The 288,358-nt window shown below is 37.5% G+C and overlaps 3 protein-coding genes and 1 non-coding gene across 9 annotated transcripts; 2 read left to right on the forward strand and 2 right to left on the reverse strand.

Moving 5' to 3' along the window:
• Window positions 1-5,885: 5,885 nt before the first annotated feature.
• On the reverse strand, window positions 5,886-20,501 carry KCNG3 (potassium voltage-gated channel modifier subfamily G member 3). Of its 2 annotated transcripts, none has more exons than XM_018085240.2 (2): window positions 19,879-20,501; window positions 5,886-11,253 (listed from the first exon to the last, which is right to left on the reverse strand). In XM_018085240.2, exons 1-2 carry the CDS (start codon window positions 20,499-20,501, stop codon window positions 10,608-10,610), a joined length of 1,269 nt encoding a protein of 422 aa, XP_017940729.1. In that variant the 3' UTR covers window positions 5,886-10,607. The 2 variants fall into 2 exon arrangements, with proteins under 2 accessions (XP_017940729.1, XP_017940728.1); XM_018085239.2 differs by having other exon boundaries at window positions 19,846-20,501.
• Window positions 20,502-39,755: 19,254 nt separating this feature from the next.
• On the forward strand, window positions 39,756-168,264 carry MTA3 (metastasis associated 1 family member 3). Of its 5 annotated transcripts, XM_029965072.1 has the most exons (20): window positions 40,354-40,415; window positions 42,455-42,522; window positions 44,351-44,444; window positions 62,895-63,021; window positions 76,291-76,354; window positions 77,356-77,473; window positions 92,087-92,189; window positions 101,110-101,209; window positions 104,935-105,123; window positions 111,630-111,704; window positions 116,585-116,643; window positions 119,239-119,363; window positions 120,417-120,568; window positions 121,063-121,285; window positions 129,652-129,738; window positions 134,960-135,106; window positions 145,319-145,350; window positions 150,885-151,039; window positions 155,659-155,686; window positions 168,238-168,264. In XM_029965072.1, exons 1-20 carry the CDS (start codon window positions 40,400-40,402, stop codon window positions 168,247-168,249), a joined length of 1,974 nt encoding a protein of 657 aa, XP_029820932.1. In that variant the 5' UTR covers window positions 40,354-40,399; the 3' UTR covers window positions 168,250-168,264. The 5 variants fall into 5 exon arrangements, with proteins under 5 accessions (XP_029820933.1, XP_029820932.1, XP_029820931.1 ...); XM_029965073.1 differs by lacking the exons at window positions 40,354-40,415; window positions 168,238-168,264 and adding an exon at window positions 39,756-39,839 and having other exon boundaries at window positions 155,517-155,679; XM_029965071.1 differs by lacking the exon at window positions 168,238-168,264 and having other exon boundaries at window positions 155,659-155,726.
• A 64,641-nt stretch (window positions 168,265-232,905) lies between these two features.
• HAAO (3-hydroxyanthranilate 3,4-dioxygenase) lies at window positions 232,906-265,571 on the reverse strand. The gene is made up of 10 exons (XM_008932911.3): window positions 265,351-265,571; window positions 262,369-262,447; window positions 253,272-253,355; window positions 251,567-251,673; window positions 249,001-249,090; window positions 248,248-248,291; window positions 236,912-237,057; window positions 235,726-235,794; window positions 234,510-234,592; window positions 232,906-233,173 (listed from the first exon to the last, which is right to left on the reverse strand). The coding sequence occupies exons 1-10, from the start codon at window positions 265,428-265,430 to the stop codon at window positions 233,095-233,097; spliced, it is 861 nt and encodes a 286-aa protein (XP_008931159.1). The 5' UTR covers window positions 265,431-265,571; the 3' UTR covers window positions 232,906-233,094.
• Window positions 265,572-270,775: 5,204 nt separating this feature from the next.
• Window positions 270,776-270,869, forward strand: TRNAI-UAU. Its single transcript has 2 exons — window positions 270,776-270,813; window positions 270,834-270,869. It is a non-coding gene; the product is annotated as a tRNA-Ile (tRNA).
• The last annotated feature ends 17,489 nt before the right edge of the window (window positions 270,870-288,358 follow it).

Consider the following 288,358-nt stretch of genomic DNA (forward strand, 5'->3'; position numbering starts at 1 on the left):
TGCCTTTAAACCCTTCTTTCAAGTACTTCCGTGGGATAAAGCCATTCAGAGGTGGCTAAACTATCACTATACTTGGATGGAAGGTCCATCTTGGCTCAGGCTATTTGTCAGCAGGCTGTATTCTAAGGGGTTTCTATTTGACTATTAACAAAAAAAAACCCAAAAAACCCAAGCCATATTTAAGTTCAGTTATATTCATGTCAGTTAACTGGTTACTTGAGAAATCTTTCTTATAGAAAACATTCTTGTTTTATGATTCATTTACCACATCAGAGGTAACATAAAAATATATTTCTGCCATGAGATCAGCGTCTCCTGCATTGAAAATAATGCACAGTTTTGACTACATTTATTTTTGAGAATTGTATTCTGCCAGGAACCAGCAGCAGGAACCATTACTCTGTGATACCTTTCAACTGACAGTCTCCTAATTATCTTTCCTGCAGCATTGTAGGGTCTCACTGATATTCTGTAAGCTTGTTACTTTTATGGTTTAGTCTCTTCAGATGGCTGTGTAACTTGGGTCTGTTTCAGGAAGTCGTGAAGGTTTTTTGATGTGTTTCCCCTTTGCCTTGCCACATTATCAATGATGTGTTTTTCTTTTTAAATGATCTCTTTGCTGTTGTATACCTGTCTGTTCTTTATACTGCCATCAGAACAGGGATACTGTAAAACTGAGAGTACAAGCAGATGAAAGAACTATCTACTACTTATCACAGCATTTCCCTGCATAGGAGAAAGAAGTTCAGAAGATTAGGTAACAGTGTGGGAGAACACTGATAAAGTCCCTAGTGAAGGGAAGAGGGAAGCTCAGTAGCAGCTCTGCTGGGAAGAGGAGTGAAGTGTGCTGGAGTGAGTAGAGTAACAGCAGGGAAAGCTGAAAGGAACTGTTCCCGAGCCAAGTCCTTGCACACTTTAAAGGGTTGGATAGTTGCAGAAATAGGGAGCCCTCCAAGTAAATGCTGCCTGCAACATCTGCCTCTGCATTGTGCAAGAACTTTGGTAAATCACACACAGTTTTACAGAGCCTATAGTTAGATTGGGGTTCTTCATACTGTGCTTTGCATCTCTATTTATAGTTTCCTTCCAAGGAAGAGACAACCTGTGTGAGTGCAGGTCTCTGTTTGTGGATGAAGCAGTTGCTGACCACACAGTCTGAGTAAAATTTTGTTGAAAATGTGTCTTTTGACAACATCCTCCCTCCAAAAGGTTTTTCACAGTAAATTTTGCTGAACCATATCTGGCTCCCTTGTCTTGCGTAGGTTCTGTGATGGCAATTGCTAACACAGAGTTTCATTTGGCTCAATATCTGGAAGCTAAGCTTTTTAAAAGAGAAAATCTGAGTTCTGCTTTCACAGGGAGTATTAGAGCTTGCAGTACCATTGGTGGGGCAGGCATGTTCATTTAAGAGTGATGTATCTTATTCTGCAGCCTGAAGGAAATGAAAAGGAGTGGTGAGGAGGTGCCAAATTCCTCAGAAACAGAAATCTGGCACCATGATTTTACTTGCTTTTTACTTTACATACTCTTGATTGTTTCCCCTCCCTGATGTAATTCTTTTTCTAGATTTTGCAGTGTGGATCTGACGTGATCGTGGTTTCCTGAAGGATTCCCCATCTCCTTTAGGCTACAGTGTTTGTTGTTCACTGTTCAAAGACAGAATGGAAACACTTCTATGCATCCCCAGAATTGCTGGATTTGACTCCATTAAATTGCTTGTCCCAGATCTAGTCGCCACCGAACAGTGTCAGATTATTATAATTTGAAACTACAAACTCAAGCTTCTTAACACTCACTTAACACTTGCCTTGTACCGTAGAGATTACACTGACATAACAGGAACCCAATTACTACAAGTTCTTCCTTTTCTTTAAAAACCTTTCTTAAAGCTGGTTAAAAAAAAAGAAACCATAAAATATGATTTGCACAAAAGACCTAGTGGAGAGTTTATGGATTATTGATGACTACTGGTAAAAAACTGCAGTTCTACAATGAACATAACCAGTTTTCCCACTGAACTGTAACATTCAAGCTGAATACCTTTTGATTCAGGAGATCTGTATCTATTATTGGAGGGGTGAAAACACCTAATCAAGTGCTGTAGTGCTTATCTTCTTGCTCCAGTCTCCAGCAGGATGGGATGGCAGACAGTGATTTTAGAAATACTTGGTCCCAGTGCAGAAGCCTGCTGGTGTGGCTAGCAGAAGAAAGAAAATGGAGCAGCTAGGAAAAGGGTAAAAACCAAAGGGGAAAGAAGTTGGATAGAAAGTCTGGCAAAGGAAGAAAGCAGAGATGCATTTTCAAGGATAGTATGGCAGAACAGCAGCAGTGATGGTGAAGAGGGCTGAAAAGCGTAGCAAAGTCCTCTTGAGTGTAGTGTCTGAGAGTTTTCTCTCTTTTTTTCTATCTGCATTGCATGTTCTTAGTTTTTGGTGAGTGACTTAGAAAGGACTTCATTACACAGAACCTTTTGTATTGTTTGGTTTAGTATTTTTAACCTCTCTATATCTCTCTATCTCATTTCCTTTTTTCACTAATTAATCTTCCATGTGCTCTCTGCAATGTTCCTTTAGTTCACATGACACTCCTGAACTCTAAGTAGGAATAAATTCCCAAATCAGAGAATATAAATGTAGTAATTTCTCTTACAGACCTTAAACTGGTTTTTTTAACACAAAGGTGAAATCCTACCAGTTTCCAAGATGGGTAGTTGATTCTAGCATGACTCTACTACATGCTGGTGGAAGTGGACAGGCCAGTGGAAGTGTACTGTCCAAGCCTGGCTAATTTGTTTTACAGCTTTTTGGTAGAAACAGAAGTTAAGAGTAATCAACCAAAAAGTAAAAATCTGTAATTCTGACATCCCATGGGCAATTCAGCTGTCAGGTTCACACCTGTTGGCAGAAGCAGATGGCCAAAGGCAGATAGGTGATCTTTACTGCAGAGTTGTGAATGGATTTGAATGGCCTGTGGGATGTGAAGCACCAGGATAAGACTGTAGATCAAGGATGAGATGTGTATGATTTAGGCTATTTTGTATTGCTTTGTAAAAGCTTTGCTTTGCATGACTGTTTCTTCCCATTATATATGACATTTATTGTGGGGGAGGAGAGAGCTTCGTATCCTACACTGACACAGAGAAATGTATGGATATTTATTCTAAGCTATCTAATCTGAACTGCATTTCAAATGTGAATGGGACAGTCTATATGAAGAGAAGGCAAAGGTAGCAGCAGCTTCAGTTCATGGATGTTAATGTTTAACCTTAATTCTTCTTGAGTGAGGATCAGGTGAAAGGAGAAAGCTCTAAGAGAACAAGATAGAGATGCTGAAGATGGAGTGTGCCATAAAGAGGGAAGCAGATAAGTTTCATGGTCCCTGGTCTTGCAATGAGGGCAACCTGGCACTTATATTCAGGAATTTGTCTTCCATAACCCAGATGAAAAATAGTTTTCTAAAACAACAACAAAAAAAATCTTAAAGATTATATTCATTGCTGGTTGCCTGGCTCCCTTGAAGATTTTTCTTTTCCAATGTATCTGGTTTTTAGGCCTCTTGAGTCAATGGAGACCAAAAAGCTGCTGTGACCTGTAGGCTGAGTTTGTATCAGAGAACCCAACAGGTAGAGCCTAAAGATACTGACCTAAAGGCAGAGATACTCAAGGAATCCGTGTAAATTTGAGGCCTGTAAGCAAGAATCTCTGGTAGGAATCCACACTTTTAGATTTGTATTTAATTTTTTTTTTTATTGAAGTAATTTTGTTAGTGATGCTTTTCTTTTCAGTGGTCCTCTGCATGACTTTACTTAGTGAATACATTGTTGGAATTGTTTTTCCCTTTTAGTCTTTAATGTAATCTAGATAATAGCATCAAGATTATTCAAGATGCCATTCTAATAAACAGCCCCAGTTTTACTCATTCACAGCATCCCATCAAATGACATCAAGTTCAAATATTAAACCTAATGACAAAAGTCATGGTTAGACGCTGTGCTGTCTTGGCACAGCCAGTGCAGCTGATAAGGCCTTTAGCATTGTAGAAAAAACTGTCTTCTAAGTGCTGCATTCTCTGGGAGGATCTCTAAATTGAGGAGAAAAAAATGTTGTATTTGAGCACTTAGTACTTAACAGTATATCAGATTCAATAGATAAGCTACACTCCTGCTACAGAGAAGTGCCATGTTGCTTGCTTGCACTGTTGTCTGCATCCTGCTTTTGATTTGTGTTTCAGTCTTGGATCATACTGTTTTTGGGAGCAGTATTGTAATTTTGATCTATGGCTGTAGAGTCCTTAGAACAATGGAAACCTGGTCCTCACTGTGGCTCCAAGTTGCTACTTCAATATTGGTAAATGAGCAGTGCAAAGAAGTATAAAAATGGACTTGGAGGATTTCTGGAGTACGTGGGAAAGAATTCCAATACTGAGCTTCTAGATTTCCTAGATTTTAGTGAACCCCTTCACTGTTTTCTTTTCTTAAATTCTTATGGCAAACAAATGTATAAAATGTTCCCCAAGGCAGCAAGAATCAATCTTGTTTTTGGGAGTCCTATGTATTTACAGTTACATCTCAGATTGATGGGAGGTGCAAGTGCTGAGCATATTTGTAAAATAGTAACTGTGTTAAAACATTAAAAAAACCCTACTGCTTCCAAATATTTTAGCAGTTCTTTTAGGAAAAATGCTTCTAAAACATACTTCCCTGACTATGTGGACATCTGCTTCATTTCTTTTCTGACTGATTTTATGTAAAACCTTTAAAACTAATAAATAACATATGAGAAGTAAAAATGCTCATGATTTCTAAATGAAAAGTCTGTTCATTTTCATAATAATGCAGCAGGCTGGTGCCAGTATAGTTCATAATTCAGTGATCTCTTAAAATATTCAAACTTTTTTTACAAGAACATTAATTGTGATTATTTTTGGAAGTATTTTGAAATGACTGCATTTAAAGAATCAAGGCAGTATCTCAGATCCATTCGCAATGATGTAAGGATTGCATTGCTGAAATTTCTGGTTGTGTTGACATTCCGGAATGAATATTATGTTGATATTTGTGGGTTTTTTTGTTTGGTTCCTTTTTTATTCTGGGTTTGTTTTTTTTTTTTTTTAATATAAGTAAGTTTCAGTGAACTTGAAGACAAATTCCATCCATTTTTCTAGACTTGTTTTTATAAATAATCCCTCAGGAATAATATATGTGTTATATGGCTGCTTTTTCATTTTGTTTTGACAGTTCTGCAGTCTACAATTATGACAGATATTCAGTTGCTGAAGAATAGCCCTATGTAGGTTTAATTTTATTTTTTGCCTCAGACTAATTTCTGGATCAAATATTCAAATTTTATATTGATTATAACTCCTAGGTTCTAAATGGCAAACTTCTCAGTAGTAAACAATTGTTAAAGGAAAGAGTTCTTTCTGAGATACAGTACCAATACAAATAGCCACGGAATTCACTTGTTGAAAAGAACACATTTTATAAACATTTGTGTTTTGACCACTAGTCCGTGAAATACAGGAACAAGGCCAGCAAATTTTATTATGTGATTTTATCTATGTAATTCTGTATTCACATAAAACCCCCCACATTTATTCCCTCTTAAAATTACAGCATATATTTTTCTTTACAGATAAGCAAACAATATATAAAATTAATGTTCTACAAAAGTATAGACATTTGCGTTTGTAAAGAATAAAGGACTCTAAAATGTGTAGTTGCAAGCATTCATATTTTATTGACCATAATTCATATTGACCAAACATTTATATTCTTCTTCTTCTGTGGCTCTTGAAATTTGTTATCAATCAGATTGTCAGTCTTGATTGCTCACTGTGGAGCCTTCTTGATGCTTAACCTATCCTGTCATCTGCAAAAGATTTGTGTTGAACTTCACAGGCCATAAATCATATTAGTTTTTTACCATGAAAACAGTGTTTTGTTGTTTCTTCCATGAGTGCTGGGGCAACTCTTCAGCTACTATAAACTGTTACAGCTCTAGCAAAGCTGGAAGATCTTTCTTACTAAGTCTCCATATTTTAAACAGGGATCTGTTTTACGTAGCAAGTTTAACTAGCATCACATATCCTGACCTGGATGTTTGCTTTTACAAATAAGTAACAGAAAATGAGAGCCAGCTTCCTTTTTTAAAACCATAGTAATTTTTTTTAATAAAATGGTATCTGTTTTGCTATGCACAGCTTATTTAATTTTCCAGCAAATTTTTCCTTAGAAGCTCATTTGAAATGATAATTAAAAAAAAATTAAGGTACTTCAAATGATCCAGCTTTAATCATCAGTGTAATCCCGAACCTCTTAGGTGAGATAAAATTCAGAGCACAGCAGACCTTGCTCGTTATGCTAGTTCCCAGGAAACTGGCTGGTTTGACTGCTGAATTTAGCTGGCTGGTGTGTGCATATGACCACTTCTTGGCATACATTCAGATCTGGTAGAATTTTTGTAGTTGTTACCCAAAGGGGAATAAACAAGTGTTTTAAACCCACAAGGACTTTAGTTTTATTTTGGAATCAGAATAACAATTCCTTTATGGGCAGAAATTACATACATGATATGAAAACTGGGTGCCTTTTTCTTTAAATACATGGGCATCAAGACACAAAACTTACATTAACAGGATTTTTATCTTTCTCAAACTTTCTGCTATGCACAGCAATATAAGCCATTGTACAGTAAGAATGAATATCACATTTTTAAATGGCTGATCCTTATGTTGATAAGACTATTTCAAATCATCAGTCAACCAAACTAATTTTTTTTGTGGTACTCATCAAGACAATACAGTTTCCAAGTCTTACATCAAGGGAAATTATAATCGTCCATTCTTTGTGATATCTGGCATGATGTTTCATGTAGAACTATAGAAGGAAAATATCCTAGACAGCTTTCTATTCCAGTGATATCATTAATGATCAAATGCTTTTAAGTGACATGCAGTACCTTGAATGATTACAGCCAATATACAGTTCCAAATAAATCAGTCCTAAGGTTTGAACATATAACATATAACATATGATTAACCTTTACTGTCATCAAGCCATACAATGGCAGTTCAAAACTCACTGATATTGGTTTTCATTTTAGATAAACCAAAATGCTAGATCACAATTGTATAAGCTGTCTTTGTTTATCCCCAGTTTTATACTATTTGTATTTCCTCTAATTTGTTCCAACTGGGAATGTTTCTGATAAAGAGAGGTACTGCCCATGAAGTCTTTTATTGTATAGGTCAAACTGGCAATGATTAAAGATGAACCAGCTTGTCTTCCCTTGGCTTTCAAATTACAGACTTCAAAACAGTGCTGCACCCCATGTCTGTGTAAAATACAGTCTCAAGTAAAATTTTAGTAAAACAGTTTCAGCTGTTTACGCTTATTTTTGACTACACATATAATTAATTTTTTGTAAAGTTTCACTAAAAAACCTGGTTCATTGAAAATAAGACAACATATTACTAGAGGTCAGGAACTTTATTTAGCCTACAATTCTGTTTTAAGGCTACCATTGAGATTACTTTATTTCAACTTGCTTTGTAAGGAAACTAAAGTCTGATAACCTGATAAGTCATTGATAACCACACAACAATAAAAGCAGAGAGGAAAAAAAAGAACCCAACGAAAAGCTCCACCCCCATATCTCTCCCTAGTGGGCTTATATAGAGAAGTTTCAAAATATTTTATTATAACTCAAATTAAAAAATACATTAGGTCATTCTGTTCACATTTTACCATATAAAAATTGAACATAAACTGTTAAAAAAACCCAGTATGACTTAAGATAATCTCCACAGACCTGTTCCTTTACACAACTATTTTCACTGGATTACCTTTTTACACTGGGAAAGGATTCTTTAGCTGAAAGCACTTTATAAAGGATTGAACATTTTGTTTGTATACTGTGTATAGTCCAGATAATTGAAAACTTCCTGTCCGTAGTAGCTTATACAAAATGATTCACGGTGCAAATTGGTATTCACAAATTATTATGTGCATTGATTTATATATTTTTCCTTTGTACAAGCATCTAAAGATTAGATTTATAGGTAGTGCTGAAATGCATTTTTTTTGGCTTGAAGTCAAGATTGCAATATACTTCATTTCACATTCTGTATGGATTTCAAACTATTGCCATCATGATGATGGTTTGGGCGTTTTGTGGAGGAGGGTTTTTTGAGCGACCTTAAAACACTCATTTCACGACAGAGTATTGGTTTGGCTAAGTACAATACATGGACAGAAGACAAAGCAGGTTTTAAGGAGTTTTATGAAAAACAGTATTTTTCCCAAGCATTAAAAACAGCATATGAAAATCTGTAGGGCTAAGTTCTTACATGGGATTTTTAACCTATTTTAATGGAAAAAAATTGGAGCAGAATAGAAAAAAAATTAGCAATTTTCTCCTTGAAAATGGTTTTGATACTGTCAAAATAACTTTTCATTAGAAGATGAAAATGTCATTTTCTTCAACAGCTGTGTTTGGATTAAAGTCTGAAATTTCAATTTTGTCAAGGAGGAAATTTTTTCGAGCAGAAAAAAAAAATTTCAACTGACTGTAATATATAATATATGCAGGATATATATAGGTACACATGCAGGAATACAGAGCCAGCATCTCTGCTGGTGTAGAACATCTAAGTGTCTCTGAAGTCACAACTTGCCTAACTAACATCAGCTGTGAATCTCACCTAAGAAAGAAATTTTTGCTGATCTCATATTCACCTCTCTGTGGAATGCTGTTTTCTGAGCAACATGATTCTGCCATAAAAGGCATAAATAGAGTAGTATAGGGAACTACAGAGCTAATCTTCTGAACACCAGAACACACGAGTGTCAAGGAACAGAAGTATGGTTGTAATGGTTCTTAATAATGCAGTGTTGAAGGGAGAGTCAAACTTGTCTGTAGGAAGGCTACTGAAGTTCTCTTCAGGTCTTCAGAAAAATTGTGTTTGCAATGTAATTCTTTAAGACTACTTAAGACTAAGACCACTTAAAATGATAATGAATTTTTCAGGTCTCAGGGTAGAGCCTGCATTGTACTGGTTATTGACCAATGTGGCAGGTCTGTTTGCATGAGCAATTACAGAGATGTGTTTTCTAGGTGGTACTCATTTTACTTCTAAAGCTTCTAACAATTACATATATAAAAGATGCCTCTACAGCACATAACGGTAAATGCGGTATTTTCAGGCAAGCGCACTGAATTCACCTATGCTGATGACTCTGAACTTCCATGTTAGTATGAAAGCTCCCTGTTGATGTTTATTGGTACCCAAATTTGTAAAGCTGTACCTTAATGTGTGTTAGTATCTAACTGCACATTTCTACGTAGTAGCCTTTCAGAATTATACTGAATGATGCTATTAAGCAGTACTACATGAGAAATGTAGTAAATAATATGTTAGAACCGTACTTGATTCATTTTCATTTTCTAGTTACGTTGGAGAATACACCATTTTGCCAAATGCAACTCACATGTCTGTATTTTACTTTCTTTGGTACGCTCTGGGCTTTTTACAGTTGTTTTTAAAACTTCCATTGACATGTATCCTTCAGTAAGGATTACAGAATTTAAAGATGATGAGTGTCATCTGACAGGGAGCAGCTACTCTTGTTTTCCAGTGCTTGCTCAAGTGGTGGAATCTTATCATTTGTCTTGGGGAACTCTCATTATGATATCTGTGTTTAATTAAATGGGGTGAGGGGAAAGGGGAGGAAAATCTATGCTTATGAGTATGTAATTTCATGTGGATGGAGTTGAACTCAATGCATGTAAAATTTGGAGAGCTCCCCCACTAAGCTACCAGCAAATATATGTATCAATCCCTGATTTCTTATGCTGATCTTTGTAAAGTACAGCACTTGCTTCTACTTACAATTTGGTTCCAGAGAAGAAATTAATTGTGACTAAGGAAGTCCTTACTACAACATTTGGAGGTGCATTTCTTGCATTTCTTTGTGAATTATCAAATTCAGAGCAATGGGTTTACAGAAGATTTGTGTGCTTCATCAAAGATCAGAATCAGGCCTTGAGGTTTTTCATCCTACAGACCTATATTCATCATCTTTCCTGAGTTACAGAACCAGCTCTACTTTGTTGCAAAGCTCAAAAGTAGCAGTGATTCTCCAATATATAGTTTGGTTATCTGAGTAAAAGTGGAGATGCTTCAGGCAAGAAGTTATCAATGCCTCTATGGAGGCATTTCAATATTTAAATATTGAATTCCTTGAAAAACTTCTGCTACACATCACTTAGAATTGTTTAGGATATAATTACAGGAATGACAGATCTCAGCGTTAAGCCCATTTTTTGTTCTGCTTTTGTGTGGGAAGGCAAACTGGTCTGGTTGAGGACTTCTGAATCCTCTTTGTTAATTTTGTTCTCTCAAATTTGAAACATCACTCCCTCTCCTTGCAAGGTGCCCAAGGCAAATGGCCATCCTTCCTGTCTGAATGGTGACGGGCTTTCTCCAGGCTGGCGAGAATGTTGTTCCACAGGACCATCCAGTCAAGGAGGACACGCGAAGGGACCTTCCACCATTCTCTTCTAAGACAAAGCTTAGCAAGTAACTACAACAGAATGCAAGTTTGGTCAATTTAAGAATTCAGCAGAGAGGCTTCTACTGTACCTAGCGGATCGGAACTTGAGCTCATGGTAACACTGCACAAAGCTGTGATAAATGAAAGTGATTGGCAAGGCTAATAAAACGATGCCACTAACCACACAAATCCCTCCAAGTATTCTTCCTGGCACAGTGATGGGACACATGTCACCATAACCAACTGTGGTCATTGAGATGATCACCCACCAACAAGCAGCAGGAATGCTGGCATAATCCTTATTCTTTGTTCCCAAGTCCAGCCCATTTTCAAGAAGCTGGGAAAGTGCACTGAAAATTGCCATAGCAACACAGATAAAGACAAGTAGCATCACCATCTCTCTGTAACAACGCTTCAGAGTCAGACCAAGTGTTTGAAGGCCAATGAAATGACGGGCCAGTTTAATCACCCAAAAAATCCTCATCATTCTTAAGACCCTCAGAGTGACTCCAGCCCTCTGAAGCTGTGAATTTTCCCCTGTGAAAACTGTCATTAGAACAGAGATGTAGTAAGGAGTAATTGCCAGCAAATCAATGATGTTGAGAGGTCTTCTGACAAACTCACACTTGTTTTTGGAGACGATGAACCTCACAATGCATTCTGCAGTGAACCAGCCTATGCAGATAGCTTCAATTATCCTGTCAAAAGAAACAAAGTACAATATTTATGCTCTGTGCAAAAGCTTCAGTGGATGTTTGGTTTGTTCACGGATATTACCAAATTGACACTTAGACTTTCACGGACAACAAACAGAAAGCCACACTATTCTTATCCTGCGCATGTGGCACTGGTCTTCATCAATTAACCTGAGGATCTAGTGAGAGTTTAAACTGATAATTGCTGAGAACTCACTCACTGTTTGTTTTCTTTGAATTACAGACTGCTACTAGTCACAGTACATGGCATACATGCCAGAAACTAGAACCCTACAGGAAATGGTAGGCCACCAGTGCCAATGTGTAACAATATCTAAAACATCTGCGGTTTGGGTTTCTTTTGTTCATTGAGTTTTGGGGGATTTTGTTCATTTTTGTTCGTTTGTTTAAATCTGTGAGGTCTGATCCATGTGGGAATGCCAAGGGCTGTAGGTCAGTGAACTGACAGGTTATTAACAGGTTATAGAACCAGACTGCTAAACTAAAATGGAAGTGCAACTGGAGTAGGCAGAAATCAGTTTTTGCATTGGATAATTCATGCAAATTAGTTCTTCAGGAATCAACCTAAACCAGTCTATCTGATCTGCATCCCAAATGGGCCGTATAGAATTATATTCAGAACTTTATAGGTATTGCCACTAAATATAGATGGTATTTCATTTTTCATCATTGGGTACACAAAGTACTAAGCTTGTGACCTCCCATTTACCACAATGCTCTGCATTATTGATCTCTTTTCTTTTGCTTTAAATGTAACTCCACCTAAACTACATTGCAAAAAAAAATCAAGGTAACCAAACATTAAGGTAATAGGCAAGATCATCATCTTGCCAAATACAGAAGAAACCCTGGAAGGGGATTTCAGTATGTTCTTAAATATTTTAAGTCCCAGTGCATTGAATGAGACTTGAGAATATCTCAACTTGAAACCAGTGTAAGGTAGAAACAGAAGATAAAAATGTTGCTCAAAGATTATTTAGTAAGTGTTGTGCATGTAGTTGCAGATCTTAAGATTTCAGACTGTGCTCACTTTTTTACTACATGAGGGAATGGAAGCTAGTATTTCCCTAATTCCTCTGTTTATCTTTTTCATCAACACTTTAAGCAAAGAAAAAGCCCATCACTGATGTCTTCTCATACCAACAGGTCTGAAACCAAACTGGTGTGAGATTGGAGATTTGAAAATACCACTAGAAAATACAGTTGGGCCTTTTTTGCTACTGCAAGGACCCTAACAAGGTAGTGTCTGTTGAAACGGAATGATTTCCAAGTGATGCTGTCATTTCAAAGCTAAACTTTTGCTTCCCTAATACATCTGCATATTTTTTATCGGTTCTGAAATCTATTGTTATTATTAAGAGAATGGCCTGTTAGAAAGGCAATATTCTCTCCTAACTGATATAATTATAGACTCTATAAGCTTTTTCATGAAAGTTTCGTACAGTAATTTTTTATTAATTTAATTTTGTCCATTCATTCTCCTTAGTTTTAAGCTAAAATTGGAAGAAACAGTAACAGTCATGCAAAATGTAACCTTGATGCAAAATCATAAGGTAAACTGTAATTCTAGCTGCAACAAATTTAAATGGATATAAATTAATTACTTATAGAAATATTTATTCACATAAATTCAGATCTTTTTTTTATTTTTTCATGAATAACAAAGTTCTGTAAGCAAGTGGTCATTCTTCATAAAGAGCTTATAAAACATTAGTTCATGTTAGCACCTTTTGCTGGAAAGATCTCTCAATTTCAAAACCAGTTTGCTCTCAAGAATTAGGTGTTCTCTTAAAAATTAAGCTTTTGAAAGCTTCCTTTATGTTGAAAACAAATAAAGGAAAAAAGGTTAATGGGTAAGTTCACTTAAATCCTTTTTACATATGATAAGGAAATATGTAAGACTTTCCCCAGTAAAATCAAACAGCGAGATCATGGTAATGGACACAGTGATGAAGTCTGAATGTACTTATATGTTGGCTGGTTGAGATCTCGTGTAATGATTAAAAGAAAATTGTATCTTGATAGAAAGTTGCAGCCAGGAATATTCAACAATTCCAACAGACTATTTCATTACATTTTATGAGATTTCTCTGGTAGTGCTGCCTGTATCCTATGACATGAAGCATTTAAATGAAAAAGAAATTTGTAATTACACAATTTAAAGCTTTTTCACTTGGTATTTCCTATGATGCCTTGGTATTTCCTACTGATTTCCTACTGATGCCCTGATAATGTTGGAAGTGTGACTCCTCCATTTTTGTCACATGTTAGACACATCTCTGGGTTGAGCTTTAATGAAGTTAGGTTCTGATTGTTGTGATACAATAGAAATTGTCTTTATAAATCGGCCTTGATTCAGTGGTTCAATGTAACTTTGGGGAATAGTTGTACAAGTAAATATCCATTAAATATTATCAATCCACTGTTTTACTCTGGCAGTTCCTAGCACAAGAAATACTGTAAATCAATAATACTTCCATAGGAAGGACTGAAGAAGCATTTATTGTAGAACAGATTTGAAGAGAGGTAAGGAATGCCATTGATGCAAAAATGACAAAGAAAGATCAAGACAGTGGGAGATACGTTAATGCCACTGTTACAGCTTGCACTGCCATTTCTGCATTTTGCATCCATCCTTCCTTCTCCAGGCTAGGAAGAAGATAATGAAGAAGAGTGTCCCTTTTTTTTTTTTTCCTTCCTCTAGTTACTTTTTAGCCATCAGTGAAACAGTTTTCACTTTTGTCACTCCTTTTTGGCTGTGTAGATGGATTTTGGTAGTACTGGTGAATCACATAAAAGTGTATGCTTTGGTGAGAAAAACTAGAAACCTCTAGCATGTTGAGAAATCTGGATGCTACATACTATGTTTCCACTTTTAGAACAAGTCCCCCTCTCATTGCAGTGACTTTTATAGCTAACCTTATTAGTGGGTAAATAACATCTAATAAGGAAAGCAAATTTAACAGTTACCCCTCAAGAGAACTTAACTGAGTGTAAAGTTAAAGCCAAAAAACAGGCATGTACTCAGAAAACTAAAGCACCTGTATTCTTTGTAATCAATCTTAAAATATTTTCTGCATATTCACAGGGCAGACTGCTTTTATTGCCTATGCTTAGAATAATGCTGTATTAAAATCTATAACTATTTAATTAAATAGTGGCTTTATTTTGTAAAATGTAGTACCTATAAACTTCCATCACAGTTTTTGGTTGTTTTTTTTTCCCCATCAGTTCAGTTTTAATATAGCTGGTATTCAAAATGGAGAGGGGGAATTAAAAACAAACTCATTAAGTGTTTCCTTGAAGATCTCCCCCCCAGAAATTTATAAGTAATCAGAGAAAATACAAAGACATAGTTTTTATTCAGTTACAGGCTATTTCTGCTCAAACTTACTGTTCACTGTTCAAGACCTAAGCACATCAAAGAAGGTATTTCTCCTGAAATTTTAAGCCACTTGGTACCTAATAGTCTTTCAAGATTACTCTGTTGCATATAACTTTCTCTCAGAATAAGCTATTTTATGTACAGAGAGTTAAGCCACTTCAGAAATAATTTTTTTCAATCACTAACAAGACTAGTTTGCTAGTAGTAAAAAAAAAATCATATTGTGACTATCTTAGAATGTTTTGACTTAGCAATATTCTTTGCCCAAGCATGCCAATTTGTGTACTTTGAATATCCCCTGGTGAGTTGGTTGAAATAGAGCCAAAATACTCCTTAGTGGCACTATTATCTATTAAGCTTGTAAATAAACATACACACCAACAGGACACATGAGGAAAACAGATGATACGATTAAAGACAGTATATGACAGGATTAAAGATTAAAGTCTGTCAGCACTGATTTTTTAAATTGTTGCTGAAGCCTATTTCCATGTAGAGCACATTAAACCTGAAAAACATCCAAGCAGTAGCCAGAATGATCAAATTCCTGCTCAGGAAGACTCCTAGGTAATTTCAGCAAATGTTTGGGGTTTTTTAATCGTTTTAAAGTCAACAGGGTTTCCTTCTCACTAGAAGCTATGGAGTAGAGGCCACAGAACAGCAGTTTCCCTGCATTAAAAACCTTGCCGGGTTTTTTCCATTCTGTCTCTGCTTTGGTAGCAATAATATGTCTTGATGCATTAAACTCTGCTACCTTATGTGGGAGGCTGTAATGACCCAGCACTCCCCAGGGAAGGGGCAAATGCTTTTCACAGCTCAAAGGGGATACCGGGATACGAAGATCTCAAGCCCTGGGATCCTCAGCATCTTTTCCATATATGTTGAACATAACTGACACCTAGACCTGGTGAGTTTAAGATTCTCCTATTGCCAGACAGCGATATACATCTGTTCATTGTGTTAACTCTTTTTGAAAAAGCTAGTAAATTCAATAGAAGAATCCATGTCTGTGTTTTTAACTTAGGTTTGTAGTTCCATTCTTTATCTTCAGCCCACTGTTTTAACTTAGCAAAAATGTGGTGTTTGAGTTAGATCTTACACAGGAAAGGAGATCTTACTGTGTTTTTGAAGAGACATTGAACATGAACATTTAGGTGTTCTGAAGTTCCACCACCGTAAAGGAATAATGATTTTTGTGTGTCTAAAATTCAAATGTAACTCTTTAGGTGGATATTTTGCAGAGATGAAAAAAAGTCCACTGACACCTGATGAGAGACACTGTTTGGGGAAGTTACGGTGTTTATCTGCTTTTGCTTAAGAACACAGCAATCATATGGGCTTGGTGGCTCAGTGATTATTTCAGTACAAACTTAATCATGATTATTAAGTGGAAAGGGGGCTAACAAGCTACTCATAGTTAGAAAAAATAGTTTTAAGGCAAGTAGATAGAACTGTGCTGGCAGTAAGTCAAGCAGCTTCAAATGATTTTCTATTACAGGCTTGAAAAGCTCTTCCTAAAAGACTACACTCACAATCAGTGTGTGGACGGGTCCCTGAGCAGAGACTCACAGTATGCATCTGTTGGCACAGTTCAGAGGAGAGCAAAGATGACTTGAAATTGCCAGAAGCAACAGAAGGGGAGACAGGCATTCCTGCTGTCTGCTCCGAAACTCTACAAATCTTATGCAAATCTTTAGCTCTGACAAGTAAAACTTGCCATGGCAGGGAAGGGAGCAAAAATCTCAAAATTAAATAAATTTAATAACTCAGATTGCATCCTGAGAACAGGCCTGGGGAAGGCAATTCCTCTGCAATCAGGGAATTATATTGTCACTGTCTGTAATATCTGTGAAATTCCAAGGTCAGATTCCCCATTCCTCTCTCCTTAAAGCTTACTCATGGAGTTCTCTGTTGCCCTCTAAAGGGTGTTACTCTGAAGGAAGAGAAATAGCCATAGTTTACCCTTTGAGAGCATGGTAACCATGAAAAGGCATAACAACATAATGGTTTCTGAGAAAAGTTTGGTGGACTCAATTCCTCTTCTGCTGGAGAGGTGTTCATACAAGAAAAACAAACACAGCTGGTCTAGCTGGCAGCCACAGTAGCCCTTGCTGCAAACCTCATTAAAGAGGCTGATTTTGTAAATGACAGAGTTAGTGACCCTCTCATTTGTGGAGATGATGTCCAGGTAAGCTGGAGACACATCGCTAGTCAGGTGCTTTCACTACAGCTGCCCAAAGCTTTTCTGGGAATGGTTACCACAGGAATCAGCCACAGAAATTATCCACGTGGCACTTTTCTGAAGTGTAACATATTGAGGAAAGGACAGGGGGTTTATGTGAGAATGTGAGAGACTAAAACTATGAGAGTTGCTGAATTTCGTGAGGTGGTTCTCACCTCACCTCAGTAGCTTATGCTGAGTTGAATAATTGATTACATCCAAATCTACAGCCTAAGGATTTCTAGATTAGCCTGCTCAATTTTCACTCCTCAAACTTTTCAAAATATGTTTTTTGAATAATGTAAGGTCTTCATACTAGTAATTACAGTGCCATGCAAGTCAAAGCTCACTTGAGTACAGCACTAATGTCACAATTTCTCTGGGGAAAAAAAACGTAAGTTATTGTATTACTATGTTAGATAAAATTCCTTTATTTTGATGAGGAACATTGGTTAATAAACAAAGGACAGAATTTGGTGTCAAACTTTTAAATGTAGCAGAAACTAGTGGACAGTTTTTTAAAAGCCTTCACACCTAAGATGGACAATATTGCCAATGTATGTGATCCCAGACACTCCTACGTGATTTCTGTGGTCAGGCTTTCAAATAAGCCACTTAGTAACTTACTTAGGAAACTTAACTAATTTTAAATGAAATAACTACAAACAAAAGAAAATATAAAAAAAAAATGGGAAATAAAGATGACAACTGGGCATGCTAGGTCCAATCCTATGGCGTGTGTAAGTAGTTGTAACTAAAATGGATCACTCACTTAAAAGCAACTGTAGCTAACACACCTCTTTTTCCAGCTATAACAGGCTTTTTAGTCATGGTGCAGCATATGTAATAAAGAGAGGAGTACTTCCACCTTGGTGGCCAGCTGTGGACAGAGAGGCACACACTTGTGTCTGTTTTCCATATGTTCCCCATGTGATCAGTTCCTGTGCAGTGAGAGCACATCGGTTAAGCCACTTGTGAAATGAAACAGTTTGTATCAGTGTTTATACATGACAGGCTTTTGCAAGAAGATGGTTAGAAACTGTTCAGCTACAACTTTTACAGTTATCTCTATTTTTTTCCTGCAAATCATGGAATATTACAGTTAGTACTGAAGAAACTCACCCCACCATTGATAGTGGTCCTTCTGGTTTTAATAGCAAATTTCACTGCCCTGGGAAGTGCTTAGCTATACTGAACCTTTCAAATACTTAAGACTTTATCCTTCTAACACTTGGTATACAATATGCAATTTTTCAGAAGAGTAATACACATGTTCTTGAAAGGCACCATGAAAGAAAAACAACACATCCTATGCCATGTCCTTCTGCAAGCTGAACTCTTTCAGTAAGAGAAAAAATCTTGTCAATTCCCACACCATGAAGATGTTAACAAAGACAAGACAGATGTGGTTAACGCTATGCTAATGCTGCATCTATTTTCACATGTCTGTTGGGAGCATCTTGGCAATTTGCTGCTGCACAAAAAGATCACCAGGAGCATCCACTCTTTGAAATAACCTTGCAAAGCTTAAGTAATGCTTTTTAACTGGAAGAAACTATAAGAGCAACTTTTTACGTATCTGAATCTAAGCAGGCATCAAAGGCTTCTCAATCTGCATCTGCTTGCTTTTTGTTCATACAATTAATTCTTTGGCTCAACTACAATAAGAAATACAGGTGCAGTTTTCCATTAAGCTAATGGAAACTATGAAAATACTTTCCAAGGAATTAATCTGGCTACTAAGATATAATATATCACATTCCAATTAAGTCTATGGTAAAAGATGATGATTTCATAATGACAAGGCTGCAATTTCACTGTAGGGCCCTTTTAGCAGACCAGAAGCTGAAAACTTTTTGTTGAGTATCCTGTCTGTTTTAAAAGGGAGAAGCTAGCAAATACCAGAAATGTTTACTTCTTTCTTTATATGTCACTCTTCTTTATGAGAGAAATTCTACCAGAAATGGTCTCAATTTTGCTCTCTAGGGAACAGGAGAGAGGGAAAGAGAGGGAGCGGGAGAGGGAGAGCGAGTGCAACAATACTTAAGTCAGCAGAGTTGCATCAATGTAACCCTAATCTGAGGTCACAAGAAGATGAAAAAGGTTTGTTATTACTAGTAAGGCTCGGGATAGAGCCTTATACCCCATGGCCTGGTTTCTGCATCTGTTTTGCAATGTTTAGTGTGCTTACATACGTCTTATCTAAAGGAAATGTAAACACTGTTACATTCATACACTGGGGTGCTTATATGATGCATTTGCAAGAGCTCAGTGTGTAGTTTGATCATCTCCTGTGTTCCCCACATATAGAATCCGAGATGGAAAGGCGGGGGGGTAAGGCTGTTCCCCCACACATGATTTTACCAGAGCAGAATCGTAACAAGCACCGGATCTGCTCCATCAGAAGGACCTGTACGAATACGTTCAGAGTACTTACAGGATTGTGCTTTTCCCAGAGGAAAAGACAAGGGAATTGCATTCTTTTCGAGTTTTAGTCCCCCCCTTTTTTTTTTCTCCCCCCCCAGTCGTAAGGCCTAAGATGATTTTCCGAGTGTCTGAAGTTCTCTGTGTGGGTAAAGAGTCCCGTGGCCTCTTAAAACCCGAAGATCCTGCACGAAGGGAGGCACCCTTACTGAGAATAGGAGCCGTATCCCGATGGCCCCGCTCCGCTGCCAGCCCTGGCCCGCCTGTAGTGCGGCCGCTCCGGGCTCCCCCCTGCCTGTGCCCTGCGCTCGGGGCCACCGGAGCCCGGCGGAGCCCGGCGGGAGCAGGAGCTGCGGAGCAGCACCGCTCCGCCGACACCCCCACATCCCCCCCAGCAGCTTCCGAGCTCAGGGTCGGGGTTTTTAGGCGCGCAGACGATCTGCGCCGGCGGCAACTACAGCCACGGACGATCAAGACGAAGGGCAGAACACACTGGACGGGACACACGGGGACCGGACAGCGGGAAAATAAAGGATCCTCCTACCCTGAGGGCTCCCTCACTGACTCTGCTGTGTACCTGCTCTGCTCCTCCATGCTGCGATTCCCCGGCGCCCGCCACTCGGGCAGGGTGCTGGCGCACAGCACCACCATGGACACGATTACGAAGAGGATGGAGACGGTGGCCAGGACCTGGGCGGCCACGGAGGACGTGGGCTCCTCGAAAGTCCTCCTCATCCTCTCCAGCCACTTCCCGCCCTCGGTTCCCGGCGGCCGCCTCCCCTTGCCCTCGGGGCCGCCACCCGACTCCCCTGGCGGCTCCTCTGCCGCGTAGTAGGTGTACGTCTCGGACATGCGGTCGTCGAGGCGGCGCTGGCAGCAGTAGTCGAGGTGGGAGCCTTCCAGCCCCCAGTAGATCATCTCGTTGTAGAAGGAGAGCTCGCACATGTGCGGCACGAAGCGCAGGTGGCCGTGCCGCACGTACAGCATGATGAAGCCGAAAGCCTCCGAGTGCCGGTCGAAGAAGTACTCGTTCCGCTCCCGGTCGTAGTCGTCGCACACCTCCAGCACGTCCTTCTCCGAGAGGCAGCCGTGCAGGCGGCTCACCCGGCGCAGCGGAAAATCCTTTAACACCTCCCGGGAGAAGGAGTACCGGGTGCCCCCGACGTTCAACACCACCGGGGGGCCACGGCCAAAGTTCATGGCTTGGGCGGGACGGAAGGAGGGGAAGCGCGGGCAAGGGCAGGGCCAGGGCGGCGAGGAGGGGGCAGCGCGGGAGGCGGCGGCTTGCCCCGGCTTCCGGCTCTGCGCGTACCGCTGGCCGGCTCCCGCCGGCGGACGGGGCGGGCGACGGCGGGGACGGAGGGAGGAGAGAAGGGAGGAACGGCGGGAGAAGGCGCCCCCAGCGGCCGCGCAGGAGCGGGCGCGGGGACGCGGCGGAACGCGCGTCCCCCCGGTGATCCTCGGCGATGCTCTTCGCGAGGTGCGGTGCGGGCTCAGCGCCGGGGCTGGCGGGCGGCTCCGCGGGGCCGCCGGGGCGGGAGCGCGGCCGCGGCATGGCGGGGACCGGGGAGCCGTGCCCGGCGCCGCTGCGCTCCACTACCGCTCCGCGGCGGTGCGGTGCCGGCTTGGCAGGCGAAGCGGGAGGCGGTGCGGCGGGATGGGGACACGCCTTCCTCCCCCGCCCCGCGCACATGGCGGAGCGGGGCGGGGGCTTGTCCGGGGCTTTTCCCACCGCCCGCCCGGCCGCGGACCCTTCCCAGCAGAGGGTTTCGGGGCCCCGTCCCCGCCGCCCCGCTGCCCGCTCCGCCAAGCGGCACTTGGCCGAAGTTGTCCGCTAAACGCAAGTAACGCTTTGTGGACTTTTTTTCCCCCCATCTAAAAAGGCTCGAAGTGAAGCGTTTGAGTACGACTCAGCTCGCTCCTTGTTCGCGGCAGCCGACGGCCAGCCCCTGTCGCTCCCGTCTCGTTTGTTTTGCCTGCGGGGTGGCGAGCGGTCCCGGCTCCCGGTCCCCGGCACGGCAGGGCGGTGCTGCAGCGCCCGGGTTGCCCTGCAACACGCGGGTTTCCTGTTACAGCCCGTCCGCCCCGGCCCTCCGCCGTGCACATCTGGATAGGGGGACTCTTCTCTTTTTACTCCTCCGATACTGTATGGACAACAGAAGAGTCTTCTTCCCTGCTTCTGCCCACCTCGGTCTCAGGTCTCTGCTCCTGCAGCTTCCTGAGGTCTTGTGTCCTACACCTGTCCACAACATTAAAACAACTATTAGCTGCCACGACCCTATCTGCACTCTAAAGCTGTAATTTCATTTGGTTGCGTTAAGTACAGGGAGTTAATTTCTGCTACTAATTTTTTTTAATTCATTTTTTTTACCCGAACATGACAATTCTCTAGGCTTGAGATATTTTCTAGGCTTATTAACGCCTGGAGCATCATGGGGTAAAATCAGACAAGACGCAGTTCTCCCTTTCAATGAGGTGCTTCCAGTTGTCATGAGAAAGGGCAGGTGAGTATATCTTTTCCAAAGTAATGCCGAAGATTTGTCACTCACTGTGTCTTTAAAAAGACATCCACATTAAACCGGAGTTTTACCATCCCCATTGTTTTTCGCTCTAGATGCACTCCGTGGGTTGGGTTTGATGATTTTTGTTATCCTTGCTGTCCTGTTACTTTATCAGGTGAGATTTTTTAGGGACGTTTAGAAGTATCAAAATAAATGAATAGCCGTCTAATTGTGTAGTAAAAATTGGGGGTTTCTTTTAAAGGAGAATGCGATTAAGCGCTACTATTTTTAAGCCTATTTGTCATCTTCTAAAAAATACTTCTGGAGAGAGTCGAATAAATGTCCCCGTTACCACGAAGAGAATCCTAAGAGCTCTTGTTGTTATAAAGTGTGGCCACTAGAGGGCGCGGTTAGTCATTCTTCTCTGTTTGTTTCCCGGTTTTCACCAGAAACCCACCCAAACTCCAGTTGCAAAACGTAGTCAAGTACACATGCCGGCGTGTTGTTGCACAGTAAGGTCACTTTTTATCTCTGTTTAGTCATGCTGATGTCTGTTTTCACATTGCCTGAAAGGTTTTTCCTTCCAGTGGCTGCATTCATACAACCATAGAATTGTCTCTATTTAGGATCATCGAGTCCAGCTGTTAACCCAGCACTGCAGGGTCCACCACTAAACCGTGTCCTTAAACACTACAATTGCACATCTTTTAAATACCTCCGGGGATGGTGACTCAACCACTGCCCTGGTTCAGCTAATGTATCTTGGCTGCTTGTGAATTTTATAAGCAACGAACACTATTTTAAACCTCTTCACCCTCCTTTGATGTGTATGGTTCTGAATTTCATTCTTTCAGGAACGGTCACTAGAAAATCTGTTAGAAAATTAAATAGCAAAACCTGACTGGAACTCTGACAGTGCTAATGAATTATCCAGATGCTCTTGGCTTAGCAATTTGTCAGGCTTCCTGCTCCATATGTTCTAACGCCCTCCATCCCTCATAGGGAGCTTGCAGAGAAAGAGGACAGAGTACAGGTAACATGGCCTGAAGACCCACATTTACTAACTGTATAGAAACATGGGTTGGAGTGTATGTTCTAGAAAGTATTTCAAGATGAACAAAGCTCTGTTGGCTGTGTTTAGAAGCTGTATGGGAGAACAGGTGAAATGCTGGCCTGACAAGGCTTTATCTTTAAAATACATTGCTTGATGGTTTGATTTGAAGGGGGTGGTTGTGGTTTGATTTGAAGCCTATGCCTACTTCTGGTTTTCAGTTTCTTTTAAATACAGAATAAAATTACTTCCTCCTTCAGAATAACTTTGTCAGACATTCAATATAAGCAAAGCTAACCTGGCAACTGGGATGTTTTCTTTTCCTCTGTAGTTTGGCATGTTCAAATTTAGTCATTTTAGTTATAATTATGACTTCCAATTGAGAAGATTCATTCTAGTGTAAAGAATGAATATCTTCTCTGTAAAGAATATCTTCTCGCACCAGGAGCAGCAATTTACCACGACCAAAACTTCAGATTTTAGACAGAATTTACAGTCATTCAATTTTGAGATTGGTTACCCCACTGGAGTTGTGGAATAGCAGGTTTGTAGTAAATTTGTAGTAATTCACATTGTTTCATAGGAATTACTCAGAATTTACAAGTGTCAGTTCAGTAGTTGTAATATATCTGTCTTATTATTTTTGTTTGTTTTGTTTTTGTTGGTGTTTAATTTAGTGACTGAATGTCTTAAGAAATTGGAAAAAATAACAGAGAGAGCCTGAAAGAGATAAAACACTGAAGACTTTGTGTGACCATATGCAAAACACTTAGTAATATATTAAGAAAAAATCTTCTTAAAGATTATTGTGTAAAGAAAAACCAAAAATGTGTCTGAAAGTTCCATCTGTATTGATCTGAATGATGCTACCTAATTAGTAAAAAACCAGGTGAGCCAATAAATCCATGTAAGTCAACATAGAAATTAGTAAAGATTATTCAACCTATATGTTAAATGGTAAAGTATGAAGTGTAAAGGGAGTCTTTAGAAGGACTGAATGCGCTAGTAATCCAAAATATTAGAAAGACCTCTTTCAAGTAGTTGAGTTCAGGTGGTTAAGGTGTTGGTTTGTTCTTGGTTGGGTTTCAGTTCTTAGGATCTGGATATACACGCTAGGATGTTGAATCAAAGCAATTAACACGTTTCCTGGTGTTATAGTTGTTATCATTTGCTGCCCAGGAGGAACTTTACAATTGATAGTAATTATGTAAAACTAGCTTTCTTTGTGTCAACATTGATTTTCAGGGCTTGCACTGTGCTATTGCATCCTAGGGGTATTTAATGAACTTGAAATATTTTCTACAGCTTCCAAATCTTTCTGGCCCTGTGCTGAGACCATTGCTCTGTGTTCTGTGCAGCTCTATGGTTGCTTTTAGAAAAGAGTCTTTACTTACATTTTGTATGTGAGCCTACTGGTATATTTTAATGGCAGAATTTTTCATAACTCGGGTGAGATTCTGTTCCTACTGAGGTAGCTACTGAGTGCTGTTGACTTCAATACAAGCAAAATTGGCTTTTAGTGGGTTGTCTTCTATCAGGAATCTCAGTTATTGTTATGACCACAACATGTAGGAACTTAAGCTGAGGAGCAGGTTGCCATGATAGACCTGTAAACACAGAACAAAAACGTCTTCCCAGCTAGGGAGTATATAGTGTATAACATGCAAAATTGTGGGGTGAAAACCCCAATGCTTTTTGGTATCAAACATACTGCCATATTTGGCCATCTCTATCTTAATTACTTGAAAAAGCAATACATAAAGAACAGAACAAATGCTTCAAAAGTTCTGCATGCACAGATGGACTATGATTTGCATTTATCTTTTGTTTAGGTCTTGGGCAAAATTGGTTTCAAATAGATGTTTTTTCTAAATCTAACTTCTCCTCACCAAAGCCCCTCTACTTCAGTTTGATTTGTGGGCTACATAGAAAACCTTTCAGGAGATGATCCCATTGCCACATATAATTACCAAACAAACAGTCTAATGACAGATGCAGTTTGGATTGTCAGTGGCACCTGACATAAGAGTACAAGTTCCCTTGTCACTGAGGCACTTGTAAAAATCTGAATAATTTTGAATATAAATGTTTCTAAAAGTGGATGAATGACATTTAGTAGGGAGCTGGGTATTCACATATATATACATGTGCACAGAATACAATCTGCAGTTGACATTTATAATGAGACTACTTCGTGAAACGTGCTAACAGTTTGGGAAATTTGGCTGTGAACAACTAAGATTTGATACTGGATAATCAATGTATTTGTAGGTCAAACTGTGAGCTTTTTATAATGTGAGAGACAACTGCCTTCTCTGTTGTCCTTCATCTCCATATTGAGAAAATCCCAGCAAAACTTCTTGTCCCTGATGCTGGGCTAATTACTGAAGGCTGTTAAAGTTTTCAGTGATCGCTGAATCAAGTGAAGCCCTCTTGGACAGAGATGATTACTAGCTGGGGGGTAATCCAGTCTGTTGCATCTGAACTCCAGGCAGGCAGATACAAAGCACAGAGAGAAGGACATTGCTCACCTGAGGAAGGTGATTAGAAGGAGTCTTGCTAATGGAGAATTCAAAGACATGAACGTATTCTCACAGGAGAATACAACACGGGAATGTGTTTTCACACAAGTGAGAGTCTGTTCTAAATGACTACCAAGGGGAAGGGAAACAACCTGCAGAGAAGATGGAGAGAAATATTGGGATTTGGAGAAGCCATGTGTGTGGGAGAATCCAAAGTATGTTCTCAGAAGAGGAAGAAAACTACTCCAGATAAATGCATATAAACATTATTTTCTTACAATCTTACCTTTTTGTTTTGTTTTGTTTGTTTTTGTTTTTGTTTTGGTGTTTTGTTTGTTTGTTTGTTTGCTTTTGCACTAGCTAACATAAAGAGTTACTGTTGTGCTTTTCTTGTGGTTTGGGGTGGTTTTTTCCCCTTGCACCCTCAGCAAAGGCCATAAGCTCAGTTCTGTTACCTAAACATACACAAGTTAATGTCACTTGGGATGCTCTCCATTTTCTCCCCAGTAACAAGCTATAGGGCAAGAGAAGATGGCCCCAAGTTGTGCCAGGGAAGGTTTAGACTGGATATTAGGATAAATTGATTCACCAAAAGGGATATTAAGTGCTGGAACAGACTGCCCAGGGTTGTGGTTGAGTCACCATCCCTGGAGGTATTTAAAAGACAGACGTGTAGGTGTGGCACGTGGGACATGGCTTAGTAGTGGACTTGGCAGTGCTGGGTTAATGGTTGGACTCGATGATCTGAGAGGCATCAAGATTCCAACCTAAATGATTCCATGATTCTGTGATTTCCCCTTTTCTCCATCTGCTGCTCCAGTAGCACATGAGCCTTTTTTGTCCTGTCCAACAGCCCCTGCGGATGTCCAGCATGCTGTACAGAGGACACTTCATGCCTGAGTTTAGGTAAATTAATTGAGCCCTAGGCATCTGTTATGCCTCTTTGAAGGACAGAACAAGGAACTTGAAATTGTGTTGATTGGGACTCAGGTCAGATGCCCTGGTGAGTCAACCATGGCCTTTGGAAAGGGAATTCAAACAGCTGGAACTCTGAAATCCCATTGCTGGAGACTTCTGCAGAGCCATTGAAAACACCACACAGCTCTGACTGCTTATGTAAAGGAGGTGATAAGCTTGGAGGTCTAATTAGGTGGGATGTAATCACAGTGAGTTAGTGTCTCGCAAGCAGGATTTTACTGGATCTGTGGAAAAAATACTCTAAAGCGAAGTTTCTGGATATGCTGGTTAATTTCTTTTATTCCTTAGTGAGAAATGCTGTACTTTTTCATTTTGGGTATCTAAACTCCTGGGGGAAGGAGAAGAGGGTTAGAAACTGTGTCTTGCTGTTATACTGTCCTAAGTGTCACACTTCAGAGGAAATAAAGTCAAATAAGGCATTTTTAAAAACTTTTTCACTTGTTTCCTGATGAGTCGGGAAAATATTCCCTCCTTCTGCTCTTCACAAATGCAGTGTTGTTAACTGCTAACCACTCAGTTGTACCAAACTACAATAAATGATGTAGAATTAGGTCTTACATAACATTTGAGTGTACAAAATTCAGTCACTTTTACCCCCTACATGCAGATTTTTATTTCTAATAGGAATTATTCAGCCTTTTAGGCTTATCATGCGTGTTCTTCCAGAGGCCCCAGAAATTCTACCTGTTTACCATACTAGTTTATGAAAATGATCAAGCTTGCTAACTTAGATAAATATTTGCATGACTATTTAGAACTTAAAGATGATGATCAGGTTCTTAAAATACTAAATCTGAAGTCAAATACTCATCCAATTAAAATTAATAAACCACTAGAGTAAATCCTTTGATTCTTGGTGAAAATGACATCAGACCTCTTTGTAAAAATCCTTTTTTCCTGAGCCTTTCGGGGCACTGGAGAGTGCAGGGTGCTCATATCCTTCTTTAGGACACAGGAAGACCTGGTTCTGTGGTGAAACGAGGTGTTAAAACCTTTGCATTATCGGAGGCTCAGGAACAACTGGAGCATAGCTCCATTACAGTTACAGGGAAGCCAATAAAGCCACTGTCCTGAGTTCACAGCATAGGATGCTAAATGGCAGCATACCTTTGGTGGCTGTGCAGGAATAAGCTCACTACTTTCTGTAACTTATCTGCAATATATTGGAGAGGGCTCTGGCTTCCAGCAAACGGGATATATTAAACTGGGTTGCATATAGGTGATTGTATGCAGGTCTCCCCAGGTGCCTACATAATCACTGTCAACATCTAAACAAATTACATAGATGTTCCCGGCTGCACCACTGGTGCAAGCTGGTATCTGCTTTCAGGAGCAGTAACTTCTCACCCTTTACATCAAATGACTCCTTCCTAAATGACACAAGAGACTGGATTATGTCCCAGAGTTGGAAGTTAAAGTGATCACACCATTATGTCCATTACACAGCTAGAAATGTCTCATAGCCAGAATGATTCTGTCTTTCTTTACCTTCATTTTATGAAGGTATAATATTCCTCATAAGGGTATTTTTCAACTATGACTTCAAGATGCAACCACTGGTGGTCTGGGTCAGGTACCAATCCTTGCGACAGAATCCACCAGGTTGATCTGATAGATTGATCACCTTTTAGACAGAAGACATAGTGAAATATCAGAGAATCTGGTTCTTGAGGTGAAAACAACTGCATGAGAACATATTTTTTTTGTGTTTCACACTGTGAAAATGTTCATTTGTGTACAGTATTTATGCTGTGCTGTTCTCTGGTAAAAGTTACTGCAGTTTGATTTTGTGCAAGTACTGATTTCATGTTTTATTTTTTTTAACACATATTTTTGCCTGTTTCAACATACTTTTGTTTCTATGCTGGCAACTGTGGGTCCTACTTGCAGACCTGCCTCCACATTTTAAATCGTGTGACTAACATCACAATTCTTGATTTGCTTTGTGGAAAACTGCAATATGCTCGCTAATTGTTCTTTTCCTGCTAATTATAGGAGGGAAAGGTAAACTCCACACCCTCCCCTTGGGGAGGGAGGAGTGGGATTTGGAGAAGGAGCAGTTTGCCAGTGGTATCCCTCTATAAGGTGTGCCAAATTTATAATGAAATTGAAGTTGAAAAAGATGCATTCTTTTGCCATCAAGGGGTGTGTTGGAAAGTGCTGCTGGTGGACTCTGCAGTGCTCAAAAATAGTTGTGTCATGCTGAAATCAAACTGCAAATGGGCCACCTGCATTGCTGTAATGGCCACTACCTCTGACTCAGCTACTGATGTACCTGCAGAATGTAAAGCTAATCAACTGACATTAGCAATTTAGTCATCCCCTAATTTCCCTGCTTCCCATGGAGATAAACTGTGAAACCCAGCTGCTGAAGCTGGACTGACTTTGGCACAACTTTGCCATCGAGTTAGAACTGACTCTAGCCTGGAGATAGCAAAAGAACTAAATATCACAACATCGATGAAAAACGAGATCTTTTCTGGCAATGATAGCTAAGGAACAAATAGGTAATGTTGTCTGCAGAGCCATGAAAACTTATCCTCATACAGATCCTTGGTAAATTTCCAGTACAACTGGGTTTTTGCACGTTAGGCTGCCCAGGCAGGTTTATAGATGTGCCTTTCAATTGCAAGAGCCAGAATAAAATAGATTGCTTATTGCAGATTCTAAATAATTTTTTCCTTTGATCCATGGAGGTTTGTCTTGTGGTTTTTGGGGGTTTTTTTGTTTTTGTTTTTTTTTTTAAACTGCTGCACAAACAAGGCAGGAGACATCAGTAATCTTGAAATCATAGGAAGGAAAAATTTGTATGTGTCTCTTTAGAAAAGCTTAACATGATTTAATAAGATGCACTGCCTTGCATTTCAATGAATATTATATTGGCCTGGCTCTCAAAAGTTGGAAATTATAGTAAATATCACAGAAGCTTATTTCAGAAGACTCCAACCCCTTAGCAGTGTCTGCCTGTAGACTGCAGCATTCAGCTGGAGGAACTCCTTTCTGTTTGGAAGTTTGGACTTTTTTTTTTTTTTTAATTTATTTATTTTATTTTGTGTTGTGGTATGCAGAAGACTGCAAAACATGCCCTTAGGATCATTTTGCTTCCTAAATTTTCTGAAAACTATTGTTATCAGATCGTTAACACAATTTTGCCTCAGCAGGTTTAAATGTGACTCTCTCTTCTCTCTTTTTTAGAAATTTCATCTGTTTAAACATTTGTGCTGCAAACAGACTTCAAACTGGGAACCGACATCTCATGTTTGCAGTGCCTTATTTGTTTTCTTTCCTCCTATAGTTAAATCTTTAATTCAGAGATCTGTCTTTAATTCACCGATTCATATCACTGGTTTTCTGTGTCTTCTTCCCAACTTGCTTTGTAATTCATATATTAAAATTGCATTTTTCCTCAGAAGAGAAGAAGAATAGGGAAAATGAGTTTTTTTTAAAAAAAAACCACAAAATAAAAGTAAAAAGTGAACAAAATAAAACCTCCAAATGCTGATAATGATAATAAAGCATTGTATTGAAATCTCATGCTTCTGTTTTCCAGGAGCTGTACTAGGAGCTTTTGAGTGTTCTTCTCAATAAGTCACACGTTCGTCCTCTCTCCTTCACTGTTCTTAGCCCCAGGCGTCTTATCCTCTGTTCTAAAAAGAGGATGGTGAGGAGTTCCCCACTCAGCCTAGGCTGTGGTCAACCATTCTAAGATTTGTGCAGTTGCCATGGCCTGGATACCATCAGAAATTAAGGATGTACAAGAGCCTGGTACTCTCTCTTATTATTTGGAGAGATTATTTGGAAAATATTCCTTATGACCTCCTCATCTCTCAAGTTCAGCATTTCAGTGACTTCATAGAATGTGAAAAATACTCAGCCACTGCCAAGTATGTAGTTGGATTATCTACTCATACAGCTTATTTTTGCAGTCTCTTACACTTTTGTTATTCCCTGAGGAACAGTCCTTAGAAGCCAGGAGGAAGACAAGCTTGTGCAGCTGTGATTTCTAACCCTGCACTTCTTGGGAGCTTTGTGGGAGTGAGCCTGTTGAGGTGTACCAGTATTCCTCCTCCCAGCACACCACCGGTCTGGCAGACCAGTTCCCAATCTGAAGCACGCAGTTTCCCATCCCATCCTGAGAGCAGAACAGAGATGCACAATCTTCCTGTCTTCCTTTCATAGGGTTGGGTCTTAAAGAGTCAACTGAATTTTGTAATCATGTAGCCAAGTTCTCTTGCCTTCCCCAAGACTGGGATTACTGTGGATTAATTCAGTGGTACCAATAGAGTTTTTCTCAATTTACAGAGGTGTGACAGAGTTAACTATGGCTTAGTATTCCTGAGTCTCTGTTGACAAATAAAATAATACTTTTGTATTGATAATAATGATGATCTGTCTAATATTCCAGTATTTTCTTTGTTTAAGGAATTTTAGATAATGAATTGCATTGAAGGGAATATGTGCTGCAGAAATTGTGACAATTTAGATCAACTGGCTCAAGAGACAGATGTTCTCAGTAACAGAACAATTATTTCTTATGGACAAGTTGCTTGGTACAACTGCAGGCATTAGGTTCTTTGCCTGTTTTGTTGATGGAAAAGCAATCCTCTGTGTCTCCTACAACAAAGTAATTCCATAGTAAAAAAGAAAAGAGCTCTTGGGTTCCTTAACCTCACAGGGCAAATCTCAATCTAGTAAGAACTTTTACTGCCAAGTTATAGACCTTGGAACAGGGGCTGATAATGGAAGTAGTGATGGAGAAAATTTTAGAGTTATGAATGGTGGCATGATGGATTCTCTGTGCCTTGAAGTTTTGCACTTGGAGGGGATTGCAAGACCGGTGTATCTGATAAAGCAGCATTACATTTTGCTCTTCAGAAGGAATAGCAAACAGACTCCAACAGAAAGTGAATACAAAGTACCAGAAGGATCATGAAGAACTGTAGTTACTTTTGTCCTCTTTGGTGGGGAAATAATTTTGATGAATAAGACAGGTGAATAAGGTGTAGATGAATAAGAAAGATACTCTGAATGAGAATTTGTCCCGTAAAAAAGAAAAAAAAGAGAGGCTTAAACTACAACGTAATACTCTCATTTTTACATTTCAATGTATGAGGAAAAGTGTAAAAGGCCTTTCCAAATGATGGGTCCTTTAAGTCATGATTACTATTAAGCAGTGTACCTCTTCAAATTTTAAAGGTAGAACTAACAAAACATATTCAATGTTTTATAGATTGCATCAAGCTTACTAAAGAGCAAGATAAGAGCTAAGAAGAGCTAAGGTAAAATGTCAGATTAAGTAGTGTAAAGTCCATGGAGTCCCTCCTACACAAGGCAACGCTATGCCCTTGCCCAGGCACCTTCTCCTCCAGCTTTGGGATAACAGATCACTCTGCTATATTCAGTCATTTGTTATTTTCTTTTCTAAACAGGAAAGAGTGATAGCAAAGCACACAGTAACTCATGTTCAGAAGAAAATATTCATCAAACAATCATAAATAACCTTCTTCATCCCAAAATGTTGGATAACTACCCAAGAGGACCCAATCAAAACATGAAATCTTAAAATATTCATTAAAAATGTTATATACTGAAAGGCTTGACAGCCACTATGGCTAGGATATTTTTATTGCAATTTTCCCCTACCTGTCAGTGTGTACTATTTTCAACTGGTTTAATGGAGAAGTCCCTAGGGAACTGATGTTATGAATAATTATTATGAGAACTTACGCAGTAGTCTCCAGCACGGAAAAGTTGGAGGGCGTTCTACCTGTACTCTGTGTTATGTATCATCTGGTTGATGTCCATGAAAGCAGATGGCATTCAGTATTTGTTAGAACTGAGCCCTACAGTCATGGCTTGGATGTTGACCACTACTTATTTATGGACCCAGACAGTCCTCAAAGGGATATGAGTCTTCATTTGGGAAGAAATCCAGAACTTTTGGAATCAGATCTGAGAAGCATGCATGAGCAGGCTTCTTCTGTCTCAGAGTATATGTGAATTAGTGGTATGATCTGTGTTTATTTTCTCTGTGATGTCTTCTGGGCATAGCACATACACAAATGTTTGTACTTTGATTTGGCTGCTGGTGGTTATTCCGGTGAAGTTCAGGAACTGGCTTCAGTGAAAACAGTCCTGGATTTCTTACTGACTAATTATGGTTGGACTTTTTTGATTGTGGTCTGTTTGGATGGGATTTTTATGGTTTGGTGTGGTTTGGGTTTCTTGGGGGGTTGTTTTTCTTTGTTCGTTTTGTTGTTTTGTTTTGTTTTGGTGTTTTGTGGTTTTTTGTTTGTTTGGGCATTTTGTTTGGGTTTTTTTGTATTTTTTTTTTTTGTTGTTTTTTGTTGTTGTTGTTGTTGGAGGGGGTTGTTATGTGATTTTTTTTCTGTGGGTATGCATTAGTTTAAAAACTTTTACAGATCCCTAAAGAGGAAGTAGCTGTAACAGTATTAAAGGGGGTTATTCCAGTATTAATTATTCTTGTGTTTAGAAGAAAAGGAAAATAAGCACACTGTGTGCATGTGAGCCCATGATTCCTTCTTGCTTTCTATCACATGCCTCTTTTTAGGAATTTTTAAATTCTGTCCCAAAGCAGAACTTGCAGGATGGACCCTGAAGTATTTTCAGAGTTGTATGGCAGAACCATTGGATCGAGGAATCTAGGATTTTTCAAAGAGCATACTATAAAAGATGCTTCTTTGGTCATATTCTTCCTGAAGAGCAAGAACTGGCCTTTTACCCTAGCAGTTCTCCCCATTGCTGATTCCCTATATCAGAGTAGTTGGTTGGATAGCTTTGAGGAAGATGGGGAAATGAAAACATACAGTTTTGATTCTGGGTGTTTGTTAGTCTCAGCTAAGTGTTGTACTCTTGCCTCCCATAGGAACTTCATAAGGAGAAGAGGGCTGATGCACCCTGGTTTTTTTGTTTATATTGAAATATAAATGATAAGAACAACTTGCTTGTAAGGGTTTAAAATATTCTTTTGTATTCTAGATGATATTGTAGAATATTAAAACTCAGATACTTTCAGACTCTTGATCTTGGGTATCCAGATTCTATGAGTTTTCATCCCTAGCTGTAACACAAACTCTAAAAGGGTTTAGTTGCAGAGGTTAAAGAATAGTGAAAGGCTCATCTGATAAATGGATGTGAGGACTGTAGTCAAAAATCTTCAGTCTGTCAGAGGGAAAGTAAAACTTGTCAGACTGCGTGTGGACATGACACATTTATCAGATGGCAAAACTGGCATCTGCCTTTTGTACGAAGAAGAGACTTAATTGCAATAGTGGGGAGATTTTTACTGGATGTGGATTTTTCAGAAGCAGGTAATCTGTTCAGAGTTTTGGTTTGGTTTTTTTTTTTTTGTTTGTGCCTGTTTGGTACAAACAGCCAAATTTGACACAAATTTGCCTATTGTTTTGTCTATTTTAGCACACACAGCCATTATTAAAGAACTTGCAGGACCTATTCAGTTAGGTTCCTTGCTGTAGAAAATATGTAAAATCTACAATTCCCTTGCTATATGGGGGGAATACTCATGGTATTCTGAGTGCACAAGTGTTCTCCATCAGTCCATTGTGTGCTAAGTGGAAGGGGATTTTCAAGCTGTTTATTTCTTCTTGCCAAGCATAACACATAGCTGATTTAAAACAAACAAATCCCAAACAACAACAAAAAACATGCCAGCTTGGCAACCAAGGAGACTCTAGTTCTTGCAATATTTCTTGTGTTACTACCTATTGCTTTGTGTAGTAACTCTGCCTGCAGTAATCTGGCTACCTAGAAGTACATCACTTGTTCTTTCCATTCATTCCAAGAAAATGCTTCATGAACTTCACTGGCTTCAGAAAGGGATTTGATTGCCTCTAGGTAAAAGACTTGCTTAAAAGCAACTGCCAATACTTTCCAAAATAACAGCACTACTGCCATTGTGCTGTTGCTCTTCATTGCTGTTACCCAGATTGATTTTTGGAAGTAAGTCATCTAGTCAGAAGCCATCTAATCAGGCAGGCAAACTGGCCTCCTTTGTCATACCACCTGTTGTTAGAAAGAAAGGTCACTTGAACACAAAGTTAAACTCTCTGTGTATAAGCAGGCATGATGTCCTTGATTTAGAAGGAAGGTGTGTGCATTACAGCACTGATAAATATGTCCCTGAAATGCATCCAACCTGAATTCAGAAGTGAAGTTCCTCTTACCAACAGAACAATGAATGATTGTCTTCTTGCTGCACTGACCTGGAGACTTGCTACCTGCATAAAGAAATTGTTCTGATTTTTCAAAACTAGAGGTACAACCTTTAGTACCTGAGAATTTCAGGTCAAAAGTGTCTGTAATGGAAACACCAGGCAGTATTTAGAGACATGGTAAGGCACTAAGCATACATATGTTCAGTAAGTTGTGCTTTGGGGTTGCTTGCCTGAGATCATTCAAGCCCCAGAAAATCTGAACTGAACAGATGCTGAGCCCTTGACTTAAATTAATTCTGCTCAGATGAATGTACTGTACTCTACTTAAATAGGTGTCATTAAGCACCTTTCACAGCTCTTTAGCAGGTGTTAAGCACAAAAAATAGATCAGTTGAGAGAAAGGGAGAGATAAAGAGTAAATTCAGTGCAGGGTGTTTAATATCTATCTAGTATTGTGTTGAAGCCCCAAATGGCTTCATTTTGGAGTGCTGCAGATGTATCCAACACTCCATTGTGCTTCTAACTGCTCTGATTCACAGTCTTGTCTACGACAAAGATAACAAAGGTGTATAAAGGTCTTGCTTTAGCCTCACTGGAGTCAACCACAAAATTCACATTGACTTTAACAGAAACTAGACATGAACCTAAGTCTTCTCTAAAACTGGCAAACAGAATGGTGCACAAAACTGAATCCTAGAGCTGCAGGCTTTTTCCCCATTAGGATGTGAGCTGCAAAGTAAATTGGTAGGTATAGCAAAAGCTCTAGATTGGTAAATTTATTTATTTTTTTTTTTAACTCTGAGTAGAAAAATAAGATTTTTACTCTCTTACTGAGAAGACTGTTATCAAAAACAGAATTATGCCTCTGGAGTGGAAGAAACGCATTTCTTGCCTATCTAGCCTTTAGTAGAAGAATAATAATAAACCCTATTTCACCATCCCTTCCTCCCTCTCTCCATCAAACCTATAGTACTATTCCCATTGCAATGGAGTGGTTTTCATTAAAGCAAATTCAGTCATAACAAGAAGACCAGTACCTATAGGTCCAGATCTGACTTATTTTGCACAAAAAAAAAAAAAAAAAGACCTTGATTCAATTGTATGATTAATGGGAAATGAAATTATGTATGGTGTCAAAGCAGTGCCGTATGCTAGGCTATAGCACCAATCTATATAGCAGTATGATAGTTATTGAAAAAACCATTACCCAATATCTGTTTTTAACTCCCCTGTCAATTAATAACTTGTTGCCAACCATAAGCACCATTTTTGTCTGCACGTTGATTTAGTGGTATTCCTATGACTTTAAGATTTGGATTGAACATCTAAATCTGCAGACTACTAATAATTCGGCAATTAGCTTTAAGCTATTGTTTAAATCATATTTAATGAAAATAGCGATATATTTAGCTAAGAGTCTCTTGAGAAATCTGACTCATAGAGTCAATAAAAAAGCCAACGTTATTTCTGATGCCAAGAGAAGATGATTTCCTTTAGTGAGAGAGTTGGGATTTTTTTTCTGATTTATAAAGAAGTTGATGGAAGCATCTATTAGAGATTGCACCTAATTTCTGCTTTGTAGAGGCAGCTAAAAGTTTTTATTGCTTATGATAATAAACACTGATTTTTGTATTCCTGTAAATTAAAAAAAAACCACTTTATATAATGTTTGTTGCAAAATGGAAGTTATCCAAGTTTTTTAATAAATGTCATCATGAGTATTGACATGGAAAATAATTTTCTTCTGTGATTAATTAAGTGACACCAGTATGAATTTTGTTTCTGCTACAAATTCATTAATGAAGTTTTGCAAGCTATGGTGTGTCTTTGCATTGGTAAAAAAGAAGTGCATGTACTTTTAGCTGCCTCTAAGCGAGTCTGATCGATGTGCAACTGTATTGGCTGTCATGTTTGTTCACACGAGATGAAAGTGACTTTCTATAGACTACATATTTTTTTTTGAGCTGAGACAAGTCCGTAAATTACCCAAGTCCACTGTGATGGTGATTTACTCTCAATGTAGCAGTTTAGGCTGACAAGAAAGATCATTTGTGAACTCCTTTGTATTTTTTTTTTTTTTACTCTTTGCATGGATTATGTGCATGCAGATGGTTTATTTGCTGTAGGAAAGTTTTACTAGCAAGGGAGTCACATTCTCTGGCATGAACTCATAAACTTGAACTGCCAAATGTTTTCTGTGCTTCCAAATTACCTGTGCCAAAAACACCCCTAAACACTCTAAGCTCAGCCACTCTCAGTTAGGCAGGTTCCATAGGTGTGACCCAAGGATGGGAAAGGCCTTTTCCTTTCTGTTGCATTAGCATGAGGGTGAGTCTCTATGAAAGCTCCACAGGAAGATAAACATCTTTTATTAAGGTTCAAGCAACTCTCTTCTTCAATGTTTTTGTTGATTTCAGTAAGATGTTTCTACCTGTATGATCCTGAAGTATTTTGATCTGGAACACACCTCTATCAATATATTTTACTTTAGTCCTCTAGACTATCAGTATAATCATTTAGCAAGTAACTTTTTAAGATTTGTCTTCAGTAGTGGTAAATTTTATGAATAATCTTATAGGTTGGATTTTTTTTGGTGATGGAGTATTTGGTGTTGGTTGTATTCAGGCTTTTTGAAATTAAGGAACTCTTGAAATTGGGAACTGATAAAATTAAGTTCTCTGGATACAAAACAGGATGCTGTACAACAGCTGCAAGGGAAAGTCTCTTTTTCTGCCACTTTATGTAGTGATAAAGTTGTCAGAGCTTTCTGAAAGCTTCATTTTGGCTCTGCAATAGTGGGAAAAGCGCATCAGTGGTGAGGAACTTTTATTTGATGCAGGAATTTTTGAGGATTTATCCTAACCTCTAAACTACTGTGAACAGCCAGAGTTCTGCTATTGACTGAATGCAACTCATGGTGTCTGAAAAGCAACAGAGAATCAAAAATGAAAATTCAGGACTAAATTATCTGATAGCAGACTCCCTTTGTCCAACTAATTCCACATATAAGAAAGAAATCTTAAATTGCCTTTGAAGAAAAAGTGAAGCTTTTTGTATTATCTCTACTAAAAAAAATATTTCATCATTACATTTTTTAAAAATAAGTTACGAAAATTGCATAGCTCCAGTCAGCTTAATGGGTGTTTAATAGATATGATTTAGATGCATCTGGTGATGCTAAAGTGAAAAAGCCAATAAAGAGTATGCAGCCTGGATAAGTCAATAGACACTGTGTTCAGAATGCCATGAAAGGTTTTCAGGCATCTCTGCTCTCAGTGCTTCATCTCCATCTCCTTCAGGATTGCTGATCTAGCTTACCATGGAGGCAGTTGGTCGCCCTGGACCTCAGAATTGGTCTGTGTTTTAAAACGATCCTTTTTACACTCCATTCTTTTCTTCTTGGCTATTCTTTGAAGGATTATGAGGAGGAATGATGGGCTGCTCAGGATGGTCCAACAAAGTTGTGGAATGAAGTTCTCAGGTAACTTGCATCTCTAACAGAAATAATCTATTTTGCAGCTTTAATTAAGTTGCTACAGAAATGTGGTTTCTTTCGAACAACACGAGTAATCTTAGTCTATAGCTAAATACAGTTCATTTACCACGTTAAGACAAAGCTGTTACCTGAATCTTTTGTTCTGAACAGTCCTGTGGTTGAAACAAGAGTTTTCCATTGTATTTAATCTAGAAAAATGAAGATGTTTACATAACTTTAATTTTTCCCATTCTGTACACGAGGGAGCTCTGAAAATAAACTGTATCCAGCCTTTTGTATTTGTTACACCAAAGTAAAATGTACTGCCAGTCCTGTTACTCTGTATCCACTAGCCAGCTGTGCCCACTACCAAAGCAGTGACTTTGAACTATGGAAATACAGCAGGACATCAGGTTGTGCTATTGGTGACTATACAACCCGTGTCACTGTGAACAAGAAGTGATTCAGTACTAAGGCATATAAACACCATTCTTTATTTAGCTGTGATGCATGCTTTAGTCAGGCAACTGTAAATAAAGGTGGTTTTCATGCTATTTTCTTACTGTTTGTCTTACTATTATTAGGCTGTCCACCTGAAAGGGCAGGATGGGAACATCAGCTTTCCTAGGCTGCTCTCCCATGTTCTGTCTTTTCAGGAGCTGCCTTCCTTTTCCATAGGCCATGCCCTCAGCTGGTGGAAGCAACAGTCTATCTAAATCCCCTCCTTACTGGATGAGGATACATTGTAAACTTCAAAGTGTGGGAATTTCCCTAATGTCGAAGTGCAGACTTAAAATGAGGAAAAAGAGCTTGGAGGCATTTTGTTTAATTGATAATGACTGTGACAAACGTACTATTTAATTTAACTGTTCTCTTGCCTTGAAAATTTAACCAGTTTCATTTACCCAAGCAGTAAACTAGAAGAGTTAAATAACATCCCAGGTCTTTGCGAAGGTCGTGTTGTACCTCTGGAAATAACCAGCCGAACAGAGTTGGTACTTCCCAAGGAGTTTTTGTGGACTTTATTTTCAGCTCAGATGTTGTCATCAGGAGACAAAACAGAGGAATATTCCCCTTTTCTCCTTTCAATGCTTGAATGTGTTGCCGTTTATTAAAGAAGACTAAATCACTGTATCACATGCCTGCTTTATGTGTTTCAGGAATTTGGTACTCAGTTGCCTCTTTGACATAAAGTAGTCACTTGGGAAATTAAAACTGTCCTAAAAGACGAAATCTTAACTTGATAGTCCCAGATTTGCTTAAAGGGTGAAGGAAAGAAAGGATATGATCATTTGAAACACCAGGGAAGATCATCCTTCTTCCAATCAATGTGTTTCCTTGCAGCTCAGGATGAAGTGAAATGTTAACTTGCTAATGCTCAAGCTACACACATAAATATCCAGGACATGAAACAAAATAAATCATCCCCTTCCTTGCAGGAAGATGATAACAAGCGTTTCTCTCCCAAGGAAGCATTCCACAGCAGGATCAATTTGTTTGTAAAGTGCATGGATTGTTTGTGATGGTGTGAACTTTGTATAAACGCAGGGAAATGGCTCCGTGTTACATCAATATTGATGTTTTTGAAGTATCCCTCTCATCGGATGATTTGTAAGCATCTCCTTCAACGCCTCCTGACTCCGAGGAGAGCTGCTAGATTTATCTTTATTCTGTCGTAAAGGCTTTCTGCTGCCTGTTGCGAGCAAGCTGCCTTCTCCGACCGGCGGAGAGCTCAGAGAGGGCTGGGGCCGCCAGAGCCGCCCGCGGGACCCGCTCCGGGGGCGAACAAAGAGGCCGCCAAACGCATCACCAACAGGTGCTGCGCAAGAAACAAACTTTCTTCGGGATATTACCGAGAGTTGCCTGTGGATAAAGGTCCCTCGGCGGCTCCGGGGGAGAGGCAACCACCACCAAACTCCCCCCGCCCCCCCGAAAAACAACTCAGAGAGGAGAGGGACAAAGCGGCGGGAGCCGGTGGGACGTGGCGGGCTTTGGGCACCGGCGGGCAGCCCGGGGCTCGGCGGGGAGCGGGGCAGGGGGCCGCGCACCCGCACCTCCCCCGGCGCCGCCCGGCCCGCCCGGCCCGGCCCCACCCCACCTGCGGCCCGGCCCTGCCCGGGACCCGCCCCGGGGCCGGTGCGCGGGGGGCGGCGGGGGCGGCCGTTTAACCCCTTCCCCGCCGGCGGCTCCAGAAGTGGCGGCCGCGGCCCCGTGGGGCGCTGTTGTCCTTGCGCCGGCGCGGAAGGGTGGCGGCGCAGGGAGGGGGCGAGCGCGGCGCGGGGGGCGGCGGCGAGCCGCTCCCTCTTGCCCAGCCCGGCCCGGCAGAGGCGGCGGGAAGGAGGAGGGGGCGGCGCAGAGCGCAGACATGGCGGCCACATGTACCGAGTGGGAGGTATGTGGGGACACGGCGGCGCCGGCCCGAGCCCCCCGCGCCCGCTGCCGGCGCAGAGCGGCGGCCCCCCCCCTCGGGTGCCGCGCCCCCAGCGCGGACGGCCGGGCCCGGCTTAGGGCGGGCGGGAGGCGGCAGCCGGTCCCGGCAAAGGGGCCGCCGGGCCCTCCGCGGGGCGGGGGGAGGACGCAGGTTCTCCCCCGCCGGCCCGTGGCCGGGTGGGAGCCCGGCCCCGCGCCGAAGAGAAGGGCAGCGCCGCCCTCCGCGGGATGGGGAGCGGCGCCTCCGGCTCACAGCCCCCGCACCGCGGGCCGGGCACGGCCGCCTTCGCGCTCGCCTCCTTCCCCGGCGGGCAGCGGAGGGCCGCCCGTCGGGCCGGAGCGAAGGGGCCGCCCGCCGGGGCCGTGTGTCCCCGGCCCTGTCCCGGCGCGGCCTGCGGGCCCGGGCGGTGCGGGACTGCGGGCGGCGCCCACGCGGGGGGACGCTTCCCTCCGCGGCGCTCCCCGGCCCCCGCGCCCTCCCTCCGGCCGCAGAGTTTCTCCGCGCCTTCCTTGGTGTGCCGGGGATAAATAATTAATCCGGCTGTGTAGCCGGGAGATTTCTGTCAGCTTCCCTGCCCGCCAACGTGACCCCTGAGAAGTGCGCTGATACGTGACTGCTTGGCACAGGGCGAAGGCCGGGGGGGTTGGGGGTGGGCATTTAGGCGGTGAACAACAGGGCGAACATTTGTCTCCCCACCCCCAGCCTATCGAAATTGACACGGATAAGTTTCCAACGTGGCAATGTGCCGAGCGCTGTGGCTCAGGTGCACCGCTCAAGTTAGGTGTGCAATGTTGGGTACCCAGAAATGGCTTTATCTTCTTGGTCTCTCGACAGCCAGAACTGAGGCTGAAGATGCGTGGAAATGAGGGGTGATAGTAGTTTAAATCTCTTTCTGCTGATGTTTTGAGATGTGCTGATATGTCCATAAATCTTCCATCTGCCTACTCCCTCATTAGGGCATTTAGATTGTAGTCTCATCAGCCTTTACTCATGAAAGTAATCTTTCTCTGAGCAGGTAACAGAATTTGCCTCTAAGGTCATCAATTCTCATTTTTTTCGTTGTAATCTTAATAAGTAATTGTGAACAACATCCAGAGATCATATTCTTTCATTAGAGGTACAGGAGCTACCTGAAGCTCTGTTGCATTGTAATGCAGTGTTGAAGCATTGCAGAAGAGTTTTTTACATTGTTATAGTTCCTCCTCTAATTTTTAAAAGTAAAGTCTGCGAGGTGCATGGTGCACGAAGTCCAATATCAAATTTAAAGTGTGGTTGGCATTTGATGGATACTTTTTCAATTGAGAAAAACAAGTTTTCAGAAAATTTTCAGAGGAAATGTGCTGCATGTTAATTCTTTGCATGTTACATGGGAACCGCTTTCAGGATACGAGTAGACTTCCATACGCTCTATGCAAATATTTTTGTATGAATGATGCTGGAAGAGATTTTGTCCTGGAAGATCCTTACTAATCTCCTGGTTATTGCTGCTTAATATAGTTTGCGTCTTACTTACAGATATGACAACAAAAGCAACGGTCGTAAAACGTACATTACTCATTTGGACAACTGTACTGCCAGAGCATCTGATAATAAATGTGAGGTGGCAATTGTACAGAAATATCTATCTCAGTAATGTAGAAACTCACTAAAGCGCTCAATTCTTAAATCTTCCCTAATTGATTACGAAAAACTGCCGCTTCTGTGTCAAGATTTATGAAGTGTGTGGATTACTGAATTACAATGTAAGCTTCAACACTAGGCGTTTAACTTTTTTCCCAGCATGATTGTTAAAGCCTGTGTAGTGCAGTTATAACCAGAATTTAGGAACAAATTATGTTAAATCTCAGCATAGAAATACTTCACTTTCTTAACATTCTTGAAGACATCTCAGCCCTTTGAGGGCTTCTAGATTTAGAATAAAAGTTTTGCACTAATAATGATATACTTTTGCATATTGTTTTTTGGTATTTCAGCAACTTTGACTTTTTTTTTTATTGCAGATTATGTTTATTTTGAAAATTCTTCCAGCAATCCATATCTCATTAGAAGAATTGAAGAACTTAACAAGGTACACAAATATCTAAAATTCTTTCTTAAGCTTTGACAACAATCAGTGCACTTGTCAAAAACTGAAAATTATTTCCATCCCATAAGATTTTTATTGTAGGATTTTCTGGTTTGTTTGTGTGTTTTGTTTGTTTGTGTTGTTGGTGTTTGTTTTTTTTTCTTCTTTGAGATTTGCTATGTGTGTTGTGTATGTTTCAGCTACTGAAATCTTGCTGTGTGATATCCTTTCATGCTGCCCTGTTATCTAAGGAAACACCCAGCTGATCCTTCCTGGTGAACAGGATTACTCTGCTATAAAAATTTTTAAACGAATTCTCTGGATGATGATGACACTGTGAATCCATCTGGAATGACAGTGATCATGTCATATGTCTGCTTTTAGATATACGTGTAAAAGAGCTGGAAGGTATCAGTGAGACTTTGCAGTGATCAAATAACAGAATATGTGACTTCTGTGGCTGTTTATTGCTCTGTGCATTGGCAGCTGTGAATGAAGGATGGGCTTTTGAATAGAGATATAGACTGTATTCTTTGTCTTCATCCTGGGTGTATTTTCCTGAAAAATGGAGGCTTTCTACACTGTCATCCTGGGGGAAAGCATGATTATTTTTCTTCTCTGTTATACTACTAAGAACAGTGTGGGATTTTTATTTTATTTTTTTTTGTTAGCATGGCATATTTTTACTGTTCCCTCCAAACTTACTGATGCATTACATCAAAAGTTACTAATCAAAATGCCCTTCCTGATGTAAATAATGATAACTATATCCTTTTTTTCTCCTGGTGGTTAGAAAGTAAATTAAAAAAATTGGTGATCTGCAAATGGTTTTCTTATTATTAATGGAACATAAAACTATTCCATAGCAGACATCAACCACATTACCTGTTAGTGCTGTCCAACACGACATCCACTGAACTTGTGCATGGCAAATCACTCTGGATTTTTATTGGAGAAGAATATTTTTTTATTTACAGTAATTGAAGTGATCCCAATCATGTTCTGAATGTAATGTTTATTATCCTTAAACTGCACATAATTTAATCTTGCTCGTGCAGGGTAGAGCAGAGTCATGTATTGATTTCCCCCCCCAACCCCAAGACAGTTTGGTGGATGTAGTCCAGCTGTCTTAAATGTGAATGTTTTGCTTTCATGTGTTAAAGGTATTGAGCAAACATGATATTATGCAAATATATAATTAAATGGTTTGGTTACTGTTCTACCAGGGATAAGAGGCTTGGGGGTTTTTTTGTTTGGCTGGTTTTTTTGTAAGAAACTCAATTAAAACATTATACTTTTCAGTTTTAAATAAATAACTGAAGGTAATAAACTAATTTTATGCTTTTCATAATGAGAAAGAGGGTACAGTTCTTCAAATATTAGTAAATTCTTTACATTATCAGGGTAAAGGGCTGTAGTGACTTTTTCAAATAAACCATGTTATATTCAATATGACTTTGAAAAAGAATGCCAGAGTACTTTGAAATTTACATTTCTGTCTAAAGCTGTCTTGCAAAGAACTGTTCACAAGCTTCTAATATTTCTTAAGGATTCTTATGTTAGCATGATACTGGCATTACACCTCTGAACAGCTGAATAATATATAAATTCTGAGGACTAAATAATTATAGTTAATCCTGTAGTCTGATCTGAAAGTGGTACTGGCTTCTGTCAGGAAGTTTTTAGTTATTGGCGTAATTCTGTTGATTTCAGCCTGACTAATCATATGAGAACTACTGATATGAGGGAAAATCCCAAGCAGAGAGCATTTAATTTGTATTACTCAGCTGAGGAGGGGTACATTCTGACTTGATTTATCTTTCTTTTGTAGACTGCCAATGGAAATGTGGAAGCAAAAGTGGTGTGCTTTTACAGGCGAAGAGATATTTCTAACAGCCTTATAATGCTTGCAGATAAGCATGCTAGTAAGTAGATTGTGTAGGGCAATTTTTCTTTCTGTCACAGCCTGTTTGATTTCTACAGCTACTTAAAAGTGCATTTCTTTGGCATGTGAAATATATATTTATATTAGGCATTAATTAATATCCAGTTAGGTGCTTAACATTATCTGATACTGACCCTGCTCCTAGCAATTGCTTCTGGGAATTAAGTTAAGCTGTATTAGTGTGACTGAAACTGTTCATTTGAGGAAAAAAAAAAGAATATATAAAAAGAATATATTTTTTCAGCTGGAAGATACAACTGTATTTCTTTTTTTTCATGTCAAAAGTAGTGCTTGGTTGTAAGTCAGTTTAAGCTTAAGAGCATTTGTGAGGATTTGATTTGGCTTTTTTGAGTTAGACATAAACAGGTATTGCATAATGCAAAGAATAAAATATATCACTGAAGATTGTAAAATAGCTATTATGTGCTTTTGTGCTAAATGTATATATTATTCAGAAAAGTAGTATTAAGCGTCATATAATTGGGTTGTTTTTTTTCAGGAAAGCAAGTGCTAATAGGTGAAGAAAGCCCCATTTTTGTCATGAACCTAACTTTTTTTAGTAGCTGCCATTTGGTTTACAAGTGAAATACAATATTGTTCTATAATTTTATAGTGAAAATGTAATTCTGAAGACAAAAGCAGAACATAAAATCTGAGATGTTTGAGAAAAGTTTTGTGGAATTTATTTGTAAAATACTGCAACCATTTTTGTAAGTAACTGAAGTGTGAAGTATGTCAACATCCAGAAGATTTCTTCCCATATACTGTTAAATAACATTTTGCTTATAAATGATACTTGAGTTTTCAAAATTAATCGGTGAATAAGTTACGTAGGGATTATAAATCTCTAATTCTCTTGAAAGACGTTACCTAATGCCAACTTCTATGTGCAGATATATGATGGAGTAATTAGGCACTTTAAACAAATTGTGAGGTATTTTTTAATGTCAGCTTCTGATAATCTTGCTCATACAGGCACGGTTAGTAAAGAGAAATAGTCAACTTTTGGCTTTTGTTTTATTCTTTCATTGATCCTAGAGAAGTGGAGGTGATTTGAGTATGTAGTACTAGCTTGGGTTTTAAAGAAAGAAAATACATCTTACTTATGTTCTAATGGAATGATTTAATGTTTTTCTAATACAGCTGGCCACACTTTATAGTTGTTGGTGACCTATTTTATGGTCATCACCTCCTGCGGTCATTACAGTCTTTTGAGTTTTTCCATCTGAATTGTATAGAAATACAGAACTTTTGGTGAGCTTCAGTAAACTTTCCAGCTCATTTTTTTGTTTTTCTTTTCTAATGAAGAGGGCAAGAAAGGATTAAAAAGATAACAATTTTACAGGAAATGCACTTTTTTTTTTTTAGTTTAATTTTTAAAACATGAATCTTGTACATTTCTTTTTCTTTTGTCAGCTTATTGTTTAGAAAAGGGTGTGTTAGTCCTGTGGGCATCATTCGATCTGGAAAAGTGAATAAGATTTTTCTATTTCCTTTGTGAGTTTGCCATTTTGTCAGCAATTTGATATAAAGGGCTTGTTGACGGTCTGTTGCTCTTCTACTATGGCATACTAGGGGTTTGTTGGTGTCACTAGAAGTACCATGGAATCTTCTATCGTGTGTTCTCTGTTGAGATTCTCTTGCTGTTTTCTAGCAAGAAAATAGAAACGTAGTTTCCAGCTGGTTCAACAAGTATCCTTAGAATGCCTCTGTCTCACAGGCTATAAGTCATCTAACCCGATGTTCTTATGAATTAAGTTTCTCTGTGGATGTTTTCTCTGGACACAATGTTTTTTTTCCTGACCAATCTATGGAATCTGTTCTGCTAAGTAATCTTCCCAGATACTTGTTACAATTACAGGGGCAGCACATAGTTTATATCTTTGTACAGCTCATACAGCAGATGTAGTTAAATGTCATATCAATTTAAATGCTTTGATTCTGGAATACCACAGTGTTCTGTTTAAAAATATGATGTATGTAAACAAAATATTTGTATATTTATGAATTGAATGTTTTGGAAATGTTCTGTGTAGCTAAACATGTTGATGCTACAACACTTCTACCTGGTTTGGTATAAAATAAATGCTAAAAGATACGAGTTTCTTAAGGAATGGAAATGCTAGTTCAGTCACTGATTTCTCCTGTGTAGCTGTCTAGAGAAGTCTTTTAAGTATAAGATCTGCTTGATCTTTTCTAATGATATTTTATATTGTTAGCAATTCTTTTTTTTCTTTATGATCGAGAAAACTGTCCTGAGTTACTCACTTCTCAAGACTTTGTCAGGTGGGGATTGAGGTTTTTTTGTCCCATTTAATGAAAGACAAGAATAGCTTTGTAAGAAAATATTTTGAATTTTAAGAAGAAATTTTCAATAACTTGAAAAAGCTTCAAAGCTATTTGAAAGAATGTTTGGGAAAAATGGAATGAAGTTCATCTCTGACTCTATCACTGGTAGAGTCAGTATACTCTTTCTGTGGTTTAGAGGGGGGGAAATTGAGTTTTCCTTGGGCCATCCTAAGATACTCAGGTACCAGAGGAGTTTCTTTGATTTTTTTAAAGAATGTCACTAATCTGTGAGAAAACTGTATTGCTTTCCTTTTTTCTCCGGTGTTTCTGGTGGAACTTAATTAAGGAAATTTTTATTTGTCTACTGGCATCATCTATGACATCAGTCTAGATCTAGGAATAGTTCTAGAAGCTGACTGTAGCCACTGAAGTCCAGGGGTTTGGAATGTTTAAGGGTCACTTGAGGACTTTATATTTTCCCCCCTTTGATTTCTGTTACTATAAAATAAAATTTATGTTAAGACCAACTTGAAAGACAAACCAAAATACTCAGCTTCTTGATCCTGTGCAGCCTCCTGAACTGAGGAGATTTCTCTTGCAGTGTTAACACTCTCCAGCTCTTAGGTTGTAGTTATGACCATAGGGTCACTGTGGGGGAGCTGTTCCTTTCTTTGAATGAAAGAATTGACCAGAAGAGTAAGGCTTACTTCATAGGGAAAAGAAGGATGAGAGAAGAACAGAAGATGGCAGACAGAGCTATTGCAACAGATACTGAAGTACATGAGTGAATGAACTTGGAGAGGTGGGACAGAAACACTCAGCTCATTAAAATGGATGAAGCAAACATAAAGGGGTGGCATAGACATGTTTCCTAACCAAATGGTGTGATTGAGAAATTGCCAACTGTAGCTGAATCTATAAAATGCAGATGTTTCTTTAGATAAAGTGGAATTAATGTAGGTATTTTAGGGCAAGGTTTTAATAACTGTGGAGGGGAGACTGTATTAGCTGTGTACCAGCACTGGTTTTGGGTTACAGTGAAGGGCTTAAGTTCTGTATTTCCTTCTTTTATAATAGATTTATCATAGATTGTAGAATATCCTAAGTTGGATGGGACACACAAGGTAATCGAGTCCAACTCCTGGCCCTGCACAGGACCACCCCAAGAATCACACCATATGTGAGGTTTATGCACTATTACTTTCTTGAAACTGAGTATGAATGACCCAAGTGCATGATACCGTTTTTTACAGTTTTTTTACATTGTAAGTTCTTTATCTGGCTGTGTACTATCGTGTAGTACTATGTTTGAAGTCATTGTCTTGTTGCAGCTCCTCAGCCAGTTTTTGCCTAGTCAACCACCTGGTGAGGGTATAAAAAAATTACTGGTTTTGGAGACCTTTGTCTCTTCATTTATTAAGAGTTTGCTTTGACTTAGGTGTGCTGAGCTGCTGACCAAATGCCAAGAATATTTTTGGGCCTGTGATAAAGCCTATGCAGAATGTATTTTTTTCTCATTAACAAAGTTGATGTTCTTTATGAATGACATAGGACACAGTTAAAAAAGAAAATCTGAGACTTGCTGGTTCCAGTGACTGAAAGATCAAAGGTAAAATGAGATTTTTCTAGATTACAGAAGCTGAAGAAAAAAATCTTCTTTCTTCAATCTCAGTTACTCTTTGTAGAGGTCACTTATTGGCTTTACTTCTTGTAGTTACACTTTTTTAGGGCTTCTCTTATTCTTTTACTCTTGATCAATCATGTTTCATGTCATACTGCTTTGCAAAATGGTGTTTCTGCTACAGAATTTTTGTACCCAGTAGATATCCAAGAGGAAAGGAAAAATTATGCTAGTGATTCCTGGTTATAGAATCATTAGGGTTGGAAAAGACCTCCAAGATCATCAAGTCCAGCCTCTGACTAAACACTACCAAACCCTCTAAACCATATTGTGAAGTATTGAACAGTTGGAGTCTGTACTCAGTTCTGACCTTGGTATGACATTAACATGTTGTGAGCAGACACAAATCAAGTATTCACTTTGTACTTTAGTTTACTGATCTGTAAAGTAATGCTCTTATTATAATTTCTTACTAAAGTTGGTGGAAAATATTTAATATACCAATATATTTTTATAGCTCCTGTTAAAAGATCTCAAAATGCCTTACAAATACTGGGAGTTGATTTTTCTATATAATATCAAGAATATTCCAGCATTCCTGAAAATGGCTTGATTTTGCAGAGCAGTTTAGCTGCTGTTGAGCTCTGCATTGTCATGTAAAGATGCTCTGTATTTGAGGGGAGGAATATTTTGCATATTGTCTGTTACTTGCCAACACTCCAGATACATCCAAGAGAATGAAGCTGTTAATTTTCCATCTGATTTTTGAGAAGCATTTTATTTCAGTAGAGCAACAGACTAGCAGGTAGCATAGAGGATAGCAAGAAAATAGCTTAACTTGAGCAGTAGGGTTTAGCAGGTTACTCACTAATGTTCCCAAAGATACACAAAACTGAAATGTAAATTCCTTTCGTGTGTCATCAGGGTTTTTAATAATATATGGTTGCTGTTGCATGGTGGTATTCTTAATGCTCAATTCCAAAAAAAAAGATGAGTTTTTCTTACCCTCTTCACCAATCAAAGAAATAAAACTTAGAAAGTTGTATGAAAAAAAATATGTGTGTGGAGATCTTGGGGTTCAGTAAAGAACTCCGGAATAATATGTTTAAAGCACTTTGTGTTGTTTGGTATTCTGTTTTTTTGTCACATATTTGAGTCAGTGTAATTCAAAACATTTATAAACTAATATTACTGGACTATTTTCATCCAGTCAGATTGTAACACAACCAGAAACTTCGTGGATATTTTTTATTTGATCATGATTCTTTTTTGTCATAGTTGTTCTTGTACATCAAACTAAACAGTTATTTAGAAAGGATATAATGTTTCTTTAATCACAATAACTTTTCTGAAAAATCACTTTAAGATGACTTTTCCTTTCACTTAGCTCAAGTCATATAATGTCTTGGCATAAAAAGTAAGTTTTGACTGGAGATTTTGTTTAAAACTTTAAATTGTCCTTTTTTAAGGACATTAGTTCCCTTGGTACCTGTTGTCTCCGCAGCCCATGTTCAGTTAGAAGCACCTTTAGTGAAATTAGTGTGAGAGACGAATGTTAACTCTTCCACTGCATATGTAAGATCTTCATAATTTCAAATGTTGAAATAATTCATAGTTTCTCTCAAAAAGAACAGCCACCCAACAAAAAGCAACCTCATAGTGAATGCTTGTACTGTTCAATCCTATGTACCACTTCCACAGAATGAATTAAGATACTTCAGCTTGCTTTGCTGGTGGTGCTTGTAGAGATTGACATCCATCCTACAGAAAAGGATGCTCTAAGGCATAGAGAGTTCTTAGTTACCGTTTCAAGGGAGTTGAAGTTTAAAGAGCTGCCTGCTGAGCAGGTGGTCCTTTGAATGAAAAGATGATAATTGTATTGCACTGGTCTTGATACAAATAAGACAGAAACAAAACTTTTTGGGTCTTGCTTATGGTCATGTGGGTGCCAAAAAAAAAAAAAGTTGTCTTTAGAGCTCAAGAGTTCAATTGATTTGTCTCTTACAGTAGTGTGTAAGTGACTCTTCCATGGAATTTACTGGCTTTTGGAAGGTTTTCTGTTGGTTACAATTTTTTTCACTGCGCTTGGTGAGGCAGCCTCTCTTGGTTGCTGTTAAGAAAAGAGATATGTTGATATTACCCTGTGATGAAGGATACTATTTTTCTGAATGTTAGGGAGGAAAGGGAGTTAAGGAATGGAAAGACAGAGTTGGGAATCAAATACAGGAGAATCTCTTGAAGTGTACTGAAGGCAGAAGGCTTGGCTGCTAGATATGCCTGAGGAGTAGGTGAGCAGACTTGTGTAACTGGTTCAGTGAGATACTACCTTATTAATCTCAACACTTCTGTAAATATAAACTAGTGTTTTGTTTGCAGCTCAGTGTTTCTGGCTCTATCATTTCTGTCCACACACACCCACCCCTTCCCTGTGAGTCCCCAAGAATTTGGAGAAAATTAGTGTTGACCTATTGTAGTGGTGGACCTTTAGATACTTAGTCCCTTTTCTTTGAGGAAAAGAGGTCTTTCAAAAGTCTATACCTGAGCAAGCCATTAGAAGACTTGGGTTTGTTTTGAAGATGGGGTGATAAACAAAGACAGACCCAAATATAGTAAGGGAAGGAAGTCAGGAAAGTTTACTAATATGAGTTCCAATTGCACTTTTGCTGTTAAATGTTAATGAGTCAACTAATAGAGACATGTAAACTAAGCTTTAGCAAATTCAGATGTGTTATGTTGATTCTGGCAATCCTGAAGTCTGTGATGTGGGAGAGACACACCCTAAGAGGACTGTTTAAGGATGATACAGATAACAAATTCTTTAATCAGTGACAGAGTAACTTTTATGCTAAGGCATAAATATATTAGTGTAACTATCACTTTGACTAGAAATGAGCTTGAGGAGTAGGCTATTTTTTTTTTTTTTTTGGTAAGGAAGACATCATGACCTCTTTGGTCTCCTGAGACAGTGGAACATGAAGTTTTTCTTCGTTTACCCAAGAGAATGCCATCATTTGTAATTTGTTTGGAGAGGGGGAGAAAATTCAGAACTTACTGAAATACAGCAAGCCTTGTACAAAACTACTTTCTTGTCACCAAGGAGAAACTTGTCTCAAGGCTCCCTATTATCCTTTTCAAGGGTGCTTTGGGTAGTCTCATAAATTATGGTTTGGTCATTTGATTTTTGTGCGAGAACTGTATACTTGTGAATGTTTTTTTTTTTTTCCCCCTCAACAATGAAAGCAATAAAGAAGCAGTAATGAGGACCTTTTTGCTTCTGACAATATCTGAGTCTTCTTTTTGTGACTGACATTTTAGAATTAGGAGTTATATTGTCTCATTAAGAAGTTTACTGTCAGCTCCAAGTATCTTGTGGAATTATTAACTACTGTGGCCCTTCAGACTCTTCCTTTTGTGCAGAATGTCTTGTTAGGGTGTGAATTTTAATGATCTTCTCTTAATGAAGTGAATGGATTTCCAACGAAGTTCATAATTTTAGGAGTTTTTAGCTCTTATGGAATTGCATCTGAATTTTTGCATGAGCTAGCTAGGGAGTAACTGCTAGCTTCATCTTTTCACCTCTTAAGAATAAACATATAGTTTGGGGCAGCCATATGTAGATGAATTTTTTTACAACTCAAAAATCTTATTTTCTGAACAGATAACTTAAAAGGCTTGAATACATTGCTGCCAATTTTTCTGCCTGTAAAAACAAACTAGACCCAAAATCTGGATTAATTCTGTGAATTTGCTGTGAAGAGTGGAAAGCTGCAAAATATCAGTTCATGTTTATGCTTAAAACTGTTTAATAAGTATCTGAAATAGAGCTTTTATTTTATTACTTAAATACTGAAATCGTTCTTTTAATATGTTCCCTTGGTGTGGAGGAACTCAGTGGGGTACAAAAGGTGGCATTTTTTTGAGTTCTCCTACCAAAATAAATTCTTCACATTTGAGTTTTTAGAAGGAGACAGCATTCACAGGAAAATACTAAAACATCTTGCATTATCCTGTTTCCCTGTGTTCCTTAGGATTAATTTCCTTATGGTCAAGTTTAAATACACGTCTTGGTATTACTGTACTTGTTTGGGGTTTCTTTTGATTTTTGGAAAACATTTAACTGCTATGTCTCAGCTGCTAACTGTCTTGCCTCTTCTGTTTGTTAATTATGCAGGACACTGATTCTACACTGTTTTCTCAGTACCTCCAAAATACTTGTAACATTTAAATTGACATTATTGATCATAATTTTTTGTTTCATAAATAGGATGTTTCACACCTTCTAGATTTCCATAATCTCACATGGTTTTGCTTTTTTTTTTTTCTGACTTATCGCACTTTCTCCCCAGTGCACCCACACTGTACCAAATCACCTGAGGCATAAATTTTAGACTACAAAAACATTGCTAGGTTATCTCTATCTGTAAAGCTCCAATTAGAGATGCATTTTACATCTTCAAAGAGTTCTCTGATAGTCTAATTGAATCAGTAGTTTATATAATTTATAAATCTGAACGATGTAAACTCACTATTAATATAGAAAGACTTTTCTTTCCCATCATGCAGTGGCAATTAAATGTATAAATCAGGAACCAGGTCAGATTTAAAGACTTAGCAGCACTAATTCTTGAATGTCTGTATCATGCAGTGGAGTGAAGTCTGCAGTAGTTGCCCTTGGTGATGCTGACACACACATGTAACTGCACACATGATCGTAGAGGTGGAGCTTTTTAGCTTGGGCAAGGCACTGTGTGAGAATGAGTGTAGCGCGTCCTATCTGAGCTGATTCATGCGGTGCTGAGTGTACATATATGTATGGCATGAGCTATTATGAACTAGGTAGAAGTGGCAGATTAGATTAATATGTAAAGTACTAGTGTGGTTTGTCTGTAACCTCTGCTAAAGGTAGCTTGCATAAGTAACAGGACTCAAAGTTACCATGTATGTTGAGTTTGACGTGCCTTGAACCGCATGGAATGGGTGGCTGGAATGGCTATGCTATTTGGCAGTGTGATTTGTCTGTTTGATCAATACTTTGTTTTTCACCTCAGCTACTGTTTGTAACCCTCTGATCAAGTGAAGATTTGTAGTGTGAGCCTGCTTTGATTATGATTTTGATATGCTACACAAATGATTCTGATCTTTGCAGAGGGCTTGTTTTGTATAATGTGGAATTCATCACTCCCATGAGCAAAACAAGTTTGAGTGGTAAAAGGCACAGTTTTTTTCTCAGTAAAAACCTGTTCTACATTTACAAAATTCCTAAAAGACTTTGAGGAGCTAAGTAGTTCATTTTGACTGTCTGAATCCAAAACCTGTTTGAAAATTTATTACAGTACATAGGATGAGTTCTCTGTGCAGGTTGCATAGTTGCTGACCTATGCATAGAGCACTATGTATGCATACATCCAAGGGTTATGTAAGTACATGTGCCTTTTCTACTTGTACAACACATTAAGCATCTATCAAAAACCAACACAACTAAATTAGCTAGCTTCCCTTTTTTTGTATGTTGAATGATAGACTTAAATTTTCATTTGTGAGGGATTGTGACAGTGACACACAACACTGAAGGGAGTCATGTTTCAGTTTCCTCTATTAAAAGTACAGCCTTGTTTTGACTTAAACCAGTGTAGCAATCGTTAGTGTTGGCAGAGTCAGTGACCTGTAACCTAGTCCTACAGGGTACTGTGGCCCTTTGCTGTGTGACAGTTCCTTTAGGCCATATCCTTTGAGTGATGCTGCTGTCAGGAGCGAAATCCTGATGCTGTTATTCTCAGTAGGCCCTCGAGAGGCCAAGGGATCAGTTGCTAGGTATCATACAAGAAAAATGGTTTTGATATATGGAAAGCTTTTATATTTGTATTTGCCTTCAAAGGAGAACTAGCTTCATATACTTTCATAATGCTCTCCCCTTCCTTTTCTGTTTTTAATTTTTCTTCTTAATAGAAGGGGGAAAATCCGGAATCAGAATACTGGACATTTACCACGTATGAGGTGAATAAGTGATGATTTTTGATATTTGACTTGATGCAAAAAAACATGGTATTTCACCGTGTTGTCTACAAAGAAAAGTACTGAGCATAGAAGAAAAAGTTCATTGGTTTACTTGACCTTTATTTCCATTTATTTTAAAAAATATGAGAATGGCACATATATTAAAATTTGACTACTTAATACAATGTGATGTTTATTCCTATGCTGCTTTGTTTGCTTATTTTTCCCCTGGCATAGGAATTAATAAATTAAAAAGTTTTAATAATTTAAAATAATACATATATTCATACCTCTTTACACTTTTCTCCGTTCATACGTATAGTTTCTGTAAATTATAATCTCAGTATATCTGTACTTGATATACTGTACAGGCATCAAGGAAATAATGTATGCTGGAAGGTAAATCTCTAACATAGTTGAAGATGGAAAAAAGTTATCTTTCAAGTCTTACACAGGCCATTAGAGTGAATGAACTCCTCTTCCTGCTCATCTTGTCAGGTCTATAGACAGAAAAGCTTTCTTATCGTGTTGTCATTGAGCAGGCATTATCTTGTATGATATTCTTCTCATTTCCAAATCCTGTACATAGAGCTTTAATGTGTCGATTAAGTTTACTCAAGAACAGGATATACAAATCCTTTTTTCTCTTTTCTTTTCTTTCTCTTTATTTTCTCCCTAATTCTTTTCTTTCTGCAAAAAATCAAACACGATTCAGCCCTTCTGTAAGGAGATACTGTAGAAGATAAATAATTTATGTTTTATAAGCAGAATCATATGCCATTCTGAGTAGGGGTAGGAAAGTGCTTGTACAATCTGTGCCTTTTCATCTCTGCCAACAAATTTTGAAAAGTTGTTTACTGGCTTTTGAGGATGTGAATTGAATTTTAGAAAAGCAGTTTAGATCTCTGAAATGGTGGTTATTGTCACACTGAAAGAAAATGTCACTGTCGATCTTAAATCTGAACTTCAGGTTCTTACAGAAAACATAAGAGATTTTTTGTGTGCTTAGCTGTCTACATGATACATTTATTAATTTTTAAATATTTACACTGCATTTTCTTAAGGAGGGGCAACTATGGAACTTGTTAACCAACTAGACCAAACAGACCTGTTGCCTATGCTGAAGGAAAGACAATCTTGTTTTAACAAGATATGAGCATGAGTTTCACATGGAAATGGTGAAATTTTCAGTGATGGGAAAAGTTGTTAATAGCATCTGTCTCGTGAAAATGGAAGATACATATTTCCCTTTTCTTAAAATCAGGTGTGATTGTTATTCATGCAGGTTACGTGGCATTGTTACACATAGCCTTTGTATTTCATGAGCCAGGTGATGGATTTAAAAATTATTTCTTGGGCAGTGCCAGATTTGCCATGTGCGCTTTTGTTCATGAGTGGTTTGCCAGCCTGGATTTGAGGGTAGAACTAAAATTTTCTGCTTTCTTTCCTGCATAGCTCTAAACATATGTACACCTTGGAAAAACTAATTGACTTCTGATTCAGCTGATGAGCTGGGTACCAGTTATTGGACATGGAAAACATTCATCATATTGCAAATAGCAGTGTCTGTTGCTTGCTGCCACGAATGAACTGCTTAAAGAAACATGGCACAGGACTGTTGCTTCCCACATTCTGCAGCAGCTTGGTGCAGTTCATACAGGTATACACATGACCAAACACATCTTGGGCCCTGTAACAGGATATTTTCGTATTTGGAAGAATTTGCATTTGAATAGGTCATACAGAAACCAGGTAAAAAGGAAAAATCTAGTTTAGGTTTATGATACAGAATTGCCTGTTTTTTCACCATTGCTTGCATGTCATTGTTTTTGTGCTTCTATGGGACCCTTCTGTTCTGTAGTATTGTCATAAACTAGTTTGCAGTGCTGAATTAATAGGGTTAAAAAACAATTGTGCTTGCTCTTGCATTCATTCGTTTTGCATTTACTTTATTAGGGTCTATTTATTAATGTAGCGCATCATGATTCATACTACTTATGAAGGTAATCCTTCCCTGCTTTCCACCCACAAGCTTCTTGCTCTGAAAAATCTCCAAAACCAGTTATCCAAAAAACTCACCCATCAAGTTTTGGAAGGTGGAGTTTTATGGTAATGAACGCTGTGATAGTTTTCATTAAATAATTTTGCTACAGGCCTGTGATAAACTTGAGATGATTGCTCACTGCTGTCCTGGGAATTGTTATTGTAACATGCTACTTGGGAGTACCCAAAAAAATATTTTGTGTGATTTTAGTAATAATTTATTTATTGGAGAGTGTGGCATGTTAGTTCTTAAGGGTTGTGCAGTAGTTATTTCTTTGATTTGTGACGTCCTTTAGAAAAATAATGATGAGGTAGTGTAGGAGGATCACTTGGATTTGTGTAAGAAAACTGGATAACCCCTTAGAGGCCACCTGTATATCTGTGCTATCCAGTGGGAATGAAAAGTAGACCTGTTTCCTGTGCATGAGTGATCAGTCTTTTTTTTTTTTTCTGCCTGTAGAATTGCTCAGATCCATCCTTTAGATAGTAACATGCTATCTAAATTGCTTGTAATCCATGCAAACAGTGCTTTGGATTCCTTATCCTATCTGAAAGAAACAGGAAATATCAAACTGATGTTATATATTCAAACAGCCATCTGAACATTGTACTGAGAGATGTAATGTAAGTAAAGCTGATTCATTCGGCTTTGGGAAGTGGTTCCTCAGTCAAATTGATAGTGTAACCATGCATAGTCTAGCTCACAAAGTTGATTAAATGTCTTCACTGGAGCACTAGGGGGTTAACTCTCACAACTAAGTTAGAACAATGAAATGTAGCAAGAAGCCTGACGCAGATGAGCAAATTGGCAAACTGCTCACCTAAGAGAGCTCTTCATTCACAGTCTGAATAGAATTGTTCAGATGGTTAGACTTAATGTTTATATGTTGTACTCAATTTGGCAGTAAATAGATTTACTCCTCTCCCCCAAAATCTATTTTTATAATTCGTACTGCTGCAGCATCTAACTACCAAATGCGCACTTGATGTTTTTGCACAACCAACTAAGCTTAAAAGAGTCTAAAACAGCCACCTTTCCTTTGATGTGTGGTAAACTTGCTGCTCTTCAGCATTCTCAGCTTTTTATCTGTAGGTTTAAAAATATGTTGTTGATACCTATGATGTGTGTAGTTTTTGGGCTGAGTGTAAAAGAAAAAGGTATACAGGAAAGGAAAAAAAATTAGAATATTTTCTGAAAGTGAGGCTTAGTGGCATTTTTTGAACTTGAAATTCTGATCTAATACATTCTAATAAAATACCTTGTTAAAGGTATTTTAACAAACCTGGTGAAACTGCTGTAAACTCTACAGATGGGGTGTTGATTTAAATCTCTCCATCTAAGCTTGTATAAGCTGGATGCATCTAAGCTGAAGTATGGTTTCAGCATTGGAAGCAATTAAGTTTAAGACACAGAAAGTTAATGCACCATAGGTTTGCGTATTCTGCCATTTTAATTCAGTGTAAGTCCGTGCTGCTGTTGAAAGGAGTGGTTTTGGTTTTTTTGCATTACATCTTCCCAGATTGTCTCCTGTTCCTGCTTTTTTGTTTTGTGCCAGCACTAGCATTCTTGGTAGGCCTACCAAGCCAAGCAATTGGAATTGGTCTGGATTAAGGGAAAACCAGGTGAATAAAAAACTAATCGCGTGGCCTGAGTCAGAGGGTGGTAGTTAATGGTCCACACTGTGAGGAGTCCTGTGGGGATCTATATGAGAACCTGTCTTTATCAGTGACTGGAGCAGGCAGTGTGGTGCACTCTCATCATGTTTGCGGGCAGCACAACATGGGGAGGGGGGATGACCAGGTGATAGGCTACCTCAAGGGAATGGCTGGTATTCAGGGATTCCTAAAAGGCAGGAGGAGTGGTCCATCAAGAACATGAAGATATTCAGCAGGGACAAATGCCAAGTCTTGCACCTGGGAAGGAAAAGCTCTTGGCAGGTATATAGGGAACAGAGGGGCTTGGGGGAGCAGCTCTGCAGGAAAGGCCCTGAGGGTACTGGCAGACAGCAAATCCCTGGCAATGAAGGGAGTTGGCCAACAGCATCCTGGACTGTATCACCAGGCACATAGCCAGTAGATCAAGACAAGTGATTATCCCTGATTATTCAGCACTCCTTGCATTGCATCTAGGTTTTAGGTCCGCAATACAGGGAAGTTGATAAATTGCAGCACTTTCGGCAAAACCCACCATGATGGGCACTTGCCCTGCTAGGAGTGGCAACAGGAGTTGAGCTTGGGACTCCCAGTGCCTAAGGGGAGGTTATAGAGAAGATGGAATTGACTCTTGGCAGTGACTAAATTGAAACAGGAGCGATTCAGATTAGATATAAGGAAAAGTTCTTTCCCATGACTGGGTGCTGGAGAGGTTATGTGGTTTCTGTCTTCAGAGAATTTCAAGACCCAGCTGAATAAAATGCTGAGTAACCTGGGCTGATGTCACAGCTGAACCTACTTTGAGGAATAGTTTGTACTAGACCCCTTCCAGCCTGAATTACTCTGTGTTTCTATGATTCTTGGTTGAATTTCCAGATTCCAGTACTGTGGATTTGTGCTGTGGAATGATCCTGCTTGAGAAGGGAGGTTGGACCAGATGACTCGCTGTGGTCCCTTCCTGACTGATTTTGTGATTCAACCTGTAGCTGGAAAGAGCACTGTCAGCAATTTGGTGGCAGTAGAGGGAGAACTTCCTAGTTTCTTTAAACAGTGAAGATTTACACCTCCTTCCTGAAGATAGATAGTCTTCAGTGTTTAAAATAATCTCTTTTTTTTGTTGCAGTGGGCAAGGGGAGCACATGGTGGGTTATTTTGACTTATTAAAGGAAGAATAGTATGTCAGAGGAATTTACCTTATTTGCCAACTGATGGTTAACCATACGGTTGTTGAAGTTGCATTTAAACCTTTAAATGTCTTTCAGGATTTATTTTTTTTAAGTTATTTTAAAACAATTTTGTATTAAATAGGAGTATTGTATTTCTAGAGACTTACCCTCAGTTTATTTTCATTTAGTTGTAAAAATAAGCTGTTCTTTCTAGTGGCAAGCTTGAGTCATCACATAACTATAAACAGAGACACTATACAAAGTTTAGGTGGCATGGACAGTTGTCTCTTCTCACGGTCCCTAATATACCACCATTTTCTAGCAGCAAATTCCAGAAATTAAATGGAAGAGGAAAAAATCCCATGTTTTTAGAAGTGGCAATGCATATGTAAAATGAGTGAAGATTACACTTTCTTCCCAGTATCCATTGCTTGACTGAGTCAGTTAAGTCTTATTTATATCAGAGGGAAAAGAGAAAGTTTGCAGCACTGCCACTGAAAGTATCACTGGATGACTCTGGTTTTCAAGGTCAAATTAAGTATTTACAATTGATGTTAGAAAGCCAGTGTATAATAAATAGACTATAAGATTTTAATGGTCACTGGAGATGCCTGCTTTTGCTCTCTGTGATTTTTTCCTTTAAATAATGAAATATTTGTTGTAAACCAGGAAAAGTACTACAAAAAAGCATTATCTTAAAGGTAGCTCAAGTCCTAAAGTATATTGTGTCATTTTCAAAAACTGATTATACTCATCTTTGTAGTCATACCTAAGACTTTTAAAACATTATTCAACTGAACAATTTTAAATTGTTTTTTTTTCCTCTCTAGTTGTGGCATCAAGCAAATTCAGCTTTCTTAGTTCTTTGTGCTCTCCAGTTTTTCCTTTCCTGGTACAGATTTGTGTGACTGCTGGGACAAACTATTACTTGTTTTACTAAATGCTAATCCTACTGTTAGAGTTGTTTTTATATTATAATGCTAAAGAAGAAAGTTGTAAAATTATCCTGATGGTAAATTGTGTTGAGTGGATGGAACTGTTCTGTGTCCGGCCATGGTTTGTTCTACTTAGTACTGAGCTTGTCAGATCATCATGAGTAAAACATATGCTTTATTTCTAAAAATACAACAGAAAGAGTTATCTTGTTTCATGTTTAGGTTTGGAGTCTTTTAGGAGGTGGATGTAAGAGACATTCAGCTTTAGGCTCTTAAATTAACATTTTCAAGTCTTATGTAAGATTAGTGCAATAAATATGATTAAAGGGGTTTTTTATTTTTTTTTTATTTAAATTCTTACACTGAGGGAGATATTGATATGAGCATAGGTGTCTAAAGTCATTTTAAACTCTCTGGAATATCATCTCTGGATTCTTGCAACCACTTTAAACCAACCCATATTGTCCTGTGTTTTGTGCCTTACCTGCAGTCAGGTGTTTTCAAAATGTTGAGCTAATATGGTCCCAGACACTTGTGTTTGGATGCCTAAATTATTTAGAAAAACACTAAAATGAGGACAACCGGAAGAAATATTCATGCTTGCACTTTGAAATACAAATGTAGCTTGTAATGGTCACTTACTGTAATAAACAGTTATAGAAATTGATTGCAGGAAACATTGGTTTGGTTTAACCCCAACTGGCAACTAAACACAACTGTTCGCTCACTACTCCCGATGGGATGGGGAAGAGAACTGGGATTAGCAAACAAAGCAAAACAAGGAATTAATTCACCACTTCCCATGGGCAGGCAGGGGTTCAGCCATCTCCAGGACAGCTGGGCTTTATCACACATAAGGGTGACTTGGGAAGACAAAACATCATCACTCCAAATGTCCCCCCTTCCCTCTTCTTTCCCCTCCAGTGTTATATGAGCACGATGACATATGGGATATCGCTTTGGTCAGTTGGGGTCAGTTGTCCTGGCTGTGTCACTTCCCAATTCCTTGTGCCCCCTCAGCCTCATTGCTGGTGGGGTGGTATGAGGAGCAGAAGAGCCCTTGGCTCTGTGTAAGCCCTGCTCAGCAGTAACAAAAACATCTCTAGGTTATGAACACTGTTTTCAGCACAAGTCCAAAACACAACCCTATACTGCCACTGTGAAGAAAATTAACTCCATCCCAACCCAAACCAGTACAAACATAAACTTTTAACCTTAAATTCAATTTTTTTTATGTAATTACTTACCTTATTAAAAAAAATGCTTTGCCTTAGCATAGAATTTTTTTTGTTTGTTTTTAAGCTTTCTTTATCATCAGTATTGTAGATGCCAGAATAATTCTGAACTGAGTTATGGTCTGATATGAACCTGTGCATGTGTCAGGTGAGGCTATGGGCTGTCCATGAGACTTGGAGGATTATTATTTTCTATTTTGTTTTTCTTGTTCCATCTCTCCACAAAACATGCCAAGAAAAGGAGGGATGTGGGGGTGTCTACAGCAAGATAGACTTAAAGTAAATGGCACCGGGTTTGAAGAAGTTGGTTATATCAGGGTGTGTTGTTATATCACTTTTGTGGAAAGAACTATTAGAATTGAAATGAACTACACACAGGCATGATTAAAAAAATAGTAGTGTTGCATTTGGAGAGAACTGTGGTTGCCATGAGGATGCAGGCAGGCTTCATTTTGAAATAGTGTCTGTAGGTTGGTTGAAAAAATGGTTATTATTGGTAGAGCGGATGATGTCATCTGTTGTAGGTAGCTACATGAAATACTACCTCATTCTGGGGTTCTGTTGTTTAGTTTCTGAGAAGTATTTTGTAAAGTACACTTGGTTTTGCAGATGATGGATAATTTGCTAGGTAGAAAATTACCAAATCTTAGAGAAGTTATTAAAGGGTCTATGTTTTTGCACCCATTATTCAGAGACACTTTTTGCCCTTTCTGGAATGCTAGAGGAAGTACAGATTCAAGTTCCCCATGTCCAAAGAATCCACTAGGAAAGCAGATTTAAGCCACTGAGATCCCAGGGTAGCTGTTTTGAAGAGCCTGTCCTTGTTAGCAAGGCTCAAACATGTTAGCAAGCACTGTGAACATTGCTCTTTAACTCTCTACGTGACTCCTTCTAGTATCTGCTTTTATTTCTTCCTATCTTGCTTAAAATAGAAATAATTTTAAATCCTACTTAAACATGAAAATACAGTGCATTTGTTGTCAGTATCTAATAAGATTAACATAGTGGAAGACAGTAGGCTTTTTTCGTTTTCTTAGACTGTGATTTTGCAGTCTTAGACTGCAATTGTATTTAGTAAATTTCTGTTCATAGAAAGTATGCTTTTCCCGAGGACTTCTGTGTAAGTTTTAGTAATAATAATATTGGCAACAGAAAATGAAAACCAGAACTGGTCAACAAGCAAGAAAGAAAAAACAGATGAAAGAGGATGAAAAAAGAATGAGTAATATCAGGATTGTTTTTAAGCTATGTGAAAGACATCAATGCGTAGTACAGTAGGAGAGGAGCATAATTTTTAAAGAGTTAAAGTAGAAGTGTATAATTCAAAATACTTAATATTCTGTCATGTTACATAAACTGTAGTCTTGTTAAACTCATCTTTTCTTTTGAAATACTAAAGGAGGTTGCTAAGGGGTGGGGGGGATGTCAAGTGAAATGGCTGCAATGATGTTATGCAACAGAGTTAATTTCGACCTACGCTCTGCTTCTCTGCAGAAGAAGTTGAAGAAGAGTCTGAAACTACAATTGAGGTTGATTTGACTGATAAACAGAAGCATCAGTTGAAGCACAGAGAGCTTTTCCTTTCTCGCCAGTATGAATCCCTTCCGGCAACACATATCAGGTAAGAAGCAGTAGATACCATTTCTCTGCGTGTTCTGCTGGGATGGATTGCCTGCCAGTAGCCCACCTGCCTGAACACGTCAACCTTTGTCTTGCAAAAGGGTATAATTGATCTTACCTGAGTTGTGTCAGATTGTCCCGTGAACTGCTTTACAAGCACCTTTGGTTTTTCCTTCTGTTACTTGATGTTTGAGCCTTAGAAGAGACAAGAGTCTCAGAGCTCTGGCTTGTCAATTAGAGCAACAGTTGATAATTTGGTATAAAATCAGTCTGTAACTACTTTGGGAGAGTTCTTTTTTTAATCTGCTGGCCAAAGGAACTTTGACCATTTTGTCTGGCCAGGGAAATTGCAGATGGGTTTGGAAAGGAGGCAGTGGCTCAATGATCAGATCTGCACTTTAGGGCTGTACACACTTTAAAGTAAAATTACCTCAGCTTACTTCAGTAACTGTGAAGAAGTCATGATTCTTTGGCTAAATGTTGCAAAAGCATTTCAAGTATCATTTTAAATTGCCCTAATGCTAAAGTAGAAAGAAGCTTGCTAAAGCTCAAAAAGGATTTGTTGACTTGTATCTGTAACTGATGCAAATACTCACGTCATCTCTGATTTAGTAGTCAAGAAAAATTTTATTTTTTTTTTGTGTGTGTGTGTGTGTTCATATGGGGGGATAATGAACCTAGAAATGGAAAAGAGCACAGTGACAAGGGGGAGTGTAGCTAAGTGTAAAACAAGGTTTCTTACGTTGCATTCTGAAGGAATTTTCATTTTCTCATTCTATCCAACTCCCATCAGCTATTTCAGGCCATAAATGTCTATAAGCCACCAAAAAGAGGTATATATTATCCAGTAGGAGAAACACTTTATATGTATATATGTATTTTCTCTCTTATTGGCAGATGTGTTGCTTATCTCTCTCACTGACAACACGAAACCTGCAAGCTGGAAATTTTTGTCTTAATTTCCCATGCTTGATTCAGATACTTGTTCTGACTTTGAGAAAGTCGTTTAACTGTCAAATCTCTGCTGCTCCAACTATAGCATGGAGATAATAATCCTGTGCAGTTTCTTTTCCTTACTTTGACATTTAGATATTGAAATAAGGTATTCTCTTTGCAGAGGGAAGATTACACAGAAGAAGTATTGTAAAGGTCTTTTCACCTCACAACTCAGGGAGCAAATGCAATAGAGGTTCTCCAGCATATACTTCACAAAGAAGGCAAAAAACCATGTGAATTCATAGTACATGCTGCACAACACAGCAGGCAAATGCAGAGTGATGACTTGCATCTACTTTTCAGAACAGATGAATGTTGTAGGGCTGTACTGTCACGAGTTACTAAGACCTTTACCAGATGAATTCTGGAACAAGCTTGATGTAGACTAATGGTTTTTTAACAACCTTAACTCTGTTTTAAAAGGAAACAAGAAGGAAAATACGCTGCAAAGTATTTATTTAGCTTTTTAACTTACTAATGTTCACATTCTGTGATTCTCAGTAGTTTTCATATCTTTTATCAGTTAACTTTTCCAGTAAGTGTTGTAGAAATACTGTGAAGGTGGTACTCCTCTGTCTCCCATCAGTACACAAGAATATTCAAGGATGCAGATTTCGCAGCTTCTCTGTGAGCAGTTTGATGACTGTTGTGGTGAATTTTTTTTCCCAGTCATCGATTTGGGATTTCACTTATTGAAAGTCTGCTACCTTGTGTCCTATCACTGTGCTTCTCTGAAAGGAGCCTGGCTTCATCTTAGTTATCCATCTTTTTGTAATGGAACACAGCAGTAGAATTTCTCTTATACCTTAAGAGTGAACAAATCCAGTTTAATATTATCTGCAGACTTCTTAAAAGTGTATTCAGGTTATTAAAGATATCAAACTGTTGGTCCCGGGGTCAGAAACTTGGGGATGGCCCCAGTTGCCAGCTGGACTCAGTATTACTCATTACACTGAGGGTCCAGCTAGTTTTTTTCCAGCTTATTGTCTACTTACCTGGTCCATGTTTCCAGTCTGGTTAAAGGACACTGGAACACAATGCAGGCCTTACTGAAGTCAGGGTGGATGACATTCTCTGACTGTCACTGGGCTACGAAGCCAGTTGTCTCCATATAGAAAGCAAGCAGATACTTGTGCAGTAAAACTCTGCATAGCTCCATGTCGGGCCTTTGGTCTTGGCACCTGCAGTTTTAGCCCCTAGATAGGAACAATTGGATTTACAGGATAAAATAAATGGTGTAGTGTTATAGAGATTGGTGGTTGAAAATCAGTTCTCTCAAGAGTAAGAACACAAAAAAATCAGTCCCTTTGGAAGGAAGAGGGGAAAGCCAAAGGTGATTTTAAGAGAATGGAGGAGGGTTTTTGCAGCTACAGGTCTTGAAATTTTACTGACATCTTCAGCCAAGAAAAGAAACTGAGTTTGGTTGCCTTTGTGTTGCAATTTAGGGGAATAAAAGTATTTTACCTGGTATGGTTTTATTTAATTTTTACTAATACAGTTTTCCTGCTTTCATTTTGTCTTTCTTCTTTTCTTAACTTTGCTCTTTTTACATTTTTCAAACTGAATAGTAGAGGAAATTATACCTCTACCCCTCTAAAAAACTCTGTCACTGAGGTTACTTTTGTTCTAGTTCAGGATTACAAATACGGTGATGTCTCATTTATATATACCTGGTGCTATTACTTCACAGTTGAGTTACCTTGATGTTATTTTAGTAGGTTAGATTTCTTTGGTGTGTATGTCTAACTCTGAAGCTCTTTGGTCTGCAACTCTGAGCTTTGAATAATTCTGATGTAATTTGTTTGCTCTTGAATTACTGAAATACAGTTTCATTCCTTATTCTGATACTTTTTATTTTGCTATATACATTATATGTAACTCTTTTGATATGTAATTTGTTTTGTTAGAAATACTGGGACTTCTCAGACTTCATCTTGTTTCCCCTTTACATTAGGTGTCACTATGCCATTTCAGTACCTTTAGGGAATGGCATTAGTTTTGGCATAGAAGAAAAATCCAGATTTAGAAAATAATTAGAAGCAGGGAGTGTAGTAGCAATTAAAACATGGCAATGCTGCCTTGTGGACAGTGTTCTTGCCATGGAATGTGTTTAAGAAAGTGCAATTGTGTAGACCGGTGCAGCACTGTTCTGGAGTCATGGTGTGGGGTAGAGTACAAGCTGATGTACTGGTTTGGGGATCAAAGACAGCGTTTGTTACCTTGGTGCCTACTTGTCAAGTTATAAGTGAAACTGTTGCCTCTCCTGTCTGCTCAAATGCGTGAGGTCAGTTAACACCCCTCCAGTGGATTATCTCCTTCCTTCCTAATCCCTGCATGTTACAGATGCAGTTTTGCCAGGCTCTGTAATCCCCATATGTCCTTGTAACAGTTATACTGCCAGCCAGACTCACTGAGCCACTCTCCTTCACTAATGTCATGCCGTGAATGCTCCCAGGATTTGTGCAGGTGGCTCCTATAAGCAATGCCAGTCCCAGAGAGGGGCTGAGTTGAACCAATGCTGTGTACTTTAACTTGGCATTTCAGAGATTAGAGCATTACCAAGTACAGCATTTTGGAAAGGCATGAGAAGGCACTGGGGGGGAAAATGGTGAAAGTTGTCAGAAAGTTGAAATTGTTTGCCAGTGTTGTAAAATTCATCATAAAACTTAGCACATGGTAAAAAATGGGTCCTTTGTATAAAAATCTGCAAATGGTTATCTTGTTGGAGATTCACTGAGTTATCTGACTTCTGACATGGGCTTTAAATTTACTTTTCATTCTTAAGCTCTCAAGAGTTAAAAGATGTTAAACATGTTTAGATTGTTATGAAAGATTTACATTAACTTCTGAGATCCTTTGTAACTGCTCTTAAATTTAATACTTATATGAGTTGTGTAGAAGAATTTATTTATCCATCAGAGTTCATCTTACCATTTTCAGTATCTTTGCTTAGTTCTTGTTTGCTAATAACTGTGTTTCAGTCTTGGGGTTGTGGGTTTTTTTATGTTGGTTAATTATTATTATTTTTATTATAATACTTTTAGGTGTTTGGAAAGCATACATAGTCCAAACATTCTCAGATATCATAATAAAATCAGGCGATCTTTTGGGCTGCTTTATACTGCAAGAACAATCCCCACCCACCTAAAAATTTAAAAAAATATATTTCTTTTTGAATTTATGCAAAATAAAAAGGCTCATATACAGCTTATTTGACTAAAGTCAAAACAGCTTGAGAATGGAGAAGAGTTTCAGGCTGATGGCCATTTGTAAACAGGAAAGAGGATTTCAAATATAATTATTATTATATAATTATATTTGGTTGCTCTTATATTGGTAATTTGGTTGATACAATTGTCTGGGTTTTTGTTAGGGTTGAAGAATAAGCTACTAGTTTGTCAAATGCCTTTCTAAGTTACGTTGGGGGTTACAAATATTTATCTTAAGGAAATAAAAATTAAATTTGCTAAATTTAATTTACTGAATTACTTCTTTCAACAACATTTCTGGTAAGTTAGAATATAGGCTTTTAAGAGTCCTATCCTGGGACCAAAAAGAGTGGTATTGTAATGACCTCTTCCATTGTTCTTTTATCTGATTCAGGCCACACAATTATGTGCAGGGACTATTGATGTGATCCTAAGTGTTTGTTCTTGCATTAAATTGTATGTTGCAGAGAGAAGTCCATGCTTGGTTGAAAAATTTTCAAGTGGTGGATAATTTACCATAATCTTTAAAGTTTTATCAGTTGCTAATTATGTGTGTTTGCACCACTCTGCTTTTTCTTTTTTCTTCTTAGAGACTGTTTGCACTGAGTACTTTCTTGCTTTTCTTGGACACAATGCTGAAATTCTTGCTGAGCTTGATTTCTGGACTCAACATGGCTGCATATGATACCTGTGCATTATGTGGATGTTTGTCATTATGGGGATTGTTCAAATAACTAGTAAATCTACACCCTAATATTTAATGGGGGATTTTTATTCAAATTGCCCTTGCATGGACTAAGTATCTCTTACACTCCTAGAGGATTATATTTGTTGCTTGACACAAGCAGCAAATTCAAATTTTCTATATACCTATGACCTTTAATTCAGAAAAACTTTGACCTTTGATCCTTTATTTAAAAAACTAACAAACAAAAGACAAAAAAACCAAAAAAGAAACCTCCAAACTATCTTAAGATGCTCTTGGCATGGTTTATTACTTCTGTTCCAACACAGAAAGGACTTCATGAGCCCTTTAAAGATTGTGATTGCATAAGGTAATTTTATTAAAAGCCAATTAATATGATTGTGGAGAATGTGAATATTGTTTCAGAATACCTGTGCATATGTGACACTAGAGAGTATCCAAATAGTCTGATCATGAGAAGAGTTTTAATTTTTATTAAGAAATTTGGAGCCTCTGCATATTCTTACATGTAAGAATAAAAAAAAGTGGACTTAAACTTTCATAGTATCAAGCTATAAGAATCTTTGTTTCCCTCTTTTGACATTATTGTGATCTGTAATGCAGTCTAGAACATAGTGTCTGGCTTTTTTTGTTTTGGTTGGTTGGTGATTTTTTTTTTTTTGGGTGTGTTTTATTTTGGGGCTTCTGGGTTTTTTTGATTGTTAAATAATACCCTTGCTCCTGAGTAGATTAAAGTAACTTTGATGGGCACCACTTTGTAGACATCTCAAAAAAGCAGCATGAGAACGTGTAGTTCTTAAGAACATGCTGTGCTTACAAACTGTAAGAGTGCGATGCTTTTTAAATGTGTTGTAAATGACTCAGTTTTATCATGCAGCTTTCTTTTTTGCTGTTCTTTCTTCTTTGTGATCTCATCAGGACTCACTAATATTGATACCTCAAACTACTAAGGTATAGAGAAGTAGTTTTTTTCTGAATGTGGGATTCCTTTACTAAAACACAACAAATGATCCGAAGCTCAAGACAGATAGGTCAGATGAGCCTTATAAGCCTGATTTATTTTTTGGCATAAATCAGACTGGATAAGGAGTGAATTTGCTTGGCATAGACATGTGCTTACCTGATCATTTGGATTGTTGAGCAAAGTCTTCTTCCATTCTGCATTGAGTTTGTTTGGGGCACAGGGACTTTTGAAGCATATCTGACTTTTTTTTCCTTTTTTTTTTTCTTTTCCAACAGAATTAGAAATAGTCTGACAGGAACTAAGATGAAAATTCAGTCTAGACCAGAATCCTATTTTCAGATGTGGTCAACAATCAGTACTAGTAACAGTGTAAGAAAAAGTGTATTTATTGGTGGAAGACTGTTACTTAAATACCTGAAAATCAGTATATATTTCCCTGTGCAAAGCAAGAGCGATTCATAAGATGCAAAAGTTTTAAGTTCAGTTGCACGGAGTGATTTGCATTGGTTCTGACCTGGAGGACCTTCCAATGGACTCGATGATCTTAAAGATCTTTTCCAAGCTGAATGGTTTCCTGATTGTATGAAAAATCATTCTTAACCAGCCTTCTCTGTTTTTGTTCAATTTATATGCATTAGCGCTGCTGTGCTAAAATGTAACATTTTTACTTTTTAACATGAATTAATCCCTAAAGAAAAAATATCAATTACATGAGTTTCCTACAATAGTGTATAGAAGGTACACATATACAGTTATGCTTGTTTTGAGATGTTGAAATATGTAGTTTTACTGTGCCCACGCCAAGAAAATATTTACCTTTTAATTACTTTTCAATCCATGTCAGTTGTGCACAATTTCTCCAAGAGACTGTCTGTAAATCCTACCAATTTGGAGTGCTCAAAATCAGTACTCCAGCTCTAATCAAGATTAAAACTCTGAATTTTTTGACTAAAACCCACATGTATTGTAAAAACCCTGGGCCATCTGTATGATCTCTGCATGTGTTTAGATGCCAGGCATTTACTAGTTCATTTAGATGTGCATAAAACAATTTGCTGTTCATTCTGGTTTTAGTTTTATTTGATCCGAGAGTGTGTTAATCAGGTAATATCAAGTTTATTGGTTTATCTTGTGGCCACAGATACACAATCTTGTACTCTTTAGGAGATTGGTATCATTTTGTCAGACACAGATCCCAGTAGCAGTCACCAATCAGATGGTTTCTGTTAGTTGTTTTTTTTTCCTCATGTTTGAAATGGCCCTGTAAATGAACAGAGGCAATTAAGTATGAATCAATACAGTGCAAATATTTTTTGTCAATTCTAGATATTGATTGAATATTTGAAACGTCAAACCGTAGTTAAGGATCTGTTGCAGATTTAAATCACTCTGACGATGCTGTTATTTTCTTATGTGTTATGCAATAGCTTGCTCCCCAGTTGTTAATCTCTTTGTTATCTTGAGAACTCGAAATTTGCTATAAAGACATTGGTATATGTCTGTTGGCATCATTTTGTGCCCCTTACACTGTGTTCCAAAGTAAAATACACAAATACTCTTAGTACTGGCTTCCCATAACTGGGGAATCAATTCAATATAATTAGTGGAAGCTCTTTGGACTCCACAGTTCCTACTCTGTTGTTTGGTGATCGTCATTGCACTTTAGTCTGCTTGTAAGGGATCAAGACTTGGCTAAAAGCGGGTGTTTGATTGGAAATCTTTAAAACACTTTCTCATTTAAGACAGTTCATGAAAACCTTTGTTATTGAAGGTAACTATCTCCTCCTTTACTCAATATCTGTACCTTTTGTTATGCCTCTTTTTGCTTCATGCTGAATATGGGAAAGGTTGCTTCCAAGTTCTACTCCTGCATGTGCTTCTTTCTGTCCCTCTTCTGTATGCATCTTCTTTTTAGTTTAATCTCTGATTGTCACAGAAGTAACAGCATATGCTAAAATCAAATCAGATTTTTCTCACAAACATAATATTTCCTAATATTCTTTCCTGGTATTTTATTTTCAGACTGTCTAGTTAGTGACTCATGCTTCTGTGTTCCAAATCTCAGCTGAGAGACTAACATTTCTTGGTGCAGATCATCAAGATACAATTGTATATCTGTACAAAATTACCCAACGTAATTCTGTCATTCAGGAGGGCAATTAATTGTTATTTCCAAGTCTGTAGGGGCATGCTTGCATATGTTTTTTTCTTTCTTCCGCTTGTGTCTGAACAACCAGTGCGTATCAAGTTTCACTGACTTGGTGGGAACCCAGAGCAATGAGTTCTGAGAATTCTTGTACTGCATCAGTGTCATTCAGGCTGCGTCTACATTCCAGTAGGAGACTTGCATGGCATAATACTGTTCCCATGACATTGCCTTTTCTAGTCCTAGCACTTGTACTGGTTGACAAGCAGTAAGTGTTATGTTTCTTTCTGTAATTTTTTTTTTGCCTGCCTCCTGTTCCAAAAAATCTAAGATTTATATGTTGCGAGCTGTCTTACTCATCTGATGAAAACATAAAGAAATAGTCTGCAAGAACAACAGAACAGCAATTGTAGACGTTTCCACTGGTTTAAAAGTTAGGGCTGTGCTGAAACAGACAGGGACTTCAAAAGATGAAACAGTTGCTGTTATTTTGAGTAATTTTGATAGTTTTAAACTACAGGTGTTTGCATCAGCTTTTTAAAAATTTGGTAAAGACTTTAATCTGTATTTCTGATTACTTTAAGGAAAAACTCATTGCAGAACAATTACCCAGACAGTGCAAAAAAGAAATCATTTAAGTGTATTTTCTGGACAGTTTGGTGCTTTGCTCTAGGTTATTTAAACAGACTATATTGAAATCTTTTCATAACATTGTCTTGTATAATAGCCTTGGTACAACTATTTTCATGCTACTTAAATTCTTGAGCTGGTTATCTTCATCTTTTATCTTCATTGGAACAGATTAGTAAGACCAGTCTTGTACTTCTCTGTTCTAAATATTGATTGTTGTCACAGTCTTTTCTGAAATATGTTCCTACATGTTTTTCATTTCTCTATTGGATCTCACTGAAATGTGGCACATTTTTGTCTTTAGTTTTCAAGGTTTATTAGGTCCTATCTCTGCTTACTCTCCTTGAAATCTCTCCTTCAGGACTCGCATACTAAATGACATCTCACATGGAGTGTTGGTTTCCATTAACTCCTTATTGAATTGCCCAAGAAAGTGTTACCTATGAGGGTCTCACAAAGCTGCCAATTACTTTTTAGAATTTATTTTTATTCTCCTTTTCTTTGTTCCACAGTAAACAGCTCCTCCTGCCCTCCATGAAAAATAGTCCCTAAAACATGGAGGGGGATTGGAAATAAATCCTTATGTTCACTGCACTGAGACTTCTATCTACCACAATGATCAGAATGTCTTACCATTTCCTTATAATCTTCATGTTAGCGTCTCTGTGCTTTGCAGTTTTGGTTGTGGATGATTTGTATTTTGGTTTTGAGACTGTGTGGTCCTGACTTTCTTTCCAAGGCTTTTGAAGAAATCCTTTCCTACAAAATCATTAAGGCACTTTTTCCAAAGTCAATTTTTTGGGGAGAATGTGTGGTCTCATTTACATGGAGCAGAAGGGCTTCCCTGTGGTATGGAAGTACATTGTAGGCACGGAGAAATAGCTTATCAGGCATCCCTTAGCTCATGGCTGTAAATGTTCAGGAATTGTCAACCCATGGTTGGTGTCACCTGAAACAGACAAAAAAAAATTGACAAGCAGACAAGAGCTCCAAACAAATAAGAGTGAAGGAAGGTGTAGCATATGAAAAGAGCTTTCACATGATTCATGTTTTAAAGAAATAAGGTATGAGTTGTGGATCTGGTTACGAGGACAGGAGAAGCAACTGAATCCTGAGTGGTTTGTAGGATAGAGGCTGGTAATACCATGAGCATATATATAGGCAAGCTTTGTTGTTGCCTTTTATTAGTGCAAGACCTCTAAATTACTTTTTTGTTGCTGGCTGATTTAATAATATTAAATCAACCAGCAACAGTTTTATTGGCATTGTTGTCAGCTCAATGGAATAACTTTTTTTTTGTGACCAGTTTAAATATGAAGTACATCTAAGAGCAGAAAGAATCCTGAAGGCACAACTTAGTCTCATCAGAATTAAATTGTAAGTGAAAACATACAAGCTAACTTATTTCTGTTGTTTACTGTTATTTGTGCATTGCTGAGGTTGCTGAAATTTTCCCTCAACATTCATACAAGATAAATTTTGCCTAAATCTGTAGGAAGTAAAAAATTTTCTGAATATTTTTAATTTGAGAAAGAGGTCAAAACCAGACATGTCATCTTAACATCACTGAGACCTTCTGATGCTATTTACTAGTAATTCATTCAGATGATACCAGTTAAGTCAAGAATGCTGCTTGGTGGAGGAATACAGCTTAAAGCAGAGAATCAGTCGCATAAGAGGAAGGTTTCTTATGTGAAAAAACAGTAGACAGCTCTCCACTTACAGGGTTTTTTTTTGGGTGTTTTTTTTTTTTATTTCTCAAATGCTGCATAATTTAATATTTCAGACAGAAGACTCCAATAGAACAGTGAAACTATGGCATTGTGCACTACCAGTCTAAATAATACTCAAATCTTTCAGAAATCCTACTGTTTTTGCAAAAAGAGTATAATTTTATTTTGCTGTGTAACTGATTTTATAATCAGTTATAATTACATTCTCTTTCATTTGTTTTCATAGGTAGCTAGCTCCCCCTTTCTTTTCTCTGTCTAGTTTAGAACAGTCAGATTTTATCCTGTTACATTGATTATTTATTTAATATAGCTCCATCTGTCCCAGTTATCTGTGATTGTTTAAAAACATTATTAAATGAAGTTCCAGAACACTGTGAGGAGGAAAATATTTTATATTTAAATGTGGAGAAGCTCTGGGTTTTCAAATGTATGCCTTAGAGAAATAACTCCCAAGTCCTGTTGTAATGTGGTTTAAATGACGTTAACTTTTTCTCCAGGGCATTTTGATTATTAGTATTGGAAGAAAGGGTGAAAAGTGCAGTGATGGTTGGAGAATATTAAGGGACATCACTGCAAATCGATATTCACTTAAGTAATTTCCTCAGCATCCATGATTGAGAGATGCTGGAGACAATATAATGAACTGGATGCTTGGTTCAATCCAGTAGACCATTTACAACTAGACAGATAAGATTTTCCTCTGATTGGGGGGGAAAAAAGAGAGGAGATATATAAACATATTCATTATTCATTTTGTAAAGATTCCAAAGCATTTGTATTAAGTATTGCCGGTTTCTACATTATAGAAACTGGTAACTTCTATAGAAACTGGTAACTTCAAAATTAGAAAAAAGTTCTGTAATTTACCTCTTTTCAAATGTGGGAGATTTTGGTGGTTGGTTTGTTTTTGTTTTAATGTGGTATCTACTACTGTATGTCTAGTGTTATCTTTATTGAGACTCTAGTCTCTGCATGTGAGAGGTCATATACGCATACAAAATGTTATCTCTGTGTGACTCCAGCCATGACATGGTTAATATGCTGTTCAAAGAAATGTAGCATCAAGTAGAAATTCACTCCCTTAAAGAACATGCTGGGGGGATTAAGCTCATCTCTTAATGAAATAAAATGAATTTTTTAGGTTACCAGCAACAAAGTCTGAGGTCAGTCAATAAAATGCTCCTGCAGTTGTGATGGCAGTGAAGCACTGAATGCTTCTGCAGTAGTTAGAGTTAAATAAGGGTAGGCTGTATTGAAGAGAGAGTATTCTGGAGGTGTATGGAATAGAAGCAGACTGGAAAGGTAAACTCCTCTTTAACCTTTTGCTCTAAAAAAGACACCAACAAAATATTAAAATTAAAGTTGGCAAACTGACTTCATGGTACAACATACAATTAATTTTTAGAAGCGAATGTTCTGGAACTATCAAGGCCAAAAGTTTCAAAGAAACCTTCAAAGACCTGGTGGAGTATAGAAAAGGTTTCCTACTACAGGAGTCTTTTCCTTTGCTCTTGTGTATTGTGCTCAGATTTTTCTTGCTCATCTTTCCACCATTTCTCTTTGGTGGTGTGGTTCTTCTGACAGGTATGACAACGAAGAGAAATTCAGGAGGTTATGTACTGCAGTCTTCATATGTGGATTAACTCCCTTTCTCATGATGTGCAGTGGCAATGAGTAAAACATTAACTGGGTATCTTTGCCTAATGATCAGCCCTTGGCCATTGGCGTTCAGTATTTCTGGTTGACTTTAGCAGTTGGCATCCACTGACAAGAACAGACAGGTTTTTACAATACCTTCTTTGGTGTTATCTTAAAATCAAAAAGATCTCTGCAAACAATTATTCCTTCTATATTTGTATGCTGGTCTGTTCCATGACAGAAGAAGATGGGAGATGAGTGTTCTGGGCAGAGGTCCTATAGCCATATGTGTGATGCCACTGGAACCTCCTGGTAAATACCAATTAAACTGAAGGTTAGGTGCATGAAATACAAGGTGCTGTATATAAAGGGTAATAAGTATATATTATAATTATATATATATAATGGTAGTTTGGTTGTAAATGATAACATAAAAATGCCAGTTGCTAACAAGGTGATTCAGCACACTTAACATTTTTCATCCACATCCATGTGTGTTTCTTTAAAATACCATTTGTTAAAAATAATTCTGCAGATTATTTGCAGAGAAGATGGAGACAGAGGAATTAGAGGCCAAGGCAATGTTGGGGGAGAAGGAGATGAGAAAGGGGTGGGGGTAATGGGGTCAAACTCCCATTGCTTTAGCTACAGGTGTTGCACATGGGCAGGTCTGTACTGCTACTGAGTAACAGGAGCCTGCACAGAAATGTAGTCATCAGCATTTTAATGGGGTCATAGAAGAAATCAATAGAATTCCACGATTCATTATCAGAAACAATTCCATTCTAAAGAGAAAAGCACTTTATTTTTACAGGACACTGGTAAAACCTTATATTCTTTCTAGTTTGGGTTATTTGTTTTCAAATTAGGCACTGAACTTATGGGACTTAAGTCACTTTGAGGTGATGTTTCATTGATGAAGACCTCTTTATTAATTGAATGTGTATTTACTGTTTACCATAGTACCTCTTCACCTTCTTTGCTTCTCCACTGCTGAAACTATTTCCCAGTTTGGTGGAATTCCAATGTATTTGAATGTGGGTCAGTACAACCATTTAGTCAGTTGTTTTGCTGTTTATTTTGGTATTTTTAAAGTATGACAGTGTTCATTTTTATATTTTATAATATTTTTATATTTTTAGTGTAATAGTTTGAAGTATATCTAGATCGTTTTCTTGTAAATAACTTTTTCCTTAATAAAAATTTGAACTTTTTACAAAGTAACCATTCTTCCTTATGTTTGTGTAGGGGAAAATGCAGTGTTGCACTTCTGAATGAGACAGAATCTGTGCTGTCATACCTGGAGAAAGAGGTAATATAAGATTTCTATTTGGGTAAATATTGTAATGGGTTTGGTCTTTTACAGCTGTATTTTTAACAAATGGGCAATCAGTACTTTGAAAATCTTTTCTTGAAGGATAGGTTAGAAAAATTATGTTGTTGAAAACACTGATTTAAAAAAAATTATTGGATAAAATCTTAATTGACACTCTGAAAAGATGTGTTTGTATTTAGAAAATAATTAATTTGAAGTAATTTGTGTGGTATCTTACAGAAGAAAAATATACAGATGTTTTCCTGTAGCAGATACTTAAGGGAGAATGCACATGGCTTTTTTTTTTCTTTTTAATACTTGGAAAGTATTTCCTCAACTTTCATTTCCTGTGGAAAGTACTTAGGATGCCTAGCTTTACCAGAAGGGAAGAAAATACCTCAAGAATTTGAAAGATAATTGCAAAATATAGTGCAAAATGCCTTCAGAATAAACATATTTTTCTTTGGAGTGTCTTGATATAACATCAGGCAGACAGTGGTTTTAAACTGAAATTAGGATGTCTTTATTTTTCAATTTCTACACCAAAACCACTGATAATTGGTAAAAATGTTTCTGAAAACCGGACTTGCACTGTACTTTAGGTACTGTACCAGATTTGCCAATACCTATTTTTATGTCTGAGAAGGTTTACACAGTGTTTAATGGGTTTGGAGACTAATTTATCATGCAAAGTCAATATAGTAGAGATACTTATGAGTGGAAACATGTTAAATTCAGAAAGAAGTTAACATTTTTTTTCCATTGATATGTTTTTGTGTATGAATCTTTTCATTATTGCTCAGTTCTGAAATAAGTCCCAGCAAAGGCAGAAGCTTCAATTACCCTTTTAAAAGCACTCATGAAACATCTGTGTTATGTAAAAATGGGATTTATGTACCAAACCTGGGTTCTGTAAAGTGTGCAAATTTCCAAAAGGAAATATTAAAACCCCAGTTTTAAAGAGTATTATGCTGTTGCAAATGTATCTTCTTTTTTAGGATACTTTTTTTTATTCGCTGGTATATGATCCATCACTGAAAACACTTTTAGCAGACAAGGGAGAAATCAGAGTGGGGCCTAGATATCAAGCAGATGTGCCAGACATGCTTGCAGAAGGTAAATACAAGATCTTTGATTAGTGAAAAAAGTAAAAATCCTTGTCTTGCAATATTGCTCATGCTGACTCTTGAACTAAACTAGTACATAGAGGCACAGAAAGTAAAATGGTAGGTCTGAGAAAATTCATGAATATTGCTAGATACCAGAAAGAAAGAAAGAAGGAAAGGGTAATTGAGTAGCTGTTGAAAAGACAATGTCCATTTCCAGTTTGTGCATAATGCAGTTTAGGCATTTGATATTGTTTATTTAATTGCATGGTCTACTTAGTTCTTTAATATAGGCTGCACAGAGAGAAGATGTTGAGGACCAAACCATTTTATTTAATAATAACACAGTTGTGAAATAAGTGAAAAATAAATTTCTTCTCTTCCTTTTTAAACAGACTATGCATAGAGGATATTTCTTCATGTCTTCTTATTTTAAAATACTATCTTTAATCAAAGCATCTTGTCTGTTTTGTAGCATGTTTGAAACAAATGTTTCTAGCCTTGGCATAGCTTTAAAATCGCTGATGATTTTTAAATTTTATATTATTTATTTATAATCCAGCACTACTACCTGTGCCTTAGTATTTTGCTACATGGGAACTATTATTTTAAACAAAATTTCAAGTACAATATTTATTTAGTGTCTGGATGACATTAAAGAACCATGAGCACCTGTGTCTTATGTCTGCAGTTATATTTACTTAGTAAATTTTAAAATGAGTTGGTTTCATCAGTGTAATTCCCACTCTATATTGAGTGCTAACAAAAGAAAAAAGTTTCCTCAGAAGTATCCAGATGTAGATACTATTTTCAAGAATCTCGGTATTTATTCTTTAATGAGAAAAGATTATGTGAGAAGAGTATCACTTGCAATAAGTCCAAGGAGTTCTGAATACATATATTTGTAACCTTAAATGTGTTTTCCATTCATTGTGGGCTGCTTTTTTTGCTGTATACTTTTTTTATTAAAAACAAGGCATTATTTCCAATTTCTACAGAGCTTATTTAATAAACATATAAAACAAGATAATTTTTATAAAACAAGAAGAATTTGATTTCTGGCAAATGGCAGATTATTTTACAATGAATGGTCTCTAGTAGATCACCTGCATTATTATTTTGACTTTTAATAACCAGAAATAAACTATAAGAAGTCATTTCCAGATTTGTTTATAAGGTGTACAAACTTGTTTCAGAACAAGTTTATGAATAGAATATGATACACTGCTATTCTTGCAAATATTCTTGTAAAATGTACCTCTCATAAAGAAAAAAATATTTATGTAGACATTCATATACTCAAGAGGAAAGCTTGCCAGAGGACTAAAAGAAAAGGACTATCTCAATGTGTGTATCAAGTAACCAGGAAGTACTGATGTGATTCCGAAGTAATTGGTTGAACTGTAGGGTTTTCAGGATTAGCTGGGGTTGTCTGCCAGGAAGGAAGTCTTTTCCTACTGAGTTCTGCTTACTTAAATTACTAAAGAAACAGCCTAATTATGAAATAGTGAATATTACATATAAAGTAAATGTTTTTTCTGTTGAAATTTTAGTTATTTGATTTTTTTCCTAAAGTTAAATTTCATATTTATTAAAAGTGAATGACTAAGTTCTTTTGGAGCTTAACATTCTGTGTTAAATACTTAATTTAGTTAAATGAGTAGATCATCTCTCTTACATCATGAACACACGATTTCACTATGTTACTGTCTTCTTTTTCTCACACCCTGTTAATCCCCAAAATGCAATAAGTGATGCAGTTTTCTTGCTGTCTTTAGAAGGAAATAATAATCCATCAAAGTTTAAAAACACCAAGCCCACAAATCAAGGATCTGTTGGTACACAGAGCACTGGAGCGGTTTAGCTGGATTAATCTGCAGTTATTTCAAGTGGATGGTGGAAAAAAGGATTTGGTTTTAGGAGGATAAAAATGTCTGAATTCTGGTAGTTTTGACTGATTGTTATCTAAGTGTTTCCATAGCCCTCTGACCTCCAGGGAAAAACAAAAGATGATTCAGCTGTTGCTGTTTCTTTATGTAAGCTGATGACCTGGAAGCTAATCCATTCACTGTCGTCTTTTCATTCATGAAAACAAATCTAAATGATTTTTTAAACTAATAGAGTCAAATAATTATATTTAGATTTTATGGGATTTTGTGAAGATTTTGAATCTTTATGTAGATTTTTCAGCCTGTACTGTTAAAAGTGGATAATGAGCTGTATCTCCAAATTTTTATGCTATAATGTATGACTCTTTAAAATGAAAAGTTAGACCAATCACCTTATATCAAAAGAAAGAATTTAGACAACTTCAAGTCAATTAGGAAAAATCAGGTTTTATATCATCTAATGATAGTATAGTATAATAAAAGAGAAGACACTGCTAAACTTATTCACATATAAAATTTGTCCTCTAATGTAAAGGAAGAATAACTTTTTGAAGGTTATTGATAGGCATATTTTATGTTTACAGAAAATCCCCAAATCCATTTAAAAAAAATTAGAAAAACGGAAGATTCACACACCATCAGTTGTTATATTTTCAAAGTTACTGACATATAAATCCAATTCAAATGACTGAAGACATGCCAATTCTGCCAGTTCAGATTCCAGAAGACCAGTCACAACAGGGCTGAAAAATAAAAAAAGAGTCCTGGAACCGCTAAGTTATATTGATGTAAATACATTGATGTATTCTAATAGATTCAAAATTCAAATTGCTTGCACTTTTTCCATACCATGATAACTTATGTTCTGTATGAACGGACTACTGGTTTTTTGGTGATGGTGGGGTTTTCTTAGTGTTTACTGGAGAAATATATGCATTTTTTTTGTAGGAATAGATTTTTTTTTTTCCCATGCATTGATGTTATCATTTTTGTGTTATTGAGTAAAATGTTCTCCAAAACCGGGTGTTTAGGCTTTGGATAATGCAGCATACCTTTTTCCCCCTGCCCCATGGGTATATTGGATAACTTTATATTTATCTTTAATTTTTGAAATGAAAAGAACTTTCATTTACTTTCAAAAGACAAAAAGTTTTATTAAAATCAATATGCATAATAAGATATTCCAGATTCAACTGTTTTTCCACTTTAGAGATATATTGAATCATAAGTCCTTTACACAATTGCAGTAAACAAGTTGAGCAAAGTTAAAATTTGGTTCAAAATGCATATGCTTTGTATTTCTTTGCCCCTTTTGTTTGTAATGGTTTAGCTAAATCACCTAGATCACACATTTAGTGAAGACTGTAACTTTGGAGAGAGACTAGACCAGATTGCTTTGAGGAGTCTCTTACCACTTTTGTTATCAACATCCTTGGGAATAAAACGTGGGAGTAAAAGTTGTCAGATTTGAATGATGTTATGGTTGTGTGAAACCATTCCTTCCCTCCAGTGCCAAGTGTTCCAGTTTGTCGAGACTCTAGTTTGAAGATTGAGTTTTTAGTTTCTTTTAATACACTAGAGTACAGGAGACTGTGTTCTACAGCATTGACTTAGATTTTACCTAGTAGGATACTGAAGAAGGTCCTTTCTTTGTTTTAAAAACACTTTCTTCAGTGGCTTATTCTGTGGATGTATCAGTTTATTTTCAAATCTGTTACCCCACACTGGAGACATTCTCCTCATCTGTGCAAAGCAAGAATAAAAAGGTTTATCTCTGAGAACCAAAAACATGAATTTGGACAAAGAGTATCTTGTTTCAAGCATCTCTACAGTACAGGAGCAAGGTACCCAGTTCTCTGCATGTGATGGCCAGAAGCTGCTGTCTAGTGCATGCACCTACTGTATTTGAACAACAGTCTAAAATGTGTGACTAAGTTCAACAAACAAAACTGAAAACCCCAAATGAGCAAGAAAAAAAAACCTATAGAGTTTTGCTTTGGGCAAGTAATTCTTACCATTGTTATTTGGTTACAGGGCATACTTTTATAAATTGTTCTGAATATGATCAAATTCTTGTCACCTTTAACAGCTTTTATTTAATCCTCTTTTGTGTACAGGGAAATTCCACCAAGACAAATCAGTTTAGATACGTGGTAGACTTTTATGTAAGATTGATTTTTTTTTTTTTTCCTTGTCTCGCAACTTTAAAATCCAAATGTTTTTAAATTCTGGCATTTCAACCAGTATGGCTCAGCAGTGGAACTACTGATGCAGTGACAGGTTGTCTTACATGGTTCTCTAACAAGCAGAGAATGACAGAGAAAAGTACTGGCATAGCATTAGGGATGTCATTTAGCAAGTAGGATAATGCTTAAGAATGGGAGTAAGTGGGAATTTTTTGCTCTGCAGGATTTCGAATAATGCATAATTGTTTCTGTCATATGCCTGCACTGGTCTTTCTGCCTCCTGCATGCTATCGTAGGCCTAATTGTAGTTGTCACAAAATGTCAATGCGCTTACACAAAGTAAAATGCATGGCAGCTTAGCTAAACAAATACAGCCAAAGTAGTGTTGCAGACAGGGAAGCCAATTGCTTACAGTAATCTCAGTAATTTCTTAAGTAATGCTTACTTTCATTTATTCAGAGGGTTGTAGAGAGGCTGCAACAAAGGCAAAAAAGGCGAATAATTGTTTCTCTGTCAAAACTCTATTAAAACTTCTGCAGCAGAAGACATTTTCTAAATAAACCTAACAAAAAACTTTATGTTGCCTGCTTTGTTGTCATGATATGGAAGTCTAGTGAAACTATTTGCAGTAATACTCTGGCTAAAAATACCCCAACCAAACAAAAGAAGTACTAAATTGTATTTTCAAGAAAACTAATACAATTTATAGTAACTATTTTCTATTTTTTAAAATAAAAATATTAATTGTATTTCATCAGAATAAATTTTCTGATGTTACATTTGCTTTGTGAAGCAATAATGAATGAACCATTTGTGTTCCAGGATTTCGTAGAACAGTCCTGTTAGGCAATATAACATGGTTAAGTGTTGAAATCATCATTTTCAAGAAAACTTAGCCCACCACTATAGGAACAACCATGCTGAATCATACCAACTTCTGTCTATCCATGCAGAAGATCTTGCCTCTTGTTATTTCTTAGTTTTCTTAAAACTTATTTAAAGCCTATTGGAGACCCAATAGGCTGTCACCTTGAGCTTCTTTATGTATCTCTTTGATCTTTTTGAAGAACTTTAGTAATTATGTGAAGTGTGATTTTTCTTTTTAAAAGGCCTGCTGATCTGTCCCTACTAATTTGGCTAGTGTAGCTGTGAGCCTTGACAATGCTTAGCTGTCCACATTCCCTCCTTCACACCCCTAGGTATAAGACAAATGGATTAGAGTTCATGTGACACTGTTACTAATTGCTGTATCCCTGAGATCCTATAGAAATTTTGAGAAGATGCTTGTCCAAACTCAAGTAACTTGTTACTGTTCGTATTGTATAATTGTTCTTTGACCTCTCCTACAGATGCTTCATTTTAAGGTAGATGTTTTAGCTCTTCATGAAGCATGTGAACACCTGCAGTTTTGTGCAGTCATCGTAAATGCAGAAAACCAATTCGATTTCTCTTCCACCTTGAATTTCTCTTGCTTCCTTTTTTAACAGATTACATTGTCAAGGTCTTGGAACTTTAGGTAGTTTATCGACCTTTTAATTCTTTTGATGGTCTGAGAAGATTTTAGTCATTTGAATGTTCTCTGAAATTTGGATAATGTTGTAGCAAATAGGAGAATGAAAGTAGAGTGACAAGAAAAAAAAATTAACCCCACATCTGCTAATGTGTCTGACTCACAAAGACTATTTTTCCTTTGTGGTATGAGATGCCAATAATTTTTTCTGAGCTGAAGGGAAAATTATAGCATATGAGGGTACTTTTATTCATATATTTCATAAATGTATGAAATTTATTTGGGTATGAAGGAGCTGAGAGGAGCAGCTCTGTGGGAAAGGCCCTGGGATACAGGCAGACAGAAAGAGGATGTAAGCCAGCAGTGGGCTCTGGTAGTGAAGGTGGCCATCTGGCACATAGCCAGCAGATCAAGGCAAGTGGTCATTCCCCTTTAGTGATCCCATCTAATTACTGCATCCAGGTTTGGGTCCCTCAATATGGGAAAGCTATTTGTAAGCTGAAGTAAGTTCAGTGGAGGCTGTCACACTTGTTAGGGCTAGAGCACTTGTCCTGCAAGGACAGGCTGAGGGAGTTGAGCTTGTGCAACTTGGAAAAAAGGTGACTTCACAGCAGGAGACCAACAGCAGCCCCCCAGTGGCTGGAGGGATATTGCTCAGAAGACAAACAGGTTCTTGACAGGGGTGTGTAGTGGGAGGATGGGATGAAGCTGTCATAACTTTCAATAAGAGGTTTAGAATGGTCATGAGCATAATTTTTTTTCCCATGAGGATGGTCAGATGGTGGAGCAAGTACACGGGGAGGTTGTGTCCTTAAAGGTGTTCAAATTCCAAGAAGATACAGCTCTGGTTGATCTTACAGCTGAATCTGCTTTGAGGAAGAGTTTAGGCTAGAGAACTCCTGAGATTTCTGACATGAAACAATCCTACTATTGTGCTCCAGCTTAACAATCTACTGAGGAGATTCAGACCTGCCTTTTATTCTGGAGAAGTGTGTCTTTGTGGAGAAAGAGTTGGGACTGGAAGTTTACCTCTTTATAAACAAGAATGTGAGTGGACAGTTGTTTAATCAAAATACCCACACTTCAAAGATGATCTTAGGATGCATCTTTTTCTGTGCTTACCTACAGTCATTTCAGTAAGAGAAGCTTCAAGAGACCTAAAACTGCTACTTAGTCACCTTCCCTCCAGTGATGACGCTGAGTAGTAGATAACTTCTTTCTGTGTGTTCAGTCAATGTTATTAGCATGCTCAGTTTCAGCTGACTTTTCCATAAAGGCTTGAGACAATATGTTGAGCTTTTAGCAAATCTTAGTCTAAAAATAAAAGGAACACCTGAAGATTAGGAACTGCAAGCACTAATGTTAAACTAACAGCATTAATCCCTACCAAAAAGTTTTCAGTATAATTAGATTATAATACTGCAATATAGGAAAATGTATAACATATGCATAGTATGAGTCACTTAACAGAGCAGCTACTAACCTTTAAAAGTTTTGTTTCTCTTTTAAAAATATGGAATAATTTTTTAGATTTATCAGAAAGCCACCAGCTTGAAAGTACACTGTACAGGGAGTTAACTCTGAATTTTCTCTACTTGTCTTAAGTTGCTCAGGTGCTTGAATGATGTCTTTGGGCACACAAAGATTTCCAAACTGTGTCATCCTGGGCGGCATCACAGGGGCGGCTGTCCACAGCTAAAAGTGTGCACATGCTTATCTGAACAATGGGAAGTGCCCGCTAAGAATGGTTTCTGCAAGTTAATTGCCTGTGTGTAGCAGCAGCTCCTGTCAGCTCATCCGGCTCTGCTCCTTGTGCCTGCTGTGAGGATTCTGAATGCTGAGCAAGTCAAGTAGAACCAGAGATAACTGAGCAAAACAGAGACATGTCATAGAGGGAAATGGGAGTATGTTAGGGTTGAGTTGGGAAGTGAGTTTTTAGTTTCCATGCAGAGGTATATGGAAGGGAAAAAAGCATCAAGAGGTTGACAAGTATGATGTGGAATGATTTGGTTTAAAGGTTTATCTAGAGAACTGGGCTGCTAGTCCTGCTTGAGTACTCCTACCAGCAATGGCAGACTGTTTGCAAGTACCTGTTTTAATTAGCCTGGAGGGATGTTCTTCAAACCACTGTTATGGAGATGTCTGTGTACATGCATGTGTCCGTGCAATTTTTCTCATGCTAACGGTCCCCTCCCAGCTGCAGGCTTGTTCCCAGCCTAGTGCTGCTTCTCTTGCATCTGGGTTTAAAAGGAGACCACTGTGTTCCAGGGAATTCTTTATGGAGCAGTGATCTGATACAATTAGGTACTCTCTGGCCATTTAAAACAATATAGGAAGAGTTTGGATTGGGCAAGGATGAGAACTGTGCCCTTACTAAGACACACAGAAGAGGAATTAGAATCTCTGAAAGGGAGGAAGAAGCGGCCTGTAGGGAAGATGTTCTGTTCAAAGCTTTTTTTTTTCCTTCTAGTAAATAAAATTATAAACTCTACTCAAAGTATCTGTATAAAAAGCTAGAGTCCCACTTGCACAATTGATATCTAAAATGAATCAGATGTTTAAGGTTAGATGAGATGAATCTTGACAAATAATAAAACTCCTGTTTATATGTACTGAAATATATTTTGTTCTCAAATAGAGTTTCTGTTGGTTACACTTTTGAGTTTAAGATGAATTTTTTCTATAATACCTTCTAAAAGAAGGAACTATTTCTTGAGTGTTATCCAATTTAAATGTGGTAGTCACTTGTCAGATTTGCAGATTTTTTTTTCATTAGTAAGCTCAGCGTAAATTTTGCATAATTAACTGTCAAACGCTTGCTCATCACAAACAATAATGTTGTTTATGTCAAATTTTAATAGGATAATATCCTTTACATCAGTCTTGCCAATCTCACTTGTAGGGAGCTGGATTAGAGATTTGTGTGCTGGGCAATTCAATACACGTTTATAGGCTTTTATCAGTTTTACTATAAATTAAACAAACCCACATGTAAATGGCTTTTCTCTACCTGTTTTCAGTAAAGACTTAGCTTCTGCCTAACTGTGCAGCTGAAAGGAGAATCTGTAGTTTAGAGTTGCAACCACATGTACTACAGAAGCTCAGTTAGGTATTTGAAGCTTTGTGTTACAAGCCATAGTGTTTTATTATGTCTTTTCAATGTTATTTAAAAATACTTACTGCCTTTTGGTACAATTTGTTTAGGTATTAAATGCATGTATAATTTTGATCAAGCACTCAATTACATGAATCAAGTTGAGTTTTTTATTCCTTATATAGGAATAGTAGAAGTATACTAAGTATATAGTATGGTAACAGAAATTTCTGAGCTTCAGTTCTCAGATCATTCACAACTTCTATGTTAACAGTCAACTGATAAGTTGGAAAAGTTGGAAATCCTGCTACTTATCAATTAGAGTTTATAAAAACTGCTCCACAGTTGAGGGGTGTTATGCGGGTTGTTCTGCTTGGAGATTGCTGCAGGTGGGTGGGGGTTTGTTTTTTTGTTTGTTTATTTGGGTTTTGTTTTGTTTTTTTTTTTACCCCTGCCCCAAACTGTAAAAGCAAGGACTGCCTTTCTCAAGATTGATTGAAGTCACTCAGAGTTTTAGTTTCATAAAAAGAGAGCCATGATATCCTACTATCTTTAGCTTCTTGAGAAGACTTAGGTTTCTGTTCTCAGTCTTCTGTTTGTTATGAACTTCCTATTTTTCATCAACTTGAAGGAAATGGTTAAAGTAGCTGTCTTATCTTTTGCCTTCTGTTTGCACCATGAATGGTCTGTGCTGTGATGTTTGTGTGGAAGGTTGTGTATGGTTGCTGTTGGAAAGATTTTGTTATCAATAACAGCTGTAGAGTCTTGGCTGAGATTGTTCAAGTACTAAATGAGTTCTGTCAGGTAGTCAGTCCTATGAAGGATACAGGTTTTTTTATTGAATGCTGTGTATGTACTTGTTATCCCTGTGAGCACTCAAATGACCTTTCAAGCAGCAATGTCGCAGGGTTTAGTTGACTTTGCTGTATTTTCTACCCCAGTAACTTTGCCTAAATGGGCTTATTCTAAGTTCAGATTCTTACTGTTTTACTACAAGTCTGATTTTTCTTTTAAGTTTATTCTGTAGAAAATGAAAAACAAATAGCAGATGCAGATGAAATGTGATCTTTTTGCATTTGAATAAATCAAAATACTTTGTATCCTAAAGAAACAGTTCTTCTCTAAATTGTTTTGTTTAAATTTATTCACATGAAAAGTCCTATTTATCTTTAGAATGCTGAAGTCACAGGGAATTTGCATATTTATAATATTTAGGATTTTTAAAAAAAAAGCGAACCAAAACTGCAGGACTAAAGATTTCATTTTAATTTAGTCAGTTTTCTGTGTGTTTGCTTGTTCTTTGATTTTTTTTTTTTTTTTTAAGGAATACAATCTCTATGCATTGTGGTAGCCTTTTTTAAAAAATAAATATTTTAAATATTATTATTCATGTATGGTATGGTACTCTTATTATTTTTACACAGAATCACTTTCACTATGCTTTCCTAAAAACTGTATTACCTCATGTGTTGTTATTTCAGGAATTTCAGAAAAACTGGTGCAGTCTTTCTGTATTCAGATTGGAATAGGTGCTAGACCACTGTACAGTGTCTGTCAACCAAAACATCATCTGAACTGGGGGTGGGGAGTCCAGAATCACATTGTTCAGGTTTATTTACAGATATCAAAAGAGTACAAGAAGCTAATTCCAAAATAAAGGTGAACTTCAGGTATCTTTTCATTAGTTGAATATTTACTCTTGCCCTTGAATGGTAGGTGACCTTGTAGTTTCATGCATATAATAAAGTCATTGCCTTTAGTTTTACTGTAAAAAAAACCCCTAAAATGGAAGGGTATTATTTCATATCTGGCACTGTGGGGATTCGACCTCAATGTGATTTAATGTAAGGACTAAAAAGCGAGGAATAGTGTGACTTTAGGACATTATGTCTCCATGTTCTCTGATTTGTGTAAGTTCCCTTTTGCAGACTGTTCTGCAGGGTTTTGGGAAAGAGGCAGCCTCATTTTTTCCTTCCTTCCAGCGTTGGGCATTTCCATAAACTAGCCATTCTTGATGCAACATTATGGAGAAGTTGGTCACTAATGCATGGTTACAGCTCAGTTTATTCTGAATGTATAATTCTTTTTGTTTATTTCTAGGAATTTAGAACACAATGAATTAAATCTCTTGTGTGTTTTGTGAGTCTTGTTTTTTGATCATCAGTGATTGATTTATAAGAACCATAAAGCTGAACACTGAGAGAACTCTAAGGTCATTGGAGGCAGTTCTATTTCAAAAGAGATTTTTTCAAGTGAAGAATGGCTTTTGTTTTTTTTTTTTTTATAAATTCAAGCTCTAGAGGATAAGAGGTGATTGGACTATGCATGTTCTATTGGCTTTGAAAATGCTCAGTAGCAGTTTAAATGTCTGTAGACAAGTAACAGGCCTGTTTCACCTGATATCTTTCATTTGTAGCCTCTATATGTGCCTGTTTTTCATTTCTAGTCTTTATGCATGTGTTATGTCCATAAATTGAGTTTTACCATGAGATTTGTATAAACATACAACTCATTATCTGAATGGCTAATTGAAACCTGAATATACATCTGTCAGGAAAGGTAAGGGAGAGGGGAGATTGTTCTGAAATTGAAAGGTAAACAAATCATTTTCTTTTTGCCTACACTTTTAAAATGATCTAAGCTTTCTCATGTTGCTTTTAGAGAAGTTATTTGCACATAACTCAGTTTTATTTTTTGAAGAACTGAGTGTAACATAGAATCATGCTCAATCTAATGTACTAGTTACCTTTAGGGTATTTGTCTCCAGGAAGCAAAGTCTAAAAGATCTTTAATTTCTTGTACTTCATCTTAATTGCATTTGGTTAAAAGTTTCACTTGGTTTACTTTTGTTTTGTAAATTTTTTCTTACAATTGTTTTTTGGGAGGGGTATATCATGCTTTCATTTGTTTAAAATGACTAACTGCAATGCAAATTTTTTACTTTTTTTTAAGAAGAAAAAATTACAACTTTTTTTATTAGAAGAAAGCCATGAGAAATAAGACATTGAATGATTGATGAGGCATAAAACAGGTGTATTTCTGACCATCTACTAATGTTTTCCAGTAAAATTAATCATCAGGATTAGATTGACTGTAATAAAATTATAAGCAGCACATAAAATAAGTTGGATACACTGGTATGTCATACCCTCTATTCAAAAAAATAGCTCAGTATTTCTCAGAAGCTGTAATTGGTATGATGGTGGTATTGAGGGAAGGTGACATGTATGAAACTGAACCTTCTCAGATGCACTGAGAGTGTTAAAAATTAAACTCCCCCATTCCATTTGTGACCTGGGTTTTGCAGTGTAAGGAATTAATACTATGACAACTTTATCATCTGTTCAGTTTGAATGTCCTGTACTTTGGTGTCAAATTCTAACACTATAGAAGATAAATGTTGATGTGTTAACAGAAATTACATCTTAGTTTTAAAGGGGTCTGTGACATTAGAAATCCTGTAGTATATGGATACCTACAGGCATGATTAGCTAAGTAAAGTAAAGATAGTCAAGTAAAGCAGAGGGAGTATATAATTATTATTTTGAAAGAAGACCTCTTGAAAGAAGATCTGTTTATCTTATGAAGATCTGTGATCATCCTATACTGATACTTTCAGCACATGCAAATGAAGTTTGCATGAAAGAATGTTCATTTTCACTCCTGAAATGAACTTTCCAAAGATTTCTTCAACAGTTCTTGACTGCCTCCATGATCTGATCTGTTTAAGGTTATTTTTCCTCTTCAAGTGATAATATCCTGCCATTTAAGTGGAAAATCTGAATGAAGCTTTTTTTTGAAGTGCAGTTTGGCACAGACCACTTATTTTATGGAAACTGCTGCCTAGCATTGTGCAGTGATATTTAATACTAAAATTAATTTATGGGTTTAGATTCTTTTGGTATAGATATTCTATTGTTTGTGTCCTATTTATGTCTACTGCCACTACAAATAATGCTTGGCATTATTTCAGAATCAGTTTTATCAAGATTTACAACAACACTTTTTAGTAGCAATTGTTTAATTACCTCTAATTTAAGTAAAAATAGTAGTATTGCAATTTTTTTTGGTCTTTTTGCAAACTTGAATCAGGAGAGTGGCATGTTTTGAATACTCATGCTATGCTTGTATAATGTTTTCTCTTTGGGAGAAGTGTAGTTTGCCTGAGTATTGTTATAATCTCCAGAATATGATGTCCTGAAACAGTTAAATATCATTAAAGATATTTAAAATATATATATTAGCAGATTGAAATGAAGTACTCAGACATTATTTATAAAATGTAGAACATCACCCACTAAGTGTCTGTCACAGATGGAAAAAATGAATGTATTGACAGGTGTGTAATCCATTGAATGAGTTTATAGACTTAAAATCCTATCCAAGATTGCCAGAAATTAACAGTTTGTCTCCAGTACTAGATGTGATTTAGCTTGAACAGAAGCAGAATTCCCATAAGACAGCCAATTCTTTATTGCATGTGTATTGAAAGAAAGTAATGTACTGTGTTTTTCTGAGAATGTGACTGTGAAATTTGTTCCTGAAACATTAACCAGACAGTATGGTGCAGTCCTAACTTGTGTGTTTGGTAGGGATAAATATATACCACCTTTTAATTCCCTTCCAGAACGAATGTGCTAGAGAAACTCACTTTATATGATGTGATTTCAGAAGAGCCAGTGCTTGGTTTGAAGTCTGCTTCCAGCCTCTTAAGTATACGGGTTATGTCATGTCTTGATACTGGCTGTTTTCATTAAGTCATAAGAAATAGCACAGACTAAAGTGATCTTCTGTGTGCTCAGAGAGGTACCTACACAGCCTAGATTTTCAAAGGGAGTGGAATGGCCGTGTCTGACAACAGTTTTTTTATTCTCATAGTAGCTCATAAAAGTCACAGATAAGTACTGGCAATCAGCTAAACATTAGTGTTTTTCACATGTTTACTTAAGGAAGAACACATTTGTATTTTAAAACAGTAAGGAAAGACAATGATTTTAACTTTATTTTTGTCATCTATTGTGGCCACAGATGTGTTAGCTACATCCCACACGTAGGTCTTCTTAGACTAGTAGAATACGTGGTGCTTGCTCTGTCAGCCTCTGAAATGTTTCTTATTTTACAGAAGAAGCTATTGGTGTAGTAGGCAAGACAAGATCTAGGCTTCCATATGAATGGGAATCATTATAATGAATTCACACTTCATTGTTCTTCCAAGCAGTACAAATGTCATACTCTTGTAATAATGAATAAAGGACAAATTAAATTGCAGAAACCACCACCGTTGTTTTGGCCATGTGCTTGTTCAACAAATTTCTCTGTTCAGATAAATGGAGTTGGGAAATGATGATGTAGTATATAGTAAATTTCTTGTGGTGTAGCTTTATGTATTACTTTATGGGAGGATATAACTAGTCAATGTACACAGCAATTTTAATAGTATGATTTATGTTAACAATACAGATAATGTAGTGGCTGAAGAGGTGAAAAATATGTTAAAATGTACTAGACAGCAGTTACCTAATGATTTGTATTTTGGGGGCATAGAATAGAAATTGAATAGAATTTAATTACTAAAACTGGTTAAGTGTAAAATTTATTTCAGTATGGCTTAAGTGAAACAGTAACTTTCATATAGTAGAGAAACAATTTAAAGAAACTACTGGTTAGTTAGGTTATGGTTTCAATTTTATAATCACATTTTATTAAGGTTCATTTATACTACACCTCCTAAGAATGTCTCCTTAAATTGAAATGTTGATGTTAACGGAAGAGATTTATTTTGATGATGCTACATTATGGAATTTAAATGGATAACTGCTGATTGTTAAGTCCTCCATGTGTGTATGTGTTTAAAAATGTACGTCTCTTTTAAACGTAGTAGAAGAACTACACAGAGAAAAACATTGTGAGTAATAAGTGTTTTGTCCCATCTACCTTTTGACAGGAGAATTAGATGACAGAGAACAGGCAAAGCTGGAAGTAAAAGTATGGGATCCAGATAGCCCCCTTACTGACCGTCAGATTGACCAGTTTTTAGTTGTAGCACGGTAAGATTAAAATCCTCTAATAAAAAAATCCTTTTTCTTTTCCTGCTGACTATTTATTCCCCCGTATCGTGTTACTCAACCTGTTTGCCATTTCGTGAGCCCTACTCTTTCCCAAAACTAGCTAAAAGAAACTCAGACCATAACTTTGTTATATTTACTGAAGCTTCCAATACAGGAGAGAGAAAAAGAGAGTTTTGGAATAATGCTACACTCCCTGTATGTCAGGTAGAATTTGTAGTAGAATTTGATACTTTGAATGTAGACATCAGTCTGTTTTCCCCTCAGAGTAAATGAAACAGGATTTCAGTGCTAATAATTCAGTCTTGTATTACAGTACTTGGAATTTTATGGTGTAAAATAGAAGTTAAGAATAGAAATAAAGAAAATGTTAACAAATTAAATGAATGCAGAACTTGCCAAGTATGCATATAAGCTGAATAATACGCAATGCAATTATTTTGGATGAGTGTTGAAATATAAGTTTTGAAGTGTTGCATTTCATTAGTGAAAAAAATCAGGTCAGTTCAATTTTATAAATTAATGTGATTATGCAGATTTATGAGAGGAACATCAAAGCACTTTGAATTAATAAATACCTTTAAAAATACTTCTCTACTATTAAAAAAAAAAAACTTCAAAAAAATCTATACACTTCTGACTAAAGGACAATTGTACATTCATAAAATACACCAGGCTTTGCTACTTACAAATGTAGTACAAAAGTACTGTTCTAATGATAGCAGAGAACTGTTAATCGCAGTTAACGCAGGGATTTTATCCTGAATCACTCCATGTCCTTTATTTTCTGTAACCTGGTTGCACAGCGTAGTCTCAAATCTTCTTAGCCAAATAATCCTTGTACATGGTTTCTAGTTTTTGTTCTTTTTCTTTCTCCCTTTTCAACAAAACATTCAAGGAAGGAAATGGAGAAGTTGTTTTATATTTTCCAGCCTATGTGTATGGTAAAATAGGTTGCCAATTTACTGTTTTACAGGTCAGATGCTGATCCACCTGTTTTTTTCTTACTCTCCCACTTGTAGTGCTAATTCCTTTCTAGACAGTGCTAAAACTTGCCTGCCCTTGTTTAATTTTCAAGCAAGCCAGAGGGATTTAGGTGTTAACATGCATCTATTCAGAAGATCACAATGCCTGGTAGCTGCTCCATAGAACAGAACCCAGGAAACAGAACTACTTCTTCACAAGCAATATAATACCTGGACATGTATGGGCAGACTATTATGGGGTGCCCTAAAAAAACATTTGCATAAAGGTTATGTGAACTTTTGTAGAGTTCATTCATTGCTTTTAAATTCCTACTTCCTATTTTGCAGTTACTCTGGGGAGCTGAAGTAGTATACTGTGGAGTCCAAAATGTTCCCAGAGGAGTGTAGCAGTAAGCAGTGTGCTGGAAAGTGACAGAGAATAAATTAAATACTTAGGGAAAAGCATACTCTTCTTTGTGTTACTTAAGACATCCTATTCAATGCTGTGCCCTGATCAAGACTGCATTTATTTAGAAGTTGACAAATTTCTGTAAAGAAGACTTCTGTTATGGTGGGTCATGGCTGACCAATTGTGGCTATTAAGGGATCTTGTGGTAGGCAAACAACATCTGTAATCAGATGTTACTCAGGTGCATCTTTATGGATGTTCCTCCACAGAACTCTTCATTCTTGTATGTTGGTTTTTAACTGACAGAAAATGTTTTCAACCTCCTATATACTTTCATTCACAGACTGCAAGATTGTATTCCTGTTGCTTCTCAGGCAGATTTTCACCAATTTCTGGAGAAAGAGTTCTGTGATGATTGTGGCAACTTTCAATTCAGTGTGTTATATGGTTGCAAGTTTTATAGCGAACCGTTATATAGGACATTAAAAGCTCTTGAGTAACAGTGAAGTTGTTATTATGCTCTGGTAAACTGCTTACAAACAGTTCTGCCGTGGCCTAACTTCATTTCACTGGGCATTAGCTATGCTTGCTGCATTTCCACTTGGGATGGTCCTTCTCTGGTTATGTTTAGTTTTGCAAATTTGAAAATCTGACAATAGGAATTTTTTCCTAAATGCTTTCCTGGATGTGTTTTTGGTTAAGTGTGTGTAAGCTATCTGTATTTGACATTTTAAAAGCATTTTCAAGTGATCCTTTTTACATGTTGCATCAAAGGCATTGAGTATTCAGTTTCTTCAGTCTGATCTGGTTGAAAGAAGAGTTGCTTTTGTCCATAAATGCTTCAGTTTTTTCCATCACACAAACATGCTTTGTTGGTTTTTTAGAAGGTGTTTAAATACTCTTTCTATTTATGTTGCCCATTTGCAAGAACGTTTATATTTGGCTTTTGGCACATAGCTTTCCCAGTCAGACAAGATTTGTTTACTGTCTCAGGAATGAGAGGCATTTTTCTAGGTTTATATGCTTGGTCAGTCTGAGACTGTCACTAAACCCTATATGCAATAATTTGCTGGATAGAAAGATAGAAGAATATGCCTATGCTGTCCAGAAATTGGAAATAGCAGTGCCAGGAAAATTGGTGAAGGTTTTGAAAAAAAAACGTAAGCATCCATAACCTTGGTCTTCCTGAGTAGTCTTGCTTGACATACAAATCTTGAAAGTACCTTATTGCCACTACTGAAGCATAATTTGGGTAAGGGCTCTTGCTTGAACTAGCAAAAACATCTGTTAGGAGAAGCTTGAAGCATCAGACTAATGTATTCTGGGTTTGAGTTGTTTTTTGGATAATGTTTGTACTCTGACAATGAGAATTCCAACAGCATTTTCTACTCCACTCAAGTAAGATACAACTTCATCAACCAGTTTTTCTTCTGTCCTATACATTGGCAACATTTCTTCTGTGTCTACTAGCTTCAAAGAACAGGAGTTTGAGAAGCTGCAACAGGAGTTTAGATCTGGCCACATTAGCAAATAGTTCAGTACAGTAGAAGGTGATTTGTAGAATTGAAATGTTTGGTGCTGAGGACCTAGTGTCCACACTGTGCATGTTTTGAGCTTTATTTTTAGTGTAACTAATCAGGCCCCATGGACTAAATATCTATGAGTACATGGAACTACTTTAACAGAAACCCAGTTTTTGTGCTATGAGATACTTTATGTTGTTGGTTAAAGTGCAGTAGAAAAAACCCACTATGGACAGTGGCTTTGAAACTCCTTTCCTATTTTGAACTAAATGACTGATACAGATGCACCGTTTCCTCCAGTCATCAGTCTCTATCATTCCTAATATACAAGAAGTACTTCATTTCATTGTCAGATAAATAGTCCTGCCTGTTTTTCAGTTTGTCAGAATCATAAGTAATCCTGCCCAGTCTCAACTGTGGTAGGAGTTGTGGGATCTGATCTGGACAGATGCTGAGAGCTGTAGACATGACCCTTTTTTTTTCTTTCATTTTTTTTCTTTCTGCTAATTTGTTTTATAATTCATTGCATGATACATTGTTGGAACATTCTAGTCCTGTTTATGTACTTTATGATGCAGTGAAACAGTTAACAACTTAGTTCTTTTATTCTGCTTCATCTAACTACGTTATCAACACAGTCTTCTGGAAGGAATATATCTCTAAATTAAGCTATGTTACAGACATTTGTGGTCCCAGTTTATTTTCAACTAAACCAGAGTTTTGAAATCTAATTAAAATAGCCTTGTAGCATTGCATCTCTACCTTTAAATTTTGTACTTTTATTTCTATGAAATTAAAATGGTGTTACAGACCTCTGACATATTTCTCTTCATTTTAATGCTTATTTTTTGATGTATAATCACAGAAGAATGGAAAATTACTTGTTAGTCATTTTAAATTAGAGCTTGATTCTTTGTGTGTTGTTCCCACTTTCCCATTTTCTCTAATACAGTGATTATATTAATTTTCTGTTTGTTACTGTTGATTTAGTTATAAGTGCTCATGGCATATTGGTGTGTTTGGATGTGTTCTATGATTCTATGTGTGTTTGTTACATGAATTTATCTTATAGTGAGGAAGGGACCCCAGTGCAGCTTCAACTGGCAAGGTGTCTTTCATCATATTGAGGAAAACACTCACCAACTGAGAACAATAAGTAAAAACATTTACAAGTGTGATCAAATAGTAATGCTCTGTTCTTGCAAAATAATGCAATGTAGTCAGTGGCAGTAGACAAGATTCCCAAAAATCATAAATGAAGATAAATACATTAAAGTCAGCAGTTTGAAAACTTGAGTTTTCAATGGATGCTCTGGATTCTCTTTAGGTGGTAAGAAGTAAAAGAAATTGGAGTTCATTAAAGAAGTAATTAAATTTAATGGCAGCATTGCAACATGAAATGAAGCAGTAAAAATGGTGAAAAATCTTGATGCCAACACTGCACTCGCACAACTAGATATTTGCTAGCAAGGTGAATTACAGCATTTAATGGTAGACAGATTGTTTGGCAATAAAAAAGAAAAATATGTTCACATCAAGTTTATTAGGCGTATCAAAAATTCTACATTTCTGCCTGTCTGTCACGCTTGGCCAATATATGTTTATTCCTTTGTGCATTTTGTATTACTGTACTCTTTGACCCAGATCCATTTAAAAAGAACTAATTCAAACTTGGAGCTGAATTTCTTTTTGCCTTTTTTTTTTAAATGTATTTTGATCTATTGCAGTATAAAGAAAAAAAATTCTGTAGCAGCATTTTCATGGACCTGCTTTTAGGGGGCTGTAAATCTCCTCCTCTGTGACTGTGAAATTGCAGGATGGCAGAAAGATGATAACTTAAATAACATCCCATGAATTAAACTACTTCTGTGTATCAGATTCTATTTCTGTTGAATAAGAAAGATTTCAAATGTTTCATTTCTGTTCATATAGTAATGAAAGTGAAAGTTGGTTGTAGCATACATCCTTACCCTAACTTTGAGAGTCTTTCAGCAAAAGAATAGTGGCAGGTAACTTTTCATGTTTATCATGTCATCTCTCATTGAGCTGTAAATATCTGAAGTGATAATAATGAAGCATAGCACTGCAGAGACAGTTTCTTAGAAAGGCAAGGAAAATATGTCTTCTGGAACAGCATCATTTTACTTTGAATATGTTCTTCAGGTCAGATTTTGCAAAATTGACTAGAAGAAATCTCAGGGGTATTTTCAGCTTTAATTAATGTAGTGCTGCTGACATATATCCTCACTGAAGAAGTATTTTTTCTTTTTTCCAATATTTTAAGTATCACAAGACTCTTAAAGAGCAATCAGGTTATTAATTGGCTTAAAATTTACAGTAGTCTAAGAGGTCATCTTTTAGGACTGATTCCAATTCGCAGTGAAGAGGAACATTGAAGTAATAGTAAGGAAAACAAAAAGCTTTCCTAGTATGTAGAAAACCACCAAAGATCACTTAACTATTTTCCTCAAAAATATTAGCTCTTAAGTGAGGCATAGGTCTCGTTCATTAGTTTGCCAGCATCTGTGGAAAACTGTGGATTTGCAGATTCATGTATGCACAATTGTGGTTCACTTCAAACAGCTTTGGCCAGAGTATAGCCACTACTTGTCTGGTATCGCTGAGACAAAGAAAAAATGTATAAAAGTGAACAATTTTAAAATATTCTCAGATTAAGAAGAATATCTGTCTCAGCTGGATTTTTGAGAACACAAGGTAGAAGAAAATTGAGAGTTACTGGTCTGGATCCAGAACTTCTGGATCTGGTTTGATGCCAGACTGCTGTTGTTCCTGGAGAAACCAGTGGCTATTTTTATTCTGATGTATAATCACAGTGGTTCCAGATTTTCTTTGGTAAATAACAACCCTTTTCAGAACTAGTTATTGATGAGCAACTGAATCTTTGGAAGTTGTTAAGACAGTCCGTTGTGTCTGGTGCTTCATAATTTCATCAGCTACTACTGATACTAATCTTATGCAAAAATTTGAACAATTACTTCCTTTAATGTCTTACAGTTGAACTGTAACAAATTTGGAGAAATGTATTTTCTGTGTTCAAAACCTAATCTGAAGTTTTCGCTAAATGTAAAGCACACAGGTACAACACCCCTAGAAAGTTCACCCTGGTTTTCTTTTGGACACAGATCTTGTTGAGTTTTGCTGAGTTTGTGTTTTAATTACTTGTTGAGTAATTTGTAAGTAGCTTGCTGAGCACAGTTTTTTGGGTTGAGTTTATTATTGAATTAAATATAGCTTCAATTAAATATTTATAGTTATTCTTTGGATTTTACCAACTTAATGGGATATCAATATTGAAGAGTTTTTAAAAAGAAAAAAATGAGTACTTATGGTGTGACTGTTCAACCTGTGTTGACTTAATACTGAATTTTATTTTGGTAGCAGGTAGGTGAAGACAGTAGTGTGTCTTCTGGAAATGGCATTGACTAGTTACTTATTTTTTCCTTTTAACATTTTTTAAACAATTCTTTGGTATTATTATTAGAAAAAAGTGACAAAGGAAATGTTTTGACCTTTGCATCAATATGTTACTCATATCTGCATTTTTAATTGAAAAACATAAAAATTAGTGTATTTCAATGATTTCTAAAAATCCATATTGAATTAGGGTCTGAATTGCATAGCTAGATTATACAGAGCACCGTATATCACTATTAAGTTTTGAGCCTAGTTGCTATTTAATAGGCAAATGCTTTAGAATTTCTACACTTCTTTGGATTGTCTGAAAAATTCACTGTTTTTCAAGAGTTTCCAAGGAAAGGTGAACTGGAAGTTACTTTGATTTCAAGAAAGCCACAGACATGCACATACCCCCTGGTTTGTGTCCTGTACCATCTCCATCCCCTTTCCTGTCCCTGTTGCCCCCCCTAAATGGCATTATTGTTATTATAATGTTGGTTTTATTATTTTTTATTATACTGTTTTTAATATTTTGTCTTTGTGTGTTTTATTTATTTTTACCCTTGTGTAACTCATGCTTCTTGGTTGTGATCCTCACCTACTCAGTACAGCACTGGAAGAAGTGTCAACTGGTGCATCAATTCTTACCTGTTTATCACTTATTTAAAATAAACCTTATATCATGACTTAATTTTTGACTTTATATACTGGGCAACATAATTCACATGCACTTGGTCTCTGAAATCAGCTTTAAGTTTGATCTGCCAGAGAGTGACTTGTGAGAACATGTTCCTTGTAATGTTTATAGCAGACTCTGATTTTACTTTAGAAATGTGATAAAAAGAAAGTAGTGTTGATTATGCAAAAGGAAGCTAAGAAGCTAGTAGGTAGCAGCAAAAGGGAAATACAGTCATGCTACATTCACCAGTTTGAACAGTAATGACAGAAGGATCACAGGAAAGACTGTTCAGCTACAACTGTTATCAATGCCAACATGTTGAAAGGGGTTGACAGACTATCAAGAAATGTGTTCACAATAGAGCCTTATTCTTGGGACTGATTTGTGGACAAATACTATTCTATATACTGCCAAGCTTCAAAACAAAAAGACAAAATAAGTGTATGTGTGTGTTCTTGTCACATATTTGCGATCCCTGCAAAGAGGGAGCAAAGCTCATGGAACAGTATTTGAATATCACTTATTTATTCCACAGCCTTTAGAAATCTAAGCAGTTAATATCAAGAGTCTGTGAATCATTACTGTTGAATCTTAACTGTGTCTTATAAGATTTTGGCAGCATGTATTGAAACATTCAGTATTAAATCTTTTTAGATTCAAGATGAAATTGAAATAACAGACATTATTAGCAGTTTCTCCATGATCCATTATACACCTCAGTGAGTTTAAGTCTTGATGCACATTCTTTTATTGATGAATATTGGATTTATAGAATACAGTAATGTGTGTTGATCTGTCAGTGGCATTCTCCATTGGTATAATTTTGCACTTATAAGTTGTGCAGAGTGTAATTGCTGGGCAAGGCTTCAGTCCTTAGTCCAGAGGCTTATGCTGCATTAGAAATGTTATGTAACTAGGTCTTGAATTTAGAAGGGCTTTACTTAATAACTGCAACAAATAGTTTTTTCTGAAATCACAGTGACACAATGCACCTCAAGAGTCATTACACAACTCCAGGTACTAGAGCAACTTCTCTTCTGTTAATTAATAACCTTTTGTGTCGCTGCATCTTTGCTCATTTCCTGTATGGGCTCAGCCCAGTCAAATTCTCTTATGCATCTTTCCCTTCACTGGGCATGACATATAGATGTACTTCCAAGAAATGTGAACAATTTAGAACAGTCACATTCACACTAATTCTCCACCTCTATTTCTTTTTGTTGCTCTGATAAGTGTGATAAATGCCATGTACAATTAATCAACAAAAGTGGAAAAAAAAGGTAAAGGTTTGGAGAAAAACTTATCCATTTCAATAATGCTGGAATGCTTTTACTAAGCATGCTGATAGATCCATTTATTTTATTGTTACTTTAAACCTGTGAGAAAAATAGGATTTTGGTGGTACCTTAGACTAAGCTGATATGCTTTCTTTGGATCGCTGATGGTAGTAGTAGACATGCACTACTGAAGTGAATAAAATTTCCTCATGGGGACATGGTGAACTGCTTTTTAATTTGTATTGTAATTTGTTAAGCATTATGGCTTTTTAACTTTGGAAATAAGTCATGGTTGTAAAACCCAAACTGTGTAGAATCTCTGACTTTGTAATTAATAAAAAAATTGGTATATTAAAAGGTTGGTACGTTACAATTCTCTGAATATCTTTTGTTTCTATGCTGTTTTTCTAACATGTATGTTGTTACTTTTGGGGGGAGAAGGTCAGAGTTTTTGCTGCAGTGTTGAGTGGTTTTTCTTGAGTATCAAGTTAGCAAAGATCTGAAATCTTAACAGTTACAGTATGTGACTTCTGTTTTTAAAAGGACACTTTTATAGAGATGACATAGTCTGATAATAAAAAGAGATTACATCTTTCTGTGTATTTACTGGCTCTACTGTTTGTCTGTTGTAGTGCGGTTGGCACGTTTGCTCGAGCACTGGACTGCAGTAGCTCCGTCAGGCAACCTAGTTTACATATGAGTGCAGCTGCTGCTTCCCGAGACATCACACTGGTAGGTGGCTTCTTAAAAAGCTACAACTTCTATATCTGTGAATTCAACACTGTCTGATACTCCACAGTCCCTATTTTCCTTCTCATGTCCTTTAGAGGACCTGCAAGGTATATATGTATGCATTTATATATATTTATATATATACATTTATTTATGCATGCAAGGGTTGTGTGTGTGGTAGAAAGTCCTTTGTGTTTTCTGTAAGCTTGGTGGTACTGCCTTTGTAATCACAGTGTAAATCACTTGACTTTAGCTGTGGTAATTTCCATACCAGAGTGGATAATGCACATTCTATAGAGATTCATTTGGTGTAATTGAGCAACAGTGTGATTTAAAGTATGTGGTAGTAAAGCTGATTGAAAATTGTATAGATAATACTTTTTACTTACTATATATGTCATCAAATTTTCTAAAGAATAAGCAATTTGATTTTGTAAGCGTATTTTTGAAGAACATTTTAATTAGTATATTCTTACTGTGTTTCCTTAGTTTGTTAAAATATTTGTTGTAATGTAAGCACCTGCACCTTTTAGAGAAAGTTAAAAATATATCAATTACAGACCAAAGGTTTGTCTCTATATTCATACTAGCTGAGATGACAAGATGTGCTACAGTAATACAGGCGTGCCAGGAAAACTATGTGAGAACAAAAATATTACTGTTTCATAGAATCAGGTTTGACTTACATTTCCAAAGACATCAGCAGTTGTTTATTATTTTAAGTATTTATGTGCAGAATCATGAAGATGATAGTTTAGGCTAAAGTAGACCTGCTGCTCTCCAGATACTGGAGTACTAGAACTAGAGGACACTCGATAAAACTAAAAGATCAGTTTGAAACAGTTAAGACACTGCCTTAAAAATTAGATAGAGAGCCTCTGAAATCAAAATTTTGTGGGAATGGGCAGTACCAGCAGGTTAAAAAAAAGGGTTAGGAAAATTATGGACCATTGGCCATAAATGGGTACTGAGGAGTGTAGGGAAAGGTGTTCCATCTGAACTTCTTAATTCCCAAGGCTTGTAGATGCTGGTCAATGAAATGGGAATTGACCTCAGATTGTAATTAGACTTACCTGCACATTTTCTCAATGCAACATTCCTTGGTGCTACTATAAGAGACAATGCTTGGCTAGATGGATGACTGATCAGATTCAGTAGGGCAGTACTTATATTCCAGATAAAATATATTCATTGGTATGATGAGAGAAATATTTAATTTATTACCTTTTGCAGGGTACTCAAAGGCTATTGAACAGGAATCAGATTTAGTCTGGACTATGGTAGTGTAATAAAGGCAGTGGCAAAAAGTAATGTTTTCAGTAATAATCAAAATGAGTTTTCAGTTTCACACTTGCTGATATGACTTTACAAACACAATTCTATTAACATTAAATACTTTATTTCTTTCATCTGGATAGTTCTTTAACATTTTTCATTTTATTAAGATTTAGTTAGAATAAGAATTTCTAATAGATTTCACATATTGCATATACTTCTTACTGTATTCAGTGATTAATAGAATAGATTCATCCTTATAGCAATTTCTTCTTTGAAAGTACATGTGCAGTGCTGCTGATAAAGGGACACTTTCAGTCTTTGAGTGCCATGTAAATGTTTCTCTCTTGCAAATGATCCATTAAGTTCCATTACACTTAATGAAAGGCATATCTTATAATGAGGCACCAGAGGAGCCACCCCAGGCTTAATTATTGTGTCTGTCTCTTCTCATTTTCCTACCCCCTCAGCTTTTTAAAACCCTTCTCTTTTGCTTTTTGGCAACACACTTCCTTCTAAGTTAAGAAAAGACATATTTGTCATTATAATAGTTACTTTTTCAGACATTCCCATGCTAATTGGGAACGTATTTTCAGCAGCAGTTAAAGTTAGTAGAGACATTTGCAGGACCTGTGGCATATGTCGTTTATGCTTTGGAAGGGATATAGGAGCATAACACTAAGAAAATTATACTTCTATATTCTTATTGCAAGGCAGATAACCCTTACACCTGAAGTGCTGTTAATGGGATTTCTGTACACCACACCTGTCACTTTCCAATATTCCTAATTAGTTGTTTTGGTCAGAGATAACTATAAACAGACTGATACTAAAAAAAAAAGAGAGAGAAAAAGCATGGGTTATAAACATGAATAAATTCAGGGAGGTCTTGCAGCAGAACAGCAAGTGAGAGGTGTAATGAGGCAAGGCAGGAAATTACCAGTGCTTTTAGAAAACCCTACTGAAGATGAGAAACAATGTGTATTTACCTTCTTAGATGATAATAAATATGTTTCTCTTACAGTGATAAAGACTTGTGAGACAAACAAGTGAATCTTGCATTTCTGGGCTTCTCAGAGGCAGAGTTTTATTTTATAATGAAAACTGTTCTCTAACAAGAGAAAAAGAATGAGAAGGCTTTCTGTTTCAGATTCTTAAACACTGCGCATTGCATATACATATAAGCAAGAGCCTCTTAAGACAAAGCAGGTGGATGCTCCTTTTAGTAGATGTTCAGAAGAGCCCGTGCTACTTTACTGCAAGGACTTAAATCTGGTTTTGGATGTCTCTTCATAATAAAAAATATGAAGTTTTTTTCCTTTTCATTTTGAATAATAGTGACATTGCTTCTTGCAGACAAAACAGTTCCAGAATCTTGTGTTTGATAGCACTCAAAGACTTATAGTGAACTCTGGAGAAAGACAACAGTCACTCATAGCAGATGGAAAACGATGAGGAGAATCCATTATTTGCAGTACATTTGGATGCAGAAGCTCAACTGGAATTGCTCTGGAATTGCTATACTGGCACATAATATAGGACTGTTCCTTCCTTGAAAGGTTTTCTCATGAGTTTAGGGCCATGTGAGAGTGTGCATGCTGTGCTCACAGCTCAACACTGTAGTGGGACAAATACGAAGGAGACTGATGTTACACAGTCACATACAGTATCATGTCTTATAACTCTAATACCTCCTTCAGCAAAACAATTTGCGCTTGTGATGATGGGGTCTTTTGGGATGCTGAGTCAGAAAGACTTCTTGTATGTTGCTCATTTTCCCAATGGTTGGATTTGTTTACTTTTCATATTCCTCATCGTTGGTTAGCAATGTGAGTGTTCAGTGTTGCTTGTAGTGTGAAGAACATTTTAACTTGTTTGTTTTCCATTCTTCTCTTTTATAACACAAAGAGAATCAACCAAAGAAACCTTATTTACCTGTCTCTGACAGCAGTGTTTAGCAAGAGACAAATATCTTGCTTCTTTTTAAGTATGATCATAATGAAAACAATAAATGTCTTCCTTCACCAGCAATGAGAATATTGAGCACATAGATGTCTGAGCAGCTGTTTAGTTACTATTTAGAGCTTCTGTTAATTGAAGATGGCCCCTCAGTCAATATATGCCACTGTCTTTATTGGGTTACTTAGAACCAATTTCTACCAACTAAAGATTCTTCAGAAATGTTTGCTAGTAATTTGCGGGAACTAATAAACTAATGTCATTTTTGGTAAACATTTTTTCAAGGCATTTCCTTTCCCAAATGAAGTAATAAACAATTTATTTTCCTTATATTCCACAGCAGTAAACTATGATATCAAGATAGATTTGAAATTTAGCATTATTTGAGGCTACTCGCTTGGCTTATAGAGAATAATATATTGAATTTGCATTAACTGAAATGGACTACTGTCTATTTAAACACATCTTAATTCTCTTCTTGTCCTTGCCAGTTTCATGCAATGGATACACTGCATAAACACAACTATGATTTGAGCAGTGCCATCAGTGTTCTAGTGCCACTTGGAGGGCCTGTCTTGTGTAGAGATGAAATGGAAGAGTGGTCAGCATCAGAAGCTAGTTTGTTTGAAGAGGCGTTGGAAAAGTATGGCAAGGACTTCAATGACATTCGACAAGACTTTGTAAGTATGCAAGTTGTACACATTCCTGTAGCTGTGTTTTCACATGGTTGATCATAACTGCTTTCTATAGGTTTGGAATATTTAGCTATTGGAGAAATCTGTGTGGCTTATATATGTAACTAAAATACGTATACATTTTATCTGGCTGAAAATCAATATGCTTTCTTGTCTGATGACATTCTTTGGAAGAATGGTGACAATATCATCATGGGTAGGCTTTGTGAACGAAGACTTGGGAAGGGCTCTACCCACATTTGCTTCAAGCGCGCTGGTGGCTGAAGAGGCCAATGCAAGATAGTCAAGTCTGGTTGCAAAAGGCACAGCAGAAAGACTCCTTGGATGGTATCGGCAAGGCACGATTACTTCTGCATTGTCTTTTGTCTTCGATGGTGATCCTCATGTGTTCTCAAAGGAAGCAACAGCGTTATGGATTGTGTGTCTCCAGACTGCCCGATTGGAGGCCAGAGTAGACCAGCGATGAAGATCAATGTGGCCAAGGCTGAGATGTTATTTCAGGGAGTCCTTGTATCTCCTCTTTGGGGCTCCTCTCTTGCGGCAGCCAGTGGCAAGTTCACCATAAAACACGATCTTAGGGAGGCGGTGGTCCTTCATCCTGGAGACATGTCCTGCCCATCGCAGCTGTGTTCTCAGCAACATGGCCTCAATACTCATAACTACTGCCTGTTCTAGAACAGATGTATTGGTCACATAATCTGACCAGTGGATGTTTAGGACTGTACGGAGACAGTGTTGATGGAAGCGTTCTAAGAGTCACAGGTGATGGCGGTAAATGACCCATGATTTGGAACCATATAAAAGAGTAGAGAGCACAATGGCTCTGTAAATGCTGATCTTTGTACTTTTCTTCAGGTGTTTATTTCGCCAAACTTTTTTACGGAGTCTTCCAAAAGCTTTATATGCCTTTGCTAATCTGTTGTCTATCTCTCCATCAATCTTACTGTCTAAGGGGATGATGCTAGCTAGGTAATTAAACTGCTGGACTGATTTGAAAGGGCTCAGAAAGTGCATCGCCATATCTGACTTGGCCATGCTGATCCTCATGAAGTAAGATGATCATTTTAAAGAACTTGGCAGGACAACCTAAACGTTCCAAAATCTACCACAGACCTTTTCTGCTCATGGTATCAAAAGCCTTTGTGAGATCAACAAAGGTTACATAGAAACCTTTGTTCTGTTCCCTACACTCCTCCTGCAGTTGTCTGAGAACAAATACCTGTGGTATTTGTCTGTGGTACTCCTGTTGGCTCTGAAACCACATTGGCTTTCAGGTAGAATTCCTTCTGCTACAGCAGGTATTAGTCTGTTCAAAAGTATTCTTGCCAGGGTCTTGCCAGCAAGGGAGAGCAGAGTAATACCTTGGTAGTTTGAGCAGTCTGATTTATCTCCCTTCTATAGGTGACAATAGATAATCTGTTTAATGGTTTAGTACCAGGTAGGATGTCTCATGGTGAGGTCTTTCATTCAGGATTTTTACAAGGATTTTACAAGCATCTGAAAAAGTTCCAGGAACTTTGCAGAACGCTTCCATAATTTCCAGTGAAATTCATTAACAGCTACATGGCTGACTCCCTTGGGTGTTTTTGAAAAGCGGGGTTTTCCCTCTATGGTTAGCAGAGAGAAATTTATATTCAGATAGCTTTTAAAGTGAACTACAGGGAGTTTTTTTGATATAGTAGGTGTTTGGGCAGTTTTGTAAAGTAAAGGAAATGTTTTCCAATATGTTCTAACTACACTGGTTTTGGTAGTGAAGTATCACACTATAGGGCAGTAAAGCTTTAATTAGGTAATTCTAATGTGGAGTAATGAAATGAAATGGATTCCAGAACTGATCACTGGAATTGCTAGTAGTTTGCTGCAATTTTTTTTTCTCATTTCATGGAGGGTCTTTTTCTTTCAAGGAAAAAGATTACCTCTGTTTCACCAAGTTCAAGCTGGGCTTCATGAAAAGGTTAGGAATTGAATCAAAGTAAATCCATTATTTAAGACTGGAGTTGATTGAAACATTTTCACATTAATCTCATTCTGCTTGACTCAGAGCTCATTTTTGTTTTTCTTTGCAAAATTTTATTAAAAATCTTTATTAGGGGAAAATGGTACTGTAAAAGTAGAAGTCCTTCCAAGATAGGGTGTGGGACAGTGGGAGGAGGCTTAGCAGTGTGAGCTAAGCTGTCTTTCCTTCACTTTCACAGTCCTGAAATGAAACAGATAATTGAATGAAGGTGGGAAGGGAAGGCTATTGTTTTTCTGAAGAACTGACATTTTAATAGGTGTATTATATCTGTGTGCTTAATTTTGAGATTCCCAAGGGAGAAAATGTTCACTGTATTCATGACATTTGGTTGAAAGTTGCATCATGGATGAAATAGCTCTGTTAAGTTCAATAAAGTATTATTTAAAAATAATATTTTATAGAGTTTTAGAATTGAAATTTTAATGTAAACTACAGTTCCTTATTATTTCTCATACAGATAAATGGTTCTCAGCTGTAATTGTACAATAGTTCAGGAACTATGCCTTCTAGTTAAATGGTTGGTAATATATAATATTTGTCTTTTCAAAATACCTTAATCATATAACACGTGGCTGTTTACAAGTTGAGTCCTAACACAATTCGTGACCAAGTATACCTGTGGCTTGTCTCTGGTATTTATATAGTATTTTTATTTTCCGTATAATTTCTATGTTATGTATCCAATTCTATTGATATGCATACGTTAAAATGATACAATGGAGTAATGTGTCTCCAGAATTGCTTCTGCATTTGTAATATTCAAATGGTAGATATTTGGATGATTCTAGTAGAAGCTGTTTACAATGTTCAAATTTTAAAATGTTCAAATGTTGCAATGTTCAAATTTTGAGTAGATTCCTGACACCCTCTGTCTTTCACTGAATCTTCCTTCCCAAAACACAGGTATTTTGCCATCCTCTCCTCCCAAAGAAAGAGACACACACACACACTCAGGTCTAGTAATAGTGTTGCGTAGCCTACTGAGGTTATGTTCATGATGAGTCAGAGTGCAGCACAAATGGATGTGGAGCACTAATTTATTATAGCCTCTTTTAGTTAGTACAGCGATGTTGTCTATTCTCAGTCACTTTTTTAATCTTTTGAAAAGCGTCATTTTAAAAACATAATTTATAACATCTATTTTATATCTCAGTTTATATGACACTGGTAACACTGCAGTCTTGATTTAATTCTATTCTATCTAATTTGAATTCTTTCAAATATGTTAATCATTATGTAGTCTTGGGATATCTTAGTTTCTCTAGAGTAAAATTTATCTGTTCTCACTTCCCATGTAGCATTCTAAAAGTATAGGGATTTGAAAACACACATTTGGTTTTTAAGTAATCATCGAAAATAGTCCTTCGAGATTTAGATCAAGGATATATGAAAAGTGTCTGCAAGGTTATGTAGGTATAAATATGTAGCACTTAAGCAGTGATTTTCCACAATAGTACATTTATCTATTATCATCCCTCTCTTCAGTGACAAGTCATTGATAAGTTTAAGTACTCTTACATGTGTTGTAAGAGCAAGGACAGAGAAGATAATGGACTGGTAGTTACGTGTGAACTTGTTTGAGTCTCCACATAGAATCTAATGATAAAATTAAAGTGTGCACTGCCTGAGATTAAACTCAAACCTAGGCAGTCACGCAGTGATGCCGCAGTACAGGCAAGACTGTCACGTTGCATGGCAGAAAGTGGTTGGTAGCAGTCTCCTGGAGCAGAAGGGTTATGTACTACCTGCCTGAGTCATTATATCCCAGAGGAGTTGCCTTTTCTAAGTCGGCCCAGATTTGCAAGGCATGGCAGCTGCAATTGCAGCCCGCACATGATAGTTCTGTAAAGGCCAGGTTCATTTCCTTTTCTAGCAATTAGTAAGAACTGGCACTATTTGATGTTCAATGTGCAGCTCAGGTATTAAGCTATAAACACTAAATATTTAGTAAGCAAGATAATTATAAATTAAATGGCGTAAGGGACTTTACCTTTTTTTAATAGACAGGAGGAGCTCATTTGTAATCAAATTACCAGTCTAGCCTTTGAATAATCATTTTTATCAGATATTGACTCATCAACTCTCTTAGGAGAGGTTCTGCTAACTTTAAGACTATCTGAATCCTAATCAACCTACACTTTATAAGCTAATTCAATTTACTTGATGTACTTCAATTATTTCACATCCCAGGGTAGGAGAATGGAAGAAGAGTGAATATTTTATGTTCTCCAAATATAACTATTTTTCTAACAATAAGACACAACTGTTATGCTTGTTAATTCTTGGTTTTTCATTATCAACGGTTTTCACAAATTTAGAACTATTACATCTCGGATATGGCAGGAAAGGCCTTGGTAACCAAGACTTGCAACTGTTCATAGAAAGCAGGAACAACTGTTTTACAGCTTCAGAAAACTGTGGAAACATACCTTAAAATTACCATGTTCATTTTAGGATGCTAAGTTTTTCTTGCTCATCTGATTTTAGTGGTCCATTCTTACCCTGGAGAAACTAAAGAAACTTAAAACTCTCCTCTCTCTGCTTTTGTAGAGTTGATACTTTTTGCTAATTTCTTCCTGCAAAAATGTCACACAGATGACCATATTTACTTTTTAAAAAATAGAATTTGATAATGAGAATACATTATCCTGTGGCTGTTCACAGCTTCATTGGCAGTTTAGAGTATTAAGTGCGTAGGTAAATGGAATAAAGGTTATCCATGCTCAGTCTGTCAAACAGGTTTTTCAAGTTGTGAATCAAAGTGTAAAAAGTTGTGAATCAAAGTGTAAAAGAATTACAGTTATTCAGTCCAAACACCATAATTATCTTTCTTTATTCATAGATGCCTACTGAGTGAATGAACATATTGGTGTCACAATCATAGTTAAAACAGATTAAAGTATTTTCTAGAGAAATGGCAAAGATAATCTGTAACATGAAGTCATTAATAAGTGTTCAAGATGGAAAATAAATATGGATATGCTAAAATGTACTAATTGACAATGGCAGGTAGTTGGGGTGGCAACGTTCCATCTAGATGCCAGGAAGAATATGGACCTGTAGACTGAGAATCAGTTTATCTGTTACTTCACACCTAACTTGTTCTTGTCACTGGCCTTTTTTTGAGTAGATTTCTCTGAAGGCATAATTTACCTGAGAAAGTAAAAGGACTTTAGGAAACTGAATTGTGTTGCTATTTTTTAGAACATCAGCATGTGCATTTCTTACACTGTTACTTTTGAATTACATGCAAATATTCAGGGATTTACACACTGTGGTACACTGCCTGAGAAAAAAATCACAGCTGAGTCTGAGTGTAAATCCCATTTCCTGAAAGGCAGAGGTGGGAGCCAGGCTCAGTTCCTCCAAGTGTCTGCAAGCAAGCAGCATGAAAAACCAGCTATGAGCTCCTGCATGCAGGGAGAGGCAGCTTGATAAGGTGTTCCTCTGTTGTTTTAGGAATTCAACTAAAGGTGCAGGAAACTATTCTTTTGGCTTAAGACATGCAGAAAGCCCCAAAGTGGAGTGAGTAAGGTTGGAAAGATAAGTTTCCACACCTGTACTTTCTGGGACTTCCTAAACATCCTCCTCACTTATAGAAAGCACAGCATATTAGCATTAACACATGCCTCTAGAAAATATCACACACAAATTAGTAACATGTTTCCAAGTTATGAAGAAAAAATGCATGAATTTTGTAAGAGAAATACTAATTTAAATTACAGAAAGTCCTATGGAGTTGAATAGACTATTTGGTGGCAGTTAAAAATGGTTGCTTAATTTTCACCCCAAAACATAGGTTAATACATTTTTATTTCACCAATGAATATGTGCACCCAAAATAATTGTCATTATCACAGGCACAAAAATTTTTGTGAAATATTCATTGTCAGTACCACTCTTGTTGCTCAGGGTAGCATTTGTCCCTCACATCCCTTTATTTCTTGATAATGGTCAAGAGTATGTGGGGATTTATGCAAAACTAGTGGTGTTGTATGAGTGACTGAGTTGTTAGGGGCCTTGCAAAACCTGTGATCTAAGTCTGGTATCCTTTGTATTTTTAAAGAGAAAAATACATGATACTTGCACACAGTCTCATCAAGATGATTTCTTTTAGTCCTAATGTTATTCTCCATCTGATACACTTTATAATAGAGACATTACCTTCTGTGTTTCCTAAAGGAAATCTGCATTCTGTTTTGATAATTTTGTTTACCATACGGCTTAAACAGAATAAATTACATTTAGATTTGGATGTGTGATAGTGTAATTCTGCATAGTTCTTAACTATAAGGAAAGGTTGTATATTATTAATAGCAATATGTGTTTGTTTGCATATGGATTTTAATGTAGTTGTTTAATACATTCAGAGTTTAGTATTTATCTCAACTATATTTGATTTTAACATGTGTTTAATAAGATGTGGACATTGCAATTTTTGGAACCACTTTAATTTTTAGCAAATGTTTTTCAGCTCCCTTGGAAGTCACTGACTAGCATCATCGAGTATTACTACATGTGGAAAACCACTGACAGATATGTGCAGCAGGTAATTTTATGACTATTTCAGCATGAACCAGTCTGAGACATTCTTAAAAAAATGTAATGATGTTAAGGCATAAAAATCTGTTTGTGTTCTTAAAAAGAAATATGGGGGAGCCTATGATAATATTTTGGGACATAGACCAGTGGTTCTGTGTTGTTCATCACATACCTGTGAAGAGCTTTTTAAGCCATTTGTACTGTATGCTGGTTTGAAGTAATAGGATTTCTGGTTCCTATTGCAGTATGGGATAAGAAGGGCTCCAGAGCAAATGCTTTAGTCTTTGAAGCTGTGCTATGGGACTGAAGGAAAAGGGAAAATACATTGTGTTAAAGTGGCTGCTACTGTTATGAAACACTTATTGGTACTCCCTGACAAAACATTACTTTGCCATTACCAGCATTTAAAACCAAAATTGAGACCATTCTGCACACAGTGGAGGTGTTCATCCTTCTGATTTGAGCGTTCAGCTGTTTGGGTTGCTCTGGAGAAGAAACATAAGATTATGTTGAGTACCAATACTGGGATATTTTTAGCAGGTTTAGGCAAAATTTCAATGTTGGTGCTTTTTATATGTTGTACTCTCTATATTTACTCCTTGGTTTAGATATATAAAATACTTTAAAGTACTCCATTTTAATTTCTGATTTAATGTTTAATTTTGTAGCTCATTCATTTGCTGCATAATTAGAAGCAATGTTATGTACAGAGTGTTGAAAATAATTTTTTTTACTGTAATAACTACAGCTGTACTGTTGGATGAATCTTTGGAGTTGTTGATTAAGTGTGTCAGAAGGAAGATTGCTTCAGGTTGTTCTGGTTTATTTGAAAAGTGTTTCTATATCAACTTGTTAGTGTATGGAAAGTAGGGTAAAAGTCTTTTACCACATAGGAGAGTCTTGAACTATCACGAGGACCTTTTAGTTCTATGAATAATACAAATAGCAAATAATATGTTCTCTATAAAAGCATGTTTTTCAGTGTTTGTCACCATTCATTTCACTTTCAACACTTTTTTTGCACTGTTAATTTTTATCCTAGAAAGGTGCTACCAGCGGAGATTTGCTGTGCTTGTCAGATCTTAAAGATTGGGCAAGAGATTATCTTTAAGAATCAGATAAAAAGACAACAGACCTAGGTTGCTCAGAGACTGATCTTGTTTCCTGTAATTTTTTCCTGGAATACTTGCTCTGGAGGGCTTGGCAAAAGACTTAAGATTCCCTTTTTTAGTTCTCTAAGGCTCTGTTATGATCTGTTGCTACAATGATCAAGGTGTGGGATGTGTTGAGATTGCATGTCCTTTCAAAAGATTAGGCTCTATACAAGAAAAACACATGGGCTTTATGGTTATCTACAACTTGAAGGCTCTTGTAAATGCCTGTGTTTTACTTGTAACTAAGTAAATGTACAACATTCTACTGTAGAACACATCAATACACCAGGGGATTGAATGCTTTAGATATGTTCTTTCAGGGTCACATATATGATCCTCAGTAAGAAAACCAGTGTAGGCCAAATGCCTAATTTTTATCCTGGTTAATGTTTCTGTAATCTTTCCTAACAAGAGATCAGAACTTCATTGTGCCTTTGTTTAGTTTGTTGGGGAATGGTAAAAATTAACACAGGTCAATATTAATACAGTGCTTAGGGTTTGGGTTTTTTTTTCCCAAAAAGAACAAGTTGTGATAATTGAATGTGTTTCAGAGAGAAAATATGTTCAGTAAGAAAGTGAGGATTTCAGTGTCATTTTTCCCTAAATATCATGCTTGAGGGGTAGGGTGACTTGTGAAAATGGGAAGACATAAAAGGTCGATGTACCTACTTAAAATACAGTCTCTGAATCCTAGATTGATGTGATTTAATATGAAAATTTGCTTTTAATTATCTCTATTTCTTTGTGTGAATTGGATACATGATGTCAGGCATAAGAAAGATTTCCTTATCATAACTTCTACTAATTGTTATTCTTGCTAGGTAGCTAAAGCTGGTGATAGCAATGGAGGTACTGCTACCACCTTGCTTTCAGATCATCTTCTCTTCAAGTCAAGGTGAAGGGAAGATATGTTAAAGTTCTCTGAACTTGTCTAGCAAAACTAATTCAGGTCTTGAGTAAACATTCTTGGTCATACAGCACTTCTCATGACCATTACTATATATATATAAGTGTTTGAGGAAGGTGAGGTGATTGATTCCACTGAATGAAAAGTCTTCTCATTAGTTTTGGTGTTCTCCTTAAAAATCTGATTCAATACAAAAAGACTTTTACTGAGATTTCAGAAGAGGAAAAAGGGTGAACATATTTAATGGTAACTAAATTACTGTTCTGCAACAATATATAACATTTGCCTCTCATTCATTTATTTCCACTGGTGAAAACAGTACTAATTTAGGGAAATGATCAATTCTTGGGATATTTGTAAGTTGATATTCATAACAAAAGTCCTTAAAAAATACAAATACTCAGTTTCAATGCCAGTTGATTAAAAGTAGTAGAGCTCAGGTGAAAAGCTGAGTTGGTGTAGTTTGACCTCACCTAAAATGCGGTCTGTAAGACCTGTTTGAAATACTGTTGAAGATGTAATTTTTTTTTCATGTAAAGCATCAGCTCTATTTGTTACATTGCTCCAGTGCTTTGTTACAAATTGGTGCTTTGTTTCTTGTCTAAATGTTTTCAGTTTCAACTTCCAACCTTTACCAGTTTTCATCCTCGAAATTTCAACAGGCAGGGGTTTCATCTCAGAAACTGCAACTATTGATAGTTTTCTTTCTGCATCCTTTCTTCTCACTTGGTACTTGAAAGTTGATAGGTCAGTGTGAATTTTAACATAAAAAATACAGCTTATACTGAAATGACAGTGTATGACTTTTTTTTTTAGAAGGTTCATTTGCTTTAGTAAATAAAGAAGGAAAGCAGTTGTTAAATTGCATTCCTTACAACCTCCATACCGGTATTAAAAGTATGCTAAAATTTAATTAATGTGTATATAATCACTTATCAGTGACACTACCATCAGGGCTTAATACAGCTTCCTACATACAGCTTCCTTAATACAGCCTTTACATTTTGACAGTGCTTCAGAGCTACTTTCCTCATTTCTTTCCCTTTATTGTGTTTTTCTCTTTTGCTCCTGCTTGGTGTGCAGTGAGATTTACCTGTTCTCTCTGCAGAATGGAGGAATCAGTTTGTTAGAAACCTCTGTGGAACACGTTACCTGCTGACTGGCAGTTTTACATACTTTTTCTGGCTGAAAACAAATTCTGTGTTGTTGGGTATAACATGAAAGAGAGACAGGTATGGGAACTCTGTGGCTTGCTGTAAAGCAGAGAGAGAGTTCACCGTTGAGACATCCTCTGCAGGCAGAGCAGACTGTGTTTGCATTTTTGCTGTGGGCCTGTCGAAGGTAGAGAAGTGTTGCCAAACCTGGCACTGGGGAAAGCTGCAACTGCACAGCAGTATTAATGGAATTCACTTCTGTAGCTCCAAACACAACCAGTCACCTGTGTGGGGCAAAAAACTACCTTTAAAAAAAAAAAAAAAAAAAGATGTGGGGGAAGCCTATTTTGGAGATAAACAGAAAAGGGCTCTCACATTGCATAGGAATTAATTAATGATGGCATGGACTGCTTAGAAGTCTATTTATCATACATGACTCCTGAAAGGTGCAGTTTTTATAAATGAGAGTTTTGTCAGTGGATGGCACAGAGGCAACTTTCTGAAATGGAAAAGAACAGCAGGTTACATGGGGAGGCTGTCTCAGACTACTGGTCCAGTAAAGCTGATTAACCCTGTTACTGACTCAGGCAAGAGACTCTCAGAGCAGAGTTGTCTGATGATACTGTTCTCAAGGTGAGAAATATAGTCCTGGATTATAAATCTTGCAAAGACTGGATATCAGAAAATACGTGTATTAGCAGAGAGGAGAATTGGCTGTTGTAGGAGAAATGAAGGACTGAATTTTAATTACCTAATAAAGAAAGGCAGGTCGTATTGATTTAATTGTGCTGGCTATCAGTGTGTCTCCCCCTTTTTTATCCTCTGTAATATAATTGACCACGTTTTAACTCCTTTTCTCTCTACTTTTTTTTCAAGGGAGCAGGAGTAATGTCAGAGTGCAGGGAAATAATGTTTTTTTCTTCATCTTTTATATACAGACAAACCTGTAAACATCTGAACTCTGTTTTGCTTGTGCCATTACTGAAAACAAATGCCATCTTAGTTACCTGTATAATATATGGTAATAACTAAAGCTTCTCAACATTTTTGAAGTTAGTAGGACTACCTACAAGATGGTTTGAGTTTGTTGCAAGTATGAAGAAAGTAATTATTTAGTAAATTCACAGACTATCTTGGCAGTAGCGTAGCTGTCCTGATGTGCCTGAGCCACAATTTTAATGGCATTTAACAAAAGTAGGTATTTAGTTATTTCTAGCAGTCAGTGGACTTTACTGTTCCTTATAAAATACCAGCCTCAAGCTGGACAGAGTGCACAGGATGTATTGAGGTACATAACTGATGGGGAACATACCGTGTGCAATTTCATTCATTTATTTTCTACTTAATTCTGCAATGAGAGTTAGCCACATTGTCGTACCTGTTTATGTAGATGTAATTTATGTAAATTGTAATTCTTGTTTTTACAGTTTTGTTCTCATACGTGGGGCCTGTGAGTTTTACTGGGAAGGACAGTACAGTATAATTTCCAACTAATAATAAAAATGGAGAACTTTGTTTTTCATGGTTTTCATCTTGTAGATTTTTATGCTTCTTTTGGAGGCTCTTGTGAAATCGAAAAATAGAAATCATTTTAAGATGGATTGTGTGCAGTATTATGAAATCTAATGCTTTAATATAAGAAAATATTTTAATGTGTTAATTTTTCAACTAGAAACGTCTGAAAGCAGCTGAAGCAGAAAGTAAACTGAAACAAGTATACATCCCCACCTAGTGAGTATAACAACAAAGTCAGTTTTTTTGAATAATATACAGGTAAAATCAAAACTGTAACATGGAGTTATATGCATGGTAGTTTCATAGTCATCTTTATAATGGTTTCTTTCATAGTATTTGTTATATACAGAGATATAATGGTAGAAATTCTTGTCTTAAGTGACACCTTATATCTGACTGAGCCATTTGTCCATGACCTGCAAACTGCCTGTCTGGAATGCTGAAAATTTTTACAAAGGTGATCAAGTGCTATCTGTGGACTGCTCACAAGCAAGAAGAACCCTATCATTTAAAAAGCATTTTTTTCCAGAATAATCTCTTCCAAATCTCTGTAGCTTCATATATGTGTAAATACTTCAGATTTCTGTAAATGCAATATTTCAAAATAGAAACAGTTGTTAAAGTAGTTACATAAAACAAAATAAAATCAGATACTTTTACAGTTTTATCTTGTGGATAAAGTCTATTCTTCAATTGGAGACAAGAGATGTTCTGGCTGTAAATTAAAGGTAGCACACAGCCCCAAATCTTTCACCTTTGCACAAATCCTATTAATGCAATCTTGTTTTTTTCTGAGGGGTATTTAATCTGGTTTTTTTAGATTTAAAGTCGATGCTATATCTGCTTTTGTTAACATGTAGATTACAGAAACAAGATATAATCCCTCTTTCATATTCATAATTTCCTCAAGATTATAAGAGGAGAAAGGATTACAGTTGACATTTTTTTAAGCTTTTTGTGGATATATTCAGTTTACATATATGTGAAGTTCCTGTTATGAGTGTTTGTATAACAGAAGACGGGAATACCAAAGGAAGTACTTTGCAAGGCTTTTTGATGACTTGTATAAATTGCATACAATAGAGTTTCATTTGCGTATTTCATACAGATTTTTCTCTCCTAAAAAGATGTAATAATACAAACTGCAGATTCTTAAATTCATTGTTTGAATCTCGTGTCTGAAGAAATTTTCAAAATTTCTGTGAGTTTTTTTCAAAACTGTGAGTTTTGAAGCTCATGTCTCTAATAAGTGGCACTTTGAAAAAAAGCTGAAAACTCTAGTATGAGTGTTCCATAACCTCTCAGAGGAGTGGCTGCTTTAGGAAAACCATATGGCACTCAGTCTTTGCATAATCTTTTTCAATTTAATTTCCATGGTCTGTGTAGAAAATTTAGGATTTTCACCAATATGTTCACTGTAAAGACTAGCTGTATTGGATGACAAAGTGTGTTTTGAAATGTTGGATTTTCGAGTTTTTATCTTACTGCTTGTCTTTTGCCTCCATTTCAAGACAAAATCCCTAGTCAACAGTAAGAGGGTGATAGGACTTCTCATGTCTTGGTAACTATGCAATCTGAGGTGGTGGATCACTAACTCTGTTTCAAGACTGATTTATTGCATTTGAAATCTGAGTAGAATTGATTCTCAGAGCTGAGTACCTTTTTGAACTTGATCATTAGGTGTTTCCTGTAAATGCAAGGTTCTGTGCTCAATACCAGAGAGTCCCTTTCAAATTCATGTCTTTTCTGAAAGGTAACTTAGCAACAGATCATAATGTGGGAGACTTAATCGTCTCTCGATCCCTTCTCTTGTACCTTGAGCCCAAGGTACTTGATAAAGAGCATGTAGGAATTATAAATGTCTCTTGCTGGATATAGTGAAAAAAGCGAAGGCAGGAGACAGACTGTTGGCATTTGAAATAGAGACTTGATACAGGAAAGGTTTCTTCAGTTAGTCATTTTAACTAATCTTGAATATATTTTATGCTACCTAAAGTAACAATTAATCATCTTAGGAATCAATGTATCCAGCCTTGCATTATATTGAGAGTAATTAACGTGCACGAAGTTGAAGCTTTGAAAATACTGTACTTAACGTAGTGCAGAGTATATTAATTGTCTGAATTAAATGACCTGTGAAGTCCAACTTCTGTGAAGTATTAGTAGTTACAATAATTGCAAGAATAATAAAGTATAATAATATTTAAAAAGCCAAACAATAATATCCCAAACCAGTTATTGAGCATCTCAGAGAGAAAGTAGTTTAGAAAAGAACCTGGATAGAATAACTTGGTATTATATGGGAAGTTTTGCCAGGATTATAAGACATTCACTTTTACTGCAGTTGGTGGGAAGGTGTGTACTTCTGCTTGAGACAGGAAGTTCTTTGACCCTCTTCTAGGCTGGACAACCTTGTCATATTATAGGCAGTGTTACTGGTCTTGCTTGCTATACTTTGTCCAAAGTCTGCCTCAACTTGTAAAGCCTTGTCTTTTGACTAGAACCACCTTCTTAAATTCTGTACTGGGTCAGACTTTTGTTAATACTTTGACCCTGAGACTTGGTCTTTTACTAGCTTGCCGAGTAGCTGAGAACATGGGACCACATTAAAGGTCTGTAAATTGGAGTATCAAAGCAGCTCTTACATATCAGGTCTCTGAAAATACTAGAGGAGTACAAAAATTAGTCTTGCTTAGAGCAGATTTTATACGTGTGTCAATAGACATCAGAATTACAGAATTATATTGCTTGTTTTCGTGTTGACTAACCAGTTAGTAAAATCATTTTTTTCCCATTCATTTTTATTTAAAGCAATAAACCAAATCCCAATCAAATATCCAGCAACAGTGGGAAACCTGCTGCAGTCAATGGAGCAATGGGAGCCTCTTACCAGGCACAGGCCCCAGTAATAGGTCGGGCTTGTGAAAGCTGCTATAGTAAGTAAATATTTTTTTTAATAATTCAAGAGTTTGGGTTAACTTTAATATGTGCTGTTTTCTAAAAACAAATGCATGTACTCTTGTTTGCATGTTATAGAGGATAAGTTCCAGTTACTTGTGTGGCAGAAATAACTTTAAAGTTATAGCTACCTTCAGTATATATATTAAATGTCAATATTCGAATAGACTTTATTTTTTTCTTTTAACAATTCAGAAAATACAGAAAGATTGTTATGTAATATGATGGCACCGATATGTTATTCCTTTACCTTCAGAATGCTAGATTTAAATTTTTTTTTTGTTTTTTTCTGTAAGGATGAAAGGGTTTTGAGCTGGGTTTTTTTTGGTTGGTTGGTTTTGAGGTGTCTTTTCCCCCTCTGTTGTTGTTGGGAGGCAGAGGGAGGGAGTGTTGTTTTTTTTCTAGTATTTTGTATGTTTCTGATAATTGTTGTTTTACTTATTTAAATAGCAACCTTCAACAGAGGTTTTGTGAGAGTGAGATATAATAAAATCCAGAAATTGAAAGAATTGAAAAGACCTGCTGTATAAGAGTTCCTTCCTTATCATTCCTATGGCTGCCCATCTCTTAAACAACAATTAAATTAAAAACATATATTGTATGTTAGTTTTGTATATTAGTTTTTCAAGTCATATTTTTTAAAGAATAGTTTTCTTATGAAAAAGAAAAAAGGTTAAATTAATGTGCCCTTCTGGGTCTCCAAATGCACAAGATAAAAATACGTACACATCTTCGAGGTCAGTAGAGGATGTGCTTATCCTTTTTGAATGTGGATCTTAATTTATAAGTATTCAATTTGCATGACTTGAGCTTTTCCAGAATTTCCATTTGGAGTTGACTTCTGTGGTGCTTTTGTAAAAAATAAAGCAACTAACAATTCAAGTTTTTCTTCTCCACGTCAAATGTATTAAACATTTATCTGTGCAATGCTCTTATATTTTGGCCATATTTAGCCATCTATTACAGCATTTGGATTTATTGTAGTGAATGTAGCATGCACCAGTTCACCTGTGCTCTTTTCTCCTCTTTAGCTCCACAGTCTCACCAATGGTATTCTTGGGGCCCTCCTAATATGCAATGTAGGTTGTGTGCGTCCTGCTGGATTTATTGGAAAAAGTATGGTGGCCTAAAAATGCCTACACAGACAGATGAAGATAAACTGTCTTCCAGCCAACCTACCGAGGTAGGACTGTGTAGATAAAATTTGAAACATAGTGATTTTGCAAGTCTGCTGTGATTTGAATGTTTAGTGGAAAGGGTTTTTTATGTATGTGTTCAACTTTGGTTAAATAAAACTCAAGTTGTTAATCCTTTTCTTGTGTTTAAGTAGAACTGTAAAGTGCGCAGGCCCTGCCATGTCTTTATTTGACTAAGCCTTATGTAAACAAACATCTGCTTCATGCATTTTTGGTGGACAAATGTCATTTTCTCAATCAAATGGTGTGTTATGTATGAAATGTTAAATTGATTATACAATATCTCATCTAGAATGGCATTATGTATCCATTCTTAATATAGTTCTCTGCTCTGTGTTTTACAGCTTCCTACTTAGGCCCCAGATTTTTGTATAGTGCTTATGCATATTATTTGATTAACCTTGAGAATTTCTCCAAGGTGTGGATATTTTAATGCTGTAATTCAGATGTACCTGTTATAATTTTTTGTTTCTTTTTGTAGGAATCGCATGTTAGAACTCACATGTCCCGGCAGGCCACACAGGGAACTCCAGTTCGTAACACTGGAAGTCCAAAGTCGGCAGTGAAAACACGTCAAGCTTTCTTTCTTCACACGACGTGTTGGACAAAACTGGCCCGTCAGGTCTGCAAAAATACCCTCCGGCTGCGGCAGGCAGCAAGACGTCCCTTTGTCCCTATTAACTGTGCTGCCATTAAGGCAGAATGTAAGATGTTTTTTTAATTCTTAGTTCTGTGTGCTGTGCTTTCCACCCATTTTTGTCTTTTAATTTTATTTTCTTTTTCAATAAACGTTTCTTGTCTATACACTTTTGCTTTTCATTTTTTTTTTCATTTGTCCAGCATATCACCTACACATTGGATTTCTGACTGCCTTGAACAGATTTAGGCTGGGGAAACATTTCAAATTAGTTAAAAAGGGGATAACTGTTACCTCGTTCCCTTAAAAAAATTACCAGTAACAAAAGTGGGTTTAGGAGGGGGAAATCAATGCCATGACATAAAAAACCATGCTTCCTACTAGGCATTGTGAAAGAAGTTTGCTTTTATATTGTTCATTTATTCTTTCACTGAACAGAAACTATAGATCTGTACATCTGTTTTTTCTTAATGAGTTGGTAAAAGAATCAGGAGATGGGGATTAGCTCAGTTGGTCAGAGCATGGTGCTGATAAACCAAGGCTGGGGTTCGATCCCTGTATGGGCCATTCACTTAAGAGCTGGACTTGATGTCCTTGTGGGTCCCTTCCAACTCAGAATATTCTGTGAAATCTGTGAAGAATTTCAATGGGGTGTGTAATACAGCTCCTTGTCACTATGATGATCAGATGACGGTGATAGCCATGTTTATTATTACATCATAATTGCATCACTTTGGTTTTGTCTATTCCAGTTTTAAATTTTAGTTTTAAATAAAATTCTGTATTATACTTGTTCTTTTTATAGTGAAAATACAAAGAACTGATGAATTCGCTAGTAGTATGACAAAAGGATATGAGTTATTGTAGATAGCAACAGTAAGTCTCCTCATCTGCATATGTGTGTTAGTTCTGCTGCGAAGTCACTGAATATTTCAACAGCTTTTGTATCTATGCTAAGCACATTGTTTAACTGTTCATGCTGTCTGGTTATGTGTCCCAGTCTTCCACAGATATGGTTCTTGGAGCAGATGCTTGGTATTCCGAGATGAGCCATGCTGGCTCATCGTACTGTCAATTGTATTAGAATTGAAGAGACCTTTTTAGAATATAAAATTTTATAACATGCTTACTAGGTTAACACCAAATGTTTTCCCAGCATATTTAACCGGGATGCTGATGATGTCAGTGTTGATTATAAGAAATTTACTTCATGGAGGCTTAAAATCTGATTTTGAGTAATTATTTTCCTTTTATGTGTTTTAACATCAACTATTATTCACATGCAAACTCTTCACCTGCTTCTACAGGTATCCCAAGCTTGGTGCATATTTCTCTTCATTGTCTTTATCTAATTTTTTAGTTGTCTTTTTGACCATTTCCTTTCTTCTTTTAAACCTATGGAAGTCAGGAGCAACCTTCAGATTTAAGGAAACTATTCACTGTGTGAATAAAATGAGTTGTAGTTCATGGAAGAAGTGTGTCTGAGGGTGGACTAGGACTACATTTTTAATTCTCAATCCAAAGAGTTACTTTGTGAGCATTATACCATTAAATTTCTGTTTATTCTGATTCATGGAGGAAAACTTGTAATTTACTTGAACCTTGACTCTTTTTGTCCATATCCCTATTTCTTCTTAATTACTGCAGTAACAAAACTCAAAAGAAGAGGAAACCTTTGGTTAAGGAAGAGAAAAAATAGAAGAAAAATGTTTCATTCAATGGTTAATCATTATACTATAACAAGTGTTAAATACACAGTTCAACTTTTAAAGAGAGGAGTGAGAAGCTGAGCTTTTCAGCAGGACTGGCAGTATCAGACTGGCAGTGCTGTGAGTGCTTCCTCTTTGCTTCTTTGAGAGAAAAAGTACCACATCAAATTAACAATGAGCAGAAAGATTTTTTTTTTCCCTGTAGTCTCTGTCTTTCATTATTCTTTTTACTTATAGCAGTTTTTGGACCTTGCAATTTGTCTTTTTGTATTCTGATGCTTTCTGATTAGACCTAACATAGACTGAAGAAAAAAAAAGTCACACTTGTCAAGGCTTTTTGAACACAACATTAAAATAATTTTCTAATGGTGGAAACCAGATTATACCTCAACTGATATAACTCACTTTTCTCTGTACACACACAGATATGCACAGACACATACATGTATTCTGTTTCTGGCAATCTCTCTATTTGGAATAATTACAGTGCTCTTACCGGCATTGTCATTGTCATAATCTTGGTCTAGTAAAGATTAATAAGTAAGTAAATAAAAAGAATGGTTTTGTAGTTTTATTCCTATACTTATATCTGGTGACCTCTGCTCAGTGCACTCTGTAGATTTTAATGTTAGAACTAAATAGTCTCTCTTTTGCTGAGAATGCCCTCAATCTTTTTCTAAGGTAATCTTGAAGCAAGTAATTTAAATTTAGATTTTTAAATGAGATACTAAATTAACAGAAATTATCTCCTATGCTGAATTGGCTGAGTAGTTACAATATTGAATGAGTATCTGTAAGTTACAGATATGCTTAGATAATAACCTGACCAGAGTAGCAAGTCACTCATGATGTGATATGGCATGAGGTGGTGTTGGGACATTCAAGACCTGATTTGGAATTTGTTTTCCAAATTGTTGATGTGCTGAAACTTGAATCTAATGAGTGCTTAGATGCTATATCAGACTCACCTGACGCTTTGTGTGTGCCAAACCAGTTCTTGAAACTGTAACCGTTTCCCAACTTTATTGCATTAGGCACTATAACAACACTAAGAAATCATAAAACCGGAAGACGGAAGGATTGGTAGGGCACTTATCCCAGCAGTTTAACAGGTTTTATGCCACCTTAGTCTTGTGCAATTTGTTGAAGTGCCAGGTTGTAAATGAAACTAATTTCCAGTTCTGAGAAAGACTGTCTGAACCAGCATGTCAAAACTTACTCATAAAATAGATAGGTTTTTGCATTCCACCTGAATGCATCTGCAGGTACTTCTTTTGTCTCAGAGGAGCATGGAAGCCTCTGAGAATGCTAACCTCAGGCCCAACCATCTCTTAGGCGAAAACAGATTTCGACAGAGCATTTTCTGTTATTGTAATTCCACCCACATCAGCTCGCTCAGCCCACTGGCAGAAAATAAGATCCTATTCTGTGTTCCTTATTCCCTCAGTGTAGAGAATTAGATTTTTCTCATTAATGAGCCCTGTAGCATGACCCCTGCTCAGATGCCAGCAGGAGGTAGTGGAGATGGTGCGTTTACTTCCCAGTTGAATCTAGGAATGGCCACCAGGAGGTTGAGAAGGCACAGCACCTCCGGCTAGGAGCACAACCCATTATGGAAACTTCAAACTTTGTTTTGCTTGAACTTAATAGACTCTCTGTAGTTGTTGACAATAAAGTTGTCTGATGGATTTTCAGGAATAATTAGAATTGGTGAACTGCTTTGCTAAGAGGAAATTCTCATGCTTTAAATCTCATGCACTACCTACCTTTTAGTTTGAATATATTGCATGTTTTTTAGAAGGTGAAGCAAAACTATCCTGTCTGTGGAAGGTCTCTTAATTAGAGGAAAGCAAAGGCGGCATTGTTCTCGACAGTCACTGGCAAGATTAGATCTGTTCCCAGCTTACAAGCAGGTTGATATGTGCCTGGCAGTGAGCCATGCATCTGCAAGCATTATTACTTCAGCACAGGGATATTTTGATGGATTTTTTTATTCCATTGCTTGGATATAGCTTTATCAATATAAATATATGTATTAATTATAGTAATTTAAATCTGGATAACTACATGCTATGTGCATAGACATGATTGTCAAAATGTTTTCAGTGCATAGTAATATATTATCTGTATAATATATATAGTTATTTGGGAATGGGTATACTGTTCATGATGAAAACTTATAACTTTGAATCTTCAGATTTATTAACAAGTTTGGTACACAGTACTTGCTTGTGATCTAGTTTGATGAAACAAAGACAAATCAAAACTAGGTAGAATATGCAAAATGTTCCTGATTTGTCTTTGTAAGCATAGAGCTTATATTTTACTGACATAAAACTACCCATTCATCTGAAGTGAGTAACATTTATGGGTATTGTTTCACAAACTGTGTTTTTCATCCTTGATTTTGATAGCTGCAGAAGAGCTTTTGGCTGCATCTAGGATAAAAATATTTTCTCTCCGTTATCTTTGAGTACAATTTGTACCAGATTTTAGTAGCCAGGAAAATAATGGAAAGAGCACGCTATTTTTTACTGAAGTTTTTAAGAAGAATACAATCAGGGAATACGAAGGGCACAGATAATCAGAATTTTGACAGAGGGATGATGAAATGTTAGAGACAAATAACTTGACAGTGTCTCTCTAAGAGACCTACAAATTTGTTCGAAAAAGGAAATCGTTAAAAAAATACTTTCAGATCTAAAAGCACAACCTCATTTGATATCATCTTCTTCATAGCACTCATTATTTCATTCACTAATGTAATACCCACAAAAATCATTAGTTTTCTAGGTTAAGAACTTGGTCTGTTCAAAACCTCATAAAGAATGTTTCACACTGTGGTTTGTAACGTTTGTAATGTTGTTTCCTGGAGTTTTTCTGATAGTACTGTGTCTTCTTTAGGGTTGTGGTGCCCCAAATTATGTGCACTTCAAGATACAGCTTTCCCATAATTTTAGAGAGTGCCGACTTTATGAATTCTCTTCTGCTTGATCATGGTGTAGAACCCATCATTACGTGTGTGTGCTACAGCCATTTTACCCCTTAAGAATTAATTTACATGTGATGTTTGATGGTGATGATATCAGTCAGTTTTAGCTTTGATTATGCTCAGAAATTTCTTATCAGGAAATTTTAACTCTCTAATCACTTCTTTTCCTGATGTTTTGTATGTAGAACAGCACAGATCCTTTGAAGATTACATAGACAATTAATTTTAATAACATGCTAATCCCTGGAAAAGAACTTTTACCCTGTAACATCTGGGAAGCAGAGGTCTTTGGTGACAGTTTGTTAAGAGCTCATTGAAATGCCAAGTTGGATGCCAGATCAGCTGCATGTGTACATGTCACGATCCCTTCAGAGGATCCTGGCAGACCTATGACACTGGCAGTTACTGGTTTATAGGACGTGTAAGTAGGAGGGGACCCCTGGAGGTCTCTAATCCCACCTCTTGCATAAAGTTCATGTGCTCATGAGCCTTTTGTCCAGATGGTCATTATGTACCTCCAAGGATGGAGGCTGCCTGACTTCTCTGGGCAGCTGTCCAATTTGTTTGATCAACCTCCAAGTAAATAATCTTTTCCTTAAATCTAACAATTTCCTGTCTCCCAGCTTGTGACTGCTGCCACAGAAAGCAGTGGTAGGTTACCCTATCCCTTCTTTACTCCGAGAAGGGTCTGGTTTGGTGTCTCTCTGCTCCACTGCTAGGAGAATGCAGGGGGCAATCAGGTCTCCCCTCATACTTCTCATCCCAATGCTGACCAGACCCAGTCCCTTGGACTCTGCGTATGTCCTGTACTCCAGCTCCCAACCAGATTGGGGACTGTCCAGTAGATGAATGTGGTCCAGTGTGTCCACATCTCTTCTGCAGTGGGGATCCCACAACTCAGCGTGGAGTCTGGCTGTTGTTTCACATGGACTGAGGGGATGGGTGACCTCCCTGGCCCTGCTGGGTGCACGTGTGCTCATAAGGCCCAGTGCGCTGTCGTCCTTCTTGAGGCAAGGACGCACCACTGAGTCGTGTGAGCACATTAAACGTTTTCCCCTTTGCGAGGTCTTTGTTGGCTCCCTTGATGTTTCCATATTTAACTGTGTACCTCTATTAATAGTGCAACCCTTTTGCCGCTCTGCAGACCTACTTATGAAGAATGTTATCATATTTGCCCTGTTTTTGTTCTCTTGAACCAAGACTGTTTAAGCATTCATTAAACACCAGAAGCATATGTGCTCAATGGTTTGCTTGGATGAATTCCACCTGGTCCTGGTAACTTGTTTTTATTCATTAACCAGTTCATTTGAACTGTTTCCTATGGAGTCTTTGATGTGACACAGTTCTCATACTTTCCTCATAAAATTATTTTGGAAGTGATCTTTAAGTGCTTCTGTAGTGAATGCTGATGCAAAGAATGCATTCAGCTTCTCTGCTGTACCTTTGTCTTTCTTGAGTATTTTCCTCACACCTTGATCATCTCCTATTGCTACAGGCAGTAGCACACTTTCTGCTTTTGCTGTGTTTGAAAAACATGCTATAAAATATAATACGCCTTTTTTAATAAATACATTTTTTCTCTTAGCTTCCACTATTTTGCTGATTTTACTAAGATTTTTATTGCATATGGATGCTCATATTTGATTTTAGGACTTGTTTTTTATTCAATGGTTTTACACTTGAGAGTGATGCACAATCTAACTTCTATGGTTTTCTGTGTGTTGTGCATAGAAATCATAAACTTTATTGGACTTTGTATGGGAGTACCATATTGTGGATCAAAGTTTGCTGCTGTTAAAAGTACTTAACAGCTTTCATAGATAGGTGTGCTTTGTGAACATGCTTTACCTCAAGCATGGAAACTGTGCTGTTTTTGCAGTCTGTATTCCCAGTTACCATATTAATACATCTCCAGGATTTAATGTCTTTTTTTACAGTGAAGACACATAGATGGAAAATGTTCTTGCTAATTACTTCTTAGACAATGTTTTGGTATTCTCAAAGTAACTATAAAATACTGTATAGCCTGTGCTTATTTTACTGAGGGAGTCAGTGGAGACACATTGTTCTACTCTGTCACTTAAAATATTTCAGGCGTTAAAAATATTAAAAATATTCAAGGCACCAGGTTTGAGCTTTCCCCCCCCCTATATAATGGTATATTCTGTTATTAAGAGAAAATAATAAAGTGCTTTGTGTACTCAGCATTAAGGCTCTGGAAGCTTTGGGCTGCCCAAATACCAGTTGACGTTTCCAGAATTTCAAGTAGTTTCCCAAATACATTGAAGTAAGCTGTTCATTGTCTGCTGCACTGAAAACATCTCTGAACATCTGCAATATTTATTTCAGTAATTGTCTGTGGATTCAGAACCTTCATGGTTTTTTTCACAGAGCTACATAAAATATATTTCCCAAATCTTTGTTCGCGAAGCCTAGCCATGACATAAAATATAAGATTATAAATAATTCTACATAGTGTCTTGTCTTCTTCCTGTGACTGTGTACTTCATCTCATGTACTGGAATGAAGCAAACGTGAGCAGTTTGATAAAACACAAGGTGGATTTGCAATTAGAATCTATTTATAATGTGTACCTCCTATAATGCTTGTTAGGAAATGCAGATCTGCATGTGTGAAACCTATACAAAGAAAAGAGTACATTTAGGTAGGTATTTGTGGGAAGTAATTCCATGTGAGAGAATTCTCAATCTACACAATCACCATATGAGTGCAGTTTTGTATAGAACAGAATACCTCTATACTAGGGATACTGGAAAATCTATATGGGGATTTCTTATGCGCTCTTGGAAGAAAGATAAACCCAGTCACTCTGAATAACTTAAAAAAAAAAAGTATATTTTCAGTAGTTTTGGAATTGTTTACTGAAACCTAATGCCTTGTAAATTTTTGCCTTAAGTTGATTGACTTCACTGTCTAAACATGAACATCTTCATAGTAACACTTTATGTTTGGGACAAACATGGAATCTCTGCTTGTGTATTACACCTTTAAAGGTGTAAGTTCATAGTAGTAGCATTAAATTTAAGGCATTTACTGCACTGCTAGTTTTCATGTACTTTGCAGAAAGTTACAGCCTTTGAGACCTTTGGGGTTTGCAATACTTGGTTACAACTGGCCACTTTGTTCAAAAGTTTACCATGAAGGAGTTGCTTTGTTTGGTTGATTGTTTTTTTGTTTGTTTCTTTCCCAAGCCATGATAACCCCTGTGTTCAGTTTTACTTATTAGACAGTATATGAATCACAATTATGCAAGTAAGACATGACAAAAGTCAGTAGTGCCAGCTTTGAATCCTTACCTCTGTATTGCCCCATTTAGAGACAAAGGAGCTTGTAAAAAACAATAAAGAATTGATGTAAATTGCTTTTAATAGCTAGAGCTGCATTTCATTTAGTACTCATGTTTTCATCTGTGTTTCATTTGCCTAGCTGGCTTTTCATTTGCTTTGTAAGCAAAAAAATGCAATCAAAATCGTGTTAACTTACGTTGACTTAAAAAAAAAAAGAATAACCATAAGATCACTTGCATGAATGAGAACATGTCCTGCCTTTAAATATCCTTCATTATAAGTATTGATAAAAAATGGAGAGTATGGGCTAAAATGAAAAAAGAAATTTGTGTCAAAAATGCAAGACAGAAAGTGGTCGGTGTGTCCTAATTCTATTGGTAATAGTAAAAAAATTAAACTGAGTTTTATTCTTTAAAATTCTCAGATGCAGATCGACATTGTGAACTTTCTGGAAATCCTCTGAAGATTAAAAGCACCAGAAAACCACTGTCATGTATCATTGGGTATTTAGGTGCGTATCTGCCTCCAGAGAATAACGAACCAAACCAACATTCAGTGTGTACTGATGCTTTATAATCCTATGTGCATAGAAAGGGGGATTTACGCTTTGAGTAACAAGAAAAAGCTCTGAAGTAAATAAATTAATAATAACGGTGGTCCACTATCAGTTGCACAACTGCATGATTGAACTTGCAGGGTGTAGGCAGAAGTTCTGCTGATACTGGTTTAAAGTGTCAGAGTGAAATCTGATCTAATTTGGCATGTGAAAAATAGTCTGGTGGTCTAAGTGAAAAAAATAACTGCTCAGAGGGGAGATATTTAATATGCTCAGTGCTACTCTAGTGTGCCCCTTGAATCCAATTGCAGTACTGTATATTTAAAAGAAGGGCACCTCAGCCACACCAAGACAGCAATCTTGTAATCTGATGACCTAAATTTAAAAGGTGCAATGAGATCTGTACTGAGATCACAGCCAAGAGGTCAATGAACCCTTAAGTTAATGAGGAGAGGAAAAATTCAAGTAATAGTGATTCCTTGCTAAAACAAGTGAAAATCATACTCTTTTCAAGGAACTGTCGTTGACTATTAAATATTTACACAGTCATATAAAAATTGTGATAACCCAGAGGCTGTTAATACTCAAATGAGTATAGAAATCAAACTATTGATCAGAGAAGCAGTGAATAATTCTGCTGTTAATTCCATTCTGCAGAATTGAAGCTGAATATAGAGTTCAGTCTAGATGTTTTGCTCAAAATTAAATCAACAAGAGTTTTTTTGTACTAGAACAAAGTAAACAGTCTCTTGCCTTACTGAAACAGAAATTAGCTATTTATGTAGTTACATCTGCTCTTCTAGAACATCAATTTTATCAAAATCCTAACTTCAGAAAACTGTATAATGAAGCATTAATGCCACTCTCAGTGAATTTTGATCCCTCCTGCCCTAGAGTTTAAGAAAAAAGCCAGTGATAATTTCCTACAGGCATCCTGGCTGTATATCTTATCTGTGCTGAAAGGACTGCTTTGGTTAACTTGGGGGAGCTGTGGTTGTAAGGGGGGAAGCTGGACAGGAGATAGCTCATCCAGTTGACCTGTCTGTGCAGCCAGAAGAAGAAATGGTAACATGGGTAAACTTAGAGGACCCTGCATGTTTTTAATGCCTTGTGATTTAGTCATTGAGGGAGCATAATGCTGTAGGCTTAATGGGAGTAAACGGATGAACAATATCAGACAGCATTCTGCGCACTTAGGTGAGTGTGTGATAGGAGATTAACAGTGCCAAAATATACCAGGTATCTGTAGAGTCTGCTTAGCATTTGACTGTATGGGAAGTGAAGGTATCCCACTACAGTTGAAGGCAAATAACGTGTTGCAGGGATATGAAGCATACCCAGTGCAGTTGAATACATCCTGAATACATACTATACTGAATTAGCTCTATAAGAATGACTAGAAAATGGCTTTTTTCTTACCATTTAACTTTGTAGATTTTTTTGGTTTGTTTGTTTTTTGTTTTTGTTTTTTTTTTTTGTTTCATTTGTTTTGTGGTTTTGGGGTTTTTTTGGTCTTTTTTGGGGGGGTTTTTTGGGGGTTATTTTTGTTGGTTTTTTGCATGTGTGTTTTTTTTAGTTTGTGACTTTTTTGGTTTATTTGGAATTTTTGCATGTTTCAGCAAACAAGTAGTACTTGAATTATTTTTCTCATAAAAATTAGTATTAAATATCATGTCATAGCTTATACAGGAGGCATTTGTTTTCTTTTTAAAATTCCTCCCATGCCATTCCCACAGGCATTTATTGGCATACAGGTAACTGTGTGACTCAGGGCATTACTGTTTTCAACCTTTCTGGTAATGCAGAGAGGATTTCAGTGCCCTGCACATCCTGGGTTATCACTTACTTTATCCCTGTTCTGCTTCTTGGCTGTCAGTTCCACAGGTGAGGCAGGTTGACCGTTAAAATTAAGCCCTGCCCGCCACAGAACTAGGGCTGATCCTCTATAATCCCTTCAGTCATCATTGTACTTACCAAAACAAATCCCCTAAGGTGAACCCCTGGCTAATTAAATGTCCTTTGTTACCTCCTAGTTATGAGGAAACCAAGCTAAGGTTTCCAGCTGGGATACATGTTGAGGAGATGAGAAGAGATAAGAGAGAGGTGCAGATGCTTAAGCACCTCTGGAATCCAGGATGCTTATTTAAGTGACTCACTAGGAGACTTCACCTTCTCTTTGTTTGCTTTGAGTTTTATTTTTTTAGTTGACTGACATGAGTGGAAATGGGAGAGCTTTTTAGTGTTGTTATAGTTATCCATTTGTTTGAGGCTGCAATCTGTTAATCTGATCCTCTTAATTGGTTTCCTAATATGTTGCTTCTTACTCCTGTCTTATTTTTATTTAAGAATGTGGCCAGCTGATTATTTGTTATGTAGGTAAAGGGATAATTTGGGTAATTTGGATGCTATAGTCATTTCTCTTGAGCTAGCAAAAGGTGCAGGTAGCTAGAAGATTTTCGGTGAATTACTAGGCAAGAGAACAAGGATAAGAGCAGCAGGAATTAAAAGACGGATAATTACAATTATTCCATAATGCAATTATACAATGGGATAATATAATTCAGGTGAAACCACTGAAATGCCTCATTACCCCTCTCAGGTGTGATGAAACATCTGGTTAGGAAGTATTTATCCAAGGCATGAAAATATTTGAAGTAAGTCTATATGTAGAGGAGGAGCGAGTGTGAGGTGTAAAGACCCCAAAGGAAGGATTCAAGTCCATTGGGAAGTGTCCTGGTTGTTTAATTAAGCTCCTTTTTGGAACTTAAGTGTAGAGCTTGTTCTTGCTGCCTTCCTCTACTGCAGAAAGAGAAGAGACAGCCTTTGTGGTAAACTAATGGAGGATTAGTGACTGCTGAACTAAGAAAAGTAGAAGGAAGGAAATGCATCCTGACTCAACTGTTTGCTCATCTTGAAAACATAAAAATGCTACTCCTATATGCTGCAGATGGAAGGAGCTTGAGTTCTCATATGTTGACACAGCTGCTTGGGACTATTGTGGCTGCTGCTGGAACTCTTTCGCAAATGAAATTATATTTTAATGGTGTTAGCCTTGAAAATTTACCATTTCCTTCAGAAAACTGGAAAAGATTGCCAAATGAACATTTTAGAATCCAAATTCCAACCGTCTACAGCAAATGGCGCAAGTGTTTCTATTTCAGTTTAAAGTTTTGCCTTAACCATCAGTAATGTTCATAACATTAAGCATGCCTCAGTTCCCATTTCAGTAAAAAACCAAAATACAAGATTCTTGTTCCCTACAGCAAGAAAAATGGGACATGTTAGAAATCTGCTGAGTGCTTGGCATTCCTAAACTTTTTTTTATGAAAAGCGGATGAATACTGCAGTGAATGTCAGTAAGAAGCTTTCATCTAATTAAGTGGTGAGAAATTTGGTGACACTAAACTAGCCTTTAGCTGCATGCCCAGATCTACTGCTCTGGAGAGATTACCTGTACCCTCTCTCTCTTACCTGCCTGTGCTTTACCCTGCTCTATATTTCTTATCTGACCCTCTTGAAGTTTCTTGTATGAGGGTGTTCATGCTTTGAGAGTGTGCTGGCAAACTCCAACCAAACCAAGGGTGAACAGTTAAGCAAAGTGATGTGAAAATTTTCCGCTGTGAAAATTGTTGGCTTTGTCTCCTCCTGGCATGCTGTTCCCGGTACAGCCTGACCAAGTCATTGTGGCCATCCTATTCCTTTCCACTCCTTTGGATACTGATGAAACTGTTGGGCCTTCCCACCTTTATGTATCTACCTTTTAAAAGTTATCACGACTTCTTGTGGCTCACCCCCAGCCTCCTCTGCATCCCTGTGGGATGGGCAGGCTCAGTATCTGCCAACTGCCCATGAGGGCTCACCATGACAGTGAGAGAATGAGGCAGGGCAGGCAAGTGCTTGGATGTCGGGCTTCCTTCAGAAATGCCAAGGAGGAAAAACATGCTATTGCAATGGACTTTGATTTTATGCAATGGTTTCTCTTCCTTTGCAATGATAGCTGTGAATGGCAGAGGCTGGAGAATCATCTTGGATATCTGGCCTCACTGTAGATTTTGCTTATTCCCAGCTTCTGTGCTTTTTGTATACAGAAAAGCAGAAAGAAGCACTCTTCAAGAGTTGTAAACCTGGGCTGCATGTGAGAAAGTACTCTCCTGATCTGTGTTCCAGCCCCTCTGCCCTCACCTTCTCAGCCCAGAGGTGAGACAGAAGTGTCTTCTGCTGCGTGGGGACATTGAGTGGCTGGTGTAATTGGGCTGCGAGTGCCTCATAAGCTGCGCAGTGCTGGCAGCTGGTGCCCTGTGGCTGTGTCAGAAGGACAGGACCTGCCCTCAGGCATCTGACTTCACACACAAATATGGGTCTGCCCAAGGTTGTGTGCAGTGGTGGCATTTTGAACCCAAATGTGTGATGGGAATAAGTTAGTTGGTTCAGCAAATTCCTGATGAAGAACAAGCAGACTCGACTGAGGCTTCCTTTTGCCACTTTTGTCTGGCAGATAACTGAGAAATTTCCATACAGCTGTATCAGCTCTTGGCAAACACAGCAGCTGCCACCCTGAAGCGTGCTGGCCAGATGCACTTTGCTACCTGTTACCCTCTTTATTCTTCTTTCTCCTGCTGTGTGAAACACAGAATGTTTGAAGCTCCCCAGTAATGAATATATTGGAGTGTTCCCATTCCAGTTTTGGGGTAGTTTGAACTGCAGAGCCCTACAATGGCTGACCTCCTGGCTCTCCTGCACCTTGTGACTCCTATGTGGGAGGATCCCTTAAAGCTTCTTATTGTGAGAGAAAATACTGAATAGCTTGAAGTGGTTTCACTATAGTAAAATGCTTTTATTTCCTTCTAAAAAAAATCTGTAGGCGTGTAGCTTCAATACAAACCTCAAAAGGGTAAAAAAACATGTTTATTATCTCTTCAACCTCTCAAATCCTTATACATCTGCACTGTAGTATTGAACTTGGGTAATTTAAAGTGATATAGATTTTTCTTACTTGGAGGACCTGTGGGTATGAAGGCTTATATTTGAAGTGTTGTTCAAGCTCCTGTAAACACACAAGTGCAGAAGAAAATGTCTTTCACTGAAAATCAAAAGTAAATTTAATATATGAAATAGACTGGTTTTCTTTATTTTAAAATCAAGTACATATAATTTCTCTCTCTCTTTTTTTTCTCAGAGATACATCCTACTGTGAAACCAAATGTAATCAGGTCAACACCAAGCCTTCAAAGTCCAAGTGCAAAACGATTACTTGCACCCTCCAATCACTCTTCATTAAGTATTTTGGGAAAAAGAAACTACAGCCATCATAATGGTCTTGATGGTATGTGAAGGAATATAAAAGAAATACTCTTTAAGTCTCTGAATTGCAAAACTTTCTGTGAACCTGAGATGACATTAAATAAAAAGGGTACAGAGTTAAAAAAATGTAAGATATGGATAGCATGTTTATCACATCGATGCAATGGATGGTGGTGCTTATTCATTGAACAAGGATATATTAATGCTCTTTCTTACCAAAACTCCGTTTACCATTTTTCTTGATAAAAAAAAAAAAGACAAGAAAAGAATAAAACAAATTTGATGAAGGCAGAGATGCAGTATGTTTTATTTTGATGACTCAGCCATTTCCCTTGGCATCGTGTTCAGTGCTTGACAACCCTTTCAGTGAAGAAATTTTCCCTAATATCCAAACTAAATCTTCCCTGACATAACTTGAGGCCATTTCCTCTTGTCCTATTGCTTGTTATCTGGAACAAGAGACCGACCTCCATCTTGCTACAACCTGCACATTTCTTCTCCAGAGAAGACTGTAGCAATAAGATCAAGGTAAACATTATTATGATTAAGTCCCTCCTTACGTCCCTGTAAGGGGGCATGCTTCGAAGTCTGTAAAATTTTTTTTCTACTTAGTTCTCTTCAAAGTAAAGAGTGTATAAAACCAGTCATTAGCCACACTGATTAGTTCGTATCAAGCAGTCAGCTAACTGTGTTAAGGCAATTTGCACAAAATAACATCTAATTTGAAAAATCAGTATTGAGAACTGTAAGTCATTGCTTTAGGAGATAACTATTTCTGGCTTATCTATTTTCCATGAAAACAACATACCGGAGAGCATATATCCTAAGTAACTGAAATCTGTATTATTTTAGTGCAAAAAAGACTATTTTAGTACTTGAAAATGGTTATTTTGATTCTTATCCTTACCCATTTCTTTACTTAAAGATGGTGAAGTGTAAATAAAATGCAACGAAAAAGTAACAATCCGATAGGAATGGTACTCAACAAGCACAGGTCCTCTGTTCCTTTTGACTTAAAAGCTTTTACCTTTAATATTTACCATTTACCTGTTCCTCTGGTTCTTGGTAAATATAAAATATATATTTTTGGTTGTAATTTATCCAACTTCTCTTCAGAACACAGCAAACAATCAGCGACCAGATCAACTTGGGAAATGGTGGTTTCTGTGTAATTTCCCTGACCACAGTGTACTATTTGTGCAGTGAAAGGTTTTGCCAACCCCCCGAGTTTTTGTGTTGCTATAAATATACTAAAAAGCTGTTTTGGTTCCAAAATGCTATTGATTGGTTCAGGATTTGTTGCATTGTATCAACTAACAGTATCCAGAAAGCCTGCTATGGAGATGATGACAGATTCTGTCTTTCAGTGCATGCTTTGATGAAATGAACTAACAAAAAGGAGCACAGGAGACTTACATTGTCTCATTTCTCACTATTTTCATAATGTTATTGACATAGTAATGTCTGCATGTTCAAGTTTACTTTTTTCCCACCAGTATTAGAAATTTGTTATAAGGAAACCATATAGATATGTTTACTGAAGATATACAATAATTTACAGCATTCAAGTAAATGTTGTTTGGGGTTGTGCAAATATATATTTAGACTAACATAATTTAAGTCAGTCTTACTGCCTAGGTGAGTTACATATTTTGACAGAATTTGTTATTAAGCAAATTAATAATTATTGGTTTAGAATATAGCAGTGCATTATGGAAATGGCACTTTTTTATGCCTCTATGGGGAATTGGGGGAAGATTGAGAAACATCATTAATATTTAGTTAAATGCTTTTAAGAATAATAAACAAGAATATTATTAGCATTTATTATAGGAATCTTATGTTGGCTTGAGTTTTGCTTTTAGCCAATGCAGCACAAGATTCTGTGGTGAGGAGTCAGGAATTTCTGACTACTATTGCTCCATCTTTATCAAGAATGATGAGTGAGCTCATTTATCTCCTCACAAATGGGGGTGTTGTGCCCTGATATCTTGCTATTGAGTGTCAGTTGTGAGAGATGTAGTTGTATGCATGAACCCTTGTGTAAGTCATGGACATAAATGAAATTGCTCTGCTTAAGCACTGTATGCATGTGTATGTATGTAGCTAGACAGAACATTTTGTAGGTTTCTGTGTCCCTTATTATAGGAGGAAGATTTTTGCTGGATGGTATTAAAAAAGTGGTTTTCATTTTGTTTTCAAACAGCATCAAATCCAACATTCTGTACGATGTAGTGAAAAATTCCATAAAGTGTGGGGGTTTTTTTGGTTTGTTTTTTTTTTCTGTTCTGATAAAAACAAGTCAGGGTACTTTGGGAAATTTTTGTATAATAAGCTGATGCTTTTAACTACTCTGAGGTGCAGTATGTCAATTGCTGCTGAAATTAAAGCCAGCATAAGATATTTAAGTGGTTCTCTGCAGTGAAGACAACCTTTTTCAAATGGGAAAATTCCATCTTCAGAAAATCACGATGCTGCAGAATGTTACGTGTATCCAGTTTTATGACTGGAGTTGATTATGGGAAGATTTAGGTGTGACTGTAAAGTGCTTTGCAGATATTTTGAATCTGATCTTTAAATTACAGTGTCTGAAATTATTCTGAGCAATTACTTTCCCCCACAAGCTGCTTAACTGTGAGCAGCCGTACGTCCAAGTAGTCAAGTTCCACGTCAGCCTATTGTTTTGGCAGGGTGAGTAATGATAATTTTGCTTATAGTATTTGGAAACATCAAGTAGAGATATTTTACATGAGAATAATCTCTATCATCTGGCACACATTTCCTTACCTTTACATGCATCAGAACCAGAATATCCACAGGATGTCCAAGATATCAACGTCACTAATGAGGTACAGAAATCAGCCTGTGCCTGTTGATGCCAATTGCGTGATTTGTGGGCAGAAATAAGAGAACTGACTGTTCATTGCTGAAGAGACTTGAATCAACAGCCCTGATCCTCCTCTCTTCCCTGTCCGGACCTTTATTGCTGTATTTCAGGCTGAGATGTCCTGGTGCCTTCAAGAGGATTCTTTCAACAGTCAAATTTCTGTTCCTACGTATACTGAAATGTGCAGCAGATACGTGAAGTATCTAGGAATGAGGCAACAATTTTGGGATCTGTTTTTCTAGGATCCCACATAGGCCCAGAAAGATGAGGTGATTGGCAATTGTCAAAGGGAGAAAGACCTCAAAAAAATGTACCTTCTCTCTTAGATGCTTTTTTGGTCAATCCTTCTGTCTCTGCTTATGACTGATAGTATTGGCTATTCAGGAGATAAGCAAGGAAGAAAGGCTTATTCTTTAATCCTATTTTGCCATGGGGAATTTGAGACTCTCTTTTGACAAACAAATAGCTTATCAGCCTAACTACAAGCAGGGAGACTGGAGCCTTTCCTGCCCCAAATTTTCTTGGAACAGAAAAAACAATTCTAATATGTGCTTCATCGTGTGTTCACGTAAACCTACGTGAAAAGGTGTTATAGGGAAGGAGTTTTCACTGTAGGATGGATTTTTTTTCAGCATTGTGTTGTTTTGTCTCAAAGATGTCTGATTGTTTTTGTCACAATACTACTTTTCGATAGAGGTGGAGATGTTTGGCTGTGGTGACAGGCTATAAGCACAGATGGCATACCAAGAAACATTTAGCACTTTATTACTTTAAATTTTCTTTTACACATTAATAAACTATATACCAAAATTTTATAAACCTCATTTAACATACCATCAATTTCCAACTGAAAGAGAAGAAATGAGTAGTGATAAGCAAGATATTTTTGCCATTTTGTCCATGCTGAAACACAAAGTATGATTAATAATGAGTTTTGTATACTCGGTCTTCCCAAAAGTGAGAAACAAAGGTTGTATATTATTCCACAGTCAATTTTCCCTCTGAAGTTTACTTAGGACATCTGCATTCTAGCTTTGGTCCTTGATATAGCCAGAAAATGTTTTGAAATATTTAGCTACAGATCTCTTAGTCAAATGCGTGCACTGATATTAATGGAAATGCGAGCATGGATAATAGATCTCAGGAAAAGTTGATGTTGTGTTACTCTCATTTATTGGAGAAGCAGAGGACTATGAAAAGGGTGTTTGTGACTCTTAGTTATTCCCCAAATATATTATTATTATGCTTCTATGAAAATGTTAAGAGCCTTGTCCTGCCTTTCTCTATAAAGTCATTAAAACCATCTCTGACCCTCAAGAGATGGACCTAACAACCTTTTTACTTTTAATTTTTGCAACTTGCAAAGGAGTAGCCAATTTCTATCTATTTTCACTGTCCAGTTGGAAGCAATAATTTTAAATATTTATTGGAAAACTAAAATGCTCTAAAACTTGCATTACTGTGGTCAGAATATTCACTTGCTTTTCTGAGGTACAAATGATGAAATTGAGGATGATGAACTAGTGACAACCTACAGAGCCCAAGTACTGTGCCTAGAAAATGATACAGACCTTAATTAACCCAGGGTGTTGACATTGTCAATAATTTATAGAACTAAGCTACTGCATTTCATGTTTGCATGTCTCAAGTAATTTTTTTTCCCCTTATTTAAATTTTTGTATTATGAAACAATGAGTTGATGATTCCCCACTTCAGTCTTGATTCCTCCAACCCCAGTGATGCAAATGGTATTGTGATTTAACACAAAAAATAATCACCTAGGAGGAAAATATTTTTGTCCAAAAAAATAAAGAGAAATGTCTTTTTCCCCTTGACTTTCTTAAAATTGAGAAAATTATTTATTGTCTTTCAATGATAAATGTGTGGTGATCATTTGCCTGCATTGAATTCAGTTCAGTTATCTCCCAAGTATTTGGGATTCTTTGATTACAAATAAAAGGACAGTCTTCCATTCTGAAGTGTCTGAAGACTGCCCCAACTGCAGGATATTTTTCAGTGGGAGAAGATAAGCAGTGAAGTGCTTGGGAGGAGCAAAACCATTTCTGCAAACCCATGTTTCCTTGAATTTCCTTTGGAAAAAACTGTTCCTAAGCATTAGCATAGCACTGTATTGTGGATTTTTTTAAATATATAGAGAGATTGTGGGGTTTTTTTGCCAAAGTCGAAATATAATTTCCGTTCAACTGAAATGCTCAGCTTTACTGTATCTTGAGAAATGGGAGTTATTTCCCAGGGTGCAAGTACACTAGGAATTGCATAAGGTATTATTGTTATTTTATTTTTTTTTACATTGATTTCCTTTCTTTCAAAAATGTGTCTTTGGTTGTGTAAGGCTTCTTTGCCTAGAGTTGATGCACACAAAAAAAAAAAAAGGCACAAAACTAGAATCACATTCAGGCTTTAATGCACTAGTTTGAGTGTGCCATAGATCATTTCCTTTTTGTTGTACGAAGGAAATGAATGCTTATGAAAAGATTAGAGTGTTGTATTCCTGAATTCACCATTGCAACATGTGCTTCTGATAACACTGATGACAGCAGGGATTAGAAAGAGCAAGGTGTGTGGGATGGCAGATGGAGGAAAGGGCACCTCATGGTGAACTACCCCATTTCTGCTGTTGAATCGGTGTTTCCTTTTTAAATATACAGGTAAAGTGTAGACATGAAACTGCAGTAACACTGACTTCTCTAATTGGCAGAATAAATCAGCCTTTAAAACAGCAAATGGCAACAACACTATAATTAAGTTAGCATTTAAAACACAATGCAGATAGCCAGAACTTCATTCCTGGAATCACTACTTTCCCCTAGTATTATTTTAAAGAATTACAGTTGCAGAAAGAGAATCCTGTTTGTTGGGTAACAGGATTAGCAGCGTATTACCTCATGAATTACATGTTCTGGATTCAAGATCTGGAGTTAATACTCAAAGAGCTTCTGCATATGATTACTGTCAAGTAGCTTGATTATTTTTCGTAAGCTGTGATTGCAGAGCAATAGTTCTTAACCATTTTAGTACATAATGCAATAGGGGAGGCACCTTCAGAAAGTGCTTAGGCAGTGGAACTGGAAAGTTCCTGTGTCTGGGGAAAAGGCTTTGTGGTAATTTTGTATGTTTTTTCTTTTATTCATCTGTATATTGTTTCTCCAGTGTTTAAAATTTCTCTCTTGGCAGAATAAGGGTCTTTCTCAAACTCAGTATTATTATAACACATATATATATATATATATATATGTATTTATTTATTTTTAATAATACTTTTGAAGTAAAAATGCCACTTAATCCATTGCTACAAACTGGTAGGGAAAAATATTTGTGTTTGGTTACTTAAAACATTCATAACCCAAATGGAGAAGAAATAACAAAGCAGTCTTCCTTCCTCAGCTTATTTCCCAAGGTGATCCATCCTGGATGAAAAGAACCTTTAAAGTCTTATGCACCATGACAAGCTGAGATGTTACTAGGATTAAACAACTCTGCTATTGCCAGCCTGCCTTTATTTTCCATGTGTAAAATTACATTATATTCAAGCATATTTATTCTGGAAGGTTTAGAAATAGGACACCTTTTACCCATTAGTATAGTTGATGACCCCATTAATATAAAAGAGAAAGAAATTATCAGAAAACTAAGTTTTCTATCAGCAGAAATAAAGAACAGCACATATACAAATAACACATGAACAGCTGGAAAAGGACTGGAGTGACATTAAGGATGTGGGTTCTGTCCTGGCTTGAAGAACTGTTAAGGGAATAAAAAATAACACATTACTGGGGAATACTATGTACACTTGAAATAATTCTGTAGCTGACACAATCCTTTAGCAGTGCACTTTTTCTGATTTAGCCTTGAATGGTTTCACAGTGGGAAATTTTATGGTCTCATAGTGCCTGTAAACAGGGAGAAACACTTGATTGATCAGAGTGGTTGGTAAAGCACGTTTTAATGTGAAGAAATTTCTTCTACAACTTACTCATTTCTATTTGAGTTCAAATAAATGTGTTGTAGAAAGAGCACAGAAGCATCTTAAGGAGTTTCAGCTGTTGGCGCATCAGTTTCTCCACCATAATACATTTACAAACATCTTGTCAGCACTGAAGTTGCATTTACTGTAAACCACTCACATCACATCACCAAAAGCTCTTCTTAGTGATGATGATGTCTGGCCATTTCTGTTTAAAGTGGAGCAATCCACTTCACTGGCAATAAGGTGAGAATCATTCTGTATCCTGGAATTCTCTTCTACTGAAGTAGTGCAAGTACAGATCACTACTTTGCACAAAATCATTTGCTGTAAGAACTCATTTATAAACCAGATGTCCACTGGTGCCAGTTTCACTGAAATTCAAACCCGATTATTTCAATTCCCTAAGGCATTCTGAAACTTGGCAGGTAAAACTGAAAATCCAAAGTTTTGTTTTCTGTTCTGTTGGACACCAAGATATTTGTGGTTTTTAAATAAGCTCTGATGCCCTTAAGCTTCACTGGTGTTTGCATTGGGGTGCAGACTTTTTGTGAAGGTTTCAAATGCTGCGTGACTGCCTTTTTAAGCAAGGGCTTTCTTTCTTAGTTGCCTTAATTAAAAGTTTTCCACAGAATTGGCTGGTGTGTGTTCATGCATAATGTTTTGCAGAACCCTGCCAAGTCAGGGTGTAATTATTTTCTGGAAGAAATCAGTATCTCCTCAATTCTAAAATCTGAATGTTTGTGTATCAGAGTATATAGGAGTTTAATTTGAGTAACAATGGCACCTTAATTAGTAGTCTCTGCTAGACCCTAAAATCTTTTTACTATGTCTACTTATTAAATAGTTCTTTCCCTACCTTTTGATTTATGGATATACTCAGGTCTTTGATGTTTGGCAACTTAGATGATATGTCAGTATCTACAGCAAGAAAAATATAAGCAAAAAACAGAATGATTTTTATTGTATGATATAACACAGGGATATTTACAAATAGAGCAGATCTTTCTTCACTCCTGGGTTTTATTAATAGGTTATCAGTATGGTAATATCCTGAAGTTAACAGCAGCTGGCATTGAATTATCAGTGTCCATCAGGTTTTCTTCAAATATACACTGTTTAACAGCTTTCAGGTACATTCAGCTGTTCCTCAGTTCATTTTAGGAAGATACTCTCACTCAGTTGTCTGTGGAATTGAGAGGGTGTCTGAGTATTTTGGGAGAATCATGGCTAAGCATAGTTTTTATAGATTTGGCATAGAAAGCTATGCCAAAAGTATGTCACCTCTGGGTAAGAGGGAAGGTTTTATTATTTGTATCTGAATATAAAAAGTGTGAATCTTTGTTTGTTCACTGTGATCATTTTGGGGGTGACTGAAAGTGCTGTCTAATGTATTTCTTCTATATTTCAAGAGAGAAACAACCTCTTTTTGTTTAACCTGATAATTCTGCCTAAGCTGAGGATTCCTCGGGAAATGCAGTTGTGCTTTTGGAGATAGATTGGTTGGGTTTTTTTTTGGGGTATTTAGGCTTATAAATGGAAGGAGTCTTAAGAGTTTTTCAGGTGGCTATAGCTCCATGAATGCAGTCTCTGGTTTTTCTCAGGAGCAGTCAGGTCCTGAAATATTATTTTACCAGTGTGTCAAAAAATAAGTAAAGTTGTCATAACAAAAATAACTTTACGAAGTTTTTAACTTTGCGAAGATAAAAACTTAACATATTATAGAGTTCTTCACTCTACTGAGATCTTCTCTTACTTTATAAGAATGCCAAATATGTTCAGGTATCAGGAAACAATAGACTGTCACAGTATTTTGGTTTTTGTACCAGTTTTAAAATTGTCTGGAAGACTGGTGATCTAAATGTATTTTTACATACAATAATTTTTTGTGTGAAAAAAGAGAGGAAGAGAGGAATTCACAAGTAAAATATTGCTGGCTTTAGGTAGGTATTCACATTACAGCACCTTTATTAATGTAATATTAGTGATATCTTTTTTTTAATTGATTGAGGAGGAAGACTTGTACAAATGTAAACATAAACTAGATACAGAAATTTCTGATGAATATTGGAGTTTCTAAATAGTTTGAGACTATTAAATTTGGTTTATCTTTGTTTCTATCAGTGACTGAATGATATCTTCAGACTGGTTAAGATGACTCCTCAAAACAAAAGAGAAATATCAGTTTGAGAGTTTAATTACCATTTTTTTTTCCAGAAAAAGATGTGCAACTGTTCTTTCTCATGTTCTTTTAATCTCTTTAATACTATTTTTGACAATAACAAAATCCCTGGAGAATTCTTTGTCTAAGTGATGCCAGTTGGAACCCTTCTAAGACTGCCAATTTGAAACCAAGGCAAGAATAACAAACCCATTGTAATTATTGTATATTTATCTCACTTGCAGGACTGAGACTTTGCTGATTCAATTCATGCAGAAGTGTGTACATTTTATGCAGAACTGAACATAATGTTGATAACTATCTTATCCTTAAGAACTCTGTCTGCTAGTGCCAATAAGATGTCTTACCCAAATTTTTGAGTGAGTCTGTGAGACTGCTAGCAGCATCATCTTGCATCAGCAAGTGAATTTTCTTGCAGGTTTCTAAACTGTTTATGAGGATGTTTCATTGCTGAAGTTGCACTGCTTTGAAAAAGAACAATGTCTGTAATATGTAAACTGTAGTATTTTAAAGCCAAAGAGAGATTTCTGTTCTTGGGGAAAGAAAAAAGCAGAAGTAATTTGAGTTAAACAACAGGGTAAAATCTGTTACCTATTTGTCTAGTAGTGAGGAATTTATATAAATATAACTGTGAGTTCGCTTGACAGACTCTAGATTTATCATACAGGAGAGAATAGTTAGCATGTTTGGATGTTACATCTCTCAATATACTTGTTAGTTTCAAACTGAGCATCCATCTCAGAATTCTCATAGAAATGGTTGTCTAGTTTTATAAAACCTTTTGAAATGGGAACAGTAATGGAATTATCTGTATTTCTTTCTGTGGAGCTAATCCTCCATGTTAAATGATGCCATATGTTAAAAGCAAAATGAAAAAAAAAATGCTTCTTGAAACATGAATTATGAATTAGTTCCATTTTTATATTTTCTTGCAGAAGAGGGTAATTAAGCAAAGAGAATGAGTGCAGTTAACAGCATATTATAGTGTGCCATATATATTCAGGACCAGTGATGATTCTCATGCTCATTTCATGAGAAATCTTTCCAGTCTCTTCATTTTTGATGTGTTCATTGTTGTAGCTGAACAGTAGCATCTTAGCCCTCAGGGTGAGCATGAGAAAATAGGGCTTTTATGGATAAAGACAATACTCTAATATGCTGTGATTCTTTTGTTTTCCAGAATCATCCAGCCATACAACAAGAACAATAATGGTAAGTATAGAGGAGATTAGAGGTATTGATCTGTCTATAGTTGTGATTTTTTCTTTCAAAATGAAGTGGATATAGTAGTGTCTCAAGACTTTGGCATGTTTTTTTTAAAGTCCAGTATCACTGTAGAGATAAAATGAGTCTGTCTTTATTTCACAAGAAATCTTGGGGAAAAAAAAAAGGAGAGTTTGAATATCTTTAGAGGTACCGGTACCACTGCTGACAGCTTGAGTAGGTAAAAAATCCAGTTACAATTCTGTGTTATGTGTTTAAGTAATTTTTGATCATGTCAAATTAATGTTGATAAAATCTCTTGCATTCTCTGTGTATCACGTGTCAGAGCACATTTAAAATTCAAAACAATAGGTGAGTAATTTCTTGCATCACAGTCCTGGGAGAGCAGTTTCTGACTTTACCTTGAGTTTGATAGTTCAGGTTCCAGAAATAGAGAAATGTTTAAGCAGACAGACACACCTTCAGAAGTGAGATTAGAAAGTGTTATGTATAAAAATGTTGTGCACTTAGTGTCTATCTTGGGTTTTTATAGGGTGAGAAATGTTATCAGTCTCTTTCTGTTTCAAACTCCTAAATAAAAGTTAGGTAAGGACTGGACAAAAATTCACATAAAGAAAACCTTTCTCTGGGAATGATTGATGCCTGTCCTGTGGGTGTTTGGGGAGAGGGCTATCTGTTTTTGGAAAAAGACCAGGTTTTGAGGCAAGTTTTGAAATTTTAAAATAAACCCCAACAAGACATGATGTGAGCTTGTTTGTTTTCATTCCTACAGTTTTTAGGGCATTACCTCAAGTTTATTTACCTCTTCTGTATGTACAACATTTGTGGGACATGTAAATTCCCACACGGACTACTTGATTCTATAGGGGACAAAGGGTTAATATAGTTAATTACCTTTATCATCAATAGTTATTAATAATCCAGTACAAATGGATTATAAATAGGTAATGGCTACAGATCACAACATTTCAAAGTAGTAGAGATGTCTGAAAACAGTGATGTTTCTGTTTTTTACTGGATATGTTGTAGTCCTTGTTTGTTGTGAATTTATTTTATATAGACCCATTTCAAAATAAGATGCTTAGTTATTCAAGTGTATTCCTCTGCTATAAAATTTTGGAAGGGGTTGAAAAATTTTTCAATCTTTTTTCAATTCTTCATTGGTGTTGGGAAAAGAGTAGGACATTAACGCTGAAGCTGGTGAAGCCTTTACTCTTCATTCCTCACACCAAAACATGTCCAAACTTTTAAAGAGATAAGCAAAATGTTTCTAAATATCTTGAGTTCTCAAGGTTCCTGTGTTGTGAACCTCTCCAGACCTCTCTGCTGACAACTCAGACCACTCAGACTAATGTTCTGCAGTCAGTGTGCAGTAATTTTCCATTGCACTTAAATAAATAAATGTACAAATAAAAATAAATATTCTGTGTAGTGTGAAATGGTTGTAGCCGTATATCCACTCTTCTTTGCAATTAAAGCAAATTTAATTGAATGAGTAAAGGAAAATTTCTTACTGCCCAATGAGTAGGTAGAAATTATGAATAAAGATGAAAATATGCTATTCCTCGCAATTGAAACAGTATGAGATTATATATTCAATATGAATGTCCTCCTATTTTTTGTTTTAGTTTCTTTTTCATAAAAATTAAAAAATAGAAAATTTTTTAAGCATCCGTATCTTTGTAGATGTCTTTGGAATGATGTCCAAACTTTGTTGGATTTGTAGCTACCACTACATCACATATCACATGTATAGTGATTCTATCCAGCCAATTCCTTGGTTGCCCTGACACAGAAAAGCCTTATGCCTATTGCACCTTGTATTGAAAAACCTGGATTTACAGTTAAGCAACTGATTGAATTAGTAACTCTGTGCTGCTGCTTCCGGAAGATTTGACAGGGAGAGAGACATTGTTATGTAGCTTCTTCATGAAAGGATCTGTTGCCTTCCTTGAACATTGGAGATGTCTCAGTTGCCCACTGTGGAATGAATCTGTATGCAGATGGGAAATCCATGCCCCTGCCAGGTGAGTTTTGATGAGCAGCATTTGCAAGCAGCAGAAAAATATTTTAGCAGGGGGCAGATGAAGCTGTATAACAGTCTTAAACTCCTCCTTGCTGAAAACCTTGAAAAGATTTCCTTTGATCTCTGAGGATGCGTTCAATCTGCAGCATGGAGACCCTCTATTTGGCAGATGAAACTCTTCCCAGAGATAATCCTGTGCTGACTCAAATATTTGTGTTCTTTTCTGGATGTAATTTTCCTGAATCAGACCTCCCTTTGTCTTGCGAAGTTTTTCTTTCAAATGCGCTCAAAGTTAGGTTTTTCTCATGATGTCTTTTGAGCATGGGACAATTTTGTCCTGGAGGTACAAGAGATCTCAGTGAACATACCCAGACTGAGACGAAGAAGAACTTGGGAGAAGGGAGTCGCCCTGCAGGGTGGAAAGTTTGTCCAACATGCAGCTCGCAAACTCTGGGTAAAGCTCCTGCTGCTGTGGTGCTGCTCTGTGATGTGCCTCGCTATGTGGACCCTTAATACCAGTGGCTGTGTTGCAAACTCACAGCACAGCTTATTAGTGATGTACATGGTGTTCGCAGTCAAAATCAAACCACCAGCGGCTGATTGCACACGGTGGAGTTACAATGAAATTACTAAGGCTCTCTGCATGCAGGGTTTTGAATGAGTAGGGCTTCTGTGGTAGGACAGGTGATATCCCTGAGGCTTTCATAATCTTTCTAGCGATAACTGTGTTCTAGAGGGAGAAAATTTGAAATCATCATCATAATAATAAAAAAAGCATTTAATGAGTACTTTGTATGAAAGTTCATTTTGATCTTGATATTAGTATGACAGTGGCCTTGAATGTTTATTTTTATACACACTGGTGAATGTACTTTTTGAGAGGAACTAATTAACTGATTGCCTGGTCAAGAACTTCAATTGTTTTGATTAACTTGAAATTAAAGATTGTGTGCTCCCTAACACCAACTGGAGAACAACAATCTTATTTTCTTTTATCCTTACATGAAATGTAATTAATTTTTTCAAAGCTTGAAAGGGCCAGGGGAGAAAGGAAATAAAAGAGAAAATTTTAACCAATTTACTGCAACAGAAATGAGATTATATTGTAACTCTTGCATAATTTTCTCTAATGCTGTCCCTTGCCTGGAATGAGTGTTAGGGGCTAATAAAAGCAGAAAAACCAGAAGTTCAGAGCTAGTAACAACATCTGTCTCTGCCAGGGCAAAAAGTATTATGAAAAACCATATCCTTTTTCCATCAGGCTTCACTGTTCTTCAGAGTTTATGCCATAGGAAATACAGTTTTTATACCTTGTACATTTCCTGAATGTTTTTTGACTGCATGTCTTGTCTTTAGTAAAGAAAACATTCAGTGGCATATTAGGAAGGAGCCTGAACTTAAACCCATTGATAACTTAAACCCATTTCTGACTGGGGAAACGCAACAAACAAAAATACCATTTGAACCCTTGCATGTTCCTCTGTAATATATGTCATTAGCAATTGTCAGATATAAATATTTAGTGGGAAATCTTATGTCTGGCAGCATTTTCCATGCATGAATTCTTACTCTTTTTTTCAAGCGCTACCCACTTAGTACACTAAGAGATCAACGTGAATTTCCAATTTCATCCCACCTATGTATTTTATCCTGAATTTATTATAAATAACATCGAAATTACTTCTAGTCGCATGCTCTTTAGTTCTTCATTCCCACCAAAATCAATGCAAAAAAAAATGTGAAAGCCAAACTGCATTTTAGACCCTGAATGAAAAAAAAACAGAAAAAAATAGGTAAATATTTATAGGGACTACAAAGATAGATTTATAACCCTATGTGCAAGAACAACTAAATTCACCATAACCCTTGTTTGTTTCTAAGATGAAGGAAAATAGCTTAGCTCTAAGAAAGATTTATATGTGACTCACTCAAATTCAATGCCTTGTTTCTCCTCTTCTTGTTTGGTTTTATTGCATCAGATTAAAGGAATCACAAAGGAAATGGCTCTTGCTGTAGCATAATGAACTTGCAGTACATAATGAACTTGTGGTAGCATAATGAGCACTGGAATTTTTTGTTGAATACATGAAATTTCTCCTACTGAAGGGCGCAAATGATGTAGATCACAGTGCGGTGAAATTTGTGTCATAATGTGAATATAATGCATTGCATATGAGTGTAAGAATTGTTCAGAAGAAATAAGGCCCTTGTTTTTCTTTTTTTTGGCTGTTATGTTTTTATGACATGATTTCAGGGGTCAGTTTTGTGTTCTGTTCTGCTGGTCTTTGTGGGTGCAACCAGTCCCTTCCTTACTCAGTGGCTGTGCTAGTGGTTCCCTAGTTAGAGGGTACTCCCATGAATGTGCAGCACTGTGTGAATTGTAGGAATATTGCAAAAATGCTATCAGTGGTGTGGAATACTGGTAGTAATTCACCAAGAAAATAGTACTTCTTCCTAAGAGAACATGATGTTGAATATAAGCAAGATAAAGTACACAAATTTTCACCTTTGTATAATGTCTTCTATCATATATGTTTTAATCAAAGTTAGTTATTCCTGTTGGTAGTCAATTATGTGGTAAACACGATTCAGATTTCCAAGATTAATATATTTGTCATGCTGTATTCATGGTATATTCATCCAAAACATTAGCTCTCCTCATGTATCGTAAAGCAGATTCTCTTGTTAGGTCTGAGTAAAGATGGAGTAAAGCTATTCATTAAAGAACCAATTCGTCCATCAACTTCATCCCCTTACTTATTTATATCTACTCCTATCTTAGCCCTTCTCCTAGCAATTACAATCTGAACACCTGTGCTCTTGTTGCACAATTACTCCAGGTAAAGGTTTAAGAGAAAATTAATGCATTTTTATTGTTATCTGTTATAAAATGAATGCAGATGTATTGCAGTAGCTCTATTAGGTAGCAACTGGTGATTAAACCTAAAAACCATGGCAGTGGCATGGTGGTATAAACCTCTACTTTTCTACTTCTGTTTAGGTTAGCAGCAGGTCCAAAGCACTTGTCTTATTTAGGGACTTTTATTTAAAAAGAAAGACAGGCAGAGTAAGGATCTGTGAAGTGAGAAGTATGGATTTTTTGAAATTAGTTCAATGCCATACTTGGATGAAAAAGTAAGTCTCGTATCTCATTGCTTGGGAAGCTAGTTTTTTGCTCTGAAAATATTAATTCTCTCCTAAAATCAACTGTTTTCTGTTTCTGAACTGCTCAGTTCATAGTATTGATTCATATCATTGATTCAATATCTCTTTGTATAAAATGGCATTAGAGTTAGTTAATTTACTTTATAAAGACCTTTAAAACCTGTGGATAAAATACGTTGATGTTTGTTGTTTGTTATCTGACCCTAAGGTACTGGTTGGGGAAGATGAGGTTGTTTTTGAGATGTGTGTAGGCTGCCCTTTACTGCAGAATTATTTAATAGAATTATGCTTATTCTCAAGCAAATACCTTTCCCTTTTATTATGATTTCAGCATGCTGCTCCCCATATCCATATGACCAATGGTAAGGCCTTGCAAGCCAGTGCAAGTGCCATTAAGACAAGTACCATTCCAGTGATCAAGAGACAGAGGCAAAATTGGCTTGATGCTTCAGAAGATGGTTTCTTTATAGCTACAGAAGAGACCAGGTAAGAAAAATGAAATCTTAGCAGGGAATGAGGCTTCACAGCATATGTGTTACTGATCCACTATTTGAATAACAGTTTTTGACATTATTATTTGAGGTTGTATTACAGCAAAGAGCAGCGTTATGTCAAAGCTTATGCCAAACTTAGCATCTTCTATTTACTAATATTATCAGTATTTCATTAACAAGACTTAGAGCTACTTCTCTGTGGCAAAGATTAGAACCTTTTAATTATCATTAATTGTAGTTCATATACAGTGAGGTTTAAGACACTTCCAATTGTTCAATAAAATATAAATGCATCTGCAGTGTAGGTTATACTCTAAAATTGTCAGAACTTGAAAAATAGCACACAGTGGAGAAATATACAGCCAATAGCATCTTTTCCAGACTAGAAATTGATTTCCTTTAAAAACAACTATGATGATAATCTTCTTCAGCTTTTCATTTACAGATTAATTGGTAAAATTTAATGAGCTTTTGCTTTTCCCGGTAGAGCTTGATATCACAGAAGAATCACTAGTTTTCTGGAGGTTCCTCTTTATTTTTCTTTCCCTGTTAAGATCTGGCTATTCCCTAATTTAATTCAGACTAAGATAAGAAGTTATAGTCTGTTTTTGTAAGCTGTGCTTGCTGGGCCTGTTATTTAAAAACCTTTAATATCTTGCTTAAGCAAGGGGATTATTACAGTGAGTAACATCAGACTGCTTCTCACTTTTGTGATAATTTCACAAGCCTAGAAAAGCTGATAGTTGAAGAAAAATGTAAATAATAAAAGAGGGAAGACAACATATGCAGATATAGAGCTAACGAAGGAAAACATACACATTTAATCCTATTAATGATAGATTCATCTAGGAAAGTTAACATACTAGCACATGACAATTTGATGGTTATTTCAAGATCAATTAAATATGTCACTTCATTTTGCTCTAGTATGAGGAATGCAACAATTCAGAGAGAGTGGTAGGAGGCTGATGAACTCTTAGGCTTCTGACTCCACATTGATGGCATTCACTATTTTGAGAGTTGTTTGATGCGAAGAGCTGAGTAGTATCAGACTAATCCCTAGTGATTATATCCTGAGACTGGTAACCTTTTCAAGTTTTAGAATTTTCAATTTAATTTTTTCCCAATTATTATAGAGAAGTGCCTGTGAAAGGGTGAGATGAGTCTTACACTGACAGCGACTCCCCAGTGATCTTGGAGGCAGCCCAAACAACTTACCTAGACTAAATGTTTAAATTCAAGGTGGTCAAGGTATGGTGAGACGGGGCCTGCCTTTGCAAATCCCTCAACCATGATAGCTCTGCTTGTTCTCATCCCAGAAAATCCCCCTCCCTGGCTGTAGATACCATATCTAGGCCAGGGAGCAAGACAGAACTAGCACTGTGTAAACAAGGGACTTAGTCCTCAGGGCTCTGCATCTGTGGCTCTTCTCCAAATAATGAAAAGCTTAAAGAGTAGCATTTGAAATCTCCTGGTATGGGGAACTTTGAGTTGAAGGGTCGCTAGTCCTTCTGGGCCTATCAGTTAAATCTCACTGATACTCCTCAAACAAGGAGGTTCCTGAACTTGTGCTGCTGCATCACTCTGACAGGTGCTGTTGCAACACAGCAGGGAATGCTCAGGGCCTGGCATGGGTTGAGCCCTGCCAGTACAGCTGTTTCTGGTCCGATAGGAGCTGACATCATGGTTTGATGCCAGTACATATGATGCCACCTTCCTGCTGTGAAAACAACACACCAAGTGTTAGTGCCTCTCTCACATAAATCTTCAATGCTATAACTAATGGGAGACAGCAACTTCTTATCCTTTGGAACTCAGTTTCTGTTTCTTCTCTCTCACAGGGCTTTTCCTTTTTTTTTTTTTATTTCTTTTCCTGTCCCCATCCTGTCCCCCTTGATTCCTTCCCTATCTCAGGTGTGTTTTCTTCTTTCTAAGTTTTTCCTTTGGTTCCTTTCACCTTTACTCCAAGATTATTTAAAAGAGACAATGAAGCTTGTTCTTGTCTGGGCTCAAGATTGTCTCCAGCCTTTAAAGCTCCAAGTGGAAAGCACTGCCTGGTTCAGCTCCTAGGAATGTACTAATGTCCAAGATGACAATTGAAAATCTGCTCTTTGGAGGAAGGTGGAGGAATACACTAGTCCCTGACAGCCAACCTGTCCTCTAATAGATCACTTAGCTCAGCACCTCCATGATGGGGTGAATGCAATATAATTGCTATGGGAAGAGATATCTAGAAGGAGATGTTTGAAAAAGCAGCACACAATTTACCCAGTCCTGACATAGAAAGAAAAAAAAGTAAAAAAATAAAAATCTGTTGCCAGGTTGCAGCCATTAGGTTCTGAACACTCAGCTCAGACATAATCGCCCCATTTAAGGTAACAACTCATTCTTTAGGACACTTGTTTCGTGCCCAGTCTGTTTTATCATGTGAATTTGTTCATTAAAAATACATATAAGAGAGACACGTGCTAACTATAGCAAGAGAAAAAAATATTTTTTAGTATAATTGAAGCCTGCAAAAGGGAAAATAATTTTTAGTTTGCAACAGACTGTTGATATTATCTGAGGAAAAAAAGAATAATATTATTGCTCCTAAACTAAATGAGGTACCAGTCTATTTCAAGTTAATCAAACCAAAGATGCACACGATCATTCTAAACATTATTATTCATCAATAGATTAGATAAATATATGTATTTATGACTAAAGATCCATTTTAGAAGATATTTTTAAAGAAATTATCATCCTTTTCCTCTCTGAATTTAAGCAGCAGTCTTATTTCTATAAAGTTAACTCTTGTGTATCTAGTCGCTCACTGATTCAAGATATTTGTAGCAATGGGATGAGTAGGGAGCTGAATATTCAGAGCAGTGAAAATAATTATGGAAATTATATATCTTGTAAACTTTCCAAGGTAACCCTTGGAATTACCCTACGATTTTAGGGCAGTGCCCTTCACTCTGCACTTAGGCCACAGTTCAACAGTGCCTGCAGGTATACTTAAAATTTGGTATGAACATATGTATCATTGAAATACAAGGAGTGGAGTTTACATCTGAAGTTCAGCATATTTTTAGGTGCTAATCTGGCCTTCAGAGTAGAACAGGAATGTATTTTATATAAGTTGTAATGTGCATCCTCATACATTTCAACTTTTTTTTTTTTTTTTAAAGTTTTAGCTGTTTGAATACAGTTTCCTCTCCTGTTGTTTTTCAGTATCTGCACATCTGGGAAAAAATGGCAGCATAATTCTCATTTGTATTTCCCTCTTTCTCAGCCCAGTTGCCTCTGCAAAGCCAGGCACTGTGCACATTAGCACAGTGCCTAGCCCCAGTTATTACAGTCCAGGGCTAGTCTGGGGAATAGACAGAGTTTTTCCATCTGCCTACCTGTTAGTGGCATGAAGGAATCATCCTTATGAATTTTTCTATATGTATGTGCTGATCTCCTTCCTGAATACCCATCACCATGCTCAGTGAATTTTGCCAATAAATATAGAGGTCCCCAGTTTTTCTATTTCATCTCTAGTGACAAGCTGCACTCTCCATTCAAAAACCTTTCTGATGACTTTGTGCATCCAGCTCACATGGGATTTCCATGCCTCTGTTCAGTCACAGGCTCACAGCAGGGATTAATCTAGGCAGAAAACTAAGGTGGCAGCTCTAGAACTCTTACCTTTTGACATTTCATCATAATTTTATGTTGATCTTTGCTGGATGTAACATTTTTGTGGTTTTTTTCTTTATTTGTACTATTTTTGACAGAAAAAGGAATTCTCATTTCGTACTGTGAAATAACTTGCTCAAGATCTTAATCTAAAGTATAAATCTGTTTACAAAATTAATTGAAAAATCAGTCTTTAAAGAGCCTCATGTTTATCACTGCTCACCAAGACAATCTCCTTATTTCATTTTAGTATACTTAAACATTAGTTGCTAGGATTGTCCTAGCACTAAGTGCATGCTTTAGAACTAACCAAAAGTCTCATAACTATAAAAGAATTTTATTCAGGACATTCTACTAAATGGGTGACTAGCTGTGATGTGGATTCTATTGTAGGCCTGGCTAGAGGTTAATCCAGGAAATTACCATATTCTGTGGAGTTAAATTCTTTATGCAGAATCACTGTTCTGGGAGCTAAATAATAATTGAAAAAAAATGAACAGTTCATATTATGGTCTTCTTAAGTTTAATGAAAATGTAATATATCGGCTTAATATCGCTTGTGTTATATAAGACATAACCATAATCTATGAGCAAAATTAATAATATAACTGTTGAACTGTTGGCTGTCAAGGTGAATGTATCTATTGATTAAAACTTTTCCTACCAATTCTAGGCATGCAGTGTGCATACAGTCCCTATATGCATGCTCTGTCCGTAACAGAGCGCATGTGCATGCTAATGATCATACTTGTGTAGGGACAGCTGAAACACTGGTTGGTAAATGAATTATTTTTTTTTTTCAGCATTTGCATTATAAGAAATGTGTGGAAATGTTTGGCTGAATGCATTACAGCAGCAGATTCTATATGCTTTCCCTTCATGGGCCAAAAAGCATATTTGCATATAGATCTGCAGTTGAATGACTCGATGCTTGTTTCCTTTCAGTGCTGAAGCAGTTAGAAATCTTCTCACGGTAAGTGCAACTCCATTGGGAATGAGTTAACTGCAACTGCTAAAATTAGAACATGATCTTTAGCTGTTACCAGCAGACATGGCTTTCTTTCTTGCTGATAAAATGATTTGAGAGGCATCCCTGTGGCAGCATTATATAGGCAATTTTCATATTCCTCACTTCATGTTCTGTCTCCAAAAGGAAAAACTTCCCTTGATTTGTTGAGATACTACATAAGGATATCACAGTTGCTGTGATAATTACCTGATACCACTCATTTTTATTTATGCATGTCTCATAGCACACACAAAGAAGCTTAAAAACCAAAGTTGCATGTTCAGAAAGAAGAGAATGTGAGGCTGATGACCAGCTTCTGCAAAATGTTGTCTTGCCATGCTGTCAGTGGTCTGGTTCTCTTACAGAAGTGGGGGACAGCCATGCTAGTGCTCACAGCCCTCCATGCTCCTGCTCATACTGCCATCACTCTCTGTAGTGTAGCTTTATCAGTGTAGACCCTAACCTGTACCTTTAAAAGCAAACTGAAAACAACTTCAGTGAACCCAAGGCAAAATTAAGAGTTGTGAATGATCAATGATCTGCCCCTTCTCCCTCTCATGTGTGTTTTAAATAAGGTCATGCACAGTGTTTGAGTTACCACTTGTAGCACATTGCTTGGAGAAAAGGGAAAACTGGAGGAGTAAGTCTTCAGTGCCTGGGGTCTGATACACTGTGCAGGAGTGCAGGTCTATATCCAAGTCAGAGTTCCAGTGCTAACTGCTCTTCTCCTTCTTCCTCTTCACATGTGCAATTTCTATCACAGAAATGTCCATGGGTATGTTTACTCTTTCTTTTCCAGTTGTCCCCAGATGTGCAAAAAAAATTGTGCATCAAAAAAAGTATTTTTAATATACACACAGGGCTGACCTCTGCTTTTCATAAAGATGAGGTGCTTTGATTTGAATTGGGATTCTGGTTTTTAACTACACCATATTTGGATCCAGGGCATAGTGCATTTTCATTTCTTACCTGCATGGCATTGTGGCCGTTAGACCCCAGTCCTGTGACTGCCTGCAAGAAGATGCCTGGCTGCACTCTTGGAGCATCAGCTGCAAGCTTGAGAATGTGATGCACCAGCTCTCTAACAAAAAAAAAATAAAAAAAAATCAGCCTCCAGGGATTTAATTTTCTGGTTCCTTTACTTACATCTCGAAAAGCAGGGATTACAGAACATATCCTTTAGAATTTTGTCTAATTCCTGCTGATAGGATTGCAAATATCTTATTGATTGGCCACAGCTGAGCACAGGTGAACTGACAACTATCTCCAGTCACTGTGACAATACTGCGTATGGGGAATTTGGAGAGGAACTGTCCTTGCTACCATTCAGGAGATGTCCTACTTAGCTAGCTCCTGTTCAAAGTTGTTATATACTCATGAGAGAGAATAATAGTTTCTGGGAACTGTTATTTTGACCTTATTTAGGTCAAATATTCATGACTATTTATGAATGCTGCACACTGTTCACAACTTATAAATCATACTTTTCTGAGCCCTAGCTGAGGTACTGTGATACAGAATCGCAAGCGGCAGGGTAGACTCTAGATCATAATCTCTTGCCATTTCTCATTGAGCAGTTTGCATGGGTATTGCAGACATTTTCTTTCAATATTTACCTACATGAGTTTTTCCTCTTGGGCCTTTTACAGTACCTACTAAATCAAAGTAACGCTATTGTGATAATGAAAATGTTTGTTTTTAAAAGCGGGATAATTCCATGGAACTAAAATCAACTCATTTGAAGAATGTGAATATTTTTTTAACTTAAGGAATCATAGCTATTTACAGGGAAAACATGTATATAAAAAAAAAAATCTCAGAGCTCATTATAAGATGTGCCATTAGACAGAACTGGTAGGTTTGAAGAGCATATAGTGTTATGAGTTTTGCTTTATCTGTCTTCAGAACAAATAAAATACAATCATTCTGTTTTGGAGCTATGTATTAATCCTCTCACAGTTTAAAATGGAGTTTCAGTTACATTGTAGTAAGCTACTTGTCATATTTAAAACTACAAGGTAGAGGAAGGATTTTGCCATGGTTGTAGTGCTTGCCTATGGCTTGGGAAAACATGATTCCATTTCCTGCTCCCTCACAGACTTCCCAGGAGACCTCAAGCGGGTTTTTTAAGTCTGTAAATCCAAACATTTGTATACCTAACTCCTCATATCAAAATTAAGAAGGTGCCTCAATACTTTGAAGATCTGAAGGCAATTACCAGTGTACTTTTAGTTCTTTGCCTGAAGAATCGGATGCAGTGTTCTTCACTCTTTCACAGGGCTGTTGTACACGGAGCAGGTCAGAAGCCTTATAGGGGATCTTCTTTCAGAGAAAACTCTTTATTTTTACTGGTAATAAAATCTCACTGAAATGCCACCCACAATAGTCCAGAAACTGTTGACTAAAACTGGATGATTTGTTAGTTTCAGAGCTGTCTCTGCTGATTAGCAGGTGAAAATTAATTAGTGCACAGCTTCGGTGATGACTGCAGGGAGGCTGAGGCTGGGAACAGATGGTTGTAAATGACCTAGTTACTTCTGCCTGAAAAGTCACACTGTTGGCTCTTGTAAAATGATCTTGTATGATGCTACCCTGTTGTGAGCAGAAATCCAAATATGCTGCCTCTCTAGGGTGGCCTAGATACCAAAGTATACTTTGCAATTGCGTGTGAGGTAGGAGCTTGAATGTAGTTAATTCACATGACTCAGCTAAAAAGCAATGGCACATTTAGAGGTGTTACTCAAGCACTTGCAATCTTCTCCACTGGCTTTGACAAAAGTCCTTTCACATTCAGATGGTAACTACCAGAAAATTTTATATTTGGGAAGGGAAATATAGTTTCTGAAATGAGCCAAATTTTATTGTCTTGGGAAACTTGTGAGGGAAAAAAACCCAAATGAAATACAGAGTTGATAATAAGTGCATTAAGAATTGTCTGAACCACAGATGTTGGCAGAGAAGCTCCTGTATAAGCACTTGACTTTTCCATAAACCTTTGTTAGACCTTCCAGACCCAATTCAGCAAAGCTCTTAAATCCATTACTGACTCCTACTGAGCAACGTCCATCAGCTGGAGTACATCACATAGTCTGTAGTACATCTTATAAATCAGATGTTAAATTGGGATGCCATGCAATTTTTTTAACCTTTTTTCTTTTTTTTTTTTTTGGTTCTTGACAAATTTTGAGTTTCCTGTGGTATGGTTGGCCATTTTGAAAGGTTTTCCTCCAGAAGCTGTCTTTTGTGTTTGCACAAAGGATTTGATGTAGCTGAACCCAATCCTCTTTACCGGATGTTTTAACTGAAAGTCTTAGGGCTTAGCTTTTTGTTAGCTTGCTGCTTAGCTTTTCCCTAAATCCACATCCCCATGGGAATGTGTCATCTTGTAATATTTGACTGTCTTCTATTGCGGGAGTTAAAACCAATTTGGTTTTGAACAAGAAGAAATTTTTCTATAAAGAATCATCTTTGTATGGGAAGCCAATTTCTCTTTCAAAGCCTTGGGAAACATACAAAATAACAATAAAAAATGCAAACTTGTCTGACCAATGTAGCCATCTGCATCTTTAAGTATCAAAGAAAATATAAAGCCAAGATTAATTATACATTTGTTACCTATAGCGAGGCTAGAGTAACACTAGTTTAGAGATAAAATCAGTCTGTTCTCACCATTTCTATGCCTGTAACCACAGAGGTTTATCAATCATATTAAATCTTAGCTGTTGAGGATTGTAATCCTCAAAGACTGCACAATATCAGTCCTCAGGGATATTTTTTGCTCTTTATAATTTCTGTGCTATATGAGCAATACTAGTAGAAGCTGGACACAAGGTTAAGAGTTACTTCACTGAAAGGCAGAGAAATATACACCAATAATGTACATAGAGACAGAGAAACTAGGTGAGTCCTGAGGTGAACACATGGTTGATAAAGTTAAATAGCAGAAAAGATGATAAAATGGTGACATATGTACTATGGTGAATATGTTAAAAAATACTGTGTCAGTGATCCTCACAATCTTAAAATTCACACAGAACTGCCCACTAAATTTAATTTATAAATTGTCCCCTATTGGAGTCTTCATTTCAAATTACAGATAGAGGATTTAATTCTGAGCTAGTCCATATTTCAGTGTATGTATTCAATAATTTATTCTTAACATTTTCCCTGATAGTTTGTTTGGTGATTTTTTTTTTGGTTTTTGGTTTGTTTTGTTTTTTTTTTTTAACTCATGACCCTCTGGCATAAATGTAAGTAAGGCTGTGGAAAAACAAGTATCAGTTTGTCTCTTTTTGTGAAAAAGTTTGCATAAGTAACTACATGGGCATTTTAAATATAAAATACCGAAGAGAACATAATGACTGTGACTGTGAAAATCAATCACAAAGACAGCTAACTGCTCTTGTCAAACATCTAAGGAGACCTGACTGGCTGTTTTCATAACTTATGCTATGGATAGAAGCTAAAACAGATACCTGACAAAATACAATAGAAGTGTTATTCTAGTGGAGAAAGCACAGATCCAAACTTTAAAATTCCTCTATTGCTTGATGTGAGACACCAGGCAAGTAATTTAACCTCTGGGTTGCTCCACCTTTTTGTCATTTAGCTTGAATAATATTGGTGCATACCTACTCTTTAGGAAGCTGTGCAGTTTTTAATTAAGCAGTCCAGCAGGCAGTGTGAGATACTGACATGAAAAGTGCTGACCATAACAGTGCAGAGCAGGATGAGTGCCAGAAAATGAACTCAAAGAGACCTTCAGTAACATGAATATTAAAAAAAAATAAAAAATAAAAAAAAATCCAGTCTTTGACATGAAAATGACCTTAGAAATTAACATCAAATTGTTCTGTGGCAAAGCTTTCCTTTGTCAATGCCACAGTACAAATTTCCAATGGGTATCCTGCGTTGGAGCTTCTGTGCACAGAGAAGTGCTGATTATGCAAGAGGTTGATGGTGTGGAGCAGGGCCCCAGGAGATGGTCTTGTGAGGGAACTTTTGCTCTCCAACTGGTTCTGGTAAGACTGAATAATTTTTATTTTTCAGCTCTTGCTTAAGAGCAAGTAACCAGGATGCCAAGAAGCTCCTCCAAATATACTCTATTGGTACATATGTTATTCCAGGAAAAGTAAATGCATAATTGATAAAAAGAAAGCATAATGTTAATCTTTATTAGCCTTAGATAATATTATAAGCCGTAATGCTGTAAATACAGTGTTCAGGCCAAAAACCTCAGATGAAACCTACCCTGAAGTAATCAAAAAGGTAAGGAAAAATAGAAAGAAAAATACTAATAAAAATGCAAAAGTAAAGTATCTCTTTTTTCCCCTATGGAGCATATTATAGAAAGCTTTCTCTTATCTTGGACTTAAATAAGCCTATTTAGTAACACAGTATTTTTGAAAATTTTCAATCCAGTATTTAATGTTGCCAGGGAAATGGCACTAAATGCTTGTAGCCCAAGCCAGAAACAGAAGATATGTTCTGAATGTTTTTTGTCATCTTAGAGTCTGGGATAAGGCTGAAATTGTGAATTAATATGCAAGGTATTTGGGGAGTAGTTGAAAGCAACATTGCATTCCACTCTGCATAGCCAGCTCTGATGAGCCTTCTCTCTAATTTCTTACCTGTCTCAGGAAAAATTATATGCTGCCATGTGGGTAATTTTTTCATCTCATAGCAGGTGATATTTAATCAATATACAGAATGGCCATCCTTCTGCAGAATAAATAGATGGTTTTGAAAATTCCTATTGGTAGAGTATAAAGTTATGTATTGTAGGAATTCATCCACACCCTGTTGATGTGGTTAGGAAGAATAAAGGAGTTGCTTTGAGATCTGCTGGTGTTTTTGCCTGTGAGCTGTAGAAGGCTTTCTGGATCCTTGGATCCCAGAGTGCCTGTGTATTGACAATTCTTCAGTGATCTTGTGTGTTCGTTCAACAGGGAAGAGAGATTAAGCGACTCTTTATTGAATAGAGCACACTTCCTGCCTTGCAGCCTTTGCAGTGTAAGGTAACTAAGGAGAGGCTAATGAATTTCAGATAAGGTGCAGAGCAGCTGTCTTGTAGCTCAGGTTACAAGTCTGTTGAAGCCTGAGCCATTGTTTGGTTTTAAGGAGTGTGAATAATTTACTTTTTTACCCATTCTGTCGAGCTACCTTTGCTTGGACTTGGTGGTTCTACTCCACTCTACTAAGTTGGACACTGTGATGAAATGCCATGAATCCAAATACAGGTTTTCCTCCCTTCCTCGAGGGAAGGACTGTCTGAGGAATATGGCTCTGTGCATGGCTCTGCCATCACCACTGCTAAGTGGTGAGTGATGTGAGGTACTGTCCCTGCTGAGCTCACAAAGCTCCACCCAACACACAAAGGCAAGTCCATGCTGAGCTCTGTGGTGTCCATCATTTACCAACTAGATCAAGGGTTTGGTTTTTTTTTAGCTGTTCCTACCACAAATGATCTGGTATGGCCTCCATGCTTCTGGCTTCTCTGATAAGTCAGTCCTGTGTCTCAGCAGTAGGTAACCTTAGTCTCTTGGTGGAAAGTACTGAGCTCACAGATGTACTGGGAGGATAATTTTGCTGATGGTTAAGATTTAGATTTACTCTTCATGTGATGACTGGTGTGTGACAGCATCTCTATAATATTTCTTAGGGGTTAGAAGTTTTCCTTGATTCCAGTATTCAACTGAAAAATGAATAGTGATGCTGAGAATAAGACTTTTCTTTAATACTTCCCTCCTAGCATCCTAAAGCACTTTAAACTATTAATGAAATGTCCTATTTTCAGGGGAAATGGAAGCATGTAAAAATCTATCAAATGAGGTGATTATTCCAAAAGCCATGACAGTTGTTTGCAGTAAAACTGGATAGAAATAATTTCTATAGTGGATAAGGTTCCTGTTGTTCCAGGCACTCTAAAAATGCACACAAAGAGATGGCTTCTGCTCTGAGGAGATTTTGATCTGAGTGGATTTTAAATCAGCAGTAGGTTGAAAGAGGCAGAGAAGTGGCTTGTGCCATACAATAGACCAGACATGACACAGTCAGAGAACTCTGTGCTTTAAACATTTGACCTGAATTTTTCCTCCCAGTAAAGAAAATGCTTAAGCCCCATTATTTATGGCTTTCTATATATACATAGTAGCTATAATCTGTTGCTCTGAAACACAAAACATCAGAGAAAACCTCAAAGTGGTGCGATACTTGAAAAAATTCTATATTAAGCTGCTTAGGAAGACCTGACACCATGATTTGTAACTGGTGTGTCTAAAAATTATTGTTCATAGAGAACAGTCTTGCTCCATAAATACTGAAAACAAATTTGAAGATAAACACCAACAAAGGAAAAAATTTCCTTGCTAACAGGAGAAAAACAAGATAAACTCTTAAAACATTTAGATGATGTTGGCATGTCTACAGCAGCCCCTCTTTAATCTTATAAAGGTTGTATCACTCTATCTACCATCTGTATGAGTTTTATAATGCAACTACATGGCTCATGGCAACAGCTTTCTGGTAGCCCCATGTTGATTAAAACTTTGAATTTGTTTTTGTGAATTAACATTTCCCAAGGACCTTATTTTTAAAAGGTGTGTTAATGTCAATCCACTTCTGCCTTCCAAATGTATTTTTTCCTGGTTTCTGTCATTTTGGGGTTAGATAAAATTTTAATGGAATATGGGAAAGCTTTAACCTGAAAGTGCTAAGGAAAAAAAAAGTCTAAACCAGCTAGCCAAATAGTTAATTAAAATACTTCTAATTTCCATTAGAAATGTAGGAAGTGCTGTGAGTCAGTCTTTGTAACCTGTCAGGCTTCTAAGGATCTGCGCCTACAGCTTTATCCCTGTTAAATTCTCTTTGAGCAGAGAGCATTGGACACATTTGGGCCTTTCACTTCTTTTTAAAAGTCTGTGGAAATTAATAAAAAGCCTATCAGCTTCCTAAGATAGTGTCCCCTCCTGTAATTTAATCCACTGAATAGTTATAATGTACCTCTGGATTCAAGAAGCTCTGAGAGCAATGAGAAATAATTTCACCTAAAACCCCTGAGGAATGATGGTTATTTTTTAGATAGTTGTTTTTGCCTACTGGCCTTGAGCTTGCACTGAAAATTTACATTGCACAAAATTTACATTGCCTCGGAGCAGCAGCAATTTCCCCTTTTTTATTTTTTTTTTCTTAGTTTAGTTTTTCTCTCTGAACAGCTCAATGGTGTTAGACTGATTGCAAGTTTCACATAAAATTTGTGCCAGAACACAAAATTTTGCCTTCCAGCATTGGCAGTATTTCATGCATCCAGCACATTTAAGTTGCTGTTTACAGTTGGCAAGTCATAGCAGAATACTTTACCCCAATTGAGAGATTAGGTGGAATTTCAACTATGATTGTCCAGGGAATCGGTTTTCTTACTCCTGCTGCCGACCTGTACATTTTCCTTGTGCTACCAGCAATAATTAGGTAACAATACATTTCTACAGCACTAGTTCTTATATAGAAAAATGTTACTCAAACAGCATCAGTCTAGGAAAGACTCAGGCAAAAATATCAAACTAATTTAAACAGTGTGAAAAATAATACTATGTCCAGGTTTGTGTTAGGTCATTAATGTGTTTTTAGTGGAAACAGAGAAACAAAAGCTGTTCTGGATGTTGGTATTTAAGAAGAGTTACGGACATCGCAAAAGTGCATATGTGTTGGGGACAATTCCTCTTCATAGGAAAATGTTTGTTTCTTTCAAAACAAGGCTTGTCACCTGCTAAAATGTCAGTGAGCCTATACATGCAATTCATGTCTCTCACAGTAAAAACTTCTACCATAAATTGTATTTATTATATTACTTCTTAAGTACTGTTGGTGTAGCCGATAATACCAAAGTTGGTCCAGTCATCACAACTGTGAGTCTAATGCAGAGGAGGCAAGACAGATGCACAACAGTCTGTATATAGTGTTAGAAAGATATGCTTGATATCAACAAAGCAAAAGCAAGTAATGCCTTTATCTCCTACTACAAAAGGCTTAAAAACATATCCTTGACGAACATTAATTGGAGGTCACCTCTCTTCATTCTATTCAGGTTTAAAAATTGATATGGTTTTAGTGTGGGGCATAATTAGAGAAGGGAACTTTGTGTCAGCTTTTACAAATGTGAAATTTTGTTACCAGCTATCCTATTCCTGAGAAATCTGGACATAACACATTATATGGGATTGTATTTAACTTCACCAGATGGTTAGTTACATGGAATGCACTTGGATCCTGAGAAAGGGTTGATTAGTTGAAATGATTCACCTGATTAAATTTAAGCATGGCATAAATGCTCTATACAGCCTATTACTTCTACCCAGTAGGTTTCAGTCTGTGTATGAAACTTGCAAAGAGACGATAGGTCTTCATCAAAGCCTTTATTAAGACTTAGGTACATTTCCATATTTCCCTAAGGAGGTGCCAAGGGTCTTGCATACCTTTCTCTGCAGTTACTAATTGAAGTATCATGCAGACATAAAGAATGTTTCTTATTCCTACATTAGCAGCAGTACATCACATTTGACATAAAAATGAGCACAGTGGCTTTATATATTGATCACCTTTTAAGAGTTTATTTCATTCTCAGACCTTTGATCTCAGGAGGGCTCGAAGTACAATGCAGAGGCTTTAAAATACTTTCAAATTTGCATTTCAAGTCTGTAGTGCATCATGCTTCAAACACTAGTACAAAAGTCAAAAGAAAAAAAGGCAGGGGAAATGGCAATTACTCTTTCATAACAACTGCAAAGGATGTTACCCACGATACTGATATTAAAGCAATTTACTTGCCATCACCAAATAAAAGCTTTATGTAATGAAAACATATGGCTGGTATTGAGTGAAAAAGGGACAGGAAATTGAACATTAAAGGTGACTCTGCCTTTAGTTCAGTGTATCCTTGCAGGAGGGAGAAGTGCTCTGAGTGAAAGGTTGACAACAACTTTATCTTTGAATTTCCTACCTTTCATCAGCTACTATTACAACCTGCATGTTTAAGTGTTAAAAAAACTCTGAAAAATTATAAAACCTGATGAGTGCCTCTCAAAAATCTTTACTGTATTTAGATGCTAAATTTGCAGTGTAGAGAGTCCATTGCCTCCATATTCTTTTTTTTTTTTTTTTGCAGTAAAAAGAACAGTTTTGGCTTTTAACGAAATGGTTGTTTAACTATAACATTTAATGAAGTCAGTGGAAATTTCCATTCATCCAATTTTATTTCTGAAAGACTGTATCCCAGACAGCTAATTCCTGGAAGCATTTTCACAATCCTGTTTAAATAAAAGTGCTGGATTGTCTTTGCAGAGTGCATACCAGATTAGTTCTTCTGAAAGTCTACGTAGAGCTACTTTCATTTATACTTAGTGAGGAGTTGACTCTGTTTGTGGTTTGCTTGATGTAATGATGTGATGACTTTCTTATTCTACCTTTCTCCATGCTGGTTTTGAACCAGTATTTAATGAGAATGACTACATGTTTTATTTTACTGTACTGTCCTTACAAAATAATCACAAATTGTAATCTCAAATACTTTAGTGTCCTTACATTTCGTATCTGCTGCAAATTGCTTTCATAAGTAGGAACTTCTTGGCAGTTTATAAAGTTGCCTTATTAAAAATTCAGAAGGGCAGACAATTATCAGATATTTTTGTAAACCATGGGCTTCTCAAATGATTAATAGCTACATTTGTTCTGTAAATAAATATGAAGTTTCCCAAACAAATATATCAAAAGGGATCCAGTTCTGTAAGCTTTTGCTGAAATCATTCTTATTTATAATCAGTATGGATAATAACTATTGTCTATTCACATGAATTTCTAAAACCCAGTTGTCTCATTATTTTAAAAATACATGTTTCTGCCCATCTCAGGTTACATTTCTATGATCTTACTGTTCTAGCGGGTATGTGATATCTTGTCAATCAGCTTAGTATCTTCTTAGGCCTAGTTTAAGATGCCCATGTAAAGTACTTAAATAATAAGGTTTTTTTCTTCATGGAGTTGTGTGAAAAACCTAAACTTAACTTTCTAGTGATTTCTTTCCTTTTATTCTGTTGTGCTTATTGCTGAATGATGCTAAATTGTAATTTGTTATTCCAAGCTATGAAGACATCCTTCCTTCAGGTATTAGACATCCTTCCTTCAGGTATTTGAAAGGAATACATCTCTGAACCTTTAAAATATATTAACCAAAGCAGATGTATTTTTCAGACTTCCTTTAATCTTTATTACCAGAGTATATTCTCCTCCTTTGTGCCTTTTTTTTCTTTATGTTCTCTTCTGTGGCCCAGTTACTTGACTGGAAGCTTATATCCCTGAGTAACACTCAACCTGTAACTAAATATGTGTTTGAATTTAATATACAAATTGTTATTTTAGAATTCAATGTAATTTATTTAGAGCTGATCCTGTATTTTCAATGTCACGTGCCGCTATTTTTCAGTTTGAGAGGTAACAACCCATTTAGATGAAAGGGAAAAATCCTTCTTGAGTTGCCATCTCAGATCCTTGATGCAGGTGGGCACCTCATTACCCTGTAGTTTGTAGGTCACACTCTCAAGTCAGAAAGCTTGAATTAGAAAACCTGGTCTTGTTTAGTGTTAGAGGCTCCAGTTTGCTTTAATTCATTTCCAGAAGCTCAAAATCCCTGTAATTTATAAAACTACCTAAATGAAAGCTGGGTTTCTTGACTTGAGTGTATTCAGAAAATAGGTAGTTTTCCAGTAGCATCTAATATTCAGGGCTCTGCCAATGAAGATAGTTCTTAGCATACTTCATGTGTGCTATTTCTGTGTTTTCTGATACTCTACCCTGGATACACTCAGCATTGTGGTTATTGATTTATAATGGTAGAGAAACAGAGTAGTCTCTCTAAAGAGATGTAGCAAGACTTTATGCTTCTTGAATGTATAAGATTACTATACAAACAACATGGCCACTTGTAGTTAATATGTTTGATTTTTCATTTGAAAGTCTAAAATGAAAGTTAATTTACTGCACTAGAATGGCCCTAGTTAGAAAGCCCAGAGATCCAGTTTATGTGTTATCTGCAGAAATGATACAGTGCAAATAACAATAATTGCTCCCACTCCACCACTTTTTCAGAGGTACCACATTCACTTGGGTGCTAACAAGGTTCCTTCTTCTGTGTTTCTTCATTCCTACATTAATAAACACGTGTGAGGATTCACCATTTGAACATTCTGGCCCAAGATTTCATGTAATTAAATACTAATGTCCAAATATTGTCTAACACCAACCCACTTTTCACTGAGTCATTATCAGACAACTGTGAATCATCAATTGATGGACAGGGCTCACTCTTGTTGACTGCAAGTGTTTTCCAATGAACTAACCTTCCTGTCTGGTAAGAGTATTTGCTATGTTTGTTACTGGCTCATGAGCAGTCTTCTGTTAAAGACTGAGATTTATCTCTTCTGTTGTCTCTCTCTTCTTTCCCTCCTTTTCTCCTTCCCTCCTTACAGAAAAATCCGTAAGAAGTTCACCAGATCACAGCTGAAAAGAGCTTCCAGAACACCTTGTTCTTCAATCATTGCAAAGACAAAGTCTCTCATGAACAATAGGCAGGCACGAACAGAGCCAGGAACCATCATGCACTGAAGATATAACAGCATCAGCACCATAATAATGTCAAAATCATGTTTAATTGTGAATGCAGATACAACAGTACTTCACACATCTTTGAGACAGAAACACTATATGGACATATTGTGGCTGGGTTGTGTGTTCCGGGCAGGATCCAACAGCAGCCCTTGTTTTCCCTCACCTCTGCAAGGGCTACTTCTGGTTCAGTGTGCAGGCCTAACCCAGATTCCTTCTATTCCCAATCATCAGTGTTAGCTGATGAGGGAGGAACTGTTTGCACTGACCACACTGAAGGAGTATGGATGCAGAGTCCACCCACCACATTTGTCTATGCTTCCTAGTGGCTCAATACAAAAATATGCAGCTTTCAAAACTATTGCAGTGTCTTTAAAATGGGATTTAGCCTTGAGGGGTTGCATTTTCAAAAACAACTACAAACTTCGTTGATATTTTTCAGTATTGGTTTGAGTCACTTTGGGTTTGATTTTCTGAACTGCTGAACATCCAGACCCTGAAACAAGGACAAGGTGTTGTTTAGCAGTTCTGAAACTTTGATTGAATTAGGAAGTGCCCATAACTAGTGGCCAATTTTAAAATGTAGGCCATATTAGCTTTGATTAAAATCCTGGAAAGTATTATGTGTGGCTGTGAACATCCAGCTGGACTAGTTGCATGTGTAAGAGCTAGTCCTATCATCTATATATTTGCAAGCATCCACTTATTTCTTTGGGTATTTTTTGCATTTCTTGAAGTCTATTCTGAATAGTGAAAACCAGCAGAACACCATTCCCAGAAAACATGAAGAAATAAAATATTTCCTATTAGAAATGTCTCTCCACAAAATAATTTCTACATTTTGATATGTCTGGATAAAAAGATGTCTTGCAGAATGCTTTGAAGTTCATAAATGTAAGGCTACAGGTGGATACTTACCATGGAGAGATGATGTGCCTTTTGAAACTGCTTGTAGGGAACTGTCAGTCTCCCAGAAAGTGGGAATGGCAACAGAGGCAGGTCTTTTTTCTACTCAGGTACTTACAGGTGAACAATCTCTGTCCTACTTTGAAATCCAGAGAAAACCAGCGTGTAGCACTGCTGTGTAATGTGTCAATTATCTGAGGCAAGTTGTCCTTCAATAGGTTTGGATTCTGTACGGCTTTTTACGATGTGGTCAGACACTGAACGCGTCATAGTAAACTGAGATGAGCTTCAAAACTTTTTTTCCTCCCTCTTTACTACTTAGCTCTAACGGTGTAGTAATAATTGTGAGGTTTTCATCCAGTTGTGGACGTGCACTCAGCTTTGGGGTTAGAAAGACAAAAATGTAAGTGATGTGTCATACCCTCTGGGTGATGCCCCCAAAGTTATTTCCCCCATGCATTTTATGGTTTCAGTCTGAAAGAGCATCTGTGACCTCAGCCTATAGCTAACTGTATTCTCTGTGTAGGATTTTGAGCTCTTGAGACAGAGACCCAGATGCTTCTTCAGAGATGAAAGCACCCTGACCTCTTGAGGGGACTTGCTGATGGTTTTCTGGAGTGATGGATCCAGGTCTTGTCCACTGTCCTTCACCAGCAAGAAAAGGGTGATGGAGAGATTCATGACATGAAGTACTTGCTCCTAGTGCCCTGAACACCTTAGTGAATGTCACTGATTTGGACACAGTTGGAGAAGACCTGTGATTCATCTGCTTACAGAACTTTCCAGTAGCCACTGAAGTGTACAGCCCTAGGACTATCTTCTAGGCACAGGATCTGCTTCTTCCTCTCAACAGGAGGGCTCTTCATCAGATAGCTGAGCAGAGACAACCTACTCTTATTATTAAGGATTGCCTTTATTAACTGCAACATATGGAAACACCTTCTGTATAATACCTTCCTCACCCATTAAAATAAAGAAAACATGATTACTCAGCAATCTGTTTGACTGAAAGTATGAAAAACATTACCAGAACAAGCTCCCTCAGACATCAGTGAAATCACACACAGTAGACTCATTTTCGAAGTGTCATTAACTGTAAGGTTGTAGATTTTTTTATCCTGCCTTATTAAGCTTGTACTCAAATTATTTCTTTAGTCAGTGTGCTCCAATGTCTAGACAGTATTTTGTAAAATCTCTGTGTGTTTCTGCTTTTGACAATAGTATTAGTATCCGTAATAGTCTGATGTGAAGTCTTTTTTTCTTCTTTCCCTCTGAGGAAAGATATATTGGTAACACAGCTCCCTGTTATGCAGCCAGCTGCCTGGTACTGTTATCTTTTGCATCAAACAGCCAAGGTAAGGAAGAATCCTTTGCTGCTCCGAGCTGAGATACTTCATCTGGATACACTGGAAGTAATTTCACCTCTGCCCAGCAAAGTCATTTCACAGGTTGCAATAACCAGCCCTTGGGGTAGGTAAGGCATGGAGAAGACTAATTGCTGGAGTAACTTCTGCTGTCTTTAAACTGTTCTGCATGCAGCTGCACAGAGACTTTGTCTCCTCTAAACTGCACAGAGTGCACAGAGAAACTGCACGCCATGTATTGCACCTTTGTCTTTACCTGCTCTCTCTCCATCTTACCTTTCCTGCAAGATGTTCTTCAGAGACAGATACAGGATTTGCCTGTGAATTTCAACTGAGAGCGTTGATGGAAGATCTGCTGAAGACATGTTCCTGCTGCATTTGTGCATAATGATTTAAATTTTTGTAGAAATTGTGACACTTCTTACTACAATATCATGCAATTCCATGCTTTCTGTTGAGTTAAAAGATTTTTCACTGACTGTGAGCAAAGATGACACATTCCTGTGTAAGCTGTAACAGTGTATCCACAACAAGTCAGAGCTCTGTACTTTTTTTAATCAAGCTTCCCAAGTTAGTTATTTTAAAACCAGCTAACATATCTCAGTCATCAATAATGACATTGAGTATAAACATAAACCTTGTAAGCAAGGACAAGAGGTTTGGTACTTACCGTGGGTATGAGCAAGAGAATCTAGGCAGCATCAGAGCTGCATTTACCGTATGATTTATTTTCCCGTTAGCTGAGTAAGAAATCTGTCTGAAAGTTTGCCTTTCCATTTACAAATATGGGGCTAGAAAACCATGCAAAATGCACAATCTTTTTGTGTTCAGAGGCCTCATATAGAAAGTAAGAAGATTGTTTTAACATCTAAAATGTCTATGTTGCCATTTTCATCTACATAGCTACTCTGCTGTCTTGAAATATTGTGTATACTGTTTTCAGATTATTTTTAAAGGCCCCTGCTTAGAGATGGAAATTTTGATTCTGTAGGATGGAAAAGGGAGGTTTTGAAATACTCAAGATTGTTTGAAATGTGTTTGTGATATGAAAACAACATCTTTTAAAAGAGTGTTTTGATTAAGGGCAAATATAGCCTTTGTTTCTGCAGTCCAAACCTTGCAGCATGTTATGAAAAACTTGGAACTGGAACTGAAATGAAGAACAAACAAGCAGTAGAAATGGTGAAATGGAGCCTGCACTTACAGAATGTGCACTTTTTAGTAATCTAAAGTGAAATTTTTTTTAATAAATATAATTTCAACAGAGATACTTTCCTAATTATGAAGGCTTAAAAAATGGAATGGCTGCACAGTAATTTCCAATATAGTCACAGCATAACATGCCACAGCCTTTGCAGAGAACAATTATAGTCCTTCAGAAATACTATATTGCATAGTATGATTTACTGGATACAGTGTCTTTATATATGTGTACTGCTATGGTAATGGAATTGTTAGAATCCTTTGGAAATGTCAGCAAAATAATATGCATTTTTCATTTTCTTTTGAAGGTCCTTTATAAAACCTGTGTCTTCATAAGCCAGAGGGGGTGTCAAGAGATCTGAGTTTATATAACTGCACAGTGGAATTTTTTTGAGTAAGTCAGGACTTTTTTATTCAAATGTTGCATGTTGAGGGAGGAAACCTAATTTTGGAATACATGGGGTTTTGGATAAGAGTTTTGAGGTTGTACTATATAGTGATCAACAAATTTGAAGAATATGCTCCTGTTACTCATAAAGATTTAACAGTTGGTATTGAAATACAGTATTGATTAAATAAAACCAAGAAGCATTAAAGAGTTGTCTTTTTAAAATTATGTTGTTTAGACTAAATATTAATTTCTCAATGGAATGGTAAAACTGGGAAGCTCCATGTTGGGTGTTTGAGGATGTGTGGAGCACCTTAGAATGAAACAGTACTATTTGATTTGCATTAAAGTGTCTTTGTGTACAAACTCTGTGACTCTTGGCCCTTTTTGCAGGAAACTAAATTTCTAGATTGATACTGTCATCCCGTTTTAGGCTATTGAATAGTCAAGAGACTGAAAACTGATGAACTGCATGAGAGTTAAAAACACTAGTAGATAAAATGGGGATGAGGAAAGAAGACTCAAAAGTTGGGGAAAGAGAGACATGAGGTATTGGTCCTTGCATTGGAACACTAGAAGACTTCTCAGGATTGAGCTGAAATCTAGGCAAAAGGACTCATAGTCCACAAAAAAATACTAGAAGCTACAGTGCCTTGCAGTCTCCAGTGCATTGGCCCATTTAAACTTTGCAGATCTGTATTAGTGTCAGAAACTTTGCATGTTGTTCATTTGGTAACACCTGGAACTGGTGACTTCTATGTAAATATGAAACATTATCTGAATCCTCTTCTTTACTAACATCTAAGGTAATGTCCACAAATTAATCAGATGTTTTTTCCAGGGAAGGAGGATCATATAAAGGGCTTCTGAACAGAAGTAATGCCTGCTGCTTCACAGGTTTGTTTGAGGCAATTGTTTCCATCTCCTAATTCCCCAGTCTGTCTTGGGGAATGTAGGATGCTTGGTCCACACTCTTACTATTGTTACCAAATGTTTGCATTAGAATGGATTATCTTTTTCTTTGTTTTCTCCCCTCCCCTAAAGAGACCTGTGCACATTCCAAGTAGCAAAACTCATTTCCATTTAATTGGCAAGATGAGTTATATTTACTAGTCCTTTGAGTTATGTTTACTAGTCCTTCTGGGCGAGTTGCATTCAAAGCAAGGAGGAGATGATCTCTAGAAGCAGTCCTTTGCTGGCAGAAATGAGGAACTGGGAATCTCTTTAACAAGGCTTAACCAGGCTTACAAGGAATCTCAGTCAAAAAGGAGGAGGTCCAAGGTACTCCTCGCTTTCAAAATATGATTCTAAAGCCTTTCCCTTGTCTAGTTGAAATAGGTACTTAATGGTTCATTTTAGTCTCTCAATTTTTTAGTTCACTGTAAAGGTATTGGTCACATACTAAGCCTCAGCAATGAAAGGATATAAAGTGTTTTTCTCTCCCTTGCACTAGCAGTCAGAAAAAAAGAAAAAGATTAAAAAAACCCCAAATTAAAAGATTAAAAAACCCCCCAACCAACCAAAAAAAGACAAACACAACAAAGCCCCCCCCCCCCCCCCCCAAACAGCAAAACATGGCTGTGCTGTCTACTGGAAAGCAGAAATTATTAGAGAGGGCATTTTACTAATAGGTGAGTTTTATCTTGGTCCTTGGTATATGCAGAACTTTCATAAAAGCTTGTAAATACAGAAAGCATTTTCTGTGAGACCTGTCTGACACCATGACACTTTTTCATGAAGCCAGATGCACTATGGCTATTTTATAAAACAGGAAAATAGAAAATACCTGAGTGTTGCCAATTCAGCTTAACATAAAAGTCCTCCGTGCGCTTTAAGGCCCTGTTATATTACAACCACTTATTACCACTGTGGCAAGACCAAAGGTTCTTCAAATATACATTATTTGTGTACACACTGAAGTGTGTTCCTTATAAGCTAAGCAGAGGGATCTTTATAGAAATTAAAACTCTTTATTACTCATTTAAATGATGATAAAACCTAGGTGTCAGGCCAAAGAAGTGTCTGAAGTCGTATTTAAGATACACACTCAAGTCAAAGTCTGCTTTGTGTAGCTGGGATGTTCCTTAAGTATGAGAACTGACACTGATGTTATGCAATAAGCCCAATTGTTTTTAATTTAAATGGTTTAATAGAGTTTTATAAGGAAGGAAACCACCTGCAGAAATAATCTTATTCTGTACTGCTTTGGGCAACAGAATGGGAGGAAAAGGATTAGAGCCACATTTTGATACTGATTCTCTTCCTACAAGTTATTGATTCATGGCTGCAGAATTTCCTCTCCAAAGCTAAGCCCCAGTGAGTCTGGAGGAGCATGACAACTCCCACGTTTATTTGTAGGGATTTTTTTTCCCCTTCTTGCTAGCTATGTTATTACTTCAGAGATGTGCTTCTCAGTAATCTGAATCAATAGTTTCATTAATGTGAATGAGGCAGTTCATATCACCTTTGGGTTAAAAGTGGCTCTTTCCCTAGTTTCTTTTCCTTAGGCACATAAAAATACATTCTGTATAATAGCAAAAAAGAAAAAAAAAGGAATTTCACAAGGATTTATATGAAGCTAAGAAGTAAGTAAAGAGTGAACAACCTTAAACTAGCAGGATATAGCAGAAGAGGATACTGAACATGATTTTCTCGTGTTACATGTGTACAACTGTCTGACTGAAGAATTGTTCTTTCAAACAGTCCTTTATTTTCCAGTTCACTGGACACTGCACTTGCTTTTCCTGTATTCATCAAACTCCTCCATTTGTGCTGTTTGCCCAGTAATCATGTATTGGGAAAACAAGCTACTCATACTTTAACTTTTCAATAAGAGAAGTTATTGGGGCAGATGCAATGGACATTTAGAGTCTATAATATTGATGAATGGCTCCATATTTGTTTTCTTTCCTTCAGCCTAGATTCTATTGGCATTTTAATCTTTTTTCAGGCAGTGAATCCAAGAAAAGTGATGCTGCCTTCGATCCTTAAGATATACGTTTAATCCATAAAAAGGAGTTGTGTTGCACAGTCTTCTTGCAGGAACCTGACTCTATCCTAGCTGTTTGATAATCCTGCCCCCTTGTTTGTTTTCTGTATTAGGAACAGTAAGTGCAGTATTGATTGGCTTTTTCAAGCAGACTAGTCTCCATCCTGCAATTTGTACATGCACAGTTAAGGCATGTTTAAATATTTTCTCCTTTTTTTTGGTCTCTGCTTGCTCTCCTGCTTCTTGTACATGTTCAGAAGAAATGAGAACTTGATGCTGCTCCCCTGCCCAGTGTGTGTGGATTTGGCTCAGTTGCTGCTGAATGTCTGGGAGAAGGAAAGATTGGATCACTGCGTGCAGAGTGTGTACTGGGCACTACAAACCGCTCCAATACTTCTTACTTTGAAATTCACCACCTGCCTGGCTGGTGCTGCTGTCGTCCATAGAATGAGAGTGTCTTGCTCTGTGGCTAAAGCAGGCTCCATGGCACTGCTGCAGTTTGCAGTGTACTAAATGGTTCAGAGTAGCTGAGCCCTCTGGAGATGCTCCCATTCCACTTCTGCGTAACTGGAATACAATGCTGGCCTTCTCATTTAATGACATATTTGGATCCTAATGGTATATTTGGATCCAATCCCCTTCTAAATTGCTTCATCAATGCTCAGGCACCCTAATCCTACCATGTTGTGTTTTCTTTGCTTTGTTGAACCCTAATCTCTATGAATTTTAACTCACTTTTCAGAATGATGTCAAGGAAGATTATAGTTGGGATTCTGTAAGCTTCTAGAAGCTTTTTCTCCCTCACCCCTTCTTCATTTTTCAATTTAAGACCATTTTTATTCCATCACACTTTCCTTTTCTCCTTCCTTTCTATTGGTCTTTCATTTACTGATAAGGATTCATGTAATGTGCTCAGACCTTATTTGAAATATGACATAGTCTTCAAAATAAAAAGATTTGTACCTATCGGGGTGAGGGCAGTGAATGTTTGATGTGGCTTTACAGCTCAATAACCTTAGAGAGTATGTTGGGTAAACTATCAGAGTTTGAATCCAGATTAATATTTTAAACCTGCTGAGTTTCTCGGCTATTTAGAGCCAGTGGTTTTGTATTGTCCCTTCCAAAGGGAAGGGGCTTGCTGCAGATTTGCAGTCTAATGTGTCTGGCTTTCTTTTACCATTCTTTAAGGTTTAGAGGAGTTCTGCTCTAGGGTTTGGCTCAACTATACCTATTACGCATGCCTTGCCAGCCTGTGATTAGACCTACTACTTAAATGCTGAGTAGCTTTCTTCTGTTTACTGGTATGGATTAAATCTGAAAGATTTCAATAGAGGAATATAAATGAAGTGATTGCCTAGCTCTGGATTTTCTCCATCTTCCCTTGATGCACTAATGAGAATCAATTGCAGTTGCTTATTATTTTTAAATAGCAGTTAATTTGAGAAAATCTGATTCACTAGCTCTTTTCATTTTGCTGATTTGATTTCAGCCTTCTGCCCATCTGGGCCAACCTACATATACTGTTCTAAAACCAGTACATAAACTGGTGCACATAACCAAAGTCAAAGACACTCAGCCAACTCAGATTTTCACTCAGCAAAGTGTTTGCAACAGTGTGCTCCAACCCTGTTTTCTTGTTGGTAAAATCCTCAGTGAAAGAGAGGGCTTTACTTTGCAATTAATTGTCTCTTGTGCCTGAAAGAGAATCAGATAGATTATAGAAAAGAACTCTTGTTTATCCATTCAGTTCTCTGGGTGTTAAGATCTGGTGACAATATATCAGAATGTGGAGTTGAGTAGTCAGAGAAATTGTTTCCTGAGAGCTGCTCAGTTTATTCTGCCTGGGGATGTTCTGATAGAATCCCATGCTTACTGTAAAAACTGTAGAATTAATCTCTGTGAAGTCGTGTGATGCTTCTAGAAATGGCCTTCTGGTCAAACTGCTGCATCTGTGCAAATCCCCTTGATGGCAATAAAGAATTCTGAAGTAGGATTGTAGGCTAAACTGTAGGCTCTTTAGGTTAGGGCAATTATCCTCCTGTAATTATTTAAAAATGCTTTTTAGATTTATAGCTTTGTGGCAATGTCTGTGATAAAAAAAGAATATTCAGGAACTGGTAGTGTATGCAGGGTCTTTAGCAACAGACGCAGCATTGTACGTCATTAATTTCTACAGAAGAGGTGTGCTGTTATCTGATGTGAGGAAGAAAAAGATGTATTCTTCTTCTCTGAATAAAGGGGTGGGTGAGGGTTAGTATCTCCTAATGGTCTCCCCACATTTCAATCCGTGGTGATTTCTGTTCACAACTTGTTAAATGCTTTTCACCTCATGGCAAAAAAAAGATAGGATAATACACTGAAAGTACAGGATGGTTGTATGTGATGAAACATCGCTTTTTTTCCATTATATACACACAGGGAAGTTGAAATGTTATTTGTAGAGGATAAAGGTGAACTTTGCTCATGGTTTTATGAACTTCTTTATTGCACAGTTCTCTTTGTGCAAACAGCACTTGACACTCTCTTGCCTTTTGTTATTTTCAGCAGATTGGAGTCATTTGTTTTTTTAATGTTGAACTGTGACAGAGCAGCAGGTGTTGGATAAAAAGAATCAAGATCACTTTTGGGTTTTGTGCAAATATTTAGGGGCATTTGTGAAGTCCTGTAAAATACAATTAGTTTTGCTTCCTATCTCCTTTTCCTGAGACCATTTTTGCAATTCTGGAATAATTTGTCATCGTTTTTCCCAAAGTGGTACTGGGAGCTGGTCTGGGCTAAGGCTCTTAGCCCAGTTGGTGTTGCTGGGGTTGGTGTTCACTTTGTAAACAGCCATGCTGGCTGAAGATGTCACCCTGAAACAGCTGCTTGTTACTCGTCCTCTGCTGGGCATTTCTGCCCTCTCTCAGCAGAGAGAATAGCATGGACTCTGCTGTTTTCTCCTTTAAAATTAGACTGAAAATTAAGCTTAAACGCATGGTATTTTCTGAAATGAAAGAAAGAGGATTCAAGTGAATCCACTAGCAAAGAGGGAGGGGAGTAGGGAAGAACCTCTGATGGCCATGGAAGACAAATAGCTCAGGTCAGTAGCATCTGCAGCTGCACAGCCAGATCTGGAAGTGGCCATCTGTCCACAGCCCAAGTTAGCCTCTGGATTTGCCTAAGGAATTATTAACCTTGTAGAAATAAATAACTTTCCATGAGGAACTATTAAGGTATTGAAAAAGCAGCAAAGATCTCAAATTAATTAAAGCAATGTCATCAGCCAGATTCAAGCATCTCTATATTTCTGTCTAGTTCATTGTCTCCACGCACCTCTGCCTGTGACAGGTCCAGCATTGCTGTCTGTGTCTGCTTCTCACCAGTTTTGTGTCCTCACCTCTGTCTGTGACCACTTGTGTCCAATCACTGCCAGTTCAGGGGGGTCTGTCAGTCTTCAACCAGGACTGGACACATATTGAACAGTGTCAGAATCTGAATCACTTAGTCCTTTCTCTCCGTACTGCTTGAAAAGAGCCTAATTTGCTCAAAACTCAGACTGTGTCTAGGATAAAGCTCAGTGACATACTTGGTCCAGTCTGTTTGAAATGTCAAGTAATATGATATCTTCTCCATAAACTAATAGGTTAATCCAATATGATCACCGAGAAAGAAATAATTCTATTTTCAAATGTTTCCGTGACCCAGTATTGTCATGAACACAGATACTGAATTTCTGATGGCCGGTGAAATGTATTTCCATGTTGTTTATAGCTGTGTACTTATATTCAGGTAATTTATTCAGCTTTCAATAATTCAGGATAATATAAGTGACTGCAAAAATTTCATAAATATGGAACTAAAAATCAGGAATGATTATGAACAAAGACAGTGAAAAAACAGTTTTAGTAAAATGATCAGCAGTCAGGAAGAGGCTGAGGTGAGTAGTCAGTTTTCCCTGATTTCTTGTAATGAGTACTGAGAAGGAAGAACCTGTATTTTGCTAATCTCATGAAAAGTCTATTGAAGTTGCCATTCATTTTTTAACTTGAGCACCACCTAGTGTGCATTATAAAAATAATTAAAAAATATATATAAGGCCAGTTCATTATGGCACTTAGCAGTGGAAGTGCTGGCGTGTTTTCAATGTAAAAAGGAAAAAGCACATCAGAGCTTATGTTCTGCTAACTTTCAGTAAAACAAGCTTCAAGTGACAAACATTCTTGTGAGCCCACTCCCTCTTTTATTTTGTGCTTGCTTGCTTGCACTTAAAATAAATGCAAGAAATGAAATGCACAAAAATAAATGTATTTATTGACAAGGAGGTTATAAATAAAAAAACCCCAAACAATAATTTTTTTTTTTTCTAAATGCAAATGCATGCTTGTATATTCATGCAAATGTAAATACAGAGTCCTGCACGTTGCTGAAAGTTGATACTATCTGCTCCACCAAAACCCTAGCTTTCAGCTAAATGTATCTTGGCAGATGTTCACTAGATCTACCCAGTCTTGGAATACAGTCAGAGATTAATTTCTTTCCTGTGTGCCTGGATCAGAGTGAGTGCAGTTATAAAAAGTTCAGTGTGCTGTTATTTCTCTTATTAGCACTGTTTCATGCAGCATGTGCCCCTTGACATGCTAAGGGAGCAGTCCATCTGTTATTACCATTGCTAATGAAGTTCATTCAATACATTTTCTTTGCACCTGTGCTGCAAAGTCCCTCTGGCAGTAACTTCTGCCCTTTTTGTAGTCACCTCACTGTCCTCCATATCAAGATTTAGAGGTGCTGCTGGGGGGGCATTACTCATTCTCACACATCCATCACCAGTCAGATTTCTGCTCCTTGTTACAGGAGTTCCAGTGTTGAGGGAAAGATCTCCTGCTCCCATGTGTACTTCTGGCTTCTGAGTAGTTTTAAAAACACAGGAGATCAAAACCTACTGTGAGATGTTTTAAAAAAACTTAAGATTTGTGCATCAAGTGAATTATTCTTTTGCGAAGTGGGAGGCAAAGAAAGGGATGTTGCTAAGATTTTTTTAAATTTTCAGCTGGAGAGTCTACTTATTTTTTGCTGCAACTATTTAATTATACAGAGGCTGCTTAGACAAACCTCTTTAAGCAGAGGAAGTTATCCCTTTCTAGACATTTGCTGCACTCTAGGAATGAGATACCAAATGGTAAATATACTGGCCTTGAAAGAAAGGGATGGCTCAATCTAAGTTCAGGTGAGGTGGCAGAAAACTGAGAATGCCAAACATTCATGAAAATAATTTAAAAAAAATGTTGAAGTTAGAACCCTACTGTTATTAGTGTTGTGTTTGCTGTCTGCTAGTTTTATGACATTTATTTCAGCTCAGTTTGTACTATCAATACTGTTGAATGATTCATAATAGACTAATTCAGTTTTTCTTTTGGAAAGGAAAATTTTGCTGCAAACCAGATGTTGTGTCCGATCTGAATATGTAAACTGATTACAAAAGCGCAGACAAATGTGTACTTTGTCAGAGTCTTGAAAGCAGACAGGAACTTCTTGTTTTCCCTTAAGTGGAAATATGTTGAAGTAAAGTGATTTATACAGTAAAGTCATTTATAAGGACTGTGAAATTAGAAGTCTTCAACATTACCTTCCCCCTTCCCCCCCCCCCCCAGCTCTTCCCCCACATACATACCAAAAGACTTGTAGTCTTCTACATCACTAAGGCATGATTTCCATTCCTGTCTCACCAAAGTTCAGGAAGAGTTGTTGCTTTCTGGTATGCAGCATAGAAAATGCCACCAACCTAAGAATTAAGCTTGTGATTCTGACAATAGTGGAATTAGTTTGCTCACCTGAAGCACACAGCACAGAGAATTTGGTGATACTGCTTCTTAGAAAGCTCTGTTTCAGTGGTTCTTAATTTCTTTGTGTAATTTCTGAAAATGCTAGCATTTAATTCCTAGGTGTTTTAATACTCCTTGCACAGTCAGCTATTAAAGTTATTTGTATGGAAAAGAACTGCTTCCCATTAATGCTTTACTGTCAGTACAGGATTTTGGTATCTCACAGAGGATTTCACTTTATCATTTGGAACATAGTTCAAGAGCTTTGCCATTTTGCCTTTTCATCAAAATTATAATTTTCAATGGGATTTGCAGTGAAAATTTTCAATGGACTATTTGCAAGCAACCATACGTATTCTTTTTTTCAAGGGTGTGTTTTTAAAAGCACTTTGATTTAAGGCCTTTCTTCATCAACAGTAGTTTTGTAATACTTGAGGACTGTTAAGTCTGCTGCAAAAATGCTTTGGTCCCAGTCCCCTCCAAGAGTTTATTTAAAAGACAAAACCTAATGGATAGGTGAAGCAGATTGGGCAATCATATCATATGGCATGAGAAAGGGGCATCTGACAACCCAACATGAATTGCAGTCTGAAGCCAGACAGAGTTAACACCACAGAGCTCACAGTCCATGTAGCCACTTTCAGCTGGGGCAAGGGGCTGTGCTTGAGTGCTTGTGACAGCCCCATGCAAAATGTTAAAATGGGAACAATTAATACTTAAAGACATGAATGAAGAGGAGAGCTGCTGGTTTAATGTCAGTGAATGGGGAAGTCTGAACACCAGCACTCCAAGCTTCCTACCAGAATGACTGAAATTGCTTTGAAAGAGGTATCCTGAGAGGCACAGTATAATTCTCTCAAAATGTTATCATTTTTCTGTCATTTAATTCTGTGGAAAAAGTAGCAACTGGTTCTATTCCCTGAGCTACTCACCTGCCTATGTGCTACTGCAACACCATTTGTGAAGTTAATGAGTATGAGCTCACTGAATTCCCATCTTACCAAGTGTTCCGTATTTGTTGATATCTCATGAAAGAAGAAGACTGCCTAACTGAGCAAATGGGTTATCTGCAATTTTGGGGTTTTTCCTTGTTTGTTTGGTGGTTTTGTTCTATTTATTTTTTTATTTTCTTTGTAAGTCCAGAGACCTGAAATCTTCAACTGTTTCTTTTTGATCATAAGTGAATACTTGTTTGTACCAGAATCTACAGGCCATATGCCTGCATGTTCCCATTTCCTCACCCTATAATTAACTCCTTAAAGCAGCTCCCAGGAATACTTAAAATCTTGTTAGTCTTATAAAAATGAAACAGCTAGCCATAGGAGAATTGGTTAGTTTAACAGGCAGGGTTTATAAAATGACTCTGAACAGGAAAATTAAGACAAAATGAGAAGCAGACTGACATTTGGTTGTGGTTGTATTGAAGAGCATCCTTTATGGTTATTTTTTTTCATACGGATCTATTGCATATTGTGCTTTCAAGAATAATAGGATTAGATTATGTTAAGCATTTTCCTGTTTATGTCTGGAAATTAATGTGACCTATAATTTTTTTAGTCTGTCTGTACTATTCCTGAAGGTAGTGACCTTACATATCAGTGAGATAACAGAAAATAGAAATAGACAACAAAACATTTTCAAATACATGTAGTGCTCGTGTTTCTCTTTAAAGCCTTTACCATTGGTGATTCTGTAACTCTGTGGAGTTGTGCCTTATAGCATCTTCCCTGCTAGCAGGCTTATCGTGGCATTTCAGACTAGCACAGCCTCATGTAGAGATCTTCAGTGCACACTTTGAGATTCTTCTCCATTAGCAGGCACAAGCGTAGCCTGAAATGGCCTAAGTAGTTTGTTTCAGAGAGTGTATTTGCTATCTGAATACTTCTGCTGAACCACCGCAATTAAAACCCAGTATATGAAAAAGATGTGACTGAAGTGCCTGTTCTTCTAAATATTATGGACTAATATCTATGATTCAGTATCTGCTCAATCAACAGAGTTGTTCCTGCAGCAGGAGCCACCGTGATGCAGTGATGACTGTTTTGTTTGAACAAAATTTACATTGCTTCAGTTAGCAGCAGGGGAACTAGAAATTGTCCTTATACCAGATCACATTTTCCTCATGTGACCCTTTTTCCTGTTAATTCAATGGAACTCTTTAAATACTGTGCCACAGGCTTTAAGGATGGTTTCTGGTCTCGATGTGAAAAACAGAAGAGAGTCGCTGGAAATAATCACTTGTCAGAGAAAGATGTGCAAGGATATCTCACACAGACATCTGCTTTGGTCTGCTTGTGTTTGTAGTTTGAATGGTCATTTGATGAATGTATAAGAGTCTCCCACAAACTGTCCCCAGCCAACACAGCTCATATGAAGGGTATAACTCTTGATCAAGGTAAAGCTCTCAGTAGTTACAGTGGGGATCAGGAACATGTGTTTAAGGAACATAAGGAACTTGTCAATGACACGTAGACTGAAGGGACCCATGTGGAGTGATACTTGGGGTGTTCTGTGCAGGGCCAGGAGTTGGACTTGACATTCCTGATGGGTCCCTTCCAACTCAGCGTATTCTATGATTCTATGACTCACCTGGGAATTAGGCTTCTCTAGAACTCGCAGTAATGTAAACATACTCGTGATATTCTACTAAGAATACTTCTCCTTAAAAGACTACTTTTATAAACAGAAAACCCCAAAATAAAACTACCTAAAAAAATCCAGGAATAAGTGGCTACCATGTTTCAATAGATAATGCCCAGTCCAATTTTAAATGATCCAAGCCCTAGATCCTTTGTCATGGACTAGGTAAAACGAATCTGGGTTTCACTGCTTAAAACAACTCCTGTCTCTAGATTTATTACCAGTGAGCTCTTACTCTGTTTTGTACCGTCAGAGTTGTCTATCACATCAGATTCACTGGTGACTCTCAGCAGCTGTAAATCAGTGCATCTTCTTTGATTTCAATGTTAATTTTTTTTCCTATTCACCAGCTGAAGATCAGACCAAGAATTTGTTGACTGATTTTCCCATCTGGGTTGTGATCTGTATTTCTACTTATATATTTACAGTGATGGTAGTTTTTCTTCTGGATTTAATTTTTGCTCTGGGTTTATTTGCTATATTAGAGTTGTATTTTAATGCACTCCTCCTATTCTGGCAAGTTACCTTGAAGTAGCTTATTGAATCAAAAAACAGAGTACATTTTTAAATGATAAAAAGAAAATGTGGAATCTCCATTATAAAATGCCTTGTCTTCAGAATTGTTGCCTGTAAGTAGTTGGTACCTTTCTGGACTGTCCTTTACTCCAAACTTTACTTGCTTTTTTTTTTTATCTATAATTTCCAGACTGTAGCAGGCATGAGCCTGTTTAACTTTGTGTCTTAGTTTCCTTTTGACAAGTATAGCTAAAAATCTGGAACATGTCCTCATATTTCCATAAAAGCAAACAATTGCAATGCTTTAAATTCAAGCTTTCTAATTTGCCAAATCCTGCAGAGAAAGAAAAATTATGCCAGGTGTCTTTTCTCTATGACCTTGTGTTTGTCCCCAAGTTTTTTAAAAATCCAGAGATTATGTATGATTCAAATACATTTTCCTTGTGTTTGAATCACATTCAGATTTGTATTTTCTTGTATTTTGTATTAGAAAAACAGTATCTCAGTAAGTGTTTGAGTGTGCAGCTACCATTCCAGGTGTGTTACTAAGGGTGAACGTTCTCTTTATGCTCGTACCCTACAGCACTGTGCACATAGTCCTCCTTATGGAGACACAGCTCTTCTAAAGAGGCTCACCTCATTTTTCACCTCATCCAGAAATCAGTATGTTTCCAACTTCTTTCTTCTGTTCAAAACTTTCAGAGATGGTGATGCCAGCTGGAAAGGGCTTTGTCTTCCCAAGATACGCTCTCAGCATTCTCCGTTAGAAGTGGCAAGTGTTACTTAAAATAACTAATAGCTGCAGGTAGCTGTCTCTGCTCCCTTCAAAAGTGGATTATAGGTATACCTGCAGCCACTGAGGAACATTCTGGTAGAGGTTGAGAGATTTTTGAGAAATATGGGTAAAACATCTTCTCCAGGTCTCTTTCATCATGAACAGTTGTGATGCTGTGCGTGGTCAAGAAGGGAATATTAGGATCTCTCTGTGTCCCTTTTATTGTTTTGTCTTTAGGACAAACTCCTTAAAACCATAACAAGGAAGTCTCAGTTGCTAACAGTAAACTCTAAACTTCTGAAGGAGGTATGTGGCCACTGGCAGTATTTGAGTCACGATGCAATGCTCACTGTGCAATGTGATGTGCAAGTGTCATGGGCTGGCTGTCATGCTCCTGGAAGAGGAAACAAGGGAACTCTGTTTTCAAGGGGAGAAGAACTCTGTTTTTAGAAAGGGAACTGAACATCCAGGTCTGTGAAAGTAATTCTTTTTAGCAATCAGTTTTAATTTAAAATTAAGTAAGTTGACTTACTGTTGTGAAAATCATTCTTGAAATACTATGTCTCCTTGGATGAGCAGAAAGAAACCGGGCATTTGCAATCCCAGTCATCTTGAAGAGTGCATAAGCATGCTGTTAAAAATGTCATCACAGCACAGACTTCATGGCAGAAACCTACTCAAGGAACTAAAACATAGCTGGATATGAGAGCCCATTGTAACCCGATCTCATGGCAGTCTGTCAATAATTTGCAATAGATGGAATAGAACCTCATTCTCAGTAGGCTCTTGCTAAACTTCAAAATTAGAATTTTGATGAGGTTCAAATATTAATAATACTTTCATCTCCATGAAACTGGTGACCTTCCTGGATAAATCAAGGAATAAGTGGTAATGATTGGTTATGCCTTGCACAAAAATACAGCTTTGGGCAATAGGTCTGTATTCACAGGAAAGGGGTGCCAGCTACTTGTAAAGGCTTCTCTTTAGTTTTAAGTGGGTTTATTAATGTCTTAATTATTATTTATTTCTGACAGGATGAGGATTAGTAGGAATGCCTGTTGCAGTTAATTATGATTTACCTCTTTTCGATGCTCAGTTATGGCACAGGAGAGTACTAAGGGAATTAACCCTTAGAGCTGGGAAGTGTTCCAGGACCATAGTTAGCAAAGATTGGCTGTGGTTCTAACTGGAGAGTAGATGGAGTGTTCTGATGTAATTCCAAGGGACAGGTGGGATGAACTGCTCCATTCTCTAGAGATGACAATTCATCAGGATTTCCTGAGTTATGAAAGAGAGGGCAGTATCTCTACTGTAGTGAAAACATAAAGTGTCGTATCTGCCCAGATTGCATGAGTAATCTAACGTCTGAACAGGACAGAAATACCAATTTGTTTGACAAAGAAACAGAAGTTGAACTGACAAAAAGTTTTAGTATCCCAATGAGTAAAATAGCTATGTTTTGTATTAGCACTTTATATTAGCATTTTTTATTAGCATCCTGTGATCACAGGATCATAGAAAGATTGAGATTGGAAAGGACTTCTGAAGGTCATCTTGACCAGTCCTCTACTCAAGCAAGGCTACCCAGAGCCAGTTGCCCATGTTAAAATGGCTTTTCAGTATCTTCAAGGAGGGAGACTCCACAACCTCTCTGAGGAACCTGTGCCAATGCTTGGTCACCTCACAGTACAGAAGTGTTTCCTAATGTTCACAGGGAACCTCTTGTGTTTCAGTTTGTGCCCATGGCCTCCTGCCCTTAACTGAGCACCACTGAAAAGAGCCTACCTTCATTTTTTTACACACTCCCTCTTCAGATATTTATATATACATTGATAAGATCTGACCTGAACATTCTATTCTCTAGGCTAAACAGTCCCAGTGTAGCTGTTCAGTTTGCTTCCCACTTTAAGAATGTTATTAGCTTTTAGACAGTTCTTAGCTGCTCAGTCATAACCTGTGAGCAAGAAGAAAGAAAAATCTTTTTCCAGGTCTTAGCTTTGCTGTAATTGCAGCATCAGTTCTAGCACTGTGATGGCATTAAATCTTTGTGTTCTGATTTCTGCAGCACATTCTGCTTTGCTTCGCAGAGTAAGGTGGAGAAAACCCCACAGCACGAAGAGATCAAATACTAAATTTTGGCCATCGGCTTCCTTGCTGTGGGATGTACCACAGTACTTTGGTCTTCTGTAACCCGCACGGGCTGGCCATGCCAGCTGACAGATGTATGACTGATGTATGACTGATGTATGACTGATGTATGCAACCCCAGATAAAACACCCATGAGCCTTTGAAGAGATCCGTAGTTAAGCATTGTTGATATGGCAAATTTGAATTGACAGGGCAGGTAGGGTATGGGATCTTTCTTAGTGAATGGAAAGCAGTCACCTGAAATTACTTTTGTGTATAATGATGAAAATTATTTGGGATTTTACCAAAAGAGAATCTGAGAACAAAGCATGCTGTATTAGGAAGAACAAGGAGACTTGCTGTGCAGAAAAATCTTATGTGGTAATCACCAAAGATTGGTTATAGAATAACCCAGTTGAGTCTTAAGTATGTGGGAAATTTAAATACATTTCTCTTTTTTTTTACGAATGTCTTCTTATTTTTCAGGACAAGTAGTTTTGGGGTAGTGATGCATTTTTTGAGTATAACCTGTGTTGCTTGTGAGGTTAGAACACTAAATTCCTAGCAGCTGCAGTCCCTGTGGTTCTTTGGACTTTCACAGGATTAAAAGAGTGGAGCTGCACTCTGCCAATGCTGGTATGTGTTCTAGAGAGCAACTCTTCTGCCTCAGCTGTCAGAGGGAAGCCCAATCAGTAAATTTCATACTGCCCATTCAGGATGGATGGAGCAACTGCTCAGCCCGTAGCCCATCTGCCAGTGACATATCTGTGCAGTTCCAGAGAGCTGCCTCTGGGAAAGAGGCTCTGTGCCTTCCAGCTAAAGCTGACTGTGGCAGCCCCTCATGCAAAATTCTGCATGAATTTTGACTGTGCCTTTGCATCAGAATATTCCGAATTCCAGTGGAATTATACTTATGTCATATTAGGGAGAAGAGCATCTGCTTTCCCCTTGCTTTCAAATGGGGTTTTAAATGTAGATATCAATTTGGGTATATTGCAGACTGTTCCATGAAGATATAGTAAGCCTGATGTGTAAGTACCATTGCATACAGTGAATTAAAGTGCAACACTTTAATTAACTTCTTTCAGTATTTTCCAGGAACCAACTTTTATGTCACATGCATCCCAAATTAATTAAGTGTCATGGTTTGAGAACCCCAAAATCTAATTCCCTAGTCCAAACCCCTTCCCACATCTCAACCCAGTGTGAGATGGTTTTTCCAGATACTACACGAGACTCAGAATGGGGGAAAGGGAATATATATTACAATGACTGTACAAATAAATACTACAATACATTATATACAACCTTAGCTATCTCTACCATGACATAAATGTATTTACAATGGATCAAATCTCTTCTCCCCTCCAAATAAAATTCCAGGAGGGAAGAAGGAAAAGATCCCTTTTCACTCTCAGAGCAGCAATGTCTCTAAGGCAGCAGGTTGTCTTCTTCTCATGCAGCAGCTGTAGCTGGATCTCTGCCAGTACACACGAGGGGGTATCCAAGCCCCTCGGCCACTCGTCTTCAAGCGAGGGTCTTCTTTTCCCTGGGCTGTGTTCACCCAGACAACGGCTGCATCGCCACGGTCATACCACGAAGCACGGGGGTCTTCGTGACGGTCTGTATCTTCAGGGGATTCAAGTCCCTTTTGCAGAGCTCTGTGCTCTGTCTCAAGCAGCAGTGGGACCAAGGTCACCCTCTCCGCATTCCTTCTCTGAGCTTTTCAGCTCTTTTCTGCAGTGCTGCTGCAGTTTTAGGACTTCCATTCAGTAGGAGTCCATCCTTTCCACTTAGTAAAGGTCACAAAAGGAGTTTGGGGGTTTTGGTTCAGTTTCTTACCCCAACTCTGTCTCTGTTTGAGCTTAGTTGTCTCTCTCTGCTGCTGGCTCTCTCTCGGCTCTCTCAGACAACTCCGTGTCTTCCTTGGCTGCATGTTTGTTGCTGCTTCTTCAGTTATCTCTTGGCTCTTAACCACAATATCTGGATGCTGCTTCTGCTGCTGCTCTGTCTCTGCTCACTCACAGTTGAGAAAACTTCTTTAGCTTTCAGCCACAGGCACTTAGCCCAGCCTTACGCTGTTCCAAGTCCCTGTAGCCCCCAGCCAGGGGCTGGGGGGGGCCAGAGCCCCCCAGGGGGGCTCCTGCCCTTTCTCCTTGTGGCCTTACAACATGGCTACTTCCTCTACAACCACTACAACTGCCTTCTCTTCCGTTCTGCTTGTGATATGTTTATATTTTGCAGAAGTGCTCGTTGGGTAAAACTTCAATGGTCACCACCCCCTGGGGTTTTACCATTTTATAACTTCAGGGGGGAAAATTGTTTCCCCCCACCACCACATTAAGAAATTCTGTAGTAAAAGCAAATTGGATAAATTGATATCTAGCTTGATTTTTATTCAGTGTATTCTTACTCTACTGTTGTTTAAAACTAGAGGATATAAATTAAACTAAATTATAGAACAGTAATTAATCTATTATATGATGCATTAAATACAATGTCCAAAGGGACATTTTTCTATGACATCTCAATAGCATAAAACCCCATTAGGGTAAATATGCAACACTGGATAACTATGTTCAAGACTGTATGCTGCACTTGTCACTGCCATTGAATTTGATGCAAGTGATTTAGATTGCTATTTTTAAATTAAATTTGGAGTTTATTTAATTTTTTAGAAAATATTACAAAAGTCTGAGAAGAAATCAACAAGGATGCTCATAGACTATGTAAAACCCACATAAGAAAAAAAATATCTTTCCTTGTCAGAATCTGAGATAGTACAGAAATGAGTTAATTAAGAGGTACTCTGGAAATCACTTTCAGGAAGAGACTATCCTTGGTTCAGATATGTAAGGCCAAGCAGTGTAATTTCAAGGTTGCAACAGTGATTGTCAAACTGCTTGGCACATCCTTTTCCACTTCCTGTGCCTTGCATGGAAAAATTGGAAGGAAGGAGTAGAGATCAGGCTGAGCTCTCCTAGAGGTATTCAGCCATTTTCCTAGCTATGTGAAACTGACCCCAATTATTTAGTGATTTCAGAAGACTTCTGTATCACAAATATGAAAGAATCAGCTTCCAAAACCAAACCACACTGCAGCAGGGAGTGGAAAAATGAGTTGTCCGAAGTTTAAGAAAATAATAAAAATCTTGTTTTGAAATTAAAAGAAAAAAAATGCTTTTAATGTGAGTAATTTGCACCCAGCACTAAGATTCCGTTGGTGAAAATATAGTTTTAGATATTTTTATGTTACATAAAATTGTTTTTCCAAGAATTTACAAGCTTGATCTCAAGCAAGTCCTTAGGAATATAGTTGTTAGAATATGCAAAATCTTATAATCTCTTATTAGTACTTTGCCTCAAAACATAAAAGTAGACAAAAAGCTAATGAGAGAAATATGAAATGAAATGATCCCATCAAATTTTCTACATTTCTAAATTTTTAATCCAGCAATCTTATGTGGTCCTAAACCTAGTCCACAGAAATACCACATGCCTCCAAGTGGATGGAAGCACTTAATTTCATATGGTTAGATTTTGATATTTGATATTTGAATATCTAATTCCTATCTTTAAACATACAAGGAATATAGTTAAATTGGTTGATTAAGACTATGAGGTCCTTGAGGCAAAGACTTTTGCAAAAATTGCTTTCTAAGCCTTCTTTAAAGACCCATGGTAGTATTACATGCATAAGAGCAACAAATCCACACATTAGGTTGCAGAATTTCTTTAAGTAATGATTATGTGAATATCTTTATATTAGTGTAACAAACTTCTTGTTTCCTCTATTATTGGCTAAAGTAAAATGGTTAAGCACTTCTAAGAAAAAGATCAAATCTCTGAAAAAAACAATAATCATGAAACACTTTGGAGGTATACTATTTGAAGCCAAGCTGATAATGTTTATTATTGGTAAGTACCAATGAATTTTTTCATTTTAACCATGGGAAACAGTCTCCTACCAGTAAGGTAGACACACAATTAGTTGCTGTTACTCTAAGACTATTCTGTTCCGCCCTGGAGATCTTCTCTGCCCACACCATGTGTTTGTATCTGTCCAAATCAATTATTTCACATAATGACAGTAAAGGCCTGGTAATGGTTCTGTCACAGTCAGAGTATTTCCCCCTTTGAAAATTAATGCCTTGTGTTTGCCATGTTTGTTGACAATGTGAGGGACACCATTTGTTACCGAATAGCACAGCATTATCTCTTTGCTAAATTACAGGAGCCTTATTTAAGGACAGCTTTCGTTCAGTGGTTTGTTTGGCAAGCACGGAATGGCTTGTCCTAGCAAAGTGCTGACTTGCACATGCAAGCTAGTCTCCCAGTATTGTGTATTATTTTTTGTAAGCTTCTATATATCTGTCTCCTACTTTATATCAAGAAAACAAAAATTTTAAAGACATGAACTACTAAAAATAAAGCTTTTTTTTTTAATATTCATTGCAGTTACAAACAAAAATTCAAATCCTTGAGCAGGTCATGTTTTTGTCTGAGGTGTCTTTCAAACTGAATTATCCAATTATATCTCTTAATTTTAAAGTATTCAAAGTCATATATATAAAACTAGAATAAACCCCCCTTCCACTCAAAGATTACTTTATTTTGAAAAATAGTTGCAGTTACCTTATTGGTGAAATGCTGGTGATTTTCCAAAGTATATACTGTCCTGGCAGTGTTCAAGGCCAGGCTGGACGGACCCTTGAGCAACCTGGTCTAGAGGAATGTGACCTTGTCCATGGCAGGGGGTTTGGAACTAGATGATCTTTAAGGGTCCCTTCCAACCCAGCAAATCAGTTTCTCTATCCTGAAATAATGAACCACAGTTGCAGGTATGCATTCTAAAGGTATTGATCACAGAAAAATTGAAAGTATTCTGTTGCTGTAAGAAATACAGGTTTGGTAAGAGCTGTGCATCACTGAACTCTTCATCTGCAGAGGCATTTGTGAGCACTCCGAGCTGATTACCCAGGTCCAGGCTGCCATGCCCCAGGATATATATTGTGGGGCACGTCAGTACACCAAACTGGAAAGGGAAGGCAGCAGGAATGATGAACTGTGACCACCCTGTTACCCCATGGCTTCCAGCTGGGAGTAGCTCTGACAGCAGGGAGCCCTGAAACAGCCACCCTCCAGGGCAGCTGCTGTGGAGGCCCATGATGGACCATGCCTCAGGTGGGTCGCTTGGGATGGGTCCTGTCAGCTGCTGTTTATAACACTGTGCTCAGGGAGGAACAGGCAGCAGTAAAACCTCCAGAGCTGGTGATTGATGTTTTCTGGGTGTACTGCAGGTAGACATGATTTACAGTGGCGTTTTCAGTGACTCTGGTAGCCCTTACTGGCCTCCTGCTTTAGGAATAAGCTTTTAAAAAGCAATGCACTTTCCATCACTTTAAGAGTTGTGGCCTGGCTGTTCCTGCACGAGGTAGTCCTCATAGATCCCGTGGGCTGCTAATGGAAGTGGGCAGCACTTTATGCCTGCCTTATGTCCTGGCCCATAATGAATCACTCTCCAAAGTCCATTACAAACCAGTCAAGGAGGGGCTGTTCCTTCAGCAGAATGTTCTGTAATGCAGACAATTTCATTCCTTTGTCTGGAATGGAAAAAGTGCCTTTCCAGCATGTAATACTGGGCTCTGTACCGCATTAGAGACTCACCCTGTCCCATATTAAATAGCTGACTGCTTTTGTATGAAGAACTGCTAATCAAACTCCCTTAATAAAAGAACTGTCAGAATGGACTTACACTTCTAAAAAGCCCTCTAGGGTCAGTAAAAATCATTAATTTTTTTTCCAAAAGCATTCAGCTCTCTAAAACATGAGGAAATACGTGAGGCTTATTCTCAAGCCTCTTGACTCTTTCCATTTATCTCAAAAAGTTTGTTAAATTTTTCATAAAACCCCTGAACTCTGGGAACTTGGGCATCAAAAATTTACTCACTGTAGTAATCATGATATGAGAATTGACACCGCACAGATATTTTCTTCCTGCATAGTACTTTTGTGGTTTCAGATCAAATATGGAAAATACAGCTAAGAGAAAAGAGGTGGATAAATAATGTAAAAGAAACAAGGAAAAGCATTTTTTCTAGTTGCCTTTTTTTTTTTTTACTAAGCCTCTGCAAAATGCATAATTACGGAATGTGCTGTTTTTTGTGGCTGACTTCTGACAAAGCTTTGAATCAATAATTTGGTAAATCCATTACAAGAACCATTTTATGACTAGTAAGAACAATGTTGTTCAAACATATTTCAAATGCAATGAAAATTCAGAAGAAACAATAACAATTATGGTAGATGGCAAGCAGAGACAAAACTTGCTTTGAATGCAAAATTGCAGTTCAGGCAGCCATTTCGATTTGCTCAGAAGTTGCCTGTCAGAGGTTCTCACAACCAGATGTATGCAGTTAATCTCACAGAAATCAATGAAATTGTATGCAGGAGTGTGAGAGAAAAAGTTCTTTTTCAAGAATGTAACTATGCTCTTTAACAAGATTCCTGCTTATGTTTATCTTGCTTCTAAATTTCAAAGGCTTCTAAATTATATTTACTTCAATGGTTGGCTGTTGTGTCCCTCGCTCTGCCTGCACAGTGCCAGAGGAAGCTATAGCATAGCTTCTTTCTTTGCCACTGTACTGCTGGGGCAATATACTGCTGTGACATCCAACTTTGTCACCAGAAATAGAAATACATTAGCAACCTGAATGCAAATTTAAATATGTAGATAATATCCCTAACCAGTGTAGCTACTTTTATTTACCTTCATTTGCTCCAAATAGTCGGGCTGTTTGTATTTTTTTTTGCAGTCAATATTGTCAGTTTTGTACAAAAAATGTGGGGTTTCGACAAAAAGTATTTCTACAAGTATCTCACTTGGTTCTATACTTTTCCTTCAAAAATTCAAATGGTTGAACAGGCCAATATTTGGCTGATAATAAGACCTTTTGTTCAAAAACTCTGCTGCAATGCATCATGGGAAGCATGGTTATCTTTTTCTTAGAGGATAAGACTGAGATCTCAAGTTCCATTGAATTGTTCTTGGTGTACTCTGACTACAGAATTCCATTATATACCTGGCTTCTCTCATGATGCAAAAGATTGTGTTGCAACAGTGAAAAAGTGCAACCTAGAAGATAAATTTGTGATGGAGATTGGTAATATGAAATACTAAACCTACAGTTCCTCTGGATCTCCCATTTGGCAATGTTCCTGAAGTGAGATATTTTGTTTTCTTCCGAAATAATTTTGCTGTTACGTTTCCTTTGGGAGACGGGCTGTGGATATGGTGGTGAGGAACAGACATAATTCCATGTAAAAATCCTGATAGCTCTTTTTCACTGTTTTTCCTTTTTGTTAGCATTTTCCTAGTAAAAGTCCATTCTTTCCTACCAGCTAATTTAGTCAGATACTTAGTGTTTATTATTAATAATGAAGCTGTGCAACAAGTTATAATATGAATGTACGTTACTGGTTTTGACTCAACAAATGAAGCTTTAAAAGTGCCTTACACTTGAAACCAAAAATTTTATCTCCTTATGTATATCCTTATGTTGAATATCTTTGGGACTGTTAATGCAACTCACACTGTTGCAGTGGCAACTCTTGGCAAATATTTATTTTTTTAAATGGTGATTGGTCTGAGGTTGTTCCCAGGAACTGACTTGCAAGTTGTGTTTAATGCGAGTAAGAAGGATACAACTCTAAACCGGAACATGTGAACATGAACTTCAGGTTCAGATGCACACACTGGACTTTTGCCTTATTCTTTCTTCCATCTGTGAAAAAAACCTGGCAATGAGAGATGGAAAGGCGCTGTGGTTCAGGCCACCGAGCTGAATGCCCCATGGAAAATATTTGGGTTTTGCTGAGTAAGATGTGTAAATTAGATACCGTGGCAGCTGTGTAGCTGCAATAAGCATAAATGGTGAATGCTTAGTTAAATGATATGGCAAGTATTTTGCAGGGAATCTCTGGTTTGATTTATTTTCCTAGGAGTAATTTTTTCATATCTCAAAAAAGCAGTAAATGAATAATTAATAGAAAATCTGCACATGGATCATTTGCATGAAAGAAAAATTGTTAAGAATTCCTTCAGTCAATGTAGTATTTCAGTGGTATTGACGAGGAAGGCCAGCAGTCACTTGGAAGGAGAAAGCTGGAAATATGTACCAGTGGAAAAGAAAAAACTCCAAAACCTAGAGCTGAATAATAAAGACTGTAGAGTAGCAATAGCATGATTTAGTAGTACATGCAACGGCCATCAATTCCAGATTAAGGTGGAAAAGTTATTTGTTGGGTGTCAGGATGATCAATAGATTGTTTTTGCATTACATCAACACAGTTTTTTTATCAGTATGTTGCAACATTGAATCAACATGTTACAGTCGCGGAGTGCAACCCTTAAGAGAAACAGGGTTGTTAGGCTAGTAGGAAGAAGCAGTATTTTTATTATCTATGACAACTTCAATTATTACAATGAAGAGGTGCCCCGAAAATGTATTTTCCAAAATCTTGCTTCTACCCTGTACTTTGAGGAGATGTTGAAAACCCTCCTGATGCCTGCTCCAGATGAGGATTTGTCTGTCTTCTTGGTACATGCAAATTGCCTCAGGGCTGCTTCAGGATTTCATTATTGAAAGGATGTAAGTGGCAAAGTCAACAGCAAACAGCTTGTGTTAAAGGGAGATCATGTCAGAGGATCATAGAAAAGTAGTTTGGAAAGGATCTTATAAATTGGAAAGGATGCTCTGGAGAGCATCTGATCCAATCCCCACTCAAAGCATGGCCAAATTAGAAAAACTTTCTTGAGGCACTGTCTGGTTGGGTTCACACAGGAACCTGCTTTAGGAACAGGTAGGATCATCCTCTTTTTGATTGTTTGCACAGGCACTCTGAGTCAGGATGTTTAAGGTGTATTTAGGCAAAAGGAATTGAGTTGTGTCTGGAGCATGTTGCAGGAACATCTTTGTTCAGATTCTCTGTTTTGCTTCTATGACTGACTCAGCCACACAGTGGAAGGATCGAGAAGAAAAAGGGGCCAAGCTGGTTGTCACTGTGCCTTCATGATCAAGCTTTGATTCACAGTTAAGTATAGTTAGTAATGGCTGACAAAAAAATGCAAACAGGAATGGAGTGTATTGAGCCTTGGCACGGACCATGGATCAACATGTTATATAAGAGTATTATTTGAAACTGCTGGAAAGATAGACAGTGATATTGCTGGGTACCAATGTGACTGGCAGCCTGTGCCAAATAGGGGCTTTAAACCCCTCAAATAATTGACAACAAGGGAAGCATTGCCATGCAGGCAGCTAACACTGGATGAGGAATGGAGGAGAAGGAGGAGGACACAGAGTAAAACCGTTTGTTCTGAGCCACTGAACGGAGCCTGATAGTGGGTCTGGTCACAGTGCAGTGTTGTGCTTCCTCCAGGCAAGACTGAGCCAACCCACTCAGGTGGTAACTGGAGTGGGTCTTGGTTTGTGTGTGTGTGAGTGTAAAGCGTTTTCAGCCAAAGCTTATGCCTTGCTTGGTCCGCCTAATAGGTTGAGCTCAGCAGTATCACATTGCCTGGTGTTCCTTTTCCCTGCAACACAAATATAAATCTGAATCACAGGATGGCAAGGAGTCCAGATGTCACTGGCTCACATGCCATCAAGCTCAGAAGCTGAAAAGTACCATTTGGCCCTAAATCTAATGTCTCACATACTGAGACTGTTTCTCTGTGGAGACGCCTTTGCTGCAAACTACTGGTCTTGTTCTCCACTGTTCCTCTCTCCACCCTTGCTCTGTGGATCACTAGCTCCAAGTGCAGCTTTTTGGCTGCTGTAACACTTAGCTAAGCTGGTGCAGGGTGGTCACAGATGCAGATGTGGCTTAGCTGAAAACTTTTGCATGCAATGCAAGCACACATCTGCACCCCCTGGTCATAGAAGCAGACTGTTTGTAAAGATGTAATTTTAACAGTGATTGAACTTGCATCCCAGAAATCTTTCTTCCTTTCTTGGTGAAGTGTGAAGCTTATAATTAATTCAAAACTCTGAAGATTGTGTTGCAGATAAAAGTCTTTTTTTCTGGCTTTTGAGTCTTGCATTCATAGTATTATGTCAAAAGAAGGCAAATCAAGTGTAAGAGACTTCCAAAACAGATTGCTAGGTGAACACAAATATTTTCCATTATTATTTTAGAATAATAAATGTTGCAAAAACCCCAGGTATGCAAATTTCCAAATTTATTGATCAGGACCAATTAATGTAGCTGATCTGTCCCCTTGCAGGGAAAAAATGCAGGAAGCGTAGGCATATCCTGAAGTGTAGCTGAAGTTGTTGTGAGAGTCTTGATTCAGAATGTATGGTAATTCAGAATGTAATCTGTAGGCATGGGAAAGTGACTTCATGGCAGATAGCTTGAATGATTTTTAATTTTACAATTATACCAAACTACAGAGGAGAAACAGCACATAAAGAATAAACACCCTTTCAGTGAGAAAAATATCTTTGGACAGACATTTGGCAGAGAACTCTCATAGCATACAAGAGTTGCCATAAACCAGATCAGGGGTTACCAAACTTCTTTGAATGATGCCCACTGCATAAGTCAACAGCCAGTACTGGCTGTACCAGTCAACAGCCAGAAATACAGGGATGGCATACTGGAGGAATTCTTAACAATCTAAAACACTTCTTGAAATATCGGAATATTCCATGCCATCAGTTGCACTTTGGTTAACTTCATGCCTCTGTGTAGTGTCCAAGATAACAGCAAATGAAAACAGTGCTTAGTTCTCTCTGTTCAGGGTCTGGCTACCAAAAATACCATGAGATGAAATTTCATATTACAGAGCTTTAGCCCAAAAGGAAGAGGATAATTCCACACATAAATGAAGGGCTTAAGGAACTCAGCTGTGGCTCTGAACACGTGCAGGGAATGAAATTAACCATAAAATCCCAATGTGCTTTAATCAGGGTTTTTAAACAGCTTTTCCCTTTAAAGCATTGGGCCTGACTCTAATGTCATGATATCAGCATAACATAGATTTCATTCCATTGGAAAAAGACCTGATCAGCTTTTTGTAGCAATATGACTTAGCCTTTTCTTCTGGAATTTTTAGATGAAAATTGAAGCTCTCTAATAAAAATTACTGATGATCTGCTACCACTTTCTAGCAGTCTATCAAGGAACTAATTTTGCAACAATGCCTTAAGGCAGAAAAGTTTATTAAAAAGAAGAAAAGTTGGGGGAAAAGCTGAATTTAATTATTTTTTCATGACTGTTTGAAGAAGAACACCTAGAAGTTTGAAGTTCTTACCATCCCCAGCCATTAAATAAGAGCCCTTATTTAGATCTGGAATAAGGAGGTGAAGTTAATTACTTTTCTCCTGCTGCTGGTGTTTTTTGTGGTAATGCTTTCAGCTGCACAAATATTGCCTGCTCTGTGATAGCTTAGAAATTTTAAATTACCTTTGAACCTTGGCCAGCTTCATAACTGATATGATTTGACATTGCTTCACTGACTGCAATGTTGACTGTCACTAAAGGAAGAGCTGACACATGATTTCTAATGTTTATGAAGGCAAGAAGAGCTCAGCCTTATGAAAAAGTTAAATGCTGCGGTCTTTAAAGGAAGCATATGAGAATTCTCATTTAATGCCAGGTAAATACCAACTTACACCAGGTTAATCAATGCTAACAGAACTGAAATGCTGCTTTAGGAAAATACTGTGAAACCCTAGCTGGATGAGCTAATGATACCAGTAAAAACATACTCCCATGTTATTTTCTGCATGATTCAAAGACAATAACTCATAACATGCTATATGCTTCTTAAGATAAACTGGTCTTGCTATTTAACCATTTTCTAGAGATTAGGTAATAACATAAACAATGGACTCAGACCTGACTTCTCACAATCTGTTATTCAACATATGGTTTGTGCATTGTTCATTCTACACCAGATACACAGTGGAGCAAATTTGGATTAAGAAATTTGACTTGATTCTACATTGTGATAATCAAGTCATGGAAAAGTGGTTGGTTTTGTTTTTTTCTTTCTTTTCTGGTAAACAAGGCAGAATTTACAGTAAGAGAACCCAGTTTCTGATCTTAGTATTTGAGTGTCATTTTGGAGTGGTCCCATGACTTCAAACCCCTGCTCCTCTTTTTTTCTGCCAGTGCTCCATCTGTTAACATACACTCTCACTTTATTATTCTGTCTTGTGCTTCATACCTTCATGCCTCTTCTAATATATGTCTGTGCTTGGACCAGCCTTTCATTTTGTATGTCAAGCACAGAATCAGAATAATAGTATGGTTTGAGTTGGAAGAGACCTTAAAGATCATCTGGTTCCAACCCCCACACCCTAGGCAGGGACACCTCCCACTAGACCAGGTTGCTCAAAGCCCTATCTAACATGGCCACTTTATTGAAAGTGTTTCTCAAAACCCATTTATTATACCTTGGCCTTCATCTCATACTTCAGTTTCCTAAGTGAAATTCTGAATTAACTGGGGATAGTTGCAACACTCCTATTGGCTTCCTGAGAGACAGATTTAATATTCTGCAACTGGATTTGTCAAAGAAAGATTGAAAAGTATTTGGGGCAGAGACAATTGGATAGATTTCCTTTACCTGTAATGGTACACTGGCAAGAGTTTTAATTTTTTGTAGTGCTTAGCTCTTCTAAAAAGATTTTTGCACTTCTGTTAAATGAAACCTGAGACCCTCTGAGATTGGGACTTCAGAGGTAATAACATTTGCATCCTTATTCACCCTATCTGCTGTCAGCAATTTAGCTAAGGTCTCAGTGTCAAGAACTGAGTCATGCTAGATTTCCTCTGTAATCAGTAGGTGGAGAGAAGAAGTCTAAGGAGACAGGTCTACTTCTCTATGATATGTACCACCCTTTGGATGTGCTTCTGTCTCACTGTAGCGACAACAGCGTTGTTTGTGCTGACTAGACTCCACGTTTGGGCAACTCAAATTTCATCTGAAGCCTTAAAGTCACAGAAAATCAAACAAAGCATTAGCTGAATACATACCAAAATAAGTTAAGCCAATACCTAATTCCGAGGCCACTTGACTTGCCTGAAGTTTTATCTGCTGGAAAAGGACTCTAAACGCTAAGCAAAAGCATCGTCCTTTTTCTGGAAAAACTGGGCCATGATGCCTTATTTTACACAAATTACACATGTATTCATGATGGCATGTTCTATCCAAAATCCAAAAGCACCTTTTTGGTTTAGTAAATAAAAATCAGGAGTATCAGAGAGATGCAAGCACAATTCTGAAGTAGTTATACTTTGACAGACTGCAGTCTTTCTTGCTGACCTCTCATTTTCATCTGCTACAAGGGTCTCTATACATAGGTGTAGCTTTATTTTCCTTTTTTTTTGCATCTGTTTACAAACCCTGGACTTTAAAAGCAATGCATACTTATTCAGGCAAATTGTTTAGGAATGTAAAGGCAATTGAAACATGGAAGAAATTACTACAATACCAAGTTTTTGTAATACTTTCCCCAGTGCCAATTAGAACGAACATAAGAAGAGGAAAGAAGCAGGCAGTGTATGTAACAATGAACAAAGAACAATGCCTATTAGCACTTTATACCTCTTTGGACTGTGTTCCTTTCAGCCAGCTGCTTCTCTTTGAAGACAATTCAGAAAATACTGAAGAAAATGCCTAAAAGCAGAAAAGAAATCAAGAACAAATTGAAGTTTATGCCATACAACAGCTGTTGTATCTTATTGGTTAGATATATAATTTTGAAAAGCTTTATCATAATGAAAAGCTTTGTGGCAATGACATGAGCTTCAGTGTATTGATACTTTATTCAACTAGTGGTGGAGATGAACCACTTTAAATACCGATCTAATGTGATGACAGCAAAAAATACAATACTCCCTGTCCTGTTCAGAGGCAATATGAACAGATTAAAACTGCTGAGAAGTTGTTTGGAAATCCAATGTTCTCTTTTCAGGTTGTACTGTACATGAAATGACAGACTAATCATCAGTAAGAAATCATTGACAATTATGCTGAGGTATATGATGCTTGATCTCTAACTATTCCTTTAAAAGCACAAAAGGTATGTATTCAGCTAATGAAAGACTCATGAAACTGCACACGACATGAGCCACAACATTCAGACTATTGACCAGATGTAAACAGCACTGTGCCCTTAAGCAAATTGGAGCTCAGTGCTTCTGTATGGTTTTAATTCTTGAGACGTTTTTGAGATTCAGCAAAAGGAAATTGCAGTAAATTTGAGCTCACAATAGTATATTTGACATAACGTTAAAGAAAGATTAGACTGAATGGTTTCTTAGCATAATCTGCACCTAAAATATACAGCAGCATTTGTCTTTCACATCATATTTGGAACTGTTGCAGAAGTAGTTTGCTAATAGATGACTTTGGACCATCCTGCAAAGGTTTATCAAGTTTAAGAGGACAGTTACAGCTGCACCAGTTCTGACTTTTTTTGAACTGTTGTTGTCTCAGTATATTTTAGATACAAAATGCTATGGTAATTCTTGATGCAATTTCCACGTATGCAAGAAAGTTACAGTTTACACAAGATTTCTCAAACATGTAAAGAAAACCTTTTTCAATTTACTCACAGCTCTCTTTGGATAACATCAGGCTAGATGAAGCACTTTTACAATCCAACTGAAATGTGTGATTGGCAAACCCAGATCCTGGATGCAAAAATGCGAAAGTTACTTCAGAATTAGACTCAACTTATATTTATATTTACTGCTTAACCATTTAAAATTAATCTTGGGAAAAATTTAGATGCAAAATTACATTCTTAATGGTTTTGTTCAGTCATTGCAGAAGCACGTATATATGTGCTTATATAAAAATATCTATGAGATAGCACGCAGAATATTTTGTAACTTTGTTGCCCTAAAATATTCCTAATATTCTTCTTTCTTCTTCCAGTATCTCTGACTTAGAAGTAGTAGTGAAGAAACATATTACTTTGGAGTATTAGGAAGAGAAAGTGTTAAGATCTGTAAAAAACAGCTAATTTTGTGACATTATTCCCCTTATTTCAGTATTGACATTAAAAGAGTGACCCTAATTAACACAGGAAGTTACAAAAGGGCTCCCATGACACAAATCGATAAGATTAATTTTGTGCACATAAATCCCAATGAATGTTTTTGAATGTCAAGCTGTCCTCTTAATTGGTTGTGAGAGATGGGGTGACAGAGACCCAAGTGGCTTCTGTTAAGGTTTCATCACGTGCATTGCAAAATTGCAATGAATAAGAAAATTAAATAATAAAAATATAAATATGACAGAAAGCGCATGATAATCCAGTGGGTTTGGGCTCTTTCTTAGGCTTTTTTCCTTCTTCTTGGTGTAGGGGAAGACAAGGAAACAATCTTTTCCTTCCTACGCTGGGAACCCACTGAAGCAGTAAGCATCAATTTTGGGCTGCAATAAGGCTGCCTCCCACAGGCCCTAAATAAGCTGTCCTGTCTTCATGTACTCTAGAAGGAGTGCCAGTGCCAAGCAGAATGAAATTTACCCTGATTTTCTGGAAACTCTGCCTGCAGGACTGGCAGTGGAGGTACTGGGGAGGCTTTACCTCATGAACCCGTTTGGCCTTTAAAGCAACAAAATGAGATGCAGCTTCTGTCAGAGATACTGAAACTTTTGTGGGTTTGTGGGTTTGTTTGTTTGGTTGGTTTTTTTGTTTTTTTTTTTGTTAAAGGAACTTGTGAATTGGAGTAGTGAGAAATAAAAATAATACTTATGTCTTGCACTTTCATGGCATGGGTGAGTTTTGATCGTGTTTTCTGTTGAATACTATATTTGGGGCAACACATAAATGAGCAATGATGTTCCCAGTTTTGTAAACATTATTATTTGATGCACCCTTCTAATTATACCATTGCTTCTTTTCACTTCAACCATACCAGCATAAGCCTAAATCACATTGAGAGCTTGGAACACAAAAAACTCTATCTCTGTTTTGGTTTATTTTTGCATTTTAATTACGTCTCTGCCTCGAATTAGTTTGTTTAGATGATGAATTGGAAAGATAAAGGCATCTTTTTTTTTAGACAATTATGCTTTGCAACCAAAACCTAATATTTATATTTCTGGAAAAAAAACCCAAAACCAAAAACCCCCTAAACCCAAAGCATTATGGATAGTGTGAAATCTTCACAGATTTTTCAGCTGGAAACTTCTTGCACTTTCCTGATCACCTTCTCCTGGTGGACAACACAATATGACAGATGTCTGACATGTTAGTTGGTCAGCTGAGTCATGTCTGGTACGTTCCTTGTCCTGTGCTCATGTCCAGAGTAAAGCTGGTTTAGGTTTCAAATTATTTGTTTGCATGTATTTTGTGGAGACAGCAAAGAGGAATTTATGTTTTTCTCAAAGCTCTAGGGAGTGAGCTTTTTTTTTTTTTCAATCCCTTTTTTACGCAAAGTTTACTTTATAAAGTAAACTATGTCAGTTTAGCTTGTGACACAGTTTCCTCTGTGATGTTTATGCCTCCTCTGACATCCTATTTCAGAGCTTTATCTGCTGCAATCTAGGACACATCTACTTGCTGCCAAAATGCTCTGAATACTTGTGGCAGCTAGATATCATGAGAGTATAGGAGATACAACTGTGTTCAACTGCATTTCAATAGCAAATTGCCTCAGAGTGAGAGGTGACTTTTTGTTCACGTGTCTTTTGGGACTGGACACGGGTTTGGAGCCTGTGTTCTCGAAATGCAGCGACCCACCACTTGTATGTCCTGTCTTGCTTTGCTGCACCCTGAACCCTTCCTGTCCCAGCAGACTTTGTTGTTTTTATTAGACTTTTGCTTGAGAAAGGAAACAGGATTATTGGACTGTGTCTTGGCTCTATGTAACCACTGTTGAGTTTTTGTTCCATGATTACTACTGTTTACATTAATTGAATTTTTAATAAAACCCCAAGCAATTCGCACAGCAGGTGCTCTCTGAGGCTAGTCACAGTCTGAGGTCATCATGGCTTTCACAGGCAATTCTGCATCTTTTTTATTTGTTCACTGCTGTTCTGTTTTACTTCGTTTTCTACAGGTGCCCAAGAGAGAAATAATTGTGTGTTTTCTTTCTATTTTGCTTTGTTTGTGGAGGGACTGTACACCCTTCTGATCATTCCAGTACTTCTGTGCTGAGCCCCTCCTCAGATCATTGTGGTCAAAGCAGTATAATGTGCTTTTCTAACTGCTGGCTCACTGATTGCTTGTTGTAGTCTATTTTCTGTTTTCTGCTATTAATTCCACCCATAATTCCATTGATTTTTCTAGCTCCCATTTCTAAATTAGATGTTGAATAATGCAGACTTCTCAAGCCTCTTTTCTTCTGCCCTGTGAGACTCTGAGCACTAATCAGTGTAAGAGACTTGACAGGTTGGTTTTTTTTTCTTTAAAATGCTCCTTCCTACCAGAGCATCACACAATAGCCATTAGACAAAATGAGATATTCCCTTTTCCTCCTTTTTGGGGGAGGGAGAAACAAGAGTAAGGCATGGGCAAACCTCTGAAATTCTCAGAACACAAAGTGGTCCCTAGGGCACAAGACCTTTGCCAGCATCTGGTTCTATGGGTTTGCACCCTATTGAGCCCTGGGCACATCTCTGGGATGTGGCACGTGCACTCCCACGTTTTTTCGCCACACAAAGGCTCCCTGGGGATCTCTGAAAGTTCAGTTTGGTTCCTCTAAGGCCTTCAGCTGGTCTGGATCCGAGTGTGATCTTCCTGGCCCTGTATATTGCAGCAAACTATATGGTGTCCCTAAGTTTGCTTTCACATTATTTATCAGATAGTCACTTTTTAGTTACCCCTACATCAGTTTCAGAAAGTTCAGTGTTACTACTTCAATTTCTCTAATTATTTATATATTTAGCTGTGCTACATTGCCTCTGGAGATACCAGCAGACTCCAAAGGATGTGCTTCAGCGTTGAAGCTGCCAAATACCGATAGATGGTAGGCAGGCAATATTAAAGCACAGTCTTGTAACAGTCCTTCTGATACTGGCAGTATTTTCACTTACTAAAAATCATTTTCCTCCTTTAACAGTATCTTCATATCAGTGAGATCTGAAGATGGCTTTCTCAAAGATGAGGGTGACTTTTAGGACCAGGATCTTAATTCAGATGCGTTTACTTCCATTTATTAAAAAAGGAAAAAAAAAGAAGCTAAATTACCACTTGGGCTTTATAAGTACCATATACTGAAGGTTTGCTCTACACACTGTTTTTCTCCTGGCACAAAAGGTTTTCCTGGCTGTGATTTTTTAACTTTCTCCTCCAACTCAGTTATTTCTGGTGAAGTATTATTTGAATGAAATTGCACTGATGTAATTTAATTTGCTTCTCATCTTGTAATTAGTCTACAACAGTGCTGTGACTGCATCAGTACTAACAGATGCAAATAAAACAATTTTTCTATGCACAGACAAGTCCTAAAATATATATATATGCCCCAATATATAATATCATTGAAGATCCTGTTAGTGCTTTGAGAATGTTAAAGGAAGCTAGATTAATTATTTTGTCTTTAACACAGTCCTACTGGCCAGCTGATGTTAATAAAATCCTTCTATCTCAACTTTTAAATTACTTTTGTTTCTTTTTCACTTTAAGTCCCAAATATGTGGGAAACTTTTAGGTCCTCCAAAATTCCAGTTAATTCCACTCTAAAGGAACTGAGCTTTTTCAGTACTATAAAATAAAAAATACTATTGTAGGGGTAAAAGTGAGCGAAATAATCTGAATTTTACAAATAGACTCCAAACTCCTAATTTTTTGATAGAATATATTTTTTTTAGTCATGTCTTTACTTAGTGGGCTGTATGCAGATAGAAGGGCTCATGAGAAATACATTTTCTGCGCATCAAGGTTACGCTTGAACTACCTTTTTTTGCAATCAGAGAGAATTTGAAAGCAGAGATTATTTAAATTGTGACCTCAGTGTAATACTTTGACAAGAGCAGTTTTTCAACAGAATGGACCATGGACTTCATTTATTCTTTTTTAAAGAATAATTGAGACTCTTTATGAACTACCTAATTTGCATTCCTATTTCTTCTCCCAGGATTTATGCCTCACAAAGCTTTTATTTGATATCCAGTATTGTCTCCACAATGTAAGAGGTACTCTTTAGCAGCTGACAAGACTGGGTAATGTTTAGCTGGTCACAGGATGTCTATACCAAAGACAGGAAAGGAATTGGGCTCTTATGATCTCTGTGAACACCATATTCTTTCTCATAAGATCTTTCTTTCCAAGGGACATTGGCATCTGTCATATGGTTTAGCATGTTTGGATGCAATACTAGACATTTGAATATTAGTATTATGTATGACCATCCTCAGAGCAAATCTGTGCAGAGTTTTGAAAGAAAATAAATATATTCTAATATACCGCAGTGCAGACAACTAGATAAGTTGGGTGGAAGGCCCCCATAGTTTCATGCAGATTCTTTCATATGTTTCCTTATGATGATTTCTAATGATATGGAGCCTGTATTTTCTTTGCTTCTAATGTATGATTCCTACTTGTATGGTTTCAGCTGCTGTTTGAGGTAATGTATAGATATGTAGGTCTTACAACCTCAGCTGCAGCTTTGCTTTCCATTTCTGTTGAATCAAACCCTTTAAGGAGCCTGTGGTTCAGAAAACGAGTGTGTAGCCAAAAAAAAGAACTATAGTGTAGGTTGGCCTTTTTTTTTAATATTAATTACTTTGTTTTTTCCTTTTCAAATGCAGTTTTCTGTCATGTACCTAATCTGCGTCCTCATGCTGCACCTTGTGAGCTGATAACTCACCCCTGCACCAATTGCTCTCCCACGTACCTTTGCACTCCAGTTCCTCCAGTGCTCCATTTGGCAGTGCTCCCTCTAATAAAAATTGATAACTGTCTAACACAAATAAGAAGGGAAAATTATATTTTAGTGAAGGTGGGTTGTTAAATGCATACTGGTGTCGTGAACTTTCAGTCTCTGATGCCGGATTTTTGTGCCATATGGGAAAAGCAGCATAGCAACATAACTGCTACTCCTAATTATATAGTATAAATGTCAAACTTGTTCAAAATTCAAGGATTACACACTGCCAGAAGAAACTCTCTCTTCTGTAGACTGAAGCTTTTTGGCAACAGGATCTGAAGGGAGAAGCACTTACTGTCTGTGATCTCATCAGCCTATTTCTCAAACAGCAGGGAGATGGACAGAAAAAGGCATTTTTACAATGTGTCTGCCAAGGGACAAGATAATTTCTTGCTTTCAGATCTAAAAAAATTCAAAGATACAAAAAAAATCAACTATATACAAATTTAAATATTAAGTCTAGAAAAGTTAACAAATACTCGTTGGATGTTTAAGCATTAAAAATATTATAAAGCACATTCAGTTTCACAGATGGGTATAACCAGCTGACTTTTTGGTTGCAGTAATGTAAAAAAAGACTTAGAAATTATTCTCTGAGTATTTAGCAAATGGTTATAAATTATTGCTGGATAGATATTATTTTTATAATTTTACTATCATTCCTACCGGAAGCAATAAAAACATACTCTACAATGCCTATAGTAGAAGGCTACCACTATCCAAGGATCTTATGAGACACAAACAGTGTGTTAGAAAGGAAATAGTCTTATCTCTATTGCACAGCAGAGAGTTGGAAGTGAGGTTTATGCCAGTTATTTGGTAAATGTTTGGCAAAGTTGATTGCCTCTTAAGTGAAGCCTGGGAGAACTTCAGAACTGCTTCTTGTAGAATAGATAATAGACGAAAAGCCAGGTAGGTGTTTGTGTTGAACCATATTGATTCTGAACAGCTTTTAAGTTATTCATTATCAACTTAATAATTTCCAAAGTGATTATTTTATAGTGACAAATCACATGGATGCATTAAGAAACCTGGGGGTTTTCAATAAGACTTCAGATCAAAGCATTATAAGAAATTTTAAAAGGCTATTTCATGCGGTTATACATGATAGAATTACCTACAAAAGCATTTTACAGAAAAAAACCCAGAATTTTAAGGAATTTAAATAGTATTTTTTTTATATATAAATGGTTGAGAAAATTCCTACAGAGTCTTTTTATTTATTACCTTATATGGCTTGATTTAAAGCCAGCAAAGTATATAAGTCAAATTTCTGATTTGACCAAGTGGCAGAGAACACACATATGATGTATTTAGAATTGGCAAAGGCCTATCTTGGTGAAGCGTGCTGTAAATTACTTTTGATTAAAAACATCAGCAGAGAAAGTGAAAAATCATTACTAACAGAACAAGAGCAATAAAACATTAATGCTCTGTGTAAAGATTGATGGGTAGTTGAGAAGTTGATTTGTAAAAGTTACCAGTACCACAGGGCATGAGTTTATTAAGAGTATGAAAGAGGCAGAGTAAAAAATGAGCTCATACTTTAATCAACAGAAATGGAAAATAAACAGTTCAATATCTGTAGGGTTCTTTGAATGCAATTTTATTTTGAGGGTAATTGCCTGTGCAAAAAAACCCCAAGAATTTGACCATTTGAAAACCAAACTCCCCCAACCCTGATTCGTCCCAGAAGCTGAAGACATCTAATAAAAGGTGGAAAGGCAGATAGGGAAGGCTGACAATTCATCTTCTTTATGATAATATGTGTGCTGATTTTGACAGGGATAGAGCTAATTTTCTTCACTTTAGCTAGTATGAAGCTGTGTTTTGTATTTGTACTGATGACAGTGTTGATAACACAGGGACTCACAGAGTCAAGGCCTTTTCTGCTCCTCACGCCACCCCAACAACAAGGGGACTAGTGGGGGACACAAGTAGTTGGGAGGGGACACAGCCAGGACAGCTGACCCCAATTGACCAAAGGGATATCCCATACCATATGGTATCATGCTCAGCATATAAAGCTGGGAGAAGAAGAAGAAAAGTGGGATGTATAGGGTGATGGCATTTTGTCTTCCCAAGTAAGAGTCCGTGCTTTGCTGGAGATGATTGACCATCTGCATTTGAATGGGAATTGGTGAATTAATTCCTTGTTTTGCTTTGCTTGTGCATGGGGCCTTTGCTTTGCCTATTAAACTGTTTTTATCTCCTTTACTTATTAAACTGTCTTTAACTCAACCCATGAGTTTTCTCACATTGCTGATTCTCTCCCATTCCACTGTGAGGAAGTGAGTAAGTGGCTGGGTGGTGCTTAATTGCTGACTGGGGCTAAACCATGACAATAAGGAAATGGATGTAAAATCTGTGCATTTTCTTGTTACCCTTCTTTTCCTACATGATTTGTCATTTTGTATACTTATGTGTATTATATGTACCTAACAGAAAAAAATAAATTGTCAACTCCAGAGTGGGCTGAGCTATGACTCATGCAAACATAGAGAGGAAAATTAGCACCCTAGAGCTGGAAATTGTTTGGTTATGATCATGCCTTCACATCGTTTTCTACACAGGAACCCTATAAATTGTGCTGTGTCACTGAGGATCCTGACCACATCTGTGTTACATGAACTGATAATAACTTTATCTGCTCAGGAAAGACATAAAAGGAACTCCAGTGAAAAGAAATGGCTAAAAGTTAGTGATCAGTTGACTGGACCTTCATGGTCTCAGAAACAGCCATCATATGTTTAACTCTAATTGTATTTGGCATCCTAGATGAAAAATCAGAGTAGAAAGTCCAAGAATCTCACAGGCATAAAATATCTTCTATTTTGAGAGATGAGTCACACAGATAAGAAAGTACAGACATGCTGGTGACTACATGTATTTCTGTGTAATGTTTTTACTGTTCATCTAGAATAGGAAACTTTCTTGATAAAAGTTCATGTACAAAAATATTACCCTTGGATGCTGCCAAATTGACAGTCTTCATACCACCGGCAGAGGTAACATGCATTTCTTATTCTATCTAGCCAGTATGCCTATATTTAACTGATCTAAAAGCACTGAGATACAGTGTAAGGAAGATATTTTATCTTCTTGCTCATTTACAGTTTACTGCAAGATGCTGAGCTTTTCTTGGGACTGGTGGGAGTCTTTAACTCCCACTACTTTTGCTCATAATTTGGTGTAAATAGTTCACAAGAGTGACTGCCATTTTGTGGAGACAAATTGAGTCCTTCAACTTTCCTCAGGTTTTGTGAAAGATTATGAAATACATCAAGATATTTATCAAACAGAGTCTTCCAGGTATCTAATTGTTTAGGCAACTTCCCTCACAGTAAGCTTATTTCTGTGCCTTTCTGTTTGTGAGATGGGATTTCATGAAGAAGTAGGGCTAAATCTAAAAAAGACTTTCAGTGCCTGATAGGAAAAAATAAAACACTTAGCCTTGGAAAAACTTCAAATTCAGAAGCCAGTTCCCTCTTTGGCCTAAGAACAAGTAGAAATTGTCGCTCTTTCCTAAAAATGCATGACAAGAGTGTCTCTGCCTTCCATATATGCGATAATTATATAAGACTACTTCAGTTCATACTTCAATATAATTTATGGTTCTTTTTAGTGGATGTATGTGGTTATATTAAAGGGTATTCATTATTGCAATTTATCTCCCAAGGGTCTTTATATTCATTACACATCAAGCTTTTACACCTTGTGGACTATATGTTTTTTTTTCCAAAAAGCTAAATATTTAAAAAATGTAAATGTGTGGTAAATGTCTCAACTTGAAGAATAATGTAATAAGCATGTTTATCAGACAGTAAGTGAAATAAAATGACACTTGGAGGAAACAGCTACAGTGGTTTCCTAGATTAGGAGTGCTTTTTTGGACTCCAAACAGTAGAAATACAAGAAACAAATTAGTGGTGTTAGCTCTCTAGAAATTCTTTTTCTCTGTGTTGTAAAGGAAATTTTGGTATAGTGGAGAAAACAACTACCACATAGTATAAAGTTTTCAAACCCTTTAAACATTAGCAAAAATGTAGAAGGAGTTAAGCTGACTAAATACAGTGTTCTTGTGTAGTAAAAATATTAATACACAACATTTTTATGTTGCTTATAACAGTAGTGGTAAGATAGAGACAGTTGCACTGCTGTTGTAAACATGATTATCTGAAGATCCAGGAGATACAAAGCTTGTAGGGAAAGTGCTCTTGGACCTCTCTTCTTGGACCAGTACACCAGGTAGACAGGTAACAAAAATTCACAAGGACCCAGACTATTTTGGTTATACACTGGTATCTTGCCAGATTAAATAAAACAATGTGAATTGCATATTTCTTCTTCACAGCCTTATTCACCAGACCTACAGTTGCAACACAATGGGGACTTGTAACTTGCTTGATGGTTCCTCATTCTGCAGCTCCCACCACCTCCAGCAGCTTGGGTCCAGTCACAATTTTTACTGGGATTTTGCTTCTAATTTACAAAATCAATAACATTCAACAGACAGAGTTTGAATGTTCTTCTAATGGAAGGAGGTAAGTAAAACTGTGGGTTTTCTACTTTTAACATTTTTTTCCTAAGAAATCCCACATCTTTAATGCTTTGTTTGTCCTTCTCTGCTTATCACTTAGAATCATAGAATCATTTAGGTTTGAAAAGATCATCAAGTCCAACCATTAATTCAACACTGCCAAGTCTACCACTAAACAATGTCCCTAAATGCCACATCTACACAGCTTTTAAATACCTCCAGAGGTGATGACTCCACCACTTCCCTGGGTAGCCTGTTCCAGTGCTTGACAATGCTTCTGGTGAAGAAATTTCCCATAATATCCAACCTAAACCTTCCCTGGCTATATCCTTTTGTCCTACTGCTTGTTACTTGTGTCTTTGTATCTCATTCATAGCAGTCAGAGATCTGACTAAATTTTTATATCTCTTTATTGATGTAGGAGGGGTAGGTAAAAAGAAAAACAGATTGTAGTATATCCTCTGTTCTTTTAAACTTTGGTGTTATTCACAGCTGTGAGTTGATGTTTACAGGACTGATGTCATTGCAAAAAGAGATGACTAAAGGTATATCTATGCTGTCATATAACACAGCTTCCTGACCTGGTTGCTGGTTCTCTGATTACACATGCTTGTGGATATGTTAATTCACAACCCAGCTCTCTTCTGAGGGAACTAATTAGTTCCCTTGGGCTCTGTCTACATTTGTAATTCAGCACACAAGAGTTGAACAGTAGATTAAAACAGATGGTGCTGAGGATCCTCATCTCTCTCCTATTTGTAGGATACTGGTGTTGTGAAGGATGTCATGGGATGCTGCCCTCTTGTGATAACCTAGCTGGAATTTCCTCTGACAAGAAAGCTTGATTGTCTCTCATCTTGCATGGGGTTATGTTATGGTGTGCTCTGCCTCTGATGTGCCATTAGAAACAATGGCATGCCAGCATGGCCTCCACTGTTGCTCCCAATAAAATGATGTTTTAGGGACACAGGATATAACATGGACACCAGGTAAGAGCTGTGACTAGTCAAATAGAATGTGGACAGAAGGAACTGAGAGAAGGACCCTACATTTATTCTGAGGACAGGAAATCACTACCTTGAGTGTGTGACTTTGAATAGTACAAGGAGTTCATCTGTGTTGATCTAATAAAAGATATGTTCTCTTCCTATAAACTTCTCATTACAAGGAAGGACATCTTTTATGGGACAGTGTAAAATTGTCATGCATTCAAGGTAAGTCTGAAGATTTATTTTTAAAATCCTGTTCTCAAGTTTCCTGGGTTTTTCTGATATCTCTCTAGCAGTCAGTCTTTTGCAAGTTTGGCTATCTTATCCGTGGAGTAATCTTATCTCCTCTCAGCTGTTTTTGCTCACTTAAGAGGGAAGTCTTTGCCCATTCAGAAAATACAGTGTGTCTTTATAGGACAGTGTAGGAAATTCCCTGCAGCATGTTGTATGGCAGGATAAAGTCCCTTGGTAGTAGTTCTTGCTGAAGGAACAGCTACTGTGTGCTAGGAATCCAGGACAGTAACTTCAAACACCTACAAAATATGTTACACACATTGAGATTATTTATAGTCTACGATGCTGGGGGTGGAAGGAGTGTGGTGGTAAAATTATTAATATTTAAGATTGAGAGGGCTGGCTAAGAAACAATTTTGACTTAAAAAGCATTCCTTTCAACTAAAAGCTAACAGTCTGTGATTGTTTGCAGGCCCTCGCTTCTGAGCTAAGATAATACTGGGTGTGCCACTCCTACAGGCTCCACCAAGAGACATCTCTCCATATGGTCATGTTATATACTGTTTGATTCCTTAGAAACATAACAGTTAGCAAGAGACTTACAGAGCTTATCTCTCTCAGGGATGGATACCTGGCTTTATTAACACCGAAATGATTGTTTTTCCTCCTCTCTTTTATTTTTTTTCTCAAACAGTGTGGTGGTGCATCCCCTGCACCCACCCCCAGGCCACACGATGATCTGAGAATGCTTTAAGTGACCTCAAAACACTCATTCGTGACAAATAGTAAATAGATTGGTCTCTACAAACACTTGGCAGAGAACTGGGAAGCAGAGAAATATGCTGTCCCACTGTCCATAGTTAATAAAGCTTCTGTCTGACCCGTCCAAAATTGTACCTGCTTATTACACCTTTGGAGTCCCCAGATTCTCCAACAGAAGTTAGCTGTCATCTTTTGAGTCAGATAGGTTAAGTAAGATATAAAGTTGAGGCTATACATACACATTTATGTAGGCACATGCTAATGAGTGCTGCAAACATACAGTGCTTTCAGGAAGAAGCATTTTCAGAAATTATGTAGCCAGAACCTTTTCAGACATCAGCAGGAAGAAAAGGCTAAAAGGATCTCAGGGAAGGCACTCATACAGCAGATAGAGGTTCTTTCAGAACCATGCTATTTTTCAAGGAGACACTTGGATGCTACACTAGTCTGGCATACTCACTATTCCCTGAACATTAGCAATAATGAATGTCTTGCTATGAAAACCAAAGAAAGCAGTGTCAGGTAGGACAACAGAACAAAATGTGAGCCCATCTGTCTGTGTGGTTAATTGAATGAGCCCCTTCCAGAAAAGGAATACAGTTAAGGAGATCTTTCCAGAGTTTGTGTAATGTGCCCAGTTTAGCATTTCACAGATGTGCAGAAAGACGAAGAATTCATGTAGCTGTTGATGTTGCCCAGAACATATCAATAGAAAGTGCTGGGTAATTGAAGAGGAGATTTGATCCATGTACTTTTTTCCATGAACAGAACCAAAAGCCAAAGAATCCACTAAGAATAGCCATGTCAAAGTTTTTGAAGAGGAATTGGAGGGAAAAAATATTAGTAGCAAACTGTTTGATAAAATTTTCTGTAGAAAGTATGAGTCACTTAGTTTTCAGTTAACCAATTTAATTACAGAGTAAAATAAAACCATAATTTGTGTGGTCATCCATGAGGAGGCAGATGAGTAATTTTACAAAGCGTTCATGTCTCAAATTATATTTACAAATTAGCTGTACTCTGAAGCCAGAAGACCCAGGCTCACAAACCTGATCATCTGGCATGACTGTTCAATCATAGCTTACCCTAAAAACTGTTCCCACTTACAAATACAGGAAAATTCTTGATTCATTTTAATCTGAGTTCAATGATACTGAGATACGTTCCTCAAGCATCTCAGTAGGAATGAAGTACCTAGCTCTTTTGGCCCTTTTCAAAAGCTGTTTTATTTTGTTTATGATGATAGAGACCACCAGCAAGCTGAAATCAGTGAGTTGTGGCCAATGATAATATCGATAGGCCTTGTATCTGAAGCTCTCTTTCAGCGTGTAGCCCAAACATTCTGGGGGCAAAGCACACCCATCCCAGTGTCCTCAAGGCTGAATTACAAATTCTCTTGCTTTACCGTTCCATGCTAAACAAAAACCATGTTATCCAAACCAAAGTTCTTCATCATTCAAATCCGTGATCCTGAGTCACAGGCGAAATGCTGGATTTATTAGTGTGCTTCTCTGGCACGTGGTGTTGAAGAACTGTTTCTGTGGCTCTAAGGAGCCTCTTTGGTCTTAGACTATTTTACAATATTCTAGCTTATTTAAAATAAGATATATTTGGCTGCATTTTGGTATCATGTTGTCATCTGTTTCTGAAACTGCCCTAGAAGGCTGTAGAGGAAGTGTGATGCTGTTAATTTGGGTACATGCTGAACATGGCTTCCAAAATAGCACAGTCATTTACCTGCCAGGATGCCACTAGGGCATCCCACGCTGGTGTCTAGGGCTCGGAAACTTCGATCTCTCTTAAACATCTAGCTGCACTTTTCAAGTTACTGGAAAGGGAACATCTATTCATAGTTTTGGAAGTATGATATTCTTCCATATTTACCAGTAATAATTGCTTTCTTCAATGTTACGCCTTTTGGCCCTGTAGGAACCAGTAGAAAAGCCTCTGTTATTTAGATGTAAGTATTTGCAATGTGGGGTTTTTTGTCCCTCTTTCTTCATCACTGTTACCTTTTTTAATTCCCTTCTTCATACATTATCTTCAGTCTGTGCTTGTTCTTTTTCTTCTGTCCAAACTTCAATATCATGAACTATTTCCACTGAAAAAGTTTCTGCTTTCACAAATGAGCAACAAGCATGAAAACAGGACTGTTGGGTGTACTTCAGTGTCTTTCAGAAGTCCTGTGAAAGGCAAGACTTTTCTCACAATGACCTCAGTGACCTCTTCTGCCTGAGACTGAAGAGAGTTTGTATGACTTCAAGAAGCAGGTCTGTTGAGAGAAGGTAAAGTTACTGTATTTAACTGGGAGGAGGCAGGGTGGGGATAGGAGGAATGGGAAAGTTTTGCCTTTAACCTAAATTTAGAGCTGTTTTCAATTTCTTAATTCATTACAACTGTCTTATTTTCTTCCTTTCAGTCTTTTCCTCCCTGAAAAGATAATTTATGAAAGATAGGAGTAAGGTAGGCTTGGAAAGCCTACCTTATCAATGATAGAAAAATTGCTTTAAGATCTGGAAAGCAGTGCTGGATACCTGTTGTTTCTATGATACTTCAACATGATAGTACAGGAATTTTGGTCCAGTCTTGAAGGCTGCCTAGTCAGTATTATGCTGCCTTTTATGTCTGTGGTAAGAAAAATATTATATGTTTACAAAATTTTTTTTGAAGGAGAGAGGAAAAAAATGTCCCTCTAGAAATTCTGCAGAAGGCATATGTCATTTTGATGTCTTTTAAGCTTTGGTTTGAAAACTTCTGGCGCTCTACACATTAATTACTTCCATTGAGGAAGTGCATACATTCTGCTACTCATGCTAATTACTGATAAGGAAAAGGCAGGCGGGCTAAATGATGAAACATTTCATGCACTTGTCTTTCTTTTACTAAGCCATTTCCTGCAAAGCTGGCAGCAGCTAGAAAGAATGCCTTCTGCAATCATTCTCCCCTCAGCACAATTTTAAAATTTCTTCTCTTATTTCCATCAAAAAGCCAGGATACGGGCTCATGTCTTGTCAAAATGGGCTTCACATGCTATGTGTACTGAGCAGCAGGAGGGTAGTTAGGCAAGAGGCCACACAGATGAGTAGAGGAGGGGAAAATTGCTTCATTTCTCCACCTTTGCCACTCAGTATGAAGACTGAGGGTATAGAGACTGTTATAAACATGCAGAAAGGGAAGGAGCAACAGCTTGGCTAGATTACAGTCTTGAATCCTAGACATCCAGTTTGTCATTTAAATTCTATGGTAACTAGGATTTCCAGCTCTTCTTCAGTCATATAATACTTGGCACAGAGACAGGAAGGAAGGGAGAAATAAATTCCAGTATATTTCCTCCTTTCTAGATGTCTCTGGCTCTTGAGATAATGCTGTATAGTTTGTAAATGAGATGGGTTAAACGTAAAGTAGATGAGTAAAAATGGAACTCAAATACTTATTTTTTTCAAAATAGGATTTTAAAATCAATGTTGTTATAAGATTTTTAGTATCTGAAAGTAGCAATACTGACAGTTGAGGGGTGTAACAAATTTTTGCAGAAGGAAACTGGTTCCATCTGAGATCAAAACCATCATACCAGGTACAACAAAACCTTCTCAATGTGTCCTTTGTTTAGGAAGTGTATTCTGGTATGACTTCCTGCTATTGAAATCAGTACCAATTTCCCTAATTTTACCTGGCATTACTTTAGATTTACTAAAACAAAAAGCTGGGCCAAATAGTGAAACCAAAATTAGATAATTTGCATCTTGCTGTATGTGAAATTAACATGGCTAAAAATATTTTAAAATCTAGGCACCCTTAATATTTGCAGAGCAGTGGCCAAATGTGAAGAGTCTTGTCTAGAGTTGAAAAGGTTTTAGAATTCATTTAAAAAGAAGGCTAAATGTCCCTCTGGGAGAGAAACAGTAATTTAAGTCCTCTTGAGCTGCAGTACCAGAACTAGAAAACTTTGACATAAACTCTATTATAATTCAGCATTAACACTGGTGGCCCTTTGGCCACTCAGAGGTAATTTTAATTTATGATTCTTGAGTTTTCCTTGGAAATCTTGGGTAGAAGCAGCTCTCTTTTTGTCTGTTATGACTTCCTTGGTATCTTTATCAGGAGATGAGTAGGTCAAGTCTTTCTATTTCGAGGTCTTGTTTGAAGAATATCAAAAAGGATAAGCACCTGAAACAGTCTTTTTTTCTAATCACAGCCTTTTAGATTTTGACAGCCATACTTGAAATCAACAGTCATGTGGAGAATTAGCCTGTGTTTAATTAATTTTTTTTCTCCCAAAACTGACATTGACAAGTTTTTAAAATCTAAAAATAAATTTTTAAGTTTAACAAAATAAGCATAAGAGATGTAGCAGGAATCTTTGGACAGTGCTCTGGTTTATATGAAAACTCATGAACCAGACTGTCTTCCATCTTAGTAGAAAAAGTATTCAGATGTTGCATATTAATGAGAAAACCTAGACTGACTGGATGGCCATTTGGCAGGGGCTGGGAGATGGAACGAGGTATTGCCTATTGCCTACCTCCCTGCTATGTGGTAGTTACAGCTGGAAGCAAGTATTTACCTGCAGCCTTGTGCATCTCCCATAGACTGAATAGAAAGGAATTCCTTCAGGATTTTGTTTGTGCATCTTGGTACAGTCTATGGTTTCCTCTCTAACATCCTACTGACAATCCATTTTCATCTTGTGATCTAAAATAACCTCCAAATGTTTTCCAGTGGAACATTTGCATAGCTAGCTATTGCTCACGCTGTAATGCAGTTGATTTGTTTGTGCTTAAGTGCATTTGTTGTTGTTCAGTTGTCCCCACCGAATTTCACTCTATTGTTTTTAGAAATTTCTACAAATGTATCAAGAAGGTATTGAATTCTAAGCCTGACCTCCAGGATACTGGAATTCTACCTGGATTGGGATTGTATGTGTTTTACATCATCCAGGTTTACTGTGATTTATACAGCACTGAATGCAAGACCATTTTGCCAGTCCATGGCTAACAATTCTCTGCAGTATTCAACAATTTTACCCATTGCTTGAAATTCAACTGAGAGTATTTTTAGCTAGACAATACTTTCTTTATTTGCTTCTTTCCTGTGTGAACCATTGTCTAGGGCCCTGCTGGGGTCAAAATATGACAGTTACTATATCTCCTTTATTTGCCTTGTTTCTAGAAGGAAATTAGATTACCTTGGTAGTTGTTAACCCACTCAAGTAATTGTAGACTTATACACTACATGTATTTTTGTAGAAAAATTACTGGTTTGGTACACTGTTCTGTGTTGGGTAATTAGAAGACTAAAAAAATTCTTTAAGAAAAACAGTGATTTCCATATACTAAACATAGCATCAGTAAGACGCAAAGATCAAAGAAGGTGGACTGTTCTGGTCAAACTAGAGCAATGTCAAAGATATTTATTAAACATACAAAACATCTAGATAATTTTCTTTATTTTTATTGAACTATTCTTTAGAATTGATGATGAGATCTAATAAGAACTGGAAAGAAGAGACTTTTGGGAAGCTCAGTGAAGGTTTTTAAAAATCATAGAATATCTGGAAGTTACAAATTTAAATTGTGGTGAAACAATCTCATATTTCTTTAAGTGGATTCAGTAGCTGAGTCTAGACTGCAGAAGTGTTTTGAGAGGGGCAGCGCTTTAGATGCATGTATTCCGATTCTTATGTTTATATTGTTCATTAGTTTTAGGAGAAATAATATAAAGTACAGCAGAACAAAACCACAGACAAAAATGGGACAGGAAGTCATCCCTGGAGAAGAAGGTAAGGTAAAATGATATGATAGTACAAGTGTAATACTTTACCACAAAAAAACTGAAGTATCGACAGGTTTTCAAAAAGACTTTTTAGTATAATAATTTCTGTCAGATCTCAAAACAGATAGTATTTTTCTGAATTCCAGCAGAACTTAACTGCTTAAAGATATCAAAGCTTTACTTAAAGGAGGGAGGTGAGGGGAAGAGAAGCACTCTAGCCCTTGGCATTGTTGGGAAAAATGAAATATAACCTTACTTCAGAGTAAGGCCTAAGAATTCAGGATAATAAAATGAAAGTCTAAGAAAGTGGGATAGAAACCAAGATGGTGCTTGACCTACTAATCTCTGAGGGTATAGGGAGTTATAATACTGAAATGTACTGCTAAACCTAAACATATTGTATAAGGGTAGCAGCACAAAAAAGACCAGACCATAGAGAGCCATATAGCAAACTGATGATATATATAGACTGATTAAAGAGAAGGTAATGTGGTATTGATCACTAAAAACCTCGTCCAACAAATCTAACTCAATCCTACTTAAAGTAAAGGCATAAATATTAAGGAGAATAAAAATCTAGTGTATAATGGTAACAGACCAAGAAGCAATAAGCATTATGAGCTGATAATGGAGGAAAAATCATGACAGATAAACTTGATTAATATTTTGGAGATTGAATTACAGATGGTTGCAATGGAACAGATGTAATTTGTATGGCTGTCAGATCCTGCTCCTATTTTTACAGATGAAAATTGTGACTGACTGTTGACATCCATCAAGGAGTTTTTGCTGACTGAACTCAGAGAACAGAGAATAATACATTGCCAGTATTCCCTGAAACAACATTTTCATATCCATTCAAACATTGCTATGTGCATTTTCATAGTCAGGTAGAAAGTGGATAAATGTATAGATCTATGGTTCTAGGGGAAGTAGGAAATGAACTGTGGATAATATGGCAAGCTTGTTTTGAAGTGAAAAAAAGATCTAAATGTGAAGTTCCAAAACGACAGTGTGGACACAGTGCACTTGAGGAGCTTGTACCACATGTTTTATGATCTGGGATGTGGTATGATGGTATGCCAGGAGTGATGGAGAATGTAAACCATGGTGGGACAATGCCAGAGGATTGCAAAGGCTGGAAGGAGACAAGCTTGTAACCTCATTCATCTTGCAGGAAGTGATCCTTAGGAGTGATCTTCCCTCAAAGTACTCCCCAATTTTGAAGGGCACTAGCTGGAACACCTCAGAACAGCACTTGCCTGTTCAGCAAGAGAGATGCATCCTGAATTGCAGAGTAATCCAAGACAATTTACTGAATGAACTTATGTCATGCTCACAAGCGGGAGCAGTGGGAATTAAGATCCCCAGGCAAAGTCTGAACTGCTGATAAAGTACATACTGAGATTATGAAGGATATTAAGGTGGGATGTAGTGACAGGACAGTAATATTGCAGAAACGGAATGGATTAAAGTAGAAATATGGCTAAAAGAAAGAAAATTGCTTTATCTAAAAGTCATTTTTTAATGGTAAGAAATATTAGGATTATTTTGAAACTGGTTTGGATAATGCTGGATTTCCATTGCAGATTCAAGTGGAATGTGTGAGAGAGCAGTCAGTGTATAAACACAGGTCTTGAAGTAAGTTTGGCTCACTGACTTCCCATGTTGCTGCTGCCAGCCATGGCATACAGCTCTCTCTACAAAATGGAAACACAAGAGCTGATAAACTTCAAAGTTACGAAGTTAGTACAATGGGAGAGAATAATTGGAATTTAATAGATTTTACTATGTAGGGATAGTTTTAAGTATACTCAGTGTGCAGTGTGACAAATATTGGGGAAAATGTAGTAGGATGGAGAACACATAGTTGTTGCTGGAAGGAACTGCTTGATTGCTACATTACTGCTTACCCTGAGAATATTGCTAATTTGATGTTTACACATCAAGAGGTAATATTTTGGTACAAAGCAATTAAAGTGGCAGGAATCTTTCTCTTAGTCATCTCTGTTCTACTCTTTTCTCAGTCAGGCTGAATTTTCACATCATATAGTGATTAGAAAAGCCAAGTTTTAACACAATATCTCTTTAACTCAGAGGACCGTGCAGCCTTTGTTTCTCACTGCTGGATACTTAGAATAAGTACCGAGCATATAGACTTTTGGAAATGCTAGCTCTGAGAAGAAACAAACATGCTGTGGGTGAGGGAAATGGAGGGCTAATGAGGCTTTTGTCAGATGTTTTCCCCAGTTGTTGTGTAGATCCCTTTCTCTAGGTTGGTGTTTAGCCTACAAGCCTCGGAAACAGATTGTCACAATATAAGTTTTTACAGTGCCTTGCTGATCACAGGACCCTAACATCACAGAGTATTTGCTTTACTGATGACTCAAATACAGTGGGATATGCCTTCTTTGCAGCTTTTCTTTTCCTTTCTGGTCTCCAGCAATAGCATAAGCCTAAGCAGAGAGAGGGTTAGCTTTTCCCACGGAGCAGGGAATCCTGAAGGAAAACTGAGCCTGCAGCAGTAGGACTGTCTATCCAAGTCACAAGGGATGACACTGTGTCTTATCCACATGCCTTGTAACTGTATGTGGTAGTGAATGCAGTAGAAAACTTACACATAGCATGTTCAGGAACTCAATATTTTCATCCCTAGTCAGGAAAGGTACTTATTGAACTGAGTTGGAACAAACAAAGACAGGGAGAATATGCCATTCTCTGGTGCCCAGGTTGAGAGGCAGTGATACTGGCTGCAGGGGACAGTGAGAATAAATATCCCCTCCCCACTCAGCTCTGGCAATGGAGTTCTTTTTATGCCCAGTCCCTGCTTACAGGACACTAGCTGATCAGCAGGTATAGGAATTTGTGCTTTAAGTCTGCTTTTGTTTTTCTCTAGCTCATCTCATCCTTTTCTTTGTCCCATTGGAAGGGCACCCATAGCAAAGGTTTCCCTGCCTATTGCTGTAATCCCGGGACAGTTTAGTTTAAGGTTTTAAGTCCCTTTAAACCTTGCCATCTGCCTTTTTTCCCAAGAGAGTAAAAGTTAAAGTATTTTTCAGTGCTAAAAATAGGCAGAGTAGAATTGTAAAGGGAGTTCATGTGGAGTCTGGTTTTATGTGGCTTCTTCCAGCTGATGTAGCTGCTGACAGTCTGACTTATTGCTCTTCCTTGATAGTTTCTCCACCACTATTATGTCTTTCACAAATGAGTCCTTAAATGTCCTTTTAAATGAACAATACAGTTTTGTCATTGTTTGACCAGTCAGAATATAAGAAGGTGAGATGTATCACAGAGAACATTTATTTCCAGACAATTTTACTGTAAGAAACTGACTCTGCGAGCGTAGCTCTGAATAATAACCCTTATAGGAAAAAAGGGACATCTGTTCAGGTCTTCCACAAAGTGACAGTAATATCAACTTAATGGACAAAATTTCCAACAGGAGATTATTAAGCTTTCTTTAATAAATTAATGTTATGCAGTTTTAATGGAGGTCTGAAATAGATACAAGAATTAAAGAGAATACAAAAACTAGCTGTTCTGTGGAGTTTTACTTGAGTTGATATAAAATTTTCTCTTTCAGATGATTGCAAAAAGTCAACTGTATTTTTCAAGCTGTCTTTAATGTTCTATGCACTGTACTGCAGTAGGAGAGTTTTTAAATTATGAGCTTAACTGATGAGTAAAAATATTAGCCGTTCTATGAGGATGTTGCATTCAGCTGGACCAAGTGATCACCAAAAAGACCAGGGCTGAAAAGAGTTGGGGCCAAGTGGGTTTAGGACTTGTTCCTTATTTGCCCCATCCCATTATAAATTAACCTTGGATTGAATTTATGCAGGCTGGTTGTGATCTCTGATGGGTCTGCAGGTTGGGATTGGATGCAGGTGCTTAATTCCTGCCCCAGATTTGTGCCTAGTAAAATCAAGACCACACCTGTAGGGAAAGGAAACAGGTATAAAGGATTTGGCTGCTCTAGTTCTGTGTTTGCTGAGGCAGGTATCAGGTTGTTTTTTTTCTCTTTCACTCTGAAGCAATGTTGATTAATTTAGGTTCTCCTTTTTGCTGCTATATCATGCTAGAACTTCAGTTTGTTGTAGCAGCTTCAATATATTGGTGAGTACTTACTTTCAAGATCTTTTAATGATCATTGAGTGCTTGTCATCTCTTCGGAATTTCTCTCCAAGTGCATTTCTATAGATTTGGAAATGTTCTACAAAATCTGGTTTTGTGTCTCTTTGGGTTGACCCTGATATAATCATCTTTGTGTGCACTTTGTGTGACTACCTGATGTATTGCATACTAAGTAATTTAAGGAAGCAATTATTTCAGGGATATGTGCATACATAAATGCATTATTTTTTTCTTCTAAAGAATTGGATAGAAAATATGTGTGTTTGGTCCTCCCTCCCTTTTTTTTTTTTTTTTTTTTTCTCCAATTTAGGAAAGCTTGTTCCCATAGAGGAAAAGGGAACTTACTTTACTTGACCCTGAACAAAAGATCTCTGTTTAGGTGGTTTATGTGATATTATTGCTGTAGCTAATTGTGTCCCTGGGCTTTCAATTTCAAAAATGAACACTTATGTCACTTCAAGTAGTTGCCATGGAAATCCTCACAGCATGAACCTCTTCAGTGAACACCTTATGGCAGATAAATTATGCCTGTTATTTCCCTAAACACATCAGAAACTAGAATGAAAGGAGTTTTGTGTGTCTTTACAGCACAGGCACAAGAACTGATACTTGTTTGTTCTAGCATATGTTTTCCAACCCAACTTCAAGTCAGATAAATCAATGTCAGATTAGGATAGTGTGCATTTTCTTGAGAAGCCAATACAATGAATTGAAGAAATCTCTTTTTAGCTCCTAATCCCCTAAAATATTTTCAGATGAAACTTTTTTTTTCTTTTGGTGTTCTCATTGCTTTCCATTGCTGTTTTCTCCAGGTATCTAGATGTTAACATCAACACTGGGATGGTGCTCCTTTTCTTTAGAATGCAGCTAATAATTTCCAGGGTTTTAGCATTTCTGTAAAGACTAACTCATCTGTAATAAGGGTGTTTAAAACACCAGAAGTTTTGTTCTATTATCTTGAATAAGGTACATTATTAGGGTTAAGCTATAACCTGCAGATTAGAGGTGTAATATTGGAGTATGCTGTGTGCTAAGCAACCTTCATATGCTGATAAACTTCTACCATTGTGTCAGGCTTTAGGTATAATACCTTGTAGACATCGAACCAAATTGTCCCTTGTTGTAGTGCTGTGAGATCAGGGCTATTCCATTAGCTGTGTATTTACACAAGTACTGCTGAGAAGAGCATGTCTCAATATAGACATATAGAGAAATTAATAAAATGGGTTCACTGCAAAATGTTATGAAATAAAAATGGAAAATATCATTTAATGACAAAAAAATAGAGGCTGTATAAAATAATCAGTAACAGGAACTTTAAAAAATATTTTCTTCTGTTTCTATGTGCCTTGTTTCTAAGCAAGATGAATATTGCTACTTTGCAAAAAGAGTATTTTTATTAGTCCTGTAGGGCAAGGAACTTGAAGGCACCTGTTCCTACAAACTGTATTTATCTCTGTCCAGTTCCCACTGCCCTCATGTTAATGTCCTGGAAGTAGCATCTGTGACTAGTTTGGTGTCAGCTGCAGCAAAGGCCGGTCTCAAATATGAGTGGAGATGGCACTTATGGTGGGTTAAAGCACACGGGTGAGCAAGAAGAGAAAAGAAGTTTGCTTTGCCACTTAACAGCTCCCCCCATAGTGAATAAAAGGAGTACGTTCTCCTGAGCTTTCAGTCTGTCTCTCCATTCACTATGTTCCCTTTTAAAATTGAGTCTGTTTTGCTTCCAGTGCCAGACACTCTGGCACAGTTCCTCAAGCACTTAAATATCATTGCGGATTTGGGCTTCTGAGCCTACATCTTATTTCCCTCTGAGGGGGAGGAAGCTTTGCAAGCAGAGTTAATTCTGCTATAGAGGAAATAAATGCCATGAAACCTTTCTATTAGATTAAAATGGATAATAAAGAACAGCCTTTGGCTCTCTATGAGGAACGTCTGTGAGCTGCACAGCCCCACTGCCTGGGATGTTGTGAAAAGGCTGGGTTAGGTGGAGCATTTAGTGTAGCTGGCTTCCAATGGAGCCCAGGATAGTGCTTCCCTCTTGTCTGATCTGCTTTTTCTGTCCTCCAGCAGTAGGTATGGAGTGGATCCAACTGACAGAGAGCACAGATGTAGCTGTTCCATAAAAGCTTCTGAAACATCCTCTGTCTGACATAAACAAAAATGACCTTTAGTATCTATCTCTCTGACTGCCAATAATGGGCTAGTTGTGTTACAAACCTCCAAGCACACACGGTATGCTTGGCACAAATTTCACCAGTATGGGCAAGATACAACTAATTACTGTGTAAAAATACTCAGAAGGCATACATATATGTATGTTTGTGTATAATATGTGTGTATACATGCAATATAAGTTATGCAACTATGCAATGGTATTTGGGATGATGCAGTATGCAGCACAGCAACATTTGCATTATTTTAGTGTAGCAGTCTGATTCTGTTAACAAACTGGCATAAATCAGAGCAGCTGCATCTAAAATGGCAGGGATTGAGGTAGTGACAAATTACTTCAGTGAAGGATTGGGTGCAAATGGCCTCGCTTACATCCAAAAAATGGAAGAAATAGCTTTAGGCAGCAGAATATTGTCATCCATATTGGAAATAGAAGCCAGAGTTGGTTGATGACGCCCGATAGCATACGGCAATCTGAATCCCCATTCCAGTGTTTGAATACAGTTTTCTATCTTGATTTAATAGTAAGCTAGTCTGGTAGGTTTTGGTAGATAAATAATTAAATGTATTCTTGTCTTTTTTGTGATGCTTTTACTTGGTTTCATTCAATCTTTACCATTTTCCTCTTGGAGAGAATAACAAGCTATTGTCTGATGAGCAGACCTGCTCACTGAACGTTTATTTGCCACTCAATAATAAAGCATACAAGGTTTGAACCATGTGGGTTATTAGTCACCAATGTCAGGAAACAAACAGTAACTGTTAACACTCTTCTCAGGTTGGCATAATCAAAGCTGATCTATTTGTGGTTCAACAATATGGTGCTGTTTTTTTTCCCTAGTCAAAATGCATTGTTCACCTTCTTTCTGTAATGTACGCCAAGACACTATAGACAGCTCAGGTCACAAGTGTTTTCAGGCAAATAATTGTCTCTGGAACAGCGGCTTTGTAATTATGTGTGCTTTCTGTCAGTACTTGCTTCTATTTTATAGAGTAATACTATCTGTAGCTGTATTTAGGGAGTAGGAATTATCCTCTGGCTCACTAGAAACACTGTCGTGCTTCTTGCATGGCTCAGTTGAGCTGTACTAAGTGGGGGTAGAAATTCCCCTAATAGCAAACCCTATGACTGGGATGTTCCTGCAGGACAGCAAAGATTTGACTTCCTTCCCCTGTGCACAGGTGGAGCTGTTCCTGGTGCTTCTGCTGTTTGTGAAACTGTGCTTTTGCTGGGACTACTGAGCAAAATGAGGCTGTAGATCTCTGGCTGTGATTTACATGAACAGAATGAGCTTTGCTTGGGTTTTGGAAAAAGTACAGGGCCCTGTGGCTCTTTAAGCACCTTGAGTGTATCAGGTTGGCATATAAATAACCCTCCAGGTACTTCCTTGTGGTTCAGCTGTGGACAGCTGCATTGTGTATGCAGTTCTCTGCTCAGCCCAGCAGTTATCGTGGAGCCTATTTGGAGGTGCCCAAATTTCCCTTCTGCATGGAATCTAGATGCTGCTCTGGGGTCTTTTTGGAAGAAGAGAGAGTTACCAAAAAACTAGGTAAGGTGAGATGACTGTATTTCAATATCACACTCCAGTAATATTTGGAAATTGCATGTAGAAGATTTCAAGCTTCAGTTCTACACATCAGCATGTGTTTACTTGATTTACACATTTGCATTGTCAAGTTTGTTTTCAAATCATAAAGTCTATGGTTTGAACTTATGGGCAATATCATATAGAAAAGTTTGTCTGCTATGAGTGAAATACAAACTTCATCAACTACATGCCTTCTAAACAAGCTAGTTTTCCTCAGGAGGAAAAACATTAAAACATGTTTAAATAATATTTTTGCTTTAGTTATACAGCACTGCAGAAGTCTTATTTTTCTCTGACATAATAAAGATGTACCCAAATTCCTCACTGAAGCTCCAAATGTGCTTATGCTTAGTCTACTTTGTCATAGTCATGGCATCTTTCTCTAGGGCTTGTAAGATTATATGTTTTTTTAGAACCCAAATATTTTTACTCCAGTATCTGTGTAATTTATGTCCAAAAAAAAAAAGGACTTAATTTTTTATTTAGCACTGTAGTGGCCATGTATATGTGCCTATTTAGCAAATCTAAAAATACAAAGTAGTGTTCAAATCTTTCAGTATGTGGTTCTGATGCAACTTATACTGAATTACCAGGCCAAAGGTCTTGGAGATGTATTACACCTAGAGCAACAGAAGTTCAGAAAAAAATTGTACTGTGATTTGTAGACCTCCAACAGGGGAGCTGCCTGCAGAAGGGAATCTCATGTACATGTTGGGATTGATTGCCCTAATGACTTCACAATTTCAGGGCTTATTTCTGGAATACAAACTATCTGACTTTGTGTGCATGTAAACATCACCCTAGCTGTCAAGCTTCAATCAAAATTTTAATGACATAAAAAGGAAGAGGTTTTATGCACTTCCACGTTTTCTGGACAACTACTAAAAATATTACTGACCGGATCTAGCATAAGATCTTTCTGTACCACACAGTGCTAAGACCTCTAAGTCAAGTATTTACTTTGAGCTGAAGGGCTGATATTAACTTTGTCTTCTTCATTATTACATCAAAATCAACCATTTTACTTTAGGTCCAATCAGGTGTTATTCTGCATACTTTGATATTGAAGAGCAGCTCTACAAGTATGTGTGTATTCAATTGGAAACAGACCAGAAGGTGATGACCTTCATGAGTTTGAAGTGTTCATTCAAGGGCACTCTAGATTATTAACGGAAAATAAATAAAAAAATCCAAAGCCCTGAAGTGTCCATTATGAACACAAGCTGGTTATGTAGGAATTTGTTAAACAGTTTAAGTAATTTTTCTTTCTTTCCTTATATGCAATGATGGCGGGAAGGTTGCTTTTTCTGCATCTGCTCTATTAGATGTGGCTGGAGATCTGAAATCAGTACAATAAATGTTTTAACAACACATAATATTCTGAGTTGGAAAAGACCCACATGGACCACTGAGTCCAGCCCATATAGGCGATCGAACACATGACCTTGGTGCTATTAGCACCAAGTTTTAACCAACTAAGCTAATCTCAAGGTCACAGTGCAAGCATTTATCTTCATGAGGTAAAATAAAATTGGTTTACAGGTGTGAGTAAACGCTATGTGGGTCCAAGGAAAAAGCTTACTACGACGGCAGAAGGGTTCCTCTGCTGACTTTTATAAGCTGTCCATTTATGTATTGTGAACTGAAATGTAGTTACCATTAGATCATTGTTGTCTTAACTGTTATGTGTTTTTTAGTTTGGTTTCTTGTTTTTTAATTGGACAATCTTGTGCTCTGCTGTTGATCTCAGATATGTTTACTACGTGATCTGTGAAGGTCAGTGTTTTCTTTTGTAGTTCTCATAACCACAAGCATACATGTTTTGCATGAACTTGTTTTTTGTAGGTCTTATTTCAGGATAATAGAAAGCGCTGGTGAAGATTGAAGCTTTATTTACTGTACCAGGATTATTATTTTTAAGTTACTTCAAGCAGTACTATTTGTTTTGAATGGGTGCTGATGTATAATGTAACCTTGCTAATCATGTTAAAATGTGAGACCATAATAAGGAGGAATACAGTGAAACATACCAATTTATTTCCATAATTCATGTAAGTCAGCATAGCTCAAAATAAGAACAAAAGTACTCTATTGGGTCAAGCCTGCCTAGCCTAGTGGCAATAGGAGACTTCAAATATCTTTGATCTATATTGCTGATTTACATGAACTGAAAGACTGACTGCAAGATGTAAGTTACTTGCTCAATTTGAAATACTTATAATAATGCTTATATCACTCTTTTATATAATTTAAATGCTATAATAACAGAAACAAAAATCTATCCACAGCTGAAAAGGAGTCGTTTAGCTTTCTCTTTACAGAGCTTACCAGTGATTTCATAAGGATTAAATATTTTAAAGGCATTGAAAAACCAAGTATCTCTTGCTACTTTAATCAACAACTGGCAGGATTGGGCTGCATCACCTTTTTCCATTTAAAGTGAAGGGGAAAATTACTGCAACTTCTAGAATCAGTGAGATTCAGCCTTGGAATAACTGTGGATGCTTGTAGGTAGATTCAAACACCTTTGTATGCATTTTTAAGCTTCCAAGTCAGCTCGAGCTTGTGATTCTGGACAATCCTGCATGTGTTTAAAGGTAATAATTAATTTACAAAGTATGGTGCAGGTATGGCTTCATATCTGCGTAGGCTTTATTGTAATACTTCTTAGAATATATGTTTTTATAAAGGTTTAGCTTTTGAGTCTTGGAGAAACAGCAGCAGATGGACTGTCTATGCAATACTGTGCTAGTAAGGTTAGCACAATCCTTACAAAATGTACTAAGTTTAAGTATGAGGTGTCCCGATATCTGTATGATTCAGATAGAAAATGAGTATCCAAAATAGGGTGCAGATGTACCTTATGTGGGAAGAGCTGTAAAGAAAAACAGTCAAGTAGATGCAAAAATCATATGAAGTGTGTTATGTGTAAGTCATATGAGGAGTGGCTGAGATTGTTTAGCCTGGAGAAAAGGAGGCTCGGAGAGACCTTCCAAAGCTGCCTGAAAGGAGGTCATCCTCTTCTCCCAGGCAACTAGCAATAGGATAAGAGGACAAGCTGCTCCAGGGGAGATTCAGGTTGGACATCAGGAAAAATTTCTTCACAGAAAGGCTTAAGCATTGGAACGGGCTGCCCGGGGAGGTGGTGGAATCACCATTCCTGGAGATGTTCAAGAAATGATTGGATGTGACACTAAGTGCCATGTTTGAGTTGACAAGGTGGTAATTGGTCAAAGGCTGGACTTTATGATCTTGGAGGTCTTTTCAACCATAAATGATTCTGTAGGGCATGGTTTTGTGCAGGTGTGTTTCATGGACATGCAAGAACAAGCACAATATCAATAGCAGCGCATTAGGGTACTCTGCAAACAGCATGCCTAACTAAGCCTTTGCCACTGACCTTAGCGTGAAATCCTTCTTTGAGACAAGATTAGCAATGAAGTCTCCAGACCTTGATCCCAGCAACTTTGGTGCTGAAGTCATCTACTGAGGTGACTGCACATACACAGAAAGAGCACCTAACAGCTAAAAGGATTCCAGAAATAGACTTGCACATGGCCAACTTCCATGTAAGCAGAGGAGCATGGGTATATCTATTTATAAATGTACCATTGTTTGGGCAGTTTACAACAGACATAAAATTCAGGAAGCACCTAAAAAAGATGCAGTGACTGACGAGGAGCTCTCTGGACCTATCTGAAGACTTGGAAAAGGGAAGTTGCAGGTTTCTGAATCACAGAGGTTAAGCACCTTTAAAGGAGTAAATGACAAGTTTTATCTATGCTCTCATTTGTGCTCTGGCTACAAATAAGTATTGAATTGGAGAAGTGAGGGTGGGTGGTGAGGGAATGGGACATGAAAACAACTGAAGTAATCATCAAGAGATGCTAGAAGACAAAATGCTCTTCTCCTGGTACTTCATGATGGTTTGATCCTGATTCTTTGGCATATTTATGGGGCTTAACACATCTTACCTAGTTTTTAGATGATAGCAGGCCCTCAATAGAAGTTCGTTCATGACATGCTCAGTCCTGGTTTCTGATGGCAGGCTGTGGCAAAACTGTGGGTGATGGAGGTCTGGCTTAATGCTCCTGCTCTGGTTCTTGCTATGATTTAGGACACCTACAATGGGACTTGAATAGAATTTAGATGTTCAAGTACAAGTTGTTATAAAAGGACTTCATCACAAATACACTTTGAATGGAGCCTTAATTTTATATCATGGGAAGTATCTAATCTAGAGGCGCTTTATTTTTATTCCAAAAGTTCCATACTGCTCAGTGCTTCTGGGTGGATGAAGAGCTGTTGACTATTCTGGATGTCATTCTACATGTGGCTGTGTTTTATTCACTTATTCAGTGTGAAATATGGAAATAATTCTGTGGTTACCCTCTAATTGGTGGACTAAAAGTATAACACTTTGTTATCCCAGGTACCTCAATCATAGATGATCACTTGAGGAGTACTCAATTCTGCCTGCACTTAGGCACACCAATACCAATGGTAATCAGAAAAATTACTCCCTTGTTCAGAGGGAATGTAATAGCTCCTTTTTGTGTGTGATAGCTCACACCTATAATAGCCTTAAGACACGGTTCAATTTCTCAAAGTAGATCTCCTGTTATTAGGAGGATGTAGCAAAGTTTTGCTGTATGCTTTGCTAGAAAAGCTACTGATATTAAGTATAAGCCAAACCATCTGAGTCTTTCTCATCAGAAGAATGAACACTTGAAAAAGACACATATGACGTTTCAGTTTAATGAGCTTTGTAGGTGATAAAGAACTATTTTTCTGAACTTAATTAGAATTTAAAAAAAATAAAGAAATGATAACTATTTTACTTTCTCAAATGTGTAATTGGTAAGCAACTTGTTTTCTGACCTTAAAAATGTGAAGGACAATTAAAAAAATCCAAACCCCAAACCAAACAAAAATCCCTCTGGAGAGTTCCTGGAATAAAAGCAGGAAAAAATAATTTGATATTTATTATTTCTGCAAGAAGCCTCATTGTTGAAAAAGCAGCAGCAGCAGTTAATGGAAATTGATTACAACAATTTTTCTGCTCTTTTATTCCCCTAACACACTTCTTAAGGCTACTTTGGCTTGAGATTTCTGCTGCACAGGAACACACCCATGACCCAGAAGCTCCAGTGTTGGTCCTATTGCAGTGCTATGTTCTCGATAGTGTAGTGTATCCACAGCATCCAGCATGGTATGTGTGGTGTGCTGCTGTGCTTGACAATGCATTGCTGGATTTGGTAAACTGCTAATAAGTTCCACCTGAAGCAAGTACGGTGATGGTCTAACTAATGCCTGATGTTCCAGGTACTGCTTCCCCCTTCACTGATGCACCTTCCTCTCTTTCACAAAGCACTGAGATCCTCAAGCAGTGCAGCAGATAGGATCTTTAAAAAAATGAGCCAAACTTTTAGCAAAGGATCTCAGAAGATCTGTGAACTACTGTCAATTAAAGCTCCCCTACTGTAGGCTGGGTAACAAATCTTGTAGCTAATCTATAACAAATGACAAAATGAAGACTTCTACCTAAGTAGGTATAATAGTATCAATCCCATCTCCTTTTCTACATCTTGTGGTAGAGACTTGCATTTGAAAAGCCTCTAACTTCTTCTAGATAGCAGGATTACTTATCTAATAACATATATGATACTACTTGGACCTGTTTTAATTTCCTTTCAGATAAAACCCAACAGAACAGTAGTTCTTAAAAAAAATTAGTGATTGTAAATTTTGCTAAAACCTTATTTGGGGGAAAAGATTTTAACTGGGCACAGCACTTGACTCCACTTAATTCAGTTTAAGCATTGTGTTAGACTTGAAATTTCCAGAAATTCTGCCTAAAAGATCTTTAAGACTAAAGTAGGTTAAAACTTAGTTATCATCAAAGTCAACTGACACAGGAGCTAGGTATAAGGCTGCTTGCGTTTTGGATCCTGAGCGATGCAGAGAGCAATGCATTCTTCTGTTCTTTTCCAGCTATACCTGCAAGAATGAAGAGAGAGATGATCCCATGTGTATGGAGGGGAACTACGCAGTCAACCATCAACTAAAATGTTGATGCTACTGAAAAGGAGGGGAAAACAAGCAGGTTCTGTTCTGATTGCATTTTTTTTTCATTCCATATTGGTATATCTTGTGATATTTCAGGGAATAACTCTTCCCCATCACTAATATAAGTTGAACATCATGAAATGGTGAGGAAGAATATTTATCTACTTATGGATGAACCAATGAGGAAGGCATCTCTAATCTCAGTGACATGATTGGAAGAGAATCACCTCAGTACCGTTGTTATTGTAATGAGATTAGTGTCTACAAATTTAATAGTGTTTTTTTTTCCTGTGGTCATCACTTGTATTAACTGAATCTGTGCCAGTTACAGAGTGGGACAGAGATCAGTCAGCGTTCATGCAGTAAAAGGTGTCTGCTGTACAAGTCTGATAAATGTCTTAATGCCATTTGAACTGTGCATGTGCATTGTGCCATGACTTTGAAAACACATGCTCACTGATGGGGCTGCAGGGCTGGGAATTAATTTAAGTGATTTTACTGAAGTGATGGAAGTAATGGTGAAGGGAAGATATGGTTGCAAGTTGGAATCACAGGTGCAGAGAATAGTTCTGTGTACTGTTGAATGGTCTCAGCTCTTTGAGTAAATGTTTTCAGGGCTTTACAAAAGGTGCAGAAGTCAGCACTACTATTTATTAGATTTTTCCTGTAGGAAAGAAGGCCATTTTTATCGTTTGCCTATGACCTGCTGCAGTGAGTATAAATCATCCTTCATCTTCATGCTGGGTACTTTATCAGCTTCTGCCACTTTCCACATCTTCCTTTCTGTTCTTTCGGGAAGCTATTTTCACTGTCTTTTCCCTTTATGTGTATCATGATTATAAAACAGCTGTATGCATCCTACTCCAGGGAGAGAGCTGTGTTAGCCTGAACCCCAAATCTTCCTGCACTGATGTTGATTAAGCCTGGTCTGATGCTGAAAGGATCTGCTGTGAGCGCCAATTTGTCTATTCATGCCATCTATGTTTATGCATGGTCTTTTGCATGCTGATTTTCTTGGTAGTGCTTAGCTTTTATATTTTCCCCAGCTTTAATCATAAGAGGTGAACTAGAATGAATGTCTGGCTTTTCCTCCTGAAAACACTTTTGCCCTGAGGAATAATGGAGACTATTGCAAATCCTGCATTCACAGATTTCTGTGAATATTTCTGCACCAGTGATGCCCAGCCTGGTGAGGGTTGAATACATAGAATTTATGTTGCTGGAAGCTGGGAAATCATGCATTGAATCACTGTTCATCTCTACTCACGTAGACTGGGCACGAACAAGCAGGCTGTCACCAGCAGATAGAGTCAGGGTCTTACCATCCATGGTAACAGTTGAGGTGCCCTCCTGAAGAGAAAGAACAGGTAACCAGCTTTTAATTTTCCATGTCCTGTCACTAGCAGAAAGAAAATGCTGCAAGAATGGAAATCTTTCCCACTGAAAGAGCACCTCAAGCCTGCTCTGTTTCATGAGGCCTAGCTAAATATTCAGTTGACCTTCCCTGTCCAACACTATTAGCATCAATAAAAACATGCTTCATGGTTCACTGTTCCCTATTGTAAAGCAGCAACCTGTTGCCTGATTCTTGGGGTACACTGTTATCTATCTAACCTAGCAGCCTGCAGATTGGTACAGCCCCATATATCACAGAGAGAATCTTCTGGAGTACTTGAAGCTCCTCTTCTACTTTTCTGATATTTTTCTAAGTCTTAAAAAGTGGAGACCTGACTGAAATTGCTAATATAAGTCCATCCAGACTGGAATGAACTAGTTATTATCTTGTCAAACAGAGGAGCCAGGTACTTGCCAGCCACAAGGTCTTGACTGCATTGGCTGCTGTAAACTGCAGTGTAAACAAATGTCTTTCAAGATTATTATGTCTTTAATTAGTATTTGATAGTCCCTGTGAATTTCAACAGAACAGGAACTGATAGAAATACCTGCCTCTCAAGCTAGCCTGACTTGTGTAAGCAAAAACTATCTTTTCTTTGTTTTTCCCTTGGGTTGCAAAAGTTTTCTAGAAGTCAGTTGAATGAAGGACACACTGTGGATCACCTACCACTGTGATTTAGTATAAACAAGTTCTCAGACTTTTTTTATTAGCTTATTCTACTTGATTCCAGTTTGACTTCAGTATGAGGACAAAGGTTTCAAGGCAGAACTAATAGGTGATGTTGTCTTATCACCTAGAGGTATTCTGATATATTTACAGGACATATCCTAGGTAGGGTGTATTAAAATCCTCAAGGATAGATGCTAGTCCTCAATGTACAAGATGAGGAAAAAAAGGCTGTTTTTATGGTGGCAGTACTTTAGTTATTTTTCCTTACAGTTTAAAGCTGAAAGGCAGTGCCTATGGGTGATCTTATCTACAAGAAGGAAGGTAATTGTTCCAGTTTCTGTTGCTAGAAGGTTTTACTACTGTTCAGCCTGAACTGAAACATGAACTCATCAGTTAACAAGCATGAATTGCCACATACCAGCTGCCATATCCAGATATCTGAATTCTTTTTACTTTTCTCAGTTGTTCCTGGTCCATAAGCTATAACCTTTAAAAAAAAGGAAGAAAAGTAATGGATTTATCCCAGTGACCAAAGTGTCCATATTCATCTTCCAAGAGCATTTAATACATTCTATTTTTACAGGACAATATTCATAGAAGATGACGTTATTTTTACAGACATTAAAATTCACACTATGTTTGGTATTCTCATATTGATTCCTACTGATAAAAAGGGAACTGATCACACCTGCCACTCCTTATGCTCCTCTGCATCCTCGCTTATCTATTCCTTCTGCTTCCTCCTACTCTCAGTTTTGCATCTACATGGTTCCTGCTTCTGTTCTTGGAACAAGTACTTCCTCCTCATGAACTCTGGGACCTGTCAAGAGCCTGTTGAAGTAGGAAAGTTTCCTCTGTTAAATAAAAAAAGCTGAAAACCAGACTTTATCTTTCTCATTATCTGCCCTTTCATGACAGTCCCACATTGTCACTTTGCTATCATATGTATTGGATTCTCCAGTGTGACTCCAAGTAATTAAGGGGAAGAATATGTTTTGTAAACAACATGCATACAGCACAGATATCAAATGGTGACAGCTTCATTTAGACCCACACTAGACTGTGTTTGACTAATCTGAGAAGTGCAATGTTTTAGTGCAGCCCAGGCTTTCTGGTGCTCTCAAGTTTTCCTTGTTTCCACTTTAATGTAGATTGAGGGGGAGAAAAAAAAGTGTGTTTACACACCTGTATTAGACTTTGGCACCATGAATGCTCTTCAAACACGTAGGGAAGCTGAACACACTTCAGTAATGTTTGCATCATGCTGGTGCTTCTGATTTGGGAAATATGGTGCGGGGTGGGGAGGAATGGAGTAAAGGAGCTGTTTTAATCCCAAAGGAAATTATTAGAAACAAGATTCAGGTTGATTCTGTGAATGGAAGTAATGAGCTAGGAAGCCCTTGCCCTAAGCTAATCAAAGCAATGGACAAAGGTGTTTCTGAAGGGCAGGGCAGACTAAAACTGAGTTCTGTCAGGGTGCATAACTTTCTCTGCTGACTATATATTGTTCTCAGGCCTGGATTCACTTGGTCTGGACAGCAGGTATGTATTATCTGTACCTTTAAAAATATTCCTCTCTTTGTAGAGAAATTAGACCACCCTACCTCTGTTTCAAAATTATCTCCAAACATACTCAAGGATTTCTTCTGTTTTATTTCACCACGATGATCATTTAACCAGCCTGGGAAGGAAAATGGCTCCATAACAGAAGTGGAATTTAGTGGGAAAGGTGTTTCCTTCAGGAGTTCATCTGTAAGCAAGGCAGAGAGATATCAGCAATACTTACTTCCCTTGATCTTTGCAAACATTTTACTTGAAGGGTTCAATTTACAGCTACTGTCTAGTCAAAAGTCAGTTGTAACAGTAAGCAGGTCATTATCAGGACTTCTTATTTGAGATTCTAAGATGCATGTGTTACCTGTGTATCTTTACAGAGTGGTTTCTTCAAAGATATTTTCAGAACTGCATATTCAAACAGTATGCAATAGACTAGTTTTGGCTGCATATTCATCATTCTCTTTCAGATCAGCATTTGCACTGGAAAAATGTGGTGTATAATTTTTGAGCCTTTGCTCATATCATATCCCCATATAAGTGGAGTTCAGCCTTTAGAACCAACTTGCTCTAGATCTCTCACATAGTTAGTACTGTCTTCTCCCCTATATGTTTTTAAACACATTGACCACAGTGAAGCAAACAGGTTATCACAATCTAAAATATAATTTTTTTTGTGCTGTTCCTGGAGTTGTAGCTGGATTTGATTTCCAGTAATTCTCCTTCATAAATAATTTGATTTAAAATAGCTGGAGGACTAAATGTTATTTCAGTGTAGCTGGCAAAATTCAAGATCTGTGCTGCATGTTGCTGGTATATGAAATGAGCTTTAGTTATTTACCAGCTCACAATGAAGTGCAGAGACAGTGCAATTGCTTCAGTGATTCTAAGTGGTTTGTTCCAAGATGCCATGGGGGAACACCTCAAATAATAATGCCAACTAGACACCAGAAGAACTCACTAGATGGTTTTCTCCCAAATGTAGTGTTTGCATGTTTTGAATGTTATCATGTCAGTTTTTCATTAAAGACCATTTTCTATGAAGTTTTTTAACGATGTGGAAAGGTCAGTGCATCCAAAGGATAGCAGTGTACTGAAGATGCTACTGCTGTTTATGGCATCACAGTAAGTACTGAGTACACTCATCTCCTGATAATCTGTGTGGAATGCTAGCCCTTTTGTTGTAGAAATAGTTTTTGCCATTCAAATTTCTTCTTCATTATATTGGGAAGTTGGACCAGATGACCCACTGTGGTCCCATCCAGCCTCACCCGTTCTGTGATATTAAAATAATTGGGAGAAGTCAATATGTTTCTTGAAATAATTTCTCTCGGCAATGTCTCTTTCAGGAAATACTGAAAGCCATCTGAAGAAATCTGCAGCAAAAGAAGAAATTTTTATTTAAAGGGTTTTTTTTCTGGACTTTTAAACATGCAAAAGATCTAGTCTCAAACATTCTATATTCTATTGTTTGATAACACTAAAATGCAGTGTTAAGGTAATTGGTGATTTATTTTCCACATATGTCTGGTTCTCTTGGTTTTTTTTTTTGCTTAATTTTCACAGGTTCATCAAACATGTTTTGGAGGTAATTAAGAACACTTAAACACCTTGTCCTTAAATAATGCAAATGCTCAATGAAACCTGCATTGGAGAATTGGTTTTTTTTAAAGGAGAGATACAAAATAAAGCTCTAAATGCTATGATATAGCCAAGGGGAAAAAGAATATTTATCAGAAATTTTATCAGAAGGTACTCAGTGCAATTAGTATTCCAAAAGTCTTTAAAATATTTTGTTCCGTTAATAGTAGGAATCTTTATCAGTTGGGTTTTTTTGTTTGGTTGGTTTTGTTATCAAAATAAAAGTCATCCCTCTTGAATTTAAAAAATTTCTTGTAGTTTTGAAGTACAAGAAAGTTACCCATTGGTAACTTTCTGACAGGGCTTTCTGTCATGCATGTCCTTGTTGAGATAGGTGTGGAGGGGTTTGGTGAATTCTTTTTTTTATTATTATTTGACAAATACTGAGATGCTAACAAATACTGAGATGTCATGAGTAAACTGCTCAACTCAGGGGGGCTATGTTTTCTCCATAGGTCAAGAATTCTAGCATCAAGCTAACAAGTACGTTCAGAATTGATATGCTGGAAAATGGATAGCAAAAAGCCAAGTCTTGAGGAATGGCACTGTGGTGTTTTAGGCAAGCAGAACTATGAATGCTCCCCATGAGTTGCAAGGAATCTGAGGTACAAAAAAGTCAAAGTACTTGTTTGTGTTCTGACCATGAAGCAACACAAATCTAACAATGACAAGTAACAATAAACTCCTAAGTTTGTAGCTTGACTTCTGTTACTTATTCTCCACAAACATAATTTTGCTGTTTTTCCTCTTTCTAGTGATCTCTGAGCCCAGCTGCCCTAACCAACATGGGACAACACCATACAGTGGCCTATGCACAGTTGGGGTCAGTGTAAAGTGTAATACATCCTGCACTTACCATGGTGCAGTCCTTTCTTGCTTGTGATATACAGGCAATTTCTAGCAGTTTCATTTACTTTCATGTAAAGGTGGACTCTTGTTTATTTGGACTTTAAGTTCCTCAATTCAAGAGCTGTTTTTTTGACATTTTTCTTGTCAGCAGACCCTGGCCTGTGATGGGGTTTTGGCTTCATGCTACTTTTGATATTAATGACACTTTCCCACTGACAGCACAAAGGCCTTTGAAAACTGCATCTGCATGAACTTAATCTATAGTGCAGTCCAGCACAATGATTCGATTATCTGTTACTGCGGAACAAATAAGACAGTGCAATGGTGACGAGGTATGTGACATATATGTGACATTATCTTGACTACTTGACTGAGTTCTTATTTAACCCTGATACTGATTCCTTGCATGATGCTAAAAGCTGCGTCCTAGTGCTTGTGAACTTGAGCTAACAAGCTATAATGAAGACAATCCAATCTTTTGCAGTCCCACACATATCAGAGTTGAAGCCTGGTGCTTCCAAAGGAACTGAGTGTTTCCTATCAGGCTAATGGTTTATATTTAGATATTGTTGCATATATTTCCACTTAGCCTGTACATTAGCTTTCAACAGTATCTCAGGAAGTGTAAGTCTGTGTTTCTGGAGCTCTGTTCTAGCAATACTGTGGGACAAGGAGACAACATGTTTAATGATTGTAAAAGTAAAAATATGCCAGCAAAATACAAGAAGATGGCACTTCTAAGCTAATCAGCTAAAAGTCTTGTGTATGTTTTTCCAAGTAATATAACGCTAAGTGGAACATCAAATCTAGTATTTTCTTATGTGTTCAGGACAACCATTTAAATAGTTCAATATCAAAGTCCATTTTTGTAGATAATTACTATTAAAAATTCATATCACAGTGATGTGTTCTTTATGAGGATTATAGCTCTTTTCAGGTTTAAATTAGAATGTGATGATATCATGTTAAACTGAAAAATACATCATGTTTACTGAATGAGTTTGTAAACATTTAAAAAAAGAAATCACAGGTTTTAGAGGAAGTTAATTTCGGTTAAACAATAGAGACTGTACTGAGACTGAGAATATTAAACCACGCAAAAAGTAGAGAACTGCTTGCAAGACAACAGCAAGCGAATGTATGGGTATTTACAGCCTCCACAGAGACCATCTAAGGAAGAGGTTGAGCTTGTTGGGAGTAAAGTACTTCTGATAGCAATAGAGAGGACAGGTAAAAGAGGACTGACTCTGACTTACCAGGTATATGGGGCTGTATTTGCTTACCCCAAACTCACGTTACATGGAAGGTCTCCCTCCCCTACCCCTGTGATGTGCCTAAGCTTTCTTGTAAAAAAAATCAACATTTCATTCTCTGAGTGTTTCTTGAGCCCTATTATTCTCAAGCTCTTCCATAGCTCTCTTACAAACCTTGTTTCTTCAGGATTTGTGCAAAAGAAAAGAGCAAAAAAGCACGTGAAATATATTGAAATAAGGTCAACTGTCAAAGTGATTATGTTGGCTTTCTGAAAAACTGTATTTTTCAGTGATGTGCCATCCTTTACTTCTAGACAGCACAGTCTAGATGGAACAATCTTCAAATCTTTAAATCTCCTTATATATTCTTATTAATTATAAAAGCCCCTCCATCCTAAGGCACTGTGCTGCCTCAGAAACAATGTGCCCCTGCATGTTGTGGCCCCATCTCTATGCAAGGATGTGAGACAGTCCATTACAAATGGTGTCTCCCTCTGTAAAAGTAGAAGACATCCTTATCCAAAGTGGAACCATTGAACCCTCTTTGTTTTTCAATGGTCCAGACTGCGGATAAAGAGCTCATGAGTTATTTTTAAATTATGTATTCATTTATTTCTGTGCACTTTCTAATTATGATTTGCATCTCTTAAACACTATATATCATAATGAATAATTCTAATGTGAGGGGTTTGCAGCATTTCACATTTAATTGCCAATGTCAGCAATAATACATACCCTGGGATGTTTTTCCCATATGTGCCTACCTAATTTCTATGGAAAAATCTGCTTTATTCTCCATGTTAACAGAAATGTCAATGAGACTAGTAAGACTTTAATACCTCTGCAAATAAAACCTGTGAAATTAGGGATGTAATTTCAGACATCGAGGTTTGAAAAAACAAGTAGTTAGCTCATTCCATATAAAAAGCCAGAGTGAAAGCACTGACAGTGACTGATTACTTTGGGGGTTGTTTGTTCATTTCACTGTTGTTGAGTACAGATGCAAAAACATTTAGCTGAAAATACAGCACTCACTTGGAATAATCATACATTCCCTGTGTAACTGTATTTGTTTTTGTAGCATGCCCTGAGAATTGGCGTGACTGCTAATTTATGACTTGTCTCTGTAATTATTTCTAGGCACATTTTTCTTTGTGTCATTAAATCTATGCTGGAAACTGAGCAACAATTCTTTTTTTCCTAATTGAAACAAAGAAGTTTGATGAGGAAAGCCTTGAAAATATTTCTGTAATAAAGAAATATAACCTTTTCAAAAGGAGATATCATCAGCCAGAAGGGAGGAAAGAAATTAGAACTAAAAAATTGCAATATTTAAGCCATAATTCTGTTTAAAGGTTCTTCATGATCTAGCTAGGTTATTGTAATTAAGAATGATAAATTGTATTGAGAAATACTGAATGCTTTCCCAATCCTAAAATCAGGAATCTTAATGTTGTTTCTGCATCTGCCTTTTATAAATGTGGACATTTCATTAATCGTCTTTATGTGTGTAACTTCAGTTTCTATAGAGAAGGAATAGGTTATTTCATTATAACAAGTGTTGAGACCTCACTACATTTGTGAGACGAAGATTTGTATGTATGTGTCACATATTTGTATGTGAGCTATTACTACTAAATAGTCTTAGAAATGCAGAGAAAATGTTGGACTGACTCCATTCGTGAGTTTTCTGTTTCAGATGTTGCAGTCTGGGGAGCATTTAAGAGGGTAAGAAAGAAAGAAGCTACTTTATTAGAGAAGACACACCTGCTGAGCTTTAGAGCTCTTAAATATTTTTTCTTTTATTTCACAAAAGTCTGAACAGAGAAGAAAACAAGCTTCTAAGGCATTTCTTCCTATTTCCCTGATAGGTTTATTATATACATTATGCACTAGAAGTGCATCATGGCTTGGTGAAGCATTAGGAGATCTCCCAGAGACAACAGTTTATGTTCTGCTTTTCTTTGAGGAGGTTCAACTGAGAATATTGTGGGAGAAGTAGACTTCTTATGGGAGACTTTCTTGGGTTTTTGTTTGGCGACTGTTGTCTTTAGCAGTTCTGGACTCCAGGAGCCTAATGAACGTCTTGGAGCATTCCTGGCTCCAGAGAATGTGCAGCCTGTATTCTTGGGTTTTGGATGATACATTGTAGTTTGGGATTAAAATATTTAGTAGAAGCTTTTATATGGAAGATTATAGCAGCCATGCTCCAGACATTGTAATCCTACTTTATTTGTGTATTAAATATTGCTGACTTTGGTTGGTCTGTCAGACCAGTTCATCTCCAGTATAAGCTCTATACTCCTTAGGGACTGGTATGGAGTGGAAAGTTGTTAAATATGAGGGGAGAGAAAATGGATGAAGCCAGGGAGAGGACGCATATTTATAAGGATTGGAGGGTTATATTAGATTATTCTATTCCCTTCTTCCACCTACATATCCTTTTCAGTTTAGGTGGGCTTCATATATGACTTGGAAGTTACTTAAAGGATATAGGTATGACAAGATAAAGATGAATAGTGTATTTATGTGAGCATCTTTGCCAGAAGAGAGTAATGGGGATAATAGAACGAGAGAAATATATGAAAAAATAGAAGATTCAAATTGTTGATAAAAGTTACAGAGAGGATGATTTGGAGAACTGTACAATTATGATGGGTCTAGACAGTTTAAAATGATTGACTTGCTATTGGTTGGAATACTGTTCTGTCCTAAAGACCTTCTGGTGGTTGTTTGCAAAATAAATTCCCTAGGGGAACAATTCTTAATATCTAAAAGCTCATATGCTGTTTCTTTTAATACAAATACTCAAAGAAGAAGTAATGTATAGAAAAGGAGTGATCTGTCTAGGTATGTTGGAGATCCTTAAAAGATGAAAGAAAAGAGAATCAAATAGTTAATTTTCTAAACAGATATATAGCAATTAAAACTTATTTCTGAAATTATCATTCTTATTTAACAAAAAAACCCGCACAGTGACAGTATCTTTGGAATTATTTCAATGTTCTTAAAACAGAAAGGCACAAATATTTATAGTTATTTTAAGTTCAAAAGCATGCCCCTGTATTTGCTCTAATGTAAATATAGACAGAATATCTTTTTCCATATTTTTAGTTTTCTGAGGTTCTTTTAATTGAATTAATATTTCCCACCAGCCAGTAAACTGAAAATAAGAAAAAGCTGAAAAATAAATATCTGTTTGTTTTTATATACCAGTGAAACAAGACTGAACAGCAAATACTTTCTACAGAGGTTGCATTGGATTAGCTACAGAGGATGACAGTACAGAAACTGATTTTTATAGTGCTGAGCTCACCCTTTTAAGTGGCTTAATAGCAGTACTAAAACCACAAGGCATTTACAGACCATGCCCTATGTTGTATGGCATCCCTGCTCCACTAACTGAAGAAAGCACCTAATTTTTCTTATTCAATCAGTTCCTTAGTGCTTGTCTGCTCTGAATCATAAGCATAAAACTATGATGTATTCTAACCATACTGACTAGATTCTAAGTTCAGATTGTAAATTACCCTGGGTACACTGAGAATCAATGGAAGTGTTGCTAGTGAAGTCACTACAGCACTTCTTATATTATATATATGTATGTTCACTGACAATAAAGCTTTTATGTGAAATAAAATTTCATTGATAATTAGAAGTAGATTAATTTGGATAAATATAAACCTGACATTCTACCCATACCATTAATGTTCATGAAGTTCATTTCTAAACAAGTCTAACCTGGGGAAAGTTTTTTCTTGCATTTCTTTTTCCCCATCAAATTTCACTTAAAAGAACCCGGATTATTTCAGTGAGCATGGCAAGATAAGCTTTTGAGCTTCTGGTTAGTCTTGCAAAGAATATTCAGCCATCAGTGTTTATTAGAACTGAGGTTTCTCCGTCTGAACTGTCTCTTGTCCTCTTGACTAGAAAATTGGGACGAAATAGAAACATTGAGAGAATCTTGCTTTCAGTCTGATTCAACTGAAAGTAGCAAGAGCTGTTTAGAGAACTGTGACTTCTCATGTCAAAAAATATGTAAAGTAAATCAAACCAACCCATCTTGAGTGTTCCATGTATAGACTATATCCTAAATATATTCACTCTTTTTGGCAGAAGGTGGTGAGAGTGCTCTCAAATATTATTTCTACACATGGAAACAAAAGAGGTTAGGAATAGAGCACAAAACAGTTCCAGGGAAGATGCCTTAAGTAGGGATTGGATGCAATATATGTTTCTAATTATATTTTACCTGATGGTACTTGAGTCCTTCTTCTACTGTCTTTTCGTACATTCTGATTACCCTGCTTTCAGAAGGACTTTCCCTGATATTGGCTAAGTGAGAAATCCTAAATAAATCAAGAAAAAGTCTGGTCTTAGGTTTGGGGTTTTTTATGTGATGTTTTTTTAAAGGCAATTGGAGCTTGATTGATTCTATTTATAGCTTTCTTCTATGAGTGAGCTGCAATCAAGGATTTCTTTCAAGATGTTTTTCTTCAACTTTATTCCATTTCTCTCTAAGAAGGTGAGGCACTAGTTCAGGTTTATGTGGAGAGGAACCTGAGAGCACTTCAGCTGATGCTTTTAAACTGAGGGGATTCTGAATTTTCAGAAGAGAAACTGAAAGAGAGGCTGATTCTCTGTCCTCTGCATAGGCTAGCTCAAATAATGTTAAAATTTGTTCTGAGTGAAACATCATGAGAAACTTGTGGTAGCTTAGTATACGAGTGTCATGCTTGTTGCTGAATTCTACTTCTTAGGGGAAAAAAAAAAAAGAGCTGTTGAGGGAATAACTCCAATTATTTCCATGTCAGTTGAGTATATACCTCCAGAGTGAACGTATTACCAGCTTACTTGTATCTCAGTCAAACTCTTTTTCGATTTTTTTTTATTTATTTATTTTTTTTTTAACACAAGCCTGACAGTTACAGGAGCTACAAGCTAAAACTTCTGTGACTAAAAATGTGGGGTATTTTCCCCATGTATAAGAGATCACTGAGATGTTGAGCTGCTTATTGAAAATTGGAAAAAGGGAGCTGTTCCCCAGGTCGAAAGCCTGCCAGGCAACTTTGTTGACTGCCTTTTGCTAACAGCAAGAATTAAGACAAGAGAATTTAAAATACTTGTTGTCTTGACATTGTAGCTAGTCCAAGCAGCAAATCCATTTTCCTCAGAGAATGATATACTGAGCTATGAACAAAATAACTATGTTTACTTGCCCTTTTTTTTGTCTTGAAAAGATTTCTTTCCAGTTTCGTGGAAGTCTCTCACGCTTTTTTGCCTTTTTATAGCTTTTGAATAAATTACAAGGAAAGAGCTTCTGTACTGGATTTATCAATCCAGTACAGAAACAAAGTTTCTCAGAATTCTGTGTTTAAAAAAAAGTATCATGATGTATCATAGTTTCTGATTGATTGTCAGGGTTTTTTTCAGCTCTAATCTTTTGCAAAAATATTAGCAATATAAATCTTTAATGTTATTTTGTTTATGCACTGATATAATTAATTTTTTACTGACATAAACTTAGCCTGGTGAGGGATGCTTATTGGAAATCGCTGTATTGAAAAAGGACAGTATGTGAGATATATCTTTTTTATTACAGCAGCATCTAGAGGATTCATCTGAAATTTTATTTCCTCTGCTAAACACTGTATGAACACACAGTGATATACAGTACCTTACCCTACCTAGCCTGCCCACCCCCCGTGCAAAAAAACCCAAAAAACCAAACAAACCACCAACACCTGAATACAGGCAACATGCTCAAATTAAAATCAACACATTTTGGTGGTGCATAAAAATAAATGTAAGATTTGGAGACCACAACATTTTATTTATAAAAAACATAGAGCCTTTTTCTGAGAAGTATATTCACTATTCAGTCAAAGAACCAATGCCAAAAGCTGGTTCAGCTGCCAAGTTTTCAGACAAGGTTTCTGACTGGTTTACCATTTCCAAATTGCACGGGCTTTAAGATTGCTATCCCATACAGAGCACTCCTCTGTGAGCTTTTCATTTGGGCAACAATGTTTAGTTAACTATTTTTAAGAACCATAATGTTCATGCAAAAAACAACTTTTCCCAACTTTAGGATTCGAGTAAGAGCTTTGTTCTGTTATTGGTTGAGACTGCAGGCAGTGACTATCGAGCTGATAAATTGGATAGATGTGGAAATAATGGTTCACTAGAACTTTTGTCTCTATTAGAGTAATTCATAAGAATAATCTTAAGACATTTGGGAATTAATGTGGAGATTAAGGACAGCTGGTTTCAAAAACTTCTTAGAGAGTGAAACTAAAATTTATCTTTACGTTGTAAAAAGAGCTATGGAATTAAATTATGTCATCCACCACTTGAATGGTGGATGACATTCCAAGTTAGTCATGTAGTTGTAAGAGTAGCATAGCTGGGTATTAGAGCAGTGCATGTGTGCACATTCAGTGCACCTAAACCATAGATTTCTTGGTTGGTGCAGAATGTCCCTTAGTCATCTGTCTGCAGAGATGAGAAAGTAGACAGATTTGAAAGAACAAATCTAGTTGAGCAATGGGATTGAAAGAACTGGTTAGCATTTGGCTAACTGGTGTAGGAATCTCAGGTTCTCTTGGAGATCCCATAGGCAGCTTCTCCTGTTCTTATGCTGATTTTCCATGTGTCAGTTAAGAACCTGGCAATGTCATGGAAGACTATCCAGGTAGTTCTTGCAGCAGAACTGACCAGGTTGTGCCTACGTAAAATACTTTGAAATAGTAAGTGACATAGAAACTGTTCCTGTAGGTGTGAAAAGTTGTATAGTGCAGTCTTTTGTACATAGTGAAAACATGAGGGTGGTATTTTGTGCATCGTTTATGTTAATCAATAGCAATGGATCATGCATATGCTGGATGCCCGTGTAAAGCCATGGGCCAACAGTATTGTAAGATTTCAGCAAAACAAGTTTCCCACTGAAGGTGCTGTTGCAAGTATCCATACAACAGAGACCGTAGTTGCCAGGCAGAAAGCAGCCATCATGTTTGAGAGATTATATTCCTAAAGTCAAAACTAATAAATTGGTTTTCTTGAATAGTCACTCTCTCTGTTATATGTCTCTGTCCAACAGAATCAAGTTACAAATGGAGTATCTGCTTCAGTGTGAAAATTGCAATCATTATCCACAGAGGCAGAATAAAAAATTGGGAACAGCACAGAAATAAAATGTTAAATGGATAAAACCCTACAGGAACTACAAAGATTTTTCTTTCTCTAGGTTTCCCAAGAGTACGTCACAGTGTATAGTTATAGGTAAAGGAGTAGAAATATGTATTGAGTGTATAGATTCAATTTGCAAAAATCTCATTATGCATCATCAGAAATGAAATTTTGTTAGTATAAGACTTGAAAGGTGTGCAAGGACAGAGATAAGACTTTACACTGTATAGTTACCCGATAGGTCGTTGTGAGGGCATCACATGAACAACCAAGATTCTGTAGGTAATCACGTAGATGGATTTTATTTGTGATTGTGATAATGAAAGGAATTACTTCCCAATGTAATTTTAATTTACATATTCAGAAAGAAAAATAGAAACTTAATCATTTTATGTTGCGAGAAACATTACTGTTCAATTGGTAATTGTTCTAATTCTGAAATTAATTTGCATTACCTGGATTTGGTTTTCCAGTTTGATATTGCCTTGAATTGAAAAACCTGGAATTTAAACACACGTTAAAAAAGTCATGCTCTCTAGGTTAACAAAGACTAGGCAGTAATACTGGCCATCAGTTTTTGCGCTGAAAATGGATATGCCAGATCCTCAGCTACTGTCACATGTATGCAACAGGACTATATCTATTTTATTGACAGAGGGTTTGTCTGACAGTCCAACAAAATTCATGTCACTAAACAATTCCCTTGTTCATCTTTAGCAAACATTTAACAAACTGATTAGTTAATTGATGACATTCACATATTTCCCAAAAAGGACCTCTCTACCACATTTGCCACAGTCCTGATTATTCATAAATAATATTGATTAAAAGTACTTAGATTAAAGCCAGAGTAAAAGAAGTCCTAAGGCAATTTAGTGTTTTACCTGATTAACCTAGTATTAATCCGGATTTATTTTTCATTCTTCTAGCACTTTAGGAGTGGTGTGCTTTTACTGGTTCAAAAAAGCATGTTCCTGATCAGTGTGCAAAACATTTGATTTTTCTTTTTTTCCCTTTTATTTTAAAAATCTGATTTAATGAGTTTGGGGCATACAAAAAAACTTGTAGAGCAGTAGCTAACTTCTAACAAGTCCATGTAAAATGAAGCATAAATGGTAAATTAACTAAGTAAGTCACAGACTGATGAAGATCTACAAGGTAATTTTAACCATTTTTTTTTTTTTAAATTTACAAATAACAAACCTTACTCTTTAATTATTGGTATAAGTTGAATGCCGAGATCTTCACAGTGAAACCATTTTTCAAAGAGGACATTAGTTGATTCTCCAACATAGTATCTGCCAAAGCAAACACATTAGTCAATCCTTTTATTAACTAACTCATCAGGCAGTTTCAGTCTTTTGAAGAAAATAGTTACTTGATGTTATGTAAGAGCATGGGCTGATAAGGAAGCAAGGTGGCTTATGGACTTGTTTGTGATAAATAGGTGGTTTTCAACTGCATAGATTTGGGAAGTGTTTAGCTCAGCCCTCTGAAGAAGAACTTAGTGCTTCACTTGTATTATTTTATGTCTTAACAAATAAAGAAATTGTAATCTATGGCATGACAAATATATAATTTATATTCAGATTTTAAAATGACTGCATGGGCTGGCAAGGAGTGATGGGCTCCAGCACTGTCACTCACATCATGACTGGTTTTAAAAAGGTCCTCTGTGTCTTTTGGGTTAAAGTTACTGCAATGAGTTTCCAAAGTGGGAAACAAAGCTTATAGAATTATGCTGTGCATATTTGTATGTTCATATATGTCTGTCTTATGTATCTATATATATATTGTCCAGAAAGTCTCAAAGAGCTCCCTGGTTCCTCAAGTTTTGCAAGAACAGGGTATGCTGAAGACAGTAACATTATCTATGCCTCCAATATGGGGAAAAACTGTGCTACAAGCACAAATTTTGAACACACAGAATCTACAGAGAAGGGAGATGCTACAAATGTCTTTTTTGGTAAAAAGCTTTACAGCTGGGAAGGTGCAAAGGATCCAACAACATGAGTAACATCAAACTTAGGGTTTTTTGTACTTGTTTACCATGGGATTAAGATTACCTAAATCATTTTTCTTATAGCACAAGGCATGGAATCATTACTTATGCTGAAACACTGGGGCAGGCTACTTATTCTTTACTTGTATAGTAATCAGCATGCTGGGAGCTCTGATTTATGACTTAGTCCTGAAGCATGATAAATAGTGGAACAGTAACGTAATATTAGACCTTGAGTCAGCATACTTCAAAGTTCATTATGACTTCCTCTTGTACAGTCTTAGCTTCAGGTGGCTGGGAGTGAAAAAAGTTTGAGAAGATTAGAGGTTCTGGTTGTAAACTCCCATCTCTCTCAGGAGCACACAGAGTCAATGCAGGTTTAAAAGCATAACAAGATCACTTCCAAAACTTCAGGTGTCTTTTTTTTCATCATATCAGTGTAAAAACACAGGCACTGAAACCCTCGAAGTCAATCTTTTTGCAGGCACATGATTTTTAATTGAGAATGTGCTTTGTTAACTTCCACCTGCAAACCATATGGTAGCTTTTAGTTTAATATCTCCACAGGAGCATGCCTACATGGGCGTGCCAATCTCTAGATCTGCCTGGAATCCCTAAAAAGCTATTTAGCATTCCTCTAACTCATACAATTCACAGACCTCATGTACACAGTAGATTGTTTTACTTAAAGTTACCTAAAGCTACTTACATTCCTTTATTACATTAATAATAAACATTGTTACCTGAATCACTGGCCAGTTGTTTCTGGCTCAAAATATCTTTTTATAATCTAAGTCCTCACAATCCACAGACTGCAATGAAAAGAAAAAAGGGACAACTGTATAGATAAACAATGTTTTAAATGAACTGGACTTGTATTTAGCTTGGAATTTAATAGGGTGAGGTTTTTTTGATTGGTCTCTTTCTTAGTTTCTTATTTCTTTCTGTAACCTTTTTCATTTGAATGAAAAAGTATGTCTTTCCAGCCCTGCACATCTGCAATCTTCCTGCTGTGACGCTACCTATGCAACAATCAAAACTGTAGGCGAAATGACGGAAACAGTTCATTACAGGTATCACTGCAGTTTTAAATCTTTACAAATTACATGAACAGCCATAAACTCTACTTGGTCAGTCATATCTGGTTAATATTCAAACAGCTTTTCTAGGTTGGCTAATGTTACTGCTAATGTTACTGCTGTGACTTCCCTTAGATTTGTGAATTCTCTATGACCAGAACGCTTAATCCTGCTCCTAACTAGAATACAAAGTAACCCACTCACTTACATGGAGATTATGTTCTTGTAAGGCAATAAAAACTAGGCAGATGTGTGTAACTGACTTTTGTTTCCAGCTTCCCACACACGTGCCAAGAAAGCTGCTCTTCATCTTTTTGCTTTCAGTGCTTGCAAAGTAACTAATATTCTGCTTGCCAGAGTTAATAAAAAAATCTTTTTTCATTTGGGTTATTAGTGAGCTCTCAGATTTTTTTAAAAGCTAAGGTGATAGCAGTAGGCAGTACATAAGTAGATAGCTATAACCAGAACATACAATTAAGACATTTCAACATGTTCCTTGTTTAACTAAATCAAATGCTAAATGAGATCTCTGTTTACGTGTTTATAGACAAATAGATGTGTGGATAGAATTAGTATAAAATTGTCGGGAGAATCTGATATATCATCAGGAAAGTAAAAGACAGTATTTTATTGACAGGGGAAATTAGTTTATATTATGAATCCTAACACATTAGTCAACAGTTTATACTTCACCTTAGCCCATCAATTTCTGTTTTTAGTCTTTCCCTTTCAATCACAAGACCCACAGTGTTTGCATATCTCTGAGGAGAATGAGGTATCCTGGCAGGTAGGAGGAACATCTGTTCAAAGAAATGGGAAAGAATCAGTACAGGAAGTCTTTGTTTTTTGCATTGTCCTTCCCCTGCCCCCAAACCTGCAAAATCTTCTGCTCCTTGCCCCACTTCTTCTCCTCTACTCTTTGTTGATCTTGTGTTGCTCCTTTGCAGCTTTACACACTTTGGTACCCAAGCCCTGCAGACACTGTTTCTTGCTTTCTGTGTGAATGATGACAGTGACTCTGCAGTCAGCACTGCCTTTATGGCATCATTCTTAGACACAATTGAAGTGAAAATCTAACCAATCACTCATCTGGAATTTATAAATTAGTGCAATTTCTGAGTAACTGAAATGGAAATAAAAAGCAAGTTTTTGTCTAAACTAATAATCCGTGTGTACCCTTCCAACACAGTGAGCACCTGTGATTGCCTGATGAGGAGTGTTATTCTCCCCAGAAATAATTAACAAACATGAGGACTATTTATTCATGCAAGTGACAAAGGGAATAGGCAACATGTGGTTAGAAGTCTATTACTGAAGCTTGGGAAGAAGCCCTTTTTTAGCAGCTGTCTGACTGTGTAGGAAGGTGGTAAGCCTACACAGTGTTCTTCAGTGCTACAGACGTCTTTGCCAAGGGTGGGCAAGTCATTACAGTTTCTCTGTCTACAAAACAGAGCTAATGACAGTCCCTCACCAGTACTAGTGTCGTCTTTCCAGTAAAGATATTGTGTGCTCCTTTTCAATAATGCTTATGCTACATGCCAAGATCTCAGCTGGGCGTGCTTCTTCAGTCTGAAGTATATTACCAGAATATCACAGATTGAAAATGTAGTTCTGTTTCTTAATTGAAAAAGTTGTAATACTTTTATGACCTCAAGCTGTTGGGTTTAATACGCGTCTTCCATTTTAAGGGCTGTCCCGACTAGAACTAATAATCCTTTAAAAGACTCGAGTGCAGTTCGAACTTGTGTCAATAGCAATGAGCGGCACTTGTAGTATGTCTTACTTGTAGTAACACCAAGAAAAGCATCTACTCGTGCTCTCAGTAAAAGTACTACAATCTATGCTTTAGCAAGTTTACTACAAGGAAAAACTGGATACATTTTATCCATAAATGTCTCTTTTAAAACTATTTTCGTATCGTGATGGTTGTAAAGGCTAGCTGTGAGGACTAAGGGAGGCTGAAAACAGCTGAACCGTTTAAATTTCTAAGTTTAGGCATTTTGCTTACTGGCATGTGGGTGTGTGTGCAATATGTACCTAGCATTGTGTAAATAAAAGACTGATCCGCTTGAATTCACATGGAAGATTACATGGCATGCAAGGGAATAAGAACTTCTCTCAGTATATTCCTGACTATCTGAATAGGTATTCCAGATACTCAGAGATATTTTTATCTGTTATTGAAATAGTGAAATGTTGAACACAGTGTGTTGTAGTTTGCTGTTAATGACATGGAATTTGCTATACGCCATTCAAATTTGTTTTGTTTTGTTGGTTTTTTTTTAAATCCTGATGACATCTCTTGCACTGCAGGGATAAACTGATTTCTAAATACTACATAAAACATTAATTTAGCATACTTATGTATAACTATAATAGAAAGACAATCCTATTTTACCTCCCCTTCTCGGATGACAACATCTTTTTGTTTCCCATTTTCAATTATCTTCAAACACATATCTCCTTGAACCTGGTAAAAAAGCTAAAGGAATAGAAAAATAATATTAAGGCATCTACTCCAAAACATTCTGTACTTCATATTCTGTAAATAAGGGATACACATATAAATAAATTCAATCTGTAATTGCAAATATTTGCAGATTTTATCTAACAAGAAATAACATACTACCAATATTCGTTACTTTTGCAAATGTTACTAAATATGTATTATGTCTGTTATCTTACTAACAACTGACAATCTATCCAAGAGGTCTGTAGCTGCATGAAGCTACATATATACTAGGTTCTGTGAACCTAGTGGAATTCCATTGAACTGATTTTACCCTTGGAATTACTTCTTGTAGAGGTTGATATTATGGTTCAGGCATTTGTTAATTACATGATACATAAAGCTTCATTTCAAATGTAGCAGGGTCTTCATTTAGTCAAATTAAATGTCACTTTTCCAAATAAGCCCCAGATATGAATGCACAGATTTTTTGCGATGCTTTTCCAATTTTTTTAATGGAGCTTTCTCATTTGGGAAGAAGTGCCCATTTGGAAGCTGTTCTGCTTTATTTTTGTGGATAACTTCGAAGCCCAGCAACAGCTGCTACTCTTCCCATTGTGTATGTAAAAGGGTTACATTCAAAGTATGTATAAGGACAGAACCACTGAACCCATAATTCTGTCTTCAGTGATCTTTCCACAGCTGTTTTCAGATTAAAACCAGCTCTGGTTTGTGGGGGCTCTAAGGTGCTCAGATCTAGCCTCATGTTTCATGACAGAACTGTGCTATGATCTGTAGGCAGGTATTTTTGACCTGAAATAATGGGCACATTTTCCCTCATTTTTATATAGTACAGAGCAATAATGCTTCCAGAAGTCAACTTTTCTGCCATGTTTCTGCCTGCTTTCCATGTACCATTTACTGTATCTAGAACCTAAACAAATTAAGTCATATAATTGCTAGTACAGCTGAAAAAGTCTGAAACTTGATTCAAAGTTAGAATTATAATAAGAAAAACCTTATTTATATTAATTCACTACAATTTTAACAAAATATAAAATAGATGAGGGGAAGAAGAAACAGCTGAAATACACAAACACCCAGAACTGAACCTTTTCCAACACTAGAAAAGCTTAATCAATTTTTCAATTGCGTTTATTTCTAAAAGAGTTTTGAAATATTAATACATGCTACCTGGAATTGAAGAAACACCTCTGTGAACATGAAAAAGAATGAATATGCTGCCAAGGGAAAGAAACAATAGAGAGAATTGAAGAGCTACTGGAAAAGAGCTCATGCTGAGAGCTTTTACACGAGTGAAAAGTTCACCTTGTGCCAGGGACGTCACTACAGATAAATTACAACTCTTGTCTAGGTGGCCACAGTGCCAAGGTTACATATCCTCCTTGCACTCCATTTCTCTGTGTTCTTTTCCTGTCATTTTCTTTGGTGTTACCAAATGACAGTACAAAATGCTGTAGCAGCCCTTGTTACAGAGCTTTACAGTGTTACCTTCCCTATAACAACTGAGGGAGCTATTGCTGAACACGTGTAGGACGCGTAGATGAGGGAAAGGACAACAAAAGCAGAGTCTATCCTGCTCATGACATAAATCATGCAGCTGAGCAACTTTTCTGGAAAGGAAAGACTTGAGAGGGGATAGGGGCTGTCCAGTTCAGAAATCAAGCATCACAGTTATAAGGAGAGATTACGAACACTAAATTATGAATTAAAATAAATGTTTTGCAGCGGGAAAAGAGGAATTATGTGGGCTACACATTTCCAATGAAAGTGTTTTTCTGACTGAATTTAAATACTACCTTTCACTGTAAAATATGGTCTATTCTTCAAAACATTTTTTTTTAAATTGCCTGAGTGCTTCAGTCATCCATAAATCACGTGATGTAACTGTGACTAATACAAGTGGCAATAATTACTGAATCCACTATGTTGCCTATAATATAACCTGAACCTTTTATCAAGAAAACTGTCAACTCAACTATGTAATATCTCAGTGAGTTACAGTCCATACCCATTTCACAGGACAGTTTGGCAATACAGTACTGTCTTTTTGCTGGAAAGTTATGTTTTCTAAATACTGACTGAGCTTTGTCTTTTGGGCAAATCTAATGTTTTCCTAAGTCTCTCCTGGAAAAATGTCAAAGCCTGAGTAAAAAATTTCTGTTGTATATGTATGTATATAAACAAATATATATGTCTATATAGATAGCATAGTAAATCAATAGGTTTATGCCACCTGAAAATATAAGCGCTTTTCCAATTGTTCTATTCTTATGGGAATCACGTAGTATCCACTCTCTGCAGTAGTACCAAAAAGTGAGAAAAAGTGCAATATTTCCACTCCATAAGCACCTTATTAATGACAAGATCTCTTGTAACATGAAATATATTAATATCCTCATAGAAAAACCCAGATTTGTATATTGCTACTGCACAATGGGTCATAATTGGGTATGTATTTGTCTTTCTGAGTGAAAAATGTATTTTAAGAGAGAAAAAAAGATTGTTCACTAGTCTTTTTATCCTTTTTATTACTAACTGTGCTTATTTATTATTACATCTTCTTTCTTTCTTCCTTTTATTTTCCAAGTTTTTTTCCTTTGGTTTAGTTTTCCTGCTTATTATGTGGTGCCTTCTCATTAAGATTACACCAAAAACACCTCCTCTTAATAATTCTCACCTTACCTCCAGAAGTTGAACTACCTCGACGTGCTTAACTGTAAATGTAACATTATTTAATAATATTCCTCAATATGATTATTAAAGCTGCAGATATACCTATGAAAACTAAACTGAAAACACCTTAAGACTGAGAGTTTGTTTTTAGACTTATTTAATTTTCCTTAAATTCTCTTCCTTAGTCTGCTTCACCCTTCTCGATCATGCTTCAAACCTGATAATATTGTGTTAAGCTTGCAGGTGAAGACAGCATGACCCGTGCTGAATCACTCTCAAGTCTGTACAGGGATATTTCATTCAATCATGAATACTCATACAATAAATTATGCTGGCATTTCTGGAGACATCAGGGGGAGATGCACAAAGGTGAGAGTTCACTGTTGGCTTCACTGAACCTGCTTGTCTTGGTAGGAATTAATTTCAACAGCATGGTAAAACATGTATACTACCTTAAAAAGAGCACTATTATCCCCACCATAGTAACGTGGTGAGAATTGCTCCTTCATCCAGATATATGTGTCCTAGCAGAGTAAAGAAGGAAGTATCTTGTAGGGAAAGAATACAGTATTTATTATTGATCTGTGTTTGCTAATTTAAAAAAAAAAACAAAACCACAAACCCAAGTCTTTTTTTATGTACAGTAATGCATGTAATTTAATTTAGCTCCACCTTTGATATCAAACTCTGCCTAAGCACAGCAGCCCAGAGCTATGTGAGGGCTTTTGTAGCTGACAGCTTATTTACAGACCTCTAAAGGGACCTGCAATTTGCAGTGTACTTTGAGTACTGACTTCTGAAAGTGGACTTTGGGATTGCTCAGCCACTTCTGGGATTAGGCACTGACTTGGCATATCCTGGCTTACATTGCTTGTCATATTGCTAAGTACTAAATTAATTTGCAGAGCAAATCAAATTCTGATGTGGGAGTAGAGCCTGGGTGTTCTCCAGACTTCAGTGGTGACTGATCTATTTAAGCACAGAAAAACAATTTTCTCCCTCTCTCATCACAAGGGTTTTTCAGCCATCGGAAGTCTGGAAGGCAAACAGATGAGGAAGGTAGAGAAAACTATTTCGGTGTGGTTTTTTTTCCCCTCTGCTAATTTACATGTCATCTGTGAAACCTGAATACTAGCCAAACCCCATCCCAACAATCTTACGCAGCAGACTTATTTTTGAAGACACAATCTCCTTCTGATAGAAAAGGATGATCACTCTTACTACCTTGTAAGAGGTTTGTTTCTCATTCAAATAGTCCAAGAGTCTTCACCAGATAAATGTGGGGTTTTGTAAAGTAAAGAAGCAAAAATATTTTTCTTGTTTTGTTGTGACTCATGTTTCAGATTTATTTGGGATATAATCACCACAAAACTACCTACTGGAATGCTCACCTAGACCCTCTTTCCCCTCATTTTCAGACATCCACTATCCTCATAAAATGCAAAGGGTGGATTGATCTGATAGGGAGGAGTTTCTCAGAAGCATTCTGATTAGAAAGCAGCATACACTAGAAGGGGTCAGGCTTCATTTAAGCAGATAATTTGTCAGAAACTGGAGCCAAATCTTACTTGTGGTGTGAGAGGGAGAAAAAGAGAAATCAAAACTCAGGTTAGAAAACTCAGATGAGCTGTGGCAGATGTGACCTCAAATCTGTATCATGTTTCAGAGCATAATGCTATACTGTGTCTCAATCAGACCATGTAAATATGCTAAGAGAAGCTGAAGAGATATTTCTGTTCTGACAGTCCTCTTCAGGACTGCAGTGTAAGGGCTCTGATCTGTGGGGTTGTGTCATACTTAGGTGGTTCTATCAATAGGAAACAACCTAGATGCTGAGAGAAGAAACTCGGGGTAAAATACAGCACAATGACAAGTGGGACTTTTAAACCAATATGTGCCAATGCAAATGTGTTGCAGGCAGTAGATGAAAGGGTGATTTTAATTTCTCTGCATGGAGCTGCACTGTTTTATATAGACTCAACATCAGAACATAAATTGTTAAGAAATCAGTCAGATACTTGAGATTGTGTTTAAGTGGTGGACTGAAGCGGGTAAAGAGACAGAAGCCTAACTACTTTTGTGATCCTATGTTTAGCTGTTAGCATATCTCACTTTCCCCCAGAGCAGCCCACATGATGCAGTAAATAAAATCTGAAATTCTTTTACTATAGCTAGGCTTTGTTATGATTGTGGGGTTTGTCTGTCATTAACTTCCTGCAAAATATATGGTCCCCTTCTGTTTTCACTTTCTTTATTTCTTTGGAAGCTATATGATGAGCTTAAAAGTTCAGAAAGGGTTTTGTTCCACCCTCAGGTTTTACAAGTAAGGAAAAATGCAGTAAATACACCATGAAGTTGAGATGTGTTAACACCAAAACTCTTCTTGTCATAAATCCTACTGTATGATGAAAAATTCAAGAGACAAAGAAAGGTATGTTGAGAACTCTTCTCTGGTACCTGGAATGCACCTGCTACCCCATAGCTGTGAGGGGTTGAGCACAAGAGGACACAGCCTCAAGTTGTGCCAGAGGAGGCTCAAGTTGGACATCTGTCAGAATTTCTTCATGGAAAGGGTTGTCAAGCATTGAAATAGGCTGCCCAGGGAGGTGGTGGAGTCACCATCCCTGGAGGTGTTCAGAAAAAATAGACATGGCACTTAGTGCCATGGTCTAGTTGACAAGGTGGTGATTGGTCAAAGGCTGGACTCAATGATCTTGGAGGTCTTTTCCAACATAATGATTCTGTTATTCTGTGATCATGTCAGGCTGCCACAGAAGCTTTTGGTGGCCTCATCAAGTTGACTACACAAGAATTGTAGTTACTAGTTAATGTAATACAAAATTCTCTTAACAAGTGAGGAATAATAATTAATTTGAAAACCTCACACCACTAGTGATATAGCAAAAACCAAGAAAGTTTTGTCTGTATGAGCTATATAGGTGCATTCTCACAGCACTTTTTTTCCCTGTTTCAACATAAGATGCATTTCCCAAAGCCGCTCAGTTTCATTTTGAATGAGTCTGATTTAGAGGCAGAGAATGTCCCAGGAGATGTTTGCTGACTATCTCTGTTCTGATGGAGAAGGGAGCAAAAGGGAACTTAACACTCACAAATAAGAAAAAGAATGAATATGACCTAGTGGTAAAGTCCAGCCAAAGACTCTGAATGGTTTACCTCTTGTAAGGTGCAGCTTGATTTGGCTCTTTATAAAACCTGTCCAATGGAAAGCAATCTCAGGTATGAGGCAGTACTTTTGTGCAGAAAGGTGGCAAAGAAGCAGCATACAGAAATTTAAGAAGGAAGTGAAGCAATACAGAGAAAACTAAGAAGGAAGAAAAGAGAACAGTTAGTCATTTAGGAAATGCCTGCTTGTTGAGAGGAGGAAAAAAATTTGTGCTAGACTAGCTGTCATTTTAGCCTAAATGACTGTTCAGGAGACAATTCTAAAAGGCCTTGAAGAAAGTCCAAATCAAGCCTCCTTTTTTCTCCTAATTAGCAGTCAGAACTAATCTTCCTGCTACACCTGCATGTTAACAGCACCAGCAGAGAACAGCTCAGGAGCAGGAGGATGCTCCTTTGCCCTTATCTCTGCATGTGAGCCCCTTGCTGCTATGAACTGCAGGCTAACAAGCACAAGTTGTGCCACAGGATGCACCATAAACTCCGGGATAACAGGCGTAAGATATCAAGTGGACAGATAAAAACAATCCTAAATTTAACTTTCTCTCCAAAGCAACCCTTCTTTGCTATCAGAATACTACTACAAAATAGCATCAGCTAAATTGGCCTAAAGGATTTGTGGGGTTTCACATTTGTGATAGGCCTGTTGACAATGTGCCTGTATAATCTGTCTTCGAATTATCACACAGAACTATAAATGACCTTTTTATGCCAAAATAATGAGCTGAACATGGTTCTGAATGGTGGTTTTTTTAAAAATCCAAAGTCTAATTTAGGAATATGCCCTTTTACTAGGATACTCTCTACCTCACAATTCTTCTCTAATGAGAAACATGGTTCTAAATTAGATCACAGGAAGGTGTAAATGTGTCTGATTAAAAACCTATGGTAAAATGCAAAGAATGAATATAATGTACCTCCATAAAAGTGAACAAAATTGGCCCATATGTTAAACTGCTATTAACTGATAATGCTTCTGATGTGTGTATTGTCAATTTTCCCATGTAATAGGAATTTTATGTTTCCATTTTTGCTTGCTGAGTAATTGTGAAAAGTTTTCTATGTAAATAAGGATGCATTGATACCTAAAAAAATCTTGTTTCCAGTTGGATTAGCAATAATATATCAGTATGCAACAGTATAATAAAAATTATGCCTTTATATATATGGCTAAATTTTCATATTGTTGTAAAGTCATATAAAGAGTTTATTAAAGCTAGGCCAAGTTATTTTCAAACAGAGGAACATCTTGCAACATAAAAAAATGAGGTAAGTTAAATTAATCTAACTTCCTTTTTAAGGGAAGGGGAGGAGGAGATAAAGTAAAACAAAAAAACAGAAACAGCACAGGAATGAGTGGGAAACCAAGGATAATTTAGTATAAACTGTAAGGTGCAGGGAGAGACAAGACTGTAAATAAAAGGACAAAAAAATAAAGTTTAAAACTGTTGCACCAGTTAAACTTCAGCTCATTTTTGTGTATTCCTCTCTTAGTGTTTAGCTCTAATGTATTATTCAGAGTAAGAAAATAAACTAATTGTATAAAACCAAAACGGTTAAGTTAAGTGAAAAAAAAATTTGATATCATTAACCTTCACATGGTACCTTCACATACGTTCATTTTGTACTTTTCCAAACCTTGGTAACAAATTTCACCGATTCTTTTTTAATCCAACATATAATACTTAGCGATATACAGTAACAGCAGGACACAGATTAGATATTCTCCTTGGTGTTTTCTTAGCAGTCTTGCTACAGCTGTGATGCTCCTTTCCCAGGGATGTAATTCTGTTGACGAAGCCAGATTTTTTTTTTCCCACAGCTGTAAATTATCTCTGTAATTTCCTTGTAAATATAGGATGGATACATGGACTGCCCTGAGACCTGGCTTGCTTCCTCACCAGCCCAAGCAACCTGACAGGGTGATCCTGGGTCTTGCCAGAGCTCCCCCTGCCCAGCCCATGAGAAGGGACCTAATGGAGTGTGTTGGGTGACCTGGTATGTGACGGACATGCCTGTGCCCACAGCCACATGTGGGCTGTGGGACCGTGGTGGCAATCCAAAGCAGGCAGAAGTCAGACAGTGGTAACTTGGCACCTGGTCTTTTAGAGCCTTATGGTTATAATGACTACAAACACCTGCACAGCACAATTATAACAGAAAATTAATGAAGGCTGTTGTGAAATGCTTGGGGGCTGGTTTTTGGAGAAATGATTTGATGATAAGTAAACCAATTTTTCTTTCTGTTTTTACGGATTTTTTGAATTTGACCCACTTTTACCTTGAACTATGTAGATGCATAGGTTTGGGTTTCCAAAGGTACTTAAAATTAGGTGGCCAAATTTTGTTGGAATTACATGAAAATAAATTTTTCTGCCGGCAAGCAAGGGAAGTTGTTCCCCATCATGACATCCTCACTGCTTGGCCTCTAGTGATCGTTTTCCCTTAGGGTTCTTTCAGTGCCAATTGTGGATCCAGAGAAGTCTTCAGGCCAAAGAGACAATTCCAAAAAAAAAGGCATTAAACAGGGTAGGTGTAAATTGTTACAATTTTGATAGGATTCTCCTCTTTTTTTCCTGTATTCTGCATTTGGCACAATGGCTACTCCCAATTAAAAGCAGGGGGATGGCTTAGTCTTGATACAGAAGATGTGCAGCAAAGGGAACTGATTTGAAAAATATTTAAAGACTCTAACTTTCCAAGCCTGAATGAAAGCTGAAATGCCGATAATTTTCACGAAGTCTAGAAAAAATATAATTTCTAGTGAATTAAAATATTTAATTTTGATTTTTGAATGTCAAACGTACTTTTGAAATATAGATCGACCTTCTGCAACAAAATATCACTTTAAAAATATCAATACCTTTCCAAAGTTTTGTTCCAAAATGTTGATGTGAGACATTTTGATGTGTCAGAATACTTTCTCTAATTTCCTGTTGGAAATGAATTATAGCAAAACAGATCTGATCTCATGTGCTTGTTTCAAAGGAAATGCACAGATGGTGTATGGTTCTGGTGAATGATTCTGTTGAAGTCTATGAATACATCTAATAAATACAACATCACTAAGTCTAGCATTGCTAACTTGAAGCTGTACCTTCAAAAGTAGATGCATTTTAGTCATTACAGATCAATTAAATCAGAAAAATATAAACAACCTATATGTTACCTCTTCTCCTTCTTCAATATGATAATCCTTCCTTTCATTTGGCCCTCCAACAAACATCACATTTAATTGATAGCGATGCCTAGAAAAGAAAGTGACATTTTAAAGCTACCTCTATTCATGATGTTATTTTTTTAACTTATTTTTAAAAATTCTCTTAGGACAGTGAGTCAAGGAAACAATGTTGAGTGAAAAGCAACATCCAGAATGAGAATTCAAAAGAGCTTGGATGCATCTCTCTGCTCTGTCACTGTCCTGTTGGGTGATTTGAGGCCAACTACCTCCTTGCTGGTGTTTCAGTGCCTCCAGATATGAAAAGAGGACAACAACAGCTACCAACTGTGGAAAGGACTTTGAAATGTAAAGATAAAGAATGCTACCTAAGAGACAGGAAAGAGGAACATGGATCTTTGCCTTGAGCTGATTATGTAAAGACAAAACTCTTTTAAAAGTTAATAAAGTAAAAACACATTTTTCCCCCATAGCGGTAGAATTACCAGAGATACTGATGGTAGCAATTATCAGTTAATTTCTCTTCTATTTATACTGATTTTGCTAACCTGGAACAATGTTACAATAGTTTCAGTGGGGTTGTGGCTAATTCAGAAAGGAGATTCCAGGCCCCTTCTTAACTCTACCTCTTTAAGAGCCCCAGTGAGCCCTTCTCTCAGCTGTCACAAAGAATAGCTATCACCCCAATTACCTATCAGACCATTTACACTAATAAAGAGGTAAGGTAACAGGTTTTCCTTTGCTAAAAAAACTCTAAATCAGGACTGTTAGCTGGGATTCAAAATTTGTTCTTATGTCTCATTATGGTAAGCATCATATTCTGAATTCAGAAGAAGAGTTTTAGAAATACCTGTAAAAATCAACTATGTCAAAAGTTTTGATTTTACACTAACTTCTCTTTGTTGAGGTTAAAAAGCATTTAAACTTGTAAGATTAGTACAACTAATTAAAATACAACATAAGAGCCGCAATTTAATTAGATGTATCCTTTTCTTGACTTTGGTAAAACTCTAAACAGGCAGTGCTTCAGGAATTGAAGTTTTTTTTTGAAAACCCAAATCAGCATTCAAAAATTTTGATTTTCTTGAGTGTATGGAACATAACTTAATAAAAGTTTGAAAGTCATAATAACTTTAGACACTCAACTTTAGACACACTAGTGATTTGCTGTGAGACCTAGTTTTTAACTTTTAATTCTTTCTTAAAACATAGGATTTTAAGTTACTTAAATGTTTTGAGTGGTTGCCTTCCAGTGAGGCAGTAGGTGGCAGTGAGAAGGTTGCCTTGCAAATCTTTACTCAGCATATAAAGGATGAAGCTTTTAAAAAAAAATGTTGGAAATCTATTAATTTCTTCTTGGAAAATTGCCCAAAAGTTTTTGGAAAATCCTGAAAACATTTAGGTAGCACCAGAAGCAGGTGATGAGGGACTCGGAATCCATGCAGTAGATGTTTTTCCTCTCCTCCTATATAGGCTAAGGTTATATAGCAAAAATGGATTTTTTTTTAAAGCTATGCAATTTTTATCACAAAAAATGTTTCTTGTTTCACTGTGGCTTCTTGCAGTGCTTCTGGGGAAGGCTATTGATAGATGTCACATTTCAAAGCTACTTAAGGATTACACAGAACTTCTGGTAGGTGCTACAGTGCAATAATAACAAAAAAGGTTCAACCTACTGATAACAAAAGAAATTAAAATACTAAAATTTTACCCTTGTCATTGGTAAGCTTTAGAAATGGATATGCTTTACAAAATCCTTCTAATCCATTTTGAAAATGAAAGGAATGAAACCAGCCATAACAAGAAGATAATTTCCTCATTCTCTCCAATTGTGAAACTATTGCAGTGATTCAAGTTTCACAATTTTTCAGTTCAACATACAACTGTAGTCTCAACACAGACATGGCAGTAGGGATGTGCCCCGTACCTTTTCTTTGCCTTGCAACCATTGCTTTGAAAAGTAACCCTTGCACCTGTGAATGGAAATTAATATCATGGCTACAGAATTGTCCATTCAGCTTTTCATTAAAGATAGCACTTCAGGGTAGGGCAAGAGGCATATTCTTTGATATTTCTTTAATGGTTAAAATTATAAAGCAGGATTATTATTTTAATTAGAGTTAAGAAAAATCCTTTTTAATTTCTTTATAAAATCTGAGTCTATATTACTCTTTAGAGAGGATACTTCCTAATGAAGCCTCTTGTATACGGAGTTTTAGACAAAAGATGTCCTCAGCTTCACTGGAAAAAGAAATCCTTGCTAATGTTTTGACTAGAAGCTGCAATACATTGGACAATTTACACTGGAATTTATGCACAAGCTTTGACATTGAGAATATGTATAGTGTACAAGTGTGTAATACCCACACTTTTTCTCTTATATTACCTGTCTCATTCAGAATACAGTCCATAGCTTTTAAACCGCCTCTTCAGCCTCCCCTACCCTCCTGACAGTGCTGGAAATGCCTTGAAAACCTGCTCCTCCAGTGCCCTCACTGTTCCTTTCTCCTTGTTTTCAGTGATATATACCGATGGTTATGATTGCTCCTGCAGCTTTGGGTCCTCTGTGACGTTGGAATGATTCTCAGCAGCTCTATCAGGTTATAACTTAGTAGCACTAATCTGTTAGCTATATCTTATTGTTTGTGGATGTGATGCCATCTCCTCTGATTTCTAGTTTACTGTCACAGAGCCTGACACAAATGCTCTTAACTCAGTCTCACTGCCTACAAGAGACTTCGAGTTGAGGCAAGTAGCTTGTATTGAAGTTGATCTTTGCAGCTTCTGCTGAGTCACTACAAAACAGACTTCAGCCACTATCAGTTCTTCAAAACAGCATTCTGACTGCAGTCTGATGAGGAACTACAGTTCCTTAATAATCTTTACCATGTTATGCATTTTTGCCGCTTCCTCTTATAGCTAGAAATATTTATATATCTAATAACTTAGTAAAAGAAATCTTCATTTACTTACATAAGCTTATTGCAAACAGGTGGCAAAAAGGCAGTTTTGTTTTCTTCTATCCATTTGTTCACATTCACAAGAAGCTCCATGGTCCACCAGCTATGAAACTTTTGACTGAGATATTAGAGTTTGCAGAATGCTCTTCCCGTGAGCAAACAGCATGTGATTCCACCCCCAGTGCTTAGGGGTTGGCTGGCAGTAGAGGTGTCTTCAGGCTTCAGTGTCAGAGGGGACAGGTCCATCAGCCAAAGGTTATTTTGTAGAGTACTAATGCTCCAGCAGCTTAGCTAATAATTGACTAGTGTTTCTAAAATATATATTTTCATTGGAGACTGTTTTTTGCCCACAGGAGGTTTCTTGATTCTCTTTACTGCATCAACTGGGGTGTGTATGTTACCTCTACAAAAATTGCCTTGTTACACAGTGAGAAAAATGTGCAAAGCTTGGACCTCCCTGGGATCTTCTGCCAAATAACCAAAGTACAGATGTCTCCTGCATTTTTAAGACCAAAGGCAGCTGTCCATAAATGCTCATTTTAATTTGATCACTCAGTGCCAATGTTGTAGCAGGACTTGTTGGAGAGCTGAACCTGGTTCTGTGATGCCCTTTGGTAAAGTGCAGCATGTTGCCATCAAATTGTCAGGCAAACAAGAAACTGAGAAGTACTGGGCATCTCATATCTGTATTAGTCTTTATTCCCTCACTAGTTTCTGTTCAACGCCTACATAGTTGCTACAGGACTGCTCACTGTGTTCCCTACCACCCCCAATTTTTTTAATAAGCAAATGTGTAAACATTTTTTTCAAACTCCAAACATGTGAAATGGGTGGTAAACAAAAAACCCAAAGACATTACAATATTTTAGCACTTTGGTCTTGACATAGCTTAGTCTTCTGCTTATACCTACACTGTGCTTAGTGGGTGAATGTGTCTGGGTATATGGCTGTAACATGATTTGGTTAAAAGTGAGTGGTGTATCCTCTGTGGTTTGCACATATGGGCAGTACAGCTATGGGACTGAAGAGTCAGCATGCTGAACAGTACGAATCTGGAGATCTTTACCTTATACCATAGTAATTTTGCATGGAAAAAAGTAAGGGAGTATAAATTTGAATTAATATTATGCACTTATTCAAGTATGTGATTCTGTTTTACCTTCATCTCTACCACTTCTTTGCAGGTTAGTTTAAACTCATCTTGTAACTGATAAAAAAAATACATTAATTTTGGGATAAAAAGATCCACATGTGGATTACAGTTCAACTGTATTAGTACAATCACAATGGGACTGGCAATAATTTCCTCTGAAATAAGCCCAAAGTAATTATTATTTCATTCAATTATAAAACACCACCACCACATTATTTATTTAAAACAAGAAATTTCTACCAACAGAATGGCTGTGGTGAGACACCAGCACACAAGAAACTCATTAGGCCTGTTTCTGGACTTACAGATAGGTGTATTTTGATAGTTTTTGTTCTGTAGGCTGCTGGCAAATTATTTAGCTGTGACAGAAAGAGAGCTTATATTTAAAATGCACTTTCACTTAAGGGATTATGACCCAGCCTCATGGGACTGGAGAACTGAAGACACTCTATCTTAACGATCACGGTTTTGTAAGGTTTTACCTCATCATTAGTAACAGGTATCACAGAGCAGGACTTCATTTGTTGGGCATGAAAGCCAAGGTACTGTACAAAGTCACAATACGAAAAACTACAGATCCTGGAATTGATTGAGCTAATCCTTTATCACCACACTATTAATGTGCCAGTTTTAACGGCGGGCTATTGTCCACAACCCCTACTTTAATCCCTAGTCTCCACTTTTTTTCCCACTAGGCAGAATACAAGCTACTATTACCTGCAGAGAAAACTTTCTCAGTCACAGGCTGATAAATCCATTTTGTGGCTGGATTGAGGTAGGAAAACCTAGACCTACTCAGGAAGGAAACAACATGCACTTACAAAATTCACCATTAGCATGATGCCGAGGCTATTATTGCAGGGTAGTATTTTCTGCAACCTTCTGAAATCAATAGGTTTTGAAAAATGCAGTTAATGGCCTCTTCATGCATGTAACAGTGGGGCTAAGAAATTATCTGCATGGTAGGAAAGTACTGGCCATGAAATGCTACTTCTGTGAAGTATGTTGGAGAGCCAAAGAAAAGAACCAGTGTTGCAGTCTCTGTGAGACCCGGGTAAATACATGCACCTCATACACTGCATGAACTGACTGGGGCCTGGATTTTTCTTGCTAGTCTGCTTCACAGTGACTCTTCACATCCATCAAAGCCTGTTTCAGCCGCTGGGGTTTCTGTTCTACCATTTGGCTCAGATCCTTCCCTTTCTGTAAAGGTAAGGACTCTATTTGTCAGCTTTCACTGCCAGAGAATTGCAACAGTACTGAATCACAAAACTGCTACATCAAAATAATCCATCTTTTGCATTGAGGGTGCAGGAAAGAAATGTTAAGTGAAAAAAACCTGAGTTTAGGACAACACCTACTTTATTTTTCTACTTTCCTCAAACACCAGACCTACTAGAGACTTAAATTTACAAGTTGGTGTCCAGCAAGCAGAATATGTTAATAAAAAGCAAAAGCTAAATATTGTGTTTCTAGTTAGAAGGAGTATTAAGGCCAGGGGTCATTGGCCAGGATTTTTATCCGTATTAAAGTGGTATCTGGTCATATACTTTTCTTAACTATACTCCCTATACTAATTTTTTTTGTTCACCTAAAGAAGGTGCTAAAGACCTAGAATTCTTTAGAGCCCCTGGGAACAGGAGAGGCAAATAGACCATAAAGCCAGCAAGTGTCTATACTGCCTCCTCCACTCAGCCCATTCTACTCTTGAGCAAACAGCACTGCGAAAATTGGCTCTTAAACCTTGTTTTTTTCACACTTAGTGCAAAGAAGTATTTTGAAAAATCTTCACCAGGGGAGGTTTGCATTTGCCAGCAATTTGAAGATAAAAATCCTTTCAGTGTCGTTTCAACTTGGCTGTTCTGTCCCTGTGCAATACCAAGACTGATTTATCTATGCTGGTGTTAAAAAAATGGAGCTACACTGAAGCGATAATCTGGACATTCTGCAAGCAGTAGGGAGTAAGTAACTTTCTTCACCATTAAGACAGCTTTAACTTCTGGTTTTTATCTTTTCTTTATTTTTTTTCCTTCTGTTAGTATTGCAAAGAAATGAAAAAGGAAGACATTTATATGATTAAATAATTAATTTCAGCCAGTTGAATACACTTCCTATTTTTGGTCAATTCTGTGCTTTTTTTGTTTGATCTTTGAGAACAAACACTAATTAAGTACTTAAAAATAGAATTATTTATATTAAAAAATCCTATATAGTTGCTGAAAACAAAAATTCCAGTCAATAACAGATTTATTACTTGAACTCCTGTCCAGTTATGTTCCCAGAAAGTGATATGGCCAAATTTCACTGCTATATTTGTAAACATACTACCAAGGGCCTCACTTTGTGGGGACAAACATAAGAAACAAGTGATTCACATAGGACAACAGAATAATTAAAGATCCCACTAAAACTACTAGAATCTTCACCACTATCACTGTTACTTTTACGGGAAAGCTGATTAGTATACAACAAGCAATGATTATCATCTCTATAAATACTAAAATTAGAGTCTTTCTTGCCTAAGGTTAAATCTGCAATAAAGAGCTTCTCTGTATGTTCACAGCTTCAGCTTTGAGTCTTTCTGGCATTCTTGTATTTGCCAAAAAAGCCCTTGTTTGGATGAAATTATGTTCACAGCAATCTTTGTGTGGTATAGAACATTTTGTTAGTATAGTGATGCACTGTTAAGGGCAATGAAAGCTGCTGCAGTTTTCTGGTATGCCAACTAAATGTGATGATGGAAAATGTCTTTAAGAAATGAACTGTCGGTTTTCTCTTTTCTCCATGCCAGCCACCTTCATCAAGGGCCAGATACAGTAATTGCATGCTACTCCACCTGTCAGTGGTGTATACTACCGAAATATTACAAATATATTTTAGGTAATGCCCACAGTAATACCAACAGCAGAACAACTTTTTTGACAAGTGAGATACAACTCCTCTCCATTCAAAGCAGTTGTAAAAAAGTGTCAGCTCATTTATGGATTGTGGAGGGGAGGAGTTAACTGAGTCACACAAAACTGCTCAGTCTGTCAAAAGTACCTGGGAGATCCATGAGATTTACTTAAACTGGCTGAGTGCTTGTCACCTGCTGCTGGGCCACCAATAGTTCATTTTTAGAAACCATGGAAATCCAAGCCCTGTGTAGCACTTTCTACAACCATCCATCCTGTAATGAAATTCCCAGAGCTTGTTCCTTTGCCCACGGTAAAGTCACTGCAGAAAGGAAAACACTATGTAGTGCTTAAATCAGTAACACAACAGAGCAGTCTAGGGCAGTAAATATGGCAGCAACCTAAATGTTTCCGCGAGTGGAAAGAAAAATATGTCTGTCTCAACTGTGTGTTGGAGCATTGCTTGGATTTAATTATCTTCTGGTGCCAGTTGTGTTTACCATCTCCTTGCCACATAAAGCTAACACAGATCTGACTGTAAAATAAATTCATGTTAATGTATACTTTGACAATAAACGTGTAAGGTTGAATAAACACTTGTTTTGGAAGTGCCAGGCATCCCTGGTGCCGCACACAGCACGCAGGCTGCAGAGCCCCGGAGCGCGCAGGCAGCGATGCTACAGACACCGTCGCTACAGACACCGTCATTTAGCTCCCTGGCAGTAGCCGGATGTTTTCCTCAGCTGCCCGGGCCCCAGCACGACAGACGGTGCATTTTCTCCCCGCGGCTGCGGATGAGCGCGAGGCTGAACTGGGATGACCCAGCGGCCAATGCCTTTTGCCCAAGGGCGTCAGGAGTCTCGGACTCGCACGACCCGGGGCAGCGGCCTGTCTGCCTCGCCTCCGGAGCGCGGCACTGCGTGGAGCGCCAGCAGCCCGGGGCTGGCAGGGGTCGCAGGTCGCTGCCGCTGCCCACCGACACCTGCTGCCGCCACGGCCGCGCCACCCCCGACGAAGTCACCGCGCTCCCCCGCCCCGCCCCGCTCGGCGGCCCCGCCGCGCGGCGCAGGGGCCGGGCTGTGCCCGCCGGCCGGGGGCCGCCCTGTCCGCCCAGCGGGAGCTCGGGGCGGCGGCGTTTTTCCGGAGCTGCAGCTTGTCTCCTCCCTGTCGTGCTCGGGGGCGCCGCCCTGCCCGAGTGGCGCAGCGCCCGCCAGCTTCTTTTGCTCAGCTTTCCCCCGGTGTTCGGCCCTAAGGACAGGAGCGCAGCCCGGGCAGGGCAGAGGGGTGGCCCAAGGCCGCCCCCCAGAACAGAGTGTAAACGCCTGTGCGCCCTTCCCCCGCCGGGGCCCGGGAAGCCCTTGATAAAGCGTTCGGGAGGCGATGGTGTCAGGGCTCCAGTGGCGCAATCGGTTAGCGCGCGGTACTTATACAGCAGTACAAAGCCGAGCAATGCCGAGGTTGTGAGTTCGAGCCTCACCTGGAGCACACAGCTTTTTGGGAGGGAAAGCGGGCTTTTTTGGGACTTGGCGGCGCTCCGGAGGGAGGAAGACAAAAGCGAAGGGAAAAATTATGCAGCCGCGGCGGCAGCCAGGGCCCGCTGGAGAGGGGCACTCAGCGCCCTGGGAAGTGGCTGGGGCTGGTCCGACGGCGGGGGGCGCGCTGTGCCAGCTTGGGCACGGGTGTGTTTGGCTTCGGGAACACGGCCCCGCTGAGGCTTGTAGGTTTGGCATGTTCAGAGCAGCGTGTCAGGGCGCGGTAAAAAACGTGTTCCTGCTAAGAGCTGCTTGGGAGTGAGAACTCGCAGGAAATAGGGGTTATTTTATACGGTGTTGTTTAATACGGAGCGCAAGTAAATACTTGACTGGTGCGATCGCTACAGCTGAAGGGTGGCAACACCTCCCCCTTTTGCCTGCTCTGTCGATGACAGATCTTTTCTCATTACCTCAGTAATGCTTTACAAATGTGTGGGCAACAACAGGAAGGAAAATAATTAAAATAATTTCTGATTTCACCATATAAGAAAGGCAGCAGGGCCATGGAAGAAAGGGCAGCTTCTTGATAGAGGTTGGGGAACGCTGCCTGAATGTTTAGGCCCAGATCTTGTGAAATCACCTCTATGTTAACATCTAGTATGCTGCTTTCGCAGTGCAATTTATATCAAAAAGTTCAGTGAGGTTTTCAAGATCATGCAGCCAGAGGTGCCTTGATTGCCCAAATCAGCCCTTTAGCATCTGTACTGCAGGCGTTAAGTCCCTGAAGTGCCACTTTCAGGTTTTTAACTACCGCTTCTCTGTTCTAGTTACGGTTTTATCCCTTTAGAATTTTGCATTAACTTCTCTGATTTCAGTGCCGGCGCAGTGATGCCTGAAGCGTGCACCATATCAAGATAGGAAAGTCTAAGTCAACAACAGAGATCTGTAATGTATCGAAGGGTGAATAAAGTCCATCTTCTGCTTGCAGAGTTTCGTATTTTCTTCATCCTGCAGGATATCCATTTCCCAGTGTTGAGGAGTACAGACAGTACAGAGGAGTATTTGCAGAGGTACTGGAAGTACTAGAAAATGAAAATGCTGCTTCTGTGTACCTGGAGGAAAAAAATCCACAAAAACCCTTAGTAGAGGGAAATAGATTCCATTCCCTGGACAGAGACCTCTCAGGAAACTTGAGTAGGGACAGTGCTGCTTGCTTTCCCCCTTCCCTGTTGTGTCTCCAGGAACATACAGCAGCTCCTACAGTCTCTCACAAGGAGGAACTGCAAGTTTAGCATTTGGGGTCTTGCTGTGGCATGCTAGGTGGGTGATTGTTCAATCTTTGCCACATTCAAGGTGCATGAAGCAGATGTTGCCTGTTCCCTCCACAGCTGTTTTGCAACAGGCCTCTGCAGTGCCAGAGAGCAGCCAGGACATGCAGTGGGAGCACATGGTGCTATAGCCTTCTCCACAAGATCTCCTTCATCACCTTGGTCCTTACCTAGGCTTTTGTCTGCCTTTTATCATCTGCCTGCAAGATGATTTTTGTCTTAACTCTGGAAAAAAAGTAAAAAGGGACAAAAATCACTATGTGAGGTGACACTTGTTTGCATTCCTGCCCCTACTGGTGGCCTACTGTGCCTGACACCTGAGGGAAACATTTCAAGATGGGCATTTGACACTGGAAATCATGCTAGATCAGAGCAATTTATAGGGATTTACGAGAAATCCCTATAAAATGAGAATGTTATTTATCTAATAGGTGTTTACGATATGAAGTGAATCGACGCTAAAGCACGAGGGATTTGTGAGGGAGGTGGGGCTGTCAAGTAAGGTGAGATAAGCCCTGTTGGAGTGGCACAGCTGGCAGTGGTGCCTGGGCAGGGGTGTGCTGGGGTCTCCTCCTGCCCCAGCACATGGCAGTGCTGCTGTGGGGCTGGTGATGGGGAGGCCCCACAGATCCTGAGGAGGAAGGGTGTCGTGCTGGGTTGAGGTCAATGACTCTGCCTCATTTCCTTGGGAGCTGCTATGGAGAGGAAGAGGATGTGAGCCCGGGTGCCCCTATGAGAGCAGCTGTGCTCAGGGAGGGCATGAGGCTTAGGCCTGGGCAGGATTTCTCCAGGGTGTGTGGGAAGCCTGTCCTTGTGCGGTGCTGATCTGGGCAGCCATGGTGCTGCTGGCATAACCTGAGCAGCTCTGATCGGGTGAAATGTGTAGTGACTGGGCCTGTTACTTGCATTTGCAACTTTTTCTCAAAAATTAGGCGTCTTACAGGCTTATGGAAAGAAAGTTTATGTCTTTATTATGCTAAATTGACTTTTTTATTGGGCTTTTTGGTCATGAGTTGTTGGTTATTGCTTTAGTGCTAGTTGGTAGTGGCTTATATATCCAAATGTGTGTGTATATGTATGTATATTGAATACAAGTATGCATAAAGACACATATACAGCATTGTGGGAGAGCTCTCAATTGTCTGTGTGTTAGTGCTCTCTTACTTTCTAAATCTTTAATGGAGGCACATAGATTTGGAAAACACCTGTGTGTGAGGGATGCAAAGTGCCAGCTGCACTAATGTGATCTACTGAGAGGTAATCTCTCCTTCCTCCTCTCTCGTCTTCCCCAGATAGTAAAGTTGTTCACCTGTGCCTCGTTTTAGCCAATTGCCAGAGCTTGTTCTCCCTGTGAGTCACTTCCCAGTGTTTATCACTGTCCTTGTAGATGGTAGTTGGGGGAGATGTGGTTTCAGTCTGGGGACTGCTGTTGACTGGCAAGGGGTTTGGATGGGCTGTGGCTGCTCCTGGAAGTGCATTCAGAAGGAAGGGCTTCCCCATGGTGAGTCTTCCATGCTGCCTGATTTATCTAGGGGCCTGCTTCTTCTAGCCTATGCCATGGTCTCTATTTCTGTGTTAATTTGACTGGTGTGGATGGCATGCCCAAAGGCCTTTATCTCCCTAACTCTGCTGGAATCCCTCCAGAGTCCTTTTTAAAAAGTACCCTCTTCTTAAAATTTGTGTTGCTCTTCCTTTAATGTTGAACATGGACCATGTCTACTCTATAGGCTTCTTCTGGCTGCTCTGAGTTCCCACTGACTGTGGAAAGTAAGAGGGCCTGCTTGTAGACACAGAGAAACTTGACGTGCGCTGCTTATTGATGGAAAGAGAATTTACAAAGATGTAGCTATTGCCTGATCTTGGAGAATTGATAACAATCAGGTTAGGTAGCAGGGTTTGTGTTTATCCCTATATGATCTTGCTAAAACAGGGAGTCCTACTGGGTTGGGAGATATAGGAAAAGGAAAGACAGGCTCATACAGCATAGGCCTTTGACTTTCGTTTCTAGGAGTGGCAACTTTTGTTCTTGCATGTTAATACAGTTTTGGTGTTTGTGAGGCCCTTAAGGGTTTGCTTAACTTAAGTTTCTTTGACTGTAACAATCTGGAACTTTCCATAATGTTTGGGCTTGCATATCCTAACAAATGTCTATAAAAGCCTACGATAAGGACTTGGACCACCTGACTGTTACAAAACCGAAGTAATAAATTCTTCTAGTCTTTGCAAATAGTAAACAGCCCAAAAGAGCCTGCTCTTAACAGCTTTTTCCAATAGATGGCACTGTGGTCCCACAGAGCGAGAAAGAAAACCCAAAGCAAAACATTCCCAGACATCCTAAAAATAGAAACCACTTGCCAAATGCTCCGTTGTGCACAGAGCGAAGCAGAGAACAGCCCAGAACAATAGGCCAAAATTCCAAGGGTTGCTTAGAAAACAAAGCGCACTGGAGGTACAGATTCATTTTAGTTTTGTTTTGGGTTCCACCATCACCTCTGTATGCAACATCTTGAGGACCTTTCTGAAGTTAAAGTCTGTTGATATTGCTTGGATTACCAGAGGTGAATGGCCTGTGTCATGTGTTTTAAGTCTGTATGAATTCAGTAGTGTGCCAAAGTGCCAGTGTAGCAGGCCTGACTTAGATTCTCTTAAATGAATTTTTTGAAGAATAGCTGGTGTTAAAGGCTTTTGTGCAGGTCTCCCTAAAGTCCAGGTGTCTGCTTTCCACTGCGGGTGCCCCTGCTACGGAGGTATTTGGCTTGGAAACAGTAGCTGGCAGGAGAGGAATGAAGTGTAGGTGTTTGCAGATTGTGTGGAAGAGCACTTTGAAGCCAAACAGAAATACACTACTTCTGTGAGGAGAAAGATAAGATAAGAATGGGGAGGAAAGGGGAAAAAAAAAAAGTAGTCAAATGTTCATATGGAAACCTCCTTGGGGAAGAGAAGGGCTGAGAGATAAAGGGGACAGTGGGGCTGATATAAGCCGGCAGAAGGAGGACAAGTGGGAAGAACTTGTAAGAGGAGTAGAAAAGCAAGCTCACAAAAAGAAAGTAAAGGAGGGGACAGAGAGGGAGACAGCTAGAAAAACAATAGCTAAGGAAGCTTTAAAAAAAATTTAAAGAATCATTCTGTCTGGTTGTAGCTGTATGAATGTGCTGTTTATGAGTAAGTGAAAAATAAATGAGTAAGAATTAGCTAGTCAAGCCATCCTAAGATGAAGTTGCAGTAGAAAGCAAATTGGCCTTTATGTTTTGCTTGAGCAAAGAGAGATCTCAAGAGGCAGGTTTTTCTTCTGTGTATTTTGAGTGGTTACTTTAGTGTGGCAATATAAGAGACCCCTTGGTCTCTCTAGGGTTTGAAGCTGGTGTTGGGAGGGTTAGAGAGCTCAGCTTTCTGGTTTGGAAAAGGAAGGAAATGGACAATCAGTACTGCATTTTGTGCCTATTTAATTTTCTTGCTTATGCTGAGTTTGCTGTGTTAGTCTCTGCTTTTAAGGTGGAAAAAGACTCTTGGTTTCTTGAAATAGTTTTGGTACAGCCTAAATATTTGAAACCTTGGAAAAGTCTCAAAATACAGCAAAACAAACTAAACGAAACCCAAAGGAAGAACAAGCTGGGGAAGTGGCTGAAATGGAAGGAGACAGTCAGAGAGTCTGTAATTACAAATTTTGAGGAAGAGATGCTCACTTGAAGTAGGCAATTGAGCCTGTAGTGACTACTTTAGTTCAGAGATCTCTATACATGGGGTAGCAGATTTATGGTATTGTGAAGAAATACTTCTACTACTTTTACTATGTGTATAATAATATATACATATGAAGACCGTGGAAGAGGATAAAGCAGTAGCTTTAAAACGTTTGTCTTCTGAAAATTTGGTGTCAAATTTTTAAGAGGCAGTTGTGCTGGAGGTCGTGTGGCTGGATGGTGTAACTTAGAAACTTAGGTGGTTTTCTGGTTTTGTGAAGGAAGGCTGTCAATCCATAAACGTGAACATTCAAAATTACTTGCAAGGTTTCAAAGTCAGTTGACTTCACTGCTTGCATTTATTTTCCATTTTTCTTACCTATTGAAATGGGGATGAAAGTTGGTTAGCTGTACATCTTAAGTTTAGGCACTTTTAAACATGCTGATGAAAAGAAAAGTTTAAAGAAGGATATACATTATCTTTACGGAAAGTCACATCATATCTGTGCCAGTACATTTAAAGGCCATTTAATATTAAAAAGCTGTTAATAATGAAAGTTTATGTAGCTTTGTCAGTGAGCTGTAATTTTTTCTTTTGTACATTGTTGTGTCACATGGAAGTTAAAATATGTCCATCTCAGGCTTTAGGGGAGTTTTGAGGGTGCTTTCAGCCAATATGAGGTAGAGGGTGTCTGTACTAAGTACCTGGATCCAGGATTGGGAAGTTAATCTCTTGTGTGCTCTGGGCTGCTCTGCATCTCTCTCTACTGACCTTGCTTCTGTCCCACCTTCCACCTCAAAAGATATCTAAAAAGATAAAGGGTTGCCTTGAAGCTGGCACCATTTTAGGGAAGGTGGGAAGAACCCATTCAGATGCTTCCCTCCCCACCTGCATTTCCACATACTCCCAGCTGCCTCCTGAGGAGTTCAGCTTGTCTCCACTTTGGTCAAGTAGTGCTAAGGGTTTTACACTGCAACACAAGGTCCACACCAGTCACCTTGTCTCAATGCAGCTGTGACTGTGCTCCTGTAAATCCCTGTTGAGTGGCAGGAGGTTGTTGCACTTCCTGGGGTGACTCAGGAGGGGCTGTGTGGACCAGAATGGCTGTTGGGTGATAGTGGCTTGAGCCAACTCAGTGGCCAAATCGTTTCTTGGCCCTAACACCCTTGTTCCTGTGTGAGACCTGTGAAGTCAGTTAAGCTTGGTGGCTGTGTCCCATTGAAATCAGTGCCAATAAAATTTACCTACATTCAGACCTGTTGACGTTTATAGGTGATTGTATATGTATTTAATATTCTAATAGCTTTTAAAATATGACTCCTATTACTGAACTGTTTGCAAGGCCTATAGTAGCCTAAATATATTTAAAATACTGCTGTGACTGATGTGTGTATCTGATTGTGTGTGTCATTGTCATTTAGCTGTTCTGCACTTGTAGTGTAACCTAGCCAAAAAAAATGCTTACTGCTGTTTATTATAATAAAGGAAATGCTTGATGTGGTTGTATAGTTATTTCTCAAATTTTTAACATATAGTATCTTTGAAAATCCACTTTTTTTTTGGAGTTGGAGACTTGGGTTTCATTGGGAGTACTAGAAGTGCTATGGTGTGTCTTTGTGTTTGAAGGCAAATTTATTTCATGGAAAAATAGGGTACTTGCCCCATTGTCTGGAGGTTCGTAGTAACCTTAGCCCTTTGACAGGATTCTTACAACACTTGGACAAATTTTTAGAGCTGTTTAGGGATGCCTAGCCTGATGCTGATGTTTTGCTGCCTGATTCTAAGCATCTGGCTGTTGTAAGGGATATCTAGCAAACAGACCTCCTATTGCAAGTGTATTATATTTGAAGTATTCTTGTAGGAGCTCCTCTGTAATCTGATTAACTCTGAAGGTAGATGCCAAACTGTCAACGAAGCTAAATTGAGGTGACTGTTTTTCAAGTGTAGTATTAACGTATAATACAAGTGGGTGCATTTGCACTGATGTCAGTGAATTTGCTTCATGTTCCGTAAGAGGATAAAGATTGGCACAAAGTAATGGGAAGCTTATGTCTGGCTGCAAGGAAACCAGGAAATTCATGGGGCTTTAAAGTATGACCCACGGCAATATTCAGTATGTGTGATTTTTGGCGTGATTCAGCAGTAAATACTAGTTGAAAACAGAAGCTCAAATTATAGGGTAAATAATTCAGACCAAAATGGGGCCATACATGATAAAGGAAATGGAAGTAGAGCCACAATATACAATTGCTGGGAAGAACAGCATCAGTTTGGAACAGTCACTGTTAAAACTGTGGAAATGATCCTCCTGGATGACACCTGAATTCAGAAGGGCATAATGATCACCTTTGTATGTGTATCTGTGTACACTGACTAGTAAATCATATGAAGACTGATGGCCTGACAGGCATAATTTTGGAGGGGCCTTTATGTTCTGTGGTCCCTGGGTAGGAGGATATAATCAGTATAATGCTCTACTAAAAACGTCTGACTTGACTTTTAAAAACTTTTATTTTTTTTTGGTTGTTGGTAGAGGCATCGCACACTGGAGGAAAAGTTTGTACTTAATTGTTCTTCTCATCTTTCACTTTGTGTTTTATTTATTATTTAAATACATAGCTTTGATTGCTGATATAAGGCACTGCTTGTCTCCTACTCTAAACATAGAGAGCCACCTAAGCAATGTTCTTACATGCCATTTCATATGATAACATTTTACCTTCTGGAAAAAAAAATGTAGCCAAGGTAGTCCCAACAGATGTGTTTTGCTGGCACTATGGCTGAGTGATCTGGCTTCCATTTGCTTTATTTAGAATGAGGAATACCTTCAGAAGTCAAACAGATCCTTTCCACAAGTGAGATGCAAATAAAGGTAAATAGCAGAATGAACCATTAGCACAGTAAATTTCATTGCTTGCACATCTTTAAATTACTCTTAGAGCATATATTACCTTGGCTTATTGTATACCAGGCTTTTTGCAGCTCAGATGGGGTATTACTGTTGTGTGACCTCTGCAGAGCCAGGAGCTAAGGAGGACAGCCAGCAGCACTGATCAGGTGTGACCCATGGGGAGCTTCAAGATTACTTCCTTCTGTAGTGGGATAATTAGAAAACTACAATTCCTTGATGTCTCCAGTGAATACTGGTTTGAAATACACATTGGACTGTATTTCATTTTTATATGGAATATTTCTGCTTATTAAATTGTTTGTTTTCTCTGGAAGCTAATTCATGGGATAATGGGGTGAAAATTCTTGTAACTTACTCCATTAAATGACTGCTGGACAATATAAGAAAGTGGAGTTTAAGGGTCAGTTTGGAAAGTAACTTAGACCAGAAGTTTCCAATAACAATTGTGGCTTGGATACAGTTGAAATAAGAACAACACATCTAAATTCAATCATACTTGCATTGGGTAAGTAATAATTGCAGTGTGGATGTGAACAATATGCATTGGAGACTAACAAGTCATATCCTGAAAGAAAATTATAACTGATACAGACAAACTGGATAAAAAACTCGTAGTGATCACAAACTATGAAAGTGCTGGTCTTAGCTGTCTCACTCAATAAATAATCCTGAAGGGGTATTAGCAGCATTAGTAGTAGCAGCATTTAGCCATCTGGCTCGGCTTCTGTGGGAGGTTTAATAAAAATAAAATACCACTATTAGTGGAACTGCATCTATTGAAATCATAGGAGAACTTGGCCCTGCCTTTTCACATCCCCATTCACTGTGTGCTGTACGTCCTGTGCTTGGATCTCTTGTCATCATTTGATTTGACAGATGTTTCCTTGGTGTTCATGGACCACCAATGGCCTGTGAAGTCCTGGTCTGTGGTCAGTTCAAGTAGCCATGCATCAGTCTAACCATACTGGCAGTTTACAAGAAGCCTTTAGGTGACCTCAGACCTACAAACCTTTGTCCTGTAGTACTGGTGGCTGCAGCTTCACGCTTGTGTTGCCCATTGCACTGTGAACAAAAAAAAAAAAGCTGTTTCTGTCTCTTGTGTAATCAAGTCTTCTAACTTTACTGTTCCTTGGCTTGGAATTGTAAACATGAGTGTTGATCTGGCAAAAATGCTTTTTGCTCATTCCTTACTGAGTGGGTATTTATGAGCTACTCGGACTAAATGAGTCTTTGCTGTAGCTGTGTCCCTGTGACTGTGTTTCCCACTCATACTGTTTGTGTCTTGTTTTACTGATAAACTCTACTGATCTTGTGTTGGTATAAAATTCACAAATTTTCAACTAAAATGTTAAAGGTCAGCATACTACATCTAATTTTTTTGACTGACATTCCTAAAATTTTACTTTCTTCATCCTATAAGAAAAATGAAGCTAAAGATGAATGTTTCATTTTCCTAGAAAGGCTTTTTTACCTCTTCTTAGTGCTACTGCTAGAACTAAAACCGTCTTGAAATACGTAGTTGAAAGTATTTCTTGGTATGCGATTCATACCATAATCAAACTGACAGACATCAATGGAGCACTTACAACTTTATGCTTGAATTAAGTCCAGTAAAATGCTTCTGGAATCTCCTGGTAATTTCCTTTTATCAATGTAAGTGATGCAGCATGAATTCATCATAATTACTGTGGAGCTGCACCAAATTAGATGGTATGATTGAAGCTGAATTTGTCCAGTGGATTTTTTTAAGAAATGAGAGATAACAAAGAGGGAGGCTGTGTAGCATTCATCATCTGATGAGTTTGTTTATCCTCTTGTATAGAGAAGAGACCTATTTATTCTGTACAGTGTTCCCCATTAGATGGCTTATAATCTTTTCAAAATGATTATGAACCCCCGTTCTAACAGAGCAGTGATATAATTCTGTTCTTGCTCCAGTACAAAGCATAGACAAATCAGTCTTGTACTGTTAAGCATCTGTATCTGGTAAAGCCATGGGGGACTGAACTTGGTGCGCTGGCTCACATACTTAATTTGTTGATGCTGATAGAAATTGAGATCAGTGTCCACTCAGCTAAGCAGAGTTATTTCAGATTTATACTGGTGAAATGGGAACAAAAGTATCTGGCATGCACTTTAAAGAGCTTATCCTACTACGACACTTTGGCTTGTTTACCTGAGAAGTGCTAATCAAACAGCAGAGCACAGGGCATGAATGTCAAACTGCTTCCTGGGTAACAGTTGTGCAAGACAGACTGTGCTACGTGAGAGCTCTGTACACCTACCTAAATTTAGTTACCACAGCTAATCTAGGTCACAGTGAAAATGACATTGTGGTACATTCACATGAGTTCTTGTGGTTTTGGGTTTTTTTTCTGTTCAGTAACTTTTGCTAGGCGAACAACTTTGGTTTGGCCCACAGACGAAAAATCTTGTCTCTTGGCAAACTGGATATGAATTTTGGCAGTTACAGCAGGCCATATGCATCACTTCGGAGAGAGGACAACTTTTTATTCTGGGACTAGATGTTGAGAAATAAAAAAAAAATTAAAAATGTGGACTCCAGAGTTTTCCAGCAAGTCTACCACCTGTGATTGTAGCCCTGGAACACCAGCCCAAGCTGCTAAAGGGAATGGTGTCCACCCTGATGTGCAACTTTCCTTTATGCATAACCAGAGGAACCTGCAGGCTTGGATGTCCTATTTGAGAGTTGTTGCTATGCATTAAACATTACTTTTGGGGCTTGCTGTTGAGAGTGGCAACCTTCTGCAAAGCTACAGTGCTGTATTGTGCACAACATGTGGAAACATCGATTTATTACCTGGGGCTGCGTGGCCAGCCCTTTAGAGGGAAATATAGCTGCTGTACTTGAATACAGTTGATCTTGTATCTGTATGCACAAATGCTTGATTCAAAAATATTTGTCACTCGTCCTCAAATTGGTCAGATTAAACACATCTATATAGCTTTGAGTGCTCAAAAACCTCTGTGTAAGTCAATCTTTGGAAATAGCGATTAAGCCATTAAGACAAGCAACTTTCAGCAGATGGCAGCATTGCACTCTGTAACTTCATTTTTCCGGCAGTGGTTTTGCAACGCCTTACTACTTGGGCTGGTTGGAGGCTGCCAGCTAAGTAGTAATACAAAACCACTTCTAAAATGTTTTGAAATACAAGTTTTTGTGGATTACGATAAGCGGGTATTGTTTCATATGGAAAATACCACTGTGCTGCATAAGAAAATATTATAGTAAAAAACAATGCAAGTACACCTAAATATCTTCCGTTAACTCTTTAAATAACTGCTTTGAGACAGAGGAAGGATGTTTGATAGAAGTATTCTTATTTGTAAAAATTTTAACAAATCCCTTAAGGATGCAGGAGTTCAAAGTGGAACCATGAGTGGTGAGCTTGTGAATGACTTCCTGCATATTGTGTCTTTAAAACTACAACAGTCTTCCTCATTCCTTCTTTAGAATGCTGACTTTCCTAATACTTTTTGTACTGTACCTTTTAAACAACATGCAGCCTGATCATGAGTCCTGAACTAGACAGCAGATATACCCTCGTTAGAAGTTGTCAACTCTTTGGCAGTGTTCAAGGTTCAGATGCAATAGCTAATTTTTGTCTGTGATTACTTAGTTAAGAATATTGCATTGTGTACAAAGCACGTTTGATTGTACATTCAGTCTGGTTGATTGGAGAGGTTGTTTCCGCCTGCCTCACCTTCCCTGTTGATTCATGGGAGTTCCAGTGAAACTGTGGAGGAAGTTAAAGCTGTTCCTTCTGTGAAAGGAAAGGGCTGTGTTCAGAGACCTCTTCAGAAAAAATCTTGCACTTCAAGATAGGTATCTGTCTGTGATGTGCTGCTCTATACATAATCATAAACTGCATAAGAGATTTATTTTGTGTGTGTATTCTCTTAGGGAGAATATAATGCTATTCTTAGATTTGGCACAAGATTCAGTTTGAGAGTGCTGCATTGCAACCAGCTAGCACTGATGTAAATGGCAACACTAAACACAAAGCTATAATAAATAGAAACTAGGTCAACCACTGACCATTCAGAAAGAGGTTAAAAAACATCTCTTGCCCTTGGAACTGTTGTGTGGAAAAAAGTATATTGATATCAATTAAGTTAGTCTCTTCAGGAAACTTTATGCACCTACTTCAGAGTTTGTCTTCAGGGTAAATGAAGAAACCTTTGTCCTTTCTCTCTCATTTCTTTTTTTTTTTTTTTTCCCCTGTAGAACAAAATAATAGTATAAGGAAGCAAAAGTTCAAATTGGCTCATTTGGGTTACACTCCAGTAGAGTTCTGCCTTTTGTCATACCAGTTAACCACAATGATGACCTTGAATTATTCTGTTTTTTTTTTTTAGTCAAAGCAGAATGCTACAGGTACCAGAGTATTTTACCAAGCTGAATGTTTTTTTTCAGCTATGTGCTGTCTGGATGTGACTATCTCAGTATTCTGGAAGAAATTAAGCATATGCAAATCTCACTTGCTTGGGAGAACAGCATCATGGGAACTGGTATTTTGTAGTTAGGGGACTCCTCATACTAATCACATGATCTGGTGATCTAATCTCCTCAAAACATGAATCTGGTGATCAGAATCAGGCTAATGCGCACTTGTTTTTTTCCCCTCAAACAACGTAAAGGCATTAGTGAACAAAGCTTTTGTGTTATGTACTAGAAATGTGTGGCAGGGGACTTTTTGACCTACCTGGACTCCTGTTGCAACTTAAGCAGAGTAATAAGAGTTGGATTTAGTTTCCTGTATTCATCAACAGTTAAGTGGAGCTTGCACAAGCCTGTTTAAAACAAAAAGTAAAACAAACAAACAAAAGGTATTGGTGAATGTAATATTTTGTCTTTTAAGGTGCATTGAGATACTGGGATTCATTGTCATCTATGTATATACTGTGAAAGGGTATCACTAGTTACCTTTCATCTCGGTCACACTTTAAAGCTTTGGCATGACAATTTGGGATACTTTGAATAGAGTCATGCATTACTTTCTGGTCTCCACAGTTAAAGACATAAAATTGTTGTATTCTAGTGCAAGGGAGCAATGTGTGCTTTGTAAAAAGCAGTCAGTATTGTTTCTCTGGTGTAGTAACATCCCCCTCTCCAAAATGGGGAGGGGAGAGAGATTCTTGACTATATCTACCCTTCTAAAGGTCTTGCAGAAAGCCAAATAAATGTCAGGAGTTTTTTTGGTCTTGGTATTAAATCAGACAATCGGTCTCCTACATCTCTTTGGATATTAAGTTTGTGAGATAAGTCACTCTAAGACAACATTCACAGGTCACTTAAGAGTGTTGTATAATATTTTTTTTTTTAAATGAGACACAAAGACTTAAAAAACTAAACAAAATGGCAAACTCCACTAGCCACAGAAATGAGGTCTCACTTTGTCCTTCCAGCTGTGTGTTGCTGTGTTAGGACGAGCAGTTCTGGGGAAGGCAGCTACTTTGGGTGGTTTCTACTCCTGGAATTTTATCTGTAAGAATGTCTTTCACTGTATGTTGCTCTGGTTTTGCAACAGCATTTTATGTCAGGAAAAGTTGCACCACAGTAAGAGTGGGCTTAATGTGCATTAATTTCTGGTGTCTCTTCAGTAACGCTGTGGAGCTTATCCTGAATTTGAGATAAAACTTTAAAGATTGTTTTAATCTTCCTCGTCTGTAATATGTACTTGTATATGCTTTTTCAGGATTGAATGACCATATTTTCGTATTTTAAGGAAATGCTAGATTTTGTGACTCTGGTCTTAGAGAGGTTATTATAAATGGCTTAAATAATCTTGTTTGTCGTTGAGATAGTGTGCAACACTGACTGTGCAAATGAATAGAATGTGTGGATATCGAGAAGTTGATGTGGTTGATGTAGTAATCAAGGACTTATCCAGGTGATTTAGATGATATTTATCGTACCATGGTGGAAGTTCTGGGCGTGTAACTGAATGGGGAACTTGAATTCTGTGTGGAATGCTCAGCATTCAGGCATTATATGCTCTCAGTATGTCTGGAGGTGCCACCAGTTTCCTTCTCAATAGTCCTAATGAATTAATTTGTGGTCTTGGTGCCTGCAATATTTTAGGTAACGAATTTGATGTTTGTTTGCCAAATACCTCATTTCTTAGTTGATTGTGTCATTGTCACCTGCATTTCTTGAGTACAAAGTAAGTGTTTTTCATTTACATGTTTGGCAAAACAGAATAAAAGATGGTTTTCCATGTGTTACAGCTCTGCAATAGTTATTTGCATATTGTATACTTTGCACATTGTATATTTTAGAAGCAACCTATTCAAATAGATATCTAAACAATTCAGAAAGATTCTTTTGGGTTCTGTTTGCTTTTATATGCAGATAATTTAGGAATTGTTTCTTTTTAAAGGATTAACATCTTTAAGTACATGCTTTCTAAAGAGTTGCTTTTGTTTTCAAAGTGGGACAAAGTCGACTGGCAGAACGGGCTTTCAAAGCATCTCAGTTCTGGTGTACTTTGGAACATGCCTAAAGAAATGATTTCCTGACCTGTATAGCCAACATTTCTTCAAAATAAGACTTCTAAAAGCCTGCTAGGAAAACTCTCTCCAGTGTTTGGAAAAAGGAGAGAGCTTTATAGCTGCTAAAAGAGAGAACTGGGCTGGTAACTTTAAATATGATTAACATGCAGAAATTGGACAAAGTATCACAAAACTTAGAATGTGTTTTATCTTTCCAGAGAGAGTAAATTATAGTATTCTGGGATCTTTTTTGGTTGTGTATTTGTGTGCTGGTTTTGGCTGGGTTAGAGTTAATTGTCTTCACAGTGGCTGGTATGGGGCTATGCTTCGTTTTGGAAAAAATTAACAATGTAATTAATTTAACAAAAATTTAACAAAAAAAATATGTTTTGGATAAAATAAACAGGTTTTTTGCAAAAAGTGTTTAAGGACACGAGGAGGAAAGACAAGGTTGGGGACAGAGGTTATGTCCCAATAGTTGGATTGGTACAGCTGGCAAAAGCAGCCAAGTTTTCAGGTGTACAAGGCTGAGCATCCCACACCTGCATCTGCGTGGGAAGCGTTACTAAGATAAATAGAAGGGGGAAGATGACTGGTTAGATCTTCTCTATAAGGGGACCATCTCATAGATCTGGAGCAGGAATGACACTTGAGATAGAGTGGTGGCAGTGGGGTGGCTCTTTTGGTGTGGGAAAGTGTTCCAACACATGGAAAGGTGTTCGGTTTCTGTTTGTGAATGGGGCTGTAAAGCTGAGGAGACATACAGCACCTTAATTGAGTGGGATGTGTAGTATCCAGTCCAGCTGTGACTTTCACTTTCCAGGATTGCTGTTCAGTGGAATAGCATGAAATTGTGATGTAATATAATATATGAATCAATGTTATTTATATATTACAGAATGTGGAAATCTAAAGGTTTTTAAAAACATCTATATTCTACTCAGGTCTGATGGAATCAAGGAAATGACTTATTCTGTTTCGTCTGCACCAAGAAAACTATAATAATCGCTGATGGACAGCTCTCATTGGGACTCTGGCACCATGTACAGGAATGATTTCTGTTTCACTCTCAATGAGAGATGAAGTATAGGAGTGTTTCATTTTTCAAATAGGAAAAACGATAACCACATGGAGAGGATCAACCTTCAAGTGTTAGCTTTCAGCCAAAGCTGTAGGTCAAGCTTTTTTCTGTAGTCCTTCTCATCTTATCTGCAGACATTTTATGTGTGTTGGCTGTGTTAGCTCTCTGCTGTAACATCCCACAAATATTTCCCAGATTTAGCTTATAGCATCCCTTCAAAATAATGACATAATATTCCTCTCTTGCTGATGGGGGTGAAAAAACAAAGGGATTTTTGTTTCTTTGGAGTCAGATATTTAGCATAATAAACTCTTCTTGTTAAGAACAGAACAAGCATAAAACACAGTATTTGCCTTAATGCAGGATTTTTTTTTATTACAGTTTAAAAATTAGTTTCATTATGCTGTAGTCTGCAGTTATAAATAAAAGTTGCAGTGGGAATAACAAGAGTAGAATTTATCATTCTAGAAATATAGGTTTTTAAAGTTGTTCTTGGACAACTGTTTGTGTCTTCTGAAAAATACTGGTTACCTGCAGGAAAGCATCTTTATGGCAAATACTCAGCTTCTCGATGAGAAAATGGAACACTCTGCTATCTCAGTTGTGTAGTATGAAAGCAAGGAGCGTGCATTTAAAGTGAGTTGCTGTGGAATCTGTTTAGGCCTGTATTTTAATGTGGTGTTTTTAATATCTAGACTGTTTTAAAGTCTTAATAAAACCACATGTCTCATGTCTAAATTCAGGCAATCTGAAACTCTTATCATTAGGACTCTGTAGAAATATGAGGCAATGCCTACACTGTTATCCTTTCAGGATATGAGAAATCAAAAGCTTAATAGTGAAATTGTAAATTGGGATAATGAATTTGTAATATTAGATACTAGTATGTGGCTGATTTTTCTTTTTTTTTTTTTCCTTTTCCTCCATTTTGGAGTTGCATCAGAGTAAACTGTTGCATACAGAACTTCATTATTATTATTGTACTACTTTCAATCCTCATTGCAATTCAAACCTATATTCCTTTGTCATTGAAATTTTAAACCATGGCCATCTGATCTTGGGGGAGGACCAATTTTACCCTTTTCTTTAACTGAAAACAACAAAACCCCTCCATAAACCTGAAGGAATATGTTTCCTGACAGACAAAAGAGCATTATGCTGCCCCCATGAGTGTCTTAATGTTTAACTCTGACATTTAATTCAGGAAGGGATGAGGGGAAGTGCTACTATGGAAAGTTATGCAGATCGGAAGACCCAACAAATCTTGTGGCTGCCCACAACTACAGAGCCAAGGGTTTCTTGGAAATAAGAGTGGGGACTCTCTTCTGTTTAATAAACCTGGTGGATTCAGCTGGCCTTCGGGGAAGCTGTGGATTTGTTCTGTTCTGTGTTTTACTCTTTTCTCCCTCCCTGCAGTTAGAAATCAAAGTGGACACAACAGTGATTGCTGTGTAACTTCCGCGTTTGCCACAGACCACTGCTGTAGATGGGGGAATGTATATAGGGGCTAACCTACTTTTTTGCTTTACAATATGTCTTCAGGAAGAAAATTAGATCTTTATATTTGACTGGCATTATTGTTTTGCTTTTTTCCCCCAATAGAACTAAAGCAACAACCCAAGATTCCATTATTCTCTTGTTTCCAAGTCATGTTTTTCCCTTCTTCTAGTAGAGAAAACAGAAAAGACCCCTTTTTATACTGTCAGTGCAGCTACTGGATGTGTCAAATCATGTGTTCTGCAACCAGATGCATGGTGGTCTTAAGCCATGTCTCTTCTGTGTGCTTGCTTTGTTTTTTTACCTTTTATTTTTAGTAATCCAGTTCAGGTATACTGATACATGGTTTGAAAATGCAGAAAATTCATAGAGCTGATGATTTAAATTCTATTGTCCCATTTAATTTTAGTCTAAATCAGTAGGGGTGCAATATATATTTAATTTATATAGATTTCTCTGTGTGTGTGTGTGTGTGTGCCAGTCACCTT

This window comes from Manacus vitellinus, unplaced genomic scaffold (assembly GCF_001715985.3).
Source record: "Manacus vitellinus isolate BGI_N305 unplaced genomic scaffold, ASM171598v3 scaffold_8_pilon, whole genome shotgun sequence".
NCBI lineage: Eukaryota > Metazoa > Chordata > Aves > Passeriformes > Pipridae > Manacus > Manacus vitellinus.

What these genes read in the sequence shown, in the direction of transcription:
- KCNG3 (XM_018085239.2), bottom strand. Translation starts at nt 20,501, where the DNA reads ATGAACTTTGGCCGTGGCCCCCCGGTGGTGTTGAACGTCGGGGGCACC. An exon ending in TCAGTGAGGGAGCCCTCAGG is followed by an intron (nt 11,254 to 19,845) that starts GTAGGAGGATCC and finishes TTCTTTTGACAG; the next exon opens with GATAATTGAAGCTATCTGCA.
- MTA3 (XM_029965070.1), top strand. An exon ending in GAATTGAAGAACTTAACAAG is followed by an intron (nt 42,523 to 44,350) that starts GTACACAAATAT and finishes TTTCTTTTGTAG; the next exon opens with ACTGCCAATGGAAATGTGGA. An exon ending in GGCTTGTGAAAGCTGCTATA is followed by an intron (nt 119,364 to 120,416) that starts GTAAGTAAATAT and finishes TCTCCTCTTTAG; the next exon opens with CTCCACAGTCTCACCAATGG.
- HAAO (XM_008932911.3), bottom strand. Translation starts at nt 265,430, where the DNA reads ATGGAGCTTCTTGTGAATGTGAACAAATGGATAGAAGAAAACAAAACT. An exon ending in TTGTCATCCGAGAAGGGGAG is followed by an intron (nt 251,674 to 253,271) that starts GTAAAATAGGAT and finishes TTCTTTGAACAG; the next exon opens with ATGTTCCTCCTACCTGCCAG. An exon ending in CTTGTTCGTGCCCAGTCTAC is followed by an intron (nt 233,174 to 234,509) that starts GTGAGTAGAGAT and finishes TCATTCTTGCAG; the next exon opens with GTATAGCTGGAAAAGAACAG.